Source organism: Bombina bombina, chromosome 2, assembly GCF_027579735.1.
Source record: "Bombina bombina isolate aBomBom1 chromosome 2, aBomBom1.pri, whole genome shotgun sequence".
In the NCBI taxonomy this organism is placed as follows: domain Eukaryota; kingdom Metazoa; phylum Chordata; class Amphibia; order Anura; family Bombinatoridae; genus Bombina; species Bombina bombina.
The window spans coordinates 240089979-240378336 of NC_069500.1; the positions used below are offsets into that span (position 1 = coordinate 240089979).

The 288358-nt window shown below is 37.7% G+C and overlaps 2 protein-coding genes across 3 annotated transcripts in view; one reads left to right on the forward strand and one right to left on the reverse strand.

Annotated features, from left to right (window-relative positions):
- The first annotated feature begins 74061 nt into the window (after positions 1 to 74061).
- Positions 74062 to 242427, forward strand: FAM81B (family with sequence similarity 81 member B). Its single transcript, XM_053700473.1, has 8 exons — positions 74062 to 74115; positions 115539 to 115776; positions 129672 to 129790; positions 146882 to 147011; positions 176286 to 176392; positions 178371 to 178506; positions 189132 to 189327; positions 241897 to 242427. The coding sequence occupies exons 1-8, from the start codon at positions 74072 to 74074 to the stop codon at positions 242028 to 242030; spliced, it is 1104 nt and encodes a 367-aa protein (XP_053556448.1). The 5' UTR covers positions 74062 to 74071; the 3' UTR covers positions 242031 to 242427.
- A 43128-nt stretch (positions 242428 to 285555) lies between these two features.
- SKIC3 (SKI3 subunit of superkiller complex) overlaps positions 285556 to 288358 on the reverse strand; it is a 403595-nt gene continuing 400792 nt past the window's right edge. For both annotated transcript variants that reach the window (XM_053701496.1, XM_053701495.1), the window contains 2 exons: positions 287507 to 287630; positions 285556 to 286317 (listed from right to left, as the gene is read on the reverse strand). In XM_053701496.1, coding sequence (XP_053557471.1) covers positions 286243 to 286317; positions 287507 to 287630 — 199 coding nt within the window. In that variant the 3' untranslated portion in view covers positions 285556 to 286242. The remainder of the gene's footprint in view (positions 286318 to 287506; positions 287631 to 288358) is intronic.

Below are 288358 nucleotides of genomic sequence, written 5' to 3' on the forward strand. Positions count from 1 at the left end.
CCGACGTAATACATCCCACATGTGCAATTCAACAGGTAGACCACAAATGGGGTAGAGCAAGTTAGATGATGTTGGATCTTAAAACTCTGATTAGTATGTGGATGATGGAAGGTTTTGCTCTGTATCATCGAATTGCACGTTGTGCATCCAAGGCACTTAAAGCATCCCTGTCTTTTCGATTTTAACCATGTATCCTTGATGTAGGCATGTCTTGGATCTGTGATCATCAGCATGTCTTGGAGGTTACGCCCTCTTTTATATCCCATCCTTGGTGGGGAGAACTCTTTAAAAGGTAATTGTTGGTCTGTGGTCAGTAGATCCCAATGGTCCTTCACTGATTTTGCTACAATCCCAATAAAAGGGGAATATGTCATAGTGCAAGTCATCCGTTTTTCAACAGGTTTCACTCCTCCTGTTTTGAGTAGGGTACTCCTTTCTGTGTCTTTGGCTATTCTATGAGCTTTTTGAATGGTTGTGTAAGAATATCCCCTCTGTAGAAATTTGGTGGACATTTCTTCTAGCTGTCTCTCGCCATTAATCCTTATAGAGTTGTTCCTCACTACTCGGTAGAGTTGTGCTAATGGGATGGCTCTGATGAGAGATCTCGGATGGCTACTGCTTGCCAACAGTAGGGAGTTCCTGTCTGTAGGTTTTTGGTACATGGTGGTTTCCAATTGCCCATTCTCCTTAAGTATTCTCAGGTCAAGGAAATCAATGGATTCTTTGCTGGCCACCATCTTGAATTTTACCGGATGTGGTAGATCATTGAGGTCCTGTATCCACTTCTGTAAATGTTCTTCTGTACCTCTCCACACCAGTAGAACATCATCAATGTATCTCATATACTTGATGATTTCAGGAACCTCATAAACCTTCATGGTGTTAGATTCATAATACTCCATAAATAAGTTCGCATAAGACGGGGCCATGTTTGACCCCATGGCGGTCCCCGTGATTTGCTGGTAGTATTTCAATTCAAATCGGAAAAAGTTTAATGTCAAACATACTTCAAGGATCTTGATAATGTAGATACTGCTAGGCCCGACATAGGGGTATCTAGAGAGAGCCTGTGTAACTGCCCTCATCCCATCTTGATGTGGGATGATGGTATATAGGCTTGTGACGTCCATAGACACCAAGTAATCATCTGCAGATAGATCTTGAACCTGCGAAAGATGTCCCAATACATCAGTCGAATCTTTAACATATGATTTCATGTGTCTCACCAGTGGTTGGAGAAATGAATCAATCCACTTTGCCAAAGGACTCAACAAGGATCCCCTCGCTGACACAATCGGGCGTCCAGGGGGTTTCTCCAGGCCCTTGTGCACTTTGGGCAGGGTATACAGAATGGGGCAAATCGGATATGTCACCCGCAACCAATCATATGTATCTTTATTGATCCAACCTTCCGCTACACCTTCAAGCAGTAGATTATCAATTCGTTCTTGAAATAGATTAGTAGGATCCTTCTTAAGAGGTAGGTATACCCGGTCATCGTTTAATTGTGAGAGTATCTCTTCTTTGTAATCCTTGTAATTCAGGACTACAATGGCCCCACCTTTGTCCGCATTACGGATCACAATGTTGGGATCGCGGGCCAGACTCTCAATTGCCACACGTTCCTCTTTGGAGATGTTATGTCTGAATAACTCTTTCGGCATTGTTGCAGCATCTTGTAGGACCAATCTAGTGTAGGTTTGTATACTGGCAGCAGTGTGTTGAGGGTCAAACGTGCCCTTATTTCTAAAAGTGATCCCCATTTCTTGCTGTTCTGTCATCTTGAAATGATCTTTAAGCTTGAGATTTCTTTTAAACTTTTGGATGTCCAACCAAGTATCGAAATCATCTGGTCTATGAGTAGGGACAAATGTCAAACCTCTATTGAGGAGTGTCAATTCTGCTTTGTTAAGCGAGCGATCGGACAGATTCAGCACTATATTCTCCTGGTTCGTCCACGTCATGGTGGTCTTCCAGTGAGTCCCACTCCTTCTTGGATGTGGTCTCCTTCCTTTTTTCGGTGGCTTGACCTTGTAGTCACCCCTAAAAAATGCGACTGAGAAGTTGAGGGACTTGCATAATCATGTAATCCTGGAGTATCTGTGTCAGAACCTGAGCTTGTATCCACAGTGTTCAGTTGTCTCCTGGTGTATACCCTCTGACGGCGGGGTCGCCTAGGCCTGTAGTTCTGCCTCTCCTCCGGGCTCAAGAGCCATTTGTACACCTGTCTCTCCCTGTAGTCTTCAACCACTTGTTGTAGTTTCTTATTTTTGAAGGCTATCAGGGAGTCCTTATATTCCTTGACTTGGTGTGTAAGTTTATTCAGCCAATTGTCACTTTTTCCGATTTGAATTGAAATACTACCAGCAAATCACGGGGACCGCCATGGGGTCAAACATGGCCCCGTCTTATGCGAACTTATTTATGGAGGATTATGAATCTAACACCATGAAGGTTTATGAGGTTCCTGAAATCATCAAGTATATGAGATACATTGATGATGTTCTACTGGTGTGGAGAGGTACAGAAGAACATTTACAGAAGTGGATACAGGACCTCAATGATCTACCACATCCGGTGAAATTCAAGATGGTGGCCAGCAAAGAATCCATTGATTTCCTTGACCTGAGAATACTTAAGGAGAATGGGCAATTGGAAACCACCATGTACCAAAAACCTACAGACAGGAACTCCCTACTGTTGGCAAGCAGTAGCCATCCGAGATCTCTCATCAGAGCCATCCCATTAGCACAACTCTACCGAGTAGTGAGGAACAACTCTATAAGGATTAATGGCGAGAGACAGCTAGAAGAAATGTCCACCAAATTTCTACAGAGGGGATATTCTTACACAACCATTCAAAAAGCTCATAGAATAGCCAAAGACACAGAAAGGAGTACCCTACTCAAAACAGGAGGAGTGAAACCTGTTGAAAAACGGATGACTTGCACTATGACATATTCACCTAATATTGGGATTGTAGCAAAATCAGTGAAGGACCATTGGGATCTACTGACCACAGACCAACAATTACCTTTTAAAGAGTTCTCCCCACCAAGGATGGGATATAAAAGAGGGCGTAACCTCCAAGACATGCTGATGATCACAGATCCAAGACATGCCTACATCAAGGATACATGGTTAAAATCGAAAAGACAGGGATGCTTTAAGTGCCTTGGATGCACAACGTGCAATTCGATGATACAGAGCAAAACCTTCCATCATCCACATACTAATCAGAGTTTTAAGATCCAACATCATCTAACTTGCTCTACCCCATTTGTGGTCTACCTGTTGAATTGCACATGTGGGATGTATTACGTCGGTAAGACGGATGATGACATCAAGAAGAGGATGGCTAACCACCGGAGTGCCATTAGGACTGCACTCAAAGATGGTACATCGGAACAACCGGTGGCACGCCACTTTTTACAGATGAACCACACTGTGAAGGATTTGCGCTTCATACTTATTGATCATGTGCCAACTTTGACACGGGGAGGCAACAGAAAGAAGAAGCTCCTACAAATTGAGGCCAAGTGGATCCATAGACTTGGAACGGTGCAACCAGGTGGATTGAATGCAAATGTGGACTGGCATTGCTTCTTATAGTACCTACTCTTGAGTCAGAACTGATAGGATGTTTTTATACATCCCATTTATTAATGAGAGTCCATGTACATTTTATGAAGTCCTTGTGGACATATTAAGAGTCCACACTTAGTCCACTTACTAAAGATTTCTTGTAATACCATATTCTAGGAGTTATGAAGTTCCACTCTGATCTAATATCCAATAACAGGTAGGACTTTAGTAACATAAGGCCTTACTGACATGATCCCATTAAACATATGACCCACCTGGGTAATCTAGCCTTGATTTGATATAGATATATGTGGTGCCCTGTATATCTCACCAGTTTACATGCTGAGACCCCTGTTTGGAATCACATGATTTAGATCATCCCCACTATACACTGTGATTTTCCATTTTGAGAGTAGCTAGGGATTAAGTAATAATGTCTATAGCAGGACATGTTTGATCCAGTAATTAGCTTATATATTGGTTCTTGTAGCAATAGAACAGATGGCTCACCATTTATAATTTAGATTTGTGCTAGATTTTGGATAGAATAATATGTGGCTACATTTACTCCTCAATTTTCGATATAATGATCCCCCTAGAGCATTTAACTTTCATCCATTATAGTCTTAGAGGCCTTTTTAGATTTCACTATGCATCATTTAGCTTTATTCCTTATGACCGCTGACAGATCTACCACTGGATAGTTCTCAATGTGATAGTTTATAGTTAACTGCATATGTAGGTGCCACGCAATTATGCTCCTAATAAGTTAAGCACTATCCGATCAGATTATAACACCAGGTATGCTTACTTACTGATCTATATATCGTTAAAGCGTTTGTTGGGTTGCCATGGCGACCTATTGGAGACCTATGCATTATGGCCTCTCTCTGGTGTATTTGGTGACGTCGCGGTAGGTTGCCATGGCAACGTATAACAGCGCTTAAGGCATTGAACTCCGGGATCGGTCTAGATGATAACCCGGATGATGATACGCCCCCTCAGACCATGCGGTGGTTAGCGTGGTAGCAAATGGCGGAGTATTCATACCCTTTGACGATTGTCTAATATGTTGCTTTTTATATAAAGTAAGTTGCTTTGCAGTTAAGTAATTGAATGCTTTTGAGTACATTATATGCGTTACAAATAAGTCACTTCTCAATGTTACACTAAATCCAGTGAATACCTCATGCTTTGATTACAGTGTGTACTATAGATGGCAGATTTATCATGTATTATCTGTTGGCATATTCTATAGCCACTCACTATACTGTCACTGACACATTATTATATTACACTATAGATGGATATACTACACATATGCTTTTTAAGAGTATACACTTTGTTGATATTATACAGAAATTTAATTGTTTTTGTTAAACATACATCTCCTATTGTTTGCTTTGGATGTATTTTGATTGGCTGAAATTTGATGGGGGAGGGGTTTGAGTCATTATTTAACATTGCTTGTTTCACATTTTGGGTTGTCTGAGGAAGGGGTGAATGCCCCCGAAACGTCACTGCCGAATAAATATTTGTTGTATTGAAATCCAGTGAGTGCTTATTCCTATCCAGATTTTATATATATATATATATATATATATATATATATATATATATATATATATATATATATATATAACAAGAGAATGCACTCTCAGGACTTTTTCACAAAAACCAATTTAATGTGCACAATACAACCAGGTGGCTTGAACACCATGCCGGACTTTAAGAGCATTATGTGATCAATAACTGGGGTGCTACATACTTGGGGTATGTCAGGTGGACATCGTGGCTCCGTTTGGGCACACATTCCATTTTCCCCTAGTTGTAGAGGAAGGTGTTGTGCGCCTAACGGCATGGACTAGGGGGGACACTTGTCTCCATCTTCTCCGTGGAAGCCTGGTCCGCCTTGAGCTATTACCCATGGCCCTAACACGCACCACCAGTCCTAAAAACGGACATAAAAATTACCATACCCACTTGGAGAAATCTCCGAGGTGGATAATATCCATATGAGCTACATGTCCTTATGATTATTACTATTATTCCTTCTTCCCGTTGATATCGGTTGTTTTGTAATCATGCTTGAGGCTAGAATTTCAACATAAGGTTTCCTTCCTTATATAATCTCTTTTCATAGCCATTTGCATCCATATTTGGGCTGATGTAAGCTATAACCCTCTAATGGCCAAATTTAATTCATATGAATATGGTGCCCCAGCGTTATAGCAGCTTAATAGCACAGCCCTACAATATTATATATACTCCTTTCACCACATATTGCTCCCATTCGATGTATCTATTTGTTCGCATATTCATTGTAGCAACACACATGCCAAATGTCATTTCGTTTAAGCACACTATATGTCATATTGGCGATACATTGTAACTTACTGTACCCATATTTGCAGCATTATACTTGCTTCTCACTTACAAATTGCCATTCCAATCACACGTACTGATATATGGTCCAATTATTATTTTAATGATTATTTTTACATTTACGGTATGACCGTATTCAGCTTGAATGTACGCTGTTTCTGACACTAAGAAAATTGTTGTCCCATTCAGCTGGTATATTGTTGTAAATCTCACACAGGTAATGGCACTTTTGGGTAATCTGGATTGTATATGATTACCATGGTTACTGTCTCCGTGCCGACCGGATGTAGTAACATTTGTCAATAGGTATTTATCACAATTTCCAGGCACTTATGATAATGCTGCACATGTTTTATGAAGTCCTCTACACTAGTTTGTCACTCAAATACGTTTAAATTTGCAGATTGCACAACTTCATTATTAAATTTACGTTTGTTTATGGAATCCGTAAACCGGAAGTGAGGTAATGTAACTTCCGGTTTCGGATAGCACTGTGGAACGCAAGATGCGTTCCAAGCTCGAAAAATTGGCGCACTTTTTTGGAGAGATACTAAGGTTGGTGTGATTTAATTTGTATGTAACACTATAAATGAGTTGAAATTTGTTTGTTTTGTATGCTGATGAAGGGGTTGTGAACCCCGAAAACGTTCATTAAATTGTTTTTTGTGAAAAAGTCCTGAGAGTGCATTCTCTTGTTTTCTATTTGATGGTATATCACTGCACCCAGGCGAGTTGGCTATTGGTGGGCTGAACTGGAAATTGTCTACTATATATATATATGTATTTGATTGTATGATAATATAATATTTCTTTTAAGTCTTCTGATTTTAAAAAATTGTGTTTTTTTTTCTTTTGGCAAATTTTTTCCTTTTTTTTTAGCAAGAAGATGTGATCAGGATACTTGCAAAAGTTCATTTTTTAACTTTGCACTGTGTAAAATATGTTTTTTTTTTTACTTACAGTGGCCTAGATTTGGAGTTTGGCGGTAGAAGGGCTGTTAACGCTCCGCGGGTTTTTTTCTGGCCGCACCATAAATTTAACTCTGGTATCGAGAGTTCAAACAAATGCTGCGTTAGGCTCCAAAAAAGGAGCGTAGAGCATTTTTACCGCAAATGCAACTCTCGATACCAGAGTTGCTTACGGACGCGGCCAGCCTCAAAAACGTGCTCGTGCACGATTCTCCCATAGGAAACAATGGGGCTGTTTGAGCTGAAAAAAAACCTAACACCTGCAAAAAAGCAGCGTTCAGCTCCTAACGCAGCCCCATTGTTTCCTATGGGGAAACACTTCCTACGTCTGCACCTAACACTCTAACATGTACCCACGAGTCTAAACACCCCTAACCTTACACTTATTAACCCCTATTCTGCCGCCCCCGCTATCGCTGACCCCTGCATATTTTTTTTAACCCCTAATCTGCCGCTCCGTAAACCGCCGCAACCTACGTTATCCCTATGTACCCCTAATCTGCTGCCCTAACATCGCCGACCCCTATATTATATTTATTAACCCCTAATCTGCCCCCCTCAACGTCGCCGACACCTGCCTACACTTATTAACCCCTAATCTGCCGAGCGGACCTGAGCGCTACTATAATAAAGTTATTAACCCCTAATCCGCCTCACTAACCCTATCATAAATAGTATTAACCCCTAATCTGCCCTCCCTAACATCGCCGACACCTACCTTCAATTATTAACCCCTAATCTGCCAAGCGGACCTCACCGCTATTCTAATAAATGTATTAACCCCTAAAGCTAAGTCTAACCCTAACACTAACACCCCCCTAACTTAAATATAATTTACATCTAACGAAATAAATTAACTCTTATTAAATAACTTATTCCTATTTAAAGCTAAATACTTACCTGTAAAATAAATCCTAATATAGCTACAATATAAATTAGAATTATATTATAGCTATTTTAGGATTAATATTTATTTTACAGGCAACTTTGTAATTATTTTAACCAGGTACAATAGCTATTAAATAGTTAAGAACTATTTAATAGTTACCTAGTTAAAATAATAACAAATTTACCTGTAAAATAAATCCTAACCTAAGATATAATTAAACCTAACACTATAATAAACTACCTACAATTACCTACAATTAACCTAACACTACACTATCAATAAATTAATTAAACACAATTCCTACAAATAAATACAATTAAATAAACTAGCTAAGTTACAAAAAATAAAAAAATATTTACAAACATAAGAAAAATATTACAACAATTTTAAACTAATTACACCTACTCTAAGCCCCCTAATAAAATAACAAAGCCCCCCAAAATAAAAAATTCCCTACCCTATTCTAAATTAAAAAAGTTACAAGCTCTTTTACCTTACCAGCCCTGAACAGGGCCCTTTGCGGGGCATGCCCCAAGAATTTCAGCTCTTTTGCCTGTAAAAAAAACATACAATACCCCCCCCCAACATTACAACCCACCACCCACATACCCCTAATCTAACCCAAACCCCCCTTAAATAAACCTAACACTAAGCCCCTGAAGATCTTCCTACCTTGTCTTCACCATCCAGGTTCACCGATCCGTCCTGAAGAGCTCCTCCGATGTCCTGATCCAAGCCCAAGCGGGGGGCTGAAGAGGTCCATGATCCGATCAGCCAATAGAATGCGAGCTCAATCTGATTGGCTGATTGGATCAGCCAATCGGATTGAACTTGATTCTGATTGGCTGATTCCATCAGCCAATCAGAAAATTCCTACCTTAATTCCGATTGGCTGATAGAATCCTATCAGCCAATCGGAATTCGAGGGACGCCATCTTGGATGACGTCCCTTAAAGGAACAGTCATTCGTCGTTCAGTCATCGGGCCGGATGGATGTTCCGCGCTGGAGGTCTTCAGGATCCTGCCGCTTCGCTCCGGATGGAAGACCATAGAAGATGCCGCCTGGATGATGACTTCAATCGGATGGAAGATCCTCTTCTGCCCCGCTTGGATGAAGACTTTGACTGGATCATGGACCTCTTCAGCCCCCCGCTTGGGCTTGGATCAGGACATCGGAGGAGCTCTTCAGGACGGATCGGTGAACCTGGATGGTGAAGACAAGGTAGGAAGATCTTCAGGGGCTTAGTGTTAGGTTTATTTAAGGGGGGTTTGGGTTAGATTAGGGGTATGTGGGTGGTGGGTTGTAATGTTGGGGGGGGGTATTGTATGTTTTTTTTACAGGCAAAAGAGCTGAAATTCTTGGGGCATGCCCCGCAAAGGGCCCTGTTCAGGGCTGGTAAGGTAAAAGAGCTTGTAACTTTTTTAATTTAGAATAGGGTAGGGAATTTTTTATTTTGGGGGGCTTTGTTATTTTATTAGGGGGCTTAGAGTAGGTGTAATTAGTTTAAAATTGTTGTAATATTTTTCTTATGTTTGTAAATATTTTTTTATTTTTTGTAACTTAGTTCTTTTTTATTTTTTGTACTTTAGCTAGTTTATTTAATTGTATTTATTTGTAGGAATTGTGTTTAATTAATTTATTGATAGTGTAGTGTTAGGTTAATTGTAGGTAATTGTAGGTAGTTTATTTAATTAATTTATTGATAGGGTAGTGTTAGGTTTAATTATATCTTAGGTTAGGATTTATTTTACAGGTAAATTTGTTATTATTTTAACTAGGTAACTATTAAATAGTTCTTAACTATTTAATAGCTATTGTACCTGGTTAAAATAATTACAAAGTTGCCTGTAAAATAAATATTAATCCTAAAATAGCTATAATATAATTATAATTTATATTGTAGCTATATTAGGATTTATTTTACAGGTAAGTATTTAGCTTTAAATAGGAATCATTTATTTAATAAGAGTTAATTTATTTCGTTAGATGTAAATTATATTTAAGTTAGGGGGGTGTTAGTGTTAGGGTTAGACTTAGCTTTAGGGGTTAATACATTTATTAGAATAGCGGTGAGCTCCGGTCGGCAGATTAGGGGTTAATAATTGAAGGTAGGTGTCGGCGATGTTAGGGAGGGCAGATTAGGGGTTAATACTATTTATGATAGGGTTAGTGAGGCGGATTAGGGGTTAATAACTTTATTATAGTAGAGGTGCGGTCCGCTCGGCAGATTAGGGGTTAATAAGTGTAGGCAGGTGTCGGCGACGTTGTGGGGGGCAGGTTAGGGGTTAATAAATATAATATAGGGGTCGGCGGTGTTAGGGGCAGCAGATTAGGGGTACATAAGTATAACGTAGGTGGCGGTCGGCAGATTAGGGGTTAAAATATTTTAATCGAGTGGCGGCGATGTGGGGGGAGCTCGGTTTAGGGGTACATAGGTAGTTTATGGGTGTTAGTGTACTTTAGGGTACAGTAGTTAAGAGCTTTATGAACCGGCGATAGCCCAGAAAGCTCTTAACTGCTGCTATTTTCAGGCGGCTGGAGTTTTGTCGTTAGAGCTCTAACGCTCACTTCAGAAACGACTCTAAATACCGGCGTTAGGAAGATCCCATTGAAAAGATAGGATACGCAATTGGCGTAGGGGGATCTGCGGTATGGAAAAGTCGCGGCTGAAAAGTGAGCGTTAGACCCTTTAATCACTGACTCCAAATACCAGCGGGCGGCCAAAACCAGCGTTAGGAGCCTCTAACGCTGGTTTTCACGGCTACCGCCAAACTCCAAATCTAGGCCAGTGTTTTTCATGTTCGATTTTTATTGCTGACATAAGTTCTCACTGTTAATCTAAATGTGTTATACCTCTAATATTGAGACCGCACTGTAGAAAACATATTAATATATTGCTTAAAGGGATGGCCCTCTGGCAATCATACTTATAATATTGAGACCGCACTGTAGAAAACGTATTAATATATTGCTTAAAGGGATGGCCCTCTGGCAAATAAGATGAAGATATGCAAGTTGAATTGTAGTGCTTTTTAGCCCCTCCTTGCAGCATCTTTCATTAGCTGATTGTTTGATGTGGGCTGTAATTTAAATGGACATAAAAGTCAATAATATTCTTGTACAGTCCCAGCAAGCTATTGAAATGCATTTTACAATGCAAATTGTGTACATAAGTCTGATTTAGCCTTTATTTGACCCTGGATTTGCACATTTAATATAACCGTAGGTGCCAATCTGAGAGCCATTGATTGGTTAATAAGTACTAAGTATTTTTTTAATGAAACTAAATGTTTGAGCTATATTGCACACAGTCACTTTTTATTTACACACCAAAACTGGGCAGCTCTTTCCACATTTTACATTTACTGTTAGTAAGAAAATAGAAAAATTTTGTTAAAGAACAGAGAAAAGCATTTGAGAAAAGTTTTTGATACAATGGGATAGGAACCTTGTCTGCCTAGTATTGCTGCAAATTGTCAGCTTGAACTAATTGTGCCGCCACGCCCCCTGGGCCCTGCTCTCACACAGCCAATAGTGTGAGAGCAAGGCTTGTCGATCATCCTGCTCATACTTAAACAAGGATGCTCTTGAAGGGACAGTCTAGACAAAATTAAACTTTCATGATTCATATCGGGCATGCATTTTTAGCTAAACACATCAGTACGCCAACGTTAAATGCACATTAAATACTAAATAAATGTTAGATAGAATGATGTATTCAAACATAATATTACCCTCAGGATAACATGTAAATGTATTTTTTAAATTTTTATTAGCTATTTAAATATTGACAGGTGTAGTGTTTGTCTTTCAGCGCTAAAAATGTGGACCTATGGCTCCTGTCTAGAGTGGGTCCCCAAATACCCACAATTGGAAAGATATATAGAATGTTAGTCAGAAAGGAGCGCCAATAAAGGCAAGGTCCGATAAGGTTGAGTGTGGATAATATAACTCACGATATAATACTGAGATTCAGCTACAATTATGGTGATTGTATTGTATCAATATATATACAAAGATTGAGACATATATGTTGCACAAGATTCTAAAAGGTACATAAAAGTATTTAATATTAAACATTAAAACATGAGTATCATTAAAACATATGTAATTGACCTGAACAGCAAGAAATGTTATATAAAACCATATAAAACAGGAATACACGTGTATAGCTTGTTTGCTTAGAATTGATAGTGGTATATCGCAAAATGGGTTGTCAAAGTGTGAACCTCATACTAAGATAAGCACTAGATGTTGGTGGTGCTAAATGATGTTAATGCAGAAACGCCAGCAGTATTATATATAGAGTTGTGGCACATATATATAATGTCTCATAAACAATAATAATACATAAACAGAAAAAATAATAATACTGGCAATTAACATAAAAGTGGTGATATCTAAGTATCACGTACAAAAAGTGAAAACTAAAAATTAGTGACTGAGAATTCTCTTAATAAGTCCAAAAAATGTTAAACCATCCAATTTGTTGTGATCCGCTGTGGTGATTCAAACAAAACCAAAAAAGTTCAAGAAATTCGAAAAAAAACCAAAAAAGTTCAAGAAATTCGAAAAAATCAAAAAATAATTAGTCCAAATATTCAAACCAAAGTGGTGATACACATGAGTCCAAAAAATAAATCCACAAATTAAATCCAAAAGTTAAATCAACTAGTGTGTACACAAACTAGTGGGAGTAATCGCAAAAAAGTCATTGGCATCTAAAACGATTCTGGATGTGAAAAAAGGGGGATATACACAATGGTATGTTAAAGTTGTAGTCCCAAGTGAAAGGATGAAAAAATAAAAAACATATATATATGAAAAATAAAAATTGAGAATAAAAAGGGAATAAAAATAGCCAAAAATAGAAATAATAATAATTCTGGGAAATCTTCAATACCTGTAGATGAAAAATAACAACATAGTATAATACTGTATTGTAATTTAAAAATCAAGGAAAATAGCTCACCATAACTTTGTCAACGCGTTTCGGCCCACAGTAGAGGCCTTTCTCAAGACTATGGTATGGTGTGGGTGAGCTGAGATCTTTATACCCTTCTCTAACCAATCGTATTAGGCTTAAGTGGCGCCAAATTTTTGCGCCAAAATCGTAATACCGGAAATGGTAAACCGGAAGTATTTGTCCACAAATTTTGCGCCAAAATCGTATTACCGGAAATGGTAGACCGGAAGTGTTTTTCCGTGTTTTGACAAATGGTTCAGTTATAACTTAAATTTGCTTCTTTTCGTTGGTATAAAAGACTCGTATAAGAACATTATCTTGGATGTTCTTTGTGAGTTATTCCTGGTGTCCTTTTGTGTTTGCGGTATCCGTTTCTAAGTCTGATGTTTTGGCTTTGTTTCCGGTTGGCAATTACGCTTTACCGGATGTTGCTATACCGGATGTTGTTAAACCGGAAGTTGCAAACTACATAAACATCCGGTGAAGCTTTGTCTAATATTGCGCCTCACCGGATGTTATTAAACCGGAAATAGTTAGAAAGCTGAGAAAGTAAACATCCGGTGATTTGTGGGACTGAATCAATATCTATAGAATTTAATTCCATTTTTTTGAAAGTTATATTCGTTCAATTCCACTTTGTGAATAAAAATTGGAAAATTGGCAAATTGATTGGTTAGAGTTTCTAACGGGTGTCTAAAGAATATAAAGAATATGCGTGCATCCATCTATATTAGGTGTGTAACATAGGTGAGAGGTGTTGAATTGTGTGAATCTAGTTTCGGTTGTCAAATGGTTATATTGTCCACAATATAGTAAGTTTATATAGAGATGGAATATGAAATAGAGAGGAAACTCATCTTATGTCTAAGTGTTTAGGTAGTGGTTCTAAGGAAAATAGAGACTGTTGGAGAGAAAGTATAGGGATCTGTTTTCTATATTCGTGAGTTTTGCAGTTTGTATCAGGGCATCCTATTAGTTCCAATATCCACATATATAGGTATATAGTCTGAATTCTCTATATCTTAACTTATGTATGCGAGATAGGTTGTTTATTAGCCTAGTTGACATATACTGGGAGTCAGTTATAGGTTATACTTTCTGTCTATTGCCTCCAGTACTACCTGGTTTTTCTTAGCAGTATAGGCTCTTGTAACTATTATATTGGTATGGGAATATGTTTGTATAACGCCACACTACAGGTGGTGTCTAGATTTTGATCTGAATATGTATCTTTTTATAGAGGGTCAGCCTTTGGTTATATTTAACCTGCTAGGTTAGATTTCCTAAATACCCAGGTTCCTGAGATATATGTCAGACTGATCTAGCTGATTATCTCTCCCATGTTCATTACATTGTAGGTATATTTGGGGATTGTATCTATCAATATTTTAGCATCTGAGAGGTCCCTCAGTTCATTTGTAGGGTTCTTTCTAGGACTGTTTTTCTATGCAGTGGGACTAGGTGAGACAAGAGTTGTCTGGGGTTACCTAATAGATCCTTATATAGATCTATATGGATCATTTCTATTGGGTATATTTTTGAAGGTATGTACATCTTGTTGTATAATATGTTCATCATAGTGTCTTTCCTTGGATAAATTCCCTCTATATGGGGGTGATGGTGTTTCGGATATGAGTTTGAGGGTTAGGATTAGGTTTGCTTCAGACTTAGTAAGTGTGAGAGGTCCTCTTTGTTGTTCAGACCCTTCAGGTAAAGACTTTCCATTTCAAAGATCCATCTGGACTCCGCAATCAGAAGCTTCTTTTCATAATTACCTCCCCTCCAGTTGGGTTTTACTATCTGGATTCCGTAGAAGCTCAGATCCTTGATGTTACCTTTGTGTTCAATGGAAAAATGTCTGTACAGAGCGGTGTCGGTGCTGCCATGTTCGATCTGTAACAGATGTTCCCGTATTCTATCCTTCAGACATCTTGAGGTCTGTCCGATATATTGAAGTCCACAACTGCATTGTATTATGTAGATTACCCCCTTGCTACTACATCTTATCAAGTTCTTAATTTCATGTTTAATGTTGGAGTTATGTGGGGAGAAGTTTCTTATCTTCAAGCCTCTCTTACACGCCTTGCAGCTAGGGCATGGAAAGAATCCTTTGATGGATTTCCCTGATATGTCTTTCACCTGTGTTGTTGTTGGGCGTGGAATACTGGGAGATATAATGCTCTTAAGGTTGTCTGACTTTCTATAGATGAATTTTGGTCTGTTGATGAGTGTTTCGCCAATTACATCATCATCCTTCAACAAATACCAATGCTTTTCTATTATTCTTTCTATAGTACGCCTATTTTCGCTGTACTGCGTAATAAAAGCCACATCTATAGAGTTGGTGTTGATATCTCTCCCGATCTTCTTGTCTTTGTACTTAAGAAGTTCTTTACGATCCCTTTTTCTGACCTCTTCTATGTCCTTATCGAGTTTTTCCTCTTCATATCCTCTCTCTAGGAAGCGTGTTTTCAGTTCATCCGCCTGCGTTTCCCATAGATTATGGTCCGAACAGTTCTTTTTCAATCTTAGTAGCTGTCCTTTAGGTATGTTCTCCTTCCATTTGGAGTGGTGGCAACTTTCCCTGTGGACATAGTTGTTGCAGTCCACAGGTTTAAAATATGTCGAGGTCTTGAGTTTCCCATTTTCAATATTTATTTTTAGATCGAGGAATGTGATCTCACTATGGCTGATCTCATAAGTGAATTTTAGGTTGTTGGTGTTGTTATTCATGACACTTATGGTGTATTCTAAATCTTCTCTGGAGCCTTTCCATATCAGAAGGATGTCGTCAATATATCTGTGGTAGGAGACCAGGTCCGCGCCGGATACATTCTAACGCACAATTATTTCCATCATGATGGAAAATTCTTCAGACAGCTGTGCGGTACCGCCATGGGGACCAGGTTCGCGCCGAGCTATGCGAACCTCTACATGGGCAAATGGGAACACATATTTTGGGAGTCCTGCCCAGCCGGCGCGGACCTGGTCTCCTACCACAGATATATTGACGACATCCTTCTGATATGGAAAGGCTCCAGAGAAGATTTAGAATACACCATAAGTGTCATGAATAACAACACCAACAACCTAAAATTCACTTATGAGATCAGCCATAGTGAGATCACATTCCTCGATCTAAAAATAAATATTGAAAATGGGAAACTCAAGACCTCGACGTATTTTAAACCTGTGGACTGCAACAACTATGTCCACAGGGAAAGTTGCCACCACTCCAAATGGAAGGAGAACATACCTAAAGGACAGCTACTAAGATTGAAAAAGAACTGTTCGGACCATAATCTATGGGAAACGCAGGCGGAAGGTCTGAAAACACGCTTCCTAGAGAGAGGATATGAAGAGGAAAAATTCGATAAGGACATAGAAGAGGTCAGAAAAAGGGATCGTAAAGAACTTCTTAAGTACAAAGACAAGAAGATCGGGAGAGATATCAACACCAACCCTATAGATGTGGCTTTCATTACGCAGTACAGCGAAAATAGGCGTACTATAGATAGAATAATAGAAAAGCATTGGTATTTGTTGAAGGATGATGATGTAATTGGCAAAACACTCATCAACAGACCAAAATTCATCTATAGAAAGTCAGACAACCTTAAGAGCATTATATCTCCCAGTATTCCACGCCCAACAACAACACAGGTGAAAGACATATCAGGGAAATCCATCAAAGGATTCTTTCCATGCCCGAGCTGCAAGGCGTGTAAGAGAGGCTTGAAGATAAGAAACTTCTCACCACATAACTCCAACATTAAACATGAAATTAAGAACTTGATAAGATGTAGTAGCAAGGGGGTAATCTACATAATACAATGCAGTTGTGGACTTCAATATATCGGACAGACCTCAAGATGTCTGAAGGATAGAATACGGGAACATCTGTTACAGATCGAACATGGCAGCACCGACACCGCTCTGTACAGACATTTTTCCATTGAACACAAAGGTAACATCAAGGATCTGAGCTTCTACGGAATCCAGATAGTAAAACCCAACTGGAGGGGAGGTAATTATGAAAAGAAGCTTCTGATTGCGGAGTCCAGATGGATCTTTGAAATGGACTGTCTTTACCCGAAGGGTCTGAACAACAAAGAGGACCTCTCACACTTACTAAGTCTGAAGCAAACCTAATCCTAACCCTCAAACTCATATCCGAAACACCATCGCCCCCATATAGAGGGAATTTATCCAAGGAAAGACACTGTGATGAACATATTATACAACAAGATGTACATACCTTCAAAAATATACCCAATAGAAATGATCCATATAGATCTATATAAGGATCTATTAGGTAACCCCAGACAACTCTTGTCTCACCTAGTCCCACTGCATAGAAAAACAGTCCTAGAAAGAACCCTACAAATGAACTGAGGGACCTCTCAGATGCTAAAATATTGATAGATACAATCCCCAAATATACCTACAATGTAATGAACATAGGAGAGATAATCAGCTAGATCAGTCTGACATATATCTCAGGAACCTGGGTATTTAGGAAATCTAACCTAGCAGGTTAAGGATAACCAAAGGCGGGGGGGCGGAGCCAACAGCCAACGCAACAAGACGTGCACCTCTGGAGCTCCCTGTTTTGCAGCCAAATAACCCTATATATTCGACAAGAAAATACATAATTTTGTGTAAATATTTATGGGCGATTCCTGAATTGATGTCCTAATTCATTGGCTATAACTGAATCTTCTGTGTACCGACCCAGTCTGCTAAGAGCGCAACTAAGGGCCCGAATTAGAGCTCACAACACTTAATCTCTACGGCCTCCCGGGCTAGAACGGAGATAGCTCTATCACAGACTGAGCCCACGATACTATACATAGGCTGAAATATGGAGGCAGACTATCAACTACTAAAGGCGCTACTCGACGGGCTGGATCAGCAGATCTCTAGCAACTTCCAAGATCTAATGCATACTCTCAAAACTTCCATGGAAGTAGGAGACAGCTGCGCACCCAAAATGGCGGAGAACAGTGTTCGCTATTTACCAAGTGCAGAGCCTCAACCCGTCGCAAATCCCCACTACCCCTCGGCTGACGTTCCGGAAACCCAGCTTTATGTTCGTGACACAGTGATGCAGAAACAGCAAAATACTTCTCTTCCCCTGGATGAACCCACCTCCTGTAGCCCTGATTCCCCTGCGCGGGACGTGGAACTCTGTGTGGTGCTGCTCCTGTGCAGCAGTCAGGATGATGCGGCCTGCCTCTGTTCGGATTCCGATGCCGGCTCAAGTGTCGGGTGCCATGATAACCAGATAGCTACTGGGCGAGAGGAAACTTGTCATACAGGGAGACCTCAGAGAATAGACAATCCCAATCTAAGGAAGCAGTCGGGTCAGACAGCTTTGACTAATGTAGCCGCAAACAGACTGAGACACTTTGATGTGGAGCAGACTGGCCCGAAGCTGCTTATTTATTGGGCACCTTTTTGCAAACCGAGTCATCCAGACTGTTTGTTACCGTCTGGAGTGGGATGACTGTTACATCTTCAGTGGCAGATTGGAGCCTCATGGTAGTGGGTACATGCTCTCTTGAGTGGTTTGCTGCTGATCAAACCCCACAAGCCTCTATTAAGAGACCAACATAACGCATGTACTGTCTGCCTATAGCTCTAACACTTTGTTTCCCCTGTCCTACATGCTTTCAATCCAAGGCTGGTACCTTTCTATTTTCGGGGCACTGAGAATGGGGCATATGTCTCAAATAATAGGGACTTGTTATTATTATGTACTTTGTCCCCTTAAGCTTACTAGAGAAGTGTCACTTGCTATCATACAGCGGTCAATACACAGCCGCACCATCTTTTTCAGTGAGCACACGGCTCATAATGTAACCCACTGTTAGACAGTACATGTCATTTTCAAGTTGCCTAGGTTCAGGTTAGCTCACCTGTTTTATTTATGTTTTTAAGTAGCAGAGACTGTTAGTTATTATGGGACGTTATGAGTATAGATAAAACTGCACGGATGTGAACTGAAGAACTTTGGGTTAACCTTCACCTATATAATAATCTGTAATGTATAACCTCCTTAGTATGTGCCTCATTCCATGTTAGTAAGGAAACTTATTTCTATAAGCAGTTCTGTTGTGTATTCTATTTTCTTAAACTTATATCCTACAGTACTCCACACCTTAAATATACACAGCACTGCTTCTCCTTCAAGCCATAGAAATATATATTAATATTTCTTTTCTTTTCTATTATTTTTTTTTTTTTCTATATATAAATAGTCACTTGCAACGCTTAGCACTCTAACTACACATGGTACTGCATTCTCATCTTGACATAATATTCTTTGGATAATGAATACAGTTGTAGCTTGATTATTGCTATCTTAAGCTAACTCTTTGATGTATACCTCTAATATTTTGAAGATGGGCAGATTTGATTTGCGCATGTTGGGCTATAATATTTTAGCAGTATATTTTGTATTGACAAATTAACGTTGAGCATGTGTCCTACTAACCATTTTTAGATGTCCCCCAGTGCGTAGGACATATCACAATGTACTTAGTCCTAATTAGCACACAGCCATTAGCCTTTATCTCAAATGATCCAATTTTAAGTTAACTTAGTCTTTAAGCCTAAGTCAAGTCACCCTGCTCTATCATTAGCCGAATAAGCTACCTTACTTAAGCCTATTGGAGTTACTAATACCTCAGGGGTTCAGTTTTACATCCCCATTTATATTAAAGACTGACCTGAGTCTGTCTCCGCCTGATTTTATGGAGCTCATACCCTGAACTAAATTATATTTGTGGTATTCCCATAATAATATTTGGGACACACTGACTGCAGTTGATAGCCCCTTCCTACTTATCGGTTATATATACATTGTTGATACACTGGTTATACTGCCTATCTTCTCTGATTTTGGGCCTTAAGCCTGAATTGGTCCCATGTGATACTGGCTTTAGTTCTAGTTATACCCCCACATACCAGTTTTATAGTGCAGTTGTTGGGGCTCGCAGTTATCAGATTCTCATAGGCTGAAAGTTAGTTTCAACATATAGGTAATATTTATTACTTAATACTAATTACTTTCGTCGCCCACGTGTATAGCAGTTAATGTATGTATGAACGTCTATATATGTATATGTGAATGCTATTATTGTTAGTGACTGTAGAACTGTCATTACTAGCTCTTTCATAGTTTTTTCCACATTATTAGTATACATTACTTGTCCATGATAAGCCTCTCTCCTCCCTTTCCCGCCGGAGCTTATTGCCGGCGGGTCATATCCCCACTCCTTTTTCCAGCTTCGTCTATAGATGACACTCCCCTAGGAGAGGGGCTCATCCGGAGATTCCCTATACCCCGAACATTCTACAGCCCCCCTCTCCACATAATACTACTGAGTGATTGTTGAGACCCCTTTCTTCCCATAATTGAGCTCTGGTTCTATCCTGGTCGCATATTCCACGCATTTGTCATTACTTTCTCATTATATGAGCATAACACTATATTTAGATAATTACTTTGCTCTGATGGAGCCATGCCCATCCCAGTAGTCATGTAAATAACAGGTCCCCCCTGTGAAGCCCACCCTTATATCCACCCAATAAGTCTTTCCATACCTGCTCTCATGTCCTATTTGGCTCCGCCCCCCCCATCCCCCCCCCCACTCCACTTTGAGCGGCTCCTGCCCGCTGCATCCCCTTATCCCTCTCCCCGCTAAATTGGTCCATAAGTGGCCAAACACAAGCTAATCCACATTTATCCTACTTTTACTAGATTATATAACGCTATAAATGCTTTTCATGATAATGTGGAGAATATACTCTATCTCCCCCCCTCCCTCTACCCCCATAAAACCAACCCTTCCTTGCTTCTATATTTTCTAAATTAATATTTTATGGTGTATTTATCCATCACAAGGTGGGGTCACTTCTAGTCTACATATCATATAAAAAATAAAACTGAGGTCTTAATTTGGATAGTCCAAACTCTTTACTAATACCTTTAATAAACGGGATTTATATGCCCCTTCTATCTAGATTCATTGCCTAGTTAACCTCAATGCTCCTTCATAACACTAACCAGCTATAGTTTCTCCATTCTTTTACTACTCACCATAGAGTACTACTCTTTAAATTTATGAATGTATACGATGTTTGCATAACTTGTGCTGTTTACCTGGCAAGATCATGGTATTAGTACTGTACTTTTCTCCTTTGTTACTATTGTTGGACGTTTCATTATTGTTATATTTGTTTATGACTTCAATAAAAAACTATTTAAAAAAAAAAAAAAAAAAAAAAAAGGATAACCAAAGGCTGACCCTCTATAAAAAGATACATATTCAGATCAAAATCTAGACACCACCTGTAGTGTGGCGTTATACAAACATATTCCCATTAAATATAATAGTTACAAGAGCCTATACTGCTAAGAAAAACCAGGTAGTACTGGAGGCAATAGACAGAAAGTATAACCTATAACTGACTCCCAGTATATGTCAACTAGGCTAATAAACAACCTATCACGCATACATAAGTTAAGATATAGAGAATTCAGACTATATACCTATATATGTGGATATTGGAACTAATAGGATGCCCTGATACAAACTGCAAAACTCACGAATATAGAAAACAGATCCCTATACTTTCTCTCCAACAGTCTCTATTTTCCTTAGAACCACTACCTAAACACTTAGACATAAGATGAGTTTCCTCTCTATTTCATATTCCATCTCTATATAAACTTACTATATTGTGGACAATATAACCATTTGACAACCGAAACTAGATTCACACAATTCAACACCTCTCACCTATGTTACACACCTAATATAGATGGATGCACGCATATTCTTTATACACCCGTTAGAAACTCTAACCAATCAATTTGCCAATTTTTATTCACAAAGTGGAATTGAACGAATATAACTTTCAAAAAAATGGAATTAAATTCTATAGATATTGATTCAGTCCCACAAATCACCGGATGTTTACTTTCTCAGCTTTCTAACTATTTCCGGTTTAATAACATCCGGTGAGGCGCAATATTAGACAAAGCTTCATCGGATGTTTATGTAGTTTGCAACTTCCGGTTTAACAACATCCGGTTTAGCAACATCCGGTAAAGCGTAATTGCCAACCGGAAACAAAACCAAAACATCAGACTTAGAAACGGATACCGCAAACACAAAAGGGCACCAGGAATAACTCACAAAGAACATCCAAGATAATGTTCCTATACGAGTCTTTTATACCAACGAAAAGAAGCAAATTTAAGTTATAACTGAACCATTTGTCAAAACACGGAAAAACACTTCCGGTCTACCATTTCCGGTAATACGATTTTGGTGCAAAATTTGCGGACAAATACTTCCGGTTTACCATTTCCGGTATTACGATTTTGGCGCAAAAATTTGGCGCCACTTAAGCCTAATACGATTGGTTAGAGAAGGGTATAAAGATCTCAGCTCCCCCACACCATACCATAGTCTTGATAAAGGCCTCTACTGTGGGCCGAAACGCGTTGACAAAGTTATGGTGAGCTATTTTCCTTGATTTTTAAATTACAATACAGTATTATACTATGTTGTTATTTTTCATCTACAGGTATTGAAGATTTCCCAGAATTATTCTTATTTCTATTTTTGGCTATTTTTATTCCCTTTTTATTCTCAATTTTTATTTTTCATATATATATGTTTTTTTATTTTTTCATCCTTTCACTTGGGACTACAACTTTAACATACCATTGTGTATATCCCCCTTTTTTCACATCCAGAATCGTTTTAGATGCCAATGACTTTTTTGCGATCACTCCCACTAGTTTGTGTACACACTAGTTGATTTAACTTTTGGATTTAATTTGTGGATTTATTTTTTTGGACTCATGTGTATCACCACTTTGGTTTGAATATTTGGACTAATTATTTTTTGAATTTTTCGAATTTCTTGAACTTTTTTACTTTTGTTTCGAATTTCTTGAACTTTTTTGGTTTTGTTTGAATCACCACAGCGGATCACAACAAATTGGATGGTTTAACATTTTTTGGACTTATTAAGAGAATTCTCAGTCACTAATTTTTAGTTTTCACATTTTGTACGTGATACTTAGATATCACTACTTTTATGTTAATTGCCAGTATTATTATTTTTTCTGTTTATGTATTATTATTGTTTATGAGACATTATATATATGTGCCACAACTCTATATATAATACTGCTGGCGTTTCTGCATTAACATCATTTAGCACCACCAACATCTAGTGCTTATCTTAGTATGAGGTTCACACTTTGACAACCCATTTTGCGATATACCACTATAAATTCTAAGCAAACAAGCTATACACGTGTATTCCTGTTTTATATAACATTTCTTGCTGTTCAGGTCAATTACATTTGTTTTAATGATACTCATGTTTTAATGTTTAATATTAAATACTTTTATGTACCTTTTAGAATCTTGTGCAACATATATGTCTCAATCTATGTATATATATTGATACAATACAATCACCATAATTGTAGCTGAATCTCAGTATTATATCGTGAGTTATATTATCCACACTCAACCTTATCGGACCTTGCCTTTATTGGCGCTCCTTTCTGACTAACATTCTATTTAAATATTAACAACATGAGTCTAAAGTTTTATTGTCTATAAAACAATGGGAGCTGACATGTTGTAACGTAGGTTACCATCTCTGCTGTGGCCAATAAGGGAGAGTTATAAGTAGGTTACTAGAGTGTGCAGCAAATGGTTATGTGAAATGTAACAGTGTTCTGCACTTCCATTTCTAACCAGAACTGAAATGTTCACAATTTCAGAATGGAATTATAGGAAAAGGAGACAAAATAAATAATGAAAGTATATTGCAGAGTTTTTATTTATTTATATATATATATATATATATATATATATATATATATATATATACACACACACAATTTATCATTTTATATTACCATCTCCAAGTGTTTAATGTCCCTTTAAGAAGTATATATATATATATATATATATATATATATATATATATATATATATATATATATGAAGCCAGCAATCAGCAGCTAGCTTCCAGCTCCTGAGCCTGCCTAGGTATGTTTTTCAAGAAAGGATACCAAGTGAACAAAGCAAATTAGACAATAGACGTAAATTGAAAAGTTGTTTCAAAATGTATGTTGTATCTGAAGCAAAAATACATAAATTGCAGCTACTTAACTAGATTTCTAGGCCCACTTGCGTGAGTCTGCTGTGTCCTCAGCTTCATATATGGAGACCATTGTCGATATTTGGGTGCATACAAATCAGTTTTGCTATTTTAAAATCACAGGGGTTGTCTAAACCAGGGGTCGCCAACCTTTCAGACCTCAGGGACCACTAAACTAACAATTTTGAATCCTGTGGACCACTAACCTTATTTTTTTTAAAAGGTACAAACCTCTATAATGTGGGTGTATATACAAAATTTGTAATTTAACTCCTCCTCCTTCGGTTTTCACTGATGTCTAGCCAGGCACTGTAGGGAGATGCGGCGTGACCAGGGTGACACCATCAGAGGAGATTAAATAAATATAAATGTTGCATGCGCCAACCTTCAAATGTGAAGTGTAAAAGACAAATACATCACTGCTCAGAGCCCAATATCAATACTAAAATACTAAATAGTGGAGATATGACTGTAAATCTGCAAAAATAAGTGATAAGAAAATAAAATATGTACTACAATTTAAAATATATACTCAACAGTGAGACAAAAATAATGACAAGTATAAACACTTATCCAAACATGAAGTGTAAAATAGTCCCAATCCAATCCAAGGGTACACCCCCTTAGAACCAAAAACGAGCGGCAGTCTGCTTCTTCCAAATCTTGCTGGTCAACCAAGTCAGATCATCTAGAGGATATCAAAAAGAAGAAGACGCCACCATAGTGCACAATCAGTAGCTCAATCACGCATCTACGCAGATACTGTTATACTTACAAGTTTCAAGCACTTGAGAACTACTACAAAGGCTTCTTGGACTCTTAAAAGTCTTCCAGATAACTTTCCCTTGTGTGCTGCAATCAACCAACTCCTTTATGGACTGAGGCTGCAGGGATCCGTCATCAGCTGTAAGGATCAGATGCAATACTCCATAGAACTGTTGCAGAAATGAGGCTCCGATTTGAGAGTCTAACATTCAATAAACTCCACAATGGGAATAGATAAATGCAAAAGTTGTGGATAAAAGTCTGATAGTAAAAAAATACTTTATTTCTCCTACATGTTCCTGCTTGATTAATTCCTGCTTGATGGTGTCAAGGACCACCAACATCTTCTCGTGGACCACCAGTGGTCCACGGACCACTGGTTGGCTACTGCTGGTCTAAACTATAAGGAGATTAATAACTTTCTGCAACAAAACTAAAAATTAATGGTGCAGTGCTGTTATGCTGGTGAACATCCCCTATTCATTCCTTTATTTATAAATATGTTTTCTTTACCTTTTAAAACACTTTTAAATAGTATTTTATCTGTGTCATTAACTGAGTGTTGGACATATTAAAAACTATTTACTACTTTTCAGATTCAGGGCCGCTTAGGGTTGCCACCTGGCTATGTTTTCCTGGACACTTATGAGTTATGCATGCTGCAGGCTAAGCAGGGCGGAACCTGTATTTTGCCTCTGGACATCCCATGAAAAGTGCTGATGAACTGCACAATACATGTTCCTTGCTGCATACCCTGCAGCATGCGTAACCCATAAGCGTCCAGATAAACATGTCAGAGGTGGCATTTCTGGTTACTACAATAATGGTGCTTAATTCCCCCCACAACCCCCAGAACTGCTGCTTCTAAGGGAAGGATGTAAATATTACTATTGCCATACATGACCTCTCTATACTTTATTTTACATGTACTGTCAGACCAATAGTCCATCATGTTGTGTAACATTTAAAGTGGGAATTTTTTTTCACAGCCAGTATGATAATGCATTTGGGACTAGTCTCCGCTGTTACATTTTCCAGACTATTTAACCCAGATACAGTTAATGTGATGAGAAAAGAAAAAAAATATTTAAAATGTTTCATGCTCATGTTTTTTGACACTTATGTTTAGTATCACATTTTTCTTCAGTTGTGATGTAAATAACAATATATATTGTGTCCGTTTACATAATTATGTTATCATCAAGATTAATTTACTTGCGATATGACTTTATATTTATTTAGAAATTTGATTACACAATATACAGATACCTTCAAATAATGATGCTTTTTTAGGTGAATATGCACAAACATCATTTGGAAATTTGAATCTTTATTTTTTTATCACTCACATTTTTTAGTACAACATAATGCCTGTACTCAGAAGACTGCATTGAAATGGGAGGTGCTGATTTAAACAAGGAAAAAACAGATGGTACAAAACATTGCTGTGAAAAAAACAAATTACAACAGAAATTTCTTTTTATGGGAAATTACATAACTTTTCAGAATTTAGTATACCTGAAAAAAAACCCACTAAATCTATTGTAGATTTATTTTTATTGTAAAAAGAAGAGATAATGATCAACCATATTTACACATAACTTCAAATTTTAAAATAACAGAAAGTAAAGTGGGTTTCAGATTATCACACATATTTTAATAATAAAAAAGCAACGTCTGTCACAATATGGTAATCAAATTGTTTATTATTGTAAACATATAGTCCTAGACTGTAAGTGAAGGGCAAAACTATGAACTGTTGTGGGTTAACATCTCTTGAGCGCAAGTCCAAAAGTTATTTTATATTGCTTGAGCGATAGTCTAGGGTGTGCTATCATATGCAAGTTGGATAGTGCAGGTATTATAAATCCTTCACATAATAGACTTCTAGGTGAGCACATAGTAAACGTCATGCTGGATATCACTCGATCGCTAGTTAGTGCGCTAAGCAGATGTACCCAAGTAATGATGTCCTTCATGTAGTTTTGTGATATACTATTTATAATAATAGTTTACTTCAGGTCTCAAAAAGCACTTCATTTTACAGAGGTATTTTGTCTTGCGCTCGAGCGCAACACTTAACTTACCACTTGTAATACGAGCACAATGAGTGCGCTTATATTGCGCCCTTCATTATCCATTAATTATTAGGCTTGCACTTAAAAAGTTTCAGCAGGGTCAAGATTTTTTGGTCAAAATATTTAACAATCTGTAATACCAGAATACCAGATTGTTCATTATTCTTTGAACAAGGTCACACAAAAGATATGGCACCCATATTACATTACAGTTGTTATACTTTATAAAACAGCAGTTATTCCATTCCAATGTATACGTAGTAACCTTGAGATCAGGATGCTTCTGATACACCTTAAATTATATTACAAAATATGAAAATGTGTTAATGCTCTTTTAAAAAAAATTATAATAGTAAAGAGACAGCAAGGATGAGGTGTTCTTATGTTTTACTGCATGTATTTATTGCATTACTAACCCTGACCATGTATTTAAACCTTGAAATGTCTCTCTTTGAGGTGCTCTCAAGCAAGGCATGTCTGGTGAGCCAATCATAAGCTGTGTTTGCACGAGCAGCCAATTACCAGCTGTGTGCTACTTAGGAGCTTCAATGCTTACAGCAAACAAGTGGTACTTTACATTTTCTGTTTAACCCATTTGTGAGATGTAAACCTTTAGTTAACTAGGGCAGGTCATGGAAAAATCACACTGGATTATAAAATAATTCTTTTGTATTAGAATGCCCCTTTTTATATTACTAAAGCAAATACAATTTTAAGAAATATATTCAATATTAAAGAGACACTAAACCCAGTTTTTTTCCTTCATGATTCAGATAGAGCATGCAATTTTAAACAACTTTCTAATGTATTTCTACTATAAATTTTTGTTCATTCTCTTGTTATTTTTATTTAAAAAGCAGGAATTTAAAGCTTAGGAGCCAACCCATTTTAGGTTCCACACCCTGGATAGCGCTTGCTCAATGGTGGCTATATCAAAACAATAAGCAAGCATAACCCAGGTTCTCAACCAAAAATGGGTCGGCTCTCAAGCTTTACATTCCTGCTTTTTTAAATATAGATAGCAAGAGAACGAAGAAACATTGATAACAGGAGTAAATTAGAAAGTTGCTTAAAATTGCATTCTCTATCTGAATAATTTATTATATTGAAATTAGAGTATAAGGGAAATAAAGGGCTATTTTATTTACTATGGATGACGAACCCAAGCTTTCTCTGTCATTTTAATAAATGTCTTTATTGTGCAGATGCCCGGGTTATACCTCCTGTGCAATTTTGTTCCCCTTCCCTTAAAGGGACAGTCTAGTATAAATTAAACTTTCATTATTCAAATAGGACTTTTTATTTTAATCAACTTTCCAATTTACTTTTGTCATCAAATTTGCTTTTTTCTCTTGGTATTCTTAGTTTAAACTAAACCTAGGTAGGCTCATATGCTAATTTCTAAGCCTTTGAGGGCTGCCTCTTATCACAGGCTTTTTAAATCTCTTTTCAACACAAAGAGACAGAAAGTACACGTGGGCCATATAGATAACACTGTGTTCAGGCACAGAAAGTTATTTAAGATTTAGCACAATACAATACTAAATTTAAGACAGTAGATAATAAACAGTCACAGTCATGTGATCAGGGGGCTGGAAGAAGGTTCCTAGATACAAGGTAATCACAGAGGTAAAAAGTATATTAATATAACTGTGTTGGTTATGAAAAACTGTGGAATGGGTAATAAAGGGATTATCTATCTTTTAAAACAATAACAATTCTATGGTAGACTGTCCCTTTAAAGGGATAGTAAACACCAAAAATTTTATTGTTTAAAAAGATAGATAAACCCTTTATTTACCATTCCCCAGTTTTGCATAACCAACACTGTTATAGACATATACTTTTTACCTCTATAATTACCTTATATCTAAGCTTCTGCTGACTGCCTCCTTATCTCAGATCTTTTGACAGACTTGCATTTCAGGCAATTAGTGCTGACTCTTAAATAAATTCACATGCATGAGCACAATGTTATCTAATATGAAACACATGAACTAACGCCCTCTAGCTGTGAAAAACTGTCAAATTCAAATTAGAGGCGGCTTTCAAGGGCTTAGAAATTAGCATATGAGCCTACCTAGTATTAGCCTTCAACTAAGAATAACAAGAAAACAAAGCAAGTTTAAAGATAAAAGTAAATTAGAAAGTTGTTTAAGATGACATGTCCTATCTGAATCATGAAAGTTTAATTTGGACTTTACTATCCCTTTAATAAGGTTTTAATTAACTAAGGATAAGGATTCCTTATCTGAGCCTTATTTTTCTCAGGATAATGCTGTTCAGGGGTTGCCTCAGCCTTCTGCTAACATGGCCCAGTCTTTGACAGATTCACATGCAGTGCCCTGCGGTTCCTCTCAGTCAGTCTCTGGGAGTGTTTGTATGCCTAAAGATTTTGCTGCACAGTTGACTTCTGCAGTCCTAAGTGCTTTACCTAGTTCTGGTAAAAGGAAGAGGAAATCTAAGAACATTTATATGGGTTCTGATTCCGTCAAGACTGCTTTGGATAGTCTTTCTCAGTTATCTAGCGAGGATCATTCCTCTGCAGCTTCTGAGGGCGAGATCTCTGATTCAGAATCTGCAGTTCCTAGTATAATAGATTCTGAGGAGGTTAATTTTAGATTTAAACTGGAACATCTGTTTACTTTTTAAGGAGTTTTTAGCTACTTTGGATGACTCTGAAACTGTTGCAGAGGCTCATAAAAAGGGCTACTAAACAGAATAGAGTTTTTGATGTCAAACCTAAATCTGTGGAGGTTTTTCCTGTTCCAGATTGCATGTCTGACGTTATATCTCAGGAATGGGAGAAGTCTCTCAACAAGTTTCTCAAGGTCCGATCCTTCAAAATGGAGACTATTCCTTCTATTCTCCCTCTAGTTCAGGAGGGTCAGTTTATGACCAATATATACCTAAAGTATGCGTATCTTCATGTGCCTATCCACAGGGAACATTTCAAGTTCCTGAGGTTCACATTTTTGGATCATCATTTCCAATTTGTAGCCCTGCCTTTCGGCCTCGCCACTGCTCCTCGAATTTTTAAGAAGGTTCTAGGGGCTCTTTTGGCTGTGGCCAGACCTCTATGAATTACGGTGGCACCTTAACTGGACAATATCTTGGTCCAGGCTTCCTCTTTTCAGTTATCAAGATCCCATACAGATTCTCTGTTAGCTATTCTCCTCTCTCATGGGTGGAAGGTGAATTTAGAGCAAAGTTCCTTGGTGCCAAGTATGTTTTCTAGGGACAATCATAGACTCAGTATCTATGAAGATTTTTTTGACGGAGGTCAGAAAATTCAAGCATCTGGAGGCCTGTCATTCTCTCCAGTCCTCTGTTCATCCATCGGTGGCTGTATCCATGGAAGTAATTGGTCTCACGGTGGCACCCATGGACATTATTCCATTTGCTTGCTTCCATTTGAGACCTCTACAGTTATGCATGCTCAATCAATGGAACGAAGACCACTCGGATCTCTCTCAGAGGATAGTTTTAGACTCTCAGACAAGGATGTCTCTCTCTTGGTGGATCTCCCAGGACCATTTGTCTCAGGGCAATTGTTACCTGAGACCTTCTTGGCAGATTGTGACACAGATGCCAGCCTGGTAGGCTGGGGAGCAGTTTGGGGGTCCCTAAGAGCTCAGGGACTTTGGACTCAGGAGGAGTCTGCCCTCCCTATTAATATCCTAGAATTGAGAGCAATTATCAATGCTCTATAAGCTTGGCCTCAACTGAGTTTAGTCCGGTTGATCAGATTTCAATTGGACAACATCACTTCGGTGGAATATAGCAACCACCAAGGAGGAACTCAGAGCTTGTTAGCTATGAAGGAAGTGACTCACATTCTTCAGTAGGCAGAGTCTCACAATTGTCATCTCTTTGTCATTCATATCCCAGTGGTGGACAACTGGGAAGCGGATTATCTGAGCAGGCAGACGTTTCATCCAGGGGAATGGGCTCTCCATCCGGAAGTTTTTTCGATGTTAACCCCCAAGTGGAGAGTTCCGGAGCTGGATCTGATGGCATTTCGCCTAAACTCCAAGCTTCCAAGATACAGAGCAAGATCAAGAGATCCTTAAGCAGCTCTGGTAGAAGCCCTAGCAGTGCCATGGGATTTCGATCTAATTTATCTGTTTCCTCCGGTTGCCTTCCTTACTCAGTTGAAAGCTCGTATCAAACAGGAGCAGACTTTGGTGATTCTAATAGCTCCAGCGTGTCCTCACAGAACTTGGTTTGTGGACCTAGTGAGGATGTCACCATTTGCCCCATGGAAATTGCCTCTGAGGAAGGATCTTCTACTTCAGGGTCTCTTCCTCCATCCAAACTTAGCCTCTTTGAGGCTAACTGCTTGGAGATTGAACGCTTAGTCTTGTACATAGCAAGGCAATTAGCTTCAATGAAATAGGAGATACGTGTATTAGATTAAACCAATATGTATAATATTGTCAGGAATAGGATGTATTAGACTGTGGCAAAAAGACATGTAACAATGTAGCAAAAATGATATGTTAAATAGAGGGTTGTATCCTATTGTTTTTAATTGATTTTTGTACACTTATGAAAATACTAAAGATGACCAACAGATGGCATCATAGGACTGTGAGATGTCAGTTTGGCACCAAGTATAGAGTATAAATGAGCACAGAGTGTATATATCAATAGCATGATTAAGGGGTTAAAACCCTGAAACGTTGCTGTTTTTTAAGATTCCTTAATAAAGATATTGAACAGTGCTGGAGACTCCACATTTGTTGTTACATAACAGGGGAAACAGCAGGTTTTTTTTACCCCAGTCTCACGAGCACTCACACAGAGGTAGCAGCAGTGCTGGAATTCTATTTTCACTGAAGCTGGTATCCAAAATTAAACCAGGGGCTGTCCCAACAGTGCACATCATCTGTCTCAACTCTATCCATGTTCCATTCAATCATGTACATATTCTATCCAACCCTAAAAAATAAAGATGCTTATTTTTTTATTTATTAAACATAAACACACCACTTTATTTTGGGGGCTATTGGGGGACATTTAGAAAATTAACCAGAGATCTGATCTCTGGTTAATTTTCTGAGCTATAATTGCTACCACAAGTTTGCGGTAGCAATAACAAGCCACTTGTAATGGCTAGTTATTTATCACCCGCCCATAAATGGGCGAATTTGACTGTTTGCGGACTTGTGATAAATTAGCGTTCCACTTGTAATCTAGCGCTAAGTGCACATGCTAATATCCTATAGGCTAAGTGAGTGCCCTTAATAACTATATACTTACCTAATAAGCACCCACTCTACTGGACTCACAATCTTCTAAAGAATACATCTTCCAGTAGATAGCCAATCCAGTGCTGTATGTGTGACAGCAGAGGATCTATGTATGTGGAGTATAACAATGATTCCACAGGAGGAGGGTAAGGACAGGTTCCTGTGATGACTGTGTGTAATTGTGCCACTACCCCATACTCCAGTAGTTCTCTGGTGGGGAAAAAATGGGCCTCAAATTGATCTAAGGACCCCTCTTATAGCAGAACATCTGTAGCACCTTCAATCTTCACCTTCCTCATGTAGAGGCAAATATAGGACTAGTTTCCAGTAAGGTGGGAGGGGTTTTATGGGCTTTTGGAGTTTTGAGAATCTATGCTTCCTCCTAGTGGCCAGGAATATAATTCCCATCAGTAAGGGCTTGTGGACTCTCACCACCTTTATGAAAGAAATTCTACACACAAGTCTCCTTCACTCTTGGCTTACCAGTTCCAGAAGGAATTGAGCATATGTTGGTTGATATGCAACATGATTGTATCTTTTTTTTTTAAATGCTGTGTAGTACTTACTCCTATCCGGGTTGGCAGTGAAACTGCTTAAAGTGATATTGTGGCATACAGAAGGCAAAAGGGAGACTCAGAATAAAGTTAAAAAATATATTATTGGCTGTATTTAATAGACATGGGCACAGCGGAAAAAATTGTTTCGTTTTGGACCGATTCAGATTTTTTCGAATTTCGTTTTGGATCGATTCGAATTCGGACACATTTGAATGTATTAGTTTCGGATTCATTCGGATTCAAATAAATTCGGATGAATTCGCTTCGGATTCGATTTGTAAATTGAGAAGTTTGGTATGTGTTATGTTGATTCAGATGGTTCCAAGTTACACAAACGGAAATATTTCACTGTTCTATCTCACTAAATCTCACTAAATTTAATTGTTATACTGAATTGTCATTAGTCCATGGCCATTCGAATGTAACAATTAAATCCGAACCAATTCAGACTTATTTGTTAAAAATGCATTCGGATTAGTTTAGTTTCATTGAATCGATTCGAATCTCCGAATTTGGCAAATTTGGCGAATTTTGATTCGGAATGAAACGAAATGCACAAGTCTAGCATTTAAATACATAGCTGCAGGAACAGCACACCTTGCATGAAGGTAAAAAAGCCCATCTGATGTATTTCACGCACTAATATGGCACCAAAACTCACCTTGCTACCCCTGCAAGGTACTTGCAATCAAAGGAAGTAAATTACAAACAACAGTGTATTCTTTAGTGAGCAAAACCTTGTGAGCAGCGCCAATGATTACTTCTTACTACTTTTTTTCTTCTTTAATAAAAAAAAACTCTTCAAGTTGGAGCAGAGCTGACAAGCCCTAAACACTATGCTGGAGAAGGCACTGGTGCTTTGTTGTTTAGTTAGTCAGGGGGCCCTTGTATGCCAACCCCCAGCTGCCATAAAATGCTGCAATGGATTGCAGCTCTCCATAGGAGCCAGGGGTAGGGTTGCCACCTTTCTTGGAAGAAAATACCGGCCATGCTAATTAACATAAAGTTGCATAAATAATTAAACAACATAACTCAAAAACTAAAGCTGATAGGGGTGATTTTAAATGCTCATTTGTTTATAACTAGTATTCATCACACTCAGAAGAGGTTTCACTTTGACAGGGGCTTTCTTTCAATATTTATTCTTAATTTTCTACATTGTCATGAACCTTAAAAATACCGGTCATGTCGGTAAAATACCGGCTGAGTGGCAACCCTAGCCAGGGGTAACTGTATGTGTTCTGTGTGTTGGGGAGTTGAAACAATGCATATGTTCTGGTGCTCAAACACACCCATACATACACATATATCTGTGGCTCAGTACAATGGGGAGTGGCAACATTTGAAGGGTCTAGGACAGCACAAACTCTAAATAGGCCACTGATGTAATGCACAACCTTCAAGTAAAAAAAATTAAATAAATAAATAGGGAGCACATATGGAATACCCTTTCGTAGAATAAACAAAGTACATTTTGAGTGCAATGTCCTCATTTAATTTTGTAAACATTACATCATTTTTAAAATTGTTTTTTTTTTTTAAATATCATTAGGTGATAACAAGACAACAAGCTACTATGTGATGTTATATTCAAATAATTATAAAATGCTCAAACATGCCAGGTGGAAACTGACATCTCTGCTAACAGCAACAGCCAAATGTATGGCAGTTTTGCATGAATTATTCTGTATTACATATCCCTCTTGACACGTTCTGTACACATGAGTGCATAGCAACCAGACTTACACTGATGAGTAAGGTATCAAAGTCTTAAACAGGCCGGAGATATATGAAGCTCGTCACTACTATTGTCATCAGTCTGTTCCTGTTTTGCATTAATTGTCACTGTTTTATAACACACATTTGGAAGAATTGCATGTGTTAAATCTGAGTTTCTAGTATTTATATATAATAAAAAAAATAAAAAATTAACACCCAACATTAAGGGGAAGTGGTAGTAAAATATATTCTATTATGCATATGAAAGAGTATATTTCCACATGAAAATGGTTAAGTAAAAGCCTTATAAATATAAATTGACACTAACAGGAAATACATGCTTGTGCACAACTGATAACTAAGCATTTATTGTTCCATTGCTGATAAGAACAATTCCCACAGCTCTATTAGTGTAGAGGGATACAGCTCCACAAATCTGAAAAGAAAATGGCTGTTTATACAGAAGTTATACATTGCAGCTCATTGTTCTTGAACACAACTAATGATGCTCCATACATATGCCCCTTTTGATTGGCTTGTCCTGCTAAGGAGCCATGATTCATTTTAGCACCTAAGCATAGATACATAGATGGTACATTTTGATCTGAATCTACCCTCTAGGTAGGGTTGTTGATAAGCTTTTCTAAATAATTAGAATGTGCACCATATTTCAACACAAACATTAGCTCAATAACAAAACACTCTAACACAGACAACTGTATTATGCACTAGTATATCCCTTTAAGTGAAAATTTAAATTGTTTAAAAGAATATAAAAGTCAAACTTTCATGATTCAGACAGAGCATATAATCTAAGAAACTTTTCAATGTTATTTTGGAATCAAACATGCCTCTATATCTTGGTAAGACTTACATGTGTTAAGCACTATATTGTAGCAATGTTTGCAACTACTGTATGTTATACATTTAGGGCTAAATTACAAGTGAAGCACTAATTTATCAAATTCGCCCCTTTTACGACTGTGAGATAAATAACCTCAAATGACAGGTTATTGCTACCGCAAGCTCACGGTAGCAATTAGTGATCAATACATTAACCAGAGTCAGACTTCTGTTAAATTTTTCAAATGTCTCCCAATTGCCCCCATAAAAATGTGTAATGTCCCTTTTTTTATATGTAGCTTTTTTTTTTCTTTTTTTTTTTTTAAACTGCACTAAGAAGTTTTTAAGGGGCTAAAGTTGGCAGGAGTGAAGTGTTAGAAATAAAAAAAAAAACAGAATTGAAAAATACCTTTACATTGGGGACTGTGTGTTCCCAGTACATATATATGTATATGCTTATATAAGACAGAAGGAGGAAGTATAGACTTATGTCCTAAACCAGAGTACAAATCAGATAAAACAGTAAATGCCCTGTAAAAATTGTCAGTATACAGTTAGACAAAGATATTTCCAAATGCAGACAGTACAAATAGTATCTGTGCAGACAGTCTCCGTATGTACCAATCATGAGCTCGAACGAGACTTGGAGGATATATCAACAAAACCATCAGCGGGAGTAAAGTAGAAGCAGTCTATACTCAACAGCATAGAGCCATGTAAACTCACCGCACCGTGGTGTATAGGTCGAGATCCAAGCCTGACAAGTCAGCGTTCCATCGCTCAGGAGCCGCTTGCATCCACAGCATTCGTGTCGGCATTGTGTACAACTAAAGGAGGTGTGTCCGGTCATGTGATGTCATCGACCAATGAGGAAAGTGTATTCACTGAGCTGAACTTGCTCTAGAACTGGGGCAATTCGGGAGCTCCCTTAGCCTGCGGTTACCTGGTCCATGTATAGTCAGCAGAAAGGAATGGTATACCGTAAGCAAGGGTGAAGGAAAAGTTCCTTTATTGAACGTTCCAAATTGGATAAAACAAAACCAGGAGATCCATAATAAAACATGCACACTTACATGGAGTACAAGTATGCTAACATGTTTCGGCACAGAGCCGTAATCGTAGCTGACAATTACACCTGTGTCTGTAATTTAAAATCAATACTCTGAGCCAATTGGTAGACTGACATCCAATCCAAAGGCAGTCAGTGTGGGTGTGTAAGGTACTATACTATTCCTATTAAGCCCGAGATAAAGAACTACTTTTAAGTAGCTATGTATACAGCAATATACAAAACATTGCTAAATAAGTATATTTAAATATATTAAATAGATCTAATGAAAGGGAGAGAATGATGTATATATTGTAAATAACATCATAACTGTATTGTACTAGAGCCTATAAAAAGAATGTGGTATGTATATAATACTATATATATCTATATATATATCTATATATATATATATATATATATATCTCTCTATATATATATATATATATATATATATATATATATATATATATATATATATATATGTATATATTTGTAATTATACCCAAAAGTTTACATAAGCCTATATATACTATAAATGTACATTTATATAGTGTTCTAAACACCAAAATGCATATAACAACTGGAATCAGAGCTATATATCTATGTTATAACGACTAGTAGATATATCTGTGCCAGACATAAAGTCTGCCAGTATGTGGGATTTTTATTATTTTTGCGCCTGAGGGCACCCACTCAGAATCTGATCACAATGTCAGTATGTACACGGGGTCATGGAGTGAAGAAGCCAGAACTATATAGCTACATTTAGAATATGTAAGTATCAGACATCCCAAGTCTCCCTGAAGTTAAGGGAGTCTCCCTGATTGTAATAGCGGCTCCCTGATGCCAGCAAATGGAGTGCAATCTCCCTGAAACTCCAAGTACTATGATCCAATGTGGCCCAAAGCCAGAAAAGTGTTTCTTTAAGGAATGCCTTTAGTTGCTGGGATGTTATAGAACCCTCAAAGCATGCATCAGTAACCAAAATAAAATAAAACACAAATACTTCCTTATTTACTGCACATAATTAAACTTCGTATTCTAAACTATTTAAACATTCAACAAGCGTACAATAACTGGAAAATAGGTTTGTTGTATGTGGTTGTGCAATAAAGCTACTTTTTTATGTGACTTTAGTGAAAAGCTAATTTAATGATAAGGCTCTATCTTATTTAGGGTTTCAAGGTCATGGAAAAAATGTGTTTAGGGTTAGCGCTAAATTAAAGCTTAAAAAGGTGTAGAGATAAATATTCTGTAAGATTTATATTATTCTTCTATAATGATATTCATATCAACAATGTGTTTCATAAAAAAAAATTTTTAATAAAAATTAAAAATACAAATAAAGATGGATGCCGGCATCAATTCTAAATGGAAAAATATATACAATGTATACAAGAATGAAACGTTATGTTTTAAAACAATGTAGCAAGATAAAAAAAGGAATTTGAACAGATTTTGAGTAGTATACTTTAAAGAAAAATAGCGATTGTCACCGTGCATATAGGTGTTTGATATTTACATTGATATTACCTTATATGCAGAGGTTTGTGTGTATTCGCTATTTCAATGGACCGGGACTCTCAATGTTCAGTCCTGTATTGACTATGTTTTTTGAAACAGTCTGTTTCTCGGTAGTTCTCTAAAAAGAAAGGCAAGTCAAAGTTCCAACTATGTTTTTCTTTGCCGTATGATGTCCGTGTCCTGACACTCTTCTCAGTATCAACTCCGTAGTTTGTGATGGCTTTGTATGCGTATCATATACGCCGTATTGGATGTCTGTATGACAGTGAAATCTCTGTTTTGTTGTGGGGAGTTTTCTCCCTGTGGTCAATTTCCTCCAAGTGGTTCCGGAGTAAAGTTGAAGAGAAGTAACTTGTTTGTTGAGTCTCCGCTGTCTTATTTCACAGCGGTTAAGTTTTAAGAAGAATAGTGATCAGATCATGGGTTAGGAATTATACTTATAGAACTCCACACGCTTTTGTTTAGTTCAAAGTACCCAACCTACTGCACTATATCAAACTTAAATGAAAGTGTCAAAGAGTAGCAATCTTTCAAAGAGTAGCAATCTTTCCAGTGAGCAAAGTTCTACGCGTTTCAGCCCTTGGGCCTTTATCAAGATGCTCACCTGGGGAATTCACCTGGTTTAAAAATGTTCAGCTTTGTTCTGATTGGTGGTTATTTGATTGGTGCATATTAAATTATTGCATCGTATAAACTTTTACAGTTTTTTCAGGGTACATTTCAGATAACTTATTAAGTCATGATACTTAGTCCTATGTAAAAGAAACACATATGATTCACATTATGATAATTATTTACAGCTTTATCCCTATATCAGTAATCCCTATATTAGTTGGCGCTATTTTGGATATTTAACCATTCATCTCTGTAGTCGACCTGTGTTGTTGTCTTCCGGGATTCTACAAATATTATTAGAATTCTAAATATGTGTGTATATTTGATGACCCTAAAGAGATAAATATATATAAAAGGGTAATGTAAAATGTGTGTATATTACAATATAAAAAAGTAAAAGTTACAAGAGATATAAGACATGTTAGAATTTGTGTTAAGAATCAAAAAGTTATACATACATACATCTGATTGTAATGACGTGTGTATATAATAATCCATTTGATTATATTAGCGATCAGGAGAGTGTTAAATAATGTGTCAGGATGCTAGTATAGCCATCCTTTTTTAAAAATATTGTTCTAAATACATAAACTTTACAAATATATGGAAAAAATCTTTCCTATAAATATAAATGAGAAATTCATCAAAAATTACTTGCAAAATATATATAAAAAATAAATAAATATATATAAAATGTAATATAAAACAATATATATATAAAAGAATATAAAATTATATACTCCTCATTTTATATATGTATAATATTTGCCCATGTATAATCTCTAGATTTATTATAGTGACAAATGCTGAAGGGTTATTAAATGATGGTGGGGTTTGGATTTTACTGTCTATTAGAAAAGACCATTCAAATCCAACTCTGAGTTTAATCCAGAGGGGTGGAGTGTTTTAAAATTAAAGATGTATTCAGCTTCTTTTTTACATAGTAATGTTGTGATGTTGCCTCCTCTAATTCCTAGATTAAGTTTTTTAACCCCCCAATATTTAAAATCTTTAAGATTCCCTGAATGAATTTGTTTAAAGTGAGAATAGAGTTTAGTTTCTTCCGATCCGTGTTCGATTTTTAGGATATGTTCCCTTATTCGATCACGTAATGTTCTACTTGTCTGTCCAAAGTATAATAAATTGCAAGAACATTTTATGCAATATACTATATTGTTATCTGCACATCTTAAAGTTTGTGTAATTTTAACACTGTGTTTGTTATTTGAAGAATTAATTTCTTTGATTTTTGTACTATATGTACATGCTTTGCATGTGTTGCATGGGAAATAGCCTCTTAATACATTACCTTTAAGGTCTCTATCTTTTGTTATTTTTCTTTCCTTAAATTCACTAGGTGACAGTAAACTTTTAAGATTTTTTGCTTTTTTAAAAATTATATCTGGCTGGCCTTTCACTTTTTCACCTAATATTCTATCTTCTTTTATTAAGTGCCAGTGTTTTTGAAGGATTCTTTTAATTTCCATATGTTGGGTACTATATTCTGTTATGAATGGAATGAATAAGTTGTCTGTATTAAAGTCCTGGTTTTTCTTTTTATTTTTTGATTTTAGTAATGTATTTCTATCTAATTGTTTTACTTTTAATTTTGTTTTCTCTATTGTTTTTGCATTATATCCTTTTTCTATAAACTTTTTAGTTAATATTTGTGATTGGGTATCATAATTATCTATATCTGAACAGTTTTTTTTGATTCTCATGAACTGACCTTTAGGGATGTTTAATTTCCATGAATTTAGATGACAACTTTCATGGTGTATATAATTGTTGGCATCTGTGCTTTTAAAATATGTTTGAGTGTGAATCTTATTAGATATAATGTTCAATTCAATATCTAAAAAATTAATTTTTTGATTGCTATATTCATGAGAAAATGTAATACCCATATCGTTTGAATTGATATCCTCTATAAATGATTCTAAAAGTTCTGTGTCTCCTCGCCATATGATGAATATGTCATCTATATATCTGCAATAGTGCACAAGGTTCGCCCCCCATGGGCTATTATATATATTAAGTTCTTCAAATAGTCCCATAAATAGATTGGCGTAACTGGGGGCGAACCTTGTGCCCATTGCAGTTCCTTTTATTTGTAGGAAGATATCATTTTTTAAAAGAAAACTGTTATTATGAAGGATGAAATTAATACAATCTAGGATAAATTTATTTTGTAGAATGGGGAGTTCTTTGTCTCTGTCTAGGTATGTTTGTATAGCTTCTAACCCTATATTGTGAGATATATTGGTGTAAAGCGAACTCACGTCGCATGTTACAAGGGTGAAATTTTCTTGCCATTCTATATTTTCAATTTGATTTAAGAACTGTGTGGAATCTCGTAAGTATGCTGGTAATTTGGTGACATATGTCTGTAAGAAAAAGTCTATGTATTGGGAAAGATTTGATGTGAGTGACTCTATTCCTGAGATGATAGGACGTCCTGGGGGTTTTTGTAAATGTTTGTGAATCTTTGGTAAAAAGTAAAATGTTGGTGTCTTTGGATGTGTAATGGTTATGAATTCTAATTCTGAATTATTTAGTATTCCTTTTTCGTTAGCCTCTTTTAATAGACTTTCCAGTTTTATTTTTTGATATTTAAGTGGATTCTGTTTAAGTTGTGTGTAGGTAGTAGTATCTTTTAACAATCTATAAGATTCACTGATGTAGTAATCTGTATCCATTACGACAATACCGCCACCCTTGTCGGCGGGCTTTATTGTTATGTCTTTATTATTCTGTAATTCTTTGAGTGTATTTAATTCTTTGTTGGTTAAGTTTTTTTTAAGAGGACGAGTTTGATCTAAAAGTTCTAAATCTTTTTTTATGTTTTCTTCCAATAATTTTATATGTTCGCTTTTCTCTTGAATTGGAAAAAAACTTGATTTAGCCTTCATATTTGTGTGAATATATTGACTGCTGGTATATGTAGTTTTATCCTGTATAGGATTTTTTAGAAAATATCTTTTTAATGTTAGCTTGCGGATGTATTGATTAATGTTGATCAAGGTTTCAAATTTATTAAGCTTGCATGAGGGTGCAAACGTTAGCCCTTTATTGAGTACTTTAGCCTGTGTTTCGTTGATATTACATTTACTGAGATTAAATATTCCTGAAGTTTTGATATCTGTTTTTACCTCCTTTGTGTTTTGTTGTCTGGTTCCTCTCCCTCTTCTGCCTCTAACCTTCTTTTTCCCCACTGATTTCTTTGGGGTTTTCCTATTTCTATAAAATCTCTGGATGTCCCTGCCTGAGCAGGGGACTGCTCTAAAAAATGTGGATTCTGAATGGAATTCTCCTTGTTTGAGAAGGTGGGTGGTCTGTTATCTGAAAGAGTCCTATTTCTATTTGAACGTGGTGTATCTTGTAAGGGGTAAAATCTGTTCTGTAGTGGTACTCTCCAATTATGATTTTGATTTTGATTATAGGGTTCGTTATAATGTGGTTTATTGTGTTCTTTATTTCGATTTGTGTTATATGTATTCTGATGATAGTATGGTTGTTTTTCGTATGAAGTGTTGGTTCTATAGGTGTTCTGGAAGTTATCATTATGGTGTGTTCCTCTATTTATCCAATGTGGTTCTCTTACTTCTTCTGGATGTCTATTAAAATCATAATTGGGTCTGTTATATTGCTCTCTATATCCCTCTTGTTGTCTATAATGATATTGGCTCGGTTTATTATAGAAATTCTTATATCCAGTTTGTTTGTACTCCCTTTTATTATAATTATTATAATTATAGTAATTATACTGTTCTGTATTTTGATTCTCTCTTTTATAATTTTGTTTGGCTTTAGAGTTATAATTATAATTATCATCTCTATTATTAGAGTATTGTTGTTTTCTGTTTGATGTTTGGTGATTAGAGATGGTGTGTCTATTTTCCATTACCGAAGTGTGTATATTTTTTCCTTTACTGAAAATTTGTGCTAATTCTTTTCTATTGTTATGTGTTAACGTATTGTCATCCATTATTCCAGTATCATTTGTTGTGGTTTTGTTCTCCACATCAGAAGTGGTCTCATCAATTCTATAATCGGATATATCCCTATTTAGTTTTGAGTTTTTCTGGGTTATGATGTTACTTTTCAGTTCAGAGATTCTTTTAATTATTTCAGATTGAGTATACTTGTGTTCTTCATTTAATTCAATGTTGCTGAGTTTATTTTTAGAATTATCTATTTCTTTTTTTGTATCATTGAGTTGTATATTCCTTGCCTTAATAATTATTTTCATTAATGTTAGTGAGGCTGTTTCCAAGGTTTCAAACCATTCTTTCGATAATTGGTCAGGTAATGGAAAAGTGCAGTTCTTTTTTAATCTGAGTCCTCTCGGTACAATTTTTAAATCTATATAATTTTGTATATATTTGGTTTCTAGGATAAGTTTAATTTCTTTCTGCAGTGAGTCTTCTAAAATAGAATGTATGTCATCTGTATTTAAATTCTGAAGAGTATTTTCTATTTCTAAATGGCTGTTGTTAGATATGTTTTTTAACATAAGATCTCTATGGGCAAATATATCCATGTTTTTTAATCCCAAATTGTCTCCAATAGTTCATAGTTTAAATTTTCATATATAAAAATAATCTAAAAAAGGTTTTTTTCTCTTTTATAAAAATCAAATATAAAAATTCAAATGAAAATTTCTCCTTTATAAAATTCAAATATAAATGTGCCAATGTGCAAAAGATGTGAATAGATAGTTAAAGTGACTGAATTTTAATTCTTTTAAAATTTGTGAAAGAAGTTACTAAAAAACTTCTAAGTGTATAAGTAAAAAATGTCTAATTTAATATTGTGAATTATCTATAAAAATATCTTTATTTCGATTCTTACGTGATAAATAGTGTGTAGTGATTACTACTAATTATGGAAATTAGTGTTTAGGAAATAGTGTGAAAATGTTTAGGCCAATATGAAGCTATAATTTGGCTATTCGTAATGGCTTGTGTATGTGGTTTTATTTCAACAAAACGTGATATATATTATATCTAAATTTATAGATGTGTATATAATAGATCTATATTTATAGATGTATAGATGAGTGGATCTAAAAATATGGAGGTAATACGAAATAAAAGTTTGGGTTTATATTTAAAGATACTACACTCGGACTACCCTTAAACTTAACCCTGTGTTTGTGATTAGACCTCCTGACTAACCAAAAGAAAGTTCATGGAAAAAATGTGTTTAGGGTTAGCGCTAAATTAAAGCTTAAAAAGGTGTAGAGATAAATATTCTGTAAGATTTATATTATTCTTCTATAATGATATTCATATCAACAATGTGTTTCATAAAAAAAATTTTTTAATAAAAATTAAAAATACAAATAAAGATGGATGCCGGCATCAATTCTAAATGGAAAAATATATACAATGTATACAAGAATGAAACGTTATGTTTTAAAACAATGTAGCAAGATAAAAAAAGGAATTTGAACAGATTTTGAGTAGTATACTTTAAAGAAAAATAGCGATTGTCACCGTGCATATAGGTGTTTGATATTTACATTGATATTACCTTATATGCAGAGGTTTGTGTGTATTCGCTATTTCAATGGACCGGGACTCTCAATGTTCAGTCCTGTATTGACTATGTTTTTTGAAACAGTCTGTTTCTCGGTAGTTCTCTAAAAAGAAAGGCAAGTCAAAGTTCCAACTATGTTTTTCTTTGCCGTATGATGTCCGTGTCCTGACACTCTTCTCAGTATCAACTCCGTAGTTTGTGATGGCTTTGTATGCGTATCATATAAAAAGGGAGTACAAACAAACTGGATATAAGAATTTCTATAATAAACCGAGCCAATATCATTATAGACAACAAGAGGGATATAGAGAGCAATATAACAGACCCAATTATGATTTTAATAGACATCCAGAAGAAGTAAGAGAACCACATTGGATAAATAGAGGAACACACCATAATGATAACTTCCAGAACACCTATAGAACCAACACTTCATACGAAAAACAACCATACTATCATCAGAATACATATAACACAAATCGAAATAAAGAACACAATAAACCACATTATAACGAACCCTATAATCAAAATCAAAATCATAATTGGAGAGTACCACTACAGAACAGATTTTACCCCTTACAAGATACACCACGTTCAAATAGAAATAGGACTCTTTCAGATAACAGACCACCCACCTTCTCAAACAAGGAGAATTCCATTCAGAATCCACATTTTTTAGAGCAGTCCCCTGCTCAGGCAGGGACATCCAGAGATTTTATAGAAATAGGAAAACCCCAAAGAAATCAGTGGGGAAAAAGAAGGTTAGAGGCAGAAGAGGGAGAGGAACCAGACAACAAAACACAAAGGAGGTAAAAACAGATATCAAAACTTCAGGAATATTTAATCTCAGTAAATGTAATATCAACGAAACACAGGCTAAAGTACTCAATAAAGGGCTAACGTTTGCACCCTCATGCAAGCTTAATAAATTTGAAACCTTGATCAACATTAATCAATACATCCGCAAGCTAACATTAAAAAGATATTTTCTAAAAAATCCTATACAGGATAAAACTACATATACCAGCAGTCAATATATTCACACAAATATGAAGGCTAAATCAAGTTTTTTTCCAATTCAAGAGAAAAGCGAACATATAAAATTATTCGAAGAAAACATAAAAAAAGATTTAGAACTTTTAGATCAAACTCGTCCTCTTAAAAAAAACTTAACCAACAAAGAATTAAATACACTCAAAGAATTACAGAATAATAAAGACATAACAATAAAGCCCGCCGACAAGGGTGGCGGTATTGTCGTAATGGATACAGATTACTACATCAGTGAATCTTATAGATTGTTAAAAGATACTACTACCTACACACAACTTAAACAGAATCCACTTAAATATCAAAAAATAAAACTGGAAAGTCTATTAAAAGAGGCTAACGAAAAAGGAATACTAAATAATTCAGAATTAGAATTCATAACCATTACACATCCAAAGACACCAACATTTTACTTTTTACCAAAGATTCACAAACATTTACAAAAACCCCCAGGACGTCCTATCATCTCAGGAATAGAGTCACTCACATCAAATCTTTCCCAATACATAGACTTTTTCTTACAGACATATGTCACCAAATTACCAGCATACTTACGAGATTCCACACAGTTCTTAAATCAAATTGAAAATATAGAATGGCAAGAAAATTTCACCCTTGTAACATGCGACGTGAGTTCGCTTTACACCAATATATCTCACAATATAGGGTTAGAAGCTATACAAACATACCTAGACAGAGTCAAAGAACTCCCCATTCTACAAAATAAATTTATCCTAGATTGTATTAATTTCATCCTTCATAATAACAGTTTTCTTTTCAAAAATGATATCTTCCTACAAATAAAAGGAACTGCAATGGGCACAAGGTTCGCCCCCAGTTACGCCAATCTATTTATGGGACTATTTGAAGAACTTAATATATATAATAGCCCATGGGGGGCGAACCTTGTGCACTATTGCAGATATATAGATGACATATTCATCATATGGCGAGGAGACACAGAACTTTTAGAATCATTTATAGAGGATATCAATTCAAACGATATGGGTATTACATTTTCTCATGAATATAGCAATCAAAAAATTAATTTTTTAGATATTGAATTGAACATTATATCTAATAAGATTCACACTCAAACATATTTTAAAAGCACAGATGCCAACAATTATATACACCATGAAAGTTGTCATCTAAATTCATGGAAATTAAACATCCCTAAAGGTCAGTTCATGAGAATCAAAAAAAACTGTTCAGATATAGATAATTATGATACCCAATCACAAATATTAACTAAAAAGTTTATAGAAAAAGGATATAATGCAAAAACAATAGAGAAAACAAAATTAAAAGTAAAACAATTAGATAGAAATACATTACTAAAATCAAAAAATAAAAAGAAAAACCAGGACTTTAATACAGACAACTTATTCATTCCATTCATAACAGAATATAGTACCCAACATATGGAAATTAAAAGAATCCTTCAAAAACACTGGCACTTAATAAAAGAAGATAGAATATTAGGTGAAAAAGTGAAAGGCCAGCCAGATATAATTTTTAAAAAAGCAAAAAATCTTAAAAGTTTACTGTCACCTAGTGAATTTAAGGAAAGAAAAATAACAAAAGATAGAGACCTTAAAGGTAATGTATTAAGAGGCTATTTCCCATGCAACACATGCAAAGCATGTACATATAGTACAAAAATCAAAGAAATTAATTCTTCAAATAACAAACACAGTGTTAAAATTACACAAACTTTAAGATGTGCAGATAACAATATAGTATATTGCATAAAATGTTCTTGCAATTTATTATACTTTGGACAGACAAGTAGAACATTACGTGATCGAATAAGGGAACATATCCTAAAAATCGAACACGGATCGGAAGAAACTAAACTCTATTCTCACTTTAAACAAATTCATTCAGGGAATCTTAAAGATTTTAAATATTGGGGGGTTAAAAAACTTAATCTAGGAATTAGAGGAGGCAACATCACAACATTACTATGTAAAAAAGAAGCTGAATACATCTTTAATTTTAAAACACTCCACCCCTCTGGATTAAACTCAGAGTTGGATTTGAATGGTCTTTTCTAATAGACAGTAAAATCCAAACCCCACCATCATTTAATAACCCTTCAGCATTTGTCACTATAATAAATCTAGAGATTATACATGGGCAAATATTATACATATATAAAATGAGGAGTATATAATTTTATATTCTTTTATATATATATTGTTTTATATTACATTTTATATATATTTATTTATTTTTTATATATATTTTGCAAGTAATTTTTGATGAATTTCTCATTTATATTTATAGGAAAGATTTTTTCCATATATTTGTAAAGTTTATGTATTTAGAACAATATTTTTAAAAAAGGATGGCTATACTAGCATCCTGACACATTATTTAACACTCTCCTGATCGCTAATATAATCAAATGGATTATTATATACACACGTCATTACAATCAGATGTATGTATGTATAACTTTTTGATTCTTAACACAAATTCTAACATGTCTTATATCTCTTGTAACTTTTACTTTTTTATATTGTAATATACACACATTTTACATTACCCTTTTATATATATTTATCTCTTTAGGGTCATCAAATATACACACATATTTAGAATTCTAATAATATTTGTAGAATCCCGGAAGACAACAACACAGGTCGACTACAGAGATGAATGGTTAAATATCCAAAATAGCGCCAACTAATATAGGGATTACTGATATAGGGATAAAGCTGTAAATAATTATCATAATGTGAATCATATGTGTTTCTTTTACATAGGACTAAGTATCATGACTTAATAAGTTATCTGAAATGTACCCTGAAAAAACTGTAAAAGTTTATACGATGCAATAATTTAATATGCACCAATCAAATAACCACCAATCAGAACAAAGCTGAACATTTTTAAACCAGGTGAATTCCCCAGGTGAGCATCTTGATAAAGGCCCAAGGGCTGAAACGCGTAGAACTTTGCTCACTGGAAAGATTGCTACTCTTTGAAAGATTGCTACTCTTTGACACTTTCATTTAAGTTTGATATAGTGCAGTAGGTTGGGTACTTTGAACTAAACAAAAGCGTGTGGAGTTCTATAAGTATAATTCCTAACCCATGATCTGATCACTATTCTTCTTAAAACTTAACCGCTGTGAAATAAGACAGCGGAGACTCAACAAACAAGTTACTTCTCTTCAACTTTACTCCGGAACCACTTGGAGGAAATTGACCACAGGGAGAAAACTCCCCACAACAAAACAGAGATTTCACTGTCATACAGACATCCAATACGGCGTATATGATACGCATACAAAGCCATCACAAACTACGGAGTTGATACTGAGAAGAGTGTCAGGACACGGACATCATACGGCAAAGAAAAACATAGTTGGAACTTTGACTTGCCTTTCTTTTTAGAGAACTACCGAGAAACAGACTGTTTCAAAAAACATAGTCAATACAGGACTGAACATTGAGAGTCCCGGTCCATTGAAATAGCGAATACACACAAACCTCTGCATATAAGGTAATATCAATGTAAATATCAAACACCTATATGCACGGTGACAATCGCTATTTTTCTTTAAAGTATACTACTCAAAATCTGTTCAAATTCCTTTTTTTATCTTGCTACATTGTTTTAAAACATAACGTTTCATTCTTGTATACATTGTATATATTTTTCCATTTAGAATTGATGCCGGCATCCATCTTTATTTGTATTTTTAATTTTTATTAAAAAAATTTTTTTATGAAACACATTGTTGATATGAATATCATTATAGAAGAATAATATAAATCTTACAGAATATTTATCTCTACACCTTTTTAAGCTTTAATTTAGCGCTAACCCTAAACACATTTTTTCCATGAACTTTCTTTTGGTTAGTCAGGAGGTCTAATCACAAACACAGGGTTAAGTTTAAGGGTAGTCCGAGTGTAGTATCTTTAAATATAAACCCAAACTTTTATTAGGGTTTCAAGGTGTCCAGTATAAAACTGGGAGGGGGGGGTGGCGGCGCAGTAGCGGGAGAAGTCACCTCCCTGAAATGAGTTTTTGCAGGTTGGGATGTCTGAAGTATACACCTAGAGGTGACCACTCTTGGTCTGTGACATAGCATTGTCTGAAATAAAAATGAGAATGACTGTTCAAACAGCGTCAACAACCCATGAAACAGCCTAGAATATGGCTGTTTAAATTGCATATATGTATATATATATATGGTACAATGAAAACATATGTATTAAGGTATAATATAAATGAAAAGAAAAAAAAGAGAAAAAAATGAAAACAACATACACATAAGCTGCAGAACAATATCCAAATACAGATACACATATGATCATATGTACATATGCAAATGGTGGCAATGATCAAATACAGTTGGTAAGAGAGAGTTGTCAGGGGAATATCCTATTACCAATAATTGATTAGATCGTATTCAGAATTAAGGCCAGTAGGCACCCTAGTCTGCAGTTTAAAGATCCAAAACATCTCTCTCTTCCCAAGGATTGTTCCCTCTATCTCCTCCTCTGGGGGGGTGTCCTATCTGTTCGATCACTTGCCATCTGAATGTGGTATTGCCCTTTTGGTGTATGCAAGTAAAATGTTTGACCAAAGGAGTGCTTGCTTCTCCTATCTTAATGGTTGAGAGGTTATTCCTTATACGGGTATTTACGTCAGTAGTGGTTAGTCCTACATATTGAAGATGGCATTCTATGCAGGTTAACAAATAAATTAAATAAGATGCGGTGCCGTTGAGACAAGCATCTATACTGAAGTTTCCCCTGTAACTTCAGAGCAAAAGCTCTCAGAAAAGATTCCAAATTCACCGGGTCTACATCCTGACCTACCACATCTACAGTATACATCCCTTTATGGTTCAACCAAAAGCCACTCTGTGGAGGAGACAATGGGGAAAGTTTGGATGGAGAAAGATGGTTGCCCAAGGTTTTCCATCTCCTGTAAGAGCAACATAGACCATCGTTGACACAATTGACCAATTTGTCATCAGCTAACAGCATGTTGAAATGTTTTTAGACTATTTTACAAATAGCACTATACTCATCGTTATAATCAGTCGCAAACGTGACTTTGTTGCATCTCATTGTATCCTGAATGTGATATGGAAGAATTAGAAAGGAGAGCCCTCCTATCTACCAGATCAACCTGTTTCTGTGCCCTGTCTATTACATATTTAGGATATCCTCTCTATTGTAAGTGAGCTCTCATTGCCTTGCTCTGTTCTCTGTATACTGAGTCTTGGGTACAGTTTCTTTTAACTCTGACTAATTGACCCTTTGCAACTGCAAAAGGTACATGTTTGGAGTGACAACTTATGGCATGGAGGAGTCTGTTTTTGGTGATAGATTTCCTATAAATGTCACAGAGGATTTGTCCCTGTTGACTCACTGTAAGAGTGAGATCTAGATAGTTAATACATTCTCTTTGTATGTCAAAAGTAAATCTGAGACCAAGGTCATTGTCATTGATATTATTCATGAATTTGTTAAGTAGATCTGCAGATCCCCTCCAAATGAAAAGCAGGTCATCTATATAGTGTTTGAAAAAAGCTATATGATCTTTATAAATATTTCCATCTCCATAGATGTGGGACAGCTCCCACCAACCCATAAAATGGTTGGCATATGATGGGGCAAATTTTGTTGTCCCACATCTCTGGAGAGAACCTGCCTTCAAATCTGAAATAGTTATGGGTGAGCTTGAACACTGCAGCCCTCAAAACGAATTCCCTGAAATTTGAGTAGTGGATGAGAAAAAATTCCACTGCCTTTAATCCCTTGTCATGTGGGATTAATGAATAGAGGGCTACAATGTCCAAAGTCACCCAAACATCGCTTTCCTTATCCCAAGTGATAGTTTCCATTAGGCTGATGACATGTTTTGTGTCTTTAAGATAGCTTTGCAATGAAATAACAAAGGGATGTAAGATGGCAACCAGCCACGGGGACAGGCGCTCAGATAGAGAGCCAATCCCACTAACTATCGGGCGTCCCTGAACATTAGACAACGTTTTATGTACTTTGGGGAAATGATGGAATATGGGGACTACTGGATGGTCTACATACAGGGACTCATAAAAGGCTAGATCAAAGAAACCCCTTCCAACCCATCATTAAGGAGGGATTTCATCTCTTAAGATGAATACATTTAATAATAAATGTATTAACCCCTAAACCGACAACCTCACACAACGCAATATGCCTAATAAACTATTAACCTCTAATCCGCCATTCACCTACTTTGCGATCTACCTAGTAAAAATATTAACCCCTAAATCCGCTAACCCCAACATTGCAAACTACTTAATAAATGTATTAAACCCTAATCCGCCATTCACCTACATCACAAAGACCCTGTTAAAACTATTAACCCCTAATCTGCCATTAACCCACACCGCAAAGTACCTATTAAAATTATTAACCCCTAATCTGCCATTAACCCACATTGCAACAAACCTTATAAATCTATTAACCCCTAATCCGCCAAACCCCCTTAATGCAAATAACTAATTTAATTACTAAGCCCCCGAATTTAACACCCACTAAATTAATCCAAAATTACATAAAATAATAAAATACTAAATTAAAATTAAAATAAAAAATCCTAACCTGATTAAATTAAAATAAATTAATCTAAAAATTACCAAAAATAAAAAAGTCTAACATTACAGAAAATAATAAACAAAATTATCTAAAATAAAAAAATTAAACCTAAACCCTATGAAAATAAAAAGCCCCCCCAAAATAAAAACACCCCCTAATCTAATGTTTAACTACCAATAGCCCTTAAAAGGGCTTTTTTTAGGGCATTGCCCTAAGTTAAACAGCTCTTTTGCCCTAACAGTAAAACCCACCACCCACCAAAGCCCCGAAAATAAATAAACCTAACACTAAAAAAACCCAAACTACCCATTGCCCCTAAAGGGGCATTTGTATGGGCATTTTTTTTACTGCCCTTAAAAGGGCATTCAGCTCTTTTACGATTGCCCATCTAAAAAAGAAAAAAAAAGAAAAAAAAAAAAAAATCCTAACTCTAACCCGCAAATAGGTATTCACCGTTCCTGGTTTTTACGCAGTTTCCTGATTTCAACATTCAATAGGATTTCAGTAGCTCTCATCCTATTGGCTGATTCGAATTTGAAGGATGAAATAAGCCAATTGGAATGCAAGGGACGCCATATTTAAATGCGTTCCTTGAATTCACTATTCAGTGTACGGCGGCGATCATACGAAGAAGATCCTCCATGCTCGATGGCTCCACGGTCACCGGTCCTGCTCCGCGCTTATCTCCGCTCTGCGCCGGCTTGGTCCTGGATGAAGAAGGAAGAGGTTCTTCTTGGAAGAAGATGCCGGCCGCTTGGAGGAAGACTTCACCGCCTGGAACAGGACCTTCTCCGTCGGACTTCAGGACCGTGAGTACCTATTTAGGGGTTAGAGTTAGGATTTTTTTTATTTTTTGGGTTGTTTTTTTTTTAGATTAGGGTTATTTGCGTTGGGGGGGTATGGCGGCTTAGGGGTTAATAGGTTAATTAGGGTACTTGCGTTGTGGGGGTTTGGCGGATTAGGGGTTAATAGTTTTATTAGGATTATTGCGTTGTGTGGGTTTGGCGGTTTAGGGGTTAATAGTTTTATTAGGATTATTGCGTTGTGTGGGTTTGGCGGATTAGGGGTTAATAGATTTATAAGGTTTGTTGCAATGTGGGTTAATGGCGGATTAGGGGTTAATAATTTTATTAGGTATATTGCATTGTGGTGGGTTGGAGAATTAGGGGTTAATACATTTATTTAGTTATTGCGGTGGGGATTGGCGGTTGATAGGTAGATAGATATTGCACATGCATTAGGTGTTAGTTATTTTCATGAGGTAGATAGATATTGCGCATGCATTAGGTGTTAGTTACTATTTTCAGGGGGTTACGGTGCTCACATACTCAGGGCAAGTCTTGCTGCGCCTGCCTATGTGTGGCGAGCGGAAAATGGAGTAAAATTTCTAAATTTTTGCCGCGTAAGTCCTTACGCTGAATATGTGATACCGATTTGCAACGCAGTTCTATGTTAGCTTATGGAAGTAAAAATGGCGGCCGACGGGTGAAAGATTTGCGCTGCATTTATATGTGGCGCCGTATATGTGATAGCAAAACCGTGTAAAAACCGGCGTCGCCGGCATTTGCGGGCAACGCCGCATATGTAATCTTGCCCCTGATATTTCACACAGACTTGTTTGCATGCTCTCTTTTTGCCTGTTTAATTTTGTTTTCAGCATGAAAGATAAAGGGAAACTTAAAGGGACTGGAGACCCAGACATTTTCTTTAAAGATTCGAATTTAACATATAGTTTTAAACAATTTTCCAATTTACTTCTATTATCAAATTTGCTTCATTCCCTTGTTATCCTTAGCTGAAGGAACAGCATTGCACTAATGGCATCTAGTTGAACACATCTAGTCAGCCAATCACAAGAGACAAATGTCTGCAGGCACCAATCAGCAGCTAGCTCCCACTAGTGTAGGATATGTGCGTATTCTTTGTCAACAAGGGGTACCAAGAAAACGAAGCACATTTGAAAATAGAAGTGAGTTTAAAAGTGTCTTAAAATTACATGCTGTATCTGAATTGTGTAAGTTTAATTGTGACTTTCCTATACTTTTAAGTTTAAACATGGCAGTGCCCATTAGTTTAGAAATCCAACAATTTTCAGAATTAAATTACAGAAAAAAGGAAACAAAAAAATAAATAATGAAAGTATATTGTTAAGGTTTTTAACTACATATAATTAAACATTGTATATGACAATTTCATACTGTTTAATATCCCGTCATGAAAATATATTTCTTTACAACAGGTACATCAGAATTAGATTTTTGTTTTTAAAATGTAATTCAGATGGCTAGGTGCATAGTCTCGCTGCAGCTATGGAAACTGATCAGGAAAAATATAATTCCTGCAAAGAAGCACTTAAATGCAAGGGATACTGTATACAATCTACAATGTTTAATAAAGTTTTTAAATGACAATATTTCTTGTAGTTCTTGTAGTTAAAGGGAAAGTAAATGTTTCCATATTGGATAACAGCTTTAGTTTAATTGACTATAAAAACAAGTTCTGTCGCTAACTTTTAATTTTTTACGTTTTTGGAAATATTTATATAAATGTGATCTTACTCTGCGGTATCTTCCTCCACCCCCTCCCTTTCTTCCGGCTTCATCGTTCTTACTTTGATCAGCGGTCCTACCCGCCGTATACATAAGAAAGCGTGCTCATACTCGAGTAATTAATTTATGCACATGCTCAATCTTATGAGCTCCGCTAAGATACATACTAACAATGAATCACTTAATTCATTGTTTAGTATTTTAGCGTAGATCGTACTAGCAGTGTGTCTGCATTGAGGGGTTCCCCAAAGACTACAACGAGCAAAACTTATAATGCAAGCATAGTAGCGGATTCCCTTTGGTAATGCGACATGCGGCTTGCATGAACACGCTTCGAGAGACAGAGTTCGCCGCATGTGCATTACAAGCAGGGGGCGGATATATCGAACTGATTTAGACGCCAATGAGGGACCCAATCAGCTCTATAATGCTGGATTTGTCACCGTAAAGGAAAAACATTTTTACATGCAGGTGGAGAATCGCTGAGTTTACTTTCACTTTAAACATAAACAGTTTAAAAGGACATAACATTAGATTAAAATATACAATTTTCTACAACTTTTATATATTCTCTGCTCTGTTTTCCCCAATAAAAAAAACTGTGAGCTAGAAGTGGGACTCGGTGCATTTAGGACTGTACTATTCACAAGGCAAACTTATACCACATGGGGTTCCAATCTGTTTAAATTATTTTGCTGCTGTGGGGGAAAGATAAACATATTTTACAAAATATATACAGGGAGTGCAGAATTATTAGGCAAATGAGTATTTTGACCACATCATCCTCTTTATGCATGTTGTCTTACTCCAAGCTGTATAGGCTCGAAAGCCTACTACCAATTAAGCATATTAGGTGATGTGCATCTCTGTAATGAGAAGGGGTGTGGTCTAATGACATCAACACCCTATATCAGGTGTGCATAATTATTAGGCAACTTCCTTTCCTTTGGCAAAATGGGTCAAAAGAAGGACTTGACAGGCTCAGAAAAGTCAAAAATAGTGAGATATCTTGCAGAGGGATGCAGCACTCTTAAAATTGCAAAGCTTCTGAAGCGTGATCATCGAACAATCAAGCGTTTCATTCAAAATAGTCAACAGGGTCGCAAGAAGCGTGTGGAAAAACCAAGGCGCAAAATAACTGCCCATGAACTGAGAAAAGTCAAGCGTGCAGCTGCCAAGATGCCACTTGCCACCAGTTTGGCCATATTTCAGAGCTACAACATCACTGGAGTGCCCAAAAGCACAAGGTGTGCAATACTCAGAGACATAGCCAAGGTAAGAAAGGCTGAAAGACGACCACCACTGAACAAGACACACAAGCTGAAACGTCAAGACTGGGCAAAGAAATATCTCAAGACTGATTTTTCTAAGGTTTTATGGACTGATGAAATGAGAGTGAGTCTTGATGGGCCAGATGGATGGGCCCGTGGCTGGATTGGTAAAGGGCAGAGAGCTCCAGTCCGACTCAGACGCCAGCAAGGTGGAGGTGGAGTACTGGTTTGGGCTGGTATCATCAAAGATGAGCTTGTGGGGCCTTTTCGGGTTGAGAATGGAGTCAAGCTCAACTCCCAGTCCTACTGCCAGTTTCTGGAAGACACCTTCTTCAAGCAGTGGTACAGGAAGAAGTCTGCATCCTTCAAGAAAAACATGATTTTCATGCAGGACAATGCTCCATCACACGCGTCCAAGTACTCCACAGCGTGGCTGGCAAGAAAGGGTATAAAAGAAGAAAATCTAATGACATGGCCTCCTTGTTCACCTGATCTGAACCCCATTGAGAACCTGTGGTCCATCATCAAATGTAAGATTTACAAGGAGGGAAGACAGTACACCTCTCTGAACAGTGTCTGGGAGGCTGTGGTTGCTGCTGCACGCAATGTTGATGGTGAACAGATCAAAACACTGACAGAATCCATGGATGGCAGGCTTTTGAGTGTCCTTGCAAAGAAAGGTGGCTATATTGGTCACTGATTTGTTTTTGTTTTGTTTTTGAATGTCAGAAATGTATATTTGTGAATGTTGAGATGTTATATTGGTTTCACTGGTAAAAATAAATAATTGAAATGGGTATATATTTGTTTTTTGTTAAGTTGCCTAATAATTATGCACAGTAATAGTCACCTGCACACACAGATATCCCCCTAAAATAGCTATAACTAAAAACAAACTAAAAACTACTTCCAAAACTATTCAGCTTTGATATTAATGAGTTTTTTGGGTTCATTGAGAACATGGTTGTTGTTCAATAATAAAATTAATCCTCAAAAATACAACTTGCCTAATAATTCTGCACTCCCTGTACATCTGTATGAACAAATAAATTTAAAACAATTTATACGTTTATACCCTGAAACAACAAAAATGAAATGGATCCACATGAGCAAGTTGGAAACAGAAGGAGTTCTCTGAATATTGTAAAAAGCGGAGAGGTACAGGATTGATGAGGGATGGTTCAGCTAAAAAACAGTGGAAGACTCATCTTTACCCCAGAGTCATGGAAAGAATAACCATGCTATAAAGTAAGCTGATCTGAAATGAATGTGTTTGTTACCAACAAAAATAGAATATCAGGAAAAACACTTAAAATGGGAGCATTGTGCACAAAATGAACATAATTATGAAGGCAAATAAACACAGATCAGTGGTGAAGTTAGTTACTGTGCTGCCACAAGCATTGATAAATCTACTGCTTCCTAAACGCCCAACAACTTTAGTTTATTTATTTGTCATAAAATAAAAATATTTTTTTTTTGCAGCATACAAGTGGGAAGGCGTCATGCTGTAGAATTACAATCAAAATGTGCAGCACCCTTAAATTGCTTGTGTTCTAGACACTGGCCTAATGAGCCGAGGTCAAAATAAGCCCCTGGAGTTTGAAAATGTCTGCTTCTACTATTCAATCCTGATTCCTGCATTTTGTATGACACGCCCACTGTAGCAGAGACACTGGGTACACGCTCTAGTTTCTATCTGTGCCGCTGGTGATATGCCACATGGTTGGGTACAGTGATAGGTGGCTACTTGCAGGGTATATAAAGAAAGGCCATATAGTGGTCTAAAAATATATATTTATATTGAGCTTTATTAATTGCTACTAACACACAATTGCAACTGGAATGAAATGGTGACCTACTGACCTTGGCTTGGCAACAGCTTGGCATTAATTTGGGTATTGTTTTCCTGATTCAGAAAACCAGCAACAATGCCAGTTGCTATATATTTTTTATATATATATATATATATATATATATATATATATATATATATATATATATATATATATATATATATTTACTGTATATATATATATGTGTGTGTGTGTCTGTGTGTGTGTGTGTCTGTGTGTGTGTGTCTGTGTGTGTGTGTGTCTGTGTGTGTGTGTCTGTGTGTATCTGGGTGTGTGTGTGTGTGTGTGTCTGTGTGTATGTGTGTCTGTGTTTGTGTGTGTGTGTATGTCTCTGTGTGTGTCTCTGTGTGTGTGTCTGTGTCTGTGTGTGTGTCTGTGTGTGTGTGTGTGTGTGTGTCTGTGTGTGTGTATGTCTGTGTGTGTGTCTGTCTGTCTGTGTGTGTGTGTGTCTGAGTGTGTGTTTGTGTGTGTCTGTGTGTTTGTGTGTGTGTGTCTGTGTGTGTGTGTGTGTCTGTGTGTGTGTGTCTGTGTGTCTGTGTGTGTGTGTGTGTCTGTGTGTGTGTGTGTGTGTGTGTGTGTGTGTCTGTGTGTGTGTGTGTGTGTGTGTGTGTCTGGGTGTGTGTGTGTCTGTGTGTCTGTGTGTGTGTGTTTATGTGTGTGTGTGTCTGTGTGTGTGTGTGTGTCTGTGTGTGTGTGTCTGAGTGTGTGTGTGTGTCTGTCTGTGTGTGTGTGTGTCTGAGTGTGTGTTTGTGTGTGTCTGTGTGTGTGTGTCTGTGTGTGTGTGTTTGTGTGTGTCTGTGTGTGTATGTCTGTGTGTCTGTGTGTGTGTGTCTGAGTGTGTGTTTGTCTGTGTGTCTGTGTGTGTATGTCTGTGTGTGTGTCTGTGTGTGTGTGTGTGTGTGTGTGTGTGTCTGTGTGTGTATGTCTGTGTGTGTGTGTGTCTGTGTGTGTGTGTGTGTCTGTGTGTGTCTGTCTGTGTGTGTGTGTGTGTCTGTGTGTCTGTGTGTCTGGGTGTGTGTGTGTGTGTGTGTGTGTCTGTGTGTCTGTGTGTCTGGGTGTGTGTGTGTGTGTGTTTGTGTGTGTGTGTGTGTTTGTGTGTGTCTGTGTGTCTGGGTGTGTCTGTGTGTCTGGGTGTGTGTGTGTCTGTGTGTCTGGGTGTGTGTGTGTCTGTGTGTGTGTGTCTGTGTGTGTATGTCTGTGTGTGTCTGAGTGTGTTTGTCTGTGTGTGTGTGTGTGTCTGAGTGTGTGTGTCTGTCTGTGTGTATGTGTGTGTCTGAGTGTGTGTTTGTGTGTGTCTGTGTGTGTGTGTCTGTGTGTGTGTCTGTGTGTGTATGTCTGTGTGTCTGTGTGTGTGTCTGTGTGTGTGTGTGTGTGTGTGTGTGTGTGTGTGTGTGTGTGTTTGTCTGAGTGTGTGTGTCTGTGTGTCTGTGTGTGTATGTCTGTGTGTGTGTGTGTGTGTGTCTGTGTGTGTATGTCTGTGTGTGTGTCTGTGTGTGTGTGTGGGTGTGTCTGTGTGTGTATGTCTGTGTGTGTGTGTGTGTGTTTGTGTGTCTGAGTGTGTGTGTGTGTCTGTGTGTCTGTGTGTGTCTGTGTGTGTGTCTGAGTGTGTGTAAAAATGTGGACTCCCATAATAAATATGCAAATATTTAACTTCAAGCTATCCATTTTTCTTAAAGTTAATACAATCTTTCTAAAAAATAAGTGTTAAAAAAGTTCATCCTAATCTTGTGCTGAATGATCCCTTTAATACAAGGATCTGAAACACAGCATAGTTTTAATAATGTATTAATCATTTGTTCACAGACACAACATTAAACATATAGCCGTATTGTTATATTTAATGAGGACACATTTTTAAAAGTTAGTTTTCATCTCAAATATTGCTATAGACCTAGAGAAAAGAGAAACATCTTTAAAATGGTTTATTAAAGGGATATTTTCTTTTGTGATTCAGACCGAGCATTCCATTTTAAAACAATTTACTTCAGTTCTATTATCACATTTGCTCCGTTCCCATGATATTATTTTGTTGAAGAGATACCTAGGTAGGCATCTGGAGCACTACATGGCAGGAAATAGTGCTGCCATCTAGTGCTCTTGCAAATGGATAACATTGTTGCAAAACTGCTGCCATATAGTGCTTTAGAAATGGGCCGGCTCCTAAGCGTCCCTACTTTTCAACCAAAGATACCAAGAGAATGAAGAAAATGTGATAGAAGTAAAATAGAAAGTTGTTTAAAATGGCATTCTCTGAATCATGAAAGAAAAATGTTTCATATCCCTTTAATGGAGTACTAATGCATTAAATATTTCTAAGTATTGCAATGCATTGCGTGTGAAAACATATTTAGTACAAACTGCATCACTTGACTACTGGTTAAACTCTAATTTAGCTAAAAACAAAGTCATGGATTTTATCTATAAAACCCCTTTAAGGGATTTTTTTATAGAGAATATGGTATTAAGCTTTTTAAAATAAATACATAGGATCTACTATATTTAATAGCACACTGTTTTCTCAATAACAAGTATTTTTGCTTTAAACCTATATGTTACCAATTACTCTCAGTATAATGAATGGTCGTAAGCTCACTGGGTGCTCGTACACATAACAAATACATTATTGAGCAGCTGTAGCTTGCTATTGTTTAAGAAACGAAATAACTTTAGTCTTACGGATTCTCGTATCCTAGTAACGGGTGTAAACAGAGGGAATTCCTTATGCAAAGAAAAGACTGAATCTGAAACCATGCAGGAATCTGAGTGACGTGAAAGTAAGAAAATACTGTAACGCAAGCTTACAATAAGGTTCATTTTAAAACATATATGAATATAAATAATAATTATTTTTTTTTTACAGCTAATAGCCAAATACCTGGTAGAAACACACACTCCCTGTAATCTTGCATTAGATCTCAAGTAGCAGTCTCTATGAATAGGTGCTTGTGAAAGAGATTACACATAGTTTGTACAAACTGTAAGTATGGTAACTTTGTTTACTAAAGTACAAGGTCTCTAGGATATGGCATTGCACCTTGATGAGGTGAATCAATACACTGGACTAAAAGTAGTCAGCAAACTGAAATAGTGATAATATTACCAGCAGATAAACTGTAAAGGTAAGTAAATTCGTCATCATTCTGATGTATGTTTTATAAATACGTTTTTTTAAATAAACAAAATATATATATTTTTTTTTACTAAAAAATACATTTTTCTGTAGCTTAAGAAATGTTGGAGATATATCTATGATTGATTACAGAATTGTGCAAGAAATAGAATGGTAATACTTAAATATAGAATAATTTGAATTGTTATATAAAAACATATATATAATTTTTTGCTGTAGATTTATACACGTAAATTTATTATACACATGTACATTTTTAGAGTCTTGACTTCTTTCTATATTATAAAGTTATTTCCTTCACATATTTTATTTATTATTTATGTATTTATTTATTATAAACTTTATTAAAAAAATTAATGTATGGTAGATTATTGTTATGGATGTTGGTAACTATATCCTACACTACAATGATGGTAATAACCATGTTGTGTAGTAGATTGTAAAGAAAATTTTATAGGCAACGTCTTTTCTAGGAATTTGTATGAAACCTGCCATTTTTTTACAACCATTTTATAGTATTATTATACCTTCTAAATTATTAAATTTACATGATGTCCAGAGATTTTTTTGAAAGCATGCGCAGTAATTATTTTACTATAGTTAACATACAATTTCTTTGGATTAGAATATAATTTACTGTCAATGAATACAGTATAAAGAGGTGTCAGGAACACTTGTAAACCTCAGACTGTTATCAATGTGTTGCTAGAAATAATATATATATATAAATGATGTTTCTTGGTGTTGTCTACAGAAAGCTAAAGAATAACTGTTTACTTAAAATGTCATTAATTTAACAGTTTTAGACATTCTTAATAGATAAATAGATAGATAGATAGATAGATAGATAGTTTGCACAATTTATTCTGTAGTTTGGTTTTCCTGATCCATAGACTTTAAATAATGTCTCATACTGTGATTTGACAGCTCTGCCCTCTCTGCATAATATTTAGAGATGTGTAGCTCTGTTGTGCTCTGATAACAAATAATTTAGTGTTAGAAGAACCACATGTGCTGAAGAAATCTAAGATGAGCCAATCAGATGTCAGACAAAAGTCAAATGACACATCTCTAGCGTGTTTGAAGAACATTTTCACTCTGAAGTCTGCATGTGAAGAGCAAAAGAAACATTTTTGATTGATTACATATTAACATGTATGGGGCAGATGAGGTGCAATTAATATATTACTACAATTAAACCTATCACTACTGCTGGCTATAGAAAGCATACCAGAAAATGTAATATTCATCTTATATAATGTCCTTAAATAAAGTTAGTAAAGTATGTTGTTATCTAAATTATTTAAACTGTTAAGTAATATTTATGCTAAAATATGAAGTGGTATAGGATAAAAAAAACTTCTTGAATTACATTAAGTAATGGCCCATTTTCTTTTGTGATTCAGAAAGAGCATACAATTTAAAAAAGAAAGTTTCCATTGTACGTCCATTATCAAATTTGCTTCTTTCCCATGATATTCTGTGTTGAAGAGATACCTAGGTAGGCATCTAGAGCACTACATGGCAGGAAATAGTGCTGCCATCTAGTTCTCTGGCAAATGGATACAATTCTTGAAAAAATGTTCCAATATAGTGCTCTAGAAATGGGCCGTCTCCTAAGCATACATCCCTGTTTTTCAACAAAGATACCAAGCGAATGAAGAAAAATTGGAAATTAATAACAAAATATAAGCAATTTCTATATCTTGGCCCATACCCTAGGTAATAATTTCCAGTAATACCCCCTCTCCAGAGTGGCATGGACAAAACTATCCACTTCCCTCATTTACCATAAAAGCTTCCAGTGGGACACCACCCCTTCCTCCTCCTAGAGAGGTCCAGCCAAAACAGGTGAACCAAGCAAAAGGAGGGAGCCTCGTAAGTATTACCCAGGGTATGGGCCAAGATATAGAAATTACTTATATTTTGTTGTTAATTTTCAAATATCTTGCCCCCCCCTGGTAATACTTACCAGTGAAAGAATACAAAGCAATAGAAATTTCTATACACAGCACCAGCTTAAAAAGATACACGCTCCCAAAAAGAGATCCCTATGAACTAAAAAAGAATAACTATGATAATTGGGGAGGGGGCGCCAACAGACTAGAGTATCAGAGACACATATATTACACTAAAAAGATAGATTAAGAATATAACATTTTAATAACATAATAATATTGGGTACCCTATATATATATATATATATATATATATATTATCTTGGCCCCCCTGGTAATACTTACCAGTGAAAGAATACAAAGCAATAAAAAAGGGTGGGAAAGCAATAAAAACATTGATATAAAATCCATAAAGATGAAACTGAAGACAAAATCTTCCAACCAAACCTAGCAGAAGCTGATAGGCAAACAACAAAGTTCCCTTTTTTTCTGTAAGCCATAGAGAACATCTGTTTTATCAAACCAAAGATTTTAGGTCCAGAACTTAGGAGCATGACCTGACGAGAATATAATAATCCCTCTGGAACTTATTCATTCTATTACTTGTTTAAACACAAAATAACTTAAACAAACCAAATAAAGATGGTTGACCTTGTGAATATCTACCCAAAATGAGGACCTTTTAACAAAACAGGGAAAAAACAGCTACAAAAGGAATAGAGTCTTCTAGCAGAAAACCTAAAACAGATCACAACCAAGAGGTTAAAAATTATTTAATTCAATACCCCTGCTTATCAGGACTGAATGAAGGAAAAAAGAATGTCATGACTTGGTAACAGTTCTCAAGATTATTCCATCATGATAAAATAATAAGGTATGACAGTATCACACAAAGTAACTAAAATTCTAAACATCACAGGTGTTGAAATAAATAGTTTCTGAAAAAAATTATTTCAATGAGAGACCAGATAGAAATAAAACTAAGAAGGATCCAAAAGTAAGAACCCAGGATGAAATTGTAAAACTCTAAGTACATTGGGTATGGACCAAGACTTGAAAAGATTGCATAACCAAGAGATCTAAAGCCTCAGATGTTGGAGAACAAGCATCTTACAAAAAGACCAAAACTTTTTAATTAACTGAGATATAGTCTTATTTGCAGAATGCCAACAGAATATCTGCTATGAAAAATTATATTGGACCATCCAAAAGGAAAAACAGATCAAGAATTGAAAAATACAAAAAGTTGTAAACAAAACATTAAGGCAAAAAAAAATTAAACTGCAGTTAACAGAAACTTTCAGCAGCCAAGCCTTAAATCTAAAAAAATATTTATGGGAGTTTGTCAACCTTAGCACGAGGCACCAGTACCCAAATTCGCCTCCAGGCCTCCCCAACAGAATAGAAACAGCAAAACAGCCATGAAAAAATAATCAGCTGATTTTTCACATGTGCCCCAAAAAAGGAGGCCCACTTAGGTAAGCCAGAGAATAGGCCCAAAAATCAGTGCCCCAGAAGGAAATAAAGTCTGCATGACAAAAGAGGATTACAAATAATGATATCTTTTCCATAAAAAAATCTCTAGTAGATAAAGAATCAGGAAAAATAGAGGAAACACATATCAGAGTAAATTCCCAAAACAGAGCATCCAATCCTAGGGCTTGACATCTGGGAAAAATAGATAAAATTGGGAAATTGACAAAAGAAACTAGAAGTCATAGATTCATATATGGAAGATTCCATTTGTCCACAATCCTTACAAAAACTAAATTGTAGACTTGTAGAATTGTAGTAATCCGTTGGAAAGACCTACTCCCTGCAAAGGAAGTCTGTGCTGAAATACATAAAACCTGACATATGAATGGCTATCAGAAACTTGCATTGAGCCCGCAAAAATATATAATAAAGTTCTCCTTCAGGACTAACTGACTTCTGGCTCTAACAGGATAGACTTCTGACTGATTATAAATTCTGAATTCGCAAAAGAAGAGCTTCCTTTATACAACTGAAAAGGGAGAATGCAGTGAAATAAATGCTAGCTTTTACTAGAAATAACAGATCAAAATACTGGAAAATATAACCCCCAGCTATTCAAAATCTTCTTATGAACTGAGATTTAGCGTTTCATTTCAAAGATTCTTAGGGAGTGGAAATATAGCAGCGCATAAAATGAAAAATCTAGTTAAAAAAAATGTCTCCAAGTTGAAAAGTTGCTTGCAAACAGAGGCAAGTGAGCAAATGAATAGGATTTAAAAAACATACGCTGACAAGGAAAACCATCCTTCTTGCCCCTAGTTTGGGACAGAGAATCTTAATCTTGAAAAATAAAGAGAAAAATAGACCCTTGCCCTATACAGGCAGGTTTAATGTTGTAATTGAAACACTCACCCAGCTATTGTAAGTGACAGGTCTGTAAATAATATGACTAGAAAAGAATGCCCTGTACCAAAAATCATAATAGGATTACAGAAAAATTGTGTACTCTGGATCAGACTACGGACCAGGCTGCTATCTTCAAAATGTACTCATGAAGTAATTATGTAGAAAGAATCTAAATTCTGATTTTTCTTGCCTGTAAAGAAAAGTAGTTTTTTAGTTTTTTATTATTTTTTTCATTTAAATAATCAAAATACATTAAAAAACATTAGTTTTGTGCAATAAACATTTTTTCTCCAGTGGTGTTACAAACACGTAAACCATATTTATGTAAAGCATAACCATTTATGTTTGTCAAAAAGGCAAGGATCAAGTTAATTTCTGAGACATAATCAGATTAAAAATAGTGGTGCCTTAAGACCCTTCTTACCACAGATCTGTAGAAACCATAAATTTAGCAAAAGTGTTAAAATAATTAGTACATAATTTGTTAGAGAAAAGTGTTTTGTTTTCTGAAAATCTGCAAGAGAAGGTAAAAAGATTGTTAACTTTAGAAAAAATAGTCAGTAAAACAAACAGAAAATACATCAGGAGGCTGATCATTTAAAGCCCAGCCAGGTTTGAATATATATAAGTCTGACCTCGCCAAGGCTTAAATGGATTCACACACGCTTGCGAAAATGACAGCCCTCAGACGTGGCCCCGCGACGTCCCTTACCAATGATGTCATGGTAACATGGCGTCCCCCACAAAGAAACCGTAGGGAACGGTTTTCCAACTCCTATCGCTACAACAGTGACCGCAAAGTGACCGCAATCACAGAAAAAATTGCGTTGGACAGCTGGTAAGATCACCAGCTCTAGTATGCGACCAAGGTAAACCATCCAAGGAAGGGAATATTTCATAGCCCAGAAGAAAGGCAGGGAGAGAGACTCCTAGCCGTGTCCACCTAGCAGGCTGGACAGAACTAGGAGGAGGAAGGGGTGATGTCCCACTGGAAGCTTTTATGGTAAATGAGGGGAGTGGATAGTTCTGTCCACGCCCCTCTGTAGAGGGGGGTCTCACTGGTAAGCATTACCAGGCAGGCCAAGAAAATTTAAGTAAGTTAGAAAGTTGTTCAGATTGCATGCTGTATTTTTAATGTTATAATTTATGTCTCTAACCTACGATCCTTATATCAAATAAATTATCTTTTTCACAAATTATTTAACAATGTATTACTAGAATTTTCTGCCAATAAAGGGTTACTTTATAGCCTGTGGTACATGTACCTCTGGGGGTATCCGTTGCTTACCCTTTCTTTATGTTTTTCCCTGATGTCGCTATTGTAAACATTTAGGGCTAGATTACGAGTGGCGCATTAACTGTTGCGTGCAAGCGATAAGGGGTTTATCGCGGTTGTTTGTACATGTCAGGTTTTTTACTCGTATTACAAGTTGAAAGTAAACACAATCGCTTTAGCGCAATTGAAGTTAGAGCTCTGGTTAACCGTTTAGTGAAACAAAAAAGTGTCACAAAACATCAAAAATACATTACAAAGTACAGTTACACTCTAAATTATTGCAAAAAAAAATTTGCACAAAAACGTGTTAGTTTTTTCCAACTTTTTTTGCTCCATTGACTTCTACAGGGTTATCAATCACGCAATATTCTAAATTCGACTTTTTACGCATGTCAGGTTAGCACACAAGTAAAAACTTGTAATACAAGCCGACGCACACAAAACGCTTACTTCTTGCGCAGTTAATGCCCGAGGGGGAGTGTTGCATAGAGCTCCCTTAATATATCACAGGAATACATGTTTTTCAGTTCTTCGCTCAAGCATCCGTAACAGGCTCGATTCTAATTCACTGTCTGGGCTGGTCAGCTGCTCCCTCACTGACTCACCTGTACTCAGGTAAAAGTAAAGCGTATAGCAATGTGTAAGTGCATAATATATGTGCTTTCTGTATGTGTGTGTGTTTTCTCTATAAGAAAAAAAGAAAGAGACCAAGAAAAATAGTTCTTATACCAATTTGTCACATGCATAATTGCCTCTATTTTTTTTACCTATTCTTTTTTTTTTTTGTGTCGCGATTGGGGGTACTTAAGGCAAGAACCTATGCCCGTAGGAGACACTGCTTTATAGAATGTAGAATCATATCAGTACTAAGTAGATCACAATAGCCAAGTCCATAAATTGAACACACTTCCCTTTTAAGCAGATCACTTGCAACATCAGATTATCAGTTTAGTGGCAGCCTGCAGGTGTAGTGGAAGGATGGGAACAGCAATCAATTCCCACTGTTTGTGTTTTGGCTTTTTTCTTGAACAAAAGATTTGAGTTATTTTGAAAATATTTTCCTTTTAAATTTAATATACTCCTTCACTACAGTAGAACAAAAAAATCAGCCCCAAGGTACAATTTTTCCCAAAAGGAACCATGGGCTGGGCAATTCTGATATTCAGTGGAGGTATCTGTGGGAAACTCTCTGACACTGGCATGCATTATGACTCCATCTATTCATCTCCCACCAAGTCTCCCTCCCATGTAATAATGATTGACTGAACGGTGAGGTGGGGAGACATGGAAAATGTGTGATGCTGAAAGTTAGTCGGTGCAAAGAAGAGTCTATGTTACCAAAAGAAAGTAATCAGGAAATATCTCTTTATATTTCTGAACGATTGTAACTTGTATAGATAAAAAATATAGAAATCAAAAGGGATGCAAAGCAAAATTTATGGAAATCATTCTGGCCTTCAAGTGTCGGAAAAAGGTCACAAATGGCACTGAAGGGGTTTAAGGGACACTGGATTTAAAATGTTCTATTATGGCAAAGAAAACGCATTTAAACATGCTGGGTTGCTTTTTTAATTTTTGCTAAAAAATGTTATGTAAAGCTGTATAAGCTGAAATCAAGTGAATACTTCAGCTGTGCATTTCTTATGAATGTTCAGGGGCTGATAAGAAAAAAAACTTACAGTTCTCATAGTGGAAAGGTACAAACCTCTGCAAGACTAAGGACATTGATTTATTTAGGCAACAACATCCATTACAAAGTAATACATTTTAAAGCAAAGAAAAAAATGCTTTTTTATATAGTGATATGACATCATGAAGTATTTAATTAATAAGCATTCTAAGTATCACAATTATTATTTTACAAGTATTATTATTATTATATAACTACTATTACTTATGAGAACACCACCAAACTTAATAAAATAAACCCTAATTTGTTAAACAAATTAAATCAAATTTATACATATGGTTTAGAATTCTGATTATCAAAGCTCTTCACACTTCTTTAAAAAGAGCTAAACATGCTTAGGAGAGAGAAATTCACTCACATTATTTGTCATAAGTATTTTCCAGTACTAGGAGAAAAAAAATTTCTTGATAGTATAATAAATCATTACTGAAAGCTGTGTATATAGGGTCAATCATATAAGCACGTATGATCAGGGAATTTATTACCCTGATATCTTTATTTAAAATGAAAGTAAGCAGCACATTTTTGTCTCTAAGCAACTGAAAGCATTGACTGAGTGTATTTTTGTAACTGCAAATTATTCTGAAAGGTTAAACAAATGCTCTCTGACTGAGTTCTTAGACAGCATTGTCTTAAGTTATTTACAAAACATTATTAGGTTGAAATAAGAAGGAAACACATATTATTTTGGAGTCTATATCACAAACTCTTTGTTTATCCAAGGACTGAGTTCCTATTTCAGTTATAGCCAGGGACATATTTGGTATACGCCCACTAGTCGTTTTGTGATGACAGCACGTTTGGTTGGCGATGTTATTTTATTTATAACATTTTATTACTCATCTATTATTTTTGTGAGCTTTATCTGACATTTTGGTAGTGTAGTGTTCATGTGTTCATGGGAGTTAAAGGGGCAGTCTAGTCCAAAAAAAACTTTCATGATTCAGATAGGGCATGTAATTTTAAACAATTTTCCAATTTACTTTTATCACCAATTTTTCTTTGTTCTCTTGGTATTCTTAGTTGAAAGCTTAATTTAGGAGGTTCATATGCTAATTTCTTAGACCTTGAAAGCCGCCTCTTAAGAATGCATTTTAACAGGTTTTTCACCACTAGAGGGTGTTAGTTCATGTTTTGAATATAGATAACACTGTTCTCGTGCACGTGAAGTTACCTGGGAGCCATCACTGATTGGCTAAACTGCAAGTCTGTCAAAAGAACAAATAAAGGGGCATCTGCAGAGGCTTAGATACAAGATAATCACAGAGGTAAAAAGTATATAAATATAACTGTGTTGGTTATGCAAAACTGGGGAATGGGTAATAAAGGGATTATCTATCTTTTAAAACAATAACAATTCTGGTGTAGATTGTCCCTTTAACTTAGTGCCTAGCAGAATGGATGAAAATCAATTATTTAAAATTAAAAAAAAAATACATTTACAAAAATCTGATTTTTTAATTTAAATCTGTTTTTTTTCTTTAAATAGGATTTTTTTTTTTCTAATAAAATGCTTTTTGAGAAAAAATCTATCTAAAGATAGTTTCTATGTAAGATACTCTATAAAGGTTATTCATCCTGAAATATAGATTTCTTTAAAACTATTTTGGGCAATTTTTCTATCTTGAAGCTATTATCACATATTATTGGTTTTGTAGTTTTCAAAACTGTGCATTTTTGTCTGCAGAAATAGCATTGCCCCTTTTGGGTTTCAGATAGAAGTAAATCTGAAAATTGTATGCGCTATTGTCACATTTGCATCATTCCTGTTGAAGGAGAGCAATGCTCTGCTGGGGCCTAGCTGAAAACATTGGGTGAGACAGTGACAAGCAGCTAGCTCACAGTAGTGCATTGCTTCTGAGCCTACCTTTGTATGATGTTCAACAATGGATACTAAGAGAGTGAAGCAAATTAGATGAGTGGAGTAATTGGAAAACTGTTAAAAATTGCATTTTCTTTCTGAATCATGAAAGTTTGATTTTGACTTTACTGTACCTTTAATGCCATTGCTCCAGTGTAAATCTATGTACACAGAATAAACCCATACTAAGGGCTCGCTTCCATTAAGCTTTAAAAAATGCAGCGTCCAAACAGCTAAAAGTAGTTTTACGGCTCGATTTTAGTACCAGGTTTCCTTTGAAATATGTTGCGCTTTGCGTGCAGTTGCTCTTTTTGTGTAGGTGTAAGTAAAATAATTAAAATTTTTAAAAGCTTTCATTTTGTACATAAAATGTAATATAACATTCAATCTTTCAAATGAACTTCGGTGAAGATGAACAGAAGACTCGCAGGTCTCTAGAAGTTTGTTGAGCATAAATACAAGTAACACAATGTACACAAAAACATATGATTGTCATGGATTGCAATTATATTGAGAGGAGTGGAAGTAAGACAAAAAGGGGGTGGAGACCAAAAGAAGAAGGGGCAGAGCAGTAATTGGTTGGAAAAAAGGGTGGATCTCAAGGTGCTTAGTGGGTGGGTCTACTGTGAGCTTCAGGAAAGGAAAGAAGAGGAAAAACTCCATGCAAGTCTTCTATGTCAGAATTATACATTGACGTTCGGCAGCCAGTGAGTACTGTATGTGGCCTTCGAATTGGCCCATATCAATTCAAAGAGGTCTAATTTGCCAAGGGAGTAAAAGATGCATTTTTCCTTTGAGTATATGTAATCCATGGTATTTATCACTGTGGGCCATTCAGGGGGGGGCTCATTTTTCCAGGATTTGGCTATTGATAACTTTACTGCTGTCAGGAGATAAATACATAAGTAACTGTGGTATTTTGGCAATGAATGTGTGCGAACATGTAATAGGGCCAGTTCAGGAATTTTAGGAAGGGGGATCCACATTGCATACAGGGTGAGGAACCTAGTATTCCATAGGGATTAAAGCTTGGGACATTCCCACCAGATTTATTTGGAGTCACCTGCATAGCCACATTTACGCCAACACATGGGAGAGGTATTGTGAAGCATTTTGGCTAGGTGTGTGGGGACATAGTACCAATGTACAAGGAGCTTGTAGTATGTCTCATACAGTGAGATACAGTGAATAGCTTTTTTTTGGTGAGAGTAATGGTGTGCTGCCAGATTTGATTAGAGATAGTGGTTTAAATGCTTTTCCCATCTCTGAAGATGAGGGGCTTTAGCGGATGGGTGTGCCCCTTTCATTAAATTGTAATGTGTTGATAATAGTCTATATAGTTTTCCACCTTGGTGCCATCTAGTTTCCCATAGAGTAAGTGGACGGGGAGATGTGTACTTAAATCCCCAGCTTTTAAAAAAACTTTTGATTTTAGTGTATTCAAATGGCATGACAGGTGGTGTATGAAGGGGGTCTCCAATCTGTTCTAGTGTGAAGAATTGGTCTTGCAAGGAGGGAGACCATATGCCTGAGACCTCCTGGATCCCTAAACATGCCCACACATTGGGATGAGTCTCTGGGAGGCCTGTGAGTAACCCTGCAATGGAGGTGATGGGAGATGGGTATGGTGCTACAGTCTGGTAATGCCTGATTCTGTCCCACGAGGAGAGACATTCCATAATTATAGGGTTGGTGATGGTAGGAGTTCTGCAACAGTGGAGGGGAGTCCAGATCAAATCGTGGAGTCGGATTTGAAAGGGTAGAGAGTCTTGTTGTATATACTTCCACTTACTGGAAGATTGTATTACACATTGGGAAACAAATGTAAGCATTGTTGAGTGGGAGGCAGCAGAATAATTCACTTTGGGTAGGTAAGTTATTTTTAGGGCTGTAATTCGGCCTAGCCAAGAGACAGATTTAAAGTTCCATTTATATTTCAGGGAGCGTAGTTTGGCTAGTAAGAGGAGAAAGTTGTCTTTAATCGTTTGAGGTATACTGTTAGAGAGTTTGACTCCCAGATGTGTTATGTAGTTGTCACATCTGGTAAATTGGTGTCTGGATTGTAGATGTTGGGTATAATCACGGGGAAATCCCAGTGAGTAGATCTCAGTCTTAGAGTAGTTTAGTTTGTAGAAGGAGATGTTCCCAAAGACTCCAGTATTTCTAGGAGTCTAGGAATCGTTTTTGCGGTGTGGCCAAAAAGACTGTAACATCGTCAGCAAACAATACGATTTTATGCACTGTTCCAAATAAAGTAACATATGTCTAGCACAACTAATTTGTTCCACTAATGGCTGAATGGCCAGTAAGTTAACATTTTGTTAAAGCATTCATCTGATGCCGGTTTCTTGAAAATCAAGTTAGTTGCTGTGGTAATCAGACCTTACACTATAAAATGTAAATTTAACGTCTGCGCTCCTTATCTGTGATCACCTCTAAAGACAAACAAAAACAAAGATACACTGATTTATAATACATATTTTTTAAAGGGACATGAAATCCAAAATCTTTCTTTCTCTATTCAGATAAAGATACCGTTTTAAAAAAAACTTTCCAATTTACTTCTATTAGCAAATTTGCTTTATTCTCATATTATTCTTTGTTAAAGATATATCTAGATAGGTAGTCTGCACATGCCTGAAGCAGTACATAATAGGAAATAGTTCTGACATCTAGCGCTCTTGCTAATGTATACAATTGTTGCAAAACTGCTGCCATAAAGTGCTACAGACACCTGCACACTCCTGAACTTACCTTTCTGCTATTCAACAAAGGATAACAAGAAAGCAAAGAAAATATGATAATATAAGAAAATTGAAAAGCTTTTAAGATTGTATATTCTATCTAAATCATGAAATCTGGGATGCTCTTGGACTTTCCAGCACAACAATCACCCTAAGCACAAGGCCAAGTTGACCTTCCAGTGGGTACAGCAGAAAAAGGTGAAGGTTCTGGAGTGGCCATCACAGTGTCCTGACCTTAATATCATCAAGCCACTCTGGAGAGAGCTCAAACGTGCGGCTCATTCAAGACGACCAAAGACTTTGCATGACCTGAGGCATTTTGCCAAGACGAATGGGCAGCTGAACCACCTACAAGAATTCGGGGCCTCATAGCCAACTATTTTTTTTAAATTTTATTTATTTCTTCAACAACATGGGATGATGACAAAAAGAATACACATAAAAAAATAATAATAATAAAAGAAAAAAAGAAAATACATTACATACTCATTACATGCCACATTCTACAACTGAGACACCACGCAGGGTGTTTAAATCAAGACATTTACCAGGTACTGGAGAAGATAAAACTTATTCAATTAAATTTAAACAAGAGATAGTACCTTAAATATACTCTATATTTCTAAATCACATTGTTGAAGTTTTTCTAATAGGACACATAAACAAAATAAACAAATAGACTAACACACACACAAAAAAAACTCACCTCCCCGCGCATCTTCATTGTGGTTTATTATAATTTACATCAGGGTATTTAAGTTCACCCCTGAGACACATATTTTGAACAGTAATAGAGGATGCAAAAGTACTAATATATTGTAATTGAATTCAAGTTGGAAGACTAATAATGAAGCTGCCCCATTTTAGAAAATAATCCTGTATCTCTTTCTCAACTGCACTATTTGTTTCAAATTGCTCTAAAATTGCTTTGTTATGCACATTTTTCATAAAGAGAGTAAACTTCGGGCCGTTTTTATCTTTCCATGAGGAAAAGATAATATTGAGTGCATTCATTATAGCAAAGTTGATAAATACAAACTCCTCCCTTTCACGGGCTTCATCTCTGAGAAAAATCTCAAATTATATGCCCTATCCTAATCATGGAAGTTTAATTTGGACTTTACTATCCCTTTAAAGAAAGCATTATAAATACTATAATAAATATATCAATTAAAAATTTTCGAATTTGAATATTGCATAATTTGAATCGAATTAGAAAAAATCAAATCGAATATTACATGTAAAGAAAGCATTAGAAATACTATTACATTAAAAGGAATGTTAGAATGTTGTACAAAATTCGAAATTAACGAACAAATGCATTAAAATTTGTTTCATTTTTCGAAATTTGCAAAACATTCACCCATCCCTATCCATTACCAGTTGGAAGAGATATAATGATACTAAGCATATCACAATTTCATCACATTTTACTGCACAGAATAAAAATGTTTTATTAATGAAACCTTGAAATTTGAGAAACAAGGAGCTAAAAGATGTGTCACATGTCATAGGTTCTGTTGCAATAAGGCATTTAACTATTTTCAGTGGACTTTTTATGTTACTACTAGGTAGTAAATTTTAAGACTGCAGTACTAGCTAAGCTTATATTTAAGGGCTCTTAGTTTAAAAGTGGGGATTTTGAAGAATAAATTATTCATCAACAAAGATAGCTGCATAGTTTATGTTTTGCTATTACATTTATTCCACAGTCAGTAGAACAAACACACATGGTTAAATTGATGTAATTTATTTATTTAAATATTTTATTTTATTTTTCAGAAAATAAAATTAAAATGTCAAGAGAAAATGCTGTGCAGCTGCTTCCCTACACGGAAAGGTAATAATTCCCATTCCATTCTTTATGAAAACATCATCTTTTCTGTTGACTGAAAAATAATTTCAGGGTATAATCTACAGTAATTTATAAAGTTAGTACATGTGAGTCACTGATTTGGATAAATCTGTTAAGCCTCTAAGATTTGTGTGAACAAAAAGTCATTAGAGTCACATGACACACTAGAAAGTATCACGTTTTAAATAAATTTGATGATGCAATAAGTTATTTTCCATTGGCTGTGGTCATGAGGTTGTGTGGGAAAATAACTGTTCTCTTGTCTTCTCTAGTCTTCTACACTATTAATCCAGTTTCTTTTAATAAAGAGTTGGATACCAAGATATGACCTCCTCTAACTAATTGAGCCCCTGTTGGGTCCCTCCAAGTCTTTTTAAACCAAAACTGGCAGGAGGAAAATATACACAAACAAGATACAATAATATTACTGCAAAATAGTAAACCAAATAATGCGTCACAGAGCAACATTCTAGGAGCTATTTAAAATGTATCAAACATAACCACTAAGGTAACAGAGGGCATAATATTATACCATCTTTTATATATATATATGACTATCTTATATTCCTCTGTATACCTAATTTCACATCTTTATTCATATTGATTCTATGTTGATATATAACTTTATGTCAGTATATGCTTTGTGTATAACCATATATTTCCCCTGCCTGTTATCTTTTACTGACACTAACTGCCTCTGCTTCCTAAACCCCCATTATGATTTTTACGACACCCCCTCCTCCCCCTGCATTCAGACCTCTGTAACACTTTCTGTCTTTTTAGCCATCCAATGTTTTAAGATATAATCTGTAAATTCCATCAAATTGGTCAGCATTGCTTCAGACTTGAAAAAGGAAGACACTCTTCCGAAAGCTTGTTCTTTTATAAATGTATAGTTAGTCCAATAAAAAAGTGTCATATTCTTGTTATTTTGATATCCCTACACTGCAGAAAATAAAATAAAAACAACAATAAAGAAGCCTTAAATCAGCATATTGGCAGACTGGTTTTGACCAGTAGGGGTGAGGGAGGGAAGAGAGATGTTTGGGAGGGATCAGGGGGTTGGTGCTGTCAGGTTCAACAGTAATCTCTACACTACAGCTAAAATTAACCTTACAAGCTACCTGATTAACCCATTCACTGCCAGGAATTTCAGAAGTGTGGTGCACAGCTGCAACTAGGCAGCATTCTACTTACCCATTTGTTCAATTTACTTCTTAAAACTGAACCTCTTAAAGCACCTACACCTATCACTTTACATTTAATAGTCACAGAAAAAATTATAAAAGATGTACATTTGAAAGTTGTTTAAAATTGCCAATTCTATCTGAATCATAAACTGTCCCTTTAATTATTTGTTTTGTTTTAAGCTTAGCTACATTTAGTAAATTGCATGTTTCATCAACAGCTTATAAAAAATTGCCTTTAATTTTCCGTGAGTGCTCTACAGGATAATTGTCAGTTCCCTAGATTTGCTAGGACTGCAAAGGGCTCCCCTGTTCCTATGTTATTCTCGGCAAACTTTCACTATAATCCTCACGTATCACTGCATTCGTTAGTGAATGGGATTTGTAAAATTACATAGGAAGTGGTGAGACTAAAGAGGTAATTTCAGGCTTTAATGAATGGGATGTTCAATAAAGACTATTACGAAATGGTTAATTTATCAAGCTACGGCGGACTGGCGCGTACATATGCTCCCCTGTCCGCTGCAGCTCGCCTCTGGTGGGCTGAATTCTGCTGCCGGAATTCAGCATTACACAAGAGCGCTATTTGCTCTCTTGTGCAATGCCGCCCCGCATGTGACTGGCTGTGTGCGGGCAGGAGCTTTCAATCTCCTAGAGGTGGAGAAGAGGATAGGTGCAGGTTCTCTTATGAGAACCTGCAGTCATTGGGGGGCGAAGGCAGACGAAGCCTTTGATAAATTGACCCCTAAAAGACAAGAACTCCCTCTTTATGTGTTGCTATATAATTTTCTTCTTGAAGGGGGATTATAGAGCACTATAAATTTATATTCTATAGTCCCTATTTTCAGTGCTCAGAGAAACAGGGTCTTTGCTAGCTCACTTCAGTCTTGTTTTGCATAGCAATATCAATGGATAGAACGTACATTGCCTGCTGACATATAGGGGTAGATTTATCAATTGCCGGGCGGACATGATTCGCTGTAGCGAATCATATCCGCCCAAAACATCGCTAAATTCCAACAGCATACGCTGTTGGCATTTACCATTGCACAACCATTTCTTATGAAATTCTTGTGCAATACTGCTGCCCCCTGCACATTCACAGGGGTGTCAATCATCCTGATCGGATCGGCTACTGCTTCTTAACTTAAGTTTCAGGCGGACCTAAAACCACTGCTTAATATATTTACCCCGTAGAATTTGACTATGTAAGGAACTTATTTTTAGTCTTTAGTAATCCAAGTAGTTTTAATTAAATGTGTTCATTTGTGATTGTGCATTTTTGAATGTTGTTACCATCCGAATACGGAAGAAGGTGGCTGTGCACTGCATTCAGTTATTTTCAGAGACGGATTCCTTCTTATAAAAATGTAACAAACTAAGATCTGGATTTGTACAGATTTTAGTGTGTTGCATTTCACAAGAAGGAATCCGGTTTTTAAAAGAGCCGAATACCACAAGAAGTTGCCTTCTTCCGCATTCGGATGGTGACGACATCCAAGGAAATTTAACAACAACAAAATTCCTATAACAGCTTGTCTGAGAGATATAAGTAGTTGTATGATACTTAAATCAAACGATCTAAATAAAATCTAAACAAGAGTAAAAGGAAATATCCACAAATGTATATCACTGAAAATATTGGAAAGAAGCATTTCAGAGAGGTAGATTCTCAAAAGCTCACAATTTAGGCTTAAAGGGAAACTGAACCAAAAAAAAATTCTTTCGTTATTCAGATAGAGCATGCAATTTTAAGAAATTTTCTAATTTACGCCTATTGTCAATTTTTCTTCGTTCTCTTGCTATCTTTATTTGAAAAAAAGGCATCTGTGCTGGACAGCACTTGTTTATTGGTGGGTGAATGTATCCACCAATCAGCAAGAACAACCCAGGTTGTTCACCAAAAATGGGCCGGCATCTAAACTTACATTCTTGCATTTCAAATAAAGATACCAAGAGAATGAAGAAAATTTGATAATAGGAGAAATGAGAAAGTTGCTTAAAATTGCATGCTCTATCTGAATAACAAAAAAAAATATGGGTTCAGTGTCCCTTTAAGTATATCTAAAACCATCTGCAATTAATACAGTTCGATGAGTCAGCTCAGTTTTTATAAAATTCCAGGATGCTGATCAATCATTCAGCTGCTGATTCATATTCCTGATAAGCAAGAAGAGTCATTTTGTTGGCCCAAATCTCATAGATGATAAATTATTGTACCTATATATTTATGAACCAAGACTGATAATTTTGATCTGATACTGCTGGGATAGAGGAGAAACAGATAATTTGTTCATAGCACAGTCAAGTTGGACTCCAAACGCAGACTCAACTCCTTTCTATTAAAACGCTTTCACCAGCACTCCAGATACAAATTATTAAACCATTTGCACAACATGAAATAATAATTTCATCATCATTACGGGAGGAATGGGAAATACTATATGCGGAACAAGGGAATTCACCAAATAATCGGGATGTTGAGAAGATACTTCTTGAAAATATATTATGAATAGCTTATAAAGAACAAATTGCTTGTTGGGAAGGCAGAGAAGGGTTTTTTTTAACCCTTATAAATCAGGATCCCATATTACAGTCTTATACAGGGATAATTATTTAACTTAAAGGGGCAGTCAACTCCAAAAATGTTATTGTTTAAAAAGATAGATAATCCCTTTATTATTCATTCCCCAGTTTTCATAACCAACATGGTTATATTAATATACTTTTAACCTCTGTTAAAAGTATCTGAGCATCTTTTAACAGCCCCCTGATCACATGGCTATTTATTTATTATCCCTTGACTTGCATTTTAGCCAATTAGTGCTGTGTCAGCCACAACTCCACGGGAGAGAGCACAATATTATCGATATGGCCTACATGAACTATCAGTCTCCTGTTGGGAAAACTAATAAAAAAAATATGTGAAGCTGTCTGTGATGGCTTAGAAACAGGCAGAAATGTAGAAGTTTAAATGTTTTAAAAAAAATAATAATATAACATTGTTGGTTGTACAAAGCTGTGGAATGGGTAGTAATAGCGTTATACATATTTTTAAACAATAACAATTTTGGTGTTGACTGTCCCTTTAATGTTCTTAGCTGGGTACACATTTTGTACTTAAGTAAATGTTGTTTTTGTTGTTGTGTTATTAGGTTTAGTTTAAAAGTAAAATAATAATAAGAGTCACACAATTTGATGTATCAAAGTTCTTCCTTTATTCCTCCTCAACATGTGATTTTGTACAAATCTTTTCACATCTTCTCGGAAGAACTTTATTTTACAGAGACTATTGAGTTGAAGACGGTTCATAAAACTCGAACATAGGAACAAGCTGTGAAACATTATGTAATTGTATTGATGATCTTTCTCTTCAATATTACATTTTGTTCAATTTAATTTATGAAAATCTCTGTTCTATATTTTTGCTCAAATTTGTGTCTCTAATGAAAAAAAATGATATGTACATAGCGCAGATACCCTGGGCACTAGGGGCTGTGGTAGTCGCATTTATAAATGCTAATCAGATACAACAAAATGTATTTCTTCTGTGTATCTGAGGATTTTATGTCAGCTATTAAAACACTAACTACATTTTGTAAGCATAGTATTGAGGTTATTCCCCACTTCCCTCTAGTCATGGGAGCCGCCATATTGAAATCTGTCTTTCACTACATTCAGTACAGATATGTTTGCACATGTGCAGTAACTCTTCCTCAGATACCTGCAGTGTGACCTAGGTTCCATAATGGCAGCTCCCATGATTTGAGAGAGGAGCATGAAATGTATTTAGTGTTTAGGCTTCGATTTTAAAAAATTCCACGCTGACACTCGCAGGGTCAGCCTTCATGGAATTCTATAAAAAAAAGGGCTTTTCCTGCGAGTAGCGAGATGTCTTCCATACAAATAATGTGAGCTCTCTGCTAGGTAAAAGTTTGCAATGGAGGGCAAAGTACAGAGGGGGAGACCGTTGAGTTTTAAAATGTGAATATTAAGCTTAATAAAATCAAATTGCTATGTTTTCAGGGCACTGTATCTTAAATCCGCTGTCATTTTTGTATGCATATGTTTTTCTTTCAGAATAATTATTGTTTTGAGTATTTTGGTGAAAACGCCAGTTTTTAACTTGTGAGAAAAAATAGTGAGAACTACAGAGCAAAAATGTTTATAGAATTACACTGGGATTTGAGAGAAAAAGTCCATGCCAATTCCCACGGAACACCCATTTTCAGCCCATTTTACGAAAAACAACAATTAGACTTTGTAATTTGTACTTTTAGTTGAAATAATTTTTATTATTTTCCAAGTAAACAACATCTTTAGTTACACAACAACATGGATAAACAAAAAGTAGCCTACAAAATATATTAGATCAGTTTTACATATAATCTTATCTCGTCGCTTGTCTGATTGAGCACTAAGTAGTACCCATCATTTGAGATCGGGAGGCCCAGAGAAGCTGAGAACTAGATCTCATCATGTTGTTGTCCTCAGTGGCCACATATCTCTATATCCTCTAACATAGATGGCCTCTAGGTAATCAACAATACTTAAGGAAAAGAAGAAACAAGATACTTCTAAACAAAACAACCTTAAATGTCTATACTACAAATTTGCTTGTCTTTAGTACTCAAGTAATTACTTGTAAAAGAAGGTGAAATCAATAGCTGAGAAAGGTCATTCCCTACCCAACCAGTAGTCCAATCCTGCCCCCCTCTAATCTATATGTCTAGGAAAGCACAGTTTCCCCGTCCGTTCTTCCCCTTCCCTGCTCCCTCATGATCCAATAAAACCATATATTGTGGAAATTATCACTAGTTCCCTGAATCAGAGAGACTTGTTCCGACATGGAATAGGTAGTTTTAATTTTCTCCATAATCTCAGCCCAAGATAGAACCCCCACTTTCCAATATTTTGCCACGCATATTCTGGTAGCTGTACATAGTGTTTTTATAAATGTGTTTACGGCTAAATTATATGTCGGATTGTGTTCGTTTAACAGGGCCTGTGCCCTTGAAAGATTTATTTTTTCAGATAATATTGTACTTAATAGGGTCGAAAGCTCAGACCATATCAGTCGCACCTTAGGGCAATCCCACCACATATGGATGTATGTACCCACTTCCTGGCAACCTCTACAGCAATTATTGGTAGATCCCAATGAAAAATTTGAGGTTTTAACCGGGGTCAGGTACCACCTAAAAGCGGTCTTAATACAGTTTTCTTTGAAGTCCGCACTAATCATACCCCTGCTGGAGTCTCTAGTTATGGATATCCAGTCATCTACCGATATTTCAGTACCTAGATCTTGTACCCATTTTTCAACCAGAGGGGTTCTTGAGTTATATCTCGCCTTTTGTATAGCTAAATACAAATGTGAAATCATTCTCTTATCCCTGATCTTGGTACTTATAAAGTGTTCCAGTATGGTTAACCCTCTTGAAAGGGGGAAATGTAAATAGCTATGTATCGCAGATGATACTTGTAAGTATAAAAACCAGTGAAGTTTGCGAGGGACTAATCTCTCCTGAGCTTGTGTATACGTTATGATTCTTCCATCCTCCAAAAGGTCCGCCACCCTGTATAGCCCCTTATTTTCCCATTTTCCTTAATTTGTACTTTTAAAGGGACAGTCTAGTCAAAATTAAACTTGCATGATTCAGATAGGGCATGCAATTTTAAACAACTTTCCAATTTACTGTTATCATCAAATGTTCTTTGTTCTCTTGGTATTCTTTGTTAAAGGTAAACATAGGTATGCTCTTATGCAAATTTTGAAGGCCGCCTCTTATCTCAGGGCATTTTGACATTTTTTTTATAGCTAGAGGGTGTTAGTTCATATGTGCCATATAGATAACATTGTGCTCACGCACGTGGAGTTACCTAGGAGTCAGCACTGATTGGTTAAAATGCATGTCTGTCAAAAGAACTAAAATAAGGGGGCAGTCTGCAGAGGCTTAGATACTAGGTAATCACAGAGTTAAAAAAGTATATTAATATAACAGTGTTGGTTATGCAAAACTGGGGAATGGGTAATAAAGGGATTATCTATCTTTTTAAATAATAAACATCCTGGAGTAGACTGTCCCTTTAAGCAGGAATTTCTTGCTACTTATACCGTTTATAGTTAATACAATGTATTCCTGTGTAATTTACCTACAAATTGTATTTTTTTTTTAAATAAAATATGATGTTTGGTGAACAATTTTGTTACAAATTTTGATGTACATTAAAGGGACAGTCAAGTCCAAAAAAAACTTTCATGATTCAAATAGGGCATGTAATTTTAAACAACTTTCCAATTTACTTTTATCACTAATTTTGCTTTGTTCTCTTGGTATTATTAGTTGAAAGCTAAACCTAGGAGGTTCATATGCTAATTTCTTAGACCTTTAAGACTGCCTCTAATCTGAATGCATTTTGACCACTAGAGGGCATTAGTTCATGTGTTTCATATAGATAACATTGAGCTCATGCACGTGAAGTGACCTAGGAGTGAGCATTGATTGGCTAAAATGCGAGTCTTACAAAAGAACTGAAATAAGGGGGTAGTCAGCAGAAGCTTAGATACAAGGTAATTACAGAGGTAAAACGTGTATTATTATAACTGTGTTGGTTACGCAAAACTGGGGAATGGGTAATAAAGGGTAATTGAATGGTTCAACTATTAGTTTTGTAAGATTTTTAAATTATGAATTGTAATGTATGCATCTCCTTCCCATACAAAAATGCAGTATACCAGATATCCCAACCTTCAAAAACTCATTTCAGGGAGGTGACTTCACCGGCTCCTGCCCCCCCGCCCCAAGCCACCAAACATGTATGAACAAGTGGTATATCGGTATCTTAAAGCTGGGATTGTAAAATGTATTACAGTCAGTTTTATAATGTCTACTCCTAAGCTGAACAAAACTAATGCTTCATTTCAAGCATATTAGGCTTTGTTTTCTCCATTAGTACAGCTAAGGAAATATCCAACAACATTACCATTTATAAAAACCAGGAAGAGGGTTGATTCAGGTCTGCTATGTCTCAATGAAGCTCAGCACCACAGTGTAACTTACTGTTGCCTTTAATATCCGGCTCTCTCTAGCACTGCTCTTCTGGGTGTAGTTCAGACGGTCATCTCCTCCTCCCTTTACCTTCCTGTGTGTGTCACTGCCCCCAGAGCCGTCTTTAACACAGGGCAAAAGGGGCAGCTGCACAGGACCCAGTCTTTGTTGTGGGGCCCAAGAGCCCTAAAAAAAATATATATTTTTTGGTTCATGCCAGACTGCTGATGTCAGTCCTAATACTGTCACAGTCAAAAGTTCTCTGCTTATATTTATTTGTGAGAAACTGTGCCAGACCGTGCCAGTGTCATGTGACATGCCAAGCTAGTGCCATGTGCTGTTTTAGGTGTGCTCTGTGCAGCACTGAATGCTAAGCCCTAACTCGGCATCCAGCCAATCCCACTGCATCAGAAAAGGTCCTGCTGGGGTTACCACTGTTACCAGGTAACTGCTCTGGTGGTGGGGATTGTTCAGGGTAGGGCTGACTGTAGGCGCATGCAGCAGAAAGCTGGAGCGGAAGGCACGTGAGGATTTGAACATCTGTGCAGCTGCAGACACTGCTCTCTTCAGTCTTGAGGCTGTGTGACTCATCTCACACTGTATCCATGCAGTCTTGGACAGACAGCATCCAGTCTCCTTGTCCCCTTAGCCCTGCTCTTTTTGATGTGGCCATCAGATCAACTAACTGAAGTTTGTTAGGGTAACAGTGCTTTGTAGAAAGGTGTCAGAGGGAAGAATAAGTGCACACACGCTCCTCCCCCATGCAGCATCATCTAGTGCAGGGGGAGAGGGAAGTGTCATGTGCTTCTGTGGCTGAGGTATAGTGTCATGCTGATACTTCACACATTAAGATAAGGTTTATTTTTATAGATTTTTTTTCTCTCTGTCTCAGATTTTACAGTTTCCCATAGTACTTCTGCTGTTCCAGTCAGTAAACTTATATTTGTCTGCACCCCCATGCTTCCTCCTCAGTCTTTACCTTGCTTTGCTCCTGTTGGCTGCCCTAAATCTCTTTAACCAGCCCTAAATCTATTTAACCAGCTAACCTCACACCAGAATCACATTGAAAAGCATCAGATTGATTGATTAGATGATCCATAGCTGATCTTGTTCTCCCCAAATGTCAGGATTCACCATTACAGGTCAGACACACCTCAGTATACTGCACAGTGCAAACATACTTTTGTATTTTTTATATTGGATTATATAGAGTGTGTACATACATTTGTGTGTGCTCTGTAGTGTGTGTTTATGTGTACATGTGTATGCTCTGGAAAGTGTGTGTTTGTGCATACATGTGTATGCTCTGGAGAGTGTGTGTTTGTGTGTACTTGTGTATGTGTATGCTCTGGAGAGTGTGTGTTTGTGTGTACATGTGTATGCTCTGGAGAGTGTGTGTTTGTGTGTACATGTATATGTGTATGCTCTGGAGAGTGTGTGTGTATATGGGTTAGGGGAGTTTGTTATGTTAGGCATTCCCTTGATAGTCATGAAAGTGGTAATTTTGCTGTACAGTGGCTGTCTAAACAATAAATATGTAGTGAATATCCCAAAACTGGTAAAATGCTTTTAGGGGGGCCCAAAATAAATTCTTACACTGGGGCCCTGTAGACATTAGGTCCGCCACTGATTTTTACTATGTGATGCCATGCATTGCATTAAATATTTATGTACTTAAAAAAAATATGTAAAATAAATTAAAAACCAAGATTTAATGAATGAACAAATTAATTAATTAATTAATTAATTAGTAAATATATAAAAATTAATCCACAGTGGAGGAATTTATATATTTATTTAGTTATTAGTACTGCTTAGGTCCAGTTTCACATATTGCAATTTATTTCATTTTTTTTTTTTTTTTAAATGATTAGCCCAACAGTGGATGATCCACTGCTGGGCTAATCATTTAAAAAAAATATAAAATAAATTGATTTAGTTGTTTTTTTGGGGATGTTGGGGTGGAAAGTGAAATTGCATGTGCGGGGGGGCCCAAGAAAATGTTTGCCCAGGGTCCAGTCAATATTAAAGACGGCACTGACTGCCCCACTCGCTCCCCCTCCCCTATTGCCACTCCCAAAGGAGGAGGGCTACACACGGATAGAAATGGCAAGTCTCTGGCTTATATGTGTAAATAGTTTCCTATCCCGACCTGCACAGCCCAGTTTCCGGGATATTGTGTTTAATTTGTGGGCATCAGGGAAACGCTATATCAAGACGGGAGACTCCGGAACCTCCAGGAGAGTTGGGATGTCTGAGTATTCGCCCTTTAGCAAGACATCCTGTTTTCAGGGTAAAAAGTGGCTTTATATCATTCCACCAGGGAAATAGAAGGGCTGGCGAGTATTCTTATAGAATCTCACCAGCCGAGGGATCTACTGGACAGTCTAAAGAGCATTTCAATTACTAAAAAAGGCTATAAAATGGCATAAAATGATTATATCAAACATATAACTCACAGAGGTCTTTATAACATCGGTCAAAAATATTTTCTGAGATTATTTTTTTTTCATAATAGTGTACATATCCTTAACTTAAATCCAAATATTTAAAATATGAAATAAAAAGACTAATTGTATGTTTCACTAAAATGTTATAAATAAGTAATAAAATCTCCTTGTCGAGTCTCATGTATACTTAAAGGGATGGTTAAATACCTTGAGATTTTAATATAAATGTTTAAATATGCATAAGAAAAAAAATGGAATTTACTTTTAGAATTTGTTTTGCTCCTTTTTCATGTAATTTAGATCTGAAAATTGTGGCTTTTCTAATTCTCACTGAAATGCACACTACATACTTCTCAAGGATAACCCTGCTACATATTTCCCTAACTGCCTTTAACAGATAGGAACTGTTAAACAATATGTTTTAAACTAATAATATGACTGTGACAAGCCTTGTTAGATGCAGACTCAAGCCCGGATTGGCTCATCCAATTAAGGAAAATGGATGTTTGGAGTTTGGCTATTGAAAAACAATTGCAGCAAAAAATATTTAGTTTTATAACTTTATAGACTTGGCTGACATCTTATTCTATATCAACACAACAGAAATGTCTTAAAAGGGCATTAAAATAATTTTTACTTAGTTTGTACCTGCATTATAGTTTTGCATTGCTGAAAAATTATTGTTCCTGACCTGTCCTTAAAGAGACATGGCGTTAAAATAAAATTTTCCTTCATCACAGACAACATACGATTGCCATAATTTTCTTGGTAACCTTTGTTTAAATGTAGCTTTACAATAGAGCATACTGAGGTAGGATTAGGAGCGTGCATGTGTCTTGCGCTATACATTTGGCCTATCTATCATACTCCGTACGGAGCTTGACGCCCCGTGTTTCTGGTGAGCCTGCAGGCTCGCCAGAAACACCAGCTATGAAGCAGCGGTCTAAAGACCGCTGCTCCATAACCCTGTCCGCCTGCTCTGATAAGGCGGAATGGAATCGCCGGAAATCAACCCGATCGAGTACGATCAGGTTGATTGACACCCCCTGCTTGGAGGCCGATTGGCTGCGAGTCTGCAGGGGGTGGCATTGCATCAGCAGCTCACAAGAGCTGCTGGTGCAATGCTGAATACGGAGAGTGTATTGCTCTCCGCATTCAGCGAGGTCTGTCAGACCTGATCCGCACTGTCGGATCAGGTCCGACAGACATATGATAAATAGGCCTCTATGTGTAACATTATTGCAAACATTGCTGTCATATAGTTTTCAAGACACATGTACACTCCTAAGTTTGCCTAAGTATGCACTCATGGAAAAGGGCTAACTTTCAACAAAGGATACCAAAAGAAAGAAGTAATCTTGATAATGGAAGTAAATGGGAAAGTGTATGCTCTGTCATTAAACATTAAGTTGTGCTTCCAAAGGGACACAAAACCCAAAAAAAATTCTTTCATGATTCAGAAAGAGCATACATTTAAGAAAATGTTTCCAGTTTACTTCTATAATCAAATTTGCTTCCTTCTCATTGTATTCTTTATTGAAGAGCATATCTAGGTAGGTAGTGTGCATGTGTGCAGAGCACTACATTACAAAATGCTGCTTCCATCTAGTGCTCTTGCAAATGTATTACACTGTTAAAAGTATTCTTGCAAAACTGCTGCCTTTTAATGTTCCAGACAAGTACACGCTCCTGAGACTACCTACCTGCTTTCCAACAAAGGATACCAAAGGAAACATTTTATAATAGTAAATTTGAATATTTTTAAAAAAAATGTATGATCGGCCTGAATCAGGAAAAAAGGGTTTTATGTCCTTTTAGTTCAGCTGCAAGAGTTATTCCTTTCATGTTATATAGTAACAAATCCTTAGGCACCAATTGTGCACAAAGAACGTTTCCTGTGTTAATAGCAGTTTTACTTGACCTTTTTCTATGCACAAGATATTAAATGTTTAATGTTTAATTGCTCCTTCAATTCCATTAGTTTAATATCCCTTTTTTATTTCCTTTCATTGTTGAACTCATTCTAAATCATTATGTCAGTTCTATTTTCTTTTAAACATCACTTTAAGTGCCTTTTTGTTCAGTGATTTACCTGTATAATTAGTGTCATTTTTCTATGCACTGTGCAGCTTCTGAAGTTAGTTCAGAGATATCATTTAAATCTCAAAATCTATCACCTAGTAACATTCTGGTTTCAGAAAGAGGTAATAATGAATTTTATAGTTCTGGAGCTGCTGATTGGTGGCTGCACATATAAGCCTCTTGTCTTTGGCTCACCCATGTGCATTGCTGTTTCTTCGACAAAGGATACCAAGACAATGAAGCAAATTAGGTAATAGAAGTAAATTGGAAAGTTGTAAAAAAAAAAATATTCCATATCTGAATCATGAAATAAATATTTTGATTTCATGTCCCACCACTTGTAATCTGACGCAAAATATTTGATCAAAGGTGCATAATAAAAAAAATTTATTTGTGCCATCTAAAATAGAATGTTTCTAAATCTATTAGTGATTGCTTTCTGAAAAATAGATGTTCCTGTGCTGAATAAAGCCAACATTTTCTGTGGGAGTTTTCCCTATGAAGTAATGAGCAGTAGAACGCCAGGACCCAGGTGCTTCAAGTTAGTTTAATATTTAAACAGCTTTTACTTAATATTTTCCATGACAAAAATGTGTTAACATGTTTTACTGCTTCTCTTTTATATATATGAAATATTTTGAGCACCATGTCCCTTTAAGCAAAAGCAAACATCTCTACAATAAACATGTAGCAGTTATTTTGTCTTATTTGCCGTGTGATTATTCCACTCTTCACAGGGATGCTGGAGTGCCTCTGTCATACTTAAATATGATGGAATTGCTTCATGGTAAAATTTAGCTAAGCCTGCAAAATTCTACCCAGTGATTAGTTAGACCAGAGCACATGCTCATTTACAACTGTTCCTAACTGGCCACAGCAGAGAGGAAAAGGAACATATATCCCGACAGGCTTCACAAGAGGTTTATCCCTGAACTGCTCTTAATTTGCACAACCTTGTAAATTATCACAGTGTTAAAATATTTTAATGTTTTTATTTGGTAATATAGGCTATGAGAGTAATGTCCCTTTAGTTTCACATTTTACATTCCATTATTTCTCAGTTATGTCACACTTGTGTATTTCCTTATAGAAAAAGTAGCAAGTAGGTGATAACTATAGATAGAACTCATAACCAGTGTAATGTTTTTTCCTGTGGGTAAACGCTCCTTTAGTTTCCCCTACCAATATAATACCAAACTGCAAATAAATCTCTGTTGCTGTTTTAATTTCCCATCATGGTGGTGACGCATTACTAAAGGGACACTGAAGCCATATTTCTTCTTTTTGATTCAGATAGAGCATGCAATTTTAAGCAGCTGTCTAGTTTACTCCTAGAATCAAATTTTCTTCATTCTCTTGGTATCTTTATTTGAAATGCAAGAATGTAAGTTTAGATGCCGGCCCATTTTTGGTGAACAACCTGGGTTGTTCTTGTAGATTGGTGGATAAATTCATCCACCAATGAACAAGTGCTTTCCAGGGTTCTGAACCAAACAAATAGCGTAGATGCCTTCTTTTTCAAATAAAGATAGCAAGAGAACAAACAAAAATTGATAATAGGAGTAAATTAGAAAGTTGCTTAAAATTGCATGCTGTATCTGAATCACTAAATAAAAAATTTGGCTTCAGTGTCCCTTAACTTAAAGCTGATTGCATTATGAGTAGAATTGAGGGGTTTGTCACTGGTTTACCCTGATCATCTTCTTCCAGTGCCTTGTTTTTTTCTGGCCGTTCTGAACTGTGTTATTTTTGTGCTGTGTCCAGGTTCTGTGGCATCATTTTTTGATGCGTTGCGTTTTCTTTTCATTTTTGTATTTTTATCCTTTGTTGAAGGATTATTTTTTTTCTGCACTATTTTGCACTATTTTTGAGCTTTCAGTCGCATCCCCTTTTTTCTCCTACACCATCACTAATGAGGGATCATCTATAACATAACTATATTGGGCTCTACCTAAGTATACACCTGGAAATTCTACATCATATTTTCACTGAACCTGGGATTACAAATTACACTCAACTGATAGGAACAATTTTTGACTTCTCACTACACCACGGCCAAGACCCCGCTGGGCGCTTAGTGCCCCATTTATGTACCAAGGTGGTGTAGCACTGCTTTAGTGGTACTTTCTTTAGTGGTACTTTTTCCATATATATATGTATATATAGCTTTTATTCACATATTATTATCAAGATTGTCTACTGTCACATCTTACCAGTCTTTTTGTATGTAGATTAACATGGCTACGTGATTTGCCCCCTGTGCTGCACTAGATGGTTTGCCGTGGCTACTGCATGAAAATGAGACTCCCATTGTAACCCTCAGAAGTGTGCTGTCGTGAGCAGTTGACTTTTTTAAGAGACAAACAGGGCTTTCTTGTGATACTCTATATGGGTAGATAAAATAAGAATAAATAGGAATTTAAAACTTAAAAATGGGGGGGGGGGCTTTTTTGCATTTTTCTTTATAATCATTAATGTAACCCTTTTATCGCCAAGGGTAGAAAATTAAACTTAGGGATTGTAAATTATTAAAATAAAATGTATTATATATATGTATATAAATATATATATTATATGTATATATATATATATATATATATATATATATATATATATAAATACTTTTTAATAAGCAAACAATGATCACATGACTATCTAACCTTTTTTGAGCATCACTGGACTGTCTCCCCACTGAGGCATCCAGTGATAGCCCAGGGACCATGATAACAGCATACCAGTATCAGTATCTAAGCTTCATTTTAATAATACAACCACTGTGATTGGCTGTCTTAGGCCTAGATTTAGAGTTCGGCGGTAGCCGTCAAAACCAGCGTTAGAGGCTCCTAACGCTGGTTTTGGCCGCCCGCTGGTATTTGGAGTCAGTGATTAAAGGGTCTAACGCTCACTTTACAGCCGCGACTTTTCCATACCGCAGATCCCCCTACGCCATTTGCGTAGCCTATCTTTTCAATGGGATCTTTCTAACGCCGGTATTTAGAGTCGTTTCTGCAGTGAGCGTTAGAGCTCTAACGACAAAACTCCAGCCGCCTGAAAAAAGCAGGAGTTAAGAGCTTTCTGGCTAACGCCGATTCATAAAGCTCTTAACTACTGTACCCTAAAGTACACTAACACCCATAAACTACCTATGTACCCCTAAACCGAGGTCCCCCCACATCGCCGCCACTCGATTAAAATTTTTAACCCCTAATCTGCCGACCGCCACCTACGTTATACTTATGTACCCCTAATCTGCTGCCCCTAACCCCGCCGACCCCTATATTATATTTATTAACCCCTAACTTGCCCCCCACAACGTCGCCGCAAGCTACTTAAAATAATTAACCCCTAATCTTCCGACCGCAAATCGCCGCCACCTACGTTATCCCTATGTACCCCTAATCTTCTGCCCCTAACATCGCCGACCCCTATGTTATATTTATTAACCCCTAATCTGCCCCCCACAACGTCGCCGACACCTACCTACACTTATTAACCCCTAATCTTCCGAGCGGACCTGAGCGCTACTATAATAAAGTTATTAACCCCTAATCCGCCTCACTAACCCTATCATAAATAGTATTAACCCCTAATCTGCCCTCCCTAACATCGCCGACACCTACCTTCAATTATTAACCCCTAATCTGCCGACCGGAGCTCACCGCTATTCTAATAAATGTATTAACCCCTAAAGCTAAGTCTAACCCTAACACTAACACCCCCCTAAGTTAAATATAATTTTTATCTAACGAAATAAATTAACTCTTATTAAATAAATGATTCCTATTTAAAGCTAAATACTTACCTGTAAAATAAATCCTAATATAGCTACAATATAAATTACATTTATATTATAGCTATTTTAGGATTAATATTTATTTTACAGGTAACTTTGTATTTATTTTAACCAGGTACAATAGCTATTAAATAGTTAAGAACTATTTAATAGTTACCTAGTTAAAATAATTACAAATTTACCTGTAAAATAAATCCTAACCTAAGATATAATTAAACCTAACACTACCCTATCAATAAAATAATTAAATAAACTACCTACAATTACCTACAATTAACCTAACACTACACTATCAATAAATTAATTAAACACAATTGCTACAAATAAATACAATTAAATAAACTATCTAAAGTACAAAAAATAAAAAAGAACTAAGTTACAGAAAATAAAAAAATATTTACAAACATAAGAAAAATATTACAACAATTTTAAACTAATTACACCTACTCTAAGCCCCCTAATAAAATAACAAAGACCCCCAAAATAAAAAATTCCCTACCCTATTCTAAATTTAAAAAGTTACAAGCTCTTTTACCTTACCAGCCCTGAACAGGGCCCTTTGCGGGGCATGCCCCAAGAAGTTCAGCTCTTTTGCCTGTAAAAGAAAACATACAATACCCCCCCCCCCAACATTACAACCCACCACCCACATACCCCTAATCTAACCCAAACCCCCCTTAAATAAACCTAACACTAAGCCCCTGATGATCTTCCTACCTTGTCTTCACCATGCCAGGTTCACCGATCCGTCCTGGCTCCAAGATCTTCATCCAACCCAAGCGGGGGCTAGACATCCACTGAAGAAGTCCAGAAGAGGGTCCAAAGTCTTCCTCCTATCCGGCAAGAAGAGGACATCCGGACCGGCAAACATCTTCTCCAAGCGGCATCTTCTATGTTCTTCCATCCGATGACGACCGGCTCCATCTTGAAGACCTCCAGCGCGGATCCATCCTCTTCTTCCGACGACTAGACGACGAATGACGGTTCCTTTAAGGGACGTCATCCAAGATGGCGTCCCTCGAATTCCGATTGGCTGATAGGATTCTATCAGCCAATCGGAATTAAGGTAGGAATTTTCTGATTGGCTGATGGAATCAGCCAATCAGAATCAAGTTCAATCCGATTGGCTGATCCAATCAGCCAATCAGATTGAGCTCGCATTGTATTGGCTGTTCCGATCAGCCAATAGAATGCGAGCTCAATCTGATTGGCTGATTGGATCAGCCAATCGGATTGAACTTGATTCTGATTGGCTGATTCCATCAGCCAATCAGAAAATTCCTACCTTAATTCCGATTGGCTGATAGAATCCTATCAGCCAATCGGAATTCGAGGGACGCCATCTTGGATGACGTCCCTTAAAGGAACCGTCATTCGTCGTCTAGTCGTCGGAAGAAGAGGATGGATCCGCGCTGGAGGTCTTCAAGATGGAGCCGGTCGTCATCGGATGGAAGAACATAGAAGATGCCGCTTGGAGAAGATGTTTGCCGGTCCGGATGTCCTCTTCTTGCCGGATAGGAGGAAGACTTTGGACCCTCTTCTGGACTTCTTCAGTGGATGTCTAGCCCCCGCTTGGGTTGGATGAAGATCTTGGAGCCAGGACGGATCGGTGAACCTGGCATGGTGAAGACAAGGTAGGAAGATCATCAGGGGCTTAGTGTTAGGTTTATTTAAGGGGGGTTTGGGTTAGATTAGGGGTATGTGGGTGGTGGGTTGTAATGTTGGGGGGGGGGGTATTGTATGTTTTCTTTTACAGGCAAAAGAGCTGAACTTCTTGGGGCATGCCCCGCAAAGGGCCCTGTTCAGGGCTGGTAAGGTAAAAGAGCTTGTAACTTTTTAAATTTAGAATAGGGTAGGGAATTTTTTATTTTGGGGGTCTTTGTTATTTTATTAGGGGGCTTAGAGTAGGTGTAATTAGTTTAAAATTGTTGTAATATTTTTCTTATGTTTGTAAATATTTTTTTATTTTCTGTAACTTAGTTCTTTTTTATTTTTTGTACTTTAGATAGTTTATTTAATTGTATTTATTTGTAGCAATTGTGTTTAATTAATTTATTGATAGTGTAGTGTTAGGTTAATTGTAGGTAATTGTAGGTAGTTTATTTAATTATTTTATTGATAGGGTAGTGTTAGGTTTAATTATATCTTAGGTTAGGATTTATTTTACAGGTAAATTTGTAATTATTTTAACTAGGTAACTATTAAATAGTTCTTAACTATTTAATAGCTATTGTACCTGGTTAAAATAAATACAAAGTTACCTGTAAAATAAATATTAATCCTAAAATAGCTATAATATAATTATAATTTATAGTGTAGCTATATTAGGATTTATTTTACAGGTAAGTATTTAGCTTTAAATAGGAATTATTTATTTAATAAGAGTTAATTTATTTCGTTAGATAAAAATTATATTTAACTTAGGGGGGTGTTAGTGTTAGGGTTAGACTTAGCTTTAGGGGTTAATACATTTATTAGAATAGCGGTGAGCTCCGATCGGAAGTTTAGGGGTTAATAATTGAAGGTAGGTGTCGGCGATGTTAGGGAGGGCAGATTAGGGGTTAATACTATTTATGATAGGGTTAGTGAGGCGGATTAGGGGTTAATAACTTTATTATAGTAGCGCTCAGGTCCGGTCGGCAGATTAGGGGTTAATAAGTGTAGGTAGGTGTCGGCGACGTTGTGGGGGGCAGATTAGGGGTTAATAAATATAACATAGGGGTCGGCGATGTTAGGGCAGCAGATTAGGGGTACATAGGGATAACGTAGGTGGCGCCGGTTTACGGAGCGGCAGATTAGGGGTTAAAAGTGTAATGCAGGGGTCAGCGATAGCGGGGGCGGCAGATTAGGGGTTAATAAGTGTAAGGCTAGGGGTGTTTAGACTCGGGGTACATGTTAGAGTGTTAGGTGCAGACGTAGGAAGTGTTTCCCCATAGGAAACAATGGGGCTGCGTTAGGAGCTGAACGCTGCTTTTTTGCAGGTGTTAGGTTTTTTTTCAGCTCAAACAGCCCCATTGTTTCCTATGGGAGAATCGTGCACGAGCACGTTTTTGAGGCCGGCCGCGTCCGTAAGCAACTCTGGTATCGAGAGTTGCATTTGCGGTAAAAATGCTCTACGCTCCTTTTTTGGAGCCTAACGCAGCATTTGTTTGAACTCTCGATACCAGAGTTAAATTTATGGTGCGGCCAGAAAAAAACCCGCGGAGCGTTAACAGCCCTTTTACCGCCAAACTCCAAATCTAGCCGATAGTGATTGTACACACAGTACAGTCATATTGAACTTGTATTGTACTGTTGCTGGATAGCCTCAAGTGCAGACATCCAGCAACAGCTTGATCATAGTATGTAGCTCATATAATGGAGGTCCTACTGACAGGCATGTGATCTCAAGGACACACTGTCCCTGGGATTTGTAGCCTGAGGTGGCCTCAATAATAATATTTCTGCAATGCCTCACACTTGAGGCATGCAGAAAAAGTGCAGTCTTGCCGCTGTCAGCGAGATCCGCTCTCTAACAACCCAGGACACAGCTGCCATACAGGGTATGGTGCATGTCCTTAAGGGCATAATGATGATGCCCTTATCTGTACAGCATCTGTTGTTAAGGGGTTACTGGTTTCCATGGTTTTGAACTGCCTTGAATTTGAAAAGTCTTTCTAAACACTTTGCACATCAACTGTAATAGAATGGAATAAAAATCTTTGAGGCTAGTGCAAGGTTATACTGGTTTGTAATGAATTTACTGTGTGAAATAGAATAGTGTGACATGATATTCTTTTTGTTGACACAAATATAATGCTTTACTACTTGTTGAATCTGAAAAAGCCTAAAACTTTAAGGGACGCTGACAAATGCAATGGACAAAAATGGTTGAATGCTTTAACTGACAACAGTATACAATAATCTAAGAAGCTTATTTATTCTCACATTTTGAGGTAAGTATTGTTCCAAAAGATTTACAAATCAAACTTTAATGAAGATTGCTGTTGCTACTAGCTAATATTCTAAGACAATGTCTAGTGACAAAAAAAGGATTAATGCTATTTTAATTGGCTTACAGGGCAATTAGCATATTTTATAAGTAGCAGCTGTGTCAACAGAAATTGTTTAGCTCTCAAAATAACAATAATTCTATTTGATGTGATAATAAAATATTTTCAGCAATCTTTAGGGAATTGATAGAAAATGAATGTTCCAGTTTATGATAAACATGTTTTGGTGTATTCTAGTTGCAGTGTAATGTATTGTAGCTTCTATGCCATTCTTGCAAGTGCCTAGATGAAATCATTCACTAGAAGAGATACCAGTGCCAGCCATAGACCACACTGAACACCAGACATAAAGAATCCTGGGTGCCCCATACTTTTATGTGTGTATTACTGGCAGTACAGGAAGCTCCACTCTTAAAGGGATCTTAAAGGGATAGTCAACACCAGAATTTTTGTTGTTTTAAAAGATAATCTCTTAATTACCAATTCCCCAGTTTTGCATAACCAACACAGTTATAATTATTCACGTTTTACCTCTGTAATTACCTTGTAACTAAGCCTCAGCAGACTGCCCCCTTATTTCAGTTCTTTTGACAGACTTGTATTTTAGCCAATTAGAGCTGTCTCCATGGTAAATTTACGAGCATGAGCTCAATGTTATCTATATGAAACACATAAACTAACTCCCTCTAGTGGTTAAAAACTGTCAAAATGCATTTAGATTAGAGGCGGCCTTCAAGGTCTAAGAAATTAGCATATGAACCTCCTAAGTTTAGCATTCACCTAAGAATACCAAGAGAACAAAGCAAAATTGGTGATAAAAGTAAATTGGAAAGTTGTTTAAAATTACATGCCCTATCTGAATCATGAAAGTTTTTTTTGGACTTGACTGTCCCTTTAAACATATAACATATATCAACAATAAGCACTGCTATACACAAAATAAATATTAAAATCATTTAACAGTCATTTTGTTAGCCCAGTTTACAAGGTTTTCCAAACAAGTAGGGATTTAGGTATTTGGCCTGTTAAAAAGACTGGTAAAATCCATGTTCCTGGCCACCATTGTTCCCAGTTGTTGATAGATGTAAATAAGTTTGTGCTCTGAGCTAACCAAGTAATTGGTAGAATGTTGTGTAAACCTTTATGGTCTATAAAGCAATGGGTGTTGCCATGTTGTAACTTAGGTTTCCTTCTCTGAAAGTGGTCAAAATGAGAAATAAATGTATAATGCAAGTTTTTAAATTTTTCTTAATTAAACATTTTATAAGGAGTTTAAATTTCAATTATAAATGAGCAGCTATTTTTTGAAGCTTCACGTTTTTCACCACCCCCAGATAAGCAACTGCATTAGCTGACCTGCATATCTAATTACTAGACAGTCCAACTGGATCTCACTAAATGTGATGGAGCCTATGGAAAATGCATACCTTGCCCATGACTAATTAAGCTTATCTGATTGAAATGTAGTAGAATATGTATCTGTTATTACAAACTATTTATCCTGTTAATCAGAACAGTACATTAATATTTGTGCATTGCTCTCAATGATCAGTCAGAATTTTACTGCAGCATGAAAAATAAGATCTAAATACTAATATTAAAAACAATGTGTGATGTCTAAAACATTTGTGTATTTTGTTTTCTGAATTTTCCACAATAAAACATTTTTAAGGACCCCCCCCCACACACACACACACACACAGCTGTGTAAATAAAGACACTGAATGTACAGGTAGCCCTCAGTTTACGCCGGGGTTAGGTTCCAGATGGAATGGTTGTAAATCGAAACCGTTGTAAATTGAAACCCAGTTTATAATGTAAGTCAATGGGAAGTGAGATAGGTTCCAGGCCCCTCTCAAAATTGTCATAAGTAACACCCAATACATTATGTTAAAAGCTTTGAAATGACGACTTTAAATGCTAGACAGCATTATAAACCTAATAATCACACAACACAGAATATATAATTAAACTAAGTTAAATGAACAAAAACATTTGCTAAACAGCACTATAAACCTAATAAAATAATCACACAACACAGACTTCACTTGCATTTTTCTGCAAACAGTTCTTTCTATGCATTCCAATCTGGACTGAGTTATAGACAGGAAGATTTTGTTCCTTTGAAATCTGCTCAATAGTAACGTAACCCTGCGCTATTTCTAATACACCTCAAGCTCCCCTCAGAAGGTCCCCTAGTGGACCCAATGATAGAACGTTTATGTAGTGGAGAGGCGAGCGCCAAAAAAGGCTGAGGTGGCGGATTAAGTGAAGTGTATAAAAGGTATGGTTTAATAAAAAAATTCAATAAAAATGCAATACAAAATATAATAAAATATAGTATCATGGATCCATGTAACAAAAATTAGAACATCAAACATACACAATAAAACAATGATATAATATCTTGAGATAGTGGCTAACCTATTGTTAAACCAAAGTCCAAATATGCACTCCTAAATGTATATATCCTAGTGTGTCCATGATAAGAGTCAATATAAGTGATGATAGATGAATCACAAATGAAAAATTTGTGATTCATCTATCATCACTTATATTGACTCTTATCACGGACACACTAGGATATATAAATCTGCTCAATAGCTCAGGTCTGGTTAAACTGATAAATTTCAGCTTGCATGGCTTTGCTGCAACACAAGCAGACAGCTCCACCTACTGGCTATTTTAATAAATGCACTGCTTCTCAATGCTTTTCAATAGCAGTCACATGACTGGAAAAAAAGGTTGTTATTCTGAAACGGTGTAAATTGAACCATTGTAAAACGAGGGCCACCTGTATTACATAGTGAATGATCATTTTAAAGTTGCATTTTTTGTTGACAATGTCCTGATGTCCCCTTCAACACCTTGGAAGTCTCTTCCAGCAGCACAACTGTAATTAGCTGCTTATGATGTAGTATCCAACATTTCCAGCAATTACTCTAAATTGAAATTAATTTATCTCTAAGTGTGATATAACAAATTTCCTTTCTAAATACAGCAATGTACTCTTAAATACCTTGGGGTATATTTGGCTTCATCCCAAGATGCACTCATTAAGTACAATTATGATAGTCTTTTACATAAAGCTCTGGGTGATCTACAAGTTTAGCATAAAAACAACTGTTATGGCTGCAAAGGATCACCTCAATTAAAATGAGGGTAAACCCAAAGATATTGTTCCCTTTCACACCCTAGCAATCCCCTTACCCAAGCACTTTTTACCTAAATTACAAGAAATCCTAAACAGTTTTATATGGGGAGGGAGGTATCCTTGTTTTAGATGATCTACGTTATACTTACCATAAAATTCCAGGGGGCTGAGTGTACCAAAAATGTCCACATACCGAAATCAGTTTGGTTTACATGTATATGTTATTTAAAACTAAGTTTAATATTCTAAAAAAAATATTTATTCCCTATTACATGACATTCACTTGACAATTGTTATTTTAAAAATATTTAGTACTTTTACTTTTAATATGAGTCACTATTTTTTAATCTAAAAAGTAAATAATATAAAATAATAAAAAATGTATTAAATGCTGTATTATTTAGAGCAAAGGTGCCCAAACTATGGCTGGGGGACACATCTGATCCTCCAAAGGCTTCTGTGTGACCCTAAGTACCAATCAGCCGAAAACAGACATCCAAAATATCTTGCCAAAAAGTAGTGGTAAATACAGCTAAGTTCCTATGTCATTTTTGTTGTACTATAAATGTGATTCTATGGAAGTTTTAGGTACATTAATGTCTGGATATGGATTAAACAGAAAAGATGAGTCAACTGTAACTATAAAATATTTATGTTTGTAGTTACCTGAATATAGCTGTTTTTATCTGTTATTTTGTTTTTCAGCATTGTGTAAAGTCAATAAAAAAGGATGCTGGTTCTTGAGAGATCTAAGATATAATTCTCATCTCATGCTGGAAATCCATTGAGTCAGCACTTGACAGCACATTGACACAACAATACATTGTTAGAGAATTATTACAGCAGCTGATTTTGTTAGTCAAGACCCTGTCCCCTCCTGCCAGTCTCTGTTGTGCTCGCAGACAAACATCTCTCAATGGCATAGAATCCAATCTTACCCCTAAACGAGAGCAGTAATAGTTTTTTTTTCTACTCTACAAGAATTGAGGCAATTTAAATCTGTATTTCAACAATAGTATAAAGATTGTGTCAGCAGATAAGAACATGAATGCCTACTGATTCTAGCAATAATTACTTAAAAAAACATTAAATACAGTATAATTGCATAATCAACAAATGCACAATAAAAAGAAAATGCAATAACACATGAATTTCAAATAAGCAGTATATATAAAACATATAGTATGCGCTAAGGAAAAATGATACTAAACACCTTTCTAAAGACACAATCCCTACAGTGTGTGCTCGTGCAACCTGTTCTATTTTGGTGAGACTACCAGATGTCTCAAAAATAGGATAAGAGAACATCTTTTGAGCATAGAAAAAGGTAGAGAAGATACATCATTATACAAGCACTTTAAAGAGATACATCACGGTAATACCAAAGCTTTGAGCTATTGGGGAATACAACAAATCAAAGGACACTAGAGAGGGGGTAACACAGAAAAGACACTTTTAATAAAAGAAGCTGAACTAATTTACAAGTATGACACTTTATTTCCAAAAGGTCTTAACTCAGAACTGGACCTCTCACCCTTTTTATTTGAATAGACACTTTTACATCTGTATCTGAATAGACACTTTCACTCTTTTGTATTTGTATTTGTATTTTTATTTATTTTTATTTATTTTTATTTTTATATTTTGTTTAAATATATTTGATAAACAGTACACCAACCCTTACATTAGGGTAGAATGTTTAAAACACACATGTGGGTTTGCTTACACAACCAAAAAAGAAAAAAAAATATTTCCTGCATCCCTGTGCACACTACTGTCATGATTCAAATAGGATCTAATAAGAAAACTCCCTTCATCAAAAACCTAATATGCGGTTAGAATTATAACATCTCACGTGATTAGAGAACATGTTTAGAGTTTAATGTATTATTAATAACTTGATACATACAGTTCTGTATCTTTCAAATGAATCATCCAAATGTATCTTTATATTTCATTTCTATTTATTTTACTTATTTTATTTTATGAAGTTAGAATAATTTATATATCTGTATATACCACCTTTTTAATATTGTTAAAGTGAATATTAATATACTTTCAGACCAACAACCTCATTAATGTCAAATGCCATTGCATTAAGAAAGCGAAGAAATATGAACTTTTAACCGTATGTGACATAAAACTCAAGGATATTTTCAGTAATTATGAGACAGATGGTAAGATTTTCTAAAAGAAGGAGTATATACCACCTTAAGAGATCTAAAGGTGAAACACACCAATTAAGTCTGCAACCAATCACACAAGAATATAACATTTATATGGGACTGTGCAGCATGTCAGAAACATCTTGATAAAGCCCAAGGGAGGGCGAAACGCGTCGCTTGTTTGTGACACTGCAGCTTTATAACCTAGTACCTATTTTCCAGCTTTTTTAACCCGGGTTAATTTTCAGCTATAAAATTTGAAGTGAGGAGGAATTTGTATACCCCACTTTACGTGAGCCTAAGTGTACTACACAGGGCTGAGACATACAACATCGGACAATTGAGCCATCACTTTTAAATAAGCAGTAGTTTTTTTCTGACAAATTTCAGTTACTTACATTTTCACTACTCCCTGAAACATGTGACAGTCATCAGCCAATCACAAATACACATACATATATATAGTGAATTAATGCACAGTCAGAGATGGTGCTTCAGAAAGTGTGTATGCAACAGGATTGTGCACATTTTGATAATGAAAGTAAATTGCATGCATTATCTAAATCATGAAAGTTTAATATTGACTTTAAAGGGAATTCCGGTCAAAATTAAAAAACACATAGATGAATTGCATCTTTGAATGGAAACATACTGGCAACATACGTGTAATGGCAAACATGCTTCTTGTAAAAGTTAGCACTGTTTTAGTGTTAACATTTTCTCTGCACATGCATGTAAAACATAGCTGGATATTGTCAGTGCACCAGCATTTTAAATACTTAAAGGGACAGTCTAGACCAAATATGTTATCTAATGCCTTTACTACCCAATCCCCCAGTTTTTTACAACCAACATTGTTTTATAAATATACTTTATAACATTTAAACCGCTAAAATTCTTATCACATGCTTTTTTTATTAGCTTTTCAAAATAGGAGACTGCTATTCCATGTCGGCCATATAAATACCATTGTGCTCTCTCCCGTGGAGTTGTGCATGACACTACACTAATTGGCTAAAATGCAAGTCAATAGATAATAGCCATGTGATCAGGGGGCTGTCAAAAGAGGTTTAGATACAAAGCAATCACAGAGCTTAAAAATATATTAATATAACCATGTTAGATATGCAAAGCTGGGGAATGGATAATAAATGCATTATCTATCTTTTTAGACAATATGAATTTTGGAGTTGTCTGTCCCTTTAAGCTGCTCAAAGCACCAATGGAGCTTGTATCATGTCAGCAATTACCAGATGGTACACGCACTTCAGGCTCTATGAGCAAGTGCTGTGTTTAGACTGCTGGTGCACGGTGCATACTTAAAGGGACACTGAGCCCAATTTTGTTCTTTTGTGATTCAGATAGAGCATGCAATTTTAAGCAACTTTCTAATTTACTCCTATTATCAATTTTCTTCGTTCTCTTGCTATCTTTATTTGAAAAAGAAGACATCTAAACTTTTTTTTGGTTCAGTACTCTGGACAGCCCTTTTTGTGGGTGGATGAATTTATCCAATAATCAGCAAGAACAACCCAGGTTGTTCACCAAAAATGGGCCGGCATCTAAACTTACATTCTTGCATTTCAAATAAAGATAACAAGAGAATTAAGAAAATTTGATAATAAGAGTAAATTAGAAAGTTGCTTAAAATTTAATGCTCTCTCTGAATCACGAAAGAAAAAAATATGGGTTCAGTGTCCCTTTAAATATACTTTTGAAACAGCTATAGCTTATATTAGAAGCGTTTTTGCTAATACATGTATATTATAATATTAGCTTATATTAGAAGCATTTTTGCTAATACATGTATATTATAATATTAGCTTATATTAGAAGTATTTTTGCTAGTACATGTATATTACAAAAATGCTTCTAATCAAAACTGAAATGTGTTCATCTGGATTCTAATTTTGGCTGGAATGTCCATTTAAATAATTCTAAGTATACCCTTGTGCAGATTTCAGGAATGGCACACACACATATGGACTCCATTAACCACATTAACATTTTTCCATTATGATTTGTTAATTGTGGGAAAATGAAGATCGAATCTAATAGCAGGTAGCAAGCTTGGATGCGTTTGACTTGACAAGATTGTGATCACTTTAATTAAATCCCTCTTTTCAGATACTGAAAATGAAAATCAGGCAGATTGGAATAACCATTATTTTTAGCAGTTTTAGACATTGTTGCAATCTCTGCTGATAGAGTACTAAAGACACATGCACAATCTTTAGCTACTAAAGACCTAATTCGGTTTACTCTTTAAAGGGACATTATACACTTTGAGATGGTAATATAAAATTATAAATCGTAGCGGACTTCCGGGCGGCGGCCATCTTACTGGTTGCACTGAGCTTCAGCTACTTAAGTTATCTCCATAATTTACTAATTCTGCAGCACAGATTAGGTAATAATTTGCCTAAAAGAGTGGAGAGGCTGGAGTGTTGACGACCTAGCCTGAGGATATAGGGTCTTGGTTAGTGTTGCGGCATCATAGCCCTCCATACCGGACTATTCACTTTGAGGCCTTCCCCTCCAACTGAAGCCTCAACCCCGTCCCCACAACTAGCTGTGCCTTGAGTGTGTGCAGTTCCTGCTCTACGTTCACTTAAACATGGAGACACAGGATTCCGAAGAAATAATGCTGAGGATCTTAGAGGAACACTTTTTGAATCTCCATCGACTAATCAAGGGGTGTTTCGGCTCAGCGCGTGATAACCGTGAGAAGGATCACACCGCATCCCTTACTCCCCTGCCAAACATAGGGCAAATCGTTACTGGAGAAAATTCTCCAGCGGAACTTTATATCCAGGGAGATACATGTGGAGAGCTAAAATCAGTCTTTTCTTCCTCGCAAACGATGGAGTCGATGGATGTTTGTGACGCTCCCATGATACTGATTGCCAAGCAAGCTCTATATATGGGTCTCAGGTCTATGGAGAAGGCTATTCAACCGGGTGGTTCAGAGTTTACTGAGGTGCGTGTGCCCACCCAATGTCCTGAAGTACCTCAGATGACAGTAAGCACAGTCTCCTATATGGACAGAGATGTCGAGCTGATACAAACCCTTCACTGTCACAGACCTATAAATCTATGCCTAGGTGCTTGCCAGCTTGCTGCCGGAGTGAATGGTGAAGGCAGTAAAATGGCTAATCCTTATCAAGTGAGTCACTGCGATAAGACCAGTATCAGATGAAGCCCCAACACCTCATGGACACCGGAAGTAGGTATAATCAGAATACCTTGTCACAGACTCCCACAGCTAGCAGCTACTTTTCTGCGGCTATGTATGATCATATTCCTTCAGTGCAATTTTACCCCCATAGAGACTGTCTGCCCTAATGATGGTGATTAAGCCTGATGTCTGGGAGACTCTGATACTTAACACAAATTTTTGAGTCATTGGTAATAAAGTACCCCTCATGCTAAACATTGACGTTAGGAGAAACAAAGCTGTATAGATGCCTGTGGGTGTCTCTAAATTTCTTTGAGACAAGTCTGTTGAGCCTATTTATGAAGACAGTCATAGGGTCCTATCTATCAAGCCGTCAACTTTGTTGCATTCGCCAGCACCAATATGCTCGCCTAACATCGTGGCTGCGGACCTGAATACGATCTCCATATTTATTAAAAAAGCAGGCAAAAAGCCGCACACCAAGTACAGGGCGATGAGCAGCGGACTGTTGTTAACTTCGGCTTTTTACCAACTTTATTTATACCCTGTCACTAAACACTGCCACTATACGAAAATGTTTAACCCTTATCCCGCCACTCCCCGACCCTGCCGCAACCTAAATAAATGTATTAACCCCTATCCCGCTGCTCCTGAACCCCACTGCAACTAAATAAATGTATTAACCCCTAAACCCCTGGCCTTCCACTTCACTACCACTAATTAAACCTATTAACCTCTAAACCACCAGCCTCCACATCGCCATAAACTAAATTAAGCTATTAACCCCTAAACCTAACAACCCGCTAATTTTACATTAAAATTACAACATCCCTATCTTACAATAAATTAAAACTTATCTGTAGAATTAAAAGAAACTATATTAAACTATTAATTAACCTACCCTAACTATTATCCTACAATTAAATAAAGTATATTAAACTATTAACTAACCTAAACTACTTATTATCCTACAATTAAATTAAACTATATTAAATTATTAATTAACCTAGCCTATTATACTAAAATGTTACATATTAAAAAACCCTAACCCTACTCAAATTATTAAAATCTACAATAAAAAAATACTAAGTTACAAAAAAAAACAGAGTTACAAAAAAAACAAACACTAACGCCTAGATTTAGAGTTTGGCGTTAGCCGTCAAAACCAGCGTTAGAAGCTCCTAACGCTGGTTTTGGGCTACCGCTGGTATTTAGAGTCAGTCAGGAAAGGGTCTAACGCTCACTTTGCAGCCGCGACTTTTCCATACCGCAGATCCCCCTACACCATTTGCGTATGCAATCTTTTCAATGGGATCTTTCTAACGCTGGTATTTAGAGTCTTGGCTGAAGTGAGCGTTAGAAATCTAACGACAAAACTCCAGCCGCAGCAAAAAGCCAGGAGTTAAGAGCTTTCTGGGCTAACGCTGGTTCATAAAGCTCTTAACTACTGTGCTCTAAAGTACACTAACACCCATAAACTACCTATGTACCCCTAAACCGAGGTCCCCCCACATCGCCGCCACTCTATTAAAATTTTTTAACCCCTAATCTGCCGACTGCCCACCGCCACCACCTACGTTATCCCTATGTACCCCTAATCTGCTGCCCCTAACACCGCCAACCCCTATATTATATTTATTAACCCCCTAATCTGCTGCCCCCAACATCACCTCCACCTACCTACAATTATTAACCCCTAATCTGCTGACCGGACCTCATCGCTACTCTAATAAATGTATTAACTCCTAAAGCTAAGTCTAACCCTAACCCTAACACCACCCTAAGTTAAATATAATTTAAATCTAACAAAATAAATTAACTCTTATTAAATAAATTATTCCTATTTAAAGCTAAATACTTACCTGTAAAATAAATCCTAATATAGCAACAATATAAATTATAATTATATTGTAGCTATTTTTTATTATTGGTTATTTGTAGAGCGCCAACAGATTAATATTTATTTTACAGGCAACTTTGTATTTATTTTAACCAGGTACAATAGCTATTAAATAGTTAATAACTATTTAATAGTTACCTAGTTAAAATAATTACAAAATTACCTGTAAAATAAATCCTAACCTAAGTTACAATTAAACCTAACACTACACTATCAATAAATTAATTAAATAAAATACCTACAATTATCTACAATTAAACCTAACACTATACGATAAATAAATTAATTAAATACAATACCTACAAATAAATACAATTAAATAAACTAACTAAAGTACAAAAATAAAAAAGAGCTAAGTTACAAAAAAATAAAAAAATATTTACAAACATTAGAAAAATATTACAACAATTTTAAGCTAATTACACCTACTCTAAGCCCCCTAATAAAATAACAAAGCCCCCAAAATAAAAAAATGCCCTACCCTATTCTGAAATAAAAATAGAAAAGCTCTTTTACCTTACCAGCCCTTAAAAGGGCCTTTTGCAGGGCATGCCCCAAAGAATTCAGCTCTTTTGCCTGGAAAAAAAAAACATACAATACCCCCCCAACATTACAACCCACCACCCACATACCCCTAATCTAACCCAAACCCCCTTTAAATAAACCTAACACTAAGCCCCTGAAGATCTTCCTACCTTATCTTCACCACGCCGGGTATCACCGATCGGTCCAGGCTCCGATGTCTTGATCCAAGCCCAAGCGGGGGCTGAAGACGTCCATCCTCCGGCTGAAGTCTTGATCCAAGCGGCGGCTGCAGAAGTACATCATCGGGCAGAAGTCTTCATCCTATCCGGGCAGAAGAGGAGATCCGGACCGCTAGACATCTTCATCCAAGCGGCATCTTCTATCTTCTTCCATCCGACGACGAGCGGCTCCATCTTCAAGACCTCTGGCACAGATCTATCCTCTTCTTCTGACGACTAGACGACGAATGAAGGTTCCTTTAAGGGACGTCATCCAAGATGGCGTCCATCGAATTCCGATTGGCTGATAGGATTCTATCAGCCAATCGGAATTAAGGTAGGAAAATTCAGATTCAAGTTCAATCCAATTGGCTGATCCAATCAGCCAATCAGATTGAGCTCGCATTCTATTGGCTGTTCCGATCAGCCAATAGAATGCAAGCTCAATCTGATTGGCTGATCCAATCAGCCAATCGGATTGAACTTGAATCTGATTTACTGATTCAATCAGCCAATCAGATTTTTTCTACCTTAATTCCGATTGGCTGATAGAATCCTATCAGCCAATCGGAATTCGAGGGACGCCATCTTGGATGACGTCCCTTAAAGGAACCTTCATTCGTCGTCTAGTCGTCGGAAGAAGAGGATGGATCCGCACCGGAGGTCTTGAAGATGGAGCCGCTCATCGTCGGATGGAAGAAGATAGAAGATGCCGCTTGGATGAAGATGTCTACCGGTCCGGATCTCCTCTTCTGCCCGGATAGGATAAAGACTTCTGCCCGATGATGGACTTCTTCAGCCGCCGCTTGGATCAAGACTTCAGCCAGAGGATGGACGTCTTCAGCCCCCGCTTGGGCTTGGATCAAGACATCGGAGCCTGGACCGATCGGTGATACCCAGCGTGGTGAAGACAAGGTAGGAAAATCTTCAGGGGCTTAGTGTTAGGTTTATTTAAGGGGGGTTTGGGTTAGATTAGGGGTATGTAGGTGGTGGGTTGTAATGTTGGGGGGGTATTGTATGTTTATTTTTCCAGGCAAAAGAGCTGAATTCCTTGGGGCATGCCCTGCAAAAGGCCCTTTTAAGGGCTGGTAAGGTAAAAGAGCTTTTCTATTTTTATTTTAGAATAGGGTAGGGCATTTTTTTTATTTTGGGGGGCTTTGTTATTTTATTAGGGGGCTTAGAGTAGGTGTAATTAGCTTCAAATTGTTGTAATATTTTTCTAATGTTTGTAAATGTTTTTTTATTTTTTGTAACTTAGTTCTTTTTTATTTTTTGTACTTTAGTTAGTTTATTTATTTGTATTTATTTGTAGGTATTTTATGTAATTAATTTATTGATAGTGTAGTGTTAGGTTTAATTGGTTAGGATTTATTTTACAGGTAATTTTGTAATTATTTTAACTAGGTAACTATTAAATAGTTATTAACTATTTAATAGCTATTGTACCTGGTTAAAATAAATACAAAGTTGCCTGTAAAATAAATATTAATCCTAAAATAGCTCAATATAATTATAATTTATATTGTAGCTATATTAGGATTTATTTTAAAGGTAAGTATTTAGCTTTAAATAGGAATAATTTATTTAATAAGAGTTAATTTATTTCGTTAGATTTAAATTATATTTAACTTAGGGGCGTGTAAGGGTTAGGGTTAGACTTAGCTTTAGGGGTTAATACATTTATTAGAGTAGCGGCGAGGTCCGGTCAGCAGATTAGGGGTTAATAATTTTAGGTAGGTGGAGGCGACGTTGGGGGCGGCAGATTAGGGGTTAATAAATATAATATAGGGGTCGGCAGTGTTGGGGGCAGCAGATTAGGTGTTCATAGGGATAACGTAGGTTGCGGCGGTGTACGGAGCGGCAGATTAGGGGTTAATTGTATAATGCAGGTGTCAGCGATAGCGGGGGAGGCAGATTAGGGGTTAATAAGTGTAAGGTTAGGGGTGTTTAGACTCGGGGTACATGTTAGGGTGTTAGGTGCAGACTTAGGAAGTGTTTCCCCATAGGAAACATTGGGGCTGCGTTAGGAGCTGAACGCTGCTTTTTTGCAGGTGTTAGGTTTTTTTTCAGCTCAAACTGCCCCATTGTTTCCTATGGGGGAATCGTGCACGAGCAAGTTTTTGAAGCTGGCCGCGTCCGTAAGCACGCTGGTATTGAGAGTTGCAGTGGCGGTAAATTATGCTCTACGCTCCCTTTTTGGAGCCTAACGCAGCCCTTCTGTGAACTCTAAATACCAGCGGTATTTAAAAGGTGAGGGAGAAAAAAAGCCAGCGTTAGCTACGCGGGTCGTTACCGACAAAACTCTAAATCTAGCCGTAAGTTACAAAAAACAACAACATAGTATCAAAAACGGCCGATTTCGCAAAGGCAGTGACGTGCAGTGATAGGAGGCAGGGGAGGCTCTGCCTCCCCTGTCAAATCAGAGAAAAGAAAGTTTTTATTTCTGATTATTAATTTTAAAAAAAATATAAATTTTACTTTTACTTTTTTTTTTTTGTCAAGCCCTCCCCAGGTATGCCCCCCCCCCCTGGTGCCACCCGATGCTGTTATTCCTTCCAACACAACACAGAACATCTGTCTATTCTGACATCCATGTTGCGCAATAAGGAGGCAGTGAGCCATACCGCTGCCCTCCCTGATTGCGCAACCTGAATGCTTAAATATCTTCTTAGCTCATTTTAGCTAAGCGCCACCCAGTGGTGGCTTACCGGGCCCCATACAAGCTCCAATAGAGGTGGTTTTAAAAACCACCTCTATAATGGAGCAGCTAGATCTCAACCAATCAGCAGCATCAGCGCTGCAGGGGAGGTGTGCCTTTCTGCTGGACTTCTTGAATCCGGTGTGACATCACACGCGCGGGAAGAGAAGGCTGTAAGGAGGAAGCTGCTGCTGCTCCATAGAGAGAGACTTTCACTGTCCCTGGCTGCCTGCTGTCACTACACTGTCACACTTCTGTGTGATGTTGATCCAGAGCGCTGAGCGAGCGAGCCGCAAGGAGACAGTAAAAAAACAATATATGGTAATATAATATATAAGATGTAGAAATTACTTGAGGGCACATTTTTCACATTAGTTAATAAATGACTTTTATTACTTTATAAGGTATTTATTTACAATTTGCCCATGCACATTTAAATCCATTACAATAAGCAGACCCCGTAGTCCTACAGCTTTCGTTAGAAACAACAATAGGTTTGAAATAAAAAAAACATGAAGCACAAGATGAGGCTTGACAAAGTACAAAAAAAGCAATTTTTTCTAAGCCCATTAAGTTATGGAGAAATTAAATGTAAAATGGGAAGAAGCTATGTTTCTTTTATAAATATCTAACAACATAAACAAACACACATTAATCATTTGTGACTGGTATCTGATCTGCAGCTTGGCGCAAAAACAATAGCAAACTAAAAGATCATTTAATCAGATGAAGAAAAACATTTCTCCCCCAGTTATTCCACATATATAAATATTTCTAAAATGGAAAAAAGCAAATACTATGACATAAATGCTTAAAGGAACATACTGAATAATACTGATACTGAAAAATGGTCTTTGTTCAATATTAAAGAGAAAGCTTTGAAATTTTTTACTGGTTAAAGTCAATGGCGCATTTGGCACACTTCTGATTGGCCACATCACACACTGAAAAGCAAAAGGCAAAAACTGCTAATGCATTGGGGCGACCTGTGTGGAGGTTAGATTGCAACTTGAGGGGGTCTGTTGCACCTAAAAAAGGAGGGATAGGGATAGTAGGAGCATTGAGTGACGTAGCAATTTATAGATGATACTGCACCTTATAAATCGAATGCTGCTCTTTATATATAATACACTTTAAGTAATATGTCCCCTTAATAGGATATGAAACCCACATTTTTTTCTTTCATGATTCAGATAGAGCATTATCAATTTTGCTTTGTTCTCTTATCTTATTTGGAAAGCAGGAATGTAAGCTTAGGAGTCAAACCAAAAAATGGTCTGGCTCCTAAGCTTACATTGCTGCTTTTCAAATAAGATACCAAGAGAATTAAGCTTAAATTAGAAGGTTGCTTAAAATTGCATGCTGTATCTGAATCATGAAAGAAAAAAATTGGGTTTCATATCCCTTTAAGATATTAATTTTGGTAGTGTAGCTTACATTAAAAGGGACATAAAAGTATCTAATGCATTAAATAATTTTATTATTGCACTATTTCATGCATATAACTATATTTTCAGACCCGGCAAAAACATTGTTAAAATAAGCTCCAGAGCAGCAATACACTAGGAACTACATTAACACATTTTGTTGAGCCAATAACAAGAGACATTTGAGTTTAGCCACCAATCCACCAGCTAGCTCCCAGTAGTGCAATGCTGCTTCTGAGATTACCTAGAGAACAAATTAAAATTGATAATACAAATTAACTTAAAAAGTAAAATTGATAATACAAATTAACTTAAAAAGCTTCTATTTTGCATAGGAATTCTGTGCCCTGTGTACAGCTGTTGCCTTTGTTCTGTGTATAGGGTTTTGCATGTGTTTGTCATGTATAGATGCTAGTATAATGTATTGTGCAGTGCATATGGGTTTATCTATGTTTTATCTGTAAAAGTGTGGCTTGTGTTTCTATGTGTATTTTGCATCCTGTGTGAAAGAATATAATATATGCTTTTGTATATATACTGTAATTATATTTTATGATATTTCAAGTTTATTTTGTTTCTGCAAAAAAGTTTCTTGTCAGTCCTTTTGTCTGTATATTCTGATTTTTGTTGTTGCTGATATATATATATATATATATATATATACCACAGGTGTGTGCTACATTCTATTATTTTGCAGTTGTGTATGCTCTGTGCTATATGGATAACTGTGGATATGGTTTATACATGTTGGAGTAAGTCAGGTTTGATTATGTGTTTAACTTCTCTGCAGGCTTTAATAGAAAATCTTGCCATTTTATGTGATTGTGTTCATGTAGTCAGCCAGCATAACCGTGAAATACTTGGTATATTATTATCACGTATTTCATGGTCTTGCTGGCTGACTACATGAACACAATAACATAAAATAGCAATCTTTTCTATTAAACCATGCAGAGAAGTTAAACACATAATCAAACTGGTATTAAAACTCATTAGGAAATTTGTCATTTTTCCAATTCTTCCCACTGTCCACAAAACAAATAAAATATTTGTACCACTACCTCCTCAAGTAAACAACAACATCATCTGCAAATTCTACTGCTAAATCCAATTCTCAAAAAATGGCAGTCTTGACAGCAGCAAGATAAAAGAAAAAAAAGTTACATCAAAAGTTACATCAAAGAAAATAATACTCAGGGTGGGTGACTGTAGTGTCCCATACATATCTGGTACAAGAGTCTGTTATTCCACCGGGCATTAATCTGTTTGTCTATGTTATGTTGTGAGGCCCTATCCTAGTTCTGAGAAGCATGCTTTGTCAAAGTACCTAGCATCACTGAGTAAGCTACATAGTTTTATAATTAGTAAGTAACCCACTTCCTATTTCAGTCATGATGAGCGTTTCTTTTAAATTATCATCTGATCCAAAGCTATTATTTAATATGTTCTGCAATATACTTACCAAGGTCAAAGAGTGACCATTGTGTTACACTAGAACCCCTCCCCCCCCCCCTCTTAAGGTATATAAGAATATAGGAGCCCAAAAGTAACCCCTCTTATGTTTAGGGGATTTTATTTTATTTACTTTATTTACTTGTTTATTATTTTAAAATGCCTCCATAATTTTTTTTACTGCGGCATGCAGGTCCAAGTGTGACCTATTAATCTTCTAGGAGGTCTATATAACTATAAAAAGAAAGGTTTTAATTATATTTGCCTAATTATCATTTGTATGTACTTAAGAGCATATGTCATTTTTATGTTGTGAGAATTGTACTTATCTTTGTATTTTCTGGCTCATGGCAAATTTCATCTGCTTTGTGATTGTTTCTAAAACCTCAATAAAATAAATATTAAATTTATTTTTTTTATAAATCATATATATATAAAAAACCTCTGCAATATATTTTCATTATTTATTTTGTCCCCTTTTCCTGTAATTCCATTCTGAAATGATGAGCTTTTCAGTTCTTGTTATAAATGGAAGTGCAGAACACCACATATCCATTGACTGCAAACTCTAGTGACCTATTTATAACTGTCCCTAATTGGCCACAGCAGAGAAGGTAACCTAAGTTACAACATGGCAGCTCCCATTGTTTTATAGACATTAAAACTTTACACTTATTTTGTCAGTATTTAAACAGCTAATGAGACTTTAAAAATTACATCTGCATGTTATTCTCAGACTAATGTTTTCTTTGAATACATCATTCTATCTAACATTTATTTAGTGTTTAATGTTCCTTTAACTAAAGATGAAGTAAATTGATAAGTTGTTTAAAATGTCATGTTCTGTCTAAATTATGAAAGTTTAATTTTGATTCTACTGCCCCTTTAAGTGAACACTTAAAATTGATTAGTTCAGATTTTGTTGTTAGCATAATTGTAAATCTATTCTGATGTATTAAACGAGGATTAACAGTCCTTAATCATATTCCATTCACATGTTTGGGTTGATTGAAACTGTAATTGTATTGTGGCTCAATTATAAACTGCAGTTTTATCTCGTATCATCGAATAAGAGTTGAAAATTGCAGTTTACCCATAGGGATGGCTCAGAATTTGGTTAAAATATAATTAGGCCATGGTGACATGTACAAGACAATCAGTTGGACTAAAAGCTAGTTCAGAGTTTAAAAGCAATTTTTAAAACTGATACATTGCATACAAGGGGAAATTACATTAAAGGGCCGTCCGGATAGAGCATGTAATTTTCTGACTATCGACCTTGGTCTACTGTGTATATAACCCCTACAAAGGGGGTTAAACATACAGTAAATGCCCTTTGTGGGGGTTAAATATACAGTAGAGCGGGACTAGTGCATGTCATTTTTCAACTATAATGGCCCTTTAAAGGAATATTTAAATGGAAGCAAAATCACAATACACTTTACACAGCAGTGTTCACGTCATTTTGGAATATTTTGTTTAAAATAATAAAAAAACAGCATTCCTGTACCAATAAACTGTTTATATGCATTGCATTTCTACTCCATTTGTATAACTCTAGTAAACATTTCAGTTATGAATAATGTATTCTAATTGAAAAGAAATTAAAGGGACAGTCTAGGCCAAAATAAACTTTCATGATTCAGACAGGGCATGTAATTTTAAACAATTTTCCAATTTACTTTTAATCCAATTTTGCTTTGTTCTCTTGGTATTCTTAGCTGAAAGCTTAACCTAGGAGGTTCATATGCTAATTTCTTAGACCTTGAAGCCCACCTCTTTCAGATTGCATTTTAACAGTTTTTCACCACTAGAGGGTGTTAGTTCACGTATTTCATATAGATAACACTGTGCTCGTGCACGAGAAGTTATCTGGGAGCAGGCACTGATTGGCTAGACTGCAAGTCTGTCAAAAGAACTGAAAAAGGGGCAGTTTGCAGAGGCTTAGATACAAGATAATCACAGAGGTTAAAAGTATATTATTATAACTGTGCTGGTTATGCAAAACTGGGGAATGGGTAATAAAGGGATTATCTATCTTTTAAAACAATAAAAATTCTGGTGTAGACTGTCCCTTTAAGATGAATTATTATTCAGGTGAATAATTCTCTGTGTTTAATCTTTTAAGATTTTCTACACTGAAAGCTATGCAAAGTATGCTCGAAATACACATATTTTTATATTTGCTTATGCATGTAATGATTAGAGAAGTGTATCACATGAATGTATCCTAGATGTAGAAACAATTATTATACCATTGAAGCCTGTAATCTCAGTGGATTAGGTGTAGTAGTGATCCGTTAGTAAACGCAATGCTGTTGAGTCTCCATAACCTGCTCAAGTAGAGGATGTATGAGATGGAGCTTGAGATCTAACATCAACTGGTTCTTCATAGCCACAACTACAACTTCAATATCGCATGTAACATCTGCAGATATGGTAGCCATTTTAAAAGCTAATTTACATAAATCATAGTGAACTATATACAGCAAAGTAAGCCCAATGCTTCTGCACAAAAAACGGATGGTTTATCAAAGTTCTCTGACTTTGCCGAGTGATGTTGCAACTTTATCCTGAAAGGTTTCCGAACACACACACTGCTAAGGGATGGAAGGATGGCAAAAGATACCGCCACACAGATCTTTATATAGCTTTATTAGTATGTGGCCATCTTGTAGTGCCAGCAACCGGAAGACTCTTACATCTCTTTGAAACAGTGTTTTAAAAATAAAAATACACTTTTTTAATACAACTTTCACATATATGCCCTTGTAACCGGCCATCAAAAAGCCCACTTTTAAAATAAACCCCCTATGTAAGTTTTTTTTTTTTAACAATGTTTTTTATTAAAGTTTTCATATTCGTCATACAAACATATGAATAATGTATACTTTCCATAAAGTATATCATCTTCCAGAGATCTATGTACAATAATCAGTCCATAAGACAGTCCATATAATTCCTCTGGTTATATGCTATAATAAAACAGCATCCATAAATCTTCTTAGCTTATTTGAGAAAACTATTTTCTCTTGATTCCAATATCAATTAAACAAACAATAACCATAAATATAAACAAAACTCAACTGTGATCCTACTGGAGTAGTTTTGACTATGCTATTCCTTTAGATGTTTGCCTTAAAGGGACATTCAACACTTCCCTTAACATTATTTGCGCTAGAAATATAAGAACCGAAGATCCGCCTGCAGTATATCCCTCCTGCCACGCGCATGCAATTTCTGTCCAAGGACTGGATTCTGATTTGATGATGATTTGACGAAGAAGGCAGCTACATAACGGTGGGGGGAGTCCGGCTGCCATATTTACCCGGTATTACACAAGTTACCGAAAGTGATTACTACAGAAGCAAGGCGGCATGGCAGGAGGGATATACTGCAGGTGGATCTTCGGTTCTTATATTTCTAGCGCAAATAATGTTAAGGGAAGTGTTGAATGTCCCTTTAAGAGGGATTTAGGAAGTAGGAGAGGGAGAGAGGGAGGAGAGAGAAAGAAAGAGAGGAGATGAGGTAAACTCAAGAGTAGGAAAAGAGATCCCAGAGGGAGTCATAACAATGTTAAGTGGAGTAAGAAGGTGTAAATAGGTTATTCTGTTGTTCCCTATATAAGTTTTAATTGCCAGGTGATCACTGTGGTAATAGTGATCACTTGGTGTGAATAAATGTCCATTTATTGGAATAGAGGCTCATGGAAGCTCCTATGTGCAGATCAAAGTTACATAACTATACCAAAAGGCTCTTATTTATATGAGGATAACCCCTTGTTATAGAGTTTAGGGGAAACACACACACTGTTAATTCTTACCTGGTTTAATAAAATTTTAATTGAAAAAATATTTTTTTCACAGTTTTTATATACAGTTATAAATATAATGCTGTACTTATCAAGCTCTGTAGCATGTACAATAATCAAGGTTCCATATTCCACAGAAGAAAAAAAAAAGTACTGGAAAAGCAGGCAAACTAAATATTGAAAATGCATTGTAAATTATTTTCTGAAGGCATAATTAAACCTTTTTACGGAATGTCAATTTTATGGTTTTTTTTTTTGGTTTTTTTTATACTGTTTATGCTCATTTTCTTTTATATCTAATAAAACATTTCATTTCTGTTACAGAGCACAATCTTTCTTACCAGCAATTCCAGGAGCCCGAGTGGAAGTTATAGAAGACCGGCTACTAAATCAAGAGAAGACAACCACAATTCTATTAGACCAAGCCTTCAAGATTAAAGAAGATGTGTTATTGATGAGAGGAAACCGCGGAATGCAATGGGACGTTATGACACAGAAGTTCCTTGAAAATCACATGCAGACAATTACACAAGTAGTCAAGCAGCTTAGCAAAGACATTGAGGTATTTTCTAACCTTCTGGCAAATAAATAGACGACTGCTGTTCTTTATGTTCCATTAACAGTTTTTGATGTCATTAAGGATGGATTTTTCATGTTTTATTTTAAAGATTGTTCTCGTATGTGTCAATTAAAGGGCAGAGCTATATTACTATTGTTACTACTCGCTGTGGTATTGTCTTTTTCTCCTATGACGTCCTGCTATTTTAACCTCTTATGGATGCCTACTGGTAACGCGAAAACCCAAAAATTTTATTTAATTATTCAGATAGAGAATACAATTTTAAAAAAAGTTTCTAATTTACTTCTATTATCAAATTTGCTTCGCTCTCATGTTATTCTTTGTTGAAGGGATACCTAGGAAATAGTGCTGTCATCCAGTGCTCCTACTAATGTATAACATTGTTGCCAAACTGCTGCCATATAGTGCTGTAGACACGTGCACACTTATGAGCTTACATCCCAGATTTTCAACAAAGGATAACAAGAAAACAAATACAATTTGATAACAGAAGTAAATGTAGAATGTTGGAGTAATGTGTGGGTCATGCTTGCATGGCATCGGATTCGGAAGTCAAGATTTGTCATTTTTGTCAAAACAGATCTTAAGCGTATAAACATGATTTTTTAATTCATATTAAGCCCTTCTATTTATGTATTAGCCATGCAGAAATACAAGTGGTGCCTTTAAAGAAAAGATGATAGCTAATGCTTATTTATGCAGTAGACACAAGGGAGCTGATTCACAGCAGTATGGTTTCTCTTGTTGGCAGTAATTGATCATCGCCATTGTCCTCTTTTGTCCTCAAAATGAAACTTTCAGGGCTCAGACAGAGCAGGTAATTTTAAAAACCATTCCAATTATTTTCAATTAGTCCTAAAGCCCGTTTACACGGGCCATTTTTTGCAGTACAGCGGTCCCACCCCTTGCTCTCTCTCTCTCTCCCTCTCTTTTGTTCTCTCCCCCTTCTCTTTTGTTCTCTCTCTCTCTCCCCCTCTCTTTTGCTCTCTCTCCCTCTCTTTTGCTCTCTCTCTCTCCCACCTCTCTTTTGCTCTCTCTCCCCCTCTTGATTTCTCTCCCCCTCTCTTTTGCTCTCTCTCTCGCCCTCTCTTTTGCACTCTCTTCCCCCTCTCTTTGCGCTCTCTTTCCCCCCTCTCTTTTGCTCTCCCTCTCCCCCCTTCTTTTGCTCTCTCTTTCTCCCCTCTCTCTTTTACATTCTCTCTCCCTCCCCTCTTTTGCTCTCTCTTCCCCTCTCTTTTGCTCTCTCTCTCTCCCCCCTCTCTTGCTCTCTCTCCCCCCTCTCTTTTGCTTTCTCCCATCTCTCTTTTGCTCTCTCCCTCTCTCTCTCTCGCACCCTCCCCCTCTCTATTGCACTCTCTCTCCCCCTCTCTTTTTCGCTCTCTCCCCCCTCTCTTTTGCTCTCTCTTCCTCTCTCTTTTGCTCTCTCTATCTCTCCCCTCTTTTGCTCTCTCTCCCCCTCTCCTTTGCTCTCTCTATCTCCCCCCTCTCTTTTGCTCTCTCTCTCCCCCTCTCTTTTGCTCTCTCTCCCCCTCTCTATTGCTCTCTCTCCCCCCTCTATTGCTCTCTCTCCCCCTCTCTTTTGCCTCTCTTCCCCCTCTCTTTTGCACTCTCTCTCCCCCCTCTCTTTTGCACTCTCTCTCCCCCCTCTCTTTTGCACTTTCTCCCCTCTCACTTTTGTGCTCTCTCCCACTCTCTTTTGTGCTCTCTCTCTCCCTCTCTCTTTTGCACTCTCTCTCCCCCTTTTTTTGCTCTCTCTACCCCCTTTATTTTGCTCTCTCCCCCTCTCTTTTGCTCTCTTTCTCCCCGCTCTCTTTTGCTCTCTGTCTCCCCCTCTCTTTTGCTCTCTCTCTCCCCCTCTCTTTTCCTCTCTCTCCCCTCTCTTTTGCTCTCTCTCTCTCTTCACTCTCTTTTGCTCTCTCTCTGCACCCTCTCTTTTGTTCTCACTCCCCTCTCTTTTGCTCTCACTCCCCTCTCTTTTGCTCTCTCTTCACTCCCTTTTGCTCTCTCTCCCCTCTCTTTTGCTCTCTCTCCCCCCTCTCTTTTGCTCTCACTCCCCTCTCTTTTGCTATCTCTTCCCTCTTTTGCTCTCTTCCCCTCTTTTGCTCTCTCTCCTCTCTCTTTTGCTCTCTCTCTCATCTCTTTTGCTCTCTCTCATCTCTTTTGTTTCTCTCTCCAGTCTCTTTTGCTCTCTCTCCCCTCTCTTTTGCTCTCTCTCCCCTCTCTTTTGCTCTTCCCCCCCTCTCTTTCGCTCTCTCTCTCCCCTCTTTTGCTCTCTCTCTCCCCCGTCTTTTGCTCCCCTACCCCTCTCATTTGCTCTCTCTCGCCTTCTCTTTTGCTTTCTCTCCCACCTCTCTCTTTCTCTCTCCCCACCTCTCTGTTGCTCTCTCTTGCTCTCTCTCCCCCCTCTCTGTTGCGCTCTCACCCATCATGCCCCGCCCCCGCCCCATCATGCCTACATTTCTCGCGGTGGACAGGTTAGTTTGTTGAAGGCCAGGTGTGTTTGTCCTTGAGCAGTCTCTACTGCGCATGACAGCTTCGGACAAACACACACTGACCTTTAATATTATAGGATGTGTTAACCAGTACATGTTCATGGAAATATTTTGTATATTTATGTTAACTGTCACAGCTCTTTTAATACAATCTACCTAATTATGGGATTGCTGGTTAATATCTAGTACAGGTACAAATACACAAATTCAAAATTCCAAAATCCAGAATTATTGTGAAATCCAGATTTTTTCATTAATATTTTTAAAAAAATAAAATGATTAAATAAAACCAATTTTCACCACCAGTAAGTCAAAATCTTCTCTGCCTGTATATTTGTCACTGTACTATTGTTTTGATGGTTCTATATATACAAAAGTATTGAAAATTATATAAAACTCAATTTAGGTTACATGTAAATATTGCCTAAATTACATAAGATACTCTTGTCTATACTTAGTCCCATTCCCTCTCTAAGATCTCCCATTTTACAGGTGTAAATGTACAAATATTCTGAAATCCAAACTATTCTGAAATCCAACCCTTTACATTTCCAAGCAATTTGGATAAAAGGTTTTCTACCTGTATGTCCAAAACTCTAAAAAATAAACTATGTTGAAGTAATGCTTCATTAAGACTTCCTGTTAAAAAGCTTTTTGAATTGATGCCCACAATAAATTAAATTTTTTTTGGCTAATGATTATGTTATGGATTATTCGGTTTTCATCCCAGTGTCATTTCTTTGGCACAAATGCTCTTATACTTTGAAAGGGACAAAACACTTTTTTTATTTATGCTTATATAAATTAAAAGAAGTACAAAAGCAAGTTGACATATTTATATGCATAAGGGTAAAGTTTGATGAAGAATTTATTTTGTTTATGGCATGAAAATATAATGTATTCTTTCTTACCTGACAAATTATTTTTTTTCAATGATGAGAGTCCATTATCACTGGGATTATACTTCTTGCCACTAGAAGAAGGCAACTATTCTCAAATCTCTGAGAGTACTTAATCCATCCTACCTCTCTGGTATTATAGACTGACATATAGCCAAGCAAGGAAGAAGTAGGAAAGGACAAAGAAGGAAAAATGAGGTAGAGACAAAAACTGCAGGCAGAAATTGTTTAATAAATTTAATGAAATTGGGCTTGTCTCCTGGACTATCACCACAATGAAAGAAATTCAGTTATCAGGTAAGCATAAATTATATTTTCTTTTATAAGGTAATGAGAGTCCACAAACCATTACTCTTGGGAACTAATACCCAAGCTGTTGAGTCTACGAGTAAACATTTTTGAAAGGCAGGCATCTAATTTCTAGACACTGCTGCCTGGAGGCGGAGCTGTATCTCCCAGAAAGGCCAAGCTGGATAACTATCAGCTTTTTGTCTGGCTACAATTACCACAATCACCTCAAGAAAACAATGGGGCAGATATATCAAGCTCTGTATGGAGCTTGATGCCCCTGTTTCTGTGAGAGTCTTCATGCTCACCGGAAACAGAAGTTATGAAGCAAAGGTCTAAAGACGGCAGCTCAATAACTTGTCCGCCTGCTCTGAGGCCATGGACAGAAATCAACCCGATCGAATACAATCGTGTTGATTGACACCCCCTGCTAGTGGTCGATTGGCCGCAAATCTACAGGGGGCGACATTGCACCAGCAGTTCACACGCTACATTGTTTCATGTCCGCTTGCACTTTGATAAATCTACCCAAGTGAGTCCAAAATAAAATAGTATAGTAATGCCGCACATGATGTGAAATAGTTTCATATCTAGAACAGTCAGAAAAAGGCTTTTGCCATTAGAGGTTCATTGGAACATGAAAGAGAAGAAACATTCTTCTGGTAAGCCTTGGTATAAAGCTTATTCTGTAACACTAGGAAAACTAAGATTATAACCTATGGATCTTGAAGAGATTGTGACCAGACCTTCTGCCCTAAGCGTATATGGTTTGTGTGCACCCTTAATACTGATTGTATAAAGTAAGAAAGCTTTTTTGAGTATTTGGCCTTGTTCCAACTGAGAATGAACTTCCAGGAGGATACATAAGATGCTTACTTATGTGAAGGAGAGGAGGAATTGTGGTTCCTAGATTGACTAAGCAAAATATATTATAAATAAAAATCTAAATTCGAAAACTGGGACAACTGACCACGAATTCTGCAACAAGACTCCTCTGGTCAAAAACTGCTAACACCATAATCTTAGCGTTAAAGTTGAGTATATCACAAGAGAAGGCATTAACTGATCTTAGAAGTTTCAAACAATGTTGAAAAACTCAATAAGGAATCCTCTGATATTTGAACAGGTTGCTGAAATGCCTTTCTATGAAAGAATTTAAAATTTCAGTCCAGAGGGTCTTTGAAAGATGTACTATCCTGGATGTTTATCAGTGACTGACTCCTGAACATCCGATTCAGCTTCAGAAGACAGACCTAAGGAGTTAAGAGTCTGATTCATTGAAAAGTTGTTTAGCTGATCTGATCTTGTGAGATTCAGAAATGCTAGTTAAACTGACTGTAGGAGAATTGACAGAAATAGAGTTTTTGCAGTTACTTGGAGGGACATAACCACCAATATCTCATACATTGAGAGCACCAGATTCCTTTTGAGAAAAGAACAGCAATAAATTAGTTAGCATGCATAAAATGATCCATACAAAAATTGGAAAGCTGAGCTGAAAGTTATTCACAGCTACAAATCTGTAAACACACAGTTAAATAGAGTAGTAATGTAATCTGTGGATCCACACTCTAATATGGATATAATGTTATAGAAATGGGGAACAGTTCTAGTATGCTTGTATATAATAATAATAAATGATAACAAACAGACAAATAAAACCACATTTTAGGGGGGGTATCTGGGCGGCGGCTATACCAGGTCGCAATATCAGAAGCTGCTTAGAAAAATATGGTAATCCAGTGGTTATCTTCCATCAACTACACCATCCTTCTGTGGAGACACTAGACTTAGCACCCATATGATATGCTGATTAGCACCATACCAAACTCAATGTGCTTTTAATATCTGGGACTTGATCCGGACCGCGGAGGACTTGGGCGGCGGCCTTTTCATGAGACCTCGGCACATATCTGTATATCAGGGTTGAGCAGCTTCTACACAGTGTCAGAGACTTCCGGGCTTCACAGTAGAACAGGAAGAAGCAAGCAGCCAGGGAAACGTAGTTGAGATAAAAAGCTATTCTTTATTGGTAACATATAAAAACAAAAAGAGCCTCAGCTCTGCATTGGCAATCCAGGGTCTCTAACGACAACTGCAGACATGTTTCGTGAGGATCCTCCACACTTGATCACTGCTCAAGTTGATCACTCTTGGGCTTGATATATTAGAGGTGTTTTAAGCTTACTGGTGTGTATCTACGGAACCAGTAAGCTTAAAACACCTCTAATATATCAAGCTTACTGGTGTGTATCTACGGAACCAGTAAGCTTAAAACACCTCTAATATATCAAGCCCAAGAGTCATGACGACATGACTTATTCCGTACATACAGTCCGTCCATTGAATTGAATACTTCTTTTAATTCGAATCCCTCACACAATTTGAACTAAGACAGATATTTCAAGAATATATGGATATCCCAGTCCATAGGTGACAGTATATTAGACCTATCAGTGGCTGACGATTAAATCAGCATCCATACAAATAGGATCAAACTACTAGATCCTCTTTGTAAGCTCCGAGGCTAATCATCTAGTTAATCATAGAGTTAACTTGTAAGGCTCACTTTTTTACTCTCTTTCAGTCTCAATCTATTATAATACCATAGATCCAAGGAGTCTACAATTTTGAGCTTTGCCAATAGTTCAAAATAGATATGGTATCCCCTTAGACCCATCTAGAGGGTTAACATTTATTTATATATTTTATATACATATATGTAAATCTACATGAACTAGAACTAAAAATATGCATTGTAAATTAAGATTTTGAAATAAGTTTTTAAGATTCACTAATAGACCCTTGCCCATTCTAGCTACTTATACCCTAATTTAAAGGGACATTCTCACTCTAAAACTTGGAGCGACAGAATTGAAAGCAAAAGGACTGGCATGACCCACGGGACGAGTCACATAACCAATATGGCCATAAATCGCTGACATCTCCCAAACTTTTAGGTTGGAATTCTTTAGGCTGAGTAGCTTTTAGGCTGAAGTTTTAAAATCAAAGCCACAAGTATAGCCTTGATTGGAGATATAACTCACAGATTGTCCTTAATCCCAGAAACCTTTCAATCTTTTAGCCTTAAAGATAAGCCTATAGGTTTTAGTATGAGATATTTTTATTAATAAGGGCACCCCATTTTTTCAGTTTTTCCACCTTTCTAAGTTGGTTCACAAACCCCCTTATGTAATGTTCTCAAAGCGGGACCAGCAGCCCGCACCCTACTTTCCAACTACTAAGACTAGAGTAGGTCTGTTTATCAGTTTTCCTCAGAGTAACAACCAGCATAGCAGTCACATAGAACGGCATGGAAACATGCCAGATTCGCACCCTACTCTACTCTCTCTCTCTCTCCCCTTAGACCAAACAGGTCAATGAGATACCCTTCCCCTTTTTTTATATCAGTGCTATATAGATATAGACGATATATATGTTTTTTATATAAATGCTGGTTTTATAAATAATCCTCTGCTCCGTTTCTACTTATACAACCCTGATTAGTTAGTCCATTTTATGAAATTGGTATGGCATTATTTATACTAAAACTAATACAAGAGCTGGAAACGATTAGAAGAATATTCAGAATTCTGTTTCATTTCATGTACTCTTAGACAATTATTATTCCCCACTACATGGTGAGAACATTAAGAATTTATTATGTTCCACTACAGCGTGACATCATTAAGTATGCAGTTTTGAACACCCCAGTTGTAGCGTGACATATTCTGGCTTCTAGAATAACCCAACACACTGCAAGCTAAGTGCCGTAGTAGTACATGACGGAGCTTTCCCAGCGATCAGCTGTGGAATGTAAACACGGAACGAGGGCCAATCAAGCTCCGTTTCCTGTGAATACACAAGCCAATGACAAGCCAGAGTGTCCGTAGTGGATATAGCAACTATTCGGCTGAATAAATACAAATGAGCCGTTCACGACAGGAATAATACCTGTGAATATAGGATTAAAACTGTCCAAAAATGAGTATATGCTGGAATAGAAGCTGTCCAAGAATATATATATGATATTTAGAAAAAGGTTGTTATAAAGTTGAGCTGCCTGTTAGAAAACGGTAACAAAGAAACTTTGTCATTGAAACGGATATAGCATCTGTCATCTTGCAATAACCAATACTCATATAAATTAGCCTTCATATAAGTACAAATGTTTGTCAGACAACATGTTTAAATCACAAATGTGCATTGAAGGGATTGGACATCACCAAACAACAATAGAAGCAGTTATGTATACGTAGAAAAAAACGGCTTTTTAAAAAATTTAAAAATTTAAAAGATTAAAAAATAAAAAATATTGATGTGACAAGTATACACGCACTCTTCATGCAGCCAAAACAATCAGCTGTTTTTTGATATGTAAACAAAAGGCAAAAGACCAATTAGATTAGAGAATCTGAATAGATTGTAGCCAATCACTGGCCACTAAAATCGTAAGGCATATTTGTAAGACTTAAGTCAACTTTAGGACAAGACTCATATTTGTTATTTGTTTTTTACTATATTACATATAAATTTGATTAACATTGGTAAGAATGTACATCTGGAAGCATAAAGAAACAAGTTGTTAAAAACGGACTTTGCAGGACTTCCGGTTTGCCCCACTTCCGTTTTTTCACCAGCCCTAATTGATTCCATTTGTAATAGGGTATATAAAGCTGCCAGCTTACAAACAATACCAGTCTTGATAAAGGCCCACATAGCTGGGCCGAAACGCGTTGACAAGCAGCTGGTAAGCTCTTTTCCAATCTTTTAATACTAGTTTGGACAATTTTGTACATGTTATTTTATTTTTACAGGACATTATCAGTCATGGAGGATTAAGACCAATAGGATAACCATCACAAGATTTTCACCACCCGGATCACCACGACACTTCTCACCACTAGGAAATAAATATAATACACCACAACACTTCTCACCACTAGGAAACAAGTTTGTGTTTAACTTTCATTTTTGTGCCTTTGCTCTTGGATTACAATTTAGCAGGATTGTGACACTTATATATTTATTTTTGGATAATTTGGATATTTTTGATATTGGACACCAACTGTTTTTTCTGTTTTTTCTGTTGCACTTAGCACACTTGAATTTTAATTTTGAATTTTCTATTTTTAATTCTTAATTTAGAATTTTGTGTTTTTGAATTTTTGAATTTTAGATTTTTAATTTTAATTTTTAATTTTATTTCTCACCTTTTTTATATATTTTTCTACTTTTCCATAAGCCACACACTCACACTGCAACACGTGTGGTTTAACCTCCTAATGAAGTACATCACCAGTTAGATTCCTGTTTTTAGCCACATTGTTCGAGGCAGAGTTTTTATTGTTAGCTAGGTGGATCCACCAGTTTATTGTTTTATTGTAACGTATCATTTTTTATTATTGTATATGTGTATATATATATATATATATATATATATATATATTTACCTTTATTAAATTAAACTACATGTGTGTTTGCTAACCATTTAAAAGATACACTAGATTTATTGCACCTGCCTTAGGCGCTTCTTACATCCTATCATCCATTTCCACTTATTGGCCGGCTAGGCGTCCTTTGTTAGAAGCTATTGGTGCACAGTTCAGGCGTTTTACCCACCACCGTAGTACTTACTGGAATCAGGATATTTGTTTGCTGCGGCCACTTCAAGTCAGAATACCCACCCATAGATGGCAATATATCTCAATGACTGTTTCCCACTTACTACACCATCTCTAATTACATAGCCTAATACTACATTTGATTTCTAGCAAGCACATTATACTTTACTATGTACAGCCTTTACATAAACTCACTTGCTGTGTTCATAATTCCTTTCAGCCCACAAGTAGCTCTATATCATGATAGGTTACCTCCACCAGTTTTGATAGATTTTAATAGGTCCAAGAGTTGCCCTTATAATAGCAGGAGGTGGTTATACCTTAAAATGGAGGTTATAATTAATTCGGAATACAGTTTTTATATATTTTTTTTCCTCACTGGGCTCAAGTGACCTTAATAATTAATGTGTCATTATGATGTTCATGGAAGCTCCTGACTATGCTATTAACACACCCTATCGTTCTTTTATTATTATCTTCCCCCTAGGCCAGAGAGAGACCTATTAGTTTTGCTAAACTCCCTGGTGGTGGTTCCAAAAGTGGCCCTTCTGGTCAGTGAGAGGACCGCAACTTACAATGATATTTCAGTCACATAGGTCACTATAGTTCATAGAATATTTATTTCTATTTTCTATTCTTTATGCCCTAACATAGTAATACTTATTGTGCAGCATGTATTACCTAAATTATACTGTTTTCTATGTATTTTAAATGTTTGTTTTGACATTGCTAAAACCTCAATAAAACAAAATGATTATATATATATCTAAAATTAATAATGCAAAATTGATTATGCAAATAAAAGCAGTAGTGAAGACATGGAAGGAATATAAAAATCAGGATCCCAGCGCAGTAAGGGCCGAGAAAATATAACGGCTAGATTACGAGTTTTGCGTTATGAGCGGCACGGTGCTAACTTGCAAGTTATTGTCACTGCTCATTTACCTAAAGCGCTGGTATTACAGGTTTGCAAAAACCCGGCTTTATCAGGCAATATGCAAGCGTAAAGCAAAATTGAGCTCCATACCGCACTCCAATACCAGCGCTGCGGTGAGCTGGTTTTACGTGCTCGTGCACAATTTCCCCATAGACATCAATGGGGAGAGCAGGCTGAAAAAAACCCACCTGCAATAAAGCAGCGTAAAGCTCCGTAACGTAGCCCTATTGATTTTTATGGGGAAACTAAATTTATGTTTACACCTAACACCCTAACATAAACCCTGAGTCTAAACACCCCTAATCTGCCACCCCCGACATCGCCAATACCTACATTATACTTATTAACCCCTAATCTGCTGCCCCCGCCACCGCCGCCACCGACATTACAGTTATTAACCCCTAATCTGCCGCCCCAATGTCGCCGCCACCTACATTACACTTATTAACCCCTAATCTGCCGCCCTCAATGTTGCCGCCACCTACATTACACTTATTAACCCCTAATCTGCCGCTTCGTTGAGGACTTCTGCCGCTTCGTTGAGGATGGATGTCGGGTCTTCAAAAACTGTAAGTGGATCTTCGGGGGTTAGTGTTAGGCTTTTTTAAGGGTTTATTGGGTGGGTTTTATTTTTAGATTAGGGGGTTGGGCACTTGAAAAAGAGCTAAATGCCCTTTTAAGTGCAATGCCCATCCAAATGCCCTTTTCAGGGCAATGGGGAGCTTAGGTTTTTTTAGTTAGGATTTTATTTGGGGGGTTGGTTTTGTGGGTTTTACTGGGAGCTGATTTCTTTGGGGCAATGCCCCGCAAAAGGCCCTTTTAAGCGCTATTGGTAGTTTAGTTTAGGCTAGTTTTTTATTTTTATTTTGGGGGGCTTTTTTATTTTGATAGGGCTATTAGATTAGGTGTAATTAGTTTAAATATCTGATTATTTCTTTTTTTTGTGTAATTTAGTGTGTTTTTTTTTGTAATTTAGGTAATTGTATTTAATTAATGTAATTGATTTAATTGTAGTGTAAGGTTAGGTGTTAGTGTATGTCAGGTTAGGTTTTATTTTACAGGTAAATTTGTATTTATTTTAGCTAGGTAGTTAGTAAATAGTTATTAACTATTTACTAACTACCTAGCTAAAATAAATACAAACTTGCCTGTAAAATAAACCCTAAGCTAGCTACAATGTAACTATTAGTAATATTGTAGCTAGCTTAGGGTTTATTTTACAGGTAAGTATTTAGTTTTAAATAGGAATTATTTAGGTAATGATAGTAGGTTTTATTTAGATTTATTTTAATTTTATTTAAGTTAGGGGGTGTAAGGGTTAGGGTTAGACTTAGGTTTAGGGGTTAATAAATTTAGTGTAGTGGCGGCGACATTGGGGGTGGCAGATTATGGGTTAATAAATGTAGGTAGGTGGCAGCGATGTTAGGGGCGGCATATTAGGGGTTAATAATATTTAACTAGTGTTTGTGATGCGGGAGTGCAGCGGTTTAGGAGTTAATATGTTTATTATAGTGGTGGCGATGTCCGGAGCGGCAGATTAGGGGTTAATAATTTTATTTTTAGTGTTTGCGATGCGGGAGGGCCTCGGTTTAGGGGTTAATAGGTAGTTTATGGGTGTTAGTGTACTTTTAAGCACTTTAGTTATGAGTTTTATGCTACAGCTTTTTAGCGTAAAACCCATAACTACTGACTTTCAGTTTACGGTATGGATCTCGGCGGTATTGGCTGTACCACTCACTTTTTGGCCTCCAAGGCAAACTTGTAATACCGGTGCTATGGAAGTCCCATTGAAAAAGGACTTTTTGAAACCTGCGGTAATTATGTTGCGTTACGGCCAAAAAAGTGTGCGGTACAGCTAAACCTGCAAAACTCGTAATACCAGCGGTAGTGAAAAAGAGCCTTAACGCTGCTTTTTCACTCATACCGCAAAACTCGTAATCTAGCCGTAAGTGAGCAAACATAAAACCTTCTTAATGAAAAAAGGGAAATAACTAGTTTAGTGTGAGGAGTGTGCTAAGCTTAGTCCTAAATGCGATTCAATAGCACAGGGAAAAATAAAGTAATTTTAATAAAACAATAATAATAGAGATAAATTGCACAATAGCGCTGAGGAAAACATAAAAGGGCCTAAGATAAAGCGCTCATAATACCGGAAGCATGATCTCAAAGCGATGTGCAAAGCATAACAAAGCCAAAGTCAGAGAGCACAAAATATGGAAGCTCACTACTTAATAGAGCTGAGAAAAGAAGCCGAAACCGAAGCGCTCAAACTACAGAGAGCATGCTCTGAATAACGCACAAAATCGAAAGCAAATAAATTGGAGATAGAACCAGAGTACGTAAAGAACTGGGAGCAGCGGAAACTAGAGTGTGGAAAGACTAGCAACAGCAAATGCTCTAAACAAGGAGAGTGATAAAAAAAAGGTCAAATATAAAAATGAAGTGCCAATAGAAAAACATAACAATGTAAGTATTTCTGTGCAATAGAAACATGTTTCTAAAAGGAACCTGTAGCCCACAATAAAATGTCTCCTATATAAATGACTAGACTTTAAATGAAAGTCTTGTGTATAAAGTGATGATGTTTGTATATGTTAGTGTCCGCTGGCTATGATGTACTGTACCTTATGAATGGCGTACCTGCTAATAGTCTGTGGGCTATATGATGGCATGAATATTCTCGCTTACATTGAGATGCACTTACTCTACTGTGACTACCTGCAACTGCAGAAAAAGACTGCTTCCAGAGACGGCTTTTACAGTGCTGTATAAGTCATAACAAAGGATCTACTGTATGTAAGGAGAATATCGATGACCCAACAGGAGGAGGCTAAGGGACCAGTCCCCGCAACATCTGTGGCAGGCTTTTTACTAACTCCTTCACTGAGAGTAATTGTATCACTTCCCAAAACTCCAATCTCTCCCCTGTATCACATTAACAGCTCTCTGAGGGGAAAAATGGGCCTCACATTGGTCTGAGGACATCTTTAAAAAGAAGACTCTGGAGCACCTCCATATCTTCACCTTCCTCCTGGGAGGCAAAGATAAGACTAACATACCAGAGAGGTGGGATGGATTAAGTACTCTCAGAGTTTTGGAAATCTTTGCTTCCTCCTAGTGGCCAGGAATATAATCCCAGGAGTAATGGCTTTTGGACTCTCACCACCTTTATGAAAGAAATCACAATTTAAGAATGTTAAACAACTTTGTCATTGGTTTTTGACATCCACTGGTTGACATTTTTGTTTATAATATATATATTTTTAAAGAGATTTATTGCATGTGTCAGCAGTCATCACCACACCCACACTGTTATGAATATAGAATAAATAATGTCATACATTTCAGACATACTGCATAAAAGATTATACAGTTTACTTCTCCTTATCGAATTTATTTTGTTCTTTTAGTATTCTTTGTTAAAAAGCCTACCTATGTAGGCTTAGGAGCAGAAATGCACTACAGTAGTGCATTGCTGCGCTGGAGCTAACTTTAAGTATGTGTTTAACCTCAATATATTTTTCTATTACACTGTTTCTTGCATATAACACTCTTTTTTGGACTTTTACCTCTGTTTGATAAACTAATAAGGAATCCATTTGAAGTAACATACACAATTATTTATGTATTATTGCAGGCTCTAGAAAATCAAATTCTTGCAAGAGATAATGTCAGTACTGGAACAAGCTTTGCTTTACAAAGTCTGGATAAGAAGCATCTTTTCGGAATTGGTGATCTTCGTGGTCGTGTTGCCAGGTCAGCATCTAAATAAAATACTGCAAGTGCAAATGCTTTATATGAATCTTCATTTGTATGAAAATGTACAGAATATAGTTTGAGATGAAGGAGTAGATTTATCATAGTGCGAGCGGACATGATACGATGTAGCGTATCATGTCCGCTGCACATCGATAAATGTCGAAAGCATGCGCTGTCGGCATTTATCATTGCACCAGCAGTTCTTGTGAACTGCTTGTGCAATGCCGCCCCCTGCAGATTCACAGCCAATCGGCCGCTAGTAGGGGGTGTCAATCAACCCAATCATATTTAATCGGGTTGATTTCTGTCCGCTACCTCAGAACAGGCGGACAAGTTATAAAGCAGCAGTCACGCGGAAACAGGGGCATCAAGCTTGATAAATCAGCCCCTAAGAGCTTATTCTTCTTTTTAACAAACAGTTGGATGAATTCCTAGCAGGTAAAGTAATTGCTGGACACACATAACTGGTGTAATTTGATAAAGAGGCAATCTAATATAATTAGTACAAATTACATTTATTGGCCTTGGAGAGGACTTTAGTTAACAAGCGTTGCAATATTGGACAGTCTTTTATTCTTTTCATTATTCTGGATTAGTGCAAAACTGTGGAGTTGAATTTCCAATATCATTTCACTTTGTTTTTAGCTTTTTCTATAAGACATATATGAAGAAATGCACAAGCTGGATACGGCATAAATAATTACATTACTGGTTAGCGCTGTGGAATCTGTTGGCGCTCTACAAATAACCGATAATAATAATAATAACACTGCTTAGTCTCACTGGAGTTTTTTTTATAGGGGCACAATGTTTTTTTCTTTTCTTATTAAAGTGATGGTAAATTAAACCTTTTCAAAATCAGCCTTTTTAATCTATATTACAATCATTATTTATGTTATTTTTTTCTGTTTATAATTTTTATGCTCTGCTGTTTCATAGTCCCTTTGTATTGCTATTTTGTAGTATAGTGGCATATAGAACGTTCTCACCTGCTCTATACTTAGCAGCTAAAGTGCTTACCAGGAGGGAAATTATTGCTTCTCTAATGTGCCGATTCTCTGTTTACAAAATTGTCATCAGAATGTCACTTTCAGCAGCACCAAGCAACATCTCCATGCTGTTGGGAGCACATACATTCTTTTTAATGAGCCGTGCAACAATTGTAATGATTGGTTGAGTGGCCCAGATATCATCTTAGTAGAAAAACAAACACTCACTCGAGGGGGGGGGGGGGGGCAGGCAGGTGATGGATTAATATGAACATTTCTTCATATAAGTAAAATTAATTATTAGCAGTTTCAATTATCTATTGCCTAGATAAAACTTTCAGCAAAGGATAACAAGAAAAGGAAGCAAATTAAATAATAGCAGTAAATTGGAAAGTTGTTTAAAACCTTATTCTCTATCTGAATCATGAAATAACAATTTTGGCTTTCATGTCCCTTTAAGCCCAAGACCTGCCATTTGAATACTAATTGCCTGCTCTTTCAAATTTGGGTCTTGTGGTAGAAAGTAAATTTAAAATGTTAAAAAAAAAAAAAAAAATAACAAAGTTAAAACACTACAGATCACATTATAACATGAAATCAATAAGGCCTAGAGACCCTCATATCACCTTATTTTAAAGCCCAGATGCACCTATTTAAAATAAAGACCCTAAATATGTTTTAACCCTTTCACTACCAGGACTTCCAGACAAAAACTTGCCCAAAATACCGGAGCATTTTTAGCATTTTTGTTATCACTCCATTTAAACAGAAATAGAGCATTGCTTTTTTTTATTTACCTATCAAATCTATATATATTTTTTTAAGTAGACAACCCAAAGTATTGATCTAGGCCCATTTTTGGTATATTTCATGCCACCATTTCACCGCCAAATGCCATCAAATAAAAAATTGTTACTTTCTCTTGTTAAGTGTATTCAGTCCACGGGTCATCCATTACTTATGGGATATATTTCCTTCCCAACAGGAAGTTGCAAGAGGATCACCCAAAGCAGATCTGCTATATAGCTCCTCCCCTCACATGTCATATCCAGTCATTCTCTTGCAACCCTCAACATAGATGGAGGTCGTGAGAGGAGTGTGGTGTTTTATACTTAATTATTTCTTCAATCAAAAGTTTGTTATTTTTAAATGGCACCGGAGTGTGCTGTTTTTTTCTCAGGCAGTATTTGGAAGAAGAATCTGCCTGCGTTTTCTATGATCTTAGCAGAAGTAACTAAGATCCACTGGCTGTTTGCGCACATTCTGAGGAGTGGGGTAACTTCAGAAAGGGAATAGCGTGCGGGGTCTCCTGCAAATAAGGTATGTGCAGTAAAATATTTTTCTAAGGAATGGAATTGACTAAGAAAATACTGCTGATACCGATGTAATGTAAGTAAAGCCTTAAATGCAGTGAAAGTGACTGGTATCAGGCTGATTAATGTATATGCAGTAAAGTAATTTTCTAAGGAATGGAATTTGACTAAGAAAATGCTACTAATACTGAAGTAATGTAATAAGCCTTAAAATGCAGTAGAAGGACTGGTATCAGGCTTATCAATAGAGATACATACTCTTTAAAAAAGGATGTTTAAAACGTTTGCTGGCATGTTTAATCGTTTTTGTGAGGTACATTGGTGATAAAACTTATTGGGGCATGAATTTTTCCACATGGCTGACTTATATTTCTGCATAGAAACAGTTAACTGAGGCTCCCACTGTTGTAATAATGAGTGGGAGGGGCCTATTTTAGCGCTTTTTTGCGCAGTAAAAATTCAGTTTCAGTCTTCCTGCTTCTTCCTGCATGTCTCAGGACGTCTCTAGAGAGCTCAAGGGACTTCAAAAGTCATTTTGAGGGAGGTAATCAGTCACAGCAGACCTGTGACAGTGTGTTTGACTGTGTTAAAAAACGTTTTTTTCTCTATTGATTATCCGTTTTGGGTATTAAGGGGTTAACATCCATTTGCAAGTGGGTGCAATGCTCTGCTAACTTAATACATTTACTGTGAAAATTTGGTTGCTATAACTGATTTGGTTCATTGTTATTTCAACTGTGACAGTTTTTTGTGCTTCTTAAAGGCACAGTAGCGTTTTCTATATTGCTTGTAAATTTATTTTAAAGTGTTTTCCAAGCTTGCTAGTCTCATTGCTAGTCTGTTTAAACATGTCTGACACAGATGAATCTGTTTGTTCACTATGTTTGAAGGCCAGTGTGGAGCCCCATAGAAATATGTGTACTAAATGTATTGATTTCACTTTAAATAATAAAGGTCAGTCTTTATCTGTAAAGGAATTATCACCAGACAACGAGGGGGAAGTTATGCCGACTAACTCTCCTCACGTGTCAGTACCTTCGCCTCCCACTCAGGAGGCGCGTGATATTGTGGCGCCAAGTACATCAGAGACGCCCATACAAATCACTTTACAAGACATGGTTACTATTATGAATAATACCCTGACAGAAGTATTATCTAAATTGCCAGAATTAAGAGGCAAGCGCGATTGCTCTGGGATAAGGACAGAGCGCGCTGGTGCTGTGAGAGCCATGTCCGATACTGCGTCACATTTTGGAGAACATGAGGACGGAGAGCTTCATTCTGTGGGTGACGGATCTGATCCAGGGAAACCGGATTCAGAGATCTCTAATTTTAAATTTAAGCTTGAGAACCTCCGTGTATTGCTAGGGGAGGCTTTAGCGGCTCTGAATGACTGTAACACAGTTGCAAATCCAGAGAAATTATGTAGGCTGGATAGATACTATGCGGTGCCGGTGTGTACTGACGTTTTTCCTATACCTAAAAGGCTTACAGAAATTATTAGCAAGGAGTGGGATAGACCCGGTGTGCCCTTTTCCCCACCTCCTATATTTAGGAAAATGTTTCCAATAGACGCCACTACACGGGACTTATGGCAGACGGTCCCTAAGGTGGAGGGAGCAGTTTCTACTTTAGCTAAGCGTACCACTATCCCGGTGGAGGATAGTTGTGCTTTTTCAAATCCAATGGATAAAAAATTAGAAGGTTACCTTAAGAAAATGTTTGTTCAACAAGGTTTTATCTTACAGTCCCTTGCATGCATTGCACCTGTCACTGCTGCTGTGGCATTCTGGTTTGAGTCTCTAGAAGAGGCCATTCATACAGCTCCATTGGATGAAATTATGGACAAGCTTAAAGCACTTAAGCTAGCTAATGCATTTGTTTCTGATGCCATTGTACATTTAACTAAACTAACGGCTAAGAACTCCGGATTCGCCATCCAGGCGCGCAGAGCACTATGGCTTAAATCCTGGTCAGCTGACGTGACTTCTAAATCTAAATTGCTTAATATTCCTTTCAAGGGGCAAACCTTATTCGGGCCCGGCTTGAAAGAAATTATCACTGACATTACTGGAGGTAAGGGTCATACTCTTCCTCAGGACAGGGCCAAATCAAAGGCCAAACAGTCTAATTTTCGTGCCTTTCGAAACTTCAAGGCAGGAGCAGCATCAACTTCCTCCGCTCCAAAACAGGAAGGAACTGTTGCTCGTTACAGACAGGCCTGGAAAACGAACCAGTCCTGGAACAAGGGCAAGCAGGCCAGAAAACCTACTACTGCCCCTAAGACAGCATAAAGGGATGGCCCCCTATCCGGAAACGGATCTAGTGGGGGGCAGACTTTCTCTCTTCGCCCAGGCGTGGGCAAGAGATGTCCAGGATCCCTGGGCGTTGGAGATCATATCTCAGGGATATCTTCTGGACTTCAAAGCTTCTCCTCCACAAGGGAGATTTCATCTTTCAAGGTTATCAGCAAACCAAATAAAGAAAGAGGCATTTCTATGCGGTGTACAAGACCTCCTAGTAATGGGGGTGATCCACCCAGTTCTGCGGACCGAACAAGGGCAAGGATTTTACTCAAATCTGTTTGTAGTTCCCAAGAAAGAGGGAACCTTCAGACCAATCTTGGACTTAAAGATCTTAAACAAATTCCTAAGAGTTCCATCATTCAAAATGGAAACTATTCGAACCATCCTACCCATGATCCAAGAGGGTCAGTACATGACCACAGTGGACTTAAAGGATGCCTACCTTCACATACCGATTCACAAAGATCATTATCGCTACCTAAGATTTGCCTTTCTAGACAGGCATTACCAGTTTGTAGCTCTTCCCTTCGGGTTAGCTACGGCCCCGAGGATTTTTACAAAGGTTCTGGGCTCACTTCTGGTGGTTCTAAGACAGCGAGGCATAGCGGTGGCTCCGTATCTAGACGACATTCTGATACAAGCGTCAAGTTTTCAAATTGCCAAGTCTCATACAGAGATAGTTCTGGCATTTCTGAGGTCGCATGGGTGGAAAGTGAACGTGGAAAAGAGTTCTCTATTACCACTCACAAGAGTCTCCTTCCTAGGGACTCTTATAGATTCTGTAGAGATGAAAATTTACCTGACGGAGTCCAGGTTATCAGAACTTCTAAATGCTTGCCGTGTCCTTCATTCCATTCCACGCCCGTCAGTGGCTCAGTGCATGAAAGTAATCGGCTTAATGGTAGCGGCAATGGACATAGTGCCATTTGCGCGCCTGCATCTCAGACCGCTGCAATTATGCATACTAAGTCAGTGGAATGGGGATTACTCAGATTTGTCCCCTCTACTAAATCTGGATCAAGAGACCAGAGATTCTCTTCTCTGGTGGCTTTCTCGGGTCCATCTGTCCAAGGGTATGACCTTTCTCAGGCCAGATTGGACGATTGTAACAACAGATGCCAGCCTTCTAGGTTGGGGCGCAGTCTGGAACTCCCTGAGTTAAGAGCAATATTCAATGCTCTTCTAGCTTGGCCTCAGTTAGCAACACTGAGGTTCATCAGATTTCAGTCGGACAACATCACGACTGTGGCTTACATCAACCATCAAGGGGGAACCAGGAGTTCCCTAGCGATGTTAGAAGTCTCAAGGATAATTCGCTGGGCAGAGTCTCACTCTTGCCACCTGTCAGCGATTTACATCCCAGGCGTGGAGAACTGGGAGGCGGACTTTCTAAGTCGCCAGACTTTTCATCCGGGGGAGTGGGAACTTCATCCGGAGGTGTTCGTTCAGCTGGTTCATCGTTGGGGCAAACCAGAACTGGATCTCATGGCGTCTCGCCAGAACACCAAGCTTCCTCATTGCGGATCCAGGTCCAGGGACCCGGGAGCGGCGCTGATAGATGCTCTAGCAGCCCCTTGGGTTTTCAACATGGCTTATGTGTTTCCACCGTTTCTGCTGCTGCCTCGAATGATTGCCAAGATCAAACAGGAGAGAGCATCAGTGATTCTGATGGCCACGCAGGACCTGGTATGCAGACCTAGTGGACATGTCGTCCTGTCCACCATGGTCTCTGCCTCTGAGGAAGGACCTTCTAATACAAGGTCCTTTCAACCATCCAAATCTAATTTCTCTGAGGCTGACTGCATGGAGATTGAACGCTTGATCCTATCAAAGCGTGGCTTCTCGAAGTCAGTTATTGATACCTTAATACAGGCACGGAAGCCTGTTACCAGAAAAATTTACCATAAGATATGGCGTAAATATTTATATTGGTGCGAATCCAAGAGTTACTCATGGAGTAAGGTTAGGATTCCTAGGATATTGTCCTTTCTACAAGAGGGTTTAGAAAAGGGTTTATCTGCTAGTTCGTTAAAGGGACAGATTTCTGCTCTGTCTATTCTTTTACACAAACGTCTGGCAGAAGTTCCAGACGTCCAGGCTTTTTGTCAGGCTTTGGCTAGGATTAAGCCTGTGTTTAAGACTGTTGCTCCGCCGTGGAGTTTAAACTTGGTTCTTAAAGTTCTTCAAGGTGTTCCGTTTGAACCCCTTCATTCCATTGATATTAAGCTTTTATCTTGGAAAGTTCTGTTTTTGATGGCTATTTCCTCGGCTCGAAGAGTCTCTGAGTTATCTGCCTTACATTGTGATTCTCCTTATCTGATTTTCCATTCAGACAAGGTAGTTCTGCGTACTAAACCTGGGTTTTTACCTAAGGTAGTTTCTAACAGGAATATCAATCAGGAGATTGTTGTTCCATCATTATGTCCTAATCCTTCTTCAAAGAAGGAACGACTTTTGCATAATCTGGACGTAGTCCGTGCCCTGAAGTTCTATTTACAGGCAACTAAAGATTTTCGTCAAACTTCTTCCCTGTCGTTTACTCTTGACAGAGGAGAGGTCAAAAAGCTTCGGCAACCTCTCTCTCCTTTTGGCTTTGTAGCATAATACGTTTAGCCTATGAGACTGCTGGACAGTAGCCCCCTGAAAGAATTATAGCTCATTCCACTAGAGCTGTGGCTTCCACCTGGGCCTTTAAGAATGAGGCCTCTGTTGAACAGATTTGCAAGGCTGCGACTTGGTCTTCGCTTCACACCTTTTCAAAATTTTACAAATTTGACACTTTTGCTTCTTCGGAGGCTGTTTTTGGGAGAAAGGTTCTACAGGCAGTGGTTCCTGCCTTGTCCCTCCCATCATCCGTGTACTTTAGCTTTGGTATTGGTATCCCATAAGTAATGGATGACCCGTGGACTGAATACACTTAACAAGAGAAAACATAATTTATGCTTACCTGATAAATTTATTTCTCTTGTAGTGTATTCAGTCCACGGCCCGCCCTGTCTTTTTTAAGGCAGATCTAATTTTAATTAAAACTCCAGTCACCACTGCACCCTATGGTTTCTCCTTTCTTGTCTTGTTTCAGTCGAATGACTGGATATGACATGTGAGGGGAGGAGCTATATAGCAGCTCTGCTTTGGGTGATCCTCTTGCAACTTCCTGTTGGGAAGGGAATATATCCCATAAGTAATGGATGACCCGTGGACTGAATACACTACAAGAGAAATAAATTTATCAGGTAAGCATAAAATATGTTTTTTTTTTACAAATTTGTGCAATCATGGCACAAATGTTTGCAAAAGTTTTTCTGGATCCTCTTTGTTCAGAAATAACAGACATATATGGCTTTGCTATTGCTTTCTGGTAATTAGAAGGGCATTAATTGCAGCTGCGCACCACACTTGTATTATTCCCGACAGTGAAGGGGATAATTAGGTAGCTTAAAAGATTAACGTTAGCTTTAGTGTAGAGATTAGCCTCCTACCTGACACTCCCCACACCCTGATCCCTACCTGATCCCTCCCAAACAGCTCTCTTCCCTCCCTCACCGTCCACTGGTCACCCCCATCTTAAGTACTGGCAGACAGTCTGCCAGTAAAAAAATAAATAAATAAAAAATTTCCAATATTTTTTTTTCTGCTATTGCCGCCATCTTAGGTACTAGCAGCTATCTGCCAGTACCTGAAAAACGCTTTTTATTTTAAAAAAAAATAATTATATATATATATATATTTTAACTATTTATTCCGTAGCGCTAGCGTAGTGTCCCCCCCTCCCGTTACCTTTAATGTAGGGTTCCCCACACCCCCTTTTCTGTAGTGTAGCTGCCTCATTCCTCCCTGTCCCTTTAAAAAAAAATCCTAGCGTAGGGCCCCTCCCACTTTCTACCCCCTCTACTGCTGGGCTGCCCATCTGCCTCCTGCCCACACCTCCCGCCGGCTTCAGCAGAAGATCGTTACAGATGGTGACACACACAGTGTCACAGTCTGTAACGATCAGACATCTGCCCTCATATGGAGGCGGAGCACCAATCGCGTTCCACCTCCATATGCGGGAGATGCCTGAAGCTTCAGGTGCTCCAGATCTGTAACTTAACAGCCGAGATTGCTGGAGCATCCTGAAACGATGCCGTATATATACGTGGTGCGGTACGATAGCCAAAGTACCGCACAACGTATATTTACGTCATTTTGGGTAAGGGGATTAATAGCCAGGTGATAACTATGGTTGTGTATATATATATATATATATATATATATATATATATATATATATATGAGTGCAGAATTATTAGGCAAATGAGTATTTTGACCACATCATCCTCTTTATGCATGTTGTCTTACTCCAAGCTGTATAGGCTCGAAATCCTACTTCCAATTAAGCATATTAGGTGATGTGCATCTCTGTAATGAGAAGGGGTGTGGTCTAATGACATCAACACCCTATATCAGGTGTGCATAATTATTAAGCAACTTCCTTTCCTTTGGCAAAATGGGTCAAAAGAAGGACTTGACAGGCTCAGAAAAGTCAAAAATAGTGAGATATCTTGCAGAGGAATGCAGCACTCTTAAAATTGCAAAGCTTCTGAAGCGTGATCATCGAACAATCAAGCGTTTCATTCAAAATAGTCAACAGGGTCGCAAGAAGCGTGTGGAAAAACCAAGGCACAAAATAACTGCCCATGAACTGAGAAAAGTCAAGCGTGCAGCTGCCAAGATGCCACTTGCCACCAGTTTGGCCATATTTCAGAGCTGCAACATCACTGGAGTGCCCAAAAGCACAAGGTGTGCAATACTCAGAGACATGGCCAGGGTAAGAAAGGCTGAAAGACGACCACCACTGAACAAGACACACAAGCTGAAACGTCAAGACTGGGCCAAGAAATATCTCAAGACTGATTTTTCTAAGGTTTTATGGACTGATGAAATGAGAGTGAGTCTTGATGGGCCAGATGGATGGGCCCGTGGCTGGATTGGTAAAGGGCAGAGAGCTCCAGTCCGACTCAGACGCCAGCAAGGTGGAGGTGGAGTACTGGTTTGGGCTGGTATCATCAAAGATGAGCTTGTGGGGCCTTTTCGGGTTGAGGATGGAGTCAAGCTCAACTCCCAGTCCTACTGCAAGTTTCTGGAAGACACCTTCTTCAAGCAGTGGTACAGGAAGAAGTCTGCATCCTTCAAGAAAAACATGATTTTCATGCAGGACAATGCTCCATCACACGCGTCCAAGTACTCCACAGCGTGGCTGGCAAGAAAGGGTATAAAAGAAGAAAATCTAATGACATGGCCTCCTTGTTCACCTGATCTGAACCCCATTGAGAACCTGTGGTCCATCATCAAATGTGAGATTTACAAGGAGGGAAAACGGTAAACCTCTCTGAACAGTGTCTGGGAGGCTGTGGTTGCTGCTGCACGCAATGTTGATGGTGAACAGATCAAAACACTGACAGAATCCATGGATGGCAGGCTTTTGAGTGTCCTTGCAAAGAAAGGTGGCTATATTGGTCACTGATTTGTTTTTGTTTTGTTTTTGAATGTCAGAAATGTATATTTGTGAATGTTGAGATGTTATATTGGTTTCACTGGTAAAAATAAATAATTGAAATGGGTATATATTTGTTTTTTGTTAAGTTGCCTAATAATTATGCACAGTAATAGTCACCTGCACACACAGATATCCCCCTAAAATAGCTATAACTAAAAACAAACTAAAAACTACTTCCAAAACTATTCAGCTTTGATATTAATGATTTTTTTGGGTTCATTGAGAACATGGTGGTTGTTCAATAATAAAATTAATCCTCAAAAATACAACTTGCCTAATAATTCTGCACTCCCTGTATATATACTGTGTGTGTGTGTGTGTGTATATATATATATATATATATATATATATATATATATATATATATATATATATATATATATATATGTGTGTGTGTATATATATATATATATATATATATATATATGTGTGTGTATATATATATGTATATATATATATATATATATATATATATATATATATATATATATATATATATATATATAGATAGATATACACAAAAGGCCCTAATTTATAAAAAAAATATAACCCCTTCTTTTCACTATAGAGTTAAAAAAAATCACACACTTTTGTTTACATTCTTGCTTATTAAAAATGTAATACTTTTTTTTAATGAGGGGATCTATAGGCACTTATAACCATCAAAAAGGCCTAGAAACTGCTATTGTCCCTTGTTTTAAAGCCCATAATCTTTAAAATAAAGCCCCTATATAAGTTTTAATAGCCAGGTGATCACTGTGGTAATAGTAATTCTCATTTATTTGGGAGCTCCTATGTGCAGTTACATAACTATACCGAAAGGCTCTTATTTATATGAGGATAACCCCTTCTTCCTTTTGACTATAGAGTTTAGTAAAGCACACACACACACACTCTTGTTTGCAACTTTATTTATTAGAATTTTAATACAAATATTCATTATTTTTCACAGATTTTGTTGCCCAGTTCTGTTGACATATTTATAAAAATAGGTTATAATTTTTATCTGTTTGGTCTGCTGAAAAAAAAATATATATTTGTGGGTTTCTCCAGACTCCTATCCTCTACAATCCCCATCCCTAAGCCAAACCACATTAGACTCACCTTATGTCTCATGCAGCCATTTTTACACCAGCAATGAACCACACAAGACCTTAGACCTACCTCCTCTCCCTAGCAGCCATTTTTTTGCACCAGCAATAAGCTACACAAGACCTTAAACATACATCATGTCTCCTGCAGCCATTTTAGCACCAGGTATGAGGAGCCAAACCAGGCATCAGACCTACCTCTTGTCTCCTGCAGCCATTTTTGCACCAGCTATGAGCCACATCAGACCTACCTACCTTATGTTCCCTGCAATCATATTGTACCAGCTATAAACCAGACCTCAGACCTATTTCATGTCTACTGCAGCCATTTTTACACCATTTATAAAATACCCCTGGCTCTTATACTTACCTCATGACCCTGCAGCCCAGTTTGGACCAACCTTTTAATTTCTTAAACCAGCCTTGAGCCCCTTTATAAATAAAATACAGACAGTTGATTAGTGGCTTCAGACCTGCAGTAGCAGGGGATTAGTGAAAACAAGTAAATAAATAAATAAATTACAATACATAGAGCAGATTTGTTTTCTTACCTTTCTGCACCTTTAACTGTTTTCAGTCAGCTTAAAGACTCATGAAGTCTTTCATATTTTCGTATTTATTTCTGATGCTTTGATTACCGATCCCCAGTCCTGCACTTTTATTTTAATAATGAGCGCCTGTGCCATTAGAGTGAATAAGAGGAAGTTACCGGCTGCTAATTGCCACATGGGATTAGAGACAGAGCACTTCAGTCTATGGCACCACAAGACAGCTACACGTTAAAAAGGGATCCGTCACAATGTCAAGAAAGCCGGCAAAATATTCAAAAGGGCTGACAGTACTATTTAAAGGCAGCATTGCCCAGAGACGTCTTACCATACATTTCAGTGGGTGGCAACGCTGCTCGGATACCAGTGATATATTCAAAGCAGCTTTGCCGCCTACATCGAAGGTGCAATGTAAATGATCCCTTTACACAGTACTGTATAACAATACAGTTTACAGCAGTAACTCAACCCCTGATCAAACAATACATTAGTGAATAAAACATATCAATAATACACCTATAGGAGCTGGGGATTGGGGGTATATGATATACGTATATCCATTGTTTAATTGTTTAATGTATATGTATTGTGTTAGAATATGTATGTGAATGTAGTAATCTCCTATTGTGTCCTTAGAATTTTTAATTTTTTTATTTTAAAGTTGCAATTGCACATGCTCAATATTCATATTGTGATCGCGATTTTGTGTTTTCATATTTCACAATATTGCAATTGCGATTTCGCATTTGTAATATTCATATTTTATAATATTGTTTTAGTGATTACGTGACCGTGTTTTACTTATAATATTGTGATTTCACTGTAGCAAACGTGTTCTATATTAATATATATATTTATATATTAATATTAATATAGAACACGTTTGCTACAGTGTGATCAAAATATTATAAGTAAAACACGATCACACAATCGTGATCGCAATATTTTGAAATATGAATATTACAAACGCAAAATCGCAATATTGTTAAATATGAAAACATTAAATTGTAAAATATGAATATTGCGATCACGAATTTGGCGTTTCATATTTTGCAATATTGCAATTGTGATTTTGTGTTTGTTTTATTCATATTTTATAATATTGTGATCGCAATTGCGTGACCGTGTTTTACTTTTAATATTGCGATTGCATTGTAGCAAACGTGTTCTATATTAATATATATCTATATCATATCTATAGCTATATATTAATATTAATAAAGAACACATTTGCTACAGTGCGATCGAAAATTGCGATCACACTGAAAAAATTGAATCAGCCAATAAGAATTAGAGCTGCTCTCATTCTATTGGAACGCAAGCTTTTTAGCCTCACCGCAAAACTCGTAATGGCTGCGTTATGGAAGTCCAATAATAAAAAGTAATTTTACGAGTGCGGGATTGGCGTTGCATTACAGACTAAAAGTCTTGCGATACAGCTATACCGACAAGACTTGTAATGGCTGCTATGCTGTTTTATCGCTGAAATTACAATTTTTTTCAGCGTTAAAACACAAATGCAAAACTCGTAATCTAGGTGAAAGTTGATTGCAGACATGACTAATATATAGGCATTTTGTGGTGTTTCAAGGGCATCCCATGGGAACCTGTACACACATTGCTGTGTGTATCTAATATTCAAAGCACTGTCCTCCATTTTAGCTATCCCTTTTCAGCCTGCTTTTCAGTGGCGATATTTCCCAGTGAGACAAATCTAGTGAATGTCCAGTAAAACTGAATAAACATATGCATAATTTAAAGTGATACTACACAAAAAACTTTTTTTTATTTTTTGCAGTCTATTTTGTGTAAACATACTCTATTAAATACAGCACCCCGCCCCCCGACTTTTGCTGAAGTTGCTATCCCCATATCCTAAGGGAACACACTGCCACTCACCAGCACAACCAGGTTCAGCCCACTTTTTTAGAATATATTGACAGACCGACAGACTGCAAGCCTGATGAACCCAAACAGGTAGTTTCTTGTTGATGTTTTGAATGTAGGGGCCCCTGTCTCCCGCTCAAGGCAACTCTAAATAGCAGATCCAAACAGCAATCTCTCCACTCCCCTGAGCAGCAGCAGTACTTGAGGTTTGCAGGAACACATTCATGTTACACCACACGCTACAGCAGATTTAGTACCAATTCTACAGTGTCTTTGGTATATTAGAGTAATGTTTACACTGAGGTTCCAGGGTTAAATTCTCAAATCACTATACTGAAGAACTTTTTTAGGGTTCAGTAATTTAATATCACAATTTTTTTTTTTTTTTTAAATAAAATAAAATTACTATCATACTATATTTTAAAAATTATATAATCATTTTTTTTTACAAACACATACACTCTATGCAACCAGTACACAAACACACACATGCACACACACACAAACATACACACACACAAACACTCCTTTAGACAAGGAGAAAACAATAGTAACTTTGATCCTTTTACACTGACAATTTATAAACACCTACAGTATGGTGTTTTCTCTTTATCATAGAATATGTGTTCGTAATGTATCTGAAATAATGTAATTGTGTTTTTGTATGGCTGAAAAAATAACAAAAACACTATTACATAATAGAATTAGTTAAACATAAAACAAAATATAGATTATAAAATCTTTATCAAATTACTTTTTAATAGATAAGCTTTGCTTATGCCAGACCTAATTCATCCAGACCAAACAGGGTTTGTAAAAGGCAGAACATCTGTATCAAATATTCACAAATTACAATTGATTTTGGCAAATTACTGGACACTCTATAGATAGGGAAAATAAAATAAAAGAGTTGCCGGAGGCCTGCTTATATAACTGGTCGTTGCTGAAAAGGCATTTGACAAGATCCTTAAAGACCATCTTTATACCTTACCAGACAGCTTTGGTTTTCATAGACAGGTTGTTACAGCTATTAAAGTAATTTATACATCCTGTGGTACAAATTTTCCTATAAATGGAAATCCCTCCCCTCCACTTCCTCTATTACGTGGTACAAATCAGGGATATCCCCTTTCCCCTCTCTCTTTTGACCTAGCCATAGAGCCACTAGCATGGAAAAATAGAAACACTATTGAGGGACTATGAATTGGCAGTGTTACTCTGCATCTCTCACTATTTGTAGAAGACACCATTTTATATTTTCAGAACCCACATGAGAACCCTCCAAAAATCATGAGACTGATTGAAGATTTTGCAAGCATATCAGGCTACCAAATCAATAATAAGTCTGAACGTTTATGGCTGCACTCATGAGACCTACAAAGTGTTGGGAGCTCCATTTTAAATATATTGTATATTTCACCTATCTAGGCATTAAACTGAAGAAAAACAGGAGTATGTGCTATAATTTTAATTATAAACCAATACTCCTTTAATTATACTTCAATACACCAACAGCTGTCCCTATCAGGTCCCTATCAATGCACCTACAGCTGTCCCTATCAGGTCCATATCAATACACCTACAGCTGTTCCTATCAGGTAGGGTAGGTCCTGTAAAAATCATTGTTCCTAAAATTGTTGTATTTGTTCCAAATAATTCCTGAAACATTGAGAAAGAAATATTTGAAACTATCAGTCTCTTTATATGGAAAAGTAAAAAACATAGGATAAGTTATCACAAGTTTACTGCCTCTACATTGAATGGAAGTTTTGGTTACCCAACCTTTAGTTTTATAATTGGGCAGCACAGAGTAAATTTGTGTAGGATCATTTGACTGATAAAGGTCACTTCACTATTTTGGAAATTGAGAAAATGTTTATTAAGCCCTTGTTCCTAACGTTACTTGCACATCTGTCGAGGAGCCAGATAGATCTTAAACTGCAGGATCTCTCTCCTTTCACAGGCCAAGTTAAATCATGGCAATGTATATGCAAATGGCTAGGAGTAACATGCTTGCAGGGGACTTTATAGCAGCTTTTACAACAAAACTGTTTTCTTAATGGGATAAATTGGAACTTAGGCATATACTGTATATCAGATAGTGTCTGCTGATGGCAGCCACCCATGTCCTTGGCAGAACTGAGATAATCTTAGGACTTGTCACAAATGCATCACTTTTCGTATTTACAGATGAAGCATTATTTGGCTAACTTACCTAATTCCCATTATTTGGTAATATCTGATGATGCTATAGCAACATTTGTTTTGTGGGCCAAGAATGCACTTAGGTCTATATCTTCAATGTATGCACTCTTACAGGAAATTCCAAGTAAGCAGGTTTTAAAGAAGGTAGCCCTCATGTACCATGTTACCATGTCATTAGCCCAAGGCAGGTATATTACATATGTTATGGAAATGTTCTTATTTAAGGAAATTCTGGTGCATGATTCACACTTTTGAGGATGTAACCAATAGGCTCAAGTACCTGGTATCTAATATACTGTAGTTCTTTTAGGGAGCATATTAATTTTTAAATGTTGGATGGATAAAGCGCCACCAACACTAAGAGCATTATAGAATGTCCTGGTCAAGCAGATTAAGTGTGAACAAACTGATATGTTAAGGGACCTTCAAGCTAGAGTATCTGCATTCATGAAAAAGTGCAAACCCTATCTACTCACTTTACCACAGCAAATCCAAAAACATATTCTTTATCCCCTCAGAAATTCTGATTATGTATTATCTGCACAACTGAGAGGAGAGTGGAGATTAGATTTCTAAGTAACTATTATATCAGGTCATTTCAGATGACGTGTTGTGTTGAATAGATTCGATATGCCAGGCCTAAGAGGCTCCCGGAGGGAATGAATAATAGTAAGGAGAGACTATGGTTAATTAATAGATGTTTTATTGTTTTGTTAGATTTGTAAATGGAAAAGGTCCAGTCGATATGTCCAGATTGTTGAAGTTTCATCAGAGACTCTTGTAGTGGTACTGAAAAAAGTCAAGGAACACTTTACAGTTTTGAGTTTCTCCCTTGCTCTGAATTTTCAATTGATGGATATATGTGATATCTTGCTGACTGATAAGACTTTTGTGTTAAGTTCAACATGAAACTTTATCTGTTCTATTGGAATACTGATGTACTAAAAAACCCGTTCAGGTCATGTGTATAGAGGCATGAACTGGATCAAAATTGTTTGTTGGTGAAACTTTTATAATATTTATGGTGTTTTGTTTCCTCTGTTACATAAATGTTACTTACGTAATGTATGCTTTACTGTCTGTATAACTCAGTGATTGAAATAAAGAAATATAAAAAAAATCATATAAATAAAACAAAATAAATAATTACTGTATAGCAAGCTTTCTTTTTAATCAGTTAATTAGTTTATTTTAATTCATTGGTTGCTTTCAGGTGTGACGCCAGCATTGCCAAGTTGTCTGGGGATGTATCTGCAGCAAAACACGAGCTACAGATGCAGGGGAAGGAGATTCATAGTCTCAAAGCTACAATGGACACAAACATGAAAGAGGTTGATGCCAGGGTGAGTATGCTGAAGTAGTTTAGGCATAGAAAAAAACCTTGTGTAAACAACTTTGTATATTTTCTTAGATGCATTACATTGTTCCTAAAGATTGGTGAAAGTTTATAGGACACAATCGGCTAGATTACGAGTTGTGCATTAGGTTTAAAAAGCAGCGTTAAGAGGTCCTAACGCTGCTTTTTAATGCCCGCTGGTATTACGAGTCTTGCAGGTACAGGTGTACTGCTCACTTTTTTGGCCAGTCTTGGAAATACCGCAAATCCACTTACGTAAATTGCGTATCCTCTTTTTTCAATGGGGCTTGCATAGCACCGGTATTACGAGTCTGCCAAAAAGTGAGCGGTACACCCTCTCCTGTCAAGACTGGTACCGCATTTTAAAGTCAGTAGTTATGAGTTTTACACTACAACGATGTAGCATAAAACTCTTAACTAAAGTGCTAAAAAGTACACTAACACCCATAAACTACCTATTAACCCCTAAACTGAGGCCCTCCCGCATCGCAAACACTAAAATACATTTTTTAACCCCTAATCTGCCGAACCGGACATCGTCGCCACTATAATAAACATATTAACCCCTAAACCGCCACACTCCCGCCTCGCAAACATTAGTTAAATATTAACCCCTAATCTGCCGTCCCTAACATCGCCAACACCTACCTACATTTACTAACCTCTAATCTGCCGCCCCCAACGTCGCCGCCACTATACTAAAGTTATTAACCCCTAAATCTAAGTCTAACCCTAACCCTAACACCCCCTAACTTAAATATAATTAAAATAAATCTAAATAAATATTCCTATCATTAACTAATTCCTATTTAAAACTAAATACTTACCTATAAAATAAACCCTAAGCTAGCTACAATATAACTAATAGTTACATTGTAGCTAGCTTAGGGTTTATTTTCTATTTACAGGCAAGTTTGTATTTATTTTAACTAGGTAGAATAGTTACTAAATAGTTATTTACTATTTAATAACTACCGAGCTAAAGTAAATACAAAGTTACCTGTAAAATAAAACCTAACCTAAGTTATAATTACACCTAACACTACACTATAATTAAATGAATTCCCTAAATTAAATACAATTAAATACAATTAAATAAAATTATCTAAAGTACAAAAAAACAAACACTAAATTACAGAAAATAATAAACAAATTACAAGATTTTTAAACTAATTACATCTAATCTAATCCCCCTAGCAAAATAAAAAAGCCCCCCCAAAATAAAAAAAAGCCCTACCCTACACTAAATTACAAATAGCCCTTAAAAGGGCCTTTTGCGGGGCATTGCCCAAAAGTAATCAGCTCTTTTACCTGTAAAAATAATTACAAATCCCCCCCCCAACATTAAAACCCACCACGCACACAACCAACCCTACTTTAAAATCCACCCAATACCCGCTTAAAAAACATAACACTAACCCCTTGAAGATCACCTTACTGAAAGATGTCTTCATCCAACCGGGCCGAAGTCCTCAACGAAGCCGAGAGAAGTCTTCCTCCAAGACGGGCAGAAGTCTTCATTCAGACGGCATCTTCTATCTTCATCCATCTGGCGCGGAGTGGGTCCATCTTCAAGACATCCGACGCGGAGCATCCTCTTCATCCGACGGCTAAGACTGAATGAAGGTTCCTTTAAATGATGTCATCCAATATGGCGTCCCTTCAATTCTGATTGGCTGATAGAATTCTATCAACCAATCGGAATTAAGGTAGAAAAAATCCTATTGACTAATGGAACAGCCAATAGAATGCCAGCTCAATCCTATTGGCTGATTGCATCAGCCAATTAGGATTGAACTTCAATCCTATTGGCTGATTGCATCAGCCAATAGGATTTTTTCTACCTTAATTCCGATTGGCTGATAGAATTCTATCAGCCAATCGGAATTGAAGGGATGCCATCTTGGATGACGTCATTTAAAGGAACCTTCATTCAGTCTTAGCCGTCGGATGAAGAGGATGTCTTGAAGATGGACCCGCTTCGCGCCGGATGGATGAAGATAGAAGATGCCATCTGGATGAAGACTTCTGCCCGTCTGGAGGACCACTTCGCCTGGCTTGGATGAAGACTTCTCCCGGCTTTGTTGAGGACTTCTGTCCGGTTGGATGAAGACTTCTCCTGGTAAGGTGATCTTTAAGGGGTTAGTGTTAGGTTTTTTTTAAGGGGGTATTGTGTGGGTTTTAGAGTAGGGTTGGTTGTGTGGATGGTGGGTTTTAATGTTGGGGGGTATTTATAATTATTTTTACAGGTAAAAGAGCTGATTACTTTGGGGCAATGCCCCGTAAAAGGCTGTTTAAAGGGCTATTTGCAATTTAGTGTAGGGTAGGGCTTTTTTTATTTTGGGGGGACTTTTTTATTTTGTTAGGAGGATTAGATTAGGTGTAATTAGTTTAAAAATCTTGTAATGTGTTTATTATTTTCTGTAATTTAGTAGTTTTTTTTTTATAATTTAGATAATTTTATTTAATTGTATTTAAAGGGACAGTAAACCTTAAAAATAATGTTATATAATTCTGCGCATAGTGCAGAATTATATAACATTATTTAAGTGCTATAGTTCTAAAAGCCTTTTTTACCTTTAAATATGTAAAAATTATGGCGCTTTTACAGACCCGCTCTCTGCTGAGCGGGTCTATAATATTTAGTCAGCGCATCGGGCCAGCTGTATAGTCACAGCCCGGCCCGACCGCGCCATAGCACTAAGTGCAGCTCGCTCCTATTTAATAACTATTCTACCTAGTTAAAATAAATACAAACTTGCCTGTAAAATAAAAATAAATCCTAAACTAGCTACAATGTAACTATTAGTTATATTGTAGCTAGCTTAGGGTTTATTTTATAGGTAAGTATTTAGTTTTAAATAGGAATTATTTAGTTAATGATAGGAATATTTATTTAGATTTATTTAAGTTATATTTAAGTTAGGGGGTGTTAGGGTTAGACTTAGGTTTAGGGGTTAATAAATTTAGTATAGTAGCGGCGACGTTTGGGGCGGCAGATTAGGGGTTAATAAATATAATGTAGGGTTCGGCGATGTTGGGGGCAGCAGATTAGGGGTTCATAAGTATAATGTAGGTGGCGGCGGTGTTAGGGGTTAATAATTATAATGTAGGTGTCGGCGATGTCGGGGGCGGCAGATTAGGAGTTAATAAGTGTAAGATTAGGGGTGTTTAGACTCTGGGTTCATGTTAGGGTGTTAGGTGTAGATATAAAATATATTTCCCCATAGGAATCAATGGGGCTGCGTTAAGGAGCTTTACGCTGCTTTTTTGCAGGTCTTAGACTTTTTTTCAGCCGGCTCTCCCCGTTGATTCCTATGGGGAAATCGTGCACAAGCACGTTACACCAGCTCACCGCTAATGTAAGCAGCGCAGGTATTGGAGTGCGGTTATGAGCAAAATTTGGCTCAACGCTCACTTCTTGTCTGGTTTGTAAAAACCCATAATACCAGCGCTGTCTGTAAGTGAGCGGTGAGCATAAACTGCTCATTAGCACCGCACAGCCTCTAACGCAAAACTCGTAATCTAGGTGATTGTTTATAACAGGTTGTGTGTAAGAACAGAAATCACAATAATAATCTCATATGATTAGTATTGCTAAGTCAGTCACATCCCTCAGACAAACATTGTACTTTCAGAGGAATTGGGCTTTAATATGCTTAGAAGCGCCCATCACAAAAGAAAATCAAGCACAACTTGCTTCACCACCTCCATGAGAGGCAAAGTTTTTAAAACAAAGGTAAGGTGTGAGGCGGGAGGTGTATTTATAGACATTTTGAGGTTTAGGAAACTTTGCCCCCTCCTGGTAGGAATGTACAGGTGAAACTTGAAAAATTAGAATATTGTGCAAAAGTTCATTTATTTCACTAATGCAATTTAAAAGGTGAAACTAATATATGAGATAGACTCATTACATGCAAAGCAAGATAGTTCAAGTCGTGATTTGTCATAATTGTGATGATTATGGCTTACAGCTCATGAAAACCCTAAATCCACAATCTCAGAAAATTAGAATATTGTGAAAAGGTGCAATATTCTAGGCTCAAAGTGCCCCACTCTAATCAGCTAATTAAGCCATAACACCTCCAGAAAATAATAATGTGATGAGCTGCACCAGGATACTTGTTAAAACTTTTATTGCGAGTCACAGAATCTTCCCTAAGGAAGCAATATTCACAACAAAAGGGACATTGTGGTGTGTGAGGAATACACCCAAAGAGCTTTTGCTGATGCGTTTCAGCCTATCTGGCTGTAATCGTAGAGAAGATTTTGTGACTCGCAATAAAAGTTTTAACAAGTATCCTGGTGCAGCTCATCACATTATTATTTTCTGGAGCTCATTGAAACGGAGCATGCACATTGATAGCTTGTAACGCTACAATTAACAAGCCAGCACCCGCCAGACGGATTGAACAGCTGAGAGCATCAGAAGTCGCAAGCGTAGCTCCCGTGACGTCAGACGCCAAGTTACCGCGATTGGAGTAGGACCCAGGAGGAGAGCGGGGGAGAAGCCGGAGGCACAGAGAGGGGCTCTGATCGAATTCATCCCATTGCCTTCAGGTGCACAAAGGATCGCAAGTATGCTCTCTGTGGACAGGTCTTTCTCTTTGAAGCAGCGGTACATGGTAGTAGCCCGGGAATATCCTCCAGCTGGGGTGAGTCTTTCATAGGATATCTCTTCCTTGTTGTTCATACAAGACTGGGATTGTTATTACATGTATCTTACTATAAAGACTGGGCAGTTTATTATAGGTGCTCACACAGCCTATGAATAAAGCCATAACACCTGCAAAGGGTTCCTGAGCCTTTAAATGGTCTCTCAGTCTGGTTCAGTAGGAATCACAATCATGGGAAAGACTTCTGACCTGACAGTTGTGCAGAAAACCATCATTGACACCCTCCATAAGGAGGGAAAGCTTTTAAAGGTAATTGCAAAAGAAGTTGGATGTTCCCAAAGTGCTGTATCAAAGCACATTAATAGAAAAGTTATGTGGAAGGGAAAAGTGTGGAAGAAAAAGCTGCACAAGCAGCAGGGATGACCACAGCCTGAAGAGGATTGTCAGGAAAAGGTCATTCAAAAGTGTTGGGGACTTTTACAAGGAGTGGACTGAGGCTGGATTCAGTGCATCAAGAGCCACTACACACAGACGGATCCTGGACATGGGCTTTATATGTCGTATTCCTTTTGTCAAGCCACTCCTGAACAACAAACAACGTAAAAGCGTCTTACCTGGGCTAAAGAAAAACAGACCTGGTCTGTTGCTCAGTGGTCCAAAGTCCTCTTTTCTGATGAGAGCAAATTTTGCATCTCATTTAGAAACCAAGGACCCAGAGTATGGAGGAAGAATGGAGAGGCACACACTGCAAGATGCTTGAAGTCCAATGTGAAGTTTCCACAGTCTGTGTTGATTTGGGAGCCATGTCATCTGCTGGTGTTGGTCCACTGTGCTTCATTAAGTCCAGGGTCAAGGCAGCCGTCTACCAGGAGATTTTGGAGCATTTCATGCTTTCTTCCGCAGACAAGCTCTATAGGGATGCTGACTTCATTTTCCAGCAGGACTTGGCACCTGCCCACACTGCCAAAAGCATCAAAACCTGGTTCAATAGCCGTGGGATTACTGTGCTTGATTGGCCAGCAAACTCGCCTGACCTGAACCCCATAGAGAATCTATGGGGCATTGCCAAGAGAAAGATGAGAGACATGAGGCCACTATTGAAGAATCCTGGTCTTCCATAACACCTCAGCAGTGCCACAGGCTGATAGCTTCCATGCCACGCAGCATTGAGGCAGTAATTGCTGCAAAAGGGGCCCAAACCAAGTACTGAGTACATACAGTATGCATGCTTATACTTTTCAGAGGTCCGATATTGTTCTATGTACAATCCTTGTTTTATTGATTGCATGTAATATTCTAATTTTCTGAGATTGTGGATTTGAGGTTTTCATGAGCTGTAAGCCATAATCATCACAATTATGACAAATCACGACTTGAACTATCTTGCTTTGCATGTAATGAGTCTATCTCATATATTAGTTTCACCTTTTAAGTTGCATTAGTGAAATAAATTAACTTTTGCACGATATTCTAATTTTTCGAGTTTCACCTGTATATCCCATATGTCACTAGCTCATGGACTCTTGCCACTTACATAAAAGAAAGGTACATTTTTACTTGAGATCTGTTTATCTAACTATGCAGGTTTCTCGATGTGAAGGAGAGATACATACCTTGTAATATAATGCTAAAAAACACCCCCAAAATTTGTGAGTGATTTCACTACATTTTGGCGATTTTTTGATAACCAGAATCTGAGAGTTGTCTAACCGGTGCAATAAAAGAAACTATGTATTTTTGCTATTCACTTGCAATGCCAATGAGTAAAGTTTAGAAAAGCTACTAGCAAATATTATATTCATATATGAACCACCTTTAAAGGGGCAGTTTACTCAAAATTTTCCTCCCCTTTAATTTGTTACCAATTTAGCAAATTTACCTGCTGGAGTGTATTAAATTGTTTACAAGTATTTCCATTACCCTTATATTGGCATTTGAAATAGTTGATTTTGCCTGTGGTTTCCCCACCTATCCTGAAAGTTTTTGGCCTTAAGGCCAAGCTGTGTAAACACAGCCAGTAAAAGAAATTACACTCCCAGTGGGGTATAGAAGAAATAAGGTAATACAATGTTAATTTTTCATTGTGCTCTTCAACTATTGGTCTTTGGTTTATACACAGATATATGATAAAGAAGCATGTATATGTACACAATGTGATAAAGTAATAAGATCTGATTATACCTACAAGCTCAGCCTATTTTATTAGGTTGTTGCTTCAAAACACTAACACCTAGATTTAGAGTTTTGCGGCCGAAGGGGTGCGTTAGCTACGCGTCTTTTTTTCTAGCGCTGCCTCTAAACAACACTGGTATTGAGAGTTCTCTAAAGGGCTGCGTTAGGCTCCAAAAAGGGAGCGTTGAGCCGAATTTACCTCCACTTCAACCCTCAATACCAGCGTTGCTTACGGTAGTGGCTAGCTGGAAAAACATGCTCGTGCACGATTCCCCCATAGGAAACAATGGGGCAGTTTGGGCTGGAAAAAAACCTAACACCTGCAAAAAAGCAGCGTTCAGCTCCTAATGCAGCCCCATTGTTTCCTATGGGGAAACAGTTTCTAAGTCTGCACCTGACACCCTAACATAAACCCCGAGTCTAAACACCCCTAACCTTACACTTATTAACCCCTAATCTGCCGCCCCCGCTATCGCTGACACCTGCATTACACAATTAACCCCTAATCTGCCGCTCTGTACACCGCGGCAACCTACATTATACCTATGTACCCCTAATCTGCTGTCCCTAACATCACCGACACCTACATAATATTTATTAACCCCTAATCTGCCCCCCCAACGTCGCCGCTACCTTACCTACACTTATTAACCCCTAATCTGCCGACCGGACTTCACCGCTACTATAATAAATGTATTAACCTAAAGCTAAGTCTAACCCTAACCCTAACACCCCCCTAAGTTAAATATAATTTTAATCTAACTAAATAAATTAAATCTTATTAACTAAAGTATTCCTATTTAAAACTAAATACTTACCTGTAAAATAAACCCTAATATAGCTATAATATAACGAATAATTATATTGTAGCTATTTTAGGGTTTATTTCTCTTGTTAAGTGTATCCAGTCCACGGATCATCCATTACTTATGGGATATTAACTCCTCCCCAACAGGAAGTGCAAGAGGATTCACCCAGCAGAGCTGCTATATAGCTCCTCCCCTAACTGCCATTACCAGTCATTCTCTTGCACCCAACGAATAGATAGGATGTGTGAGAGGACTGTGGTGATTATACTTAGTTTCATACCTTCAATCAAAAGTTTGTTATTTTATAATAGCACCGGAGTGTGTTATTCCTTCTCTGGTAGAATTTGAAGAAGAATCTACCTGAGTTTTTCTATGATTTTAGCCGGAGTAGTTAAGATCATATTGCTGTTTCTCGGCCATCTGAGGAGAGGTAAACTTCAGATCAGGGGACAGCGGGCAGATTAATCTGCAAAGAGGTATGTAGCAGCTTATTATTTTCTGACAATGGAATTGATGAGAAAATTCTGCCATACCGATATAATGTAAACTCAGCCTTAAATGCAGTAGCAGCAACTGGTATCAGGCTGTCATGTATATGTATATTTTACACTTCAGTATTCTGGGGAATGGCACTTCACTGGAATTATACTGTATGCATAAAACTTTAGCCTAATTTGCAGGGACTAGCAACAGGCTTTTTAATAACACTCAATTTATTAATGTTAAACGTTTTTTGCTGGCATGTAAAATCGTTTAATTTTCTGAGGTACTGGGTGAAAAAATGTTTTGGGCACTATTTTTTTCCACTTGGCAGTCGTTTTATTTAATTTATGACAGTTTACTGATCTCTCTCACTGTTATGTGTGAGGGGGAGGGACCTTTTTTGGTGCTTTTGCTACGCATCAAAAAATTCAGTCAGAAGTTTATTGTCTTCCCTGCATGATCCGGTTCATCTCTACAGAACTCAGGGGTCTTCAAAACTTGTTTTGAGGGAGGTAATCACTCACAGCAGAGCTGTGAGATTGTAGTTGACTGTGATAAAAAAAACAAAAAACGTTTATTTCTGTATTTTTTTTTTTTTTTCTGCTATCAGGGTTAGTTATCCTTTGCTAATGGGAGCAATCCTTTGCTAAAATTGTGTTTTTTACAAAGATTTGATGCTATAACTTTTCAGTTTATTAATTTTCAACTGTCATAACTTTTTCTGTGCTTCTTATAGGCACAGTACGTTTTCATATTATAGTAAATTACTTGAAAAGTATTTCCAAGTTGCTAGTTTATTTGCTAGTGTGTTAAACATGTCTGATTCAGAGGAAGATATCTGTGCTATATGTGCTAAAGCCAAAGTGGAGCCCAATAGAAATTTATGTACTAACTGTATTGATGCTACTTTAAATAAAAGTCAATCTGTACAAATTGAACATATTTCACCAAACAACGAGGGGAGAGTTATGCCGACTAACTCGCCTCACGTGTCAGTACCTGCATCTCCCGCTCGGGAGGTGCGTGATATTGTAGCGCCGAGTACATCTGGGCGGCCATTACAAATCACATTACAGGATATGGCTACTGTTATGACTGAAGTTTTGGCTAAATTACCAGAACTAAGAGGTAAGCGTGATCACTCTGGGGTGAGAACAGAGTGCGCTGATAATATTAGGGCCATGTCAGACACTGCGTCACAATTTGCAGAACATGAGGACGGAGAGCTTCATTCTGCGGGTGACGGTTCTGATCCAAACAAACTGGATTCAGATATTTCAAATTTTAAATTTAAGCTGGAAAACCTCCGTGTATTACTAGGGGAGGTGTTAGCGGCTCTGAATGATTGTAACACTGTTGCAATACCAGAGAAAATGTGTAGGTTGGATAAATATTTTGCGGTACCGGCGAGTACTGACGTTTTTCCTATACCTAAGAGACTTACTGAAATTGTTACTAAGGAGTGGGATAGACCCGGTGTGCCGTTCTCACCCCCTCCGATATTTAGAAAGATGTTTCCAATAGACGCCACCACACGGGACTTATGGCAAATGGTCCCTAAGGTGGAGGGAGCAGTTTCTACTTTAGCTAAGCGTACCACTATCCCGGTGGAGGATAGCTGTGCCTTTTCAGATCCAATGGATAAAAAGTTAGAGGGTTACCTTAAGAAAATGTTTGTTCAACAAGGTTTTATATTGCAACCTCTTGCATGCATTGCGCCTGTCACGGCTGCAGCAGCATTTTGGTTTGAGTCTCTGGAAGAGACACTTGAATCAGCTCCATTAGATGAGATTACACACAAGCTTAAAGCCCTTAAGTTAGCTAACTCATTTATTTCAGATGCCGTAGTACATTTAACTAAACTTACGGCTAAGAATTCCGGATTCGCCATTCAGGCACGCAGAGCACTGTGGCTAAAATCCTGGTCAGCTGACGTTACTTCTAAATCTAAATTGCTTAATATACCTTTCAAAGGGCAGACCTTATTCGGGCCCGGGTTGAAAGAAATTATCGCTGACATTACAGGAGGTAAAGGCCATGCCCTGCCTCAAGACAGAGCCAAACCTAAGGCTAGACAGTCTAATTTTCATTCCTTTCGTAATTTCAAAGCAGGAGCAGCATCAACTTCCTCTGCACCAAAACAGGAAGGAGCTGTTGCTCGCTACAGACAAGGCTGGAGACCTAACCAGTCCTGGAACAAGGGCAAGCAGGCCAGGAAACCTGCTGCTGCCCCTAAGACAGCATGAATCGAGGGCCCCCGATCCGGGAACGGATCTAGTGGGGGGCAGACTTTCTCTCTTCGCCCAGGCTTGGGCAAGAGATGTCCAGGATCCCTGGGCGTTAGAGATCATATCTCAGGGATACCTTCTAGACTTCAAATTCTCTCCCCCAAGAGGGAGATTTCATCTGTCAAGGTTGTCAACAAACCAAATAAAGAAAGAGGCGTTTCTACACTGCGTACAAGATCTTTTATTAATGGGAGTGATCCATCCGGTTCCGCGGTCGGAACAAGGACAAGGGTTTTACTCAAATCTGTTTGTGGTTCCCAAAAAAGAGGGAACTTTCAGGCCAATCTTGGATTTAAAGATCCTAAACAAATTCCTAAGAGTTCCATCGTTCAAAATGGAAACTATTCGGACAATTTTACCCATGATCCAAAAGGGTCAGTACATGACCACAGTGGATTTAAAGGATGCTTACCTTCACATACCGATTCACAAAGATCATTACCGGTATCTAAGGTTTGCCTTTCTAGACAGGCATTACCAGTTTGTAGCTCTTCCATTCGGATTGGCTACGGCTCCGAGAATCTTCACAAAGGTTCTGTGTGCTCTTCTGGCGGTACTAAGACCGCGAGGAATTGCGGTAGCTCCGTACCTAGACGACATTCTGATACAAGCTTCAAGCTTTCAAACTGCCAAGTCTCATACAGAGTTAGTACTGGCATTTCTAAGGTCGCATGGATGGAAGGTGAACGAAAAGAAGAGTTCTCTCTTTCCACTCACAAGAGTTCCCTTCTTGGGGACTCATAGATTCTGTAGAAATGAAGATTTACCTGACAGAAGACAGGTTAACAAAGCTTCAAAATGCATGCCGTGTCCTTCATTCCATTCAAAACCCGTCAGTAGCTCAATGCATGGAGGTGATCGGCTTAATGGTAGCAGCAATGGACATAGTACCCTTTGCACGTCTACATCTCAGACCGCTGCAATTGTGCATGCTAAGTCAGTGGAATGGGGATTACTCAGACTTGTCCCCTACTCTGAATCTGGATCAAGAGACCAGAAATTCTCTTCTATGGTGGCTTTCTCGGCCACATCTGTCCAGGGGGATGCCATTCAGCAGGCCGGACTGGACAATTGTAACAACAGACGCCAGCCTACTAGGTTGGGGCGCTGTCTGGAATTCTCTGAAGGCTCAGGGACAATGGAATCAGGAGGAGAGTCTCCTACCAATAAACATTCTGGAATTGAGAGCAGTTCTCAATGCCCTTCTGGCTTGGCCCCAGTTAACAACTCGGGGGTTCATCAGGTTTCAGTCGGACAACATCACGACTGTAGCTTACATCAACCATCAGGGAGGGACAAGAAGCTCCCTAGCAATGATGGAAGTATCAAAGATAATTCGCTGGGCAGAGTCTCACTCTTGCCACCTGTCAGCAATCCACATCCCGGGAGTGGAGAACTGGGAGGCGGACTTTTCATCCGGGGGAGTGGGAACTTCATCCGGAGGTCTTTGCCCAAATACTTCGACGTTGGGGCAAACCAGAGATAGATCTCATGGCGTCTCGACAGAACGCCAAGCTTCCTCGTTACGGGTCCAGATCCAGGGATCCGGGAGCGGTTCTGATAGATGCTTTGACAGCACCTTGGACCTTCGGGATGGCTTATGTGTTTCCACCCTTCCCGATGCTTCCTCGATTGATTGCCAGAATCAAACAGGAGAGAGCATCAGTGATTCTAATAACGCCTGCATGGCCACGCAGGACTTGGTATGCAGATCTAGTGGACATGTCATCCTGTCCACCTTGGTCGCTACCTCTGAAACAGGACCTTCTGATCCAGGGTCCCTTCAAACATCAAAATCTAATTTCTCTGAAGCTGACTGCTTGGAAATTGAACGCTTGATTTTATCAAAACGTGGTTTTTCTGAGTCAGTTATTGATACCTTAATACAGGCTAGGAAGCCTGTTACCAGAAAGATTTACCATAAGATATGGCGCAAATACTTATATTGGTGCGAATCCAAGAGTTACTCATGGAGTAAGGTTAGGATTCCGAGGATATTGTCTTTTCTACAAGAAGGTTTAGAAAAGGGTTTATCCGCTAGTTCCTTAAAGGGACAGATTTCAGCTCTGTCCATTCTTTTACACAAACGTCTGTCAGAAGTTCCGGACGTTCAAGCTTTTTGTCAGGCTTTAGCTAGGATCAAGCCTGTGTTTAAAACTGTTGCTCCACCATGGAGTTTGAACTTAGTTCTTAATGTTTTACAGGGGGTTCCGTTTGAACCCCTTCATTCCATTGATATCAAGTTGTTATCTTGGAAAGTTCTGTTTTTAATGGCGATTTCCTCGGCTCGAAGAGTCTCTGAGTTATCTGCCTTACATTGTGATTCTCCTTATCTGATTTTTCATTCAGACAAGGTAGTTCTGCGTACTAAACCTGGGTTCCTACCTAAGGTGGTCACTAACAGGAATATCAATCAAGAGATTGTGGTTACATCTTTGTGTCCTAATCCTTCTTCGAAAAAGGAACGTCTGCTACACAATCTAGATGTAGTCCATGCCCTGAAATTTTATCTACAGGCAACTAAGGATTTTCGACAAACGTCTTCCCTGTTTGTCGTTTATTCTGGTCAGAGGAGAGGTCAAAAAGCTTCGGCTACCTCTCTCTCCTTTTGGCTTCGTAGCATAATACGGTTAGCCTATGAGACTGCTGGACAGCAGCCTCCTGAAAGAATTACAGTACATTCTACTAGAGCTGTGGCTTCCACTTGGGCCTTTAAGAATGAGGCTTCTGTTGAACAGATTTGCAAGGCTGCAACTTGGTCTTCTCTTCATACTTTTTCCAAATTCTTCGGAGGCTGTTTTTGGGAGAAAGGTTCTTCAGGCAGTGGTTCCTTCCGTATAAAGAGCCTGCCTGTCCCTCCCGTCATCCGTGTACTTTAGCTTTGGTATTGGTATCCCATAAGTAATGGATGATCCGTGGACTGGATACACTTAACAAGAGAAAACATAATTTATGCTTACCTGATAAATTTATTTCTCTTGTAGTGTATCCAGTCCACGGCCCGCCCTGTCACTTTAAGGCAGGTAATTTTTCCATTAAACTACAGTCACCACTGTACCCTATGGTTTTCCTTTCTCTGCATGTTTTCGGTCGAATGACTGGTAATGGCAGTTAGGGGAGGAGCTATATAGCAGCTCTGCTGGGTGAATCCTCTTGCACTTCTTGTTGGGGAGGAGTTAATATCCCATAAGTAATGGATGATCCGTGGACTGGATACACTACAAGAGAAATAAATTTATCAGGTAAGCATAAATTATGTTTTTTATTTTACTTTGTATTTATTTTAACTAGGTACAATAGCTATTAAATAGTTAATAACTATTTAATAGCTACCTAGTTAAAATAATTACAAAATTACCTGTAAAATAAATCCTAACCTAAGTTACAATTAAACCTAACACTAGCAATAAATAAATTAAATAAATTAACTACAAGTACCTACAATTAAATACAATTAAATAAACTAAACTAAATTACAAAAAAACAAACACTAAATTACAAAAAATAAAAAAAGTTTACAAGAATTTTAAGCTAATTACACCTACTCTAAGCCCCCTAATAAAATAACAAAGCCCCCCAAAATAAAAAAAAATCCCTACCCTAATCTAAATTACAAAAGTAAACAGCTCTATTACCAGCCCTTAAAAGGGCTTTTTGCAGGGCATGCCCCAAAGTAATCAGCTCTTTTGCCTGTAAACAAAAACACAATACCACCCCCCAACATTAAAACCCACCACCCACATACCCCTACTCTAACCCAAACTCCCCTTAAATAAACCTAACACTACCCCTCTTCTGCCCCATCGGATGAAGACTTCGGCCCGGTTGGGTGAAGACGACTCAAGGTAGGGAGATCTTTAGGGGGGTAGTGTTAGAGTAGGGGTATGTGGGTGGTGGGTTTTAATGTTGGGGGTGGTATTGTGTTTTTTGTTACAGGCAAAAGAGCTGATTACTTTGGGGCATGCCCCGCAAAATGCCCTTTTAAGGGCTGGTAATAGCGCTGTTAACTTTTGTAATTTAGATTACGGTAGGGATTTTTTTTTATTTTGGGGGGCTGGCTTTGTTATTTTATTAGGGGGCTTAGAGTAGGTGTAATTAGCTTAAAATTCTTGTAATCGTTTTTTATTTTTTGTAATGTAGTGTTTGTTTGTTTTTGTAATTTAGTTTAGTTTATTTAATTGTATTTAATTGTAGGTCATTTATTTAATTAATTTATTGATAGTGTTAGGTTTAATTGTAACTTAGGTTAGGATTTATTTTACAGGTCATTTTGTAATTATTTTAACTAGGTAGCTATTAAATAGTAAATAACTATTTAATAGCTATTGTACCTAGTTAAAATAAATACAAAGTTGCCTGTAAAATAAATATAAATCCTAAAATAGCTACAATATAACTATTAGTTATATTGCAGCTATATTAGGGTTTATTTTACAGGTAAGTATTTAGTTTTAAATAGGAATACTTTAGTTAATAATATTTAATTTATTTTGTTAGATTAAAATTATATTTAATTTAGGGGGGTGTTAGGGTTAGGGTTAGACTTAGCTTTAGGGTTTAATACATTTATTAGAGTAGCAGCAAGGTCTGGTCGGTAGATTAGGGGTTAATACTTGAAGTTAGGTGGCGGCGATGTTAGGGAGGGCAGATTAGGGGTTAATACAATTTATTATAGTGTTTGTGAGGCAGGAGTTCGGCGGTTTAGGGGTTAATACATTTATTAGAGTAGCGGCGAGGTCCGGCAGATTAGGGGTTAATAAGTGTAGGTAGGTAGCAGCGACGTTGGGGGGGCAGATTAGGGGTTAATAAATATTATGTAGGTGTCGGAGATGTTAGGGGCAGCAGATTAGGGGTTCATAGGGATAATGTAGGTGGCGGCGGTGTGCGGTCGGCAGATTAGGGGTTAAATATATTTATTATAGTGGCAGCGATGTGGGGGGACTTCAGTTTAGAGGGACACAGGTATTTTATGGGTGTTAGTGTACTTTAGAGCACAGTAGTTAAGAGCTTTATAAACCGGCTTTAGCCCAGAAAGCTCTTAACTACTGACTTTTTTCTTGAGTGTTTTGCCCATAAGTGTTAGCCACATATGCATTTTGGACAATTGCCTTGGCTTTCCCTACAGAAAACCTAATAATAGCAAGTTACTGTATATATTCATTGGTGGCTATTTGGTGGATTCTATAATTTTCTAGCTGTAAGCCTGTATCACATAGCTTAATAGACAATTGACAACTTTGTAAGCGAGTAATTTACAAGGACAATATTTTCCAGAGTTTTATAATATTTACAAAGACCCCAAGGAGGTCTGAGCAGCTTATACTTTATATAGATATAGATCTAGAGCGCAGTATTAATTCTATAGCCACAGTCAACGATGTTACTAGTGTTAAAAGAGCAGCCCCCATTCAAGTCGCTGATCAGGGAGCAATACCTAAGGTATTAACTAAGAATACTACTACAAAAACCAACAAAACAGTGCCGATTAAAAACTCAATGGGGACTACTCAAAAACCCAAAGGGATTTTACACAAAGAAACTACTGATAAGAAACAGGTTTTTCCCAAGGTTCAGAAACAATCAGAAGGGGTAGGCACATCGGGTCAGAAAATACATCACAGATACTTCTTAAGAGCGGTGAAAACTATAAGTCAATGAACAAAGATAATGTGATAAATTTGTCATCATACACACTTAATGATATGGAGAGAGAGGTTTTGAATTATGGGTTAGGGTTCTCCCCAACATTTGAATCATCACAATTGGGGTGCATATCTACAAATGAAGCTAATGATTTGACATTTAACGAAGCTAGAGATCTAATTACATTAGAAGCACTAGCAAATGAAACAGAAATGTTGGAGGGTGAAATTGATACTTCTTTCTACCCTAAATTCAAACCTCACTCTATTTTTTATCCAACACAGAGCTGGGGCAAGATGCTATAGAACTATACTATAAATGAGTAGTAGATCTGACTACACTTCACTATACTACTACAACCACAGAGTCAAACTTATCACATAAAGAAAAAACGACGATCAAATTGTTACAAAACAATCATTCTATTGTCATTCGCCAGTCTGACAAGGGTGGAAGTGTGGTTGTTCTAGACAGTCAACATTGTATTGAAGAGGCTATGCACCAGCTAAGTGATACAAATACATATGTGGAATTGCATTCCAATCCTACTTGGTGTTTTCAGATAGAATTAAAAACTTTGGTAGATGATGGGGTATACCTGAGTATCTTTGATAGAGATACTGCTAAATACCTATTGTTTGACAATCCGGTAGTACCCATATTCCATTAACTACCAAAGGTACATAAGAGTCTTGACAATATTAAGGGGAGATCTATAGTCTCGGGTATAAGTTCACTTTTCAAACCTATGTCTGAATGGTTGGATAACATCTTTCAGCCCATAGTCATTAATCTTCCCAGCTTCATTAAATACACTATGCATGTACTAGATCTTTTACAGGGAGTACAGAGGTCAGAAAATTGTAGCTGGCTCGCTGTGGATGTTGTTTCGTTGTACTCTGCAATTCCACATGAAATGGACTTACAGGCTGTTAAGTACTTTCTGGAGTTATGCTGCAATTTAGATTCGGAATTAGCAGTTTGTTCTGCTGACGACACACTTCCTCCTGGAACACAATTATTTCTTATTTGAAGGGTCCTACTATCTGCAGAAATAAGGAACCACGATGGGGGCAAAACTTGCCCCCTCGTACGCCAACATTTTTATGGGCTGGTTAGAAAGAACTTGTATCTATGCAGATAGTAACCCATTTTCAAATAGTATCATCTTTTATAAACTTTCATTGATGATCTTTTATTTGTGGCGGGGGAGAGAGAGGATCTGTCAGAGAAATTTGTTCAATATCTAAACCAAGACGTAAATGGAGTGAGGTTCACCTTTGAATGTCAAAAAAAAACTATACATTTTTTGGATATTACACTGATAGCTGATTTGGATGAAAATAAGATACAAACAAAATTGTACTGAAAACTGATATCTGGCAATACTATACTTCATGCCAAAAGTGCACTTTTGCAACATGTTTTCAGGGGGATAACTTAACCCCTTAATGACCGTCAACGTGCAGGGTACGTCCTCTAAAAAAATATAGTTAACGACCGAGGACTTACCCTGTACGTCGTTGTTCATTAAGGGGTTAAGTTATCCCCCTGAAAACATGTTGCAAATGTACACTTTTGGCATGAAGTATAGTATTGCCAGCTTTCTGGGAAAGCGGTGGAAGCGTTCCTGATCGCTTCCAGTCACTTTCCGGTTTATTGCAGTGATGCCTTGATATAGAGGCATCCTGCAATAACACCCCTTGGCCATCCGATGCAGAGAAAGAGACTCTGTGACCCTCTCTGCACCGGACATCGATGGCCAGTATCGTTGGTGGGTGGGAGCCGACGTGGAGGGGCGATGGGCGTCCATCGATGGGCCCTATAATGTCGATGGGGGGCAGGATCGTAGGCGGGGGTAGCCGGGGGCGTGCACGGGAGGGCGGGGCGGGCGCCTGCACGGGGAGGGAGCGGGTGGGAACCGCTACACTACAGCAAATTTCTTGTGAAGAGTGGGAAAAAGGGGGGAAGGCAAGCTGTATTTTTTTTTAGAAATGATCAGGCAGGTTGGTCTGTGGGGGGGAAAGCTACACTACAGAAAAAAAAACTAGAAACTAAAAAAAAATAATTTTTTTGCAAACTGGGTACTGGCAGACAGCTGCCAGTACCCAAGATGGCTCCCAATAAGACAGAGGGGGAGGGTTAGAGAGCTGTTTGGGGGGGATCAGGGAGGTTGGGGGCTAAGGGGGGATCCTACACAGCAGCATATGTAAATATGCAAAAAAAAATCAAAGATACTTTTTTATTTTAGTACTGCCAGACTTTCTGCCAGTACTTAAGATGGCGGGACAATTGTGGGGTGGGGAGGGAAGGGAGCTGTTTGGGAGGGATCAGGGGAAGTGATGTGTCAGGTGGGAGGCTGATCTCTATACTAAAGCTAAAATTAACCTTGCAAGCTCCCTACAAGCTACCTAATTACCCCCTTCACTGCTAGATATAATACACGTGTGATGTGCAGCGGCATTTAGCAGCCTTCTAATTACCAAAAAGCAATGCCAAAGCCATATATGTCTGCTATTTCTGAACAAAGGGGATCCCAGAGAAGCATTTACAGCCATTGGTGTCATAATTGCACAAGCTGTTTGTAAATACTTTCAGTGAGAAACCTAAAGTTTGTGAAAAGGTTTATGAAAAAGTGAACAATTTTTTTTATTTGATCGCATTTGGCGGTGAAATGGTGGCATGAAATATACCAAAATGGGCCTAGATCAATACTTTGGGTTGTCCACTACACTAAAGCTAAAATTAACCTTACAAACTCATTACAAGCTCCCTAATTAACCCCTTCACTGCTGGGCATAATACACGTGTGGTGCGCAGCGGCATTTAGCGGCCTTCTAATTACTAAAAAGCAACACCAGAGCCATATATGTCTGCTATTTCTGAACAAAGGGTATCCTAGAGAAGCATTTACAACCATGTGTGCCATAATTACACAAGTTGTTTGTAAATAGTTTTAGTGAGAAACCTAGAATTGTGAAACATTTAGAGTTTTTTTTTATTTGATCGCATTTGGTGGTGAAATGGTGGCATGAAATATACAAAAATGGGCTTAGATCAATACTTGGGGTGGTCTACTACACTACACTAAAGCTAAAATTAACCCTAGAAGCTCCCTACATGCTCCCTAATTAACCTCTTCACTGCTGGGCATATACATGTGTGGTGCGTAGTGGCATTTAGCGGCCTTCTAATTACCAAAAAGCAACGCCAAAGCCATATATGTCTGCTATTTCTGAACAAAGGGGATCCCAGAGAAGCATTTACAACCATTGATGCCATAATTGCACAAGTTGTTTGTAAATTATTTCAGTGAGAATCCTAAAGTTTGTGAAAACAATTGTGAAAAGTGAACTTTTTTTTTATTTGATCGCATTTGGCAGTGAAAGGGCGGCATGAAATATACCAAAATGGGCCTAGATCAATACTTTGGGATGTCTTCTAAAAAAAATATATTTACATGTCAAGAGATATTCAGGGATTCCTGAAAGATATCAGTGTGCCAATGTAACTAGCGCTAATTTTGAGAAAAAGTGGTTTGGAAATAGCAAAGTGCTACTTGTATTTATGGCCCTATAACTTGCAAAAAAAGCAAAGAACATGTAAACATTGGGTATTTCTAAACTTAGAACAAAATTTAAAAACTATTTAGCATGGGTGTTTTTGGTGGTTGTACAGGGAGTGCAGAATTATTAGGCAAATTAGTATTTTGACCACATCATCCTCTTTATGCATGTTGTCTTACTCCAAGCTGTATAGGCTCGAAAGCCTACTACCAATTAAGCATATTAGGTGATGTGCATCTCTGTAATGAGAAGGGGTGTGGTCTAATGACATCAACACCCTATATCAGGTGTGCATAATTATTAGGCAACTTCCTTTCCTTTGGCAAAATGGGTCAAAAGAAGGACTTGACAGGCTCAGAAAAGTCAAAAATAGTGAGATATCTTGCAGAGGGATGCAGCACTCTTAAAATTGCAAAGCTTCTGAAGCGTGATCATCGAACAATCAAGCGTTTCATTCAAAATAGTCAACAGGGTCGCAAGAAGTGTGTGGAAAAACCAAGGCGCAAAATAACTGCCCATGAACTGAGAAAAGTCAAGCGTGCAGCTGCCAAGATGCCACTTGCCACCAGTTTGGCCATATTTCAGAGCTGCAACATCACTGGAGTGCCCAAAAGCACAAGGTGTGCAATACTCAGAGACATGGCCAAGGTAAGAAAGGCTGAAAGATGACCACCACTGAACAAGACACACAAGCTGAAACGTCAAGACTGGGCCAAGAAATATCTCAAGACTGATTTTTCTAAGGTTTTATGGACTGATGAAATGAGAGTGAGTCTTGATGGGCCAGATGGATGGGCCCGTGGCTGGATTGGTAAAGGGCAGAGAGCTCCAGTCCGACTCAGACGCCAGCAAGGTGGAGGTGGAGTACTGGTTTGGGCTGGTATCATCAAATATGAGCTTGTGGGACCTTTTCGGGTTGAGGATGGAGTCAAGCTCAACTCCCAGTCCTACTGCCAGTTTCTGGATCACACCTTCTTCAAGCAGTGGTACAGGAAGAAGTCTGCATCCTTCAAGAAAAACATGATTTTCATGCAGGACAATGCTCCATCACACGCGTCCAAGTACTCCACAGCGTGGCTGGCAAGAAAGGGTATAAAAGAAGAAAATCTAATGACATGGCCTCCTTGTTCACCTGATCTGAACCCCATTGAGAACCTGTGGTCCATCATCAAATGTGAGATTTACAAGGAGGGAAAACAGTACACCTCTCTGAACAGTGTCTGGGAGGCTGTGGTTGCTGCTGCACGCAATGTTGATGGTGAACAGATCAAAACACTGACAGAATCCATGGATGGCAGGCTTTTGAGTGTCCTTGCAAAGAAAGGTGGCTATATTGGTCACTGATTTGTTTTTGTTTTGTTTTTGAATGTCAGAAATGTATATTTGTGAATGTTGAGATGTTATATTGGTTTCACTGGTAAAAATAAATAATTGAAATGGGTATATATTTGTTTTTTGTTAAGTTGCCTAATAATTATGCACAGTAATAGTCACCTGCACACACAGATATCCCCCTAAAATAGCTATAACTAAAAACAAACTAAAAAATACTTCCAAAACTATTCAGCTTTGATATTAATGAGTTTTTTTGGTTCATTGAGAACATGGTTGTTGTTCAATAATAAAATTAATCCTCAAAAATACAACTTGCCTAATAATTCTGCACTCCCTGTAGATGTGTAACAGATTTTGGGGGTCAAAGTTAGAAAAAGTGTGTTTTTTTCCATTATTTCCTCATATTTTATATATTTTTTTATAGTAAATTATAAGATATGATGAAAATAATGGCATCTTTTGAAAGTCCATTTAATGGCGAGAAAAACGGTATATAATATGTGTGGGTACAGTAAATGAATAAGAGGAAAATTACCGCTAAACACAAACACCGCAAAAATGTAAAAATAGTCTTGGTCCCAAACGGACAGAAAATGGAATGGTGTTGTGGTCATTAAGAGGTTAAAGCCAGTTTATTAGAGCTAAGAGAATCTGCTCAAAACAAAGAGATTATGTTGTTGAAAGTAACAACATAAAAATACGATTAAAGGAAAGAGGTTATTCAGCTGGCCTCCTTGAGAACATGTCGACTAATGTGGCATGTACAAGCCATGATAAGAGAACTAGGACTAATAAAAAGCCTTTTTACAATAAAAAAGAAAAGAATGAAGAACCACCATTATTTATCACACAATATTCTACCGAATACTTGTCCATTTGTAAGATTATTAACAAATACTTCCTGCTGTTGTATGGAGATAAGGCCTTTAAAGGTGTAGTAGAAAAAGGTTGTAAATGTGTATACTCACGTAACTTAACCTTAGGAAATATTCTATCCCCAAGCCAACCTAACGAGAAGCAGTTCCTGGCTTACAACAAATGGCACTCACAAGTGTAGTAGATCAGGCTGTAAGGCCTGTGATTATTTAAAAACAGGTGGTTATTTTCACTCATGCACTACTGGGCAAACTTTTGAAACCAAAGGTTGTATTAAAGGGACATTAAACCCAATTTTTTTCTTTCATGATTCAGATAGAAAATACTATTTTAAACAACTTTCTAATTTACTTCTGTTATCTAATTTGCTTCATTCTCTTGATATTCCTTCCTAAAAAGCATATCTAGATAGGATCAGTAGCTTCTGATTGGTGGCTGCACATGTTTGCTAGATTCAATGTTTTCTTACAGCGCTGAAAGTGTGGACCTATAGCTCCTGTCTATAGTGGGTCCCCAGGTGCCCACTTTTAGAAAATATGTGTCAAAACGTGGTTTAGAAAGGAGCGCCAAATCTTGGCGAGGTCTGGTGCGGTATAGGTGTGAAAATATGATATTCTGTCTGAGAAATTGTATAGCGCTATAGCTCAGCTACAATTATGGTAGTTGTGCTGTATAGATGTGTAGGTTTTGATATCTAGATATAAGATCTAAGAGTGGCACAGTTGATACATAAAAGCATTTAATACATATTAAACATATAAAACAAGGGTGTCGTTTAAAATATATTTTAACAGAACGGCAAGAAATAATGTGTAAAAACACATAAACACATAAATATCTATAAAAACACGCGTGTTTTGCTTTTTAGCTGTATGTATAATGTCTCATAAAATTCGTCTCATATATAGTTGTGTTGGCATAAATCTGAAAATAATAAACAATAAAAAATAATAAAAAACAATGAAAAGTAAATAATGTCCAATAATCCCTTCTCAAAGTTAAGAGATATATAAAAAAAGGTTAAGTAGTGTCCAAAAATCCCTTCTCAAAGTTAAGAGATATAAATAGATTTTCACATGTGTATCCAAAAAATAAACTGTCCAAATTTAAGTGTTGTCCAAAAACGTGGTATAAATGAATAGTGCAAATCCAGCAGATTCAAAAGTTCTATTAAAAAAGCTTTGCAAAAAACATTTCAAAGAGACATTTAAAAAACATCAAAATGAAGGTAGAAAAAAAGGTCTATCAAAATATGGTGACAAAGAATAATCCGTGAAGTCAATCCAAAATAGTGATAAAAATAAGTCCAAAAAAAGATGTAAAATATCCAAAAGATAAAAAACAAAAAATAAATGATTAGTATGTGCACAAACTAGTGAGAGTGATCCCAAAAAGGGGGCTTATGTGGAGGGGTTATGTTTCCATGTAGAAAAATTATTTGCTGTATAAAAAGAAAAAATAAAAAATAAAAATAAGCAAAAATACAAAAATATAAATAAAAATAATCCTAGGGAATCTTCAAACCCTGAAAATAAATGTTTGCCTCATGTGATTGGCTCACCCATGTACATTGCTATTTCTTTAACAAAGGATATCTAAAGAATGAAGCAAATTAGATAATGGAAGTAAATTGGAATGCTATTTAAAATTTTATTTTTTGTCTGAATCATGAAAGAAAATGTTTGGATTTAATGTCCCTTTAATTGTTCTGCATCCTATGTGGTATACCTAGTTGAATGTACAACTCATAACATGCAGTATGTAGGTATGACCACTAGGGACGTCAGAACGAGAATATGTGAACATCTGGGCTACATCACTAACAAACAGCGATGTTCTGAATTGTCTAGACATTTCATTGACATTCACAAAGGAAATGTCAACAGCTTTAAATGGTGTGCCATTGATTGAACGAATCACTAACTCATATAGAGATGGTGATAAAAATAGAGCACTATCAAGACAAGAGGCTTTCTGGATTTTTAAGCTGGTAACACAGACGCCCAATGGTTTTAACTCAGAATTTGATTTAATAAATTATTGGGAATAAGTTATATCTTATATCTTAGTTCTGTTTTAGTTTGGTTTACCATTATTCTTATTTATGTTACTGTGATGCATTCATTTTTGTGAAATTGTATCTATATATTAATATATTATATGTTAATACAAATATTACATCATGAATAGAATATTATTAATGAATTAATTTATACATACTTCTATGTCACTCTCCATGTAGAATATGAACTGGTTCAACCCAATACCTTTGCTGTTTAAACATGTATCATTTTATTATTGACTATATACAATAGCTGATAAAAAAAATAAAAAAAATATTTTTGTATATATATTTTTCATTATTATGATTATCTTTATTCTCTGTTATTCCTTGTTATCCTTTGATTTGTTCTGCTCGTTGTTCTTTTTTCTTTCTTCTAACTCAGCAAATAGGTACATAGGTAGGGATACCACAAGCTAAATCAGCTATTTCAAATGCCAAAATAAGGTTAAAAGAGCTACTTGTAAACATTTTACTACACTTTTTTTTAATACACTCCAGCAGGAAAATGTGTCATTATGAACAAATCAAAGGGGAGACACATTTTAGGTAAGATGTCCCTTTAAGTGATATTTAGACTTGTGCAGCAGTGAAAAATTTGTTTCAGGCTAATCTTTCCAAACAAATACTCTGAAAAAATTTGTTTTTCAGAATATTCATCTGCTGCACTATTCAGTATTCATTTAGATTAAAATGAAACTAATACTGAATATTTACAATAATTAAATAATTAAGAATTTAACCCTTTACAGCTAATTAAAGGAAATGAATGAATACTGACACATTTTGTCAGTAGTTCTTAGTTTTGTTTAAATTAGTTAGTGCATTCCTTTGGATAATCGTTTTGTGAAAACAAATGAACAAGATTAGTGACATATACTATATAATAAAAGGCCAGGTATGTTTGACCGAATCAGTCATGCGCAGTGGAGACTGCGCAAGGACAAACATACCTGGCCGTAACGAAGGATCAGACAGTGAGGATCAGATAGCAGAGAGGGTGGAAGGGAGAGGGCATGATGGGGCGTGACAGGGCATGGTTGGATGGGAGCGGGCGTGGCCAATAGGAGCGGGTGTGACGAGGCGTGGCGGGGGCATGACCAGATGGGAGCACGGGCGGGTGGGACCGCTGCATTGCAGAAAATGGCACATGTACATGGGCTTTAGGACTAGTTATATAATATAAGGCAGGAATGTAGCTTTCTGTTATGAGTGATGCTGGGTTAGAGAAGATATGTAGCATAGACCGACCTTTCATTCAGCTGACTTGCAGTACAACTTTTGATTGGCTGTTCGACCTGTCAACAGGAAGTTAAAAAAAAAGAGCTGGAGTCTAAAGGCTGTGGAAGAGGTATATAAACAACACAGGGCTGCTCAGTTTATTTACAGTATGATTAAGAGCTTAGTGTGACACACACATACTCTGTTTATTGCAATATAAGTGATAACATGCTTAATTTCATAAAGAAATACAGATTTCTGGCCATCTGAATAACAAAACTACTTTTTAAATGTAAATGTTGAATCAAGTGTAATTACTGCAACATCAGCGCAATCATTATTGAGTTGCAGAAACACAAGGACACTTTCCCTTTCTAGGATTAATTAAATGAGGTAGTAAAGTTTTTTCCTGCATTTTATCACTTATTTTGCAATAAACAGAGTATGTGTGTATCACACCAAGCTCTAAACCATACTGTAAATATACACTGAGCACCCCTGTGTTGTTTATACTGTATACCTCTTTCACAAGTAGCTCTTTTAATCTTATTTTGGCATTTAAAATTGCTGATTTAGCCTGTGGTATCCCTACCTATACTCAATGTTTCTATACTTAAGTATAGGATATAAACAAACTATGCTAACACAGCCATCATAGTTTATATACCTGCTCAGAGTATATTTACAGTATGATTTAGAGCTTAGTGTGACAATATAAGTGATAAAATGCAGGGGGGGGAATGTAGTACCTCATTTAATTAATCCTAGAAAGGGAAAGTGTTCTTGTGTTTCTGCATCTCAATAATGATTGAGCTGATGATTCAGTAATTACACTTGATTCAACATTTAAATTTAAAAAGTAGTTTTGTTATTCAGATGGCCAGAATAATGTATTTCTTTATTTCTGCCCTAACATACTGTATCTTTAGACAAATACTGTTTAATAAGAAAACTGCTGTTTAAAGACCCGTAAACCTGTGTAAACTCCCTGTGCCCTAATGTCACATTTCAGCGTAGTGCTCTTTATGTGTGAACCACGTGTATAATATTCATTTAGGCTCACTGGCCTTACCTCGTCATCGAGAAGCTGTATACCCGCGCCCCAGCCTCTGTATTGTGCACTCTGTCATTAGTTAACTGTACTGTAATGTCTTTAATCTGTTCAAAGATGCTGCAGGCATGGGAGTGTGTACAATACAAAGGCTATGGAGTGGTAGTAGGGATTAAAATGTTATAAAATTGGCACTAGCACTTAATTCAAACATTATTAGGGAACAATGAGATGGAAAATAGTGTAAATCATATTCAAGTTTACTGTCCCTTTAAGATAAGCAAGAAAAGCATGTTGGCCATGCAGAGAAGTGTAGAGTAGCTCTTTCTTGTTCTATATAATTACTACTGTGCCTTTACAGATGAAGAACACATCTGAATTTATATGAGGCCCCATTTGACAGCATTATGCCCCACTGTGCCAGGCATTGCTGCATGTGCCCATCAATTAGAAAGAGCTTTATGATGCAGGTATCATTTTGTATTGCCTCTACAGTGCTAAAATGGGCCATACAATGCTCAAGAAGTACTAGAAAACACTATTTGATTACCCCCCCACACATATGCTACACGCATATTATTATTTTAAACAAATTATCTATTGCCATTCTACACATATTTATTCCGAAAATAGAAACAAGTTAGCTTTTTCAAAACCCATATATCATAGCACCGTGACATGTAAATCAGGGTTTTCTCTAGGGGGGACATCTGTCCAATTTCCCTACATCCTATGAAGTGTATTGTTGCTGCCAAGACTAAACATAAAGCAGAAGGGAAGGATGTCATAATCCAATCAAGCTGTAGCTGTCAGCCAAACTATGTCAAATAAATTACATCATTTTATGAAGACATAAAGCAGACAACATGTTCAGGGAAAAGGAAATCAGTCACTAGGGCCTAGGTGGCCCTGAGCCTGTCAAAATGTTCATTTTTTTCACATAGTTCTTCTGGAATTTGTCACATTCCATATATTTGTGTATAGCTGGTTTAGAGTGACACCTGTCTCCCTGTATCTTAAAGAATTACTTTGCATCTCACTGACAAGGACCAACAGGTTGAAATGTATTCTTGGGTCAAAGGAGGACTACAGAAGTGGCACATGGTATAAAAAAATCAAACGTACTAAGAAGGAATTGATTATCTAAATATTATATATATGGAGGGAAGGGAGAGAGGTGATATGACAAACTTTCAAGTATTTTAAGGGACTTAAAGTGATGGTAAATTTCAGACTATAAGAATGTTGCAATGAAAAATATATTAGTTTGCAAGTAAAACAACATAAATATTTTTTTTTAAAGTATATAAATATTTTATAATAAAAGATTTATAATCCTAATTGATATTGTCTGTTCATTCGCCCCTTCATTTCCTCTTTTGTCTGGGCTGTGATGTATAGAGCAGTCCCACCCACTCTCTACATAGGCTTTCTAAGGGCTTTAAAGGGGCTGGAGTCCTGGACTTCAAGATTGTCAAATGACACACATGTTAATTGGATGTTAACTGGAATTGTCATAAAAATAATAAAAAAAGAGTTCATCCAAGTGGGCCGGCATTACATTACAATAGAAGCATTACTATATGCACTAATTTAACCCTTTGGATTAAAATAAAAATAATAAAGCTTATAGTATCTTTCATGAAAACAACAACACCAGAACAAGGGGTAGTGGTGTGGGTTCAGGAGTAGTTTGCTGAAGCACTTCTTTACAGAACATGTGGTTGATTCATGGAATTAGATGTGGTAAATACAAACACTGTGGAGGACTACAAGAAAAAGCCTGGGATAAGCATAGGGCTATATTATAAACTAATTAAACTAATACTTTATAGGAAATATGGACAGACTTGTTTGGAATATGGTTCTTATCTGCCATCAAAAAATTTCTGTCTCGCTGTTTTAGAGGAAAATAAAGTATTTTGAGTGTTAACCGTCTTTTTTGGCTAGGGTTCTACTGGTATTGTTCTTGGTCAAAGATATAACTTGGCTAAAAGAGACAACCATTTTAGCACACACCAGTTAGTTCAGTCTCAAACTATCATTTGTAAGTGATCATTTTGAGATAGAGTTGCAGTATATTAGAACGTTAGCTCATTTGATAATTTACCCTTTTCAAAATTCAGAAACAAATGCAAAATGGAAGGATGCCAAATTCATCTCCTTTTGCACCTCCAATCTGTCTTCAAATGTATTTGACTGTAATATTAATCCTGCATTCTGCACTACTGCATCTTATAAAGTCCAACTTTGTGCAAGTGCATGTGTAATTTCCAGAGTACCATAAAAATACCACAAGTTAAAAATACATTTTAACTAATACAGTAGTTATTATTTTTTTTATTGTGAATAAAAGCACACAATTACTAAGACTAAATTACAGGCAACCTACTCTTAGTAGTTAGCATGATATGAGTCTAATTTTCAGCATTTAATTATTAAATGGTTGCTCATTGTTGTGTTTTTAAAACCTCAGGAGCTACAGTATATTGCTGTGTCCTGAGCAGGACACAGTGGCGAGCCAATCCGAATCAGCACACACACATAGCTGCCAATCGCTGTCTGTGTCCTGTTTGGGAATGTCATGGATGCACCAAGGTGCAAAATTTTTAACGTTATTCTTAATCCATTTGCAGAGGTCGGTCATAAAATTGATAGCAGCGTATGTTTAATAATAAAATGTTCTAATGACAATATTGTCCTTCTAGATAGGGGGTTCCCCTTCCAATGAGGCTCCTGGGCACCTCCTAAACACTTCAATCTAATATCAATTATTAAAATGTGTCACAGCCACTGATATTCAGTCTATAGTTTCATTCCTTCTTTCTACAATTTCCATTTTTATATATTTCAGAATGTTTAAAAATCTATTTATAAGTAATTGTCATTTTATGAACTCCAGATATTGGGCTTCATATGCTCTGGGGATTGGGGATTATACAGAAGCTGCCACATTGAGGGAATATCACTTTGTCTTCACATCTTTTTTGATTGCAAAATATCTGACAATCGCTAGTGCAAATGCTGGCTTAACCTAAATGTGCTCTTCCTCCTGAGTGCTCAGAGTAAGTGGTGCATAGTTAATGTAAGAACAGATAGACCGGCTCAACACAATGTTCCCTGTTGATTTTTTATTAGGTAATGCAGCTATTAGCGAAGATGGAGTCTTCCATTTCTGAACAAAGCTACAAAGTACAGAATGCCCAGGGGGAGCAACACCACGAGCGTCAGCTTCTAGACTACAAGTATGTTTTTTAATTACATTAACAAAATCCTGTACAAAAAAGTCTCTTTCTAATGACTAGGTTGGCTTGAATCAAGGAAGTAAAATCAATACAGAATATACAATCAGAACATTGGAGAGGTCTTGTCAGCTTAATAACTGCAATCTTGCAAGACAAAAGTACACATTCTACAGCTGACATTCTCTTGCTATTCCAAAATAGTGTCCTTGCATTGTCATAGATATTAGGTATTAAAAGGACATTTCAGTTTTGAACAGAAGGAATTTTGCATTAAACGTTTATCAGCAAAAATGCTTCTACTAAAAGCTTTTACTATACAGATGCATGTGGAACATATCTAGATATGCTCGGTGCACCAGCACTTTAAAGAGCATGTCTGCTTAGAGTGCCAGTGGTGCCTTATATTGCACCTGTAATGACTCATTTATCATGAAGATGGCACTGACACTCTTTTCATGATTCAGATAGAGCATGTAGTTTTATTCAGATAGAGCATGTAGTTTTATGTTTTTCCAATTTAATTCCATTATTAGATTGCACACAGTCTTTTTCTATGCACACTATATAAGGCACCTGCTACTACTGAAAATTGGCAAGAGTTCACAGTGTATACGTATGAGAGTCTGAGATTGGCTGATCGCTGTCACGTGATAAAGGAGGTGGCAACTGACAGGGAATTTTAAAATTGGTTCAAAAACAACCATTGCATATTTAAAATTCAGAGTAAGTGCTTTGCATTGCTTTGTCTTTTTAGTGTGCACTTTTTATTATTCAATTCTACTTAATTTGTCCTTTATAGGCACAATAAACACCTTGGAATTACAAAATGTTTCTTCCAATAGATTAACATATCAGAAGAGTCTGAACATGTGCTGTAATTGTTTTTCAATGTTCAAACTCCACTGAACACTTTCCTTATTTGTCATTGTGTTAACAAAAACAAAATGGTTTGGCTTTTGCAAGGATAAAATAAACTGCAAATAAGGAAGATATGTGACAAGCTTAGACTTGAGAAGTCTGCTATGCGCTCTATCAGATTTCATGACTGGAAAATCAACAATTTGTAGGTTTACATTACAGGAAAGGGGGGCAAAATAAATAATTACGGTATGTTGTAAAGTTATATAATTAAGCATTTGTTATTACACTCTAATGCAAAAAAGGTTTCTATTCATAATTTAAATGCCCTGGACTCTGTCTTAAATTTAGTCAAAGGCCGGGTACAAATAAACCATAAAGTACAGTTTAGCAATAGAGACAAAATATCTTCACCTAGATTTTACTTTTACGTAACAATTAATTACATTTATATATTTTTACTTATCTTTAAACAGACATTAATTTTCCCTAAAAGTTTTATATATGCAAAGTAAAAAAAAAACTACTTTTTAAAAAAAATTATTTTTATGCATGCTTTTCCTTTAATTTAATATGTAAATTGTAGTTTTTCCATCCTATTAGAGAGGTTGGAGTGCATTTCACAGAGTTTATACCTCCACACACATGCAGCACAGTGATTGCTTGATACATTTAGGAGATCACTTATTGTATATATGCTTGTAATTTTCCACTGCAAAGGCAATAAGATAAACTTCACTCAAGAAGCTTTCCAAGTAGTGTATCCCCGGCCTAAAAAATAATGCAAATTTTACTATCAAAGAGACAGTTTAAGCTCTTTTCTTTGAAAACATTTATTTTGGTGCCGATATTTTGAAATGCAGTGCTTAATTTTTTATGTATTTAATAAATTATTTGTATCTCCCTTTAATTTTATCTGATTGGGTTGAATATACCTTAACCCCTTAAATACACAGCTTCAGTTTGCTCAATGTTTCCATGATGGAATAAATCTGCCATTGGTCATTAAGGGGTTAAGTTCCATTCCACATAACTTTGCAATATCGTGTTTAGTGCTGATAATTATTGTTCAAACAAAATAGATCCTAGTTGTACCACTAACTTAATGCAATTTTTTTAGACTTGGCGAATTGCTTACTGATGTGCGAGACCAAATTCAAAATCAGCGCACATGGACTGAATCCCAACTACAAAGAACAGCTGTAGAGCAGGCAAAGCATATAGATCAGCTTCTTAATACAGTAAGGGAGAAAATGGTAAGTCAATGTAAATATCAGGAAAAAATGTCTAGTACTTTTAATGTTATATTGCCTCATGCCATTATCTAGATAAAGTCTGAAAATCCCCACATATGCAACATTCATTGCAAAGAAAAATGAACCAAGATATAAAACACAAGATTTAGTGTTCAACATACACTGAAGTCTTTAACTGTGGACTCTTTCAATGTTATGCTGAAGTGGCTCCATATGTCAAATACATATTTTAATACATAAAAACTTCCTATGGACAGGAACTAGTATAGAGCACCAAACTCTTAATATGGGTGCTTTTAAAGTTGTGATTTTTACTTGATTTATGGGAAAAAAATCTAAGTTTTTTTCTTTTATATTTGTGAACTCTGTATTTGTTCTAGCACACAAACTGTTAAAACATAAAAAAAACACATCAAAATATAAATAAGTGGTAGAAAATGATAAAAGTTGACCCCAAGGCAGAACATACAGTGATCTGAGATGTCATTGCAGAAAATGCAGCATGTCTGCAGAAAGAACACAACCCATGCAGGAACTGTTAGACATAGTGCTTTAACTTTGCAGCTCTGTTCTTTAAACAGAGCTGTGTTCTGGCTGCCCTGTTTAAGTGTTCTATTGAGAGCTAAGTGCTGTTTGAAGTTAGCAGTCAAATATACAGTGGCACTGTAAAGCAGCAATGCATTGATTATTAACTGGCTCTGAGAGTTTTTCAAACACTCCCCTAGCCTTTCCCAGTCTGCAAAGCTGTTTGTTCTGAATGGAATTAGTTCTTATGAGCATTGCATCTTTTTATTACTACATTTTTATGTTAGACCAAGAGAAAAGGAAGCAAATTTATTCAAGAAGTTTTACAATTTTATTTTTTTTGTCTGCAGCTTATTTGCAATGCAATTTTCAACTACTGAGCTATATTATAAAACATTAAAAATGTTTTTTATTCTTTAATTAACCAACACATTGCAATTGAACTGGTGCTTTAGTATAACTGCCTAATTTAAAATTGAATTTTGTTTAAAAATGGCCTGCAGAAAAAATTTCACCAAAAAAATCTTAGCGCAGAAAGTGAAAAAAAGTTCTGCCTACGGGAAAGTTGAATCTTGAAATCTATTGGGCCTATGAGGCCCATTTATCAAGTGCCAAATGGAGCTTGTGGGCCCGTGTTTCTGGCAAGTCTGAAGACTCGTCAGAAACAGCAGTTATGAAGCAGCGGTCTAAGGACCGCTGCTCCATAACCTGTCCGCCTGCTCTGAGCAGGCGGACAGGAATCGCCACAATTCAACCCGATCGAGTACGATCGGGTTGATTGACACCTCCCTGCTGGTGGCCCATTGGCCGCGGGTCTGCAGGGGGCGGCGTTGCACCAGCAGCTCTTGTGAGCTGCTGGTGCAATGCTGAATATGGAGAGAGTATTGCTCTCCGCATTCAGCGAGGTCTTGCGGACCTGATCCCCACTGTCGGATCAGGTCCACAAGACCTTTGATACATTGAGGCCTATGTATCAAAGGTCTTGTGGACCTGATCCGACAGTGTGGATCAGGTCCGCAAGACCTCGCTGAATACGGAGAGCAATACGCTCTCCATATTCACCATTGCACCAGCAGCTCACAAGATCAGGTCCGCAAGACCTCGCTGAATGCGGAGAGCAATATGTTCTCCGTATACAGCATTGCACCAGCAGCTCACAAGAGCTGCTGGTGCAACGCCGCCCCCTGCAGACTGGCAGCCAATCGGCCGCCAGCAAGGGGGTGTCAATCAAACTGATCGTACTAGATCGGGTTGAATTGTGGTGATTCCTGTCCGCAGGCGGACAGGGTTATGGAGCAGTGGACTTTAGACCGCTGCTTTATAACTGCTGTTTCTGGCGAGTCTGAGGACTCACCAGAAACACGGGCCCACAAACTCCGTACGGAGCTTGATAAATGGGCCTCTATATGTCAACCTGGCCTCAATAAAGTTGTGCTCATCATCCCACTACTCACAACCCAACTTACTAAAGGACCTCTGTTTCTGGTGTCACCGTTTAATCTTAACAAAATAGTAGTCATGGATACGACCAGGAAACGTTATTTTAGATCAAAACATACGTTTTTGACTGTGTATAAAACATAAATTGTATGGAGGCTTTGAGGCTAATCAAATAGCTGATCTGACGCATATCTACACAATCAGCCCAATTTATCAGAGACTTGATCATTTCACCCAAAAAAACTAACACAAACATACTCTCTTCATTACCATAAAGCAATGCCCAGATACTTGATGACTGAAATCAGAATGACTGAAATCAGCTGTTTGTTGAGTATCATCCATCATAGATGCTTTGGATTTGAGTTGTTGAAAAGCTTTTTTATGCAGTTTTCAAACAATATTGATGCTGGTTACCTCTCCCCCAGCATCAAAATAGAAGTCAGAAACATAAGGCTGATTGTTTGCCGTGCAGGTGGGTTGTTAGGGTGTAGGGCAGCCTAGATACCCTTTGAAACAGTCTAGTTTTTGTCTAGAGAATATATCATATCCTATACTGATTCTACCTGACTTATCTCATGCTGCAAGGCTTTCTTCCTATCTTGTGTTAATTTGTGGACCCTGTTTCCAATAAGTAAATTGTAATGCTCAGCACCTGTCTCTCATGCACCATATTCTGTTGAACATTTCCTCCACATTTTTGGCATTCAAGGATCTGTTCATTGATTTGCTAATGCCATCTTCAGACAAAAAATATTATGATGTAAAGAAATCCTGCTCTTTGCTTTGACAACAGTTGCTTAATCCATTCTCTTAAAAGTGATAATAATCTAACTGGACTGAGCTAATATTGATAACACATATTTCATTAATTAGGTAATGTGAATGAGTTCATTTTCTTTCACAATAAATGTAATTGATTGAATGGTACCTTGAAAATCACAAAGCTGTGTGAATTGATTTCTCACTCAGTATGAGAATTATACTTTGATAAACCATCTGGAATGTATGTTCCCTCTCTAGTTTAAGGTGATATTTTTCTCCATTTACTTCATCTTTTGTGCCTACAATTTCCATTACCTAAAAGCTGATTGATATGACTGGCATCTTACCTTACAAAGAGCTGTACAAACTTTCTCATTCAGTATGAGAATTGATTCATACTTTAGTAAATCATCTGGCATGTATGTTCACTCTTTATATTACAATATTTTCCTACATTTTTTATCCCCCAGTAACTTTCACTTTGAATTCTATGCAACAACAATTTTCACTCTCTAATAAATATAACTTCTTTCATATTATGCCTCTCTAAATACTGCACTGAGATTGTTTTTAGTTTGTAAGTTCCAGTACATTGAACAATATGAAGCAGGCCCAAAGAAGCAAAGGATCTCTTTAATACAGAATAATAGTAATGTACAATACTCTACATGTTGGAGCATCCTAGGGGCATTGAAAATATTGATTTCAAACCACTAATTGCACTTATGCTGTTGTGGCGGCCATTATTTTTCAGTTTCAAGGTAATAGCACCTTTATAAACAGAACGTTTCTCTATGTTTGAGCTTCAAACCAGAATAACCAAAGTGCTTACTTCATGAGTGGGTTGTGGATATATTGTTTGCTATAAAAAATAGTATCTTCTCTTTCTCTTTGTGAAGGGATAATTTGGTCTAAATAAACTTCCATTATTTAGATAGAGCATCCAGATTAAAAAAAAAACAACAACTATTCAATGTATTCCATTATTAAATGATAGGCAGTCTTTTTATGTTCATCCTGTTTGGAGGCACCAGCTTTTACTGAACATAAAGTTCACATGAACATTGAAATCTACCTATCATTTGAAATTAAAAGTAAGTGATATTGTGTCCTATTTTTATATTGTGTTATATTTTTATAATGTAATTGTGTTATTGGTCGGTTTGAATTTATTTGTCCTATCACAACATGATTCACTTTGAGTAGTTTCATGTGAAAAACTAAAGGCTAGATTCCAAGTTTTGCGGTAAGGGATGCGTTGCTAACTTGCACGTTATTGTCAACGCTCACTTACCTACAGCACTGGTATTACAGGTTTTCAGAAACTCGGCGTTAAAAGACAAGAAGTGAGCGTAGAGCAAAATTGAGCTCCATACCGCACTCCAATACCAGCGCTGCTTAAGTCAGCAGTGAGCTAATATTACGTGCTCGTGCACGATTTCCCCTTAGACATCAATGGGGAGAGCCGGAAGAAAAAAAGTCTAACACCTGCAATAAAGAAGTGTAAAGCTCCGTAATGCAGCACCATTGATTCCCATGGTGAAACAAAATTTATGTTTACACCTAAATGAACCCCGAGTCTAAACAGCCCTAATCTTACACTTATTAACCCCTAATCTGCCGCCCCGACATCGCCGACACCTACATTATAATTATTAACCCCTAATCTGCCGCTCCGGACATCGCCGCCACTATAATAAACATATTAACCCTTAAACCGCCGCACTCCCACATCACAAACACTAGTTAAATATTATTAACCCCTAATCTGCCACCCCTAACATCCCCACCACCTACCTACAATTATTAACCCCTATTCTTCCACCCCTAACATCTCCACCACCTACCTACAATTATTAACCCCTAATCTGCTGCCCCTAACATCGCTGCCAACTACCTACAATTATTAACCCCTAATCTGCCGCCCCTAACATTGCCGCCACCTACCTACAATTATTAACCCCCAATCTGCCGCCCACAACGTCGCCGCCACTATACTAAAGTTATTAACCCCTAAACCTAAGTCTAACCCTAACACCCCCTAACTTAAATATAATTAAAATAAATCTAAAGAAAACCTACTATTAATAACTAAATAATTCCTATTTAAAACTAAATACTTCAATCAATCAGCCAATAGAATTCAAGCTCAAATTTATTGGCTGATTGAATCAGCCAATAGGATTTTTTCAACCTTAATTCCGATTGGCTGAATTCTATCAGCCAATCGGAATCTAAGGGACGCCATCTTGGATGACGTCACTTAAAGGAACCTTCATTTGTCGGGTAGTCATCGGAAGAAGAGGATGCTCCGCGCTGGATGTCTTGAAGATCAAGCCGCTCTGCGCTGGATGGATGAAGATAGAAGATGCCGTCTGGCTGAAGACTTCTGCCCGTCTGGAGGACCACTTCTCCCGGCTTAGATGAAGACTTCTCCCGGCTTCGTTGAGGACTTCTTGCCGCTTCGCTGAGGACTTCTCCTGGCTTAGTTGAGGATGGATGTCGGCTCTTCAAAACTGTAAGTGGATCTTTGGGGGATAGTGTTAGGTTTTTTAAGGGTTTATTGGGTGGGTTTTAGTTTTAGATTAGGGTTTGGGCAGCAATAGAGCGAAATGACCTTTTAAGGGCAATGCCCATCCAAATACCCTTTTCAGGGCAATGGGGAGCTTAGGTTTTTTTTAGTTAGGATTTTATTTGGGGGGTTTGGTTGTGTGGGTGGTGGGTTTTACTTTTTTTATTTTGATAGGGCTATTAGATTAGGTGTAATTAGTTTAAATATCTTGTAATTTGTTTTTTATTTTCTGTAATTTAGTGGGGGGGGGTTGTAATTTAGGTAATTGTATTTAGTTTAGGTAATTGTATTTAATTTAGGTAATTTATTTAATTGTAGTGTAAGGTTAGTTATTAATAGTAGGTTTTCTTTAGATTTATTTTAATTATATTTAAGTTAGGGGGTGTTAGGGTTAGGGTTAGACTTAGGTTTAGGGGTTAATAACTTTAGCATAGTGGCGGCGATGTTGGGGGCGGCAGATTAGGGGTTAATAATATTTAACTAGTGTTTGCAAGGCTGGGGTGTAGCAGTTTACGGGTTAATATGTTTATTATAGTGATGGCGATGTCGGGAGCGGCAGATTAGGGGTTAATAATTTTATTTTAGTGTTTGCGATGCGGGAGGGCCTCGGTTTAGGGGTTAATAGGTAGTTTATGGGTGTTAGTGTTCTTTTTAGCACTTTAGTTATGAGTTTTATGCTACAGCTTTGTAGTGTAAAACTCATAACTACTGACTTTAGAATGTGTTACGAATCCTGCGGGATAGGCTGTACCGCTCACTTTTTGGCCTAAAAAAAAGCTTGTATTATCGGCGCTATGGAAGTCCCATTGAAAAAAAGACTTTATGCAAATTGCGTAAGTTAGTTTGCGGTACAGCCAAAAAAGTGTGTGGGACAGCTGTACCTACAAGACTTGTAATAGCAGCGGTAGGAAAAAAGCAGCGTTATGAGCCTTAACGCTGCTTTTTTACTCATAACGCAAAACTCGTAATCTAGCTGTAAGGGTGTAGTTTAAATCATGAAGAAGAAACACTTTGAAAGTAGCTTTACCATATACATTTTTCCTATAATAGCCATATGTTTTTTTTTTTTTTTTAAAAAGTAATAACAGTGTTCCCATGACAAAACCTTTAGGGTATCTAAATCAGTGAACATCATTCACTTCTTTGAAACACAGACGGCTAGATTAGAGTTCTGCGGACAAAGGGGTGCGTTAGCTACGCATGCTTTTTTCCCCCCGCACCTTTTAAATACCGCTGGTATTTAGAGTTCACAGAAGGGCTGCGTTAGGCTCCAAAAAAGGGAGCGTAGAGCATATTTACCGCCACTGCAACTCTAAATACCAGCGTTGCTTACGGACGCGGCCAGCTTCAAAAACGTGCTCGTGCACGATTCCCCCATAGAAAACAATGGGGCTGTTTGAGCTGAAAAAAAACCTAACACCTGCAAAAAAGCAGCGTTAAGCTCCTAACGCAGCCCCATTGTTTCCTATGGGGAAACACTTCCTAAGTCTGCACCTAACACACTAACATGTACCCCAAGTCTAAACACCCCTAACCTTACGCTTATTAACCCCTAATCTGCCGCCCCCGCTATCGCTGACCCCTGCATATTATTATTAACCCCTAATCTGCCGCTACGTACACCGCCCCAACCTACGTTATCCCTATGTACCCCTAATCTGCTGCCCCTAACACCGCTGACCCCTATGTTATATTTATTAACCCCTAATCTGCCGCCCCCGCTATCGATGACCCCTGCATATTATTATTAACCCCTAATCTGCCGCTCCATACACCGCCGCAACCTACGTTATCCCTATGTACCCCTAATCTGCTGCCCCTAACACTGCCGACCCCTATATTATATTTATTAACCCCTAATCTGCCGCCCCCAACGTCGCCTCCACCTACCTACAATAATTAACCCCTAATCTGCCGACCGGATCTCACCGCTACTCTAATAAATGTATTAACCCCTAAAGCTAAAGTCTAACCCTAACACTAACACCCCCTAAATTAAATATAATTTAAATCTAACAAAATAAATTAACTCTTATTAAATAAATTATTCCTATTTAAAGCTAAATACTTACCTGTAAAATAAACCCTAATATAGCTACAATATAAATTATAATTATATTGTAGCTATTTTAGGATTAATATTTATTTTACAGGCAACTTTGTAATTATTTTAACCAGGTAGGTACAATAGCTATTAAATAGTTAATAACTATTTAATAGTTACCTAGTTAAAACAATTACAAAATTACCTGTAAAATAAATCCTAACCTAAGTTACAATTAAACCTAACACTACACTATCAATAAATTAATTAAATAAAATACCTACAATTATCTACAATTAAACCTAACACTACACTACCAATAAATTAATTAAATACAATACCTACAAATAAATACAATGAAATAAAATAACTAAAGTACAAAAAATAAAAAAGAACTAAGTTACAAAAAATAAAAAAATATTTACAAACATTAGAAAAATATTACAACAATGTTAAACTAATTACACCTACTCTAAGCCCCCTAATAAAATAAGAAAGACCCCCAAAATAAAAAAATACCCTACCCTATTCTAAAATTAAAATAGAAAAGCTCTTTTACCTGTTGGCTGTTCCGATCAGCCAATAGAATGCAAGCTCAATCTGATTGGCTGATCGGATCAGCCAATCGGATTGAACTTGATTCTGATTGGCTGATTCCATCAGCCAATCAGAATTTTCCTACCTTAATTCCGATTGGCTGATAGAATCCTATCAGCCAATCGGAATTCGAGGGACGCAATCTTGGATGACGTCCCTTAAAGGAACCGTCATTCGTCGGGAAGTCGTCGGTGAAGATGGATGTTCCGCGTCGGCGGGATGAACATGTATCCGGAAGAAAGAAGATTGAAGATGCCGCTTGATAGAAGACTTCAGCCCGATCATGGACCTCTTCAGCTCCCACTTGGATGAAGACTTCAGCCCGATCATGGACCTCTTCAGCTCCCGCTTGGATGAAGACTTCAGTCGGATCATGGACATCTTCAGCCCCCCGCTTGGGCTTGGATCAAGACATCAGAGGAGCTCTTCTGGATCGATCGGTGAACCCGGCGTGGTGAAGACAAGGTAGGGAGATCTTCAGGGGCTTAGTGTTAGGTTTATTTAAGGGGGGTTTGGGTTAGATTAGGGGTATGTGGGTGGTGGGTTGTAATGTTGGGGGGGGTATTGTATGTTTTTTTTTTACAGGCAAAAGAGCCGAATTCTTTGGGGCATGCCCCGCAAAGGGCCCTTTTCAGGGCTGGTAAGGTAAAAGAGCTTTGCTATTTTAATTTTAGAATAGGGTAGGGCATTTTTTTATTATCATACTTTGTTATTTTATTAGGGGGCTTAGAGTAGGTGTAATTAGTTTAAAATTGTTGTAATATTTTTCTAATGTTTGTAAATATTTTTTTATTTTTTGCAACTTAGTTCTTTTTTATTTTTGTACTTTAGTTAGTTTATTTAATTGTATTTATTTGTAGGTATTGTATTTAATTAATTTATTGATAGTGTAGTGTTAGGTTTAATTGTAGATAATTGTAGGTATTTTATTTAATTAATTTATTGATAGTGTAGTGTTAGGTTTAATTGTAACTTAGGTTAGGATTTATTTTACAGGTAATTTTGTAATTATTTTAACTAGGTAGCTATTAAATAGTTATTAACTATTTAATAGCTATTGTACCTGGTTAAAATTAATACAAAGTTGCCTGTAAAATAAATATTAATCCTAAAATAGCTACAATATAATTATTATTTATATTGTAGCTATATTAGGGTTTATTTTACAGGTAAGTATTTAGCTTTAAATAGGAATAATTTATTTAATAAGAGTTAATTTATTTTGTTAGATAAAAATTATATTTAACTTAGGGGGGTGTTAGGGTTAGGGTTAGAATTAGCTTTAGGGGTTAAAAAATTTATTAGAGTAGCGGTGAGCTCCGGTCGGCAGATTAGGGATTAATGCTTGAAGTTAGGTGTCGGCGATGTTAGGGAGGGCAGATTAGTGGTTAATACTATTTATTATAGGGTTATTGAGGCGGGAGTGAGGCGGATTAGGGGTTAATACATTTATTATAGTAGCGGTGTGGTCCGGTCGGCAGATTAGGGGTTAATAAGTGTAGGTAGGTGGCGGCGACGTTGGGGTCGGCAGATTAGGGGTTAATAAATATTATGTAGGTGTCGGCGGTATTAGGGGCAGCAGATTAGGGGTACATAGGGATAACGTAGGTGGCGGCGGTGTACGGAGCGGCAGATTAGGGGTTAAAAAATTTTTAATAGAGTGGCGGCGATGTTGGGGGGCCTCGGTTTAGGGGTGCATAGGTAGTTTATGGGTGTTAGTGTACTTTAGAGCACAGTAGTTAAGAGCTTTATAAACCGGCGTTAGCCCAGAAAGCTCTTAACTACTGACTTTTTTCTGCGGCTGGAGTTTTGTCGTTAGATTTCTAACGCTCACTTCAGCCAAGACTCTAAATACCGACGTTAGAAAGATCCCATTGAAAAGATAGGATACGCAAATGGCGTAGGGGGATCTGCGGCTGCAAAGTGAGCGTTAGACCCTTTCCTGACTGACTCCAAATACCAGCAGGCGGTAAATACCAGCGGGCGGTAAAAACAAGCGTAAGGAGCCTCTAACGCTGGTTTTGACGGCTACAGCCAAACTCTAAATCTAGGCCAGAGAGAGGTATTAGAGAGCGACAAATGTTCTGTGCCAAGTCATTTTTTTCTAATTTGAAATCATTGATTGCCAGTAATACATTCAAGGCCAGATTACAAGTGGAGCAGTATTTAAAGCTCCTTCTCGCTCGCTAACTCCACTGGAAGTAAGCTTTTTTCGCACAAGGGTAGCACTCGTTTTACAAGTTAAAAGTAAAAACATGTTCGTGTTTACTTTAAAATTGTAATACGATCGCTGCACCCTATGCGCACAAACACCAGCAATAAACCCCTTTTCACTCACGTGTAACAGTGTTTAGACATTTCACTGCCTCTCAGTATATAAATTATTTGAATATTAAGCAAATGTAGGTTAAAAAATGCAATCATTTTAAAAATAAATAAAAATAGATGTGTCCTAATTTGTGATCCTTGTTCTTGTTTTGTCTTGCTGAGATTCTCAATGTAAATAACGTTGTATGTATCTACTATTCAAATCTCATCACAAAAAAAAACCAGCTGGAACATCTTGATACAACAAATAAACAGCTATATGCACATTTACATTATATCTGTAGATTATTTCTCTAAATCCGTATTCCAGATTTTGACCTTTAAGACTGTCTATTTTCTTCATAATTTATCTAGGATGTAACAGAAAAAAGATTTCACGATAATTTACATCACCTTACAATAAAAGTGGACAATACAGAAGAGATTCATAAACTAGAATCTAAGCTCAGCAAACTGAAACATACTGAAGACAAAATAAGTGCTAGAATGGCTAAATTTGAAACACAAATCTGGGATGAGATTGAGAACATGAAAAGTGAATACAAAGCTGGTAAGTATTTTGCTATGTAAAATAAATAATTTATTACATGAAAAAACAAGTTAATGTTCTTAAAATCTTAAAATGTTGTGGTATTAAAATACTAAAACAGTATCTTTTTAAGTAACAATAGCTTAGTTCAGACATGTTACCCATAAGCTAAATCACTTAAAAGTAATGCAGCATATGTCAAACAAAAGTTATCTGGAAAATATCACAAACTTCTCTATGTTAAAAGGGAAGATATTTTACCTTATTTCTTCAGTTAAAGTGAAGATAAACTTCGATGAATGAAAGCCCATTTTTTACAATCTATTAAAAACAGGGGCACTTTCATTCATCAAAGTTTAGAAGGCAGCCATTTTGATTAAAAACCTACCTTTGTTTTTTTCACAGTCAGAGCAGCTTCTCCCACACGGAGATCCTCTCTTCACACATCATCAATGACTAATCCAGCTTCCTCCAATCACGTCATGGCCTCAGGCAATGACTGCCTTGGGGGGAAAGCTGTGATTGGAGGAAGCTGGAATAGTCATTGATGACGTGTGAAGAGAGGATCTCCGGCTGGGGGAAGCTGCTCTGGCTGTGCAAAGAAGAGAGGTAAGTTTTTAATCAAAATGGCTGCTTTGTAAACTTTGATGAATGAAAGTGCCCCTGTTTTTAAGAGTATTTAAAAAAATGGGCTTTCATTCATCAAAGTTTACCTTCACTTTAACCAGAGTGAGTGCCCTGTGAGCTGTTCTCTTCCAGATACTTTTTATTTTATTATTGAGGATTAATTAAGGCATAAAACAACACATTTCAATAGAGTACAGTCATGTAACTAAATCATATGTTTGATACATTCTACAGTGTTCAATTTAAGAAAAGGGAAACATTAGAAAATAATATTGACAATCTACAATAAAATAGTATGCCTTTACTATTTTAAACCTTCCAAAATATTCAGAGGTAATTTTTGGACCAAGATAAGGTACCCTGAAACATTTTTTTTTTTTTTAGTTAAGAGACAATTTCTGAAGCCCTACAAAAAATAGTAAATAATGCATATGAATAAAGAATGGTTCCGAAAAAACGAAAGGATCTGAAAAAAGGATTTAACATAACTAATATGCCGGCAATTGCCGAACAAAATGATCTAAAACCACCACCACCCACATCGCCGACACTGAATAAAGCTAATAACCCCTAGACCGCCGTCCCCCCACATCGCCAACACTAACTAAACCTATTAACCCCTAAACCACCACCACCCCACATCGCCAACACTACCGAAACCAATAAACCCCTAAACCGCAGTTCCTAAACTAAATAAAGCTATTAACCCCTAAACTGCCATTCCCAAACATCGCCGACACTAAATAAACCTATTAACCCCTAAACCACCATTCCCAAACATCTCCAACACTAACTAAACCTATTAATCCCCAAAATCACCGTTCCCAAACAGCGCCAACACTAAATAAACCTATTAACCCCTAAACCACCGTTCCCAAACCTCGCCAACCCTAACTAAACCTATTAACCCCTAAACCACCGGCTCCCACATCGCAACAACCTAAATTAAACTATATTAACCCCTAAACCTAACACCCTCTAACTTTAACATCATTAAAATAGACCACATTAAAGTTACAATTATTAACTAACTACCTATTTAAAAAAAATATAAACTTGCCTGTGAAATAAAAATAAAACCTAAGCTAACTACAATATAACTATTTAATAACTACCCATTTAAAAATTATATACAAACTTACCTGTGAAATAAAAATAAAACCTATGCTTACACTAATAAAACCTAATATTACTAAAAATAAAAAACCTAAGATTACTAAACAAAACATAATTTATGCTTACCAGATAAATTCCTTTCCTTCCTGGCAGGGAGAGTCCACAACTTCATTCCTTACTGTTGATAAATACAACACCTGGCCACTAGGAGGAGGAAAAGACACCTCAGCCAAAGGCTTAAATATCCCTCCCACTTCCCCTATCCCCTAGTCATTCTGCCGAGGGAACAAGGAAAAGTAGGAGAAACATCAGGGTATTAAAGGTGCCAGAAGAAATAATATAAAAAGGGAGCCGCCCATCAAAAAAAATAAACTAAGGGCGGGGTCGTGGACTCTCCCTGCCAGGAAGGAAAGGAATTTATCTGGTAAGCATAAATTATGTTTTCCTTCCATAAGGCAGGGAGAGACCTTACTGTTGGGAAAACTAGACCCAAGCTCCAGAGGACACTGAATGAATAATGGGAGGGAACAGAAAAAGGAGGCAGACCCTATTCTGAGGGCACAACAGCCTGTAAATCTTTTCTCCCGAAAGCTGCTTCAACCGAAGCAAACTCATCAAACTTGTAAAATTTAGAAATTTAAGGAGGACCAGGTAGCCCCCCTACAAATTTGATCTATTGAGGCTTCACTCTTAAAAGCCCAAGAGGAAGCCACTGCTCTGGTGGAATGAGCCGTTATCCTCTCAGAAGGCTGTCATCCCGCTGTCTCATAAGCTAAGCGGATGACACTTCTCAACCAGAAAGATAGGGAAGTCGTAGTAGCCTTCTGCTCCTTGCGCTTCCCCACATAGATGACAAACAAAAAGGAAGATTGTATGAATTCCTTAGTAGCTTGAAGATAGAACTTCAAGGCACGAACCACATCTAGATTGTGAAGCAAACATTGTTTCGCTGAAGAAGGATTAGGACACAAGGAAGGAACAACAACTTGATTAATGTTAGATTCAACACCCCTTAATGAGGAACCCTAGTTTAGTGTGTAAAACCACCTATCAGAATGAAAAAACAGATAAGGGGGATCACATTGCAAAAGCAGAACTCTCAGAGGCACTAGCCGAAAAAAATAACCTTCCAAGATAACAATTGAATGCCAACAGTATGCATAGGCTCAAACGGAGCCTGCTGCAAAACACTAAGAACAAGATTGAGGCTCCAAGGTGAAGCCCCAGATCTAAACACAGGTCTGATCCTAGCCAGAGCCTTAACAAAGGACTGCACATCCGGAAGCTCAGCCAAACTTTTGTGCAGTAACACAGGCAGGGCCGATATCTGTCCCTTCAGGGAACTAGCAGATAGGCCCTTCTCCAGTCCATCCTGGAGGAAGGCTAAAATTCTTGCAACCTTAACCTTATGCCAGGAAAAGCCACGCTCTTCACACCAGTACAAGTAAGTCCTCCACACCTTATGGTAGTTATGACGAGTAACTGGCTTATGAGCTTGAACCAGAGTGTCAATAACACTCTCAGAGAACCCTCTTTTGGCTAAGATTAAGCTTTCAATCTCCACGCAGTCAGCCTCAGAGAATCTAGATTTTGATGAACGAAGGGACCCTGTATCAGCAGTTCTCTGCGACAAGGTAACCTCCACTGAGGAAATGAGGACATCCCCACCAGATCCGCAAACCACGTCCTTTGCACCCATGAAGGATCAATCAGAATCACAGATGCTCGCTCCTGCTTGATGCGAGCCACCACACAAGGGAAAAGCGGTAATGGAGGAAAAAGATATATGACTGAACTTCCATGGTACTGATAGGGCATCTTTCAATTCTGCCTGAGGATCCCTCAACCTCGACCCATACTTGGGTAGCTTGGTATTGAGGTGGGATGCCATGAGATCTATCTCTGTCGTCCCCCACTCGCTGCATATTTCTGCAAACACCTTGGGGTGAAGAGACCATTCCCCTGGGTGAAAGGATTGCCTGCTAAGGAAGTACACTTCCCATTTGTCCACACCCAGAATGTGGATCATTGACAGCGTACATTTGTGAGACTCTGCCCACTCTAGTATCTTAGATACTTCTATAATCACCAAGGAACGTCTCGTTCTCCCTTGATGGTTGATATAGGCAACCAAGGTTATATTGTCTGATTGGAATCTGATAAACTGGGATGAACCCAGAAAGGGCCAAGCCTTCAAGCCATTGAAGATTGCCCAGAGTTCCAAAATATTGATCGGAAGGGAGGACTTCTCCTGAGTCCACAGACCTTGTGCTGTCTTGGCACCCCAAATAGCTTCCCAGCCGGAAAGGCTTGCATCCGTAGTCACAATCTCCCAGGACAGTCTCAAAAAGCACGTGCCTTGGGACAGATGATCGGGACAGAGCCACCAGGAGAGCGAGTCTCTCGACAGGCTGTCCAGCCCAATCTGTTGAGACAGATCTGAATGGCCGCCGTTCCATTGTTTCAGCATGCATAGTTGTAAGGGTCTGAGATGGAATCTGGCAAAAGGAATGATGTCCATGCAGGACACCATGAGTCTGATTACCTCCATACACTGAGCCACTGAGGGTCTCAAGGAGGCCTGGAGGGCAAGACATGCTGAAGTTAGCTTGCAACATCTCTAATCTTTGAGGAATATTCTCATGGATATGGAGTCTATTATAATTCCCAGGAAATTCACCCTTGTACTTAGAGTAAGAGAACTCTTCTCCAAGTTTATCTTCCATCCATGTGATCAAAGAAGACTGAGAAAGGACTCCGAATGTTCTGCTGCTAGACGAAAAGATGGTGCCTATACCAAGATATTGTCCAGGTAAGACACTACTGCAATACCTCGTGTTCTGGCAATGGCTAGAACAGCCCCCAGAACCTTTGTAAATATCCGTGGAGCAGTAGCTAGGTCAAATGGAAGGGCTATGAACTGGAAGTGCTGATCCAGAAAAGCAAACCTCTGGAACTGAAAATGTTCCCTGTGAATCGGGACGTGAAGTTATGCATCCTTCAGGTCTATTATGGTCATAAACTGTCCTTCCGGAACCAGAGGCAGGATTGATCGTATTGCTTCCATCTTGAAAGAGGGAACACTCAGAAACTTGTTTAAGCACTTTAGGTCCAGAATTGGACGGAAAGTTCCCCCCTTTGGAACCATGAAAATGTTTGAATAAAACCCCAGACCTCTTTCTGCTGTAGGAACCGGGACAATTAATCCTAGAGAGGAGAGATCCCATATGCAACCTAAGAAGGCAGCCCTCTTTTCTGGTCTTGTGGAAAGACTGGAGAGTAGGAATCTGCCCCTGGGCGGATGAGACTTGAATCCTATCCTGTATCCTTGGGATACAACCTCCAGGACCCAAGGATCCTGCACATCCTGGAACCAAGCGTCTGAAAAAAAGAGACAATCTACCCCCTACTCGATCCAATCCTGAATCAGGGGCTGCCCTTTCATGACGATTTGTTTTCAGCGGGCTTCTTAGTCTGTTTGGACTTATTCCAGGAGTGAGCAGGCTTCCAAGTACTCTTGGGCTGCTCGGACTTGGAAGAGGACTGCTGTCGTCCAGCCCTGGACTGAATAACATCTTCCCCTTGAAGGGAAGAGAAAGGAGTCTGGATTCAGAAGTTATATCTGCAGACCAAGACTTCAACCAGAGAGCCCGGAGGGCTACAACCGCAAAGCCAGCAGCCTTTGCATTTATGCAAATAATCTGCATATTCGTGTCACAGATGAAGGAGTTAGCAATTCTCAGTGCCTTAATTCTCTCCTGAATCCTCGAGGGGAGTCTCTACCTCAATGAGCTCTGACAGAGTGTCGCACCAGTAGGTAGCTGCTCCAGCAACCGTGGCTACAGCTGCCGCCGGTGGAAATAAAATCCCTGTATGTCGAAATATCTTCCTCAGAAAACTTTCCATTTTTTTATCCATAGGCTCTCTAAACAAAGAACTATCCTCCAGAGGGATAGTAGTATGTTTAGCCAGCATGGAGATAGCACCATCCACCTTTGGGATGGAGCCCCACAAATCTAATTAAGAGTCAGGGACCGTGAATAATTTTTTAAAATTAGATGAGGGGGGAAAAAGAAGTTCCTATTCTTTCCCATTCATTACTAATAATGTTCGCCATCATAACTAGCACAGGAAAAGTCAGAGGGACCTTCCTAGCTTCGTAAATCCTGTCTTATTTAGGGATCTTAGGCTCCTCAGGGAGTGTAGCCTCTGGAACCTCTAGAGTAGACAGAACCTCCTTTAATAAAAAATGCAGATGCTCAATTTTAAATCTAAAGTAGGGTTCCTCCGCCAAAGGAGGTTTAGTAACTGAAGTCTCCAACTCAGAAAGTTCACCCTCTGAAGCTAGAGAGGTTAACTCATCCTTGGATATCTGAGATATAGTAGCTAAATCCAACAAATATTTAGATGACTCTAGTTCAGGAGAACTATTTTTAACCTTTCTCTTGCTTTTTGTTAGAGTGAGGTAAGGCACTCAGGCCGCAGACACCGACTATTGTAACTGCTGGTAAAGTCAGCTGGAAAAAAGCCCCCTCCAGGTGGAGGATTAGTTGAGCTGCATGTGCAGGGAACTGCATGTGGAGCGAGTAATGTAGAGAGGGTAGTAATTTCTCGGGACCCAGATTCCTGAGAAGTAGACGGCTCAGAAGGTCTAATAGCGCTATGAGTATTAACAGGCTTGTCTTCCTTCTTAGACTTTAGAACAGTGTTTAGGCAAATGGAACCAAATTGAGAAGGCGTGCAAACCACAGCATTCTCACAATATAAACAGGAATTATTAAGCAGTACAGAAGGAGCGGAACCTTCTAATGTAGTATCAGAGTCCTCCATATCTTGGCATATACCCACAGAAGGACAATAAAAAAAATGCTTTTATTTAAATAATGGCACCTTAATACTCCCAATGGCTGGGGCACTCACCACCTCCTAGACCCAGACAGCTAACAGTGAAAACACTCTTCTCAGGAGTGATGTCTTCAACAGGATCTTAGGAAATGAAAGAGACTGCACCCGGTCACATTGTACGTAAGACAGGAATTCCCCTGCTATGAAAAAGGGTGCCAAGCTATTATGAGCTGCGCAACACTTCAAAAACACTTCAAAAATGAAAGTGAAACCTGTTTTTTCCAAGCCAAAAACACACAACCTATGAGCCTAAAAAAACTCTCACATTAAGCAGATATAAATCCCCAAACTGTTCAAATAATCTCCCTGAAGGAGATATTAACCCTTGATCCTATCGAGGTATAAAGGAGCCACACTGTGAAGTGTATAGCATTTTAAAATATATATCTAAAAAACGGTCTTACCCTCCAGGATCCATGCTGTGGAACAGGCACAGCCTCTCAAGTGTGACAGTCTTGCAGCAGCGCTTCTGACATGGACTTGAGTGTGTAGCAGCAAGCAGTGAAACTCATCAACAATGATTGCTTAGGAGCTGTTAGCGACAGTCTGGATGGGTTTGCAGAAAAACTTTCCCTGCATCTCCAGACTCTACTTTGGATGCATTCGAATCACAGAATCGGCCAAAATTCGTCTAAAAACTAAATTCGGCTGAAACGAAATGCACATGTCTAGTATATAGTAGGCCACATCATTCGGTCATAACATACATGTTAAACTCTATGATTGGCTCATGCAGCAAGCACTAAGGAGGTAGGTAATATGTTGATAAATACTTTGCTTTGTAAGTTTACAAGTATCTCTGTAACCCAGACACCTTGGGGGAAATATGTGTGGCAGCCTCAGCCACATGATTCTCTATAGAAAGGATCATCTAAGGCCTAGTTAGCAGTAGTTGGTGTGGCGTTCTTAAAGAACATAAGTCAGGCTTGGTGTCAAAAAATCTGCTCCTTAACTTCCTACTGTGTAAGTTGCATTACATTAACTTTACTTATTTATATCTAAGTTGCTAAACTATGATCGGTAGCTTCACAAAGAAAGATGTGTCCTGCCGCTTCAAGAGTTGGCTCTGCCCAGCAAACTTTTTTTTTCTGTCATATGCATGGTGAAAAAAAAAAGAAACCCCAACTAGCATCATCAGTGTTGAGTTCAAACTTTGCTTACTGTGATCTCATCAGATTTCACCATAATCTTGGGAGATTTCATAGTATACCTGTTTACCCTATTGAGGAAAATATAGTGACAGGCAGATGCATGCTTTTTTGCAAGTCCCAGGACAAGAATCCTGATTGTAAGTCCCTTTACAATGGGATGTGGCTATTGAGGACATTTTAAGGTACAATCTCTGCCTTTTGTAGATAGGGACATTTTCCAGCCAGCTTTTTATTTTTTTATCTTTTTATTTAAAAAAAACTTTGAGGGCAAAACAATAAATTCACTTACAGTGCATAGTACAAGCACATATTGTAATCATATCTGATCATCTGGTGTGTATATAAAGAAATAGCAGTCCTCATTTTTATTCCCCTTTGTTTGGAAGTATAGGTCACTCTTGGAGCTGTGAGACTGTAGTAAGGGGTAAATAATGAACAATATAAACAGAGCATAAATAATTGCATGTTAGAAAAGAGGGATATGACCTTGACAACGTTAAAAAGAAAATGAAAATGCAGGTAGCCAAAGTCGGAAACAAAAAAGATACATATAACAATACAACATATTACAAATGGGCATATTGTAGATGTACTATCAAATGGGTTCTATGTAAACTTTGAGGATATCATAGCTGTGTTTTAAGGGGCTGGCAATCATGGTATAGATCTATTTAGTTTTTAAATAGAGAATTGGATGTGCAGCACTGTTATCTGTGTGGGCTAATCCCATTTCCTGTGTTGCACTAAGAGGCCATCTGGTGATCAATGGTAGGAAAATAACTCTCAAAGCGTGTTTGCTCTAGAAATTCATTATATGTAGGTAGTAGAATGATTTAATGCGTTGCTTAGCTGAAACAAATATACTCCTCTGTCATGTGATGAATTTTGCCGTCTAGAGGTGCTATCAGTATTTGTCACCCGTTCCCTACCCCGGCCGTAGGCAGAGAGACCGGGACCTGTAGGTTAATGTAATCTAAGGCTCGGCATCATGTTAGAGCTATGCTAGGTGTAATCATGTCTTGAGAGTTTCCTTAAGGGCTTGGAGGCTTCTATTCACTTACCATTACCCAACTTAGTACACCTATTTACCCCTCTCCATATTACCCCATGTATTAACCTGAAATAACCACATGGACACCGTAATTTTTGCAAAAAATGGAAAGGTCACTATTTAATGAATTTTTTGCCAACAAGTGGCAATTTTTGAATTGGAGAGCAAAAATTCGCCAACGTAAACAAATATCGAATTCTCATAAAAATGCACCATCATTTACACACAATATAAACTTTGGGTCCCACGTATGGGGAAGGAAAACCCATGGCATAGCCCACCCAGTAGATAGACCACCGGATCACCCCTCTAGGCTAGTGTATGCCACGGGATCTTCCCACCCCTCACGCCCCGTCCACGTGCCAGATCCGAATTTCACTGCATTACGACAACCACAGACTAAAAAACAGTTGCATATCATCTTAATTTCAGATTGGCGTAGACCATACGAGTCACCTGCCACCTTCCATTGCAGCTGCATTCTTCCCTGTAATGAGAGGCACAGGCGGTCTTACGCTGACTCAACTAACTAGCCAATATTGGGCCCCTAACTGTGCCATATTGCTCTCCTCTCTGCCTCACCTTAAGTACCTGACCTGAAGCAACTCCCCCCTTTGTGTTTCTACGCCAATGGTGAGTTTGTCTTCCCTTCAGGGCATCCACACCATACCAGACACCAACCCCCTTCAACTATTACCATCCCCGAAACCCATCCCTTATTTCGTTCCCCTCGCATACGCTCCCTACACTTTGTTTAAGGGCTTAGAGGCTTCTATTCGCTTACCATTACCCAACTTAGTACACCAATTAACCCCCTTCAGATTACCCCATGTATTACCCTGAAATAACCACACAGACACCGTAATTTTTGCAAAAAATGGAAAGGTCACTATTTAAAAAATTGCCACTTGTTGGCAAAAAATTCATTAATTGGAGAGCAAATATTTGCAAACAAATATCGAAATCTCAGAAAAAATGCACCAGCATTTACACACAATATGAACTTTGGGTCCCACATATCAGGGTGGGTACCACACCACACCCCCCTGTGGCAGGGCAGGAGGGGGGAAGGAGAACCCATGGCATAGCCCGCCCAGTAGATAGACCACCGGATCACCACTCTAGGCTAGTGTATGCAAACGGGGTCCTCCCATCGCCTCACGCCCCGCCCACGTGCCAGATCTGAATGTCACCTCCATAAAAGAGCTCCCTATTTCAGCCACCTATTCTAGTTGCCCTATGTGACCTTTCCTTACTTTCTTCAATTCTTGCAGCATTGTCCTGATGTCCATCAAGAGTTGGTCATTCCCTTTGTCCGTGATATGTACCCCATCTCTACGAAATATTTCCTCTCTTTATGCCGCTAGGAGAGGATGTTCTAACACTAGCCCCCCTCCTTCCCTTACCGCCTTGGCCGCTGCCTGGTTCAATTTCCTCCTTGACCTATAACCTGCCCTCTGTGTGTATGAATTCCTCCAATATATCCTTGATATAATATTCAGCCACACTATTCTCACCGAAGGCCATGCTATGCTCAACCATTTGAGTACCCCCTTAATCTTTTCTTCCAGCTCCTTTAGTGGGTAAGCTCCTATGTCGTTTCCCCTGAGGTGTATTATTAACACGTCGGGGCAACCCCACCTTTGTCTTGCTTGCTGTATTGTTGGAACCAGTTTGTCCCTTAGCATTCCTCTCTTTCCTAACCACCTAACATTAGCTTGCTGATGCGAGAAACCTAGATGCCCTCCTTGTGATGATACTGTTGCTCTTACTTGAGCCTAATACACGTAGGAATGTCCTACGATCCATACCCTTAATGCTCTGTCTGAAATGGAAATTAAACAACATCGTTAACTAAACTGCAACCCAACCACACAATAGCAAACAAAAAACTGAAGGAAAACAAAATTTGTTTTATTTTAATTTTATTATTTATTCTGCCTAATATATGACTTGTACGCCAATGACTTCCATCTCCCTAGTTTTTGTATCTGCTCTGGTGTGCACCCTTTCCCTGCTGCTGATGTCGCTGCTCCAACATCCTATTCTAAATGAATGGGGGTTCAACACTTTTTTAAACTGATATATGGACACCTCAGAACCGTCCACATGCCTCAAAAATGCACAACCTTTGCCTTTTTCTATCGTCATATACTCCTTTACGCATGCTGCCGGGCAACCTATTCAATTTGATGCCCTCATATTCACCCATACTCCCCTACCTGCTCTATCCGTCTTTGACCTCCTAATGAGCACCATTACTGCCTCGTCCCTTATTCTGACATCTCTCTCTTCCAAACCTCCCTTTCCTTCTTTCTTTTTCTTTGGGAGCAGCTCCCCGATCCTTATTGCCCCATGGAGTGCAAAAGCAAAAGCTGTCCTGAATATCAACACTTCATCCTTATTGAAACACACATTCTGCAATGCGCCCATCATTACCTCTAGCTTTTCCTCTGTTATGTGCTCCTTTCAAACTAACTTTCTTTCTTCCCCAATTCCCCATGCCCTCGCAATTTTCTTTACTATGAACCTCTTGGTCCAGTCCGTTTCCCCATATAATAGCGCTGTATGAAATTCCTGCCAGCACCGTACCCAACTGTCCCTTCTTTACTCCTACTCTTTTTACCTGCATTAACCACTCCAGAAACTTTCCTTCCTCCCCAATGCGCTATCTGATTCAAACTCCCGCCATTGCTCCCAGTATTTTTATACGCTAACCATGTCCTTGGGGCCAGGGATTTCTCCACCGTCTACTCATTGCCAATCTGCCAGATAGAAATAGGGCAGCGATCACCTTCTAACCTAGCATCAAGAACCAGGCTCCTAAATTTTACCCATTCATAATGCGAAAGGGCGTCCGCCACTACGTTTTTGTACCGTGGAATGTGTTTAGCTTTAAAACATATGTTTAATTTCAAACATTTCAATACTAAATGCCTTAAATACTTGATAACTGGCAAGGATGAAGCCGACAGGTTATTAATGATATCCACCACCCCTCTGTTGTCTGACCAGCATACTATGCTTTTGTTCGCTAACTTCTCCCCCCACAGCTCAATGGCCACTACTATGGAGAATAGTTCTAGCAGCTCTAAGTTCTTCACCCATCCCTTCTCTTTCCAAAGTTCTGGCCATCTGCCCACGTACCATCTGGCATGCCCTGCCAGTATGCCCTGAACCCCATGATTCCTGCTGCATCTGTGTATAATTCTATCTCTTATCATGAAACCTTCTGTACCCATATTCTTATACCGTTGAAGTCCCTTAGAAATTCGTCCCACACCTTAAGGTCCTCCTTCATTGCCCCGGATATTCTACTCAGATGCTCAGGTTTTTTGGCCCTTTCGTGCCCAGCTCCAATCGCCTTTTGAAAACTCTGCCTACCGGTATAACTTTACAGGCGAAGTTCAAAATACCCAACAACTTTTGCATTTCTCTCAGCGTCAATTTCTTTCTCTTTATCATTCCCCCCACTGCCTGTCTGGCTTTTTCAACCTTGTCCTCAGGTAGCTCACATTGCCCTCTTAACGAGTCTATGACTATACCCAGGAAAGCCAATCTTGACACTGGGCCTTCCTTTTTCTCCTCCGCAACTTGCACCCCCAGTTCCCCCAACATTTCAATCAGACCGTCCCTCATTTGCCTACATGCTCCGGATCCCGCAGTACCCACTACCATAAAGTTATTCAAATAATGGACCATTAACTCCCTCCCCAGTCTCTTCACCAATAACCAATGCATTAATGAGCTGAATTTCTCGAAGATCGAACAAGAGATTGAACAACCAATTGGCAAACATTTGTCTAAGTAAAACCTTCCCTGGAATGTACAACCCATTAGCTTAAAACTGTCAGGATTCAGCGGCCTTAGCCTGAATGCAGACTCAATGTCTATCTTTGCCATCTTTGCCCTTTCGCCCGCATATCTCACTAGCTCTACGGCATTGTCAAATGACTGGTACTGGACTGGAGTTTATTGATAGCATCATTTACTGACTTTCCCTTAGGGTAAGATAAATGATGTATCATTCTAAATTTAACTTTTTCTTTCTTGGGGACCCCCCCTAAGGGGGATACTACCATGTCAATGAAATGTTTTTCCATAAAAGGCACTGCCATCCTCCCCAATAACACTTATTTCTCAAATTTCTATAACAAAATCTCAGGGAACTCATATGCCGATTTTAGGTTCCTAGCTTTGCTTGCCCCCTTTACTTCCCTTTTTACCGATACTATGAATCCCCTATTTATGCCCTCAATTAATAGCTGCCTGTCTCCTTGCACAGGGTAACTTCTCAATTACTGTGTTAACCTATCTGCCCTCAGTGGCGTTGAGGCCAGACCCTACTGGTTGCCCTTTACCCATGTTTCCTTGGTTACGAAAGGAACCCCTCCACCCTCTGTTGTTACCATTATTCCTCCTGCAGTCAACTCCCGCATGCCCCTGCTACAGTATCTACATGCATGTCTATATTTACAGTCTTTGCCTCTATCACATCTTTTCTCATTGAAAGCCCAGCAGTCCTTAAACTCAGTTTTTTTTTTTTTTATTATTTTATTTACATATCAGCCGTAAATCACTGAAACAATTGACTTAAAGATCACAATAATCATATAGTTCAAATTATTTTACATCAAAATCAAGAATTGTAAATAATTATTCAATCTGCTGAGTTTTTATCTTTTATTAACACCCCAGTTCAAAAAAGGGAAAAAGGAAAAGAAAAAAAAAAAAAAAAAAAAAGAAAAGCCTCAAAAAGGAAAAAAAAGAAAAAGAAGAGAGAGAAAAAAGAGAGAAAAAAAAAAGGGATCCGATGCCCCCCTCTTCGAAAAAAACTAGAGGAAGGGAGCCAAAAACTCGGTCGGGGGATTCTCTCTCCCCCCTCTCTCACCCCCACCCAGCCACCACACATGAGACAGGAGAATCACTATGAGACCAAGGAGTTCCAGTGAATGTTCCAAGGAATATCTCTGCTTGTCTCGATTAATTAAAGTTTACCACACACCCAAAATCACTAATTCCGAATTTCTGAATGGAAATATTAGATCGTTTATTTCATTGTCGGGCAGGGATTTGATAAAAGCTGACCATTTACCAAAGAATTGTCTAATATCTGAATCATTATCGAGATTGGTGTCTCTTTGTTCCAGTGTGCATTGTTTTCTCAAACAATTTTTAATCTCTGGGATAGATGGAGTTGTTCTCAGTTTCCATTTTTTAAAAATGAGGTATATTGTTGCCAGTATAGAGAGGAATGTCAATTTATCGTATGGGTTATGGTTTTCTAGACCAAAGATAATTTGCAACTGTGTGAGGCCCCGGAGAGGAACATTAAGAGTTTTGGTAAGCCAAAACTCTAACTTGAACCAGAGGTGTCGTATTTTGGGACAACTCCAGACCATATGTATTAGGTCAGCTGCGGGTAGCATGCATTTTGGACATTTATTGAAACTAAGATTGTGAATTTTATGGCCCTTTTCAGGGGTAAAGTATGAGTTATGTAGAAGTTTAACATGCATCTCCCGCCATGTTGCTGATAAAGTCACCTGGGCCACTTTACTAATTGAGGATTGAACAGTTTTACTATCAATATTAAGTTGTGGCAGCAGTTGGTTCCATATGGAGGTAATTTTTTCCAATTCTAATTCGCCCCTTTTGGCTTTAATTAACTGATAACACATTGAGATAGACCTTACTCCGTTTTTAAATAGGGTAAGCCAATTCTCCATTTTACCTAAAGTCCAGTTCCAACTTATTTCATTAGTTAGTTAGTTAGTTAGTTAGTTAGTTAGTTAGTTAGTTAGTTAGTTAATAAGATGTCTGATTTGCAGATATGCAAAAAATTCCTTGTTATTAACCCAACTTAGTACACCAATTAACCCCTTCAGATTACCCCATGTATTACCCTGAAATAACCACACAGACACCGTAATTTTTGCAAAAAATGGAAAGGTCACTATTTAATGAATTTTTTGCCAACAAGTGGCAATTTTTTAATTGGAGAGCAAATATTTGCAAACAAATATCGAAATCTCAGAAAAAATGCACCAGCATTTACACACAATATGAACTTTGGGTCCCACATACCAGGGTGGGTACCACACCACACCCCCCTGTGGCAGGGCAGGAGGGGGGAAGGAGAACCCATGGCATAGCCCGCCCAGTAGATAGACCACCGGATCACCACTCTAGGCTAGTGTATGCAAACTGGGTCCTCCCATCGCCTCACGCCCCGCCCACGTGCCAGATCTGAATTTCACCTCCATAAAAGAGCTCCCTATTTCAGCCACCTATTCTAGTTGCCCTATGTGACCTTTCCTTACTTTCTTCAATTCTTGCAGCATTGTCCTGATGTCCATCAAGAGTTGGTCATTCCCTTTGTCCGTGATATGTACCCCATCTCTACGAAATATTTCCTCTCTTTATGCCGCTAGGAGAGGATGTTCTAACACTAGCCCCCCTCCTTCCCTTACCGCCTTGGCCGCTGCCTGGTTCAATTTCCTCCTTGACCTATAACCTGCCCTCTGTGTGTATGAATTCCTCCAATATATCCTTGATATAATATTCAGCCACACTATTCTCACCGAAGGCCATGCTATGCTCAACCATTTGAGTACCCCCTTAATCTTTTCTTCCAGCTCCTTTAGTGGGTAAGCTCCTATGTCATTTCCCCTGAGGTGTATTATTAACACGTCGGGGCAACCCCACCTTTGTCTTGCTTGCTGTATTGTTGGAACCAGTTTGTCCCTTAGCATTCCTCTCTTTCCTAACCACCTAACATTAGCTTGCTGATGCGAGAAACCTAGATGCCCTCCTTGTGATGATACTGTTGCTCTTACTTGAGCCTAATACACGTAGGAATGTCCTACGATCCATACCCTTAATGCTCTGTCTGAAATGGAAATTAAACAACATCGTTAACTAAACTGCAACCCAACCACACAATAGCAAACAAAAAACTGAAGGAAAACAAAATTTGTTTTATTTTAATTTTATTATTTATTCTGCCTAATATATGACTTGTACGCCAATGACTTCCATCTCCCTAGTTTTTGTATCTGCTCTGGTGTGCACGCTTTCCCTGCTGCTGATGTCGCTGCTCCACCATCCTATTCTAAATGAATGGGGGTTCAACACTTTTTTAAACTGATATATGGACACCTCAGAACCGTCCACATGCCTCAAAAATGCACAACCTTTGCCTTTTTCTATCGTCATATACTCTTTTACGCATGCTGCCGGGCAACCTATTCAATTTGATGCCCTCATATTCACCCATACTCCCCTACCTGCTCTATCCGTCTTTGACCTCCTAATGAGCACCATTACTGCCTCGTCCCTTATTCTGACATCTCTCTCTTCCAAACCTCCCTTTCCTTCTTTCTTTTTCTTTGGGAGCAGCTCCCCGATCCTTATTGCCCCATGGAGTGCAAAAGCAAAAGCTGTCCTGAATATCAACACTTCATCCTTATTGAAACACACATTCTGCAATGCGCCCATCATTACCTCTAGCTTTTCCTCTGTTATGTGCTCCTTTCAAACTAACTTTCTTTCTTCCCCAATTCCCCATGCCCTCGCAATTTTCTTTACTATGAACCTCTTGGTCCAGTCCGTTTCCCCATATAATAGCGCTGTATGAAATTCCTGCCAGCACCGTACCCAACTGTCCCTTCTTTACTCCTACTCTTTTTACCTGCATTAACCACTCCAGAAACTTTCCTTCCTCCCCAATGCGCTATCTGATTCAAACTCCCGCCATTGCTCCCAGTATTTTTATATGCTAACCATGTCCTTGGGGCCAGGGATTTCTCCACCGTCTACTCATTGCCAATCTGCCAGATAGAAATAGGGCAGCGATCACCTTCTAACCTAGCATCAAGAACCAGGCTCCTAAATTTTACCCATTCATAATGCGAAAGGGCGTCCGCCACTACGTTTTTGTACCGTGGAATGTGTTTAGCTTTAAAACATATGTTTAATTTCAAACATTTCAATACTAAATGCCTTAAATACTTGATAACTGGCAAGGATGAAGCCGACAGGTTATTAATGATATCCACCACCCCTCTGTTGTCTGACCAGCATACTATGCTTTTGTTCGCTAACTTCTCCCCCCACAGCTCAATGGCCACTACTATGGAGAATAGTTCTAGCAGCTCTAAGTTCTTCACCCATCCCTTCTCTTTCCAAAGTTCTGGCCATCTGCCCACGTACCATCTGGCATGCCCTGCCAGTATGCCCTGAACCCCATGATTCCTGCTGCATCTGTGTATAATTCTATCTCTTATCATGAAACCTTCTGTACCCATATTCTTATACCGTTGAAGTCCCTTAGAAATTCGTCCCACACCTTAAGGTCCTCCTTCATTGCCCCGGATATTCTACTCAGATGCTCAGGTTTTTTGGCCCTTTCGTGCCCAGCTCCAATCGCCTTTTGAAAACTCTGCCTACCGGTATAACTTTACAGGCGAAGTTCAAAATACCCAACAACTTTTGCATTTCTCTCAGCGTCAATTTCTTTCTCTTTATCATTCCCCCCACTGCCTGTCTGGCTTTTTCAACCTTGTCCTCAGGTAGCTCACATTGCCCTCTTAACGAGTCTATGACTATACCCAGGAAAGCCAATCTTGACACTGGGCCTTCCTTTTTCTCCTCCGCAACTTGCACCCCCAGTTCCCCCAACATTTCAATCAGACCGTCCCTCATTTGCCTACATGCTCCGGATCCCGCAGTACCCACTACCATAAAGTTATTCAAATAATGGACCATTAACTCCCTCCCCAGTCTCTTCACCAATAACCAATGCATTAATGAGCTGAATTTCTCGAAGATCGAACAAGAGATTGAACAACCAATTGGCAAACATTTGTCTAAGTAAAACCTTCCCTGGAATGTACAACCCATTAGCTTAAAACTGTCAGGATTCAGCGGCCTTAGCCTGAATGCAGACTCAATGTCTATCTTTGCCATCTTTGCCCTTTCGCCCGCATATCTCACTAGCTCTACGGCATTGTCAAATGACTGGTACTGGACTGGAGTTTATTGATAGCATCATTTACTGACTTTCCCTTAGGGTAAGATAAATGATGTATCATTCTAAATTTAACTTTTTCTTTCTTGGGGACCCCCCCTAAGGGGGATACTACCATGTCAATGAAATGTTTTTCCATAAAAGGCACTGCCATCCTCCCCAATAACACTTATTTCTCAAATTTCTATAACAAAATCTCAGGGAACTCATATGCCGATTTTAGGTTCCTAGCTTTGCTTGCCCCCTTTACTTCCCTTTTTACCGATACTATGAATCCCCTACTTAAGACCCTACTGGCTGCCCTTTACCCATGTTTCCTTGGTTACGAAAGGAACCCCTCCACCCTCTGTTGTTACCATTATTCCTCCTGCAGTCAACTCCCGCATGCCCCTGCTACAGTATCTACATGCATGTCTATATTTACAGTCATTGCCTCTATCACATCTTTTCTCATTGAAAGCCCAGCAGTCCTTAAACTCAGTTTTTTTTATTTTTATTATTTTATTTACATATCAGCCGTAAATCACTGAAACAATTGACTTAAAGATCACAATAATCATATAGTTCAAATTATTTTACATCAAAATCAAGAATTGTAAATAATTATTCAATCTGCTGAGTTTTTATCTTTTATTAACACCCCAGTTCAAAAAAGGGAAAAAGGAAAAGAAAAAAAAAAAAAAAAAAAAAGAAAAAAAAAAAAAGGAAAAAAAAGAAAAAGAAGAGAGAGAAAAAAGAGAGGAAAAAAAAAGGGATCCGATGCCCCCCCCCTTCGAAAAAAACTAGAGGAAGGGAGCCAAAAACTCGGTCAGGGGATTCTCTCTCCCCCCTCTCTCACCCCCACCCAGCCACCACACATGAGACAGGAGAATCACTATGAGACCAAGGAGTTCCAGTGAATGTTCCAAGGAATATCTCTGCTTGTCTCGATTAATTAAAGTTTACCACACACCCAAAATCACTAATTCCGAATTTCTGAATGGAAATATTAGATCGTTTATTTCATTGTCGGGCAGGGATTTGATAAAAGCTGACCATTTACCAAAGAATTGTCTAATATCTGAATCATTATCGAGATTGGTGTCTCTTTGTTCCAGTGTGCATTGTTTTCTCAAACAATTTTTAATCTCTGGGATAGATGGAGTTGTTTCTCAGTTTCCATTTTTTAAAAATGAGGTATCTAGTTGCCAGTATAGAGAGGAATGTCAATTTATCGTATGGGTTATGGTTTTCTAGACCAAAGATAATTTGCAACTGTGTGAGGCCCCGGAGAGGAACATTAAGAGTTTTGGTAAGCCAAAACTCTAACTTGAACCAGAGGTGTCGTATTTTGGGACAACTCCAGACCATATGTATTAGGTCAGCTGCGGGTAGCATGCATTTTGGACATTTATTGAAACTAAGATTGTGAATTTTATGGCCCTTTTCAGGGGTAAAGTATGAGTTATGTAGAAGTTTAACATGCATCTCCCGCCATGTTGCTGATAAAGTCACCTGGGCCACTTTACTAATTGAGGATTGAACAGTTTTACTATCAATATTAAGTTGTGGCAGCAGTTGGTTCCATATGGAGGTAATTTTTTCCAATTCTAATTCGCCCCTTTTGAGATAGACCTTACTCCGTTTTTAAATAGGGTAAGCCAATTCTCCATTTTACCTAAAGTCCAGTTCCAACTTATTTCATTAGTTAGTTAGATAGTTAGTTAGTTAGTTAATAAGATGTCTGATTTGCAGATATGCAAAAAATTCCTTGTTATTAATCTGAAATTCAGATTTTAATTCATCAAAGGATTTAACACAGTTAAATCCCACAGTTGTATTAACCTGTTCAGGCCTAATCTGTGACAGTTCCTAAATGCGGCAGAGTCTAACCCAGCAGGGAACTTCGGATTTCCCTGAATTGGAAGGTACTGAGAGACTCTGCAATTTAAGGACAATGCGTTACCTACTTTCCACCAGGCCTTTAGTGGATTAAGGAAAGATTTAAGTGTTTTGATTTTGCCTGGTAGTTCTTTGGGCGGACAATGAATTAAAGATGACAGGAGATAGGGATTGCAGATATTTTCCTCTAGAGCATTATTCGCAACATAATTGCTGTGAGAAATCCAGTCAGCAACCACTCTCACCAAAAAAGCGTAATTATACGAACGGATGTCTGGTAATGCCAGGCCACCGCTATCTTTCGGAAGAGAGAGTTTACTTAGTGATATTTTAGGCCTTTTCTCCTGCCACAAAAATCTACTCAGTGCACTATTTAAACCACGAACATCTTTCTCGAAGATAATTAAGGGAGTGTTCTCTAGTACATAGAGTAATCTTGGGAGCAAGATCATTTTCAACAAAGCAATCCGACCTGAAATGGATAGTGGAAGAGGTTGCCAATTTTTGAGTTTTTCCCTAATATGTGTTAGAATTGGAGAAAGGTTGAGTTTGTACAGTTCTCCTGGTGAAGAAGGGATATGAATTCCTAAATATCTGAGAGAGTCTCTAGCCACGGAGAAGGGAATATCAGAGAGAGAGTTTTTATTTTGTCTGAGCCATAACAATTCTGATTTTACTTTGTTAATCTTATAGCCTGAAAATGACCCAAATCGAGTGATGATATCTAATAATTTAGGGATACTGGTTTTAGTGTCAGAGAGATATAATAATACATCATCTGCATAAAGAGCGATTTTTATTACATGGTTACCTATCTTAATTCCAGATAGCTGCTGTCTGACCATAATTGCCAATGGTTCAATTGAGACGTCGAAGAGCAGGGGGGACAGGGGACACCCCTGGCGAGTTCCCCTACCAAGAATTATCTGTGCAGTTTTAACCGACTTCCCCACATTACTATTCCACCCCCTTCATTAACCTTGTATACATATCAAGAATTTTTACCCCAAAGTCCTTGCACCCTCTATCCCCAAGTTGCAAATTACCCCTCCTAAAGTCCACATCATAATATTTCCATGCAAATCCTCCATAGGTTGTATAGCATTCCGCAATTAAATTAATGTACCTCAGCATCCCCTTCACCTTTTCCGGTTATGCAGTAATAAAACACTCTGGGTAAATTAGCATTCCCTTCAGCCATTCTGTAAATTTTTTCTTTTAGTTTTCCCTTCCTCCCCTCTGGATTTAAAAGCCACCGCCTCCCTTGTAATTTTGAATATGTCTACAAATTTACCTTTCTGCGCCCTGGCTATTACCTTCACTTTTAAGTGAGTGGTCAAAGGTAATAATAATGTCCCTGTAACCTCATCATCAGTGTTAATGTCCTCCACCTCTCCCGCAGCAGCCTCCCTTACTATTTCCTTATCCTCCCCTTTTCCCTGCTTCATTACTATTTTTAGTATCTTATCACAACCATTTCCCTTTCCTTATCATCATCAGAATCATAATCAAAGGAGCTCTCAGACATGCTATTGTTTCTACATATCAACCGCTTACCCTGTGTATGTTTCTGTGTGCTGTCACTCCTTGTAGCTACCTCCGCATTCTTCACTGCCGTGGCTCCTTCCTTCTGTTGTGTTGCCATTGCCCCAGTTTTCTGACCAGATTCTGCTTCCAAGGACTCCATGCCCTTATCTGCTGTCACTGCTCATCCTTCCTTAGCTCTCTGCTCCCCAGGACTTTGTAAAGCATAAACATCATTAACATAATTTTTCTTTTCCTTTTGTAGGGGGCGCTTCGCCCTCATAGTACCCTGCTGATTTTTGTGACCCTCCCTCTCCTCCCTGTCTCCCTTGTTACTACTGCCCATCATATCCCCTACTGGCTCCCCTGGTCCATTATCATGTAGGAATTCCCCTCCATGTCCATAATTATCCTAGGCCTGCCCCCTTCTGCCTGCCTAGTTCTCTTCACTGGCCTCCCTAGCGCCTCTCTTTCCCCTTCAAAATTTCCAAAATACCCAGCTTCCCTTTGTTTACGAAATCCCCTTTCTTCCAACCTGGCTGGAAACTCATCTCTCGCTTCCCTATATCTCCTGCTCTCCCACCCTTAGGACTGCAGCGCCAGCTATCCCCATACTCCAGTCTCCCCATGCCTCCGTATGGGCCCCTGTCCTGCCATTTCGCTATCACCTCCAAACTTGCGCCACCCGTCTGGGCCCCATGTCACTATCGTGCTGCAGAGAGCACCACCAGACTCACTCAGATATCCCTTTGCCGTAACCCCACTCATGCTGGTCACGACTGCTAGGTCCCAAATCCCTATTCTCATTGACTGTGTATACCCCACGTCGACGCAATGCCATAGCGTCATCATCTGCCAACAACGCCCGCTGCCGCCCCGTGGCCATTTTTATATCCTCAACCGCATGTTGCTGTGTGCCCTCCCTCTCACCCTGGGCAAGCAGAATACCCCTCTCGGGGGTGAATAAAAACAAGCAGGGATGCAAATACTCTCCTGAGACCCACTGGAGCCCTTGCCGTGTCCTCCCCCCATTCCGGCATGGTTACCTGCAATGCTGGGTCCGGATATGGGCTGGACCTCCTCCCCCCTCACTCACTTACCATTTCCACATCTGATCTTATGACCGCTTGTTGTGGCAGAATCACTGCACCACCAACCGCACTGTCCAGCAATGCTCCTTCTGCTGCCTTTTGCCCTGCTTTGCCCTTCCCCATTCTGCGCAGCTTCCTGTGCCTGCAGGGCCCTGGTCCTCGAAACAGATTCCCCTTCATCGAGGTATCTCTTCGGAATTCTTCTATTCCTGGTCGCCATCTTGAAAATCACGAGTTGCAATGTCCTGTGAAAACAAAAGACAAAGGTTAGATTGAGCACCTCTTACTCTGCCTCACCTTAAGTACCTGACCTGAAGCCACTCCCCCCCCCTTTGTGTCTCTATGCCAATGGTAAGTGCTTCGGTTGGGTATGTGTAAATGTCGTCATCCATGGGGGAAGTCATCTCTGCTGTACTATGTGTCACTTCTGCAGATATTTGTTTGGCGGCAAAATGACATATTAGGTTGTCGTAGGGAGCTCTTTCCATCATGGATTGCATCAGACTTTTAATCTTTTGAAATTGTTGATCATGGTGATCTTTCCAGCTAACTTTTTTACAAAAAGCTGTATCAGTTTCAAGAGATTCAGCAAAGTGTAGTTTGGAAAGATCATATACAGTATACCTCATATATATAGTGTAAAGTACAGTATACCTCATATATATAGTATAAAGTAGATCCGCACTCGGAGATCAAACCATCCCCTTCATCAGTTTGGTCAACAACAATAAACCACGTTTTGTTTTTTCAAAGTACATTGAGTGCGGATCTACTTTATACTATAAATAACCACTGTTCCTGCCACCCTGGCCGATTACTGAGGAGGAGGTGAGAGCGCATATCCCACAACTAACTTATAATATATATATATATATATATATATATATATATATATATAGTTGTATGCAAAAGTTTAGGCACCCCTGACAATTTCCATGATTTTCATTTATAAATAATTGGGTGTTTGGATCAGCAATTTCCTTTTGATCTATCAAATAACTGAAGGACACAGTAATATTTCAGTAGTGAAATGAGGTTTATTGGATTAATAGAAAATGTGCAATATGCATAAAAACAAAACTTTTGCATAGAACTGTATATATATATATATATATATATATATATATATATATATACAAACATACACATATATATATATATATATATATATATACACATATACATATAGAGGATAGCACCCATGTAGTGAGTACACCCCGGAGGGCTATATACAAATATACAGGGAGTGCAGAATTATTAGGCAAATGAGTATTTTGACCACATCATCCTCTTTATGCATGTTGTCTTACTCCAAGCTGTATAGGCTCGAAAGCCTACTACCAATTAAGCATATTAGGTGATGTGCATTTCTGTAATGAGAAGGGGTGTGGTCTAATGACATCAACACCCTATATCAGGTGTGCATAATTATTAGGCAACTTCCTTTCCTTTGGCAAAATGGGTCAAAAGAAGGACTTGACAGGCTCAGAAAAGTAAAAAATAGTGAGATATCTTGCAGAGGGATGCAGCACTCTTAATATTGCAAAGCTTCTGAAGCGTGATCATCGAACAATCAAGCGTTTCATTCAAAATAGTCAACAGGGTCGCAAGAAGCGTGTGGAAAAACCAAGGCGCAAAATAACTGCCCATGAACTGAGAAAAGTCAAGCGTGCAGCTGCCAAGATGCCACTTGCCACCAGTTTGGCCATATTTCAGAGCTGCAACATCACTGGAGTGCCCAAAAGCACAAGGTGTGCAATACTCAGAGACATGGCCAAGGTAAGAAAGGCTGAAAGACGACCACCACTGAACAAGACACACAAGCTGAAACGTCAAGACTGGGCCAAGAAATATCTCAAGACTGATTTTTCTAAGGTTTTATGGACTGATGAAATGAGAGTGAGTCTTGATGGGCCAGATGGATGGGCCCTTGGCTGGATTGGTAAAGGGCAGAGAGCTCCAGTCCGACTCAGACGCCAGCAAGGTGGAGGTGGAGTACTGGTTTAGGCTGGTATCATCAAAGATGAGCTTTTGGGGCCTTTTCGGGTTGAGGATGGAGTCAAGCTCAACTTCCAGTCCTACTGCCAGTTTCTGGAAGACACCTTCTTCAAGCAGTGGTACAGGAAGAAGTCTGCATCCTTCAAGAAAAACATGATTTTCATGCAGGACAATGCTCCATCACACGCGTCCAAGTACTCCACAGCGTGGCTGGCAAGAAAGGGTATAAAAGAAGAAAATCTAATGACATGGCCTCCTTGTTCACCTGATCTGAACCCCATTGAGAACCTGTGGTCCATCATCAAATGTGAGATTTACAAGGAGGGAAAACAGTACACCTCTCTGAACAGTGTCTGGGAGGCTGTGGTTGCTGCTGCACGCAATGTTGATGGTGAACAGATCAAAACACTGACAGAATCCATGGATGGCAGGCTTTTGAGTGTCCTTGCAAAGAAAGGTGGCTATATTGGTCACTGATTTGTTTTTGTTTTGTTTTTGAATGTCAGAAATGTATATTTGTGAATGTTGAGATGTTATATTGGTTTCACTGGTAAAAATAAATAATTGAAATGGGTATATATTTGTTTTTTGTTAAGTTGCCTAATAATTATGCACAGTAATAGTCACCTGCACACACAGATATCCCCCTAAAATAGCTATAACTAAAAACAAACTAAAAACTACTTCCAAAACTATTCAGCTTTGATATTAATGAGTTTTTTGGGTTCATTGAGAACATGGTTGTTGTTCAATAATAAAATTAATCCTCAAAAATACAACTTGCCTAATAATTCTGCACTCCCTGTATATATATATATTGTATATATATATATATATATATATACATACATATATATATATATATATATATATATATATATATATATACCGTATATACGTATGTGTATATATATATATATATATATATATATACATACACAGTAGCTTGTAAGTAACATTTTAGAGCCCACACTACATCCAAGTTATGCAAAAGACATTCCTTCTGAGAAGGAGGATTAGGACAAAGAGAAGAAACAACAATTTCATGATTAATGTTTCGATCCGAAACTTTCTTAGGGAGAAACCCCAATTTAGTATAAAGGACTGCCTTATCAGCATGAAAAATAAGGTAAGAAGAATCACACTGCAGAGCTGAAAGCTCAGATACTCTGCGAGCTAAAGACATGACAACAAGAAACAAAACTTTCCACGATAACAGTTTTATGTCAACAACATGCATAGGCTCAAGCGGAGCCTGCTGTAAACCTTTAAGAACTAAATTAAGGCCAGATGTTTGTTCAAAAGGATAGATAATGCTGAAATCTGACCCTTTAGAGAACTGATCGATAAACCCTTCTCCAGTCCATGCTGAAGAAAAGACCAAATCCAGGGAATCCTCACCCGGCTCCAGGAGAACCCCTTAGATTTGCACTATTAAAGATATTTACGCCATATCTTATGGTAAATCTTGGGAGTAACCAGTTTTCAAGCCTGAATCATAGTGTCAATGACCACTTCAGAAAGCCCACGTCTAGACAGAACTAGGTGTTCAATCTCTAAGCAGTCAGCTTTAGAGAATCTTGGTTTGGATGAAGAAAAGGACCCTGAATTAGAAGGTTCTTCCTTTATAGGGCCCCAAACATCTCCCCAGCCTGACAGGCTGGAGTCAGTAATCACAATTTCCCAGGACGGTCTCAGAAAGCAAGTGCCCCAAGACAGATGTTCCTGTGACACCCACCATGAGAGAGAGTCTCTTGTTGGAGGGTCCAGATTTATCCTCTTAGATAATTCCAAAAGATCTCTGTTCCATTGACGGAGCATACAAAGCTGCAACGGTCATAGATAGAACCGAGCAAAAGGAATGATGTCCATGAATGCCACCATCAGACCATTCACCTCCATGCATTGGGCCACCGATAGACGAAATGCAGAATGGAGAGAGAGACAGGAAGCAAGAATCTTGTCCTTTCTTACCTCCGTCAGAAAAATTTTCATGGAAAGGGAATCTATTAAAGTCCCTAGGAAACACACTTTGGTAGATGGAACAAGAGAACTTTTTTCCAAATTCACCTTCCACCCATAAGAACGTAGAAAAGACAACAGCATCCCTGTATGAGATTGGGCTAGTTGAATAGATTACGCCTGAACGAAGATGTCGTCTAAATAAGGTGCTACAGCAATTCCCTGGGATCTCATCATAGCCAATAGTGCCTCCAGAACCTTTGTGAATATTCTGAGAGTCGTGGCCAGACTAAATGGAAGTGCAACAAATTGGAAGTACTTGTCCAGAAAGGCATGAAGGTATGCGTCCTTCAGGTCTATGGTCATCATAAACTGACCTTCCTGTACCAAAGGAAGAATGGAACGAATAGTTTCCATCTTGAAGGATGGAACCCTGAGGAATTTGTTCCTTTTTGGAACCACAAAAAGATTTGAATAGAATCCTAGACCCTGTTCTTTTAGAGGGACAGGGACATAACTTCCAGAGAGTAAAGGTCCTTTACACAGTTTAAGAAGGCCTCCTTCTTTATTGGGTTTAAGGATAGTCTTGACAGGAGGAATCTGCCCCTTGGAGGGCAAGACTTGAATCCCATTCTGTATCCTTGGGATACTATGTCCACTGCCCAAGGGTCTGGGACATTGCATATCCAGGCTTGACAAAAAATAAAAAGCCTGCCCCCCACCTGATCCATACTGGAATTGGGGGCGGAACCTTCATGTTGAGTTAGAGTCAGCAGAAGGTTTCTTGTTTTGTTTTCCCTTGGACCAGGGTTGGTTGGCTTTCCAAGAAGATCTGGGTTGATCTAGTTTAGAAAATGAAGAGGAGGACTTTTGTCCCTTAAAGTTATGAAGGGAACTAAAATTAGAGGCCTGACGACCTCTAGGTCTATTTTTCTTGTCCTGAGGTAGGAAAGGTCCATCTGTAATCTCTGAAATTATTTATGTAGCAAAGTGTTTCTTCTGCAGTGTTGTCACATAAAAAGATAGAACCTAATAAAATAAATATTTACAAAAATGTGAGGATACTGTATATATATATATATATATATATATATATATATATATATAAACCAAAAAGAACAAAGTAACTCTTAGTCCAGCACTAAGGGATACCTCAGGTTCGCAGCAACCCCAGAGATACAGACAGGCAGTAAATTGCTAATAAAGAAAATTTTCAAAACTTTTAAGGAATATAAAAAGAAACTGTTAAAGGAACAGAGATTAAAATGGGAAATTTATAGCCTTAATAAATATTTAGATTCAGAAATGATACCAAGAGGACTCAGGATTAGAAAAAGACCAGGGTCTAATTTAAATGAACCACTTTTAGAAAACTTTAGAAAGAAGTGGGAGGACTATGCTAGTGAGTGTTCACAGAAATGGATGAAATTAATGATTGAAGAAAATAAACTAAGATTAAATCAAATTGAAATAGAGTTAAAAGTGACAAAAGAAAATCTAGACAAATGGAGAGAAAATTAGGAATTTGAAAAACTACTAGGTTTGGTTAAAATGGAAATCAGGAAAGAAAATTCCAGAGAGACTGGACAGATTATAATGAGAACAAAGTTTATGACTACATAGGAGATATCACGAGCAGTTCAGAAGCAGAAAACTCTAGTGGTGATGATCAACAGAACATAAAATCCTTTAGAGAAAAACAAAAAAGTTTTTTAGATCCAAAATCAAACACAAAAGGAGAAGGGGGGGGAGGAAACACAAACAATTCAAGAGGGAGGAGACGTTATCAAACAAGGTTTCAACAGAAAGAGAAATTGAACAAATAAATGTGGTTAATTTATCTTTAAAAGAACTAAAGAGTGAACACTTAGAAATATTAAGCAAAGGTTTAACCTTTGCGCCAACAGCAAAATGTGATAAATTCACTTTAGTGAAGGACCTAAATTTATTTGCTCGAAAGGTTATTCTAAAAAAACTATTTAAACATAAACAAAGCAGTGAAACCTTGAACATGCATGAACTAGTTTAGAGTCCCTGGAAAGGGAAAATGTACCTCATACCCCTCAAGAACAAATAGAAGAGAATATTACTAATATAGGCTTTAGCAACCTTAAACCTAAATCTGAGTACGTACCGCCACTCTCTACGGTACCTTTGGTCCACAATTTTGTGAAAATGGTAGAAAAAGATATACGCATGTTAGATACACATAGTGACTTTGTGGACAATATTAGTCAGGCACAAAGGAATGCCATGAGAGATTTGACTGAAGACACTACTATTACAATAAAGCCATCAGACAAGGGCGGCAATGTAGTGGTACTTAACACTAAAGACTACATTGAAGAATGTGACAGACAATTAAAAAATGAAAAGCAGTATAAACTCCTAAAAGGGGACCCAACACAAAAATATAATGATCAACTATGGTTGATACTCTCTAAAGCTTTAGAGGAAAATTTAATAACTAAAAAGGAGTTCCAGTACCTGCATGTAAAACATCCCATCATACCCACATTTTATACTATCCTGAAATTACACAAGGAAAAAATTCTCCCCCCTGGAAGACCCATAGTTTTTGGTTTGGGTTCACTGACAGAAAAGATTTCAGAATATGTTGATTTCTGTTTAAGACCACATTTATCTAATCTCCCGTCATACATTAAGGACACTTTAGATGTCCTTAAGAAATTAGATGACATTTCAGTTAATCCAGAAACATTTTTGGTCGCAATAGATGTAGAAATGCTATATTCATCATTTACACATAATCTAGGTATAGAAGCATGTAAATTTTACTTACAACAAAGAGGGAATGCGTATAACAAACACACTGAGTTTGTTTTAGAATTATTGAAGTTTATCCTGGAGCACAATTATTTTACATTTATAAATACAGAAATATCTGTGCTACTAAGTACCACAGGTCTCCTATAGGAGGCGCTAGAAGGTGATGATAGATATTAAAAAATGCTGAGTGTTCATCTCATAACACAATATACATAATGTAAAGAAGTTAAAATTGTAAAATATAAAATTGTAAAATATAAAATATATGTATACAACACGTAGCACGTAACCAATTTGGCAATAGATAAGTTCAAATAGTGTCACAAAAGTCCATATGTAGAACAGGCAGCTCTCAGTGTTCACCCAAAGGATGATGTAACTTCTATGATGGATAACTGTAATGGAAACAGAAACAGTGGCGCCTCTGTTTCTGTTTCCATTACAGTTATCCATTATTTTACATTTAATTGGAGATTTTATGAGCAAGTACTTGGAACAGCAATGGGGACTTGTTGTGTCCCAACGTATGCCTGCCTATATTTGGGGAAATGGTAATAGGACTGTGTTTTAGACTGTGAATTTAATCGCAAGAACAGCATTAGCCTATGGCTAAGATTTATAGATGACATTTTGGTCATCTGGGAAGACACAGAAGAAAGTTTGCATAAATTTATGGAAAATTTAAACTTAAATAAATGGAATTTAAAGTTCACTTTCTCCAAAGATAAGGCTCGTATTTCCTTTTTAGATCTTAATGTCACTATTTCTCAGAATAAAATAACAAAATCCACATACCGAAAACCATCAGCAGGTAACACCCTTTTGGCATACAGTAGTCACCACCCACAAAATTTAATAAACAACATACCATATGGCCAGTATTTGAGATTAAAAAGAAACTGCTCTGATAATAATCAATTTAAATGGGAAGCCAGGGAGCTTAAGGACAGATTTAGAAATAGAGGTTACCCAAACAAAACCTTAAAAATAGCTTACAATCGATCAAAACTGACAACAAGAGAAGACTTATTGTATAAAGGGAAAGACAATAAATTATCAAAAAATAGCCCGGTAAGATTTATAACTAACTATCAAAACAAATGGGAGAAACATTGGCATATATTGCAAGCGGAACCATCATTGAGAGAAATTATAGGGGATAGACCCTAGACAGCTAGGAAAGCAAATAACCTAAAAGATACACTAGTAAGAAGCCATTTTTGTTACAAATCTAAATCCACATGGTTGGACAAATGGAGAGAAAGAAGTGGGAATTACAAATGCAGCCACTGTTCAGTCTGTCAAAATATGGAAACAGACAATAAATTTATTGACAAATATGGCACATTTCATAAGGTAAAAGGCCACATATCCTGTGGAAGTGAGGGAATAATATACTTGCTATCCTGCGACTGCCCAATGTATTATATAGGGAAAACCTATAGGTCACTCCGGGAACGTATAAAAGAACATAAAAGAGATATAAAAAATGTGAACATTAGAAAATCTGCAAATGGAGAGAAGGCAGAGAAGAGTGGCAAGTTTAGCTGACAGTTGTTTGAGAGAAAGAAGATAGTTTGAAGGCCAAGAAAAGAAAGAACCAAATCCACGTCGCAAAATAAAGAGTACTTAGAAGATGGAGGTTTTTGAATGCGAATTGCTTTGAGGAGCCTGAAGACCTGATGAATTTTCCCAACAGGGGTATTGTTAATAAGGACGTGACCATCATAGATAGCAGAGCGAGCTATATTGATAGATCTATAGGCAAGACCCGAGTCAAAAAGAAAAATAATCTAAAATAAAATTTAAAGGAGCTGAAAGGGGATCCAAGTCACTTTGGACACACCAGCTAGACCATTTGGACCAAGTTGAGACAAAACATATTTTGGTTCCTGGAGTCCAAGATTCCTGTAATAAAGATCTAGCTCTTTCTGAAAGGCCATCGACAGACCAAGATCCCCTGAAAGCATCCAAGCTACAAGAGTTAGGGAACCTGAAACCAAGAGAGGATGAGGGAAGCCCAGGGGATCCTGGAGGAGGTGAGGAAGGGAAGGAAGGAGCAGGGGAGGTAGGAAAGAGAGTTCCAGAAGTGAAGGGTACCAGGGTTGAGATGGCTAAAGGGGGGTGATCAGAAGAAGTGATGTCAGACTCCTGCAGAGATAAGCCAGGGTCCAAGCAATCATAGAAAAGGAAGGGAAGGTGTAAGCTCCTGAGAGGTGCCACACTTGATGGAAAGCAACCACTTCTGAAGTGTCTGGATCCGGTCTCCAGCTGAAAAAGGGTTTTGACTTGGAAGTTGGAATGAGAGGCAAAAAGGTCTAGAAGGAAAGGACCCCTGAGAGAAGAAATCTTTAGGAAAATATCCCTGTCCAACTTCCAATCGGAGTTCTTCAAATAACGCAAACCCCAATCTGCGGCTTGATTGGATAGGCCTGGAATGAATTCTGCTGAAAAATAAATGTTTATTTTGTGCCTCCTAAATGATTCAGATACCGAACTGTCGAAAGGTTGTCCATGCAAAGAAGAACTGAAGTAGGGAGATTGTCCTTGAGGAAACTTTGAATTGCAAAGGATCCAGCCAGAAGTACCTTGCAGTTGATATGAAGATTGGATTCTAGAAAGGTACATTTGCCACCTGTTATTGTGGAACCGCAACGGGCTCCCCAGCCAGAATTGCTTGCGTCCGATTCTATGACGAAATCTGGAATAGAGCTGAAGGTGCCATTCCATGCCTCTATGTTTTGCATCCACCAGGTGAATTTTTCTTTGGCTTCTGGGCCTAAGGAGATCCGATGTTGATAAGAAAAGCCTTTTTGGAGGTGAGAAATTTTCAGTTGTTGAAAAGCCTGATAGTGTAGAGGGGCCAGAAAGATGGCTTGAATGAAAGAGGAGAGGAGACCGATGATAGGGGCTAGTAAGTGAAGGGGAAAGCAAGTTTTTTTTCAAAAGAGAGGAAATCTCCTTCTTGATGTTCTTCAATATCTCTAATGAGAGAGTCTACTCTAGTGGAGTCTACTGTGTTGATCTGAAATCCCAAGAAGACAATTGACTGGGACGGGAGAAGAGAGGATTTTTCTTTGTTGATTATGAATCCTAGATTCTCTAGACAGGAACAAGTGATGTTGAAGTAAAGAGGAACATTGGAAGGAACCTGATTCATGATAAGAATATCGTCCAGGTAAACAATCAGAAGTATCCCTCTGAATCTCAGCCAGGCTATGACTGGTTTCAGAATTTTTGTGAATATTCTAGGGGCAGATGAAAGGCCGAATGGAAGACAGGTGAATTGCCAAAGAGATTGGTTCCAGAAGAAACAAAGAAATTTCCTGTGAGAAGAATGGATGGGAACAGTAAGGTATGCGTCCTTGAGATCTAATCGGACAAGCCAATCCTTGTCCAGAACTGAGTCCCTCAAAAGATGTATACCTTCCATCTTGAAATGTTGATTGGCTACATAATGATTTAGAGTTTTTAGATTGATGACTGGTCAAAATTGGCCATTTTTTTTTTTACTAAGAAAATATTGCTTATGTAGCTGTCCTTGTCTACAAGAACGAGTTCCACTGCTTGTTTTGAAATTAAAGAGGAAATCTCTGAATCTATTGCTTGAAGATCCGAATTTGAAAAAAGAATTGGACGAAGATGCAGAATTTGAATAAGAATGGAAATTAAATATTTAAGGACTCCAGACACAGTCTGAAGAATCCAGGGATCTTATGTTATTAGACGCCAATTGGAAGAAAATGAGCCAGTCGACCACCCATCTTTTTTTAGGGAAAATAGAGGAATAAGAGAAATTACCTGAAGGGGTTCAATAGCGACCTCTGCACCTCTGGGCCAGAAGTGAGCTCTTTTGGGAAAGAAGGGGGAGAAAAATTGTTGTTGCTGCTGCTGTTGCTGATAAAATTGGGATCTAGAGATGAAGGGTTGGCGGCCGGGAAAACGACCCCTTCTTTTTCCGACCCTACCAAAAAGGGGGCGAGGATTTTGTTAGAGGGTCTTTCTTCCTGTAGCTTTGGTTTTGGACAAACTTGAAAAGGGTTTTGTGTAATCACTGAGTTTTTTTGAGATATACTTCTCCAAAGAGAAGGTCATTGGGGTCTGTAGATGTATCATTATTAGCAAAGTCAGACAATTAAGGTCAAGCCTGCAAAGAATGAACCTCCTGCGTTCGCAAGCTATAGCAGTATTGTCATTGTCTAATAAAACAAAGGCTCTTTGTATATATTCTATGATAATTTAAGGATCCTTAATAACAGACTCCTCAGCTAGTTCAAAAATATTTAAAAGGGGCCAGAAATATCTAAAAGCTTGTCTTGACTAGACTTAAGCAATTTATCAGAACCTCTTTAAATACTAGATCCAGGAGTGCCCAGGAAGTTTGGGAGTGACAGAGGAATTACCTGGGAGGGAGGGATGGGGTCATTCAGCACAAAGTTTACAGCAAACGTCTTGCAATAAGGGGTGTCCTAAATAAAAATCTATATATTCTGCAACACCAGGAAGGAAACCACTCCAAAGATCTGGGATGCTTAACCTCCTCAGGTTTAAATCTAGGCTTACCAAGAGAGCCGAGAAAAACAATTTCAGAATTATTAACAGGCAATGATTTTTTGCGTCATCATCAGAAGATTGAAATGTATCATATTTATAATCATCTGAAAAATCCTCCTCACAGGAAGAGGGGGAAATATTCTCAGAGAGAGTTTGCAAAAATGTTGATGCTTGTCTTTTTAGAATTAGCATCAGTAAAAGTACCCTCCGAGTTGTGACTCTCAACACTCTCAGAAGTTCTGGGGCCGAATGACTGCCGGCTAACAGTACAGGTGCTTATAGGCAATAAGCTATAGAGGGTTGTCTGTCTGAAGCAGACTATCAGCATCTTTTTAAATATGAGAAGGGGAAAGATACTTAATTTTAGAAGTATGTTTTTTTATGAATCTGTGGAGATTCTGACTGACTGTTCATTTTGTTGTCCATCTTTCTCATAAAGGACTGCATAGAGGCCATAATAATTTTCAGAGGGTCAGGATTATTCTTTTCATGAGACATCTAGAGACCACAGAAAAGGGGGGGAAATAAAAGCACAACATTTTTTAATATTTTTTTTTTGTGGAAAATTAATTAAAATACAGCAGCACAGCAACCTAAACAAACATTCTCTACCTGAAATAAAGAGAAATAGTGACACCCAGAGGAAAGAAATAAAGTTGTTTGAAAACATCAGGGAAAAAATAATTTAACTTACAATGTTGCAATATATGGCTGCCAAGCAAAGATAGGAGTAATATTTGAGCCCTGAAAGCAACCAGAATAACACTGACACCTCCTACTGGGGGAAATCAACTTCCCTTCACTGCTGAATGATGTCAGGCTGAGGGATGAGGCGGGAAAAAGGGGCGGGACAAAACTGCGGCTATGACACCCAGCAGAGCAGAAGGAGAGAGGAAGCCGGCTTCAAACAGAGAAGTCCGGTATGAGAGAAAACCTATAACCAACGAATAGTAGATAAAAGGTAAGAGGGAGATATCAAATAAAAGCAAGAGAACAAGGGAAAATATAAATTCCCACAGGGGTAAAAAAACGGAAAGATAGAAAAACGTTAGGGACAAAATAATAGAAAAATAAGTTAGGAAAAAGGAAAAAATACAAAATGGAAAGAAGATATAATAACGAAATGTATTTACAATTAACAGTTAGTGATGTTGCGAACCTAAAATTTTCGGTTCGCGAACCTCGGACTCGAACTTCCGGTATTGTTCGCGAACGCGCGAACCGCGCTAACCACCATTGAATTCAATAGGCAGGCGAACTTTAAAACCTACAAGGACTCTTTCTGGCCACAATAGTGATGGAAAAGTTGTTTCAAGGGTACTAACACCTGGACTGTTGCATGTTGGAGGGGGATCCCTGGCAAAACTCCCATAGAAAATTACATAGTTGATGCAGAGTCTGCTTTTAAGCCATAATGGATCTAAATCAACTAACATTCCCAAAGTGGCTGTCTCAAAACATCCCAGACAGAAGATAGATTGATAGTGATAGATAGGATAGATAGATATACATAGATTGATAGTTAGATAGAATCGATAGAAGAGAAATAGATAGATTTGTTAGATATATAATTACCCTAATAAATTCTAATAATCAAACATGCGTTCTTGGACCCAACTAGCTTGTGTCAATTAGTACTTTTCTTAGCACTTTAATCCCTGTTCCCCCCCCTATCGGGGGAGTTCTATATGGCCTGCCAGATTACCCTGAAAAATTATAATAATAAGACATGTGGTCTGCTACCTATTTTAACGAGGTTGTGTTTTAAGTACTACCATTCTTAGCACTTTAATCTCTGTAACTCCCCCTATTTGGTGAGGTCTATACGGCCTGGATGATTACCCATACAAAATATAATAATAAGACATCTGCTCTTGGTCTGCGACCCATGGTAACTATGTTGTGTTAATTAGTAATGTCCTTCGCATTTTAATAGCTGTTACTCATACTCACCCTATCGGTGGAGGTCTATATGGCCTGCATGATTACCCTTACAAAATATAACAACCAAACATATGTTCTGGGACCCATGGTAAGTAGGTTGTGTTATGTAGTACTGTTCTTTGCATTTTCATACCTGTTACAACACCAAATGGTGGCAGGTCTATCTGTCCTTCATGATTAGCTGCACCCAAACCCAAAAAAAAGCTGAGTGGTCTTAGACTAACACCCATGGCTAACTCTGTTGTTTCAATTAGTACTATTCTTAGCACTTTCATCCCTGTTACGGGCGGTCTACATGGCCATCATGATTAGCCGAACAAAATACTACAATCCAACCTTTGCTCAGTCTTCATAGGCCCTTCATTGTCTGTATTTTGATAGTACAGTTCTTATTATTTTTATAGCTGATACAACACCGAATGTTGTCAGCTCTATATGGCCTGCATGATTAGCTGCACCCAATACAAAAATAAATCCAAGCGGTCTTGGATTAACACCCATGGCTAACTCTGTTGTTTCAAGTAGTACTATTCTTAGCACTTTCATCTCATCATCCCTGTTACTTCCAGGACTCTCGGTGGTGGTGGTCTACATGGCCATCATGATTAGCCTAACCAAATACTACAATCCAACCTTGGCTCAGTCTTCCTAAGGCCCTTCATTGGCTGTATTTTGGTAGTACTGTTCTTATTACTACATGGTGGTCTACATGGCCATCATGATTAGCCTAACCAAATACTACAATCCAACCTTGGCTCAGTCTTCCTAAGGCCCTTCATTGGCTGTATTTTGGTAGTACTGTTCTTATTAGTTTAATAGCTGATACGACACCGAATGTTGTCAGCTCTATATGGCCTGCATGAATAGCCGCACCCAAAGCCAAAAAAAAGCCAAGCGGTTTTGCACTAACACCCATGGCTAACTCTGTTGTTTCAAGTTCTACTATTCTTAGCTCTTTCATCTCATCATCCCTGTTACTTCCAGGACTCTCGGTGGTGGTGGTCTACATGGCCATCATGATTAGCCTAACCAAATACTACAATCCAACCTTGGCCCAGTCTTCCTAAGGCCCTTCATTGGCTGTATTTTGGTAGTACTGTTCTTATTAGTTTAATAGCTGATACGACACCGAATGTTGTCAGCTCTATATGGCCTGCATGAATAGCCGCACCCAAATCCAAAAAAAAGCAAAGCGGTTTTGCACTAACACCCATGGCTAACTCTGTTGTTTCAGGTTCTACTATTCTTAGCTCTTTCATCTCATCATCCCTGTTACTTCCAGGACTCTCGGTGGTGGTGGTCTACATGGCCATCATGATTAGCCTAACCAAATACTACAATCCAACCTTGGCCCAGTCTTCCTAAGGCCCTTCATTGGCTGTATTTTGGTAGTACTGTTCTTATTAGTTTAATAGCTGATACGACACCGAATGTTGTCAGCTCTATATGGCCTGCATGAATAGCCGCACCCAAAGCCAAAAAAAAGCCAAGCGGTTTTGCACTAGCACCCATGGCTAACTCTGTTGTTTCAAGTTCTACTATTCTTAGCTCTTTCATCTCATCATCCCTGTTACTTCCAGGACTCTCGGTGGTGGTGGTCTACATGGCCATCATGATTAGCCTAACCAAATACTACAATCCAACCTTGGCCCAGTCTTCCTAAGGCCCTTCATTGGCTGTATTTTGGTAGTACTGTTCTTATTAGTTTAATAGCTGATACGACACCAAATGTTGTCAGCTCTATATGGCCTGCATGAATAGCCGCACCCAAAGCCAATACATTGGCTGTATTTTGGTAGTACTGTCATCCTTTTGAATAAAAGATTACAGTAAAGGCATTGATTTTAGAAACCCACAGATCATTATTTGCAACCGTGAATTTAGCAAAAAAAATTGATTAAACACCCGTCACACTTATTTATGCTCAGGCCTTTTTAATACGAGGGTCCCGGAGCCTCAACCGAAACAACAGCATGAAAGAGGAGATATGTCATCCTTTTGAATAAAAGATTACAGGAAAGGCATTGATTTTAGAAACCCACAGATCATTATTTGCAACCGTGAAATTAGACAAAAACATTGATTAGACAGCCGTGACACTTATTTATGCTCAGGCCTTTTTAATACGAGGGTCCCGGAGGCTCAACCGAAACAACAGCATGAAAGAGGAGATATGTCATCCTTTTGAATAAAAGATTACAGTAAAGGCATTGATTTTAGAAACCCACAGATCATTATTTGCAACCGTGAATTTAGAAAAAAAAATTGATTACACAGCCGTGACACTTATTTATGCTCAGGCCTTTTTAATACGAGGGCCCCGGAGCCTCAACCGAAACAACAGCATGAAAGAGGAGATATGTCATCCTTTTGAATAAAAGATTACAGGAAAGGCATTGATTTTAGAAACCCACAGATCATTATTTGCAACCGTGAAATTAGAAAAAAACATTGATTACACAGCCGTGACACTTATTTATGCTCAGGCCTTTTTAATACGAGGGCCCCGGAGCCTCAACCGAAACAACAGCATGAAAGAGGAGATATGTCATCCTTTTGAATAAAAGATTACAGGAAAGGCATTGATTTTAGAAACCCACAGATCATTATTTGCAACCGTGAAATTAGAAAAAAACATTGATTACACAGCCGTGACACTTATTTATGCTCAGGCCTTTTTAATACGAGGGTCCCGGAGCCTCAACCGAAACAACAGCATGAAAGAGGAGATATGTCATCCTTTTAAATAAAAGATTACAGGAAAGGCATTGATTTTAGAAACACTGAGATAATTACTTGCAACCGGGAAATCAAAAAAAAAATTGAACAGACACCCAGTACACTTTATTATCCATAGGCCTTTTCAGCAGAGGCTACAGGACCCTCAACAAAAACAAGAGCAGGGAGCTGGGCATAGGAGTACAATGGAGTGTGACAATAATAATCTGAAGGTGAAGATTGCATAGTTGTGGCATTTTAATTTTGTTATCGTGGGAACTTAGTAATTGCAATGACCTTGCTCTGGTGAATCCATATCGCAAATGTGTTATTTAAGGCACTGTTTGTCTATTTTTTTGAATATCAGCATTTGGTAAATGAAGCTCAACTTAGGCTGGTGAGAAACAACCTTTCTTCTGGCTGTTTGCAAATGTTGTGGCTCTGGACAAACATGTGAATAAGGGGCCATCAGCCATATTCTGCACGCAACCCCTTTGATGATTGACGATAAACATGTGTCACCTGCAAGCAGAGCTCGTTACTTCTGTCTAAATCATCTTCCTGGTATGGACAGGCCACTGTTTCCCACAGCAAGTATGAATTTTGAAATACAAGATTGTCTTGAGTATGGTAGGAAACCAAAGTTTATTTAATTCAGTACTATCTATCACCACAAAAAATGAACTTCTTGAAGCAACAAAAATGCCAGCAATTTCATGTGCTTATGGATGACAAGGACGTCATGTCCTTTGGTGCACAGAGATGGAGACGATTTTTGCCCTCCCTGTACACTACGCAGATGTCTCAAACATCACCAGAAACACAATACAGCCACTCTTGTGAAGTTCCTGGTGTTCCGGTAGCCATCTCTTTGCGCTCCTAAAGGAATACTTTATCAGTGTTTTTGTATACATCCGACAACAGCTTCGGAGACTGTGGTGACGTACATGTTATTTACTGTTGTTCCAGCTGTGGCAATATCAATTGGCATGAAAAAGTTAAGATTTGTGGGTTGGGGAGCCTATAGCTGTTAAGGTAGGACGTGTGTTTGAGGAGCTCCAGGTCTTACAAGTTACTTTGGAGTTAGTTTTCAACCTTAATTTAATTTTCTTTTTGGGATTCATAGTCACACTTTCTGGGGCTATCCAAGAGGAGCCTGGTAAAAGCAGTAGTAGTCACCCCTTATATCAACGGGTACGGAGACCTGTTTTTTGCGTTTCCAATATTGCGCCGTACCCCAAACTAATCCTGAATGAAAAAAAAAATTAAAATTTGGACTAGTGACGCACATTTTATGCACGCTGTGGCAATTGCAATTTGCAATAAAAATAATCTGCTAACAACAACCACTACCTACGACCACACCTGACTCCTGAAGTCATGCTTCAGTTATTAAGTCAAGTTAAATTATTTTTTTTTTCTTTATTATGCGCAGCAGAGACTCCAGGACCCTCGACAAAACCAGCAGCAGGAAAGAGGACATATGGCATCCTTTTGAAAAAAATTATTATAGGAAAGGCATTGATTTTAGAAACACAGAGATCATTAGTTGCAACCGTGAAATTCCCAAAAAAAATTTGATTATACACCAAGTACACTTATTTATCCTTAGGCCTTTTTAGCAGAGGCTCCAGGACCCTCCACAAAACCAGCAGCATGAAAGAGGACATATGGCATCCTTTAGAAAATTAGATTACAGGAAAGGCATTGATTTTAGAAACACAGAGATCATTAGTTGCAACCGTGAAATCACAAAAAAACTTCGATTACACACCAAGTACACTTATTTATCCTTAGGCCTTTTTAGCAGAGGCTCCAGGACCCTCCACAAAACCAGCAGCATGAAAGAGGACATATGGCATACTTTAGCAAATTAGATTACAGGAAAGGCATTGATTTTAGAAACACAGAGATCATTAGTTGCAACCGTGAAATCTAAAAAAACATAGATTATACACCCAGTACACTTATTTATCCTTAGACCTTTTTAGAAGAGTGTCCCGGAGCCTCAACAGAAAGAACAGCATGAAATAGGACATATGGCATCCTTTTGAAAAATAGATTACAGGAAAGGCATTGATTTTTGAAAGACAGAAAAAATAAGTTACAACTGGGAAATCTAAAAAAACATTGAATAGACACCCAGTACACTTCTTTATCCTTCGGCCTTTTCAGCAGAGGCTCCAGGACACTCAACAAAACCAGCAGTAGGAAAGAGGACATATGGCATCCTTTGTGAAAAAAAGATTATAGGAAAGGCATTGATTTTAGAAACCCGTGGATAATTTGTTGCAACCGTGAATTTGAATAAAAAAAATGGTTGAATGGACACCCAGTACAATTCTTTCTCCCTAGGCCTTTTTATAAGAGGGTCCAGGACCCTCAAACAAAACACCAGCAGGAAAGGGGACATATGGCATACTTTTTAACAATAGAGTAAGAGTACAGGAAAGGCATTGATTTTAGAAACCCATAGATAATTTTTTGCAAATGTAAATTTGAATCAAAAAAATGATTTGATGGACACCCAGTACACCACTTTCTCCTTAGGCCTTTTTATAAGAGGGTCCTGGACCCTCAAAAAAAACACCAGCAGGAAAGAGGACATATGGCATACTTTTGAAAATTAGATTACAGGAAAGGCATTGATTTTAGAAACACAGAGATCAGTTATATGACCCGGGAAATAGAAAAAAAACATTCATTGGACACCCAGTACACTTCTTTATCCTTAGGCCTTTTTAAAAGAGTGTCCCAGAGCCTCAACAGAAAGAACAGCATGAAATAGGACATATGGCATCCTTTTGAAAAATAGATTACAGGAAAGGCATTGATTTTTGAAAGACAGAAAAAATAAGTTACAACTGGGAAATCTAAAAAAAACATTGAATAGACACCCAGTACACTTCTTTATCCTTCGGCCTTTTTAGCAGAGGCTCCAGGACACTCAACAAAACCAGCAGTAGGAAAGAGGACATATGGCATCCTTTGTGAAAAAAAGATTATAGGAAAGGCATTGATTTTAGAAACCCGGGGATAATTTGTTGCAACCGTGAATTTTAATAAAAAAAAATGATTGGATGGACACCAGGTACAATTCTTTATCCATAAGGCCTTTTTATAAGAGGGTCCAGGACCCTCAAACAAAAAACCAGCAGGAAAGAGGACATATGGCATACTTTTGAACAATAGAGTACAGGAAAGGCATAGATTTTAGAAACCCATAGAATTTTTTTTTAAAATGGAAATTTGAATAAAAAAAATGATTCGATGGACAGCCAGTACACCTCTTTCTCCTTAGGCCTTTTTATAAGAGGGTCCTGGACCCTCAAAAAAAAAACACCAGCAGGAAAGAGGACGTATGGCATCCTTTTGAACAATAGAGTACAGGTACAGCATTGATTTTACAAACCCAGAGATCATTTTGGTCAAATGTTAAATAGAAAAATAAAAATGAGTGGCCAACCAGTACACCTCTTTCTCCTTAGGCCTTTTTATAAGATGGTCCTGGACACTCCAAAAAAACATCAGCAGGAAAGAGGACGTATGGCATCCTTTTGAACAATAGAGTACAGGTACGGCATTGATTTTACAAAACCAGAGATAATTTTGGTCAAATGAGAAATAGAAAATAAAAATGAGTGGACACCCAGTACACCTCTTTCACCTTAGGCCTTTTTATAAGAGTGTCCAGGACCCTCAAACAAAATACCAGCAGGAAAGAGAACATATGGCATACTTTGGAACAATAGAGTACTGGTACGGCATTGATTTGTGAAACCCACAGATAATTATTTGTAAAAGTGAAATAGCACCAAAAACCATGCTTGGACTCCCACTCCAGGTCTTTCTCCTTCAGCTTTTTTATAAGAGGGTCCAGCACCCTCAACAGAAACAACTGCAGGAAACACCACCACATATGCCATCCTTTTGCACAAGCGAGTACAGGTATGGCATCCATTTTAGAAACCCAAAGATAATTGAGAGGAACCAGGAACATTTTTATAAAAACTGGATGGGGCAACCATTACTACAGGTCGTTCTCCTTCAGCCTTTTTATATCATGGGCCACGACCCGCAACAGGCACAACAGCATGAAACAAAACATATGCCACCCTTTTGCACAATAGAGTACAGGTATGTCATAGATGGAACACGGAGATAATTTAGAGCAACCAAGAGACGGATAAAGATGCTTGGTCGGTCCTACTCTTTCAAATTTGTTGCATTTTGCGTTCAATTGAATGGTCCACCGGATATGAGTGGTGTGTAAAGTTGTAAAATTCGTAACAGTTTAATCACTAGTGTTATGTGCCTTATTTTTTTTATTTGAGTTTTGTACCCACAGAGATGCAGCAGAGGCCAGAAAAATTAGGAATGTACAAATGACTGAAACATTGGGGTATTGTTGGAGCAACTGCTGTAGCAGCGGCCAGAAAAATCGATGTTTGTAAAACATTTATAAAGTGCCCTAAAAGCTTGTGGCTTGAACACTAGTTGTTGTCGGATAAGTCAAGCAAGTCCTCCGTCTTTATAACCAAAAAAAAAAGGCCAGCCCGTGTACCAGTTGTAGCCCAAGGCAGCTCATATCATCATCAGTAGATTTTTATTCAAATGTATCGCCCAATGTCAGTCCCTTCGGGATCCAGCCCTTATTCATTTTTATAAAAGTGAGATAGTCAAGGCTTTTTTGACCTAGGCGACTTCTCTTCTCAGTGACAAAACCTCCTGCTGCACTAAAAGTCCTTTCGGACAGGACACTTGAAGCGGGGCAGGCCAGAAGTTCCATTGCAAATTGGGATAGCTCAGGCCACAAGTCCAGCCTGCACACCCAGTAGTCAAGGGGTCCATCGCTCCTGAGAGTGTCGAGATCCGCAGTTAAAGCTAGGTAGTCTGCTACCTGTCGGTTGAGTCTTTCTCTAAGGCTGGATCCCGAAAGGCTCTGATGGTGCATGGGAGTTAAAAAGGTACGCATGTCCTCCATCAACAAGACGTCAGGAAAGCGCCCGGTCCTTGCCGCCGTGGTCGTGGGAGGAGGAGGATTAATTTCATCTCTTCCCCTGTTACATTCCCGTGGTGCTGTGACATCACCCTTATACGCTGTGTAAAGCATAGTATTTAATTTATTATGAAAATGCTCCATCCTTTCCGACTTGCGGGAATTTGGTAACATTTCAGGCACTTTATGCTTATACCGTGGGTCGAGGAGCGTGGACACCCAGTACAGGTCGTTCTCCTTCAGCTTTTTTATACGAGGGTCCCTCAACAGGCACGACAGCATGAAAGAACCCATTTGAACAAGGTTGGATGCTGAGCTAATCATGTCGCATTCCTCCTCCTCACTGATCTCACTGATGGTATCTTCTTCCCCCCAGCCACGTACAACACCACGGGTACCAGAGAGGTGACAACAACGAGCACCCTGGGATGCCTGTTGTGCTTGGTCTTCCTCCTCCTCCTCCTCAAAGCCACATTCCTCCTCTGACTCCTCTTCCTCACAATCCTCTTCCTGCGTTGCCGCAGGTCCAGCAAGCGATGCTGATTCGGCTGTTTGTGGGGGTGATGGACACCACAACTCTTCCTCTTCCTCTTCATGCTCATCTACTGCCTGATCCAGCACTCTTCGCAGGGCACGCTCCAGGAAGAAAACAAATGGTATGATGTCGCTGATGGTGCCTTCGGTGCGACTGACAAGGTTTGTCACCTCCTCAAAAGGACGCATGAGCCTACAGGCATTGCGCATGAGCGTCCAGTAATTTGGCAAAAATATCCCCAGCTCCCCAGAGGCTGTCCTAGCACCCCGGTCATACAAATACTCATTAACAGCTTTTTCTTGTTGGAGCAGGCGGTCAAACATTAGGAGTGTTGAATTCCACCGTGTCGGGCTGTCGCAAATCAAGCGCCTCACTGGCAGGTTGTTTCGACGCTGGATATCAGACAAGTGTGCCATGGCCGTGTAGGAACGCCTGAAATGGCCACACACCTTCCTGGCCTGCTTCAGGACGTCCTGTAAGCCTGGGTACTTATGGACAAATCGTTGTACAATCAGATTACACACATGTGCCATGCACGGCACATGTGTCAACTTGCCCAATTTCAATGCCGCCACCAAATTACTTCCATTGTCAGAAACAACCTTGCCAATCTCCAGTTGGTGCGGAGTCAGCCACTGATCCACCTGTGCGTTCAGGGCGGTCAGGAGTGCTGGTGCGGTGTGACTCTCCGCTTTCAGGCAAGTCAACCCCAAGACGGCGTGACACTGCCGTACCCGGGATGTAGCATAGTACCTGGGGAGCTGGGGGGGTGCCATAAATGTGGAGCAAGATGCAGAAGTTGAAGAGGACTCAGCCGAGGAAGAGGTTATGGAAGAGGATGGAGTAGGAGGAGTAGAGGAGGTAGCAGCAGGCCTGCCTGCAAGTCGTGGCGGTGTCACCAACTCTTCTGCAGAGCCACGCATTCCATGCTTGTCAGAAGTCAGCAGGTTTACCCAATGCGCAGTGTAGGTGATATACCTGCCCTGACCATGCTTTGCAGACCAGCTATCCGTGGTCATATGGACCCTTGCCCCAACACTGTGTGCCAGACATGCCATAACTTCCTTTCTCACAACAGAGTACAGGTTTGGGATTGCCTTTTGTGAAAATAAATTTCTGCCAGGTACCTTCCACTGCGGTGTCCCAATAGATACAAATTTTTTGAAAGCATCAGACTCCACCAGCTTGTATGGTAAAAGCTTGCAGGCTAAGAGTTCAGACAAGCCAGCTGTCAGACGCCGGGCAAGGGGGTGACTTTGAGAAATTGGCTTCTTATGCTCAAACATGTCCTTGACAGACACCTGACTGTGGGCAGATGACCAGGAACTGCTACGTAAGAGAGACTGAGTGGAGGATGGTTGAGAGGGGGCAAGGAGGACAGCACTGGTTGACGTGGCTGAAGATGCTGGAGCAGGAGGAGGAGGGCGTCTTTCACTTTGTGTGCTGCTTCTACTCATGTGTTCTTCCCATCGGCCTTTGTGATGGGATACCATGTGCCTTCGCAAAGCAGTTGTTCCTAGGTGGCTGTTGGACTTCCCACGACTCAGTTTCTTTTGGCACAGGTTGCAAATGGCATCGCTGTTGTCAGAGGCAGACACACAAAAAAAAATGCCACACTGCTGAGCTCTGCGATGACGGCATTCTGGTGGTGGCAACAGCATGCGTTGATGGGCGTCGGCGGGCTGTCTGGCTGACCCCTGGTGACGATGCATGCTGTCTGACTGTGCCACTAGCTCCTTGAGACGACCTCCCCGTGCTTCCAAATCGTCTCCTCCTCTCTGTCTCCCCATCTGAACTTTCCCCCTCTTCTTCTTCTCTTCTAGCAGGCACCCACGTGACATCCACCGACACATCATCATCAACCGCTTCACTTGTATCTGAAACATCAAGAAAGGAAGCAGCAGCGGGTACAACATCACCATCATCATCACACCGTACCTCCATGTCGGTAATGCTGCCTGACTGAGACTGATCACTATTATCTACATCCTCTGTCAATGATGGTTGCGCATCACTTATTTCTTCAAAATGATGTGTCAATAACTCCTGTGACAGATCAAGTGAAGCGGCTGTGGTGCTAGTGTTGGTGGTGGCGACAGGCGGCGGAGTGTCACTGGTCACTTGAGACCTGCCCAAAGCACAGCTGGACTTAGATGGTGCGTCAAGGTTAGGAGGACTAGCAGGGGAAGCTGAAGAAGATTGGGTTTCCTGTGTTAGCCATTCAACTAGGTCCTCCTCAGAAGTTTTTGCATCCCCCCTGGCACCCGGCGTCTGAACAATGTGCATATTTGTAGGGTCTAAAGGAATCACAGCACCACGACCACGGAACCTGCGGGGTGGCCTGCCTCTGCCTGTCATTTTTTTTTAAATGGACACTAACAATACTATTACACCAATTGAGTGGTGGCACTGTGAAAGTGGGCACAGTATACGCTGTGAGACTGACAACAACAAAAAAGACAGATGTTTTAAAAATCACAAATTGTTAATTTTTTGAAATATTACTAGTACTGTGGCAACAAATATGATTGTTTGGCACTATTTGTCAAATGAGCCTGTCTGGCACACACGCTGGGAGAAAGGAAACTGCAATTCAATGGCACTAGGAGACTGAAGAATCACAGTCAAAACAGTTATGATTAACAAAAATTCCAATCCTGTTACAATAAATATGAGTGGTGGCACTAATTGGCTAGTTGGGACTAGCACACAGGCAGGCAGGCAGGCAGGAGGAAAATGCAATTCAAGGGCACTAGTAGACTGCAGATTGACAGTCAAAACAGTGTTGATTGACAAATTTTGCAATACTGTTAAAAGAAATATGATTGCTAGCACTAATTGGATAGTTGGGCCTGGCACACAGGCTGGCAGGCAGTAGAAAAGTGCAATTCAATGGCACAAGCAAAATGAGGATTAAGATCAACCATCAAGATTTTTTTTATTTTAATTAGTAACTATACTGTGACAACAATTAGGATTGGTGTAAATAGTTGGCAAGACGGCCTGGCACAAAAGGATGGCAGGCAGGAGGGAGATGCAATTCAAGGACACTAGGAGACTGATTACTGACAGTCAAAACAGTGATGATTGACAATTTTTGCAATACTGTTAAAAGAAATATGATTGCTGACAACAATTGGCTAGGTGGGCCTGGCTCACAGCAGGCTGCAAGGCAGGAGGAAAGTGCTATTCAATGGCACCAGCAAACTGACGATTCAAATCACAGCAACTATTACCAAAAATTTTAATATTTAATTATTAGAATACTGTCACAACAAATATGATTGGTGTAAATATTTTTTAAGTAGGCCTGGCACAAAGGCTTGGAAGGCTGTAGAAAAGTGAAATTCAAAGGCACGAGCAAACTGAGGATTAAGATCATCAACAATAAAGATTTTTTTTAATTGTAATTAGTAACTATACTGTGACAAAATATTTGGATTGGTGTAAATAGTTGGCAAGACGGCCTGGCACAAAAGGATGGCAGGCAGGAGGGAGATGCAATTCAAGGAAACTAGGAGACTGATTACTGACAGTCTAAACAGTGATGATTGACAATTTTTGCAATACTGTTAACAGAAATATGATTGCTGACAACAATTGGCTAGGTGGGCCTGGCTCACAGCAGGCTGCAAGGCAGGAGGAAAGTGCTATTCAATGGCACGAGCAAACTGACGATTCAAATCACAGCAACTATTACCAAAAATTTTAATATTTAATTATTAGAATACTGTCACAACAAATATGATTGGTGTAAATATTTTTTAAGTAGGCCTGGCACACAGGCTTGGAAGGCTGTAGAAAAGTGCAATTCAAAGGCACGAGCAAACTGAGGGTTAAGATCATCAACAATAAAGATTTTTTTTATTGTAATTAGTAACTATACTGTGACAAAATATTTGGATTGGTGTAAATAGTTGGCAAGACGGCCTGACACAAAAGGATGGCAGGCAGGAGGGAGATGCAATTCAAGGACACTAGGAGACTGATTACTGACAGTCTAAACAGTGATGATTGACAATTTTTGCAATAATGTTAACAGAAATATGATTGCTGACAACAATTGGCTAGGTGGGCCTGGCTCACAGCAGGCTGCAAGGCAGGAGGAAAGTGCTATTCAATGGCACCAGCAAACTGACGATTCAAATCACATCAACTATTACCAAAACGTTTAATTTTTAATTATTAGAATACTGTCACAACAAATATGATTGGTGTAAATATTTTTTAAGTAGGCCTGGCACACAGGCTTGGAAGGCTGTAGAAAAGTGCAATTCAAAGGCACGAGCAAACTGAGGGTTAAGATCATCAACAATAAAGATTTTTTTAATTGTAATTAGTAACTATACTGTGACAAAATATTTGGATTGGTGTAAATAGTTGGCAAGACGGTCTGGCACAAAAGGATGGCAGGCAGGAGGGAGATGCAATTCAAGGACACTAGGAGACTGATTACTGACAGTCTAAACAGTGATGATTGACAATTTTTGCAATACTGTTAACAGAAATATGATTGCTGACAACAATTGGCTAGGTGGGCCTGGCTCACAGCAGGCTGCAAGGCAGGAGGAAAGTGCTATTCAATGGCACCAGCAAACTGACGATTCAAATCACAGCAACTATTACCAAAAATTTTAATTTTTAATTATTAGAATACTGTCACAACAAATATGATTGGTGTAAATATTTTTTAAGTAGGCCTGGCACAAAGGCTTGGAAGGCTGTAGAAAAGTGAAATTCAAAGGCACGAGCAAACTGAGGATTAAGATCATCAACAATAAAGATTTTTTTTAATTGTAATTAGTAACTATACTGTGACAAAATATTTGGATTGGTGTAAATAGTTGGCAAGACGGCCTGGCACAAAAGGATGGCAGGCAGGAGGGAGATGCAATTCAAGGAAACTAGGAGACTGATTACTGACAGTCTAAACAGTGATGATTGACAATTTTTGCAATACTGTTAACAGAAATATGATTGCTGACAACAATTGGCTAGGTGGGCCTGGCTCACAGCAGGCTGCAAGGCAGGAGGAAAGTGCTATTCAATGGCACGAGCAAACTGACGATTCAAATCACAGCAACTATTACCAAAAATTTTAATATTTAATTATTAGAATACTGTCACAACAAATATGATTGGTGTAAATATTTTTTAAGTAGGCCTGGCACACAGGCTTGGAAGGCTGTGGAAAAGTGCAATTCAAAGGCACGAGCAAACTGAGGGTTAAGATCATCAACAATAAAGATTTTTTTTATTGTAATTAGTAACTATACTGTGACAAAATATTTGGATTGGTGTAAATAGTTGGCAAGACGGCCTGACACAAAAGGATGGCAGGCAGGAGGGAGATGCAATTCAAGGACACTAGGAGACTGATTACTGACAGTCTAAACAGTGATGATTGACAATTTTTGCAATACTGTTAACAGAAATATGATTGCTGACAACAATTGGCTAGGTGGGCCTGGCTCACAGCAGGCTGCAAGGCAGGAGGAAAGTGCTATTCAATGGCACCAGCAAACTGACGATTCAAATCACAGCAACTATTACCAAAAATTATAATTTTTAATTATTAGAATACTGTCACAACAAATATGATTGGTGTAAATGTTTTTTAAGTAGGCCTGGCACACAGGCTTGGAAGGCTGTAGAAAAGTGCAATTCAAAGGCACGAGCAAACTGAGGGTTAAGATCATCAACAATAAAGATTTTTTTAATTTTAATTAGTAACTATACTGTGACAAAAAATTTGGATTGGTGTAAATAGTTGGCAAGACGGCCTGGCACAAAAGGATGGCAGGCAGGAGGGAGATGCAATTCAAGGACACTAGGAGACTGATTACTGACAGTCTAAACAGTGATGATTGACAATTTTTGAAATACTGTTAACAGAAATATGATTGCTGACAACAATTGGCTAGGTGGGCCTGGCTCATAGCAGGCTGCAAGGCAGGAGGAAAGTGCTATTTAATGGCACCAGCAAACTGAGGATTCAAATCACAGCAACTATTACCAAAAATTTTAATTTTTAATTATTAGAATACTGTCACAACAAATATGATTGGTGTAAATATTTTTTAAGTAGGCCTGGCACACAGGCTTGGAAGGCTGTAGAAAAGTGCAATTCAAAGGCACGAGCAAACTGAGGGTTAAGATCAACACTAAAACTTTTTTTTATTTAAATTAATAACTATACTGTCTGACTGTGACAACAATTATGATTGGTGTAAATAGTTGGCTAGACGGCCTGGCACAAAAGGCTGGCAGTGGCAGGCAGGAGGTAAATGAAATTCAATGGCCCAAAAAATTATGTTTTTTTTTTTTTTATTACTGTTACAAGAATTGTGATTGGTGCCACTAATTGGCTACTTGGGCCTGGCAGACAGGCTGGCAGATATGAGTCGTGGATGGTAGGTAGGGCAGTAATTTAACACAGTATGCTGTGTAAGTGACAAAAACACAGGACTGATAGAAAATTAAGTTACATTACACTAGCAAAATATTTTAAAATTTTAGATTTTAATATTAAAATTATGTTAAGAAGTGCAATGCACATATGACTCTATGAGTGGTCGCACTGGCTGGCTGCTACGTAGGGCAGCAATTATAACAACAGTATGCTGTGTAAGTCAGATAGACAGTTAGACACAGGCCTGATAGAAAATACAATTAGATTACACTAGCATAATGATTTAAAGACTTTTTTTGGAAATTTTAAGAAAAAGGTTAAGCACATACATATGAGTCGTGGCTGATAGCCTTGGAAGGGCAGCTATTAAAAACAGTAGGCTATGTATGTCGGATACACACACGCCTGATAGAAAATACTATTAGATTACACTAGAAAAATGATTGAAATTATTTTTGGGGGGGGGGAATTAAAAAAAGGTTAAACACATATGAGTCGTGGCTCATAGACTAGGGAGGGCAGCAAGAAAACACAGTAGGCTCTCTATGTCAGCAAAACACACAGGCCGGATAGAAAATTAGATTTGATTACACTAGCAAACAAATTTAAACTTTTTTTTTTTTATATTAAAATTAAGGTGAAAGAAAAATAGATATGAGTGCTGGGTGGCTGCCTGGCACAGACCAATTAACCAAAAGACTGAAAAAAAAGAGGTATATTAATGCTGAGTGAGCCTGACAGACACAGGCATGATAGTAAATGTAATTAGATTACACTAGAAAAATATTTTTTGTGTTTTTTTTTTTAAATTAAAAATAATGTTATAAACGGATATTAACACTGCTGGCTGGCACAGAGCAATGAACCAGAGTATATGCTGTGTGACACTGGCCTGATAGAAAATGAAAAAAAATTACACTAGAAAAATAATTATATTTTTGGGTTAGTTAAATTTAAACTAATGTTGTTAGGGAGATATCAGTGGTGGCAGTAGTCACAGCATATGCTGTGAGCCTTAAACACACAGCTGAAAGCCAGGCAAATGCTAATAAAAAAAAAAAGAAATAAAAAAAAAAACGGCACGAAATATAGCCCTAAAAAGGGCTTTTTGGGGTGCTGTGCTTGCAGCAGAGATGAGTGGAGTCCTTCTGGACTGTAAATACACTAGCCTAGCTATGTTTTTCCTATGAATGTCAGGAGCAAAAACATAACACGTCCTATCATTAAAAAAGCAAGGTCGTTATGAGTCTAAAATGGCGGATTCCGAGTAGCTGGGAGTGTCTGTGAGGGAGTGTCTGATGTTGATTGGCTCTAATGTGTCAGGCGGCTGTGACATAAAGGGTCAAAGTTTCCACAATGATGACACATAGGGGCCATGTGTTCGCCCACAAACGCTCACTAGTAACAGTAAGTATGTGCAAGAATTAAAAAAATTTTTAATAACACCAATAGCTACTTACTATTTTAATGGGATGTATGAGGTTGATGGGATGAACACAGTTTCTGAATATTTGGTGGAATATTAGATAAAGACACTCACATTTTATCATCAAGTATTTTTAAGCTTCCACTTCCTATGCATATATCAAGAGCAGGAGTAGCAATGCACTACTGGGAGCTAGCTGCAAAAAACAACACTGAGCTGCCACGCTCAGAGCTCTGCGAGTTGCACTGACTACTGCCCATGCTGCAAACACACTGCTGTCCCACTCACTGACTACACATGCAGTCACGAGCCAATTGAGGAGACTACACGTGCAGTCAGTAGCCAATGTGCCGCCAATGGGAATAGTTTCAGTTCTGCTCCAATAGGTTAAGATGATCTGTGAAACACTAGGTGTCAACCACGTGATATGCGTAGTAGGCAGGCGGAAAATCAGAAAACAAAAATGTAAAAAATAAATTAAATTCAAAAAAATTTGTGCTGAAGCAGGGACACACCTAAACACTGCTGCCGACACACTCATGCGTCACGACACACAGTTTGGAAAGCACTGCTTTAGATAATAATCTTAGATATATGGTCTGCATCATTTGATACTAAAAAAAATCTTTACACGGTATTAACTCCAGTGAGAGTATAGCTCATTTATATTGATCTAATTCTGTGTTTATATATATATATATATATATATATATATATGTGTGTATATATAATTTAAAAGTGTATAAAAGTAGACATGCCATGTGTTTAACCCCTTAATTCTTAGAGAGGGCTGCAACATCTGGCGGCCCCTTTAAGGATATAATCAAACAATTTTCAAATGAAAGATTAACGCAAGTTCTCCTTTTCTCCACCAGGATTCCAGTCAATACAGGATTCCCTTAATTCTCTTCAACAAATACAAGAAACAAAAGTTAAATTAGAAAGCAAGAAGGTCCAGAGAGACATCAAGCAAATGAGGCGAAAGATTGTTGAACTGAAAGAAGCTTGATCTTTTTTTCCCGTTATACGGTCATCGATCATGTGTGACTAATAGTTTACATTACTTGTTATAATCTAGATCCAAGACAAGTAAAAGAGTGTGAAGATTTATCTATTTTAAATTGTCATACTGTGCAAAAAATCTGAATGTCTACATATCTCATAATAAAATTAAATATAATTCTGAATTAGTGGATGAAAATATAGCAGACGTCTAATGTTTTTCATCATACTTAAAAGGCAACATGAGTAAAAGCAAAAATAGCCCTTTCAATGTAGGAATACTGATGTAAACACTTTGTATTGTAATTACAAGATTAACACACTCTGTGAGTGTGAAATGTTTTTTTGATGCATAAACACATTGCTTTGATGTAATTGTCATTAAAGGGATATGAAACCCAAAATTTTCTTTCATGATTCAGCATGCAATTTTAAGCATCTTTCTAATTTACTCCTATTATTATTTTTTCTTTTTTCTCTTGGTATCTTTATTTGAAAAGCGAGAATGTAAGATTAGGAGCCGACCCTTTTTTTGTTAAGCACCTGGGTAGTGCTTGCTGGTTGGTGACTAAAGTCTGACTGTAAGTCTGAACGTGTAGTAATAAGTGCAGACTTCCTTCAACAGCGCCATCGGGTTGCGCTTCTGCCTAAGCTCACCCTCCTCTGGAGAGAGCATCATATGGCTTCTGATCTTGTCCTGCGGTGCTGACAAGTTTTTGGTGAGGTATACAATTCCAAATTATTTTAAAAGTGTTCCTTGAATGTTTAAAGCTTTTATTTTGCTGAAGGCCTGGGCACAGTTTGTTTAAGGTCCCTGGATATTGTACATCATTTTCCCAGGGATATAGAATAGGCTTCAGATCAAGGTCTCCCGGAGGAAGGTTTCTTCTGTCCAAAATTCCAAAGAATCTTGTAAAGGCACAAGCCTTTTTTCAATCTGCCAAACAAACGTTAGGGAGCGCTCAGACACGGCAGCCGTTCATGTCCTAGATTTCTGCAGTGGCCTTCACATAGAATATCCCTCCTCCAATGACGTTGTGATGACGTAGTAATGTAACACACTCTCACAGCTGGTGCGAGGACAAGAGCGATCCACCTCCGCTCCAACGAAATCCAGCAAACACAGTAGTCAGCGCACCCAGCAAAAGAAGAGAATGTAGGCACACGGAACTTGCTTCAGTGAGTTTTAATGTAATGCATATCATCTTACATTACAAGGCATAAAGAGTGTAATGGCTGGCAGCACCAGTCAAAAGTAAACAGGCAGACGCGTTTCTTTACTTAAATTTTTCAATATGTTCAGAATCTAGAACTAATTGGGGTGGTACTCCCAGTTCCCCTATCGGAACAAGGTCAGGGTTTTTATTCCAACATCTTTATAGTTCCCAAAAAAAAGTAAAGTTTCAGACTTATTCTGGATCTAAAAACATAGAGCACGTTTTCTCAGAGTTCTAACCTTCAAATGGAAACAATCAGAACTATCTTTTATCTAGTTCAACAGGGCCAATTCATGTTAAATATAGATCTAAAGCAGTGTTTTTCAACCAGTGTGCCGTGGCACACTAGTGTGCCGTGAGAGATCCTCAGGTGTGCCACGGCAGACTGACAACAGTGTGACATATTTTTTAAACTTTGCTTGTTTTTTACTCCCAGTGCAGGGGTAGTTTGTAGGAGGCATGGCATAACAGCACAATACATACAGTATGTGTATGTTTGTGTGTATGTGTATATATATATGCTGTATTAGGCTACAATGTGTGATTTTTTTTAAAATTTTGGGATGGTGGTGTGCCACAGGATTTTTTAATGTAAAAAAGTGTGCCACGGCAAAAAAAAAAAAAGGTTAAAAATCACTGATCTAAAGGATGCTATCTTCATATCCCTATTAAAAAAGGAGCATGATCAACTTCTCAGATTAGCATTTCAGAACAAGCATTTCCAGTTTGTAGCTATACTGTTTGATCGGGCTACTGCTCCCAGAAGTTTCTCAAAGGTTCTGGGAACCCTCTTGTCTGTAATCACAGCTCAGGGCAATCCAGAGTGTACTTCCTGGAAGTCATTATAGTCTCAGTATTTATGTGTCTTTTCTTATCAGATCAGAATATAGAACTAATGGGTGTGGTACTCCCAGTTCCCCTATTGGAACAAGGGCAGGGTTTTTATTCCAACCTCTTTATAGTTCAAAAAAAAAAGGAAAGTTTCAGACTTATTAGGGATCTAAAATCATAGAGCAAGTTCTCTCAGAGTTCTGACCTTCAAAATGGAAACAATCAGAACTATCTTTCATCTAGTTCAACAGGGCTAATTCATGTTCAATATAGATCTAAAGGATGCTATCTTCATATCCCTATTCAAAAGGAGCATGATCAGTGTTAGGTGTCCTCCCAGGGGGGTAAGTGTCAGGTCAGGCCGAAGCCACGGGGCCAGTGTACCACCTGAGGCATATGTAGATTATCTGATAAGGGCCCCTTAGAATGACTCAGACCACGCAGCATTATGATCGAAAGCCAATTCTGTTTATTGCACAGTGCAAGCCTTTCTTATAACAGCATACAGGGTTAAGGGGATGACACGTTAGGACCGCGTCATCTTACACATTTATACAGAGTTACACACAGTGTGATTCTGGAAATTCACTAGCTCATAAACAATATTCTATAGTCATAATAAACCATGCATCTGCAGAGACACCAAGGTCGCTGGACCATCTTATTGATAGAACATTCTTCTGGGCGTGCGGCCAGAGACTTTCTACAAGGCTAACCGGCTAAGGAAACTATCATAGCATGCACATAGTTCTCGCTACATAATAACCCAGTATAATAAAAGTCTAATCATTACAAAATGGATACTAATCATCACAAGATGGCTGCAAGGAACGAGATGGCTGCCATCAGGTTCATATTACCCCTAAAATACCATCCTTTTATTCTAACAGAATAACATAAAAATAGACAGGCATAGAAAGTTAGTAAAGCCTTATATTATGGTAACAGAACTCTGTGAGAATACTAAAGAGAAAAATATTCGCATGTCGTGATATACTTTTATAGGCTAATTGTCACTGCATATAGGTACAGTCCCTCCAATACCTTCCATCTATCTTCCAGCCTTCCCAAAACTACCGGTCTACCGGCACAGAGACCCAACCAGCCCCCCATCTACCCCCAAACAACGCTGCATCTTCTATCTCTCCACCTGCATTGCTAGCACCCCCCAATATGTCCAACGGTTCCTTTTCCACAGTAAAGCATGACATAGCAACAGCACAACTGTCTCTAGGTGGCCTCTGAACACTTTAAGAACAGTCTTTGTCCATTTGAGAGCGCTGCACCTTGACACTTTGCTATAATACAATTCTCCAACAATTCATTTGAAGTAGGGGTGCTTATCCACGGTTCTTCCGCAGGGAGATACTGGAAATCTGATGGTTTGTTCATGGGGTAGACAAGGCAACCAGTGGATACCCATGGCAAGCAAACACTCGAGTCACAGGGAGTCTAGGAAGCAAACAGAAACAGTACAGGATGAGTACACACCGCAATACAATCACAATTATGTCCAAATAAAACGTCACTTTCATCCTATGTCATTTAAAATCAAACAAAACATTGTTGATATATAATACAAACTAAATACATTGACATTTCTCAGAGAATAATTTACAACTTCTCTATACACTTTTAAATGATACTTCTTGAATACTACGCAAGTGAAAACCTGTCAGACTTCATCAAGGGCCTGAATGGTTATGCTAAAACTTATGCTAAGGCCTGCCCTGTAGTAAGAATGGAAAAAAGAAATCAATAAAAATAAATGAATTTCTTTACACTGTCACTTTGAACTTCTAAAAATAAAAGAACCTCGTGTTGCTTTATTCTGGATGGCTGCTATCTATAATGTTTATAATTCTCCAACCTAAATTCTCTCACCCTCCTGTATGAGGAAAGCATACAAACAGAACATCATTTAAAACTACAAGTTCTTTTAAAGGTAAACACATCTTTATGGTAAGAATTACTCTCTTTGACAAACATCAGGAATGACCAAATTCACTTTGCAGATACCATACTAATTAATAAAAGGGAAAATACATTTGCTTTCATAAACTATAATTATGCTATTCCCTGAACAAACATTTCTCTGTATATTTACTATAAACTTCTAGCTTAGACGTGTCCTCCTTATGTTCTAAAGGGTGAAGGGTCTAAAATATTATGCTATGTTGCAGCATTTTCCTTAAACATATTTTCTTATACTCAGTGGGCCATTCAATAGGGTACAATACTGCGAAGTTCACAGTTACCTTTATCTAAAGGGTTACTTTGTTAAGCACATAACCTACAATGTGCACTAATACCAATGAACCATATGATGTCTTATACCCAATATGATCAATAAAAATAAAACAAATACAAGAGAATACAAAACAAGCAATATAAGGAATGGAGTTAAAACAATACTCCCCTAATTTAATTGGTTGACCCTGTAACAGCATAACAGGTCCTCCATATCGAGCGGTAAGGCACAGTCCAGAGAAGGATAGTCTTTATGTCCTGAAGACACACATCAGAGGAAACAGTCATGGATTACCCAGAGTCCAGTTCTGGGGCTGGTACCAGCATGCAAAGCAAAGAATGGATCCAAAGATAGTTCAGCAACTTTTTTTACTGCAGTATGGTGGTTAAAACAAGCTTGACAAAAGGTCTTTCATTTTCATCTTTTCTTTTCTTTCTTTAAAGGTTTACTTGCTTTCAATCTTTAATCTTTTGAAGAGTGCACTTATGGAATTTTGCCTGTACAGATTTGACCTAAATATGGAAACTCAAAAATAATTCAGTTAGTGTGTTTCAATCTCTGAATACAGCATACTCTCATCCTGCAAATACAAATATAGTGTTAAGAACCAAATAGGATACTCATCAATACTTCCCACATGTTTGCGTGAATCATCTCGTGTGACACGCAAACACAAGATAACAAGAAACTAAAAGACAAATCATGCACTCCACTCATGCAGAGACAATTCTCAATAGCAAGCAAAAATGAAATACACTTCACTATTCACTATGCTGTCCATACAGCACGCTTCCACACGTAGTCACAAAAGAGAAAAACATAACAAACAAGCAGTGAAAACCAATCATTCTTGTCTTTCACAAAAGAAAACATTAGCTGCTGACACAAATTTCAAACAACCACAAGTAACCTAAAATTCAACACATATTCTGACATTTACTGGAATGCAACACTCTCAGAACACTACAAACAATTAAAAACATCCACTATGTACAAACACGGCAAGAAACTTCAGTTGCAGATTATACAAATAAAATTGCGCTTATCTGGGAACGATCAGATAACCACGGTAGCCACTGTTAAATGGAAAATTGTAGGATAAATGAAAATTTCATTATTCAGATAGGACTTTTAATGTTAACCAGCCTAGATTAAACCAAACATAGGTAGGCACATATGCTAATTTTTAAGCCTTTGAGGGCTGTCTCTTATCACAGGCTGTATAAATCTCATTACAACACCAAGAGACAAAATACACGTAAGCCATATAAATAAAACTAAAACTGTGATCAGATAAATTAGCAAGTTATATAAATGCAGTAGAATCAGATAAAATGTGCATCATTTGTTTTAGGGGTGTTTATTTGTAGACACCTTATAGACTACGGCTTAGCTGTTAAGCAGCAATCAAAGTCATTGCAATAATAGTGGGAGACTAGTTAATAACCAAATAACTATATATATTTTAAAGTGTCACTGAAATCACTTCATTAAGTAATATCTCATTTATTTATGGAACACAGTGGGGGTTATTTTAAATAACAAAGAGTTCTGAAATATCCGTGAGATACAGTTTGACAGCCACAGAAATAAAATTATAATTTTTATGCTATATTCTGTGACAGAATATAATATAAATACTTGTTTCTTTGTAGTGAGCAATTTATAGTTATCATTTTTTATAACATAGAACACCAGTACTGCCGCTTTAAATGTAAAGTGCAAATCGTTCTCTCTGCAACAAAGCCAAACAGAGAAACTTTTTTTTTTTTTTTTTAAAGAAAAGCAAAACATGCACAGTGTTATCATTCTTCTCAAGGATAGTGAGGCAAGCTCAAAGTTTCATTTTTACTTAAAGGAGAAACACTGTTTACTGCTTAAAAATATAAAATTCACACTAAAACTTGATAAATGCTAATTAGTTTAACCACAACAAAATTATTGGATTTAATATTGTGTATAAATTGATATTCACCATTCTGCAGTTGTCCAGCCAAATATAACAACCATATATAACACAAAAAATAAGCTTTCTACAAAAGAATACTAATACAATTTCCCCTTTTAAATTATTCCCAATGATCCTAATAATAAAAAATGCATACTGACGTTCATTAAATAGCCTAAACAAGCATAAGCAGCATAAGAACGCACTCACAGTGGGATGCAGACTAGTTAAAGGGACATTTTACCCAAACTAAAAATAATCTTTAATTGAAACTGTTAACACAGTGAAATATACTAGTGTTAGGCTTACAGTAAACCTCATCGTCTTTTATGTAAAGATTCCCTTAAATTCACAGATGTTATATCAGTTTGACTGTATCCCTTTAAATATTTTCACTCCTCTGTTTTTTCTCTTTTTTTTCTTTTCTGTCCGCTAGTCTCACGGATCCCTACACTAAAATTGTAGACAACTTATCACTTCAGTTTGCATTACAGAGAGAATTAAGTTATGCTGCAAAAAGAAATATCTGCTATCTAAACGGCAGATTTAAAATAAATATATACAAAGAAAGGTCTCTTAAAATATATTTAGCAAACTACTAATAAAGTGTTATTGCACTGGTCCTTTAAATAAGAAAATGACAATTTTCTATTGCTCCGTCTACGCACTGAGCTCTGATTTTACAGACAAATATAAGATAATGAGATATTCTTATTATCTAAAATTCAACCCATTGCAATCAACTGTGTTTTGAAAGCATAAAACCAGCTACTTCATATATATACAAATAAACTTGAAAATGCAATTTCTCCTATATGTTATAGTATGCAGCTTGTATAACAAGTCATGGACAATACATTAATAGCAACACCTTGTCACAGTGGACTGTCCCTTTAAGGACTAACCATTCATCACGTAAATCTCATATGTATATCCCAACCATAATTTATGCTGCTTGTATGATTTACCACACAAATTTCACCTCTGTACTGTAGCATGACCTGCAGATTAATTTACTTGCAACAAAAACGGACGCACTTTTAAATAAACTTTCAATTACAGCTTATAACTATATGTCATTGGGTGCACCAACTCTGTGCACAGACCTTACAAATACAACATACGTTAACCCATTAATCATACCAGAAACAGTTTCATATTTACCAGAGCGTGACAAAAAATCACACACACCCTCGCACTTTCAAAGCCACTTTCAAAGCCGTTACTTCACTTGCAAAAACAATATCATATCTTTACATGCCGAAAAACAATTATCACTTAAAACTAAAACTGCATATGAATACCACATACTTAAAACATGCTGGTGACTTTAAAATACAGGTTTATAAAATAACATTACAAGATATCTTCTAAAAACGTCTGATTTCCCAGCAGGGAAACAGAAAGAAACATTTTTACAGCAATACAGACAAGCTCATTTCATCTCGCATACCAGAGATTCACTCCCTTTTTTCCTTTCTCAGAAAAGAATCTATTTCATAGCGTACGACATACATATATATATATATATATATATATATATATATATATATATATATAAAAAACACGATTAACTTTTCACCACGTCCAAAATGTATTTTTTTTTTCCGAAACCCCGCAAAATGGCCATTTTTGCACGGCTTGGGACAATCATTTTCAAATAATACATTCTGTTTTTGGTTCAAAGCAAATCTGTTACACGCATACCACAGTGAGAACCTACAGACCATCACACATTATGCATCTCAATATACAAATTTTCCTTACTGCAAACAAACAAAAAAAGTCTTACAAACAGAGCTGCTGTACCAGTTTCTTCTCTCTTTTTTTTTTTTTAAATCTATGTGCGCGGCTTCTTTGCCTGCTACATTCTTTAACACAGAGATTTCTCTATTTATCACACAGCAGTACTCACTGACAGTGTTTTAAAAAAATTTCTGTCTTTTGCAGAAACTATTAACTCTTCTTTTCTTTTACCTTATACATGTAATTTTCTCTGTGCAATCTTATCTATAAGCAGTTCCCATTTCTCAACACAATAATAGCCACAATAATAACATGCATAGCCACTTAATATTTTCTACGCACAGCATCAAAAAACACAAACAAAACAAAGCAAAGCAAGCATCAGATATCAACATGAGCTTCAGGTGGGTAACAAAACTCTATTATGGGAATGAATATGGAAAACTTTAACATACGTGAGACTCACTCACTGCCACCTTTGCCCGGGGGAGCTTATCTTAAAATATCCTCCTGTCAACTGGCATTCATATATTTCTTGCGCGCTTATCACAGACAGGACTCACAATACCTGCCGTATCCCAGCACAGGACTCTACACCTGTCTGGAGGGGTATCACAACTGCCGGAAGGACTATAACCTCCGCAAACCTGTGCTTCAACCACAGGAACCCCTTTAACCCTTTATCATATATTATCAACACCTATTACCAGACTAAATTTAGGTTCAGATTTACAGAAGGAAAGCATGGTAAAAGCACTCATACTTACTCACTGCGAATCCCACAAACTGACGCCAAAATTGTTAGGTGTCCTCCCAGGGGGGTAAGTGTCAGGTCAGGCCGAAGCCACGGGGCCAGTGTACCACCTGAGGCATATGTAGATTATCTGATAAGGGCCCCTTAGAATGACTCAGACCACGCAGCATTATGATCGAAAGCCAATTCTGTTTATTGTACAGTGCAAGCCTTTCTTATAACAGCATACAGGGTTAAGGGGATGACACGTTAGGACCGCGTCATCTTACACAGTTATACAGAGTTACACACAGTGTGATTCTGGAAATTCACTAGCTCATAAACAATATTCTATAGTCATAATAAACCATGCATCTGCAGAGACACCAAGGTCGCTGGACCATCTTATTGATAGAACATTCTTCTGGGCGTGCGGCCAGGGACTTTCTACAAGGCTAACCGGCTAAGGAAACTATCATAACATGCACATAGTTCTTGCTACATAATAACCCAGTATAATAAAAGTCTAATCATTACAAAATGGATACTAATCATCACAAGATGGCTGCGAGGAACAAGATGGCTGCCATCAGGTTCATATTACCCCTAACATACCATCCTTTTATTCTAACAGAATAACATAAAAATAGACAGGCATAGAAAGTTAGTAAAGCCTTATATTATGGTAACAGAACTCTGTGAGAATACTAAAGAGAAAAATATTCGCATGTCGTGATATACTTTTATAGGCTAATTGTCACTGCATATACAGGGAGTGCAGAATTATTAGGCAAGTTGTATTTTTGAGGATTAATTTTATTATTGAACAACAACCATGTTCTCAATGAACCCAAAAAACTAATTAATATCAAAGCTGAATAGTTTTGGAAGTAGTTTTTAGTTTGTTTTTAGTTATAGCTATTTTAGGGGGATATCTGTGTGTGCAGGCGACTATTACTGTGCATAATTATTAGGCAACTTAACAAAAAACAAATATATACCCATTTCAATTATTTATTTTTACCAGTGAAACCAATATAACATCTCAACATTCACAAATATACATTTCTGACATTCAAAAACAAAACAAAAACAAATCAGTGACCAATATAGCCACCTTTCTTTGCAAGGACACTCAAAAGCATGCCATCCATGGATTCTGTCAGTGTTTTGATCTGTTCACCATCAACATTGCGTGCAGCAGCAACCACAGCCTCCCAGACACTGTTCAGAGAGGTGTACTGTTTTCCCTCCTTGTAAATCTCACATTTGATGATGGACCACAGGTTCTCAATGGGGTTCAGATCAGGTGAACAAGGAGGCCATGTCATTAGATTTTCTTCTTTTATACCCTTTCTTGCCAGCCACGCTGTGGAGTACTTGGACGCGTGTGATGGAGCATTGTCCTGCATGAAAATCATGTTTTTCTTGAAGGATGCAGACTTCTTCCTGTACCACTGCTTGAAGAAGGTGTCTTCCAGAAACTGGCAGTAGGACTGGGAGTTGAGCTTGACTCCATCCTCAACCCGAAAAGGCCCCACAAGTTCATCTTTGATGATACCAGCCCAAACCAGTACTCCACCTCCACCTTGCTGGCGTCTGAGTCGGACTGGAGCTCTCTGCCCTTTACCAATCCAGCCACGGGCCCATCCATCTGGCCCATCAAGACTCACTCTCATTTCATCAGTCCATAAAACCTTAGAAAAATCAGTCTTGAGATATTTCTTGGCCCAGTCTTGACATTTCAGCTTGTGTGTCTTGTTCAGTGGTGGTCGTCTTTCAGCCTTTCTTACCTTGGCCATGTCTCTGAGTATTGCACACCTTGTGCTTTTGGGCACTCCAGTGATGTTGCAGCTCTGAAATATGGCCAAACTGGTGGCAAGTGGCATCTTGGCAGCTGCACGCTTGACTTTTCTCAGTTCATGGGCAGTTATTTTGCGCCTTGGTTTTTCCACACGCTTCTTGCGACCCTGTTGACTATTTTGAATGAAACGCTTGATTGTTCGATGATCACGCTTCAGAAGCTTTGCAATTTTAAGAGTGCTGCATCCCTCTGCAAGATATCTCACTATTTTTTACTTTTCTGAGCCTGTCAAGTCCTTCTTTTGACCCATTTTGCCAAAGGAAAGGAAGTTGCCTAATAATTATGCACACCTGATATAGGGTGTTGATGTCATTAGACCACACCCCTTCTCATTACAGAGATGCACATCACCTAATATGCTTAATTGGTAGTAGGCTTTCAAGCCTATACAGCTTGGAGTAAGACAACATGCATAAAGAGGATGATGTGGTCAAAATACTCATTTGCCTAATAATTCTGCACTCCCTGTAGGTACAGTCCCTCCAATACCTTCCATCTATCTTCCAGCCTTCCCAAAACTACCGGTCTACCGGCACAGAGACCCAACCAGCCCCCCATCTACCCCCAAACAACGCTGCATCTTCTATCTCTCCACCTGCATTGCTAGCACCCCCCAATATGTCCAACAGTTCCTTTTCCACAGTAAAGCATGACATAGCAACAGCACAACTGTCTCTAGGTGGCCTCTGAACACTTTAAGAACAGTCTTTGTCCATTTGAGAGTGCTGCACCTTGACACTTTGCTATAATACAATTCTCCAACAATTCATTTGAAGTAGGGGTGCTTATCCACGTTTCTTCCGCAGGGAGATACTGGAAATCTGATGGTTTGTTCATGGGGTAGACAAGGCAACCAGTGGATACCCATGGCAAGCAAACACTCGAGTCACAGGGAGTCTAGGAAGCAAACAGAAACAGTACAGGATGAGTACACACCGCAATACAATCACAATTATGTCCAAATAAAACGTCACTTTCATCCTATGTCATTTAAAATCAAACAAAACATTGTTGATGTATAATACAAACTAAATACATTGACATTTCTCAGAGAATAATTTACAACTTCTCTATACACTTTTAAATGATACTTCTTGAATACTACGCAAGTGAAAACCTGTCAGACTTCATCAAGGGCCTGAATGGTTATGCTAAAACTTATGCTAAGGCCTGCCCTGTAGTAAGAATGGAAAAAAGAAAACAATAAAAATAAATGAATTTCTTTACACTGTCACTTTGAACTTCTAAAAATAAAAGAACCTCGTGTTGCTTTATTCTGGATGGCTGCTATCTATAATGTTTATAATTCTCCAACCTAAATTCTCTCACCCTCCTGTATGAGGAAAGCATACAAACAGAACATCATTTAAAACTACAAGTTCTTTTAAAGGTAAACACATCTTTATGGTAAGAATTACTCTCTTTGACAAACATCAGGAATGACCAAATTCACTTTGCAGATACCATACTAATTAATAAAAGGGAAAAATACATTTGCTTTCATAAACTATAATTATGCTATTCCCTGAACAAACATTTCTCTGTATATTTACTATAAACTTCTAGCTTAGACGTGTCCTCCTTATGTTCTAAAGGGTGAAGGGTCTAAAATATTATGCTATGTTGCAGCATTTTCCTTAAACATATTTTCTTATACTCCGTGGGCCATTCAATAGGGTACAATACTGCGAAGTTCACAGTTACCTTTATCTAAAGGGTTACTTTGTTAAGCACATAACCTACAATGTGCACTAATACCAATGAAGCATATGATGTCTTATACCCAATATGATCAATAAAAATAAAACAAATACAAGAGAATACAAAACAAGCAATATAAGGAATGGAGTTAAAACAATACTCCCCTAATTTAATTGGTTGACCCTGTAACAGCATAACAGGTCCTCCATATCGAGCGGTAAGGCACAGTCCAGAGAAGGATAGTCTTTATGTCCTGAAGACACACATCAGAGGAAACAGTCATGGATTACCCAGAGTCCAGTTCTGGGGCTGGTACCAGCATGCAAAGCAAAGAATGGATCCAAAGATAGTTCAGCAACTTTTTTTACTGCAGTATGGTGGTTAAAACAAGCTTGACAAAAGGTCTTTCATTTTCATCTTTTCTTTTCTTTCTTTAAAGGTTTACTTGCTTTCAATCTTTAATCTTTTGAAGAGTGCACTTATGGAATTTTGCCTGTACAGATTTGACCTAAATATGGAAACTCAAAAATAATTCAGTTAGTGTGTTTCAATCTCTGAATACAGCATACTCTCATCCTGCAAATACAAATATAGTGTTAAGAACCAAATAGGATACTCATCAATACTTCCCACATGTTTGCGTGAATCATCTCGTGTGACACGCAAACACAAGATAACAAGAAACTAAAAGACAAATCATGCACTCCACTCATGCAGAGACAATTCTCAATAGCAAGCAAAAATGAAATACACTTCACTATTCACTATGCTGTCCATACAGCACGCTTCCACACGTAGTCACAAAAGAGAAAAACATAACAAACAAGCAGTGAAAACCAATCGTTCTTGTCTTTCACAAAAGAAAACATTAGCTGCTGACACAAATTTCAAACAACCACAAGTAACCTAAAATTCAACACATATTCTGACATTTACTGGAATGCAACACTCTCAGAACACTACAAACAATTAAAAACATCCACTATGTACAAACACGGCAAGAAACTTCAGTTGCAGATTATACAAATAAAATTGCGCTTATCTGGGAACGATCAGATAACCACAGTAGCCACTGTTAAATGGAAAATTGTAGGATAAATGAAAATTTCATTATTCAGATAGGACTTTTAATGTTAACCAGCCTAGATTAAACCAAACATAGGTAGGCACATATGCTAATTTTTAAGCCTTTGAGGGCTGTCTCTTATCACAGGCTGTATAAATCTCATTACAACACCAAGAGACAAAATACACGTAAGCCATATAAATAAAACTAAAACTGTGATCAGATAAATTAGCAAGTTATATAAATGCAGTAGAATCAGATAAAATGTGCATCATTTGTTTTAGGGGTGTTTATTTGTAGACACCTTATAGACCACGGCTTAGCTGTTAAGCAGCAATCAAAGTCATTGCAATAATAGTGGGAGACAAGTTAATAACCAAATAACTATATATATTTTAAAGTGTCACTGAAATCACTTCATTAAGTAATATCTCATTTATTTATGGAACACAGTGGGGGTTATTTTAAATAACAAAGAGTTCTGAAATATCCGTGAGATACAGTTTGACAGCCACAGAAATAAAATTATAATTTTTATGCTATATTCTGTGACAGAATATAATATAAATACTTGTTTCTTTGTAGTGAGCAATTTATAGTTATCATTTTTTATAACATAGAACACCAGTACTGCCGCTTTAAATGTAAAGTGCAAATCGTTCTCTCTGCAACAAAGCCAAACAGAGAAACTTTTTTTTTTTTTTTTTTTTTTTTTTTAAAGAAAAGCAAAACATGCATAGTGTTATCATTCTTCTCAAAGATAGTGAGGCAAGCTCAAAGTTTCATTTTTACTTAAAGGAGAAACACTGTTTACTGCTTAAAAATATAAAATTCACACTAAAACTTGATAAATGCTAATTAGTTTAACCACAACAAAATTATTGGATTTAATATTGTGTATAAATTGATATTCACCATTCTGCAGTTGTCCAGCCAAATATAACAACCATATATAACACAAAAATAAGCTTTCTACAAAAGAATACTAATACAATTTCCCCTTTTAAATTATTCCCAATGATCCTAATAATAAAAAATGCATACTGACGTTCATTAAATAGCCTAAACAAGCATAAGCAGCATAAGAACGCACTCACAGTGGGATGCAGACTAGTTAAAGGGACATTTTACCCAAACTAAAAATAATCTTTAATTGAAACTGTTAACACAGTGAAATATACTAGTGTTAGGCTTACAGTAAACCTCATCGTCTTTTATGTAAAGATTCCCTTAAATTCACAGATGTTATATCAGTTTGACTGTATCCCTTTAAATATTTTCACTCCTCTGTTTTTTCTCTTTTTTTTCTTTTCTGTCCGCTAGTCTCACGGATCCCTACACTAAAATTGTAGACAACTTATCACTTCAGTTTGCATTACAGAGAGAATTAAGTTATGCTGCAAAAAGAAATATCTGCTATCTAAACGGCAGATTTAAAATAAATATATACAAAGAAAGGTCTCTTAAAATATATTTAGCAAACTACTAATAAAGTGTTATTGCACTGGTCCTTTAAATAAGAAAATGACAATTTTCTATTGCTCCGTCTACGCACTGAGCTCTGATTTTACAGACAAATATAAGATAATGAGATATTCTTATTATCTAAAATTCAACCCATTGCAATCAACTGTGTTTTGAAAGCATAAAACCAGCTACTTCATATATATACAAATAAACTTGAAAATGCAATTTCTCCTATATGTTATAGTATGCAGCTTGTATAACAAGTCATGGACAATACATTAATAGCAACACCTTGTCACAGTGGACTGTCCCTTTTAGGACTAACCATTCATCACATAAATCTCATATGTATATCCCAACCATAATTTATGCTGCTTGTATGATTTACCACACAAATTTCACCTCTGTACTGTAGCATGACCTGCAGATTAATTTACTTGCAACAAAAACGGACGCACTTTTAAATAAACTTTCAATTACAGCTTATAACTATATGTCATTGGGTGCACCAACTCTGTGCACAGACCTTACAAATACAACATACGTTAACCCATTAATCATACCAGAAACAGTTTCATATTTACCAGAGCGTGACAAAAAATCACACACACCCTCGCACTTTCAAAGCCACTTTCAAAGCCGTTACTTCACTTGCAAAAACAATATCATATCTTTACATGCCGAAAAACAATTATCACTTAAAACTAAAACTGCATATGAATACCACATACTTAAAACATGCTGGTGACTTTAAAATACAGGTTTATAAAATAACATTACAAGATATCTTCTAAAAACGTCTGATTTCCCAGCAGGGAAACAGAAAGAAACATTTTTACAGCAATACAGACAAGCTCATTTCATCTCGCATACCAGAGATTCACTCCCTTTTTTCCTTTCTCAGAAAAGCATCTATTTCATAGCGTACGACATACATATATATATATATATATATATATATATATATATATATAAAAAAAAAACACTAGATTAACTTTTCACCACGTCCAAAATGTATTTTTTTTTTCCGAAACCCCGCAAAATGGCCATTTTTGCACGGCTTGGGACAATCATTTTCAAATAATACATTCTGTTTTTGGTTCAAAGCAAATCTGTTACACGCATACCACAGTGAGAACCTACAGACCATCACACATTATGCATCTCAATATACAAATTTTCCTTACTGCAAACAAACAAAAAAAGTCTTACAAACAGAGCTGCTGTACCAGTTTCTTCTCTCTTTTTTTTTTTTTTAAATCTATGTGCGCGGCTTCTTTGCCTGCTACATTCTTTAACACAGAGATTTCTCTATTTATCACACAGCAGTACTCACTGACAGTGTTTTAAAAATATTTCTGTCTTTTGCAGAAACTATTAACTCTTCTTTTCTTTTACCTTATACATGTAATTTTCTCTGTGCAATCTTATCTATAAGCAGTTCCCATTTCTCAACACAATAATAGCCACAATAATAACATGCATAGCCACTTAATATTTTCTACGCACAGCATCAAAAAACACAAACAAAACAAAGCAAAGCAAGCATCAGATATCAACATGAGCTTCAGGTGGGTAACAAAACTCTATTATGGGAATGAATATGGAAAACTTTAACATAAGTGAGACTCACTCACTGCCACCTTTGCCCGGGGGAGCTTATCTTAAAATATCCTCCTGTCAACTGGCATTCATATATTTCTTGCGCGCTTATCACAGACAGGACTCACAATACCTGCCGTATCCCAGCACAGGACTCTACACCTGTCTGGAGGGGTATCACAACTGCCGGAAGGACTATAACCTCCGCAAACCTGTGCTTCAACCACAGGAACCCCTTTAACCCTTTATCATATATTATCAACACCTATTACCAGACTAAATTTAGGTTCAGATTCACAGAAGGAAAGCATGGTAAAAGCACTCATACTTACTCACTGCGAATCCCACAAACTGACGCAAAAATTGTTAGGTGTCCTCCCAGGGGGGTAAGTGTCAGGTCAGGCCGAAGCCACGGGGCCAGTGTACCACCTGAGGCATATGTAGATTATCTGATAAGGGCCCCTTAGAATGACTCAGACCATGCAGCATTATGATCGAAAGCCAATTCTGTTTATTGCACAGTGCAAGCCTTTCTTATAACAGCATACAGGGTTAAGGGGATGACACGTTAGGACCACGTCATCTTACACAGTTATACAGAGTTACACACAGTGTGATTCTGGAAATTCACTAGCTCATAAACAATATTCTATAGTCATAATAAACCATGCATCTGCAGAGACACCAAGGTCGCTAGACCATCTTATTGATAGAACATTCTTCTGGGCGTGCGGCCAGGGACTTTCTACAAGGCTAACCGGCTAAGGAAACTATCATAACATGCACATAGTTCTCGCTACATAATAACCCAGTATAATAAAAGTCTAATCATTACAAAATGGATACTAATCATCACAAGATGGCTGCGAGGAACAAGATGGCTGCCATCAGGTTCATATTACCCCTAACATACCATCCTTTTATTCTAACAGAATAACATAAAAATAGACAGGCATAGAAAGTTAGTAAAGCCTTATATTATGGTAACAGAACTCTGTGAGAATACTAAAGAGAAAAATATTCGCATGTCGTGATATACTTTTATAGGCTAATTGTCACTGCATATAGGTACAGTCCCTCCAATACCTTCCATCTATCTTCCAGCCTTCCCAAAACTACCGGTCTACCGGCACAGAGACCTAACCAGCCCCCCATCTTCCCCCAAACAACGCTGCATCTTCTATCTCTCCACCTGCATTGCTAGCACCCCCCAATATGTCCAACAGTTCCTTTTCCACAGTAAAGCATGACATAGCAACAGCACAACTGTCTCTAGGTGGCCTCTGAACACTTTAAGAACAGTCTTTGTCCATTTGAGAGTGCTGCACCTTGACACTTTGCTATAATACAATTCTCCAACAATTCATTTGAAGTAGGGGTGCTTATCCACGGTTCTTCCGCAGGGAGATACTGGAAATCTGATGGTTTGTTCATGGGGTAGACAAGGCAACCAGTGGATACCCATGGCGAGCAAACACTCGAGTCACAGTGAGTCTAGGAAGCAAACAGAAACAGTACAGGATGAGTACACACCGCAATGCAATCACAATTATGTCCAAATAAAACGTCACTTTCATCCTATGTCATTTAAAATCAAACAAAACATTGTTGATATATAATACAAACTAAATACATTGACATTTCTCAGAGAATAATTTACAACTTCTCTATACACTTTTAAATGATACTTCTTGAATACTACGCAAGTGAAAACCTGTCAGACTTCATCAAGGGCCTGAATGGTTATGCTAAAACTTATGCTAAGGCCTGCCCTGTAGTAAGAATGGAAAAAAGAAAACAATAAAAATAAATGAATTTCTTTACACTGTCACTTTGAACTTCTAAAAATAAAAGAGCCTTGTGTTGCTTTATTCTGGATGGCTGCTATCTATAATGTTTATAATTCTCCAACCTAAATTCTCTCACCCTCCTGTATGAGGAAAGCATACAAACAGAACATCATTTAAAACTACAAGTTCTTTTAAAGGTAAACACATCTTTATGGTAAGAATTACTCTCTTTGACAAACATCAGGAATGACCAAATTCACTTTGCAGATACCATACTAATTAATAAAAGGGAAAAATACATTTGCTTTCATAAACTATAATTATGCTATTCCCTGAACAAACATTTCTCTGTATATTTACTATAAACTTCTAGCTTAGACGTGTCCTCCTTATGTTCTAAAGGGTGAAGGGTCTAAAATATTATGCTATGTTGCAGCATTTTCCTTAAACATATTTTCTTATACTCAGTGGGCCATTCAATAGGGTACAATACTGCGAAGTTCACAGTTACCTTTATCTAAAGGGTTACTTTGTTAAGCACATAACCTACAATGTGCACTAATACCAATGAAGCATATGATGTCTTATACCCAATATGATCAATAAAAATAAAACAAATACAAGAGAATACAAAACAAGCAATATAAGGAATGGAGTTAAAACAATACTCCCCTAATTTAATTGGTTGACCCTGTAACAGCATAACAGGTCCTCCATATCGAGCGGTAAGGCACAGTCCAGAGAAGGATAGTCTTTATGTCCTGAAGACACACATCAGAGGAAACAGTCATGGATTACCCAGAGTCCAGTTCTGGGGCTGGTACCAGCATGCAAAGCAAAGAATGGATCCAAAGATAGTTCAGCAACTTTTTTTACTGCAGTATGGTGGTTAAAACAAGCTTGACAAAAGGTCTTTCATTTTCATCTTTTCTTTTCTTTCTTTAAAGGTTTACTTGCTTTCAATCTTTAATCTTTTGAAGAGTGCACTTATGGAATTTTGCCTGTACAGATTTGACCTAAATATGGAAACTCAAAAATAATTCAGTTAGTGTGTTTCAATCCCTGAATACAGCATACTCTCATCCTGCAAATACAAATATAGTGTTAAGAACCAAATAGGATACTCATCAATACTTCCCCCATGTTTGCGTGAATCATCTCATGTGACACGCAAACACAAGATAACAAGAAACTAAACGACAAATCATGCACTCCACTCATGCAGAGACAATTCTCAATAGCAAGCAAAAATGAAATACACTTCACTATTCACTATGCTGTCCATACAGCACGCTTCCACACGTAGTCACAAAAGAGAAAAACATAACAAACAAACAGTGAAAACCAATCGTTCTTGTCTTTCACAAAAGAAAACATTAGCTGCTGACACAAATTTCAAACAACCACAAGTAACCTAAAATTCAACACATATTCTGACATTTACTGGAATGCAACACTCTCAGAACACTACAAACAATTAAAAACATCCACTATGTACAAACAAGGCAAGAAACTTCAGTTGCAGATTATACAAATAAAATTGCGCTTATCTGGGAACGATCAGATAACCACGGTAGCCACTGTTAAAGGGACATTGTAGGATAAATGAAAATTTCATTATTCAGATAGGACTTTTAATGTTAACCAGCCTAGATTAAACCAAACATAGGTAGGCTCATATGCTAATTTTTAAGCCTTTGAGGGCTGCCTCTTATCACAGGCTGTATAAATCTCATTACAACACCAAGAGACAAAATACACGTAAGCCATATAAATAAAACTAAAACTGTGATCAGATAAATTAGCAAGTTATATAAATGCAGTAGAATCAGATAAAATGTGCATCATTTGTTTTAGGGGTGTTTATTTGTAGACACCTTATAGACCACGGCTTAGCTGTTAAGCAGCAATCAAAGTCATTGCAATAATAGTGGGAGACTAGTTAATAACCAAATAACTATATATATTTTAAAGTGTCACTGAAATCACTTCATTAAATAATATCTCATTTATTTATGGAACACAGTGGGGGATATTTTAAATAACAAAGAGTTCTGAAATATCCGTGAGATACAGTTTGACAGCCACAGAAATAAAATTATCATTTTTAAGCTACATTCTGTGACAGAATATAATATAAATATTTGTTTCTTTGTAGTGAGCAATTTATAGTTATCATTTTTTATAACATAGAACACCAGTACTGCCGCTTTAAATGTATAGTGCAAATCGTTCTCTCTGCAACAAAGCCAAACAGAGAAACTTTTTTTTTTTTTTTTTTAAAGAAAAGCAAAACATGCACAGTGTTATCATTCTTCTCAAGGATAGTGAGGCAAGCTCAAAGTTTCATTTTTACTTAAAGGAGAAACACTGTTTACTGCTTAAAAATATAAAATTCACACTAAAACTTGATAAATGCTAATTAGTTTAACCACAACAAAATTATTGGATTTAATATTGTGTATAAATTGATATTCACCATTCTGCAGTTGTTCAGCCAAATATAACAACCATATATAACACAAAAAATAAGCTTTCTACAAAAGAATACTAATACAATTTCCCCTTTTAAATTATTCCCAATGATCCTAATAATAAAAAATGCATACTGACGTTCATTAAATAGCCTAAACAAGCATAAGCAGCATAAGAACGCACTCACAGTGGGATGCAGACTAGTTAAAGGGACATTTTACCCAAACTAAAAATAATCTTTAATTGAAACTGTTAACACAGTGAAATATACTAGTGTTAGGCTTACAGTAAACCTCATCGTCTTTTATGTAAAGATTCCCTTAAATTCACAGATGTTATATCAGTTTGACTGTATCCCTTTAAATATTTTTACTCCTCTGTTTTTTCTCTTTTTTTTTCTTTTCTGTCCGCTAGTCTCACGGATCCCTACACTAAAATTGTAGACAACTTATCACTTCAGTTTGCATTACAGAGAGAATTAAGTTATGCTGCAAAAAGAAATATCTGCTATCTAAACGGCAGATTTAAAATAAATATATACAAAGAAAGGTCTCTTAAAATATATTTAGCAAACTACTAATAAAGTGTTATTGCACTGGTCCTTTAAATAAGAAAATGACAATTTTCTATTGCTCCGTCTACGCACTGAGCTCTGATTTTACAGACAAATATAAGATAATGAGATATTCTTATTATCTAAAATTCAACCCATTGCAATCAACTGTGTTTTGAAAGAATAAAACCAGCTACTTCATATATATACAAATAAACTTGAAAATGCAATTTCTCCTATATGTTATAGTATGCAGCTTGTATAACAAGTCATGGACAATACATTAAAAGCAACACCTTGTCACAGTGGACTGTCCCTTTAAGGACTAACCATTCATCACGTAAATCTCATATGTATATCCCAACCATAATTTATGCTGCTTGTATGATTTACCACACAAATTTCACCTCTGTACTGTAGCATGACCTGCAGATTAATTTACTTGCAACAAAAACGGACGCACTTTTAAATAAACTTTCAATTACAGCTTATAACTATATGTCATTGGGTGCACCAACTCTGTGCACAGACCTTACAAATACAACATACGTTAACCCATTAATCATACCAGAAACAGTTTCATATTTACCAGAGCGTGACAAAAAATCACACACACCCTCGCACTTTCAAAGCCACTTTCAAAGCCGTTACTTCACTTGCAAAAACAATATCATATCTTTATATGCCGAAAAACAATTATCACTTAAAACTAAAACTGCATATGAATACCACATACTTAAAACATGCTGGTGACTTTAAAATACAGGTTTATAAAATAACATTACAAGATATCTTCTAAAAACGTCTGATTTCCCAGCAGGGAAACAGAAAGAAACATTTTTACAGCAATACAGACAAGCTCATTTCATCTCGCATACCAGAGATTCACTCCCTTTTTTCCTTTCTCAGAAAAGCATCTATTTCATAGCGTACGACATACATATATATATATATATATATATATATATAAAAAACACGATTAACTTTTCACCACGTCCAAAATGTATTTTTTTTTTCCGAAACCCCGCAAAATGGCCATTTTTGCACGGCTTGGGACAATCATTTTCAAATAATACATTCTGTTTTTGGTTCAAAGCAAATCTGTTACACGCATACCACAGTGAGAACCTACAGACCATCACACATTATGCATCTCAATATACAAATTTTCCTTACTGCAAACAAACAAAAAAAGTCTTACAAACAGAGCTGCTGTACCAGTTTCTTCTCTCTTTTTTTTTTTTTTAAATCTATGTGCGCGGCTTCTTTGCCTGCTACATTCTTTAACACAGAGATTTCTCTATTTATCACACAGCAGTACTCACTGACAGTGTTTTAAAAATATTTCTGTCTTTTGCAGAAACTATTAACTCTTCTTTTCTTTTACCTTATACATGTAATTTTCTCTGTGCAATCTTATCTATAAGCAGTTCCCATTTCTCAACACAATAATAGCCACAATAATAACATGCATAGCCACTTAATATTTTCTACGCACAGCATCAAAAAACACAAACAAAACAAAGCAAAGCAAGCATCAGATATCAACATGAGCTTCAGGTGGGTAACAAAACTCTATTATGGGAATGAATATGGGAAACTTTAACATACGTGAGACTCACTCACTGCCACCTTTGCCCGGGGGAGCTTATCTTAAAATATCCTCCTGTCAACTGGCATTCATATATTTCTTGCGCGCTTATCACAGACAGGACTCACAATACCTGCCGTATCCCAGCACAGGACTCTACACCTGTCTGGAGGGGTATCACAACTGCCGGAAGGACTATAACCTCCGCAAACCTGTGCTTCAACCACAGGAACCCCTTTAACCCTTTATCATATATTATCAACACCTATTACCAGACTAAATTTAGGTTCAGATTCACAGAAGGAAAGCATGGTAAAAGCACTCATACTTACTCACTGCGAATCCCACAAACTGATGCCAAAATTGTTAGGTGTCCTCCCAGGGGGGTAAGTGTCAGGTCAGGCCGAAGCCACAGGGCCAGTGTACCACCTGAGGCATATGTAGATTATCTGATAAGGGCCCCTTAGAATGACTCAGACCACGCAGCATTATGATCGAAAGCCAATTCTGTTTATTGCACAGTGCAAGCCTTTCTTATAACAGCATACAGGGTTAAGGGGATGACACGTTAGGACCGCGTCATCTTACACAGTTATACAGAGTTACACACAGTGTGATTCTGGAAATTCACTAGCTCATAAACAATATTCTATAGTCATAATAAACCATGCATCTGCAGAGACACCAAGGTCGCTGGACCATCTTATTGATAGAACATTCTTCTGGGCGTGTGGCCAGGGACTTTCTACAAGGCTAACCGGCTAAGGAAACTATCATAACATGCACATAGTTCTCGCTACATAATAACCCAGTATAATAAAAGTCTAATCATTACAAAATGGATACTAATCATCACAAGATGGCTGCGAGGAACAAGATGGCTGCCATCAAGTTCATATTACCCCTAACATACCATCCTTTTATTCTAACAGAATAACATAAAAATAGACAGGCATAGAAAGTTAGTAAAGCCTTATATTATGGTAACAGAACTCTGTGAGAATACTAAAGAGAAAAATATTCGCATGTCGTGATATACTTTTATAGGCTAATTGTCACTGCATATACAGGGAGTGCAGAATTATTAGGCAAGTTGTATTTTTGAGGATTAATTTTATTATTGAACAACAACCATGTTCTCAATGAACCCAAAAAACTAATTAATATCAAAGCTGAATAGTTTTGGAAGTAGTTTTTAGATTGTTTTTAGTTATAGCTATTTTAGGGGGATATCTGTGTGTGCAGGCGACTATTACTGTGCATAATTATTAGGCAACTTAACAAAAAACAAATATATATCCATTTCAATTATTTATTTTTACCAGTGAAACCAATATAACATCTCAACATTCACAAATATACATTTCTGACATTCAAAAACAAAACAAAAACAAATCAGTGACCAATATAGCCACCTTTCTTTGCAAGGACACTCAAAAGCATGCCATCCATGGATTCTGTCAGTGTTTTGATCTGTTCACCATCAACATTGCGTGCAGCAGCAACCACAGCCTCCCAGACACTGTTCAGAGAGGTGTACTGTTTTCCCTCCTTGTAAATCTCACATTTGATGATGGACCACAGGTTCTCAATGGGGTTCAGATCAGGTGAACAAGGAGGCCATGTCATTAGATTTTCTTCTTTTATACCCTTTCTTGCCAGCCACGCTGTGGAGTACTTGGACGCGTGTGATGGAGCATTGTCCTGCATGAAAATCATGTTTTTCTTGAAGGATGCAGACTTCTTCCTGTACCACTGCTTGAAGAAGGTGTCTTCCAGAAACTGGCAGTAGGACTGGGAGTTGAGCTTGACTCCATCCTCAACCCGAAAAGGCCCCACAAGCTCATCTTTGATGATACCAGCCCAAACCAGTACTCCACCTCCACCTTGCTGGCGTCTGAGTCGGACTGGAGCTCTCTGCCCTTTACCAATCCAGCCACGGGCCCATCCATCTGGCCCATCAAGACTCACTCTCATTTCATCAGTCCATAAAACCTTAGAAAAATCAGTCTTGAGATATTTCTTGGCCCAGTCTTGACGTTTCAGCTTGTGTGTCTTGTTCAGTGGTGGTCGTCTTTCAGCCTTTCTTACCTTGGCCATGTCTCTGAGTATTGCACACCTTGTGCTTTTGGGCACTCCAGTGATGTTGCAGCTCTGAAATATGGCCAAACTGGTGGCAAGTGGCATCTTGGCAGCTGCACGCTTGACTTTTCTCAGTTCATGGGCAGTTATTTTGCGCCTTGGTTTTTCCACACGCTTCTTGCGACCCTGTTGACTATTTTGAATGAAACGCTTGATTGTTCGATGATCACGCTTCAGAAGCTTTGCAATTTTAAGAGTGCTGCATCCCTCTGCAAGATATCTCACTATTTTTTACTTTTCTGAGCCTGTCAAGTCCTTCTTTTGACCCATTTTGCCAAAGGAAAGGAAGTTGCCTAATAATTATGCACACCTGATATAGGGTGTTGATGTCATTAGACCACACCCCTTCTCATTACAGAGATGCACATCACCTAATATGCTTAATTGGTAGTAGGCTTTCAAGCCTATACAGCTTGGAGTAAGACAACATGCATAAAGAGGATGATGTGGTCAAAATACTCATTTGCCTAATAATTCTGCACTCCCTGTAGGTACAGTCCCTCCAATACCTTCCATCTATCTTCCAGCCTTCCCAAAACTACCGGTCTACCGGCACAGAGACCCAACCAGCCCCCCATCTACCCCCAAACAACGCTGCATCTTCTATCTCTCCACCTGCATTGCTAGCACCCCCCAATATGTCCAACAGTTCCTTTTCCACAGTAAAGCATGACATAGCAACAGCACAACTGTCTCTAGGTGGCCTCTGAACACTTTAAGAACAGTCTTTGTCCATTTGAGAGTGCTGCACCTTGACACTTTGCTATAATACAATTCTCCAACAATTCATTTGAAGTAGGGGTGCTTATCCACGGTTCTTCCGCAGGGAGATACTGGAAATCTGATGGTTTGTTCATGGGGTAGACAAGGCAACCAGTGGATACCCATGGCAAGCAAACACTCGAGTCACAGGGAGTCTAGGAAGCAAACAGAAACAGTACAGGATGAGTACACACCGCAATACAATCACAATTATGTCCAAATAAAACGTCACTTTCATCCTATGTCATTTAAAATCAAACAAAACATTGTTGATATATAATACAAACTAAATACATTGACATTTCTCAGAGAATAATTTACAACTTCTCTATACACTTTTAAATGATACTTCTTGAATACTACGCAAGTGAAAACCTGTCAGACTTCATCAAGGGCCTGAATGGTTATGCTAAAACTTATGCTAAGGCCTGCCCTGTAGTAAGAATGGAAAAAAGAAAACAATAAAAATAAATGAATTTCTTTAAACTGTCACTTTGAACTTCTAAAAATAAAAGAACCTCGTGTTGCTTTATTCTGGATGGCTGCTATCTATAATGTTTATAATTCTCCAACCTAAATTCTCTCACCCTCCTGTATGAGGAAAGCATACAAACAGAACATCATTTAAAACTACAAGTTCTTTTAAAGGTAAACACATCTTTATGGTAAGAATTACTCTCTTTGACAAACATCAGGAATGACCAAATTCACTTTGCAGATACCATACTAATTAATAAAAGGGAAAAATACATTTGCTTTCATAAACTATAATTATGCTATTCCCTGAACAAACATTTCTCTGTATATTTACTATAAACTTCTAGCTTAGACGTGTCCTCCTTATGTTCTAAAGGGTGAAGGGTCTAAAATATTATGCTATGTTGCAGCATTTTCCTTAAACATATTTTCTTATACTCCGTGGGCCATTCAATAGGGTACAATACTGCGAAGTTCACAGTTACCTTTATCTAAAGGGTTACTTTGTTAAGCACATAACCTACAATGTGCACTAATACCAATGAAGCATATGATGTCTTATACCCAATATGATCAATAAAAATAAAACAAATACAAGAGAATACAAAACAAGCAATATAAGGAATGGAGTTAAAACAATACTCCCCTAATTTAATTGGTTGACCCTGTAACAGCATAACAGGTCCTCCATATCGAGCGGTAAGGCACAGTCCAGAGAAGGATAGTCTTTATGTCCTGAAGACACACATCAGAGGAAACAGTCATGGATTACCCAGAGTCCAGTTCTGGGGCTGGTACCAGCATGCGAAGCAAAGAATGGATCCAAAGATAGTTCAGCAACTTTTTTTACTGCAGTATGGTGGTTAAAACAAGCTTGACAAAAGGTCTTTCATTTTCATCTTTTCTTTTCTTTCTTTAAAGGTTTACTTGCTTTCAATCTTTAATCTTTTGAAGAGTGCACTTATGGAATTTTGCCTGTACAGTTTGACCTAAATATGGAAACTCAAAAATAATTCAGTTAGTGTGTTTCAATCTCTGAATACAGCATACTCTCATCCTGCAAATACAAATATAGTGTTAAGAACCAAATAGGATACTCATCAATACTTCCCCCATGTTTGCGTGAATCATCTCGTGTGACACGCAAACACAAGATTACAAGAAACTAAACGACAAATCATGCACTCCACTCATGCAGAGACAATTCTCAATAGCAAGCAAAAATGAAATACACTTCACTATTCACTATGCTGTCCATACAGCACGCTTCCACACGTAGTCACAAAAGAGAAAAACATAACAAACAAACAGTGAAAACCAATCGTTCTTGTCTTTCACAAAAGAAAACATTAGCTGCTGACACAAATTTCAAACAACCACAAGTAACCTAAAATTCAACACATATTCTGACATTTACTGGAATGTAACACTCTCAGAACACTACAAACAATTAAAAACATCCACTATGTACAAACACGGCAAGAAACTTCAGTTGCAGATTATACAAATAAAATTGCGCTTATCTGGGAACGATCAGATAACCACGGTAGCCACTGTTAAAGGGACATTGTAGGATAAATGAAAATTTCATTATTCAGATAGGACTTTTAATGTTAACCAGCCTAGATTAAACCAAACATAGGTAGGCTCATATGCTAATTTTTAAGCCTTTGAGGGCTGCCTCTTATCACAGGCTGTATAAATCTCATTACAACACCAAGAGACAAAATACACGTAAGCCATATAAATAAAACTAAAACTGTGATCAGATAAATTAGCAAGTTATATAAATGCAGTAGAATCAGATAAAATGTGCATCATTTGTTTTAGGGGTGTTTATTTGTAGACACCTTATAGACCACGGCTTAGCTGTTAAGCAGCAATCAAAGTCAATGCAATAATAGTGGGAGACTAGTTAATAACCAAATAACTATATATATTTTAAAGTGTCACTGAAATCACTTCATTAAATAATATCTCATTTATTTATGGAACACAGTGGGGGTTATTTTAAATAACAAAGAGTTCTGAAATATCCGTGAGATACAGTTTGACAGCCACAGAAATAAAATTATCATTTTTAAGCTATATTCTGTGACAGAATATAATATAAATACTTGTTTCTATGTAGTGAGCAATTTATAGTTATCATTTTTTATAACATAGAACACCAGTACTGCCGCTTTAAATGTAAAGTGCAAATCGTTCTCTCTGCAACAAAGCCAAACAGAGAAACTTTTTTTTTTTTTTTTAAAGAAAAGCAAAACATGCACAGTGTTATCATTCTTCTCAAGGATAGTGAGGCAAGCTCAAAGTTTCATTTTTACTTAAAGGAGAAACACTGTTTACTGCTTAAAAATATAAAATTCACACTAAAACTTGATAAATGCTAATTAGTTTAACCACAACAAAATTATTGGATTTAATATTGTGTATAAATTGATATTCACCATTCTGCAGTTGTTCAGCCAAATATAACAACCATATATAACACAAAAAATAAGCTTTCTACAAAAGAATACTAATACAATTTCCCCTTTTAAATTATTCCCAATGATCCTAATAATAATAAATGCATACTGACGTTCATTAAATAGCCTAAACAAGCATAAGCAGCATAAGAACGCACTCACAGTGGGATGCAGACTAGTTAAAGGGACATTTTACCCAAACTAAAAATAATCTTTAATTGAAACTGTTAACACAGTGAAATATACTAGTGTTAGGCTTACAGTAAACCTCATCGTCTTTTATGTAAAGATTCCCTTAAATTCACAGATGTTATATCAGTTTGACTGTATCCCTTTAAATATTTTTACTCCTCTGTTTTTTCTCTTTTTTTTTCTTTTCTGTCCGCTAGTCTCACGGATCCCTACACTAAAATTGTAGACAACTTATCACTTCAGTTTGCATTACAGAGAGAATTAAGTTATGCTGCAAAAAGAAATATCTGCTATCTAAACGGCAGATTTAAAATAAATATATACAAAGAAAGGTCTCTTAAAATATATTTAGCAAACTACTAATAAAGTGTTATTGCACTGGTCCTTTAAATAAGAAAATGACAATTTTCTATTGCTCCGTCTACGCACTGAGCTCTGATTTTACAGACAAATATAAGATAATGAGATATTCTTATTATCTAAAATTCAACCCATTGCAATCAACTGTGTTTTGAAAGCATAAAACCAGCTACTTCATATATATACAAATAAACTTGAAAATGCAATTTCTCCTATATGTTATAGTATGCAGCTTGTATAACAAGTCATGGACAATACATTAATAGCAACACCTTGTCACAGTGGACTGTCCCTTTAAGGACTAACCATTCATCATGTAAATCTCATATGTATATCCCAACCATAATTTATGCTGCTTGTATGATTTACCACACAAATTTCACCTCTGTACTGTAGCATGACCTGCAGATTAATTTACTTGCAACAAAAACGGACGCACTTTTAAATAAACTTTCAATTACAGCTTATAACTATATGTCATTGGGTGCACCAACTCTGTGCACAGACCTTACAAATACAACATACGTTAACCCATTAATCATACCAGAAACAGTTTCATATTTACCAGAGCGTGACAAAAAATCACACACACCCTCGCACTTTCAAAGCCACTTTCAAAGCCGTTACTTCACTTGCAAAAACAATATCATATCTTTATATGCCGAAAAACAATTATCACTTAAAACTAAAACTGCATATGAATACCACATACTTAAAACATGCTGGTGACTTTAAAATACAGGTTTATAAAATAACATTACAAGATATCTTCTAAAAACGTCTGATTTCCCAGCAGGGAAACAGAAAGAAACATTTTTACAGCAATACAGACAAGCTCATTTCATCTCGCATACCAGAGATTCACTCCCTTTTTTCCTTTCTCAGAAAAGCATCTATTTCATAGCGTACGACATACATATATATATATATATATATATATATATATATATATAAAAAAAACACGATTAACTTTTCACCACGTCCAAAATGTATTTTTTTTTTCCGAAACCCCGCAAAATGGCCATTTTTGCACGGCTTGGGACAATCATTTTCAAATAATACATTCTGTTTTTGGTTCAAAGCAAATCTGTTACACGCATACCACAGTGAGAACCTACAGACCATCACACAATATGCATCTCAATATACAAATTTTCCTTACTGCAAACAAACAAAAAAAGTCTTACAAACAGAGCTGCTGTACCAGTTTCTTCTCTCTTTTTTTTTTTTTTTTTTAAATCTATGTGCGCGGCTTCTTTGCCTGCTACATTCTTTAACACAGAGATTTCTCTATTTATCACACAGCAGTACTCACTGACAGTGTTTTAAAAATATTTCTGTCTTTTGCAGAAACTATTAACTCTTCTTTTCTTTTACCTTATACATGTAATTTTCTCTGTGCAATCTTATCTATAAGCAGTTCCCATTTCTCAACACAATAATAGCCACAATAATAACATGCATAGCCACTTAATATTTTCTACGCACAGCATCAAAAAACACAAACAAAACAAAGCAAAGCAAGCATCAGATATCAACATGAGCTTCAGGTGGGTAACAAAACTCTATTATGGGAATGAATATGGGAAACTTTAACATACGTGAGACTCACTCACTGCCACCTTTGCCCGGGGGAGCTTATCTTAAAATATCCTCCTGTCAACTGGCAATTATATATTTCTTGCGCGCTTATCACAGACAGGACTCACAATACCTGCCGTATCCCAGCACAGGACTCTACACCTGTCTGGAGGGGTATCACAACTGCCGGAAGGACTATAACCTCCGCAAACCTGTGCTTCAACCACAGGAACCCCTTTAACCCTTTATCATATATTATCAACACCTATTACCAGACTAAATTTAGGTTCAGATTCACAGAAGGAAAGCATGGTAAAAGCACTCATACTTACTCACTGCGAATCCCACAAACTGACGCCAAAATTGTTAGGTGTCCTCCCAGGGGGGTAAGTGTCAGGTCAGGCCGAAGCCACGGGGCCAGTGTACCACCTGAGGCATATGTAGATTATCTGATAAGGGCCCCTTAGAATGACTCAGACCACGCAGCATTATGATCGAAAGCCAAGTCTGTTTATTGCACAGTGCAAGCCTTTCTTATAACAGCATACAGGGTTAAGGGGATGACACGTTAGGACCGCGTCATCTTACACAGTTATACAGAGTTACACACAGTGTGATTCTGGAAATTCACTAGCTCATAAACAATATTCTATAGTCATAATAAACCATGCATCTGCAGAGACACCAAGGTCGCTGGACCATCTTATTGATAGAACATTCTTCTGGGCGTGCGGCCAGGGACTTTCTACAAGGCTAACCGGCTAAGGAAACTATCATAACATGCACATAGTTCTCGCTACATAATAACCCAGTATAATAAAAGTCTAATCATTACAAAATGGATACTAATCATCACAAGATGGCTGCAAGGAACAAGATGGCTGCCATCAGGTTCATATTACCCCTAACAATCAGCTTCTCAGATTTGCCTTTCAGGACAAGCATTTCCAGTTTGTAGCTATACTGTTTGATCGGGCTACTGCTCCCAGAAATTTCTCAAAGGTTCTGGGAACCCTGTTGTCTGTAATCACAGCTCAGGGCAATCCAGAGTGTCCTTCTTGGAAGTCATTATAGTCTCAGTATCTATGTGTCTTTTCTTATCAGATTAGAAAAAGCTAAAACTGTAGGCAACCCGTGCGAATCCTATGGTTGCTCACTCTATGTAAGTGTTAGTTAGGTCTAATGATTGCTGCATCAGATGCCATTCCGTTTGTTTAGTTTCATAGAGAGCTCTTCATCTCTGCCTGCTGATTCAAATGTGCAAATATTACAAACAGCTTATTCAAGGATTCTATAACAAGAGGGTCTCTTTTGTGGTGGATAAATCTCCAGCTATTTTTTTTTTTACTGGGGGCTTCCTTTCTTAGTCCATCCTGGACAATAACAACAACAGATGCAAGTGACTTACTACAGGCGTCCGGGAGAGCGCAGGGAGTTTGATTTCCACAAGAGGCAAGGTTTCCAATAATTGTGTTGGAGCTCCGTGCAATCTTCAAGGCAATTCAGAACTGGCCTCTGCTGAAGGAGAAGGCTTACTTGCATTTTTGATCAGGCAGTGTCACAGCAGTGACATATATCAATCATCAGGAAGGATCTTATAGTTCTCTTCCGATGGAAGTGGTGTCTAAAATTTCCCAAAGGACAGAGATAATTTCCTGCATCATTTCTGCAATTAATTTTCCAGGTGTGATCAAGTGGGAGAATGGTCTTCTTGATTAAACTACAAGCTTCCTAAATATTTTGCAAGGTACATAGATCCTCATGCAGAGCTTGTATATGTTTTAACAACTCCTTGGTTCTTTCGCCGGGCACACATTTTTTCTCATACTGTTCTAATTTCTAGAGTGATAGCTTGAATAGAGCAGGAGCTTTCATCAGTAAATGTAATAGTGCCAACTTGGCCTTGCAGAACTTGGTTTACAGATTTAGTTCATATGTCCAGCTCTCCTCAGTGGTCTATTCTTCTACATAACAATCTCCTATCATAAGATTTATTTTATTTTCATGATCTCTCAACTTGATGGCATGGAGATTAAATGCATGGTTTTAAACAGCAAGGTATTTCTGACACTGTTATAATACTTTTATGCGGGTTAGGAAAACCAGTCACTGGGAATTTCTGTCACAAAGTATGGAGAGTTCTTTTCTTTCTTGGAGGGAAAAACAGAACTTTAATTGGCATTCTTTCCAAATTTCAGCTCTTTCTATTCTATACCATAGAAATTTGCTAAACCTCCTGATTAGAATTTTGTTCAAGCTTTAGTCAAACTAAAGCCAGTTGGAATCTAATTTGAATGTTAACAGTTTTGCCGGTTTTCCCCATTTTAACCTATACATTAAGTTTCTATCTTGGAAAGTTTTTTTTCTATTTAGGGATTTTATTTCTGCCAGAAGACTCTGATTTGTCTGCTCTTTTTTGTAATCCACTTTATGTAGTTTTTATTCTAGACAAGGCTGTTTTAACAACCAAATTAGATTTTTTTACCAAAGGTAATTTCTTGGACATCATCAGTACAGGATTATGGTTCCTTCTTACTGTCCAAATCTTAAGAATTCAAAAGAGTGGCTTCCACTTTGTATGTAGAGTTTTAAAGTTTTATCTTCAAGCTACAAAGGATTTTAAACAATGTTATAGTCTATTCTTATCTCCAGGCTGTAGTGTCTGGAAATTAGGTGCTTGCATTTTTAAATTTTTTATACCGCCCTCATTATTCATTGACTCCACAACTTGCGTATTATTTCCTAGAATTAACGTTGATTAAAAGATAGAAAAAAGCGCTAGAGATGATATCCTGCTACCTCAGTTTAAACCCTCAAGTTCAAACTAGAATGCACAATAAAAGAAAAGAGAGGAGCGCTGAATGCATGGATACAATTTAATCTAAATATATAGTAACAAAATCACAGATTCGTAAATACAACGGTAATGCATATCGTATCAATATAGAAAATAAATTAATGTTAAAAAATAAAAAAATAATAGATACAAAAAATTAGTTTAAAAATAGTTTAAAAAGTCGGGACGTCTCCCGATAGTGAAAAGTGTTAAAGGAAATTTAACCAGAATCAATTTTATAGAACCAGGATCATATGATCTCTAGACACATGTCAAAGCATATGTTCTCAATTTATAATCTCAGCAATATATAAAATAACCACTAGTTTATACGAGACAAGCTCTGTGTGGCGTTTGTGCAACAAAGTCCCAAATATTCAATAAGAGCCGTCTAAGGCAATATGTTATCAAACAACCACCAATATTAAAGGGGGCACGTGCTGTGTAGCGTATAAATAACAATAAAGTCCCGAATATTAAATAAGGACCATCCGAGGTAAATACCTGTAACTCCAGAAAGTAAGCCAATGTCAGCAAAGTACCTGTATCTTCTGATAAAGTGAATAATGGTGCTTGTGTTGTAATTGGTATTTGCGGTTCCTCTCAGCGGCTCCATCCACGTCCAGGAGGACAACCGGTCACGTCTGTTTACAGCGTGTGTATCATGTGACCCGGGTTCCATCACGTATAACAGTTCTGTGAATCTGATAGAAAGATGACTGTAGCGCTACAGCTTCTTATGATAGATCAGTCTCTATTGAAGTATTCTAGGGATCCTTCCCTTTACGTTCCCTTTAGGAGTAAGCAAGCAGTTTCCTAATTCAGAAACAAAGTAATTTCTTGCAGTACGATGCAGACTTAGCAAGTCTATAGCAAGTCTGTTAGTAACAAGGTAATGACAGGAGGATTCCTGCTCAGTATTATGTGTCTACGTGTTTTGCCCTGGACTGGGCTTTATCAAGTCTTAGAACACAAGCACCTTTATCAAGTCCAATTACAACACAAGCACCTTTACTCACTTTATCAGAAGATACAAGTACTTTGCTGACATTGGCTTACTTTCTGGAGTTACAGGTATTTACCTCGGATGGTCCTTATTGAATATTCTGGACTTTATTGCTATTTATGCGCTACACAGCGCGTGCCCCCTTTAATATTGGTGGTTGTTTGATAACATATTGCCTTAGACGGCTGTTATTGAATATTTGGGACTTTGTTGCACAAACGCCACACAGCACTTGTCTCTACGAAAACTGGTGGTTATTTTATATATTGCTGAGATTATAAGTTAAGAACATATGCTTTGATATGTGTCTAGAGATCATATGATTCTGGTTAAATTTCCTTTAACACTTTTCACTATCGGGAGACGTCCCGACTTTTTAAACTAATTTTTTTTATCTATTATTTTTATTTTATATCATTAATTTATTTTCTATATTGATACCATATGTATTACCGTTGTATTTACTTTATGTGATTTCGTTACTATAAGTTATATTTAGATTTAATTGTATCCGTGCATTCATCGCTCCTCTCTTTTCTTTTATTATTTCCCAGAGGTAATGAACTTGTGGACTCACCACCTTACGAAAGAAAACAAAATGTATACTTACCTGATAAATTAATTTCTTTCAAGGAGGGTTGGAGTCCACAAGGCCCGCTTCATTTATTTAATTTCTGCTCACAGTTCTAGTTTTGCATCTCATTTCCCTGTTCTGTCCTTTGCTACCTTTCTACTTCTACTCCTTACTTGGCTATACATAAGATTGGCTTGTCAGTGAGGTGAGAGGGATACAATACTCTTTGGGAATCTTTGTCTCCTCCTAGTGACCAGGAGTTGAATTCCATATGAATTCCAGAAGTAATGAACCCGTGGACTCTCACCCCCTCGAAAGAAATACATTTATCAGGTAAGCATAGATTTTTTTATGAAAATGTCTGGCTTGCAATGGGTGTTCCAATTTATCCCAAAGGTGTTCATTAGAATTCAGGTCAGGGCTCTGTTCAGGCTACTTTAGTTCCTCTACACCAAACTTGTTTTCATGCACCTCACTTTGCTTACAGGGGCACAGTTATGCTGAACAGTATATACAAGTGACAATGTAGTGTATAAAATACACCAAGTAGCGCTGTAAACTTTCAATCAAGCACAAATAATTATGATTAAATCAAATTATAGAATATATGGCTTTAAATAAAATGGATCCAAATAGAGGATGGTCTCAAAATAGGCAAATGGTTAAAGCCTTAGTCTCTAAGTATACCGATAATAAAATGAAATATGTATTGTACTTGGGTAAAAGTTCAAATGTAAGTCTTGTTGAATGCTCACTAATTAAACACTATAAAATCCTGCTGCTGCTCCTCTTATATGAGTAGTTCCAAAAAACCCAAAAAGAAATCTAAGGATAGAAAAAAGAAGAAGAGCGCCGACTCGATTCAATGTAGAGTATGTACTAGCCTCACACGCTATTATGAATATTCACAAAATATAAGATATAAAACAGCACACCACAAAAAATGTACAGATTCCTGTCAAGATGCTTGTGTCCCAGAGCTCAGTCCAATGTAGATTCTTGTAGCAGGTGTTGGTGAAAGAGATCTGGTTTTTGATCCAAAGTTGCCACTTCACCCCTGTAAGATCCGTAAAGCCCGCTGAGAGTTTCGAATAGCACACACCCTCGGCTACAGCCAATAGATGCCTTTTACACACACACAAGGATCTACGGAAGCCTCACAGGGTCAGAAAAGTTAATTAATTCTACGCATTTCGTCCTGATCGACGGGACTTTCTCAAGAATGATTCTTAGAAGGCTCTAAGTCCCATATATAGGGTGATCAACGAATTACGCCCCCATCAAATTCAGCATTCATTGGTAGTTAACCAAGTGACTTTAAAAAGAAGGGTAACGAAGCGCTAACAAGCGACAATATAAAATGTAAATCTGTCAATATATATATAAAAAGTTCTAAATACCTTAATTAAATACATAGAAAATAAATTGCTAAAATATGTGTAGTTCAATTCATTCAATACATTAATACATATGATAAAAAATATAAATTAATAAAAATGTTATTTATGGCATGTAAAAACATAGAATAGAGAGAATTAATACATTTCAAACAGAAACTATAATATTTCAAATAGTAAAAAAATGTATATATATTATTAACGGATGTAAAAAGCAGGGAAAATGTGACCTAAAATTCATATATCATACTAATTAATATAATGGGTCATCTCATAGAAAGGCTTGAATGCCAAGTTCTATATTTAACCCTTTGGGTTCCAGACAGTCTAGGGTTTTAATCCAAAAAGTTTTCCTTTGTCTAAGCTTCAATAATCTGTTAGTGTGCTAACTGTCTGGAGCAACCTATTCCACAATTTTAATACTGAGATCATCAGGATTTTGATTTTTTAAAATTTTTTAAAGTGATATGAAACACTATGATCTCAGTATTAAAATTGTGGAATGGGTTGCTCCAATCTTAATAAAGCCCTTGTGAGGGTGAAACGCGTAGAATCAACTGACTGTCTTTAAGGAGCTTTGTTAAGCACATCTCTATATCTGGATACCGAGCAAGCACAGATTGAAAGATCCAAAATACCGGTATATACCTGTTGATATCCTGGGAGTGTCTAAGGGCACGGTGGAGACAGGTTTGGAAGAATTCACCTATTGCTAAGAGGGATCATCTGTCTAGCAGCTCAAGTGTTAAAGCGGCCCCCAATACAGGGCCAGTAAAGAATCTGCAAGTTGAGAGGCTCCAAGGAGTGTCTGGGGATAAAGAGGAGGCAAGTTTGCTTCTTGCGATTTGTGAATCACCAAAACGGAGAAAGGCTGGACACTATTATCACCACATATTTTCTACCAGCACTATTCAAGTTAGCTGTGGCTAAAGATTGCTGTCTCCATGGCAACCTAGATCGCTAATTCACCAGTGCACGGTCAACATTTGGAAACATTGTAATGGCAACAGTATTCAAATCTATATCACGTGAGTAAATAGGCCTATCAGACTTTTCAGTGTTCAGATCACGTGACATTCTTTGTAGCTACAAAAGTATACTGAACTCTGCACAGCTCCACCTCCCGCTACAAGGTGTTTTTTTTAAACTGTCAGCATAGCTTTGAGGTGTATACATATATACTGTGTATATACACAGCATATATATATATATATATATATATATATATATATATATATATTTATTTGAAGTGCTTCATATTTATTTACCCTTTTATATGGGTTAATATTGTGTTAATTGTTTTAAACAGGTAACAGACACCAAAGTATTTTGGTTTTTACATATTTTTAAATAAAAATATTATGTTTATTATCCCATCATTGTAATTTTATATTTGTATTAGCACAATATATATTCTTGGATTATATACATATCTTAAACAGCTGTTCGCATATTCAATATACATTTAGTTCATCCCCATTTTTGGAGCGCCAGCTACATATTCTAAACTACCCCAAACCATTATCCCTCCTCCACCAAACTTTACAGTAGGCACTATGCATTCCGGTAGATAGTGTTCTCCTGGCATCTGCCACAACTTGTCAAACCATGTTTTCATGGACATCACTTTGTGCACAGGGCACAGTCATGCTGGAACAGGAAATGGCCTTCCCCAAACTTTTGCCATAAAGTTGAAAGCACACAATTGTCTAAAATGTATTTGTTTCATGTAGCATTAAGATGACCTTTCAATGGGACTTAGGTACATAGCCTAGCCCCAGACCATTATCCCTCCTCCACTGAACTTTACAATAGGCACTATGCATTCCGGTTGGTAGAATTCTCCTGACTTCTCCCACATCTTGCATCAGACTGGCAGATTCTTCATCAGATTGCCAAATAGCAAAGCATGATTCATCACTCCAGAGAACGTGTTTGCCCTACTCCAGAGTCCAGTGATGGTGTGCTTTACCCATGTTGATGTGAGGATTGTGTACAGCTGCTCGGCCATGGAAACCCACTTTATACAGCTCCTGACACACAGTTCATGTTGCTTCCAGGTGCAGTTTGGAAATCTGTTGTCAGTAATGCAACAGATGGGCATTTTTTACATGCTAATCACTACAGCACTCAGCAGCCCCACTCTGTGACTTTGTGTGGTCTACAACTTTGTGGCTTGTCATTGCTTCTAGACGCTTCCACTTCCCAATAACAGCACATACAGTTGACCGGGACAGATCTAGAAGGACAGAAATTTCACAAACTGACTTGTGGCTAATGTGGCATCCTATGAAAGTGCCAAATTTAAAGTTACTGAGCTCTTCAGTACAACCCAATGTTTGTCTACATAGATTTCCTGGCTATGAGCCTTACTTTATGCACCTGTTAGCAATGAGTGCAGCTAAAACATCGTAAGTCAATAATTAGCATGGGTGTTCACATATGCTTTACCATATAATGTATTTTAATGTCAATGTCACTGCTCAAAAAATTAGAACCACACATTCGGCTAGATTTAGAGTTGGGCGGTAGCCGTCAAAACCAGTGTTAGAGGCTCCTAACGCTGGTTTTTACCGCCCTCTGGTATTTGGAGTCAGTCAGGAAAGGGTCTAATGCTCACTTTGCAGCCGCGACTTTTCCATACCGCAGATCCCCTTACGTCAATTGCGTATCCTATCTTTTCAATGGGATCTTTCTAACGCCGGTATTTAGAGTCGTGGCTGAAGTGAGCGTTAGAAATCTAACAACAAAACTCCAGCCGCAGAAAAAAAACAGTAGTTAAGAGCTTTCTGGGCTAACGCCGGTTTATAAAGCTCTTAACTACTGTGCTCTAAAGTACACTAACACCCATAAACTACCTATGTACCCCTAAACCGAGGTCCCCCCACATCGCCGCCACTCTATTAAAATTTTTTAACCCCTAATCTGCCGACCGCACACCGCTGCCACCTACATTATCCCTATGAACCCCTAATCTGCTGCCCCTAACACCGCCGACCCCTATATTATATTTATTAACCCCTAATCTGCCCCGCTCAACGTCGCCTCCACCTGCCTACACTTATTAACCCCTAATCTGCCGAGCGGACTGCACCGCTACTATAATAAAGTTATTAACCCCTAATCCGCCTCACTCCCGCCTCAATAACCCTATAATAAATAGTATTAACCCCTAATCTGCCCTCCCTAACATCGCCGACACCTAACTTCAAGTATTAACCCCTAATCTGCTGATCGGAGCTCACCGCTACTCTAATAAATTTTTTAACCCCTAAAGCTAATTCTAACCCTAACCCTAACACCCCCCTAAGTTAAATATAATTTTATTCTAACGAAATAAATTAACTCTTATTAAATAAATAATTCCTATTTAAATCTAAATACTTACCTGTAAAATAAACCTTAATATAGCTACAATATAAATAATAATTATATTGTAGCTATTTTAGGATTAATATTTATTTTACAGGCAACTTTGTATTTATTTTAACCAGGTACAATAGCTATTAAATAGTTAAGAACTATTTAATAGTTACCTAGTTAAAATAATTACAAAATTACCTGTAAAATAAATCCTAACCTAAGTTACAATTAAACCTAAAACTACACTATCAATAAATTAATTAAATAAAATACCTACAATTATCTACAATTAAACCTAACACTACACTATCAATAAATTAATTAAATAAAATACCTACAAATAAATACAATTAAATAAACTAACTAAAGTACAAAAAATAAAAAAGAACTAAGTTACAAAAAATAAAAAAATATATACGAACATTAGAAAAATATTACAACAATTTTAAACTAATTACACCTACTCTAAGCCCCCTAATAAAATAACAAAGCCCCGAAAAATAAAAAAATGCCCTACCCTATTCTAAATTAAAAAAGTTCAAAGCTCTTTTACCTTACCAGCCCTGAACAGGGCCCTTTGCGGGGCATGCCTCAAAGAATTCAGCTCTTTTGTCTGTAAAAAAAACACATACAATACCCCCCCCCAACATTACAACCCACCACCCACATACCCCTAATCTAACCCAAACCCCCCTTAAATAAACATAACACTAAGCCCCTGAAGATCTTCCTACCTTATCTTCACCATGCCAGGTTCACCGATCCGTCCTCGGAAGTCTTAATCCAAGCCTCGGAAGTATTGATCCAAGCCCAAGCGGGGGGCTGAAGAGTGACGTCCATCCTCGGGCTGAAGTCTGGATCCAAGCGGCGGCTGAAGAAATCCATCATCGGGCTGAAGTCGGAAGTCCATCATTGGGATGAAGTCTTCTATCAAGCAGCATCTTCAATCTTCTTTCTTCCGGAGCGGAGCCATCTTCTTCCCAGCCGACGCGGATCCATCCTCTTCTAACGACGCCTACTAGCCGAATGACGGTTCCTTTAAATGACGTCATCCAAGATGGCGTCCGTCGAATTCCGATTGGCTGATAGGATTCTATCAGCCAATCAGAATTAAGGTAGGAAAATTCTGATTGGCTGATGGAATCAGCCAATCAGATTCAAGTTCAATCTGATTGGCTGATCCGATCAGCCAATCAGATTGAGCTTGCATTCTATTGGCTGTTCCGATCAGCCAATAGAATGCGAGCTCAATCTGATTGGCTGATTCCATCAGCCAATCAGAATTTTCCTACCTTAATTCCGATTGGCTGATAGAATCCTATCAGCCAATCGGAATTCGACGGACGCCATCTTGGATGACGTCATTTAAAGGAACCGTCATTCGTCTAGTAGGCGTCGTTAGAAGAGGATGGATCCGCGTCGGCTGGGAAGAAGATGGCTCCGCTCCACTCCGGAAGAAAGAAGATTGAAGATGCTGCTTGATAGAAGACTTCATCTCGATGATGGACTTCCGACTTCAGCCCGATGATGGATTTCTTCAGCCGCCGCTTGGATCCAGACTTCAGCCCGAGGATGGACGTCACTCTTCAGCCCCCCACTTGGGCTTGGATCAACACTTCCGAGGCTTGGATCAAGACTTCCGAGGACAGATCGGTGAACCTGGCATGGTGAAGATAAGGTAGGAAGATCTTCAGTGACTTAGTGTTAGGTTTATTTAAGGGGTGTTTGGGTTAGATTAGGGGTATGTGGGTGGTGGGTTGTAATGTTGGGGGGGGGGTATTGTATGTGTTTTTTTTACAGGCAAAAGAGCTGAATTCTTTGGGGCATGCCCCGCAAAGGGCCCTGTTCAGGGCTGGTAAGGTAAAAGAGCTTTGAACTTTTTTAATTTAGAATAGGGTAGGGCATTTTTTTTATTTTGGGAGGCTTTGTTATTTTATTAGGGGGCTTAGAGTAGGTGTAATAAGTTTAAAATTGTTGTAATATTTTTCTAATGTTTGTAAATATTTTTTTATTTTTTGTAACAGTTCTTTTTTATTTTTTTGTACTTTAGTTAGTTTATTTCATTGTATTTATTTGTAGATATTGTATTTAATTAATTTATTGATAGTGTAGTGTTAGGTTTAATTGTAGGTAATTGTAGGTGTTTTATTTAATTAATTTATTGATAGTGTAGTGTTAGGTTTAATTGTAACTTAGGTTAGGATTTATTTTACAGGTAATTTTGTAATAATTTTAACTATTTTAGCTATTAAATAGTTCTTAACTATTTAATAGCTATTGTACCTGGTTAAAATAAATACAAAGTTACCTGTAAAATAAATATAAATCCTAAAATAGCTATAATATAATTAAAATTTATATTGTAGCTATATTAGGGTTTATTTTACAGATAAGTATTTAGCTTTAAATAGGAATAATTTATTTAATAAGAGTTAATTTATTTTGTTAGATTTAAATTATATTTAACTTAGGGGGGTGTTAGTGTTAGGGTTAGACTTAGCTTTAGGGGGTTAATCCATTTATTACAGTAGCTGCGAGATTCGGTCGGCAGATTAGGGGTTAATAATTGAAGTTAGGTGTCGGCGATGTTAGGGAGGGCAGATTAGGGGTTAATACTATTTATTATAGGGTTATTGAGGCGGGAGTGAGGCGGATTAGGGGTTAATAACTTTATTATAGTAGCGGTGCGGTCCGCTCGGCAGATTAGGGGTTAATAAGTGTAGGCAGGTGGAGGCAACGTTGAGTTGGGCAGATTAGGGGTTAATAAATATAATATAGGGGTCGGCGGTGTTAGGCGCAGCAGATTAGGGGTTAATAATAATATGCAGGGGTCAGCGATAGCGGGGGCGGCAGATTAGGGGTTAATAAGTGTAAGGTTAGGGGTGTTTAGACTCGGGGTTCATGTTAGGGTGTTAGGTGCAGGCTTAGGAGGTGTTTCCGCATAGCAAACAATGGGGCTGCGTTAGGAGCTGAACGCTGCTTTTTTGCAGGTGTTAGGTTTTTTTTCAGCTCAAACAGCCCCATTCTTTTCTATGGAGGAATCGTGGACGAGCACGTTTTTGAAGCTGGCCGCGTCCGTAAGCAACGCTGGTATCTAGAGTTGCAGTGGCGGTAAATATGCCTGTACGCTCCCTTTTTGGAGCCTAACGCAGCCATTCTGTGAACTCTAAATACCAGCGGTATTTAAAAGGTGCGGGAGAAAAAAAGCATGCGTAGCTAACACACCCCTTTGGCCGCAGAACTCTAAATCTAGCCGATTGTTTGCTCATATAGTGAAGTACTTTAATCTAATTTTGTGATAACTGCAGTTATGAATGATAGCATAGTTGAGCTACTGGAACAAAATGTAAAAAGGATTTCAGCAACTCTTTTAAAATAATGCAAAATCTAATAAAAAAAAAAAAATATATAAATGTGTTTACATGTTCACCCAGCAGGTTATTGACAAAAATGATTATATATTATTTATTGTATATCTCTGTTTCTTTAGGCAATGAATGTGCACAAAAAAACAAAGCAAAAAAGAAGACACAACATTGTAATTGCTTAAGTTTGCAATTTATATTTTTGTTGTTGAGGAGAAATTCAATTTCAATTCATTAACATTACATCCTATAACCATAAAACAAAGTTATTTTTACAAAATGATAATTAGATGCAAAGCTAACATTACTCATTCTTGGAAAACAGTACCATACTAACATTGGCCTACAAATCTGCTAACATAGATCTGATTTTCGAAACATTTTCCAATGTTTTATTGTTTGTTTTTTATCAGAGTTGTGTATTTCCAAGTGTTCAGTGCCAGGTACTACACTGTGCATTCAGGCAGAAATAATATAAATTACTATATCTGTTGTGCTCATTTGGCAGCCAACTATGAGAACTGAACTGATATTTACTGAGAGAAACAAATCTGTAGAGTTGTATCTTTATATAAAAAAAACTTTATTTTTTTATATATGATACAAAATACAAAAATCTCTTTCTTTGTGGGGCATTACTGGTTACGGGACTGGGACAAATATGTATGTATCCTAGAAAGAAACAGTGGATTATTGCTGAAACATAAAGCAAATAGATTCACAGGGTCTCAAAGCAGTGCTGTATTTAAAAAGCTACATGTAACTATGCACAAGTTACTGCTAGGTAAATACATGAGAGCAGGATGCTATTAAAAAAATTGGGGAAGCATTTTAATGTCATGAGAACGTAGAAGGCTATTAGGCTTCAGACAAGCGACTGTGTAGGTTAAGAACTCTAATATCTTCATTTTTTCTTGCATTTGCGAGAAGTACCTGTGGTAAAACAGAAATGGGGATATGTTTATATTGTTAATTAGCAATAATATAAGTCATGTAAGAGACTAAATCAAGTAATCACACAGTACAGCTGCATAAATGATAACATTTTTTTACAAAATATCATAAAAAAATCTAGGTTTTCTGTGGGGTATGTACATATGGACTATTCAGTGTATGTCAACATAGTCACAGTGCATGAGTTTTTATTCTCACAATAACAAATTGAGACTGGTTTGGATGTTCTATACCAGCTACACTTTGCAACAAGCAGGGATCTGTGATGATGAGGCTGAAACAGTTATCAATATACAATTTCCATTGCTGTACTCTTCAGTCCCTGCTATGCTGATAAAGTCTAGAGAAGGGCTGCACTGGCATGAGGGGTATTTGAAGTAAAAGATGTGACTGTTGGTTTTCTGTGGGGGAACAAACAAATGGGCTACATAATGACAGATTGAATGTCACTATTGTCACAGTGGCTGTGGAGTTTTTTTCTCATCTTTTTTGGATATATATAAAATGAGGAATGCTTTATACAAGTATTTGTTATTGGTCCATCTTGTACAATTAGCTTCCTTGGTTCAGAAACAAAAGGAACTGTATGTAGATGTGAAGGCCCATACATTGGATTGTCCCGAGGCCTTGACAAGCTAGATCTATATCCTGTGGTTGATGATGTACATATTACAACCAGACATAAACAAATAAAATACAGACATGGCTTTTACTGCATAAGGCCCCCTGCATGCTAGCAGCATATTATATTAGTGCACTGGAGCTACAGGCTTGACAGTTTTCAAAGCAGTTGGGCACAATTCTGAGGCATTAAATCTCAAGAGGTCTGCAATATTGTGTAGCAACGCATTTCAACACACAATGGCAGTCAAGGGGTTAGAAACTTGCATTCTAACACTGCAGCTTCTGTAAAACAAACTAATTAGTTCACTTTAAACTGTTAATTGAATTCCATTAATGCTCAAGAAATCTCTTAATGACAGAATGTAAAAAGGGATTGAACTTTTCTGTGACTAAACAAGAGCAATTTGTATTGAACAGTTGTCAAGTTCCATGAAAAAAATGTCTGAGAATGTCTGAGCATGATGTTACAGTGACAGCTGTAATAGATGTTTTGATAAAAGCAACATTTTAGTAATGTACAAAAAAAAAAAGAGTGGTGCCTTACATCAATTAATTCATCATCATTTTTGGCATGTAAGTGCCTCAGGAGATACCAGCGGGCAACGGAAGCAACTGTGTCACTGCAGTTGGTTTGATAAACCACTTTCTCCAGTAGCTGACGGGTTTTCCTGAGGAGAATAGAAACCAGATAATCAGCTACTGATAATATTCACTCGGTTAAACACAATTAGTATAATTTATTTATGAACACAATCACGTTTCTAAACAGTGGTGCCATTAATCTGATCTGCTTATATTTCCACTCCTCCTATATCATGTGACAGCCATCAGCCAATCACAAATGCATACACATATATTCTGTGAAGTCTTACACATGTTCAATGTAAACATAAAAAGACTGTGCACATTTTATTAATGGACGTAAAAGGGGAAACTTGTTTGTCTGTCTGAATCATGAAGGTTTAATTTTGACTTGAGAGACCCTTTAACCAAGGATAGCTTTTTTTCTATTTTTTTTACCTTAGCATTTGCAGCAGTATCCTTTTGACATTGCAGGAAACATTCAAGATTACTGATGCATCAACCGTTTAATATATTTAGTGCAGGGTGCGCTATCAATATTGCGGGCCCATGCTCAGAATAGCGCAAAATCAGGTGATGCATGTCAATGGTAAGAGAATTACCAGAGAATGTTTATTGTGGCTGCGCTAAACATCGTTCATATTAGAAGTTGTGAGTAATGTGTTGCTTTCAAGAGCAAAACACATAAAATCACAAAAAAATTTACTTGAGACCAGAAATAAAGTGTTAGGGCTACAAGAAAAGTATAACAAAACACTTGTAAAAGTGTTATATGAAATGTAAAATATAACATTACTATTGAAATAAAAGTCTT

Excerpts from the sequence above, each read along its gene's own strand:
- FAM81B (XM_053700473.1), top strand. The coding sequence starts at position 74,072 with ATGTCAAGAGAAAATGCTGTGCAGCTGCTTCCCTACACGGAAAG. Across the intron at positions 147,012-176,285 it reads TGAAAGAGGTTGATGCCAGG|GTAATGCAGCTATTAGCGAA; the intron begins GTGAGTATGCTG and ends ATTTTTTATTAG. Across the intron at positions 176,393-178,370 it reads CGTCAGCTTCTAGACTACAA|ACTTGGCGAATTGCTTACTG; the intron begins GTATGTTTTTTA and ends CAATTTTTTTAG.